Source organism: Solanum verrucosum, unplaced genomic scaffold (assembly GCF_900185275.1).
Source record: "Solanum verrucosum unplaced genomic scaffold, falcon-dt-bn FXZP01000032.1, whole genome shotgun sequence".
Taxonomy (NCBI): Eukaryota; Viridiplantae; Streptophyta; class Magnoliopsida; order Solanales; family Solanaceae; genus Solanum; species Solanum verrucosum.
Window position 1 is genome coordinate 3139562 of NW_026020569.1, and position 238917 is coordinate 3378478.

Below are 238917 nucleotides of genomic sequence, written 5' to 3' on the forward strand. Positions count from 1 at the left end.
ATTATTTTTGGACCAATTTATTCCATTGAGATCTATATAAATTTATTTTAAATATTATGGTTAGTTAACGATACAAATTTATCCCAATATCTTTCACCTTATTTAGCTTACAAAACAATCCCTAATTCCTAATGTTACATCCTCCATTCATGTTTGACTTGATACATCCTTTAATGTTGAAAAATAAAATTAAGATACTTAACAATAAAAGTAAAATAGGTACTCCATAAAATAATAAATTATTTTTTAAACTGAACAGTTAAAATAAATAAATATTTTTAATATAATAATTGATAAATAAATGTGGATGATTCAATGTGAAGAAACAGTCGCTTTGTTCACCAGAATTTTCTTACCTTTTTATTTTTGTTTTAAAATTAAATGACATATAAGTATTATTATAGTATTAAAAGTTAAGATCGTGTATTATTTCATTTTTAAAATAGCTTTTACTCAAATTTAGTTTCTAACAAATATGTCATATAATGTCAAAACTAGGAGCAATATGCAAAAATATGATAAACAACTATTCTTGGGACAGTTTTTTTGTACATATGTATATATTTTCAAGTCTCTTTATTCATCTTATCTTATCATATTATTGATTGATTGATAAACAATAATTGAAGTGATTCTATTTTTCCATTGACACCTATGCTTTCAATTGAGTAACGTACCTGGAATTTATTGTATATTTCAAATTAGAATTTTGAATTTTTAAAATCTCAACCTATTTAATGAAAACATGCTTTTTCACTTGCATGTAATTCAGAGGTTCTGTCACACTCAAAATATCTGCAGTAACTACCCGTCACTCTGAGTAAAAAGAATTCAGCAGTAATTAAAAAATAATTTTTACTTATTCAATTTAAATAATTCAAAAATAATTTACCATTTTATAAAATATTATACATTGCACTTCAAAAAGTTTGTTGCTTTTGAAATAGATCAAAATAATATAAATTGTAAAAAATGTACTTTCAAATTATACATTTTCTATTCTCACAGTTACGGTTAATAAATATCTATATAAAAAAATTATTTTCGATAAATTTAAAGAATTAAAATTACTTAGATAGTATTTAAGGGACTATTTAAATATACTACAAAAGATAAAAGATCATTTTTATCATTTTCTCCCAAGAATTATATTAAACTTTCAATTTATTTGGCTTGATCTGATTATAAGTGTCAAATTAACTTGTATTTAGAGTGAATTGTCAAATTGGAATGAAATCTTCTATTTTTTCTATCTATTTAAAAAATTGCATAAAAATATTAATACTATAAGTAATAATAGTCAATGATTAAAAGTAAGTAATTATTAGTAAAAAAAATTACGATCCTTTTATGGTGTATATAGTAAAAATAAGACAAATGAATTGAAACGGAAAAATATTTGTTTTTTGTTTTGGTAGTTTACCGAAGAAAAGAAGCATCGTATAGGATTACAATATAAGCGTTTACGAAAAGGTGAAGATGAAGGAGAAAACAGAGTAAAATATAGAAAGAGAGAGAGAGAGAGAAATCTGATGTATCAATTTCTTCACTAAGCTTTTCATTTGCCTTTTTGCTTTGTTTGTTGTGAGTTTTGTTTGATTGATTCATTTACTCTGTTTCTCTATCCTTTATTCGAAATAATTAGATTACTCAGTCACTCACATCTATTAGACTCTTTTTATTGTTACGATCGGATCTGAAAAGGGGAGAGGACCCAGAAAGAAAAAGGTGCAAAGCTGTTTCCCTTTTTAAGCGGAAAGGGTCTCAATAATCATGGCACATCATTCGTTTTTCTCCATTTGATTATCAGGTGATTTCAACAACCTATTACTCTCTCTGTTCACTTTTTTTTTTGATTTATTTGTGGATATACAACTTTCTGTTGATCCTTTGGAGGAATTGTATGATCATTTTATTCTGATTAGTTCTGTGACTTTTCTGTTATTCTATGTAAAGTTTTGTAATCAATGCTGCATTATGAGATGATGGAATCAATTCATGTAAAGAATTATTCAAACTTTAGTTGAAAATTGTGAAATTTGAAAAAAGTACTTAATTTTGTTTTCAAAATGGAAATTGGAGTTATATATGACCGTGAATACAAGTTGGACTTGTTTTTGAATTTTGTGACTAATTTGGAGTGAATAACTTTTTTGGTATTTTTCAAATTCCTGGATGAAGTTGAATTCCGGATTTTTTCAGAATTTTATGTTTCCAGAATTCAACTCCGGAAAAAAGTAAAAAAGTATTCATGGTCAAACTGTTAAGTAGCTAATTTTTCTTCACTTTTAATTGCGTAATGGCAGTGTTTACACCAAAGAATACAATGGAGTCTCTTGTTGATGGAATCAGTTCCTTGCCAAATGTTCACAATTCATTCGCTGCGGTCGAGTGCAATACATCTTTGGCCTCCAAGATAAGTCATCCTCCTTTGATGAAACAATCCGAAAACAAAGAGTCATCTATCTCATATCCAATAGCAATGGACCTTGGTTCCAACACAGCTCATACTCAAACCGGATCAGTGACTGGTTCAAAGCATTTTGAAGCAAATGAAGATACTGTAAATCAATTAGCAGAAGGTTGTTCAGGAGAGCAGGTTTTGGCTTTGGAAACTGAATCATCTATCAAGGATTTACATCATGTTTCGAAGAATAGTACTTCAAACGATGATTTGAATGCTGCTGCTGCCAAAGGATTGCCATCTGAGTCAGGAATCACCTATTGTCCTAGTCCTCAAAACAGTTTTTATTCTGCTACACAGTACACAGAAGCCAAACAAAGTTTTTCCAACACAGAAGTCAGTGAATGTGCTAGCAGCACTGTGGACAAGTCTGGTGAAAGTGGTGATGTTAGCAACTCGTGTGATCTTGTTGAGGGCAGAAAAGAAAGCTTCTACAGAGGCAGCACAGGTAGTGACGTTAGTGATGAAAGCAGCTCTAGTAGTTTCAATAGCACAACAGTATATAAACCGCATAAGGCAAATGATACAAGGTGGGATGCAATTCAAGTTATTAGAGCCCGTGAGGGAACATTGGGTTTTAACCACTTTAGACTGTTGAAGAGATTGGGATGTGGTGATATAGGAAGTGTTTTTCTAGCAGAGTTGATTGGCACAAGATGTTTCTTTGCCATGAAAGTGATGGACAAGGCAGCTCTAGAAAGTCGCAAGAAACTTGTGAGAGCTCAAACGGAAAGAGAGATACTGCAGTCTCTGGATCATCCCTTTCTACCAACACTGTATTCACACTTTGAAACAGACAAATTTTCCTGCTTGGTGATGGAATTCTGCCCTGGTGGAGATTTGCATGCACTTAGGCAAAAGCAGCCAGGAAAATTTTTCCCGGAGCATGCTGCCAGGTTAGTGTTTGTCCGCATATCTTATCCACCTCTTTGCTTTGTGTTCAAGATATCCAACTATTGCTGCAATCTTAATGATTAAAGAACTTTTAATATTGCTTCCTGTATAAACCAATCTGTTACCATCATCGTTATGCTTTTAGTGTCTTAAAGGTCTGTTGAAGTGGGAATGGCTTTAATCTATAATGTAAGGAAGATCCTGTGCATATATGTCTTCTGCTAATTGTCTCACCTTTATAGGCCTTGCGTTCAAACCATGATGAGTGAGATACACTGCACTGTGCTTATAGCTGTTGACTTTTTTTTGTCTTGTTGTTTATTAGATCCATATCTGTATGTTTGCCTTGATATCTCTTTACTTGAACATGTTGCTTATTTCCCTAGTCATTTGTAATTTTTCTCGACATTGAGTTCAGACCTTTCTTGCTGTGTGCAGTCCAGTAGCAAATATTGTTTTTCCAGTTGCATGTTCATATTCATCACTGTCATTTGGCTTAAAAAAGAAACTGACTGGTGTAATGTTCTAAAATTTTGTTTGCTGAGACCAATGGAGTTGAATATAACCGAGTAGTTTTTTTCTTATTAACCAAAGATAAGTTCATTCGGATAGACTTGAGACATTACATCTACTGTAATCAATGATAGTATAGGTTGGAGTTACGTAATTATGACTTATGATTGAGTTTTGTTACGATTTTTACTGTAATTTTTTTTTTTTGGAGTAAAGGTTTTATGTGGCTGAAGTCCTTCTTGCTCTAGAGTATTTGCATATGCTTGGAATCATTTACAGAGACCTTAAACCAGAGAATGTTCTGGTTCGAGAAGATGGCCATATAATGCTTTCTGATTTTGACCTCTCTTTGAGGTGTGCCGTGAGCCCAACTCTAGTTAGATCCTCAAATTCAAGCTTAGAGTCCAAGAGCTCATCATACTGTGTCCAGCCTGCTTGTATTGAGCCATCTTGTGTCGTACAGCCTGCATGTATCCAACCTTCATGTTTTACACCACGTTTCCTAAGCAAGACCAAGAAAGAAAAGAAGTCCAAACAAAAAACTGAAACATATAACCAAGTGAACCGCCCTCTTCCAGAACTCCTTGCTGAACCAACGAGTGCTCGATCAATGTCTTTTGTGGGGACACATGAGTACCTAGCTCCAGAAATTATAAAGGGTGAAGGACACGGCAGTGCTGTAGATTGGTGGACATTTGGGATCTTTCTCTATGAACTCTTGTTTGGACAAACTCCTTTCAAAGGAGCAGGCAACAGGGCAACGTTGTTTAACGTTGTCGGTCAGCCCTTGAAATTTCCTGAAACACCTAGTGTTAGTTTTGCAGCAAGGGACTTGATAAGAGGCCTACTTGTGAAGGAGCCACAACATCGCCTTGCATATAGGCGAGGGGCTACTGAAATAAAACAACATCCTTTCTTTCAGAATGTGAACTGGGCACTTATAAGATGTACCAGTCCTCCAGATGTACCAAAGCCGTCCTCCATGACATATAATATGCCCCGAACACCACCAGCAGGAAAGACCCCCGGAGTTGATGTGAAGCCTTCAGGTAATTATTTTGAGATTGATTTCTTCTGAGGAATTCTTTTCCTTGGCAGCAGTGCCCTCACTGCCCTTATACGAAGAGCTCAACGTTTAGGAAAACACTGTTTTTGTGTTCCTTTATGCTAATGTAAAGTGCATACTCTGTTGAAATGCAAGATGCATAGGAATTAGATGTTGAAGGCCATTTTTCCTTGTATAAGTATGTTGTTGATATTAATGAAGAAGGCCTAGATGTGGCTATAAAGCTAGGCATTGCTGGATGTGATGTTTTAAAATTTTCAATTGAAGAATCAAAAGTTGATGTGCCATAATCCAGTCATTTAAAAAGTTGATGGCGATTGGGAAGTATTAGATGGAACTGCAAATGCGTAACAAGTTGGGATCGACTATATGATTTTTGGATTAATTAAAGAAACTGTTTACATAGATTTTGGTCAAACATAACTCAAAGAAAGTTTATTAAAGCAAATGAATTTGGCACCTTTGGTCCCCCAAAGTTTACAGTTGGACCATTTCATAAGCAAATTACTAAAAAGTGATTTTTCAACGTGAAAACAATTTTGATGAATTTTCAAATTGGAAATTCCTTAACGACAAGTCAATATTCTCACATACTTTGTATTTAGAAATGGAGTCGTTCTTCACCAACCCCATTAATTTTCTTCAAATGTCACATAAGAAAGATGAAAATAAATTGATAACTTATCTGGGATCATAGTGTATTTCTTTTATACCATCAAGTAAATTTAATTGATTTTCATATTTATATTTGAAAACATATAGTACAGTACTATTTAATTGATGGGTGATTTGGAGTAAATATAGTATTTAATTTTTTTTCCTGTTATTTTGCTGGAAAATTGGTCGTGGTCAAAATATCATTTCTTCCAAATCAGTGGCGGGTGTGCCTTGTTAGGCTTCCCATGCCTTTAAATCCTCTCTCCTCCTCAATCACATTTTGCTTGCACTTCTCTCCAAAACCCTTCACTCGCTTATCTGCGCGATCCCTAGTTAACGCCATGGCCGGAACACCGGAGAACTTCTCCACCGACGCTACTGCCGACGCCGGCAACGCCAACGAGGATGTCAAGTTTGGGTTTCAGCGTTCGGAGATGTACCAGAGTAAACTTGCAGGTACTGCGACCTCCTATGATCGTCATCTGTTCCTCTGTTACAAGTCTCACGAGACTTGGCCTGCTCGCCTTGAAGCTTCTGACTCCGATCTGCTTCCCAAGTCATTCTCTGCTGCTCTTAAAGCTCGCAAAGATGATATCAAAATCAAGGTTAGGTTTTCTATAACTGATTGTTTTTGTCAATAAATGCTAGGAGAAACTTCATTGTTGTGATTACTGCGTCTTTATGTGCTAATGTCTAGAACGAATTATAGGTAATATGTTGTCACTGGAATACTTTTCTGCTTTTGTAATTATTTCTGTAGTGAATCCAACTGATTTAATATTGAGGTTTAGTTGATTGGTTGATATTGATTGATTTTTTCCCCGGTGATTGTTTGCTGTAGACTCTTTTGACAATATGCGAAGTACGTGATGACATGGAAGTATCAGAAGGAGATATTCTGATTTTTCCTGAAATGATCAAATACAGGTAGTTTATTTGTTTATTCATTTATTCTAAAATTTGGCATTGAGCGGCACAAAGCTGATATTCCATGCATTGGGCACGGCTGACAAAATAACTCAATTTTAAACAAGAAAATGACAAATAAGATTCATGAATTTGACTTGATTCTATTAGCTGGATCCAAGCTTCTGATATTTTAGAAGAAAACGGTTTGTAGATAACACACTGAAGTTGCTTTTTAGTTTACGTGCATTCTCTTTGGTAGCTTCAAAATGTCGATCTAAACGTGTATGCATTGTCGGATTCGTCCGGATCTGTTGAGTCTCATGGTTTGCATTGAAGCCTTGTTTTTATGATGAAGGGATTTGAAGGAGTCAGATGTGGATGCATTTGTTGATGATGTGCTTGTCAATGGCAATCCTTGGAGCTCTGGATTGCAGGAGTCGCTGAGTGGTTCTTATGTGTTTGTCTGTGCCCACAATCTTCGTGATCGAAGATGTGGTGTTTGCGGACCTATTCTAATTGAGGAATTTAGCAAGCTCATTGAGTCCAAGGGATTGAAAGACAAAGTTCGTGTGGCAGCTTGTTCTCATATTGGTGGCCACAAGTATGCTGGTAATGTTATAATCTTCAGCTCAGGAAAGGACGGGGATATTGTTGGCCACTGGTAAGTCATATTTTTCAAAGGAAGACCTGGAATCTCACCACTAACCTATAGATCAATTTTTAAAATCTCTTACCTTGCAAACTATTATATACTGATAAAGGAGATGGAAGGTGGGAGATGGGTCATGTGGGTGGGTGATATTTTCGAGTGCTAAATATTGACTCCATTAGTTACATATTGGTTGAAGCAAGTGCAATAAAGTAAGAGTTGTGATACATTAGAGGAATGGTCATTTTCTCCATTCAGTGCAAAACATTTTCGTTGTGAGAAGATGTTGAACAATTTAAGCCTACCTAGAAAATGATTTTGCAAAGAAAAACACACATTCCAAGCAGCATATCAAAGATCAATAAAGAAACTTTGCCTTAGACTGTCCATTACATACATGTTATATGTGCTCTATGTTGTGGTAATGCAGGTATGGCTATGTTACGCCAAGTGATGTACCTGCTTTGCTTGATGAGCATATTGGAGAGGGAAAAGTCATTGAACGACTTTGGAGGTTTGTATTGGTTGTCCTCTCCTTTGTTTTTCATTTGCATGCTTCAGTGCTGTTTTGCTTCATGGCACAGCTTAATCATGAGGAAGTATCTTGATGTTTTCCATGGTTTTAATTCTAGGTAGATGTATATATTACTCTTCAACTATGAGATTGTGCTCAACATACTCTTTAACTGCAATTGTGCTTATTCCTATGCCATTTTTGTCTTGCCTTTCATTTTGAGGGAGCAACAGTTGCTTCCTTTTCCTATTTAGGATGGGAACAATGTTATACTTATTTAATTTATTATCACTCAGTTACTCCTCTTACTACTAATTAAGTAACAAAAGGCTGTCTCTTATAAAATTAGGATAAAGAAATGGCTGTTAACAGTGCATAAGGGGGGTATCAGAAGATGATGGATCCCTTGTTATCTGGATCTGTGTTTGTTTGTCCCTATTTGGTTGGTGTTGGGTGCCTATGCTTAGCATCGATTTTAAGACAGGTAGAGAGTTGGTTGGTCTGTTGTTTAAAAAAATCTCCTTTACTTTTGCTATCTGATTATCTCATAGCGTGTCAAAGTTTGATTTCTTTCCATACTATTTGGTCTAGTGGCAAGGTGATCCCGCTCCCATTGCAGAAAGAACATACTCTTGGGTTAAGAGTGTTATCAGTTGGAAATTGTGTGGGCGGATTTTTCCATTATTAATAAAATTATTTACCTTATAAAAAATCAAATGGATGCTGTATGTTTTTTTTTTTTTTTATGACAAGGGAAACCCGCAGCCGCTATCATTTGGGTGCACACAAGGTAAAACCACCGCTCCTATGCAATAGCTCGCAAACCACATAGGAGAGGTAACCCGCACTAGGCAAGCCCGGTGCGACGAGCTCGACCCAGAAGACAAACTCCTTGCTTTCGCTGGCAAGGGTTTCGAACTTGAGACCTCCAACATGGAAGTCCCAAGCCCAAACCACTGGGCCACCCAAAAGGTCAAATGGATGCTGTATGTTGAAAGTATTATATTATATATCCCATATAATGGGCCACTAAATTTCAGAAACTTGGAGTTTATTCCTTTCTCCGCATCTCATCATCTTTACTTGATCAGGAGGGAAACTTGTTAATTCTTAATTATTTGTCTCGTAGTAAGAATTCTTTATGTTTAAACAGTCAACTAGTCCTTGATTGTGGCTATATCTGGATCTGTCTCCATAATGGTTGGACTAGTTTCTATGAGGACTGCTTGGGGGAAACCATACCCCTTTATTAGGATTAATTGCCTCAATGGGGTCACTATTTGCTAGATTTGATGGTTTGGTTGGCCTACATCATGCTTCTTTGACCTCTAAAATTTACGGATGGAGGAAACGTCTTCAGCACTGCTGCGAAAATTGATATGTTGCTTTTATTTTTTAAATTGCTGTTATCACAGATGTGATATAACTCTACTCTGATCTACTGTAGGGGCCAAATGGGACAATATGAGAAGGTAACTGATAAAGTGGATGAACAGAAGGTTCCTGAAGTAACCAATGAAGAAAAGAAGCCTCTTGAAAATGGAAGTCAGGAGAGTAGTGTAACTAGTTTCAGCTGTTGCCAAGGTGCTGCGGGAGTTTCTTGTTGTAGAGATGCAAGTGCTGAGCAGAAAGAGAACGAGAAAGGGCAGGGAACAGTTTCAAACTGGTTCGGCAAATGGGAGCAGCGTGAAATACTCGCAGCTGTAGGTGTGGTTGGAGCAGTGGCTGTTGTCGCTGTGGCTTATGGCTTTTACAAGAAGTCACGGTGAAGCATGTTAACTCGGGACAAACTTTGTGCTCAAGAGTTTTCGGGTATCTAGGTTTTGTAGAAAGGTAATAATGTTCGAGATAATCTCGGACACTGAAAATGCATACATATTTGGTATATTGAGAGAATTAAATGCGATTTGTAATTCGACAATGGAGATGAGCTCCTTTGCTCGTTCCCAGTAAGAACTAGAGGGGCTGATAAATATGAAGTGCCAACTGATTGCTACATGTAGAATGATAGTTTTTACTTCTCTTGCTTTGGAGTCAACGGATTTTATGTGATGTGTTATGGGGAGTTTTTGCTTTTTTCTTCTTGTGAAACCGGGTGATATAATTGTCTTTTCAGCCCGCTCCCTTTGACCACCATGGAAAAAAGTCAGAGCTAGCAAGCAGTAGCGATATATTTGGTGTCTTTACTTCATCGATGCAACCTAAGAAATGTTTGACATAGATTTCGTCCTCTTAACAGTTGAGGTTTTGAGTTCAAATCACAGATGTCTTATGTATCAAACTTCAGAACTATATGCAGCAGAATGTTTGAATTAGGACCATAGATATGCTCTTACGTCCCTGTGATATCCACCGTTGTGTAAAACGACGTGAGCCTCATTCCTAAAGTCTAACAACACTTTGGCCAGTTATCTTTTTCAATTCTCTCTCTTTAATTGAACCTCTAAGTTCAGCTGCATCATCCCACTTCCCATCAACAGCATACACATTTGATAACAGGATGTAATATCCAGCATGATCTGGATCTAACTGGAGAAGATTCCTGGCAGCGACTTCTCCAATCTCTGCATTCTGATGAATCCTGCAAGCACCAAGCAAGGCCCCCCATACGTGTACTCCAACCCGTGACTGCATTTGGTTAATGAGGCACATAGCCTTGTCCAATTCTCCGATTCGTGCAAGTAGATCAACAATGATTGCATAATGCTTTGATTCTGGCATCAGTTGGTACCCATTTAACATTATGTTGAAGAATTCAATCCCTTCCTCAACAAAACCTGCATGACTACAAGCTGCTAATATTGAAAGGAAGGTAACTTTGTTAGGACACACCGTGGAATCTGTAACCATACGATGAAATAACTTAATTGATTCCCTAGCTTGCCCATGAATTCCGTAGCCTGCAAACATGGAGCTCCAGATAACAACATCTTTATCTGTTGATCTCTCAAAAACCTTGATAGCCTCATCCAAGCTACCACATTTTGCATAACAGTCAATAACTGAAGCTCCGATGAACGAATTGCTGATGAACCCACCTCTAATTACATAACTATGAAGACAAGAAGTCAATTGAAGAACCCCCAACTCAGAACAAGCTCCAAGAATTTTAACCATCACAGTAGCATCAGGTTGGATATCGCTGGCCATCATGTCACAAAATATTTGCATAGATTTGTTGACCATTCCATTTTTAACACAACCACATAACAGAGCAAACCAAGAAACAGGATCTTTGTTGGGCATCCTGTCAAATACGATAATCGCTTCCTGAGGTGAACAACAGCTCATGTACATATCAATCAAAGCAGTGGAGACCAATTTATCAAGTTCAAGACTTTTATGAAAAGCTAATTCATGTATTTGCCTGCCTTTGTTTAAATTACAACAAGATTCACATGCTTGCAAAGCACTGATTACACTTACGGAGTTGGGTTCAATTCCTTTATAAATCATCTCATCAAATAGACTTATAGCTCTATCAGTAGCATCATTATGAGCACAACAGGAGATAATACAACTCCATGAGATTACATCTTTCTCCTCCATCACCCTAAACCAATTTCCTGCATAAAACATGGACCCAGATTTCGCATATAAGTTCAGCAGAGCGTTTGATAAAGAGAGGGAACCTTCATAACCCATTCGAAACACATGTGCATGAACACTTTTTCCAGCTTTCAAATTCAACAACTGAGTACAAGCAGAGACAACAGTAACAAGAGTTATTGGGTCTGAACTAATGCAATGCGCCATCGCCATTCCAGTAAAAACAGCTAGTGCTTCATCAGGCTTAAAGTTCTTCTCATATCCAGTAACCAGAGTAGTCCATAAAACAATATCCGGTTTTGTATATTCCTCAAAGGCGCGAAAAGCATCATCCATATTTCCACATTTCGAGTACATGTCAATGAGGCCTGATCCAAGAAACATGTTTGAATGAATGATACCATATTTCTTCCCCAACCCATGAATTGTTTTGCCAAAATTTGTTGCTTTTAATGCAGAACACGCCTTTAATGCAAAGAGTAGAGTAAAATGATCAACCTTTTCGAATGAAAACATAGACGTAAACAGAGATGATACTTCCTCATATCGGTTCTTTCCACAAAAGCGTTGCAGAATGCGATTGCAGGTGTATAGATTTGGGTGAGGAATTTCATCAAACAGCTTACGCGCAGTTTGAAGAGGTAACAACTCGAAATATAACTCGGTTATTTTTGCAGCCAAGTGAGTGTCGTAAGTTCTGATAGTTAAAGAATGCAATTGAGTGAGAAAATTGGTTGTTCTACATACTCCGACGACCTTCAACACAATTTCCGGTGATCTCATAAGTCCCAGGAGATAAACCGTTCAATCAAATTACATTTAGCCTGGTAAGTATTTTTTAATTTTCAGTTACTTAAATATAAAATAAGATTTTTCGATACAAATTCAAATTTAATCGAATTTTGCCAGCAAAAGAATACACGGCAGACAGTAGTTGATTAATAACAAGTCATTATTTTTTAGATTAAAGAAAAAAGACTTAACAAGTCATAATTTTTTTTTGGTTAAAGATTAAAAAAAGACTTTACAAGTCTTTTTTTTTAGATTAAAGAAAAAAGACCTAGCAAGTCAACTGCTCTACAAAGTCAAGAAATGAGATTAAGAAATTGAATCAGGATTCCTTCTGAATGAGAAATATCTAAATAAGAATAACTTGTAATAATCATGGTCAATTGCTCTCTAAATTCAAGAAATGAGAATAATTAAAAGAGTAATCACGATTACTTATCAATTATGGGGAATACGTTAAAAAGAATGGCTTCTAATCACACTCTAATTGTTGGTAAAAGTCAAGAAATGAAATTATATTATATCTTCTTAGTTCTTATATATTGTGGAAAAAATTTATCAAGTGAGATCCCAAAAAACTAACCAACTAGAAAATAAAAGGTCTTGACATTAATTTTTTTTTTTTTAAAAATAATTATTTATTTAAATATTGACCTGATGTAATGACCTACTAGTGGTATGATCATCAATTTCAGTGACATGTTCATGAATCCTGATAATAGGGAGCTAAATTGTTAAAAAATTGAAACAAGTTGTCCCAAAAACTTCAAATTAATTAGTACTAAAATATATGAGTCTTGCTAAAATAACTATAAATACCCTCTTCCATTCGTAATCCAAATTGAAGTTGTGTTAGTATGGCTAGTGGACAAGAATTGCTAAAATATTTTTGCTTCTCTTTCACCATTTTCCTCCTAGCAACTTCTGGTATGTGACTAGCTATATATATATATATATCAATCTTTCTCTTATCTCTTTCAAATTTTAACAAGATAAACATATCTAATGTTATGTTTGAATTCTTTAAAAATATCAATTAATACGTGTCAAATCTTTTGAAAGTAGCGTACTCTTTTGAGAATCAAATACGAGTACAACAAATATTAATGAGCAACATATATGTGTTATTTATTATGTACTACTTCTATCTCAATTTATGTGACACACTTTCTTTTTTAATCTGTCTAAAAAAGAATTGTTACATTTCAGGAGTGTTTTAAATTACAAATTTCAAAACAAAAAAAGAAAATCTTAAACTTTCTGTCAAGTCAAATGGATGCATAGAAATCATATTTTTTCAAGTTTATATTATACTATTAAGAGAAAATGGTCAAAAGCCCCCCTAATCTATATCCGGATTTTCAACTACACACTTTAACTTTACGGGAGTCCTATCACCCACCTGAACTGTTTATAACTGTAATAATTATCTCCCTAAATGCTTAGTTGGCAATGTGAGTGTATTTCACTCTCTTTGAGAGAGTGAACATAAAAAACTATTACTAAAACTTTATTTTTAATATATTTTTTCAATAAATATATGTATTTTTAATTAGTTATTTTTCTTATTTATTTTCTTTCTTCTCCATAGCAATATAAAACAAATCTCTCCATCATTCACCACCTCTAAACAGGTGTTGCCACCGCCGTAGTCGTTGCTGCCACCACCATTTTTACCGAATTCTTTATTGTTCATTCCAAACAAATTTTCAAACTCATGTAACACTCTTACAAAATCAATCAATCCAAATAAATTGTAGATATATTTATAAATATTTATATCATCCCAAAAAAATTTGGATCAAATTTGAGAAAAAATGATCTGGGTTTATTTCAAGAGTCTAGGTACTCTTTCACTATTTCCACTTAACCTGGGTTTATTTCAAGAGTCAAGAGTACGCTTCCACTATTTTCATCCCTAACTTGCCGCCGCCATCATCATCGAATTTTCTCCGACAAATTAAATCAATCATCAATTAGAATATCAAAACAAAAGTGTTCAAATTAAAGCATGTTATTCAAGTATTTATCTTGTGAGGAAGATAAAAAAAAATAAAAGAAAACCCACAATGTATCCCCTAATAGTTTCTCCAAATCAAGCTTTCACAAAAAAAAATTAGGGCTGCAAAAAGATTGATGAAGAAGAAGGAGAGAAAACTTTTTAAAAAAAGTTTAATTGGTGAAACACACGTGTCAGCGCGTGTGCCTCACCACAAGGCAGATGGCTGGTTATCACGTTTTAAGGGGGTATTTAATCTAATTTAAAATAGTTTTGGGAGTAATAGAACCCCCGTGAGGTATAAGTGTGTAGTTAAAAATCCAAATATAGATTGGATGGGTATTTGACCATTTTCTCTACTACTAATGATTTGATATTCTTGGGTAAAATTTTGATATGCAGTGATGGGGTTTGAAGAGATGGCACCAAATATGTTGATGAAAAAAAAGTTAGTTTCTCTCACAGATATAGTAACTTGTGGAAAGAGTTGCAATGTTGATAGTGATTGCAATGATGGCTGGGTTTGCAATGCATGCAAGTTAACTCAAATGCAACCTCCCTTTGGAGAATGGGCATTGGCTTGTGTATTTTAACAAAAAAAACTTTTTCTCCTTTTTTGTCACATGAATAATTGTACTTTTTAATATTAAGTACTTGTTTTGGCTTATATGTATTCATTGATGATCTCTCTCAATGTGGTTTTCAGATTTTATTAATCTCTTGTTTTATTGTTCCACTCTTTTAATTTATTTGTTATGAGAACAATATTATTCAATTTAACATCAGGAGCAAATCAACAGAATTAACAACCTAACTATAGTAAGACGCATTCAAACAATGAGGCAAAAAACACTTGTTTTCTGATCTATGAATCAATTAAACAGGACAAAAGTCTCATTTTTATATATATTTTTATATATAAAAATATGGATTATATTTGGTCCAAAAATATATACATATAAATTTGTAAAGTTTTTCACATGGGTGATTAGTAAAGTTAAATTATATACAAACTTATATGGAAAATTAATCATGGATGAATTTTCGAATGAAGAAACACCAAGCAAGCTATATTGGAAAATTTGGGTGTAAAATGGAACTAGTCTGATGAATTGACTAAATTCTAAAGAGATACTGTGTAGGCGTTGGGCCATATATTCACCGGCCCAAAATAAACTTAAAAGAGATACTGTGTAGGCGTTGGGCCATAGATTCACCGGCCCAAAATAAACTTAAAGCCCGTTAGTAACTATCCCTAAACTCAACAGCAACAGCAGTAGAAGCAGAAGAGAGAAACTTCAGAGGAGATGAAAGAAGCAAAGCGGAGTCGTAAACGGAAGAGAGGAAAGGTTCATAAGAAGTCTACTACTCAGGCCGGAGACGATCCTTCTAAGGTCTCCGGCGTGAATCAGTCTATGGTTTCGAATGTGGCGATCTCAAAAACTAAGAAACCTTTGTCTTTTCTCGATAAGGTTCTAATTATATTTCTCCTTATATATGTTCGTATTTGTACAAATAGATTTTGATACTTGTGGAGTTAACGCAGATGAAGGCGAGATTATCAGGAGGACACTTCCGTATGCTTAATGAAAAACTCTACACTTGCTCGTACGTCTACCTTCTTCCCAAGTTGCTGCAATTTTTTTGCTGAATAATATGTTCCGAATTGTGTGTCGTAATTGCTTTGTTTTTTGTTATTTTTTTAAAATCCAGTGGAGATGAGGCGCTCAATTATTTCAAGGAAAATCCGGAACTTTTTAATGTGGTAAGAATCATGTTCTCCAATATTTTTTGTACTTCTATTTGAACGTGATAACTCAAGTTTCTTAGATTTGAGATTGCTTTAGACTGAACTTGATTGCAAGAGATTTAGTGGGAAAAAACAAACTTTTAGGTCCTGAAATTGTGTAACAAGCTGAAAACAAAGTAAAAATTATCAAGGTCTTCAGATAGATAAACTGTCCTATGATGATATTAAGAAACTTCAAATTGAATATCAAGTGAGTGATATGGTATTTTTAAAGGTTTCTCCGGGGAAGAAAATTATGAGATTTGGTTAGAAAGGGAAACTTAGTTCTCGAAATGTTGGGCCTTATGAAGTACTTGATAGAGCTGGCCCAATTGCATACGTATTAACCTTACCACTAAGTTAGATAAGATCCGTAATGTATATAACGTTTCATCAAAAAATGGAAGGAGGTTGCTTTGGATGAGTAGTAAGGGTTTTGCATTTGATCGGTGAGAACAAAAAGAGGATGAGAAGTTAAAACAAAGGATCATTGCACCCCCTCTATCCAATATTACTTTGTTCAATAAGGAATCTTAGCCTCTTACAGTGACTTTATTATTGGTATTTGACTTACATATTATGATAGTAATAGTTTAGAGAAAGTATCATAGTTTGGCATATTTAATAAACTTATGAAAGTTGTATAGAAACGAAGATGTTAATATTTTGAGAGGAGCTGTTCAGAAGACCAAGTTGTACGTAATCCCTCATAGGAACTGTTTGAAAGACTACGTTTGTTATCAACGATGGCTTCTAAGAGCAATTACTTCATTTTTCTCCCTGACCACATGTTCGTAACAACAGACTAATCACTCCTAATAAGATTTTTACTGTCTTCAACAACTACCCCTGTGTGATGACTGGTTTCTAATATCCCCTTCTAGAATTGTATGGATTGCAACTTCTGAGTCTGATTCAACTTCAGGTTGCTTTGCAATTTATGAAATATCCTGGAGTATTTCTTGAGTTCTTGTTAAGTATCCCTCACCCTGTAGTATCTTCGTGTTCTTAATCATACTTAGCTCGTCAGTATCATGCAGGGTATCAGGAGCAAATGTTACATTGGCCAGAAAAACCTGTTAATATAATCACAAAATGGCTAAAGGATCATAGCCCTTCATTAATTGTTGCTGACTTTGGCTGTGGTATGGGTCTCAAATTATCAGGAAGCAACAAATTTCATGTGTTGGTCACTTTTGCAGTGGTGTGACTCATTGATTGTCCAACCTATTTCAGGAGATGCACGGCTGGCAAGAAGTGTAAAGAACAAAGTGTGGTCTTTGGATCTTGTTGCACATGATCCTTCAGTCATTGCTTGTGACATGTCAAATGTATGAGCTTCGCTTGGAGTCTTGCTAATAGAGTTTCTTGCTGTTTGAATTGCCTTTAAGTTTAGTATATTGAATACATAATGATTAGGAACATTGTTCTAAATTAATACTGCTCTTTTGGCAGACCCCTCTAGAGGCCTCGTCAGTTGATGTGGCCATCTTTTGTCTTTCATTGATGGGAACCGATTATCCAAGCTTTCTTCAGGAAGCACTCAGAGTTCTTAAACCCAGGTTGGCATGCAGTACTTGCTTAAGTTGTAAGATACATATCTTCATCAGATAGTTTAGTTTATGAACTGAGTTGGATGGTTGTTTCCAGGGGGTGGCTTTTGATAGCAGAAGTTAAAAGCAGGCTTGATCCAACTACAGGAGGAGCAGACCCAAACAATTTTTTGAAAGCTATTTGTGAGCTTGGGTTTACCATTGAGTCAAAGGTCTATTCCAATTCTTTTCGTTATGAGTTGATGAAATCTACTACAACTTCTAAAGCTTGTCTATGTTTCTGCAGGATTTCTCTAACAAAATGTTTGTGCTGTTCTACTTAAAGAAAAAGGTTTGATTTGATGCATAATTTAGTTTTATGATTCTTCTGAGACTTGGAAATATGTGCTGATTGCCTGTGTGTCTCTCTCTCAACAGGAAAAACAGAATTCAGTAGACAAAGAGATTAATTGGCCTGAGCTCAAGGCTTGCATTTATAAACGGCGCTAAGCTTGGCCATAATATGGTCTAAGATTTTACTATAGTCCCTGTCCATTATGGAGATCGGTTTAAACTTGTTGCTAGATCTCACTCATTATTTCAACCCGTGCTCCCAAAAGAGTGTTGCTCTGCTCAATTTTGCTTCTTTCTGAAGTGAGGAATGGACGATGTTGTGTTTCAAAGAACCAGGCGCTTCAAAAAGATTCTAGGAGTAGTCTATTCTTTGAATCTCATCTTTGAGAAGTAAGATTAGTGTTGGCATTATTGTAGTATATTGGGTTTTGAAATTGTAGTTATTTTAATTGTTTGAAGATTATAGTACTAAATTAATATGATACTTGATTATTATTATTTTTATTGGATCTTACACAAGATAGATACAATGAGAAAGCCCAGCCTTATGTACTTATTTGTTGAGATTCAATCCATTACCATCCCAAATCCATTTGATCAGGCAAGTCTGGGATAAATGTATGCAAAAGTATATAACAACAGGAATCAAGAGTCTACAAATTAATTCTAGCAAAACGTCTAATTCTAGTTGTAGATGTATCCATTTTCAGCAGAGGCAAGACAAGAAGCAAACAAGGAACTGTGGTGGACTCAATCAGCTAATGCCGCAAAATCAGGCAACAGCAACGAGCATTGCCAGAATATGTTAATCTTCAAATGTTTGACACTCTCAGTAAAATTGTAACGTATTGCGAGGTTGTCTCAGAAAATTACGCCAATTAAAATGGTATGATGTTCCAACGAGCATCAAAATTCTGAATTGTTTGAATTCTTCAATCTTAAATGAATAGAACAAGTAGTTTAGGACCAAATACTAAGGAACTGTGCATTAACATTTCTTTTCATTTCAAGTTATTATTATGCTCCAACTTATATCTAGAAAAATATAATACTAACACAAGAGGAGCAAAGAAGCCAATAATTCCAAGAGCAGCAGCTGATACTATGCAGTAGAGTTCTTGGATCCTAGATAACCTGGATTACAATATGAACGAATAACCAAAATTATGATTATACACATGGCATATATCACAGGTCCAAGCAAAAAGGGCAAACCTTGTGATAAACTCGGAGAGGAAAATTTTGGAGATATTTTCATAACTGAAGGACGAAACAAAGCTTGAGATGACACAACAGAAGCATAGAAACAAACCAGGACTTATCAATTCATGAAGGAGGAAAAGCCCTGCAAAGTACAACCAGAATTACATTTAACAGAGTAAAAAGATAAACTGCTTTGCTGGACTGACAGTCATGCTTCTACGTTTTACCTCCAACCTTCCTTCGAAGAAGATGGATCAGAGTAATGAGAGACAAGGCAGCTGTGAGTGATGTTGAAAGTGCCTTCATAAGTACAATTAGCTATGAGATTTTGTTTAAGCATGAGTATTATCTACTACATTTACTGCAAGAAAATAGGTAAAGTAACTAACCAATCCTTGCACTCCAATGTGTAATCTGTGAACAAAGAACCAATCCAAGATAGCATTTAGCGCAATGGCTCCAATACTAACCAGGAAAGGCCTCAGCCCATCTCCAAAGGCATAAAACACTGCAACTACCAATTCTCTGACAATCAAGAATGGTGACCCAAGAGAATCTATACCAAAAAATAAATTTATATATATGTCAAGAAACTATAGATTCAGCCCTCACGAGTACAAATGTGCTCTTATTTATAAGCCCCTCATCCAGAATACTCAAGAAGTGTAAAATTATAATTCAGACATCCTAATTTGACAAGTTATCAATACTTACAGAAAAGGTAAAGAGAAGAAACTAAAGCACTTGCCGAAGAATCAAATGCATATCGCTCAAACAACACACGGATGATAGGATCAGCTAAGCTACTCATGACAGAAATAATCGGCAAGAGAACCACCTGCATCAAAACAGGAAAACGGTCAGACAATCAGAAACCAAGTACACTTGTTAACTCACTTGTTGGTGAAAAATCTAACTATTTAGTTTGTAAATCTACACTACATTATTGAAATGGTCCAAATAGAGTGGAATGGATATAGAAAATTCAAACAGTTGACTCCAACTAGTTTAGAATTGAATAGTACTTGATTGATAGGTTGATCCACGTGGCACCATTACTAGAAATTACTATGAATTTGATCCATCCCTTAACATTCAAGATGAACATGTTTTCTAAGATAAAAGCCCTAACCATGCAAAGCAGGACACCTCTGTTTATCTTCTCTACTAGGGTTGGCCATGACTCTGTCTGCCACAACAATCTGGAGTTAGTAGACAAATACAAATGTAAGAGTAACAACATAGCGTCACTGATCGTCACAAAGTCAAAATATGAGCACCTTTATCAGTCCTGAAAATGTGGGCAAAAGAGGCAGTATAACAATGCTTGAGAGTAAACCCAAAGGTGCCATGACCAAAAGAAAAGCATCTGAAAATTTGACAATATCAATAATGAAATGAGAATTAGGGCATCCACAAAAAAGAACCAACAGGAAAATGGGAAAAGGGAAAGGGTATAACAGTGCTCCAATGCAGTAAAAAGGATGGAAAAACCAGTGCCCTGCATGGAACATTAAAAAACTTGTCTCACTGTCACTCACTAACGTCTGATATTCTTCCACATAGATCGATAAAAGATTCAAAAGGTTGTTCCACTATTTTGGAAGTTATTCTTTCAGACAAAAGAGAAGCTAATAATACTACTTGACAATTAATTACACAATACCATCACCACTTGACAATTAATTACAGTACAATCCTTTCACAAACATACAAGTTATATTGATCATCTGTGTTATCAAATATTTATACTGTTCAAGCATGTCATACTCAGAAAAAACTTGCAATTTTGTTTTTGGTCTCAATAGTTCAGATTAGAAAGTGGTTATTCTTTCATTTTTATTTTATTTATTATGACGATGATATGATGTGTTTTAATGACAAAATGAGGATTCACATAGCCGACCCCAACTTATTTAGGACTTAGGCATAGTTGTTGTTGTATATATCCTCAACAAGGAGGAATTATTGGGCCTTCTTCTCATTACAAAGGTCAAAAAGTTGTGCATGGACATTGCCATAAAAAATCACTTTCACTTACATGAAAGACCTGCAGCTGCACCAGAAAAATGAGATGCGAAACAGAGGTCAGTAAATGATGCTATTTGTGCCAAGCCTGAATTGAAGATTGCTGGTACCAGAATCGAGAAAAGCTAAGAAAAAAGAAAAGGAACAGTGATCAATGCAATGAACTGATTGAAATGAATGTAAAACGAAGTGGAAGGACAAAGAGGTGTACGTCATAAATATCCCCGCTCTTCAATTCGTCAGTCCATGATTCTGAAATAACTTCATGCCATGTTCCTCTTAGCAATAGAACCTAAACTCGAGCATAAAATGTCAAGTATATGAAAAACATGGAAAGGTTGTCTTTTAACCCTAAACAATAAACCTGGGTATCAAAGAGTCGGAGGTGAGCAATGGCGACCTGTATAATCCATTGAATGACTACTCCAAGTGAAGCTCCGCAAGATAAAAGAATACCGCCTATTCAAAAAAATCTAAAACTTAAATCATAATCATTCTCACTTAACATCACGTAAGTAACTGTGAGAGTACTTTACCAGAACAAAAGGCATCCAGCTGTCCGCTATAGGAGTAAATGAGGCACTATGACAAATTAAAACTATTTATATGTCAGAGTCTAGAAGAATCTACTACGAGATATAGAAGAACTAATTTCAATGATATAATACTGGGGCTACGACAAGTTAGAAGTTTACACTGGCAATCAGGAGCAAGCTAGACAAGGTGGGGCTAATTGCCGGAAAGACATTTTCTCCTTTTGCACTGGAGTGAAAAAAATATAAATATTTTCTTAGGTGCTCAAAGAACAACTAATAATAGGAAAAGCAAATAGAAAAACATTAAATATTATCTTACCTCATATAACCAAATCCAAGCCCAACAGGGCCAGCTAAAACTATGCAAGGAGTCATTAATTTCAACTGAAAAATATGTGAAATTTAGTTAAGATAGTAAAGATCTCCAATCTGAAAGGAGAAAGTACCCACTGCAGAAACAAAGACTAATAGTAATACAAGCTCCAATCGGCATGTTGATACAAAGTAAAGGAAGTACGCATACAGAAGGGACTTATTTAATTTTAGGTCACAGAAAACTGCGATAATAGACAAATAATTGACTAAACAATCATGGCCAGATAAGTAATGGTAGGACAAAACTCAAGCTGAATTTTGCATAATAATAAACTCATTACCTGTTGGATAGCTATTCGACTTGTTGTCTGGCTTTCAGCTGAGGTCCACAGACTGAAAATGAATCAATGAAGTGCAATCAGCAAGAGAAAATCACAAGCATATAAATTCTAATAATGTCAGTAAAAGAATTTTCTGGTCTAGGTTAATTTAAAAAATACTGGGGGAACAACCTTCAGTGAGAAGCAAAGGCAAAATAAAGATCCTGCAACTTGGCATGAGCAGGGAAATTAAGAATCAAATGTTGGAAGAAGGCACTAGAGATCTTTGAGTATAGAAAATGAGACTAGAGAGGTCAAGACTTAGTAGAAATCAAAAGCCTGTGAGAGGCAGTTCATCCTTCATTGTGAGTTGTTTCACACTATTTTGAGATAAAAATTCCATTTAAGATCTCAAAATATCAATGAAGCAAAATTGCAAAAATACAGTTTGGGAGACCAGGTCATTAAATCCTATTATTTTGCGAGTTATATAGCACATAAATAAATCGGATTTAGACCGTCTTACCCTGGTGCATATATATGAATAATAGACTCAGAATATACGAGCACTAGGGCAGCCAACAGACCTCCTACCTGCATGAAATTCACTTTGTTGCTAAATGCTAACACATTTTTAGCTATGAAAGATGAGTCAAGAAGGTACTAAGAATAGAGTGAGAATACACACACCAGGATCATGATGGTATTTGCATGCTTAAACAGCTTCTTCTGACGATCCTCTGGAAGCTTACTGAAGATCATCAGTTGTGATAAGTGAGAAGTAAGAAATGTTTTTTTAATATTCTTACCAGTGTCAATCAAAAACAGAAGTAAAGAAATGTTTTTTTCTATAAGTAAGTCAGAAGTAAGAAATGTGTTCTCAAGACAGTCTGTAATTTTTTGAATAATAGCAGCCGGTTGAGATATTGGGCTTTCTAATTTACTGCTATTGCCTTCCCTCCAGAGTTCCCAAACTGAAAAATAGCAAGCATAGACGTGACCTAGCCATCTTGGGATTTCCTGCGAGATCTGTTAAACCGCCGGGACTGAATGGAATCCATTTGGAAGGATCTTATATTGAAAAGACAATCAAAATGGTTCCAAACCTCCATAGCAAGCTCGCTCTTGATAAAGAGGCGATCAATACTTTATTTATCATGCTCCGAACAGCACAAGCATTTGCTTACTAATCTTATACCTTTCGTCTAAATTTTTTCCCTTAACTGATTCTGAAATCCCACATACAAAGTCACAGGGTAAAATGGAAAAGCTTAACTACTGAGAAAGTAGCTCAAAAGTCTTTGAAGTTGGTTCAAAATTTTATAGAACTGTAGGTAGCAATGAAGGATAAAGGTCAACTAAAAGAAAGGATAAAAAAGGGACAATGTGAAAGTCACCATAGAGCTCCCCCTTGTCCAGAACGTGTCACTACTCATACTTAATATCAGGTAGATTTAGTTATCATGAGAGAAGACAAGATACCATTGTCTACAACACTTGCACTTACATCTGAAGATATGCATCTACCCGCAGAATCATTCATTAGCAAGTTAGGTAAGCATTAAACATGCCCGTCGACAAAGAAACTAAAGTTTTATGTATGTAGAGGACTTAAACTTCAATATACAGCTCTTTATCTAACTAACCCTGTTGGTCTCCGAGGTCTAATCCAGAAGAGCTTCAATGTTGAAAGAAGGTAAATGACCAGAGGATTTACTCTTTGTTACATAATTTGTCATGTTATGTGGGTGCTGCAGCACAAGGAATCCTGGGTTATCACATGAAGCGACACATAAAATTCAAGTATCGCAATCTTCCTGCTGTTTTAGATGAATATGGCGACAACAGGAATATGGTGCCTTTGGCTCCTGGTAAACATAATTCTGTAGCAGTTAGAGTGCAGAACACTCTGAATTCAGCTTTAGCAATCAAGAAAGTAGCAGATACAGAGATAGCAACTAGCCTTAAGGTAGTTGTCATTGTGATGTGAATAGGGCCATTAACACCTGCATAAGTAAGGAGACAGTGATCAAAATGTTCGTATCATCTCCTACACATAAAACATTTTGTGAGCTAACAAACTTTTTTATATATGAGTTGCCCTTTTTCCTTAGAAATATATTGTCTGCAGCTGGTAACAACACACTACTTATAGAAAAAGATGGCTGTTACTTGTACCCAAGTTTTGACTAAAGAGAATAAAATATAATTATGCATACACAAACAAAGTGAACCCAACTCTAAAGACAATGCTATTATGTTTTGTATCTCAATACTCTTATGGATAGATAAACCATGTACTTTATTTTATTCTCTACTCACCACCAAGAACTGATGCAGCAAAACCAGGCAGCACCGAAGCATACCTGTAATTACAGCACCACTCCAATCAGACTAAAATGGTGAGGAGAGAAACTTTTTAGGGAACATAGAGCACTCTCTTGTTCTCTTAGAAGAGAATGGGGAAATGAATGAACAGGGGAAGGTGAAAAAATTTCAAGTCAGGTAAACGGCATACCTGAAGGCAGTTACTACAGGACCAATGCCAAAAGCTGAAGCTATAACAATTTCCCTCAATAACCCCTAAATAACCAAAAATTTAAAAAACCGAAAACAACAAAACTTTTGAGAGAAGAATTTAAAGGTTTAACAATAAGTACATTTGAAAAAATACTAGGAAATAATCACCAGAACTTTGCTAGTAATAGTGGCAACACCAATCCATGTTACATTTCTGGACAGCAGCTTACCTACATGAAACAAACTAAGAATAAAGGATTAACATACACTGATACACATGTATAAAGATGGATATAGGTTTGTAAATGACGGACCTGGCGGCAGTACAAAGTCATTGTGAGTTGAATCACAACTAAACGGATTTTCATAGTCGCTTGACGATTCCGATGAATGAGAAGATAAATGTCTGCCGGATATGGTACGGATTCGCCGGCATCTATTGGGAAGGTGATGATTTTTAGCGAAAAGAGAAATAGATACAATTCTACGCGAGTGAATTAGTTGCAAGGAAGATTTGGAGGTCGTCGACGGCGAATGACGTTGATTATAGTCAACTAGGGTAGTTTGGCGGGCGGTTGAATACATTTCCGGCGGCAAAATCGACGGAGCCAATTTCCGCTGGAGCTGCCTTGGCGCCAAAATAGAAGGGCCGAATTTTGCCGGTAAAGGTCTTGGGCCAATGCAATCGATATTGGGCTGATTTGAAGCCCAGAAGCCCATTGTGTAGAAAAATAGAAGTCTAGCATTTTCAAAATAATTTCAAATACACTGAAATTTCATACGATTGAAATTCAAGTATCTATAGTTAAAGTTCAACAATTTTTGCTTGATTAAAGACGCCGATCAATTTTACTGTAACTTCATATAAAAATATTTGAAATTTAGCTATGTGTAACTTTAGATACCATATATTTTAAGTTATTTCGAAATGAATAGTCATGCAGAACTTTCACAAAAATTGATACAAATCAAATAGTGATGTCCAAATACGATAGTTGTGAATTTTTACTTTGCCAGGTCACTAAATTTTTCTTATAATGAACACTAGACGTATATATTAAATATAAGATCATATGTTGTCCTTTTCTTTCACATGATGAAAAATTAACTTAATTCATAATTACATATTTACCACTTATAGATAACTATAGACAAAATATGTGTATTTACACTTGGTCTTGGTGGAAATATGTCAGGTTTACACTCACAAATTAGAATTAATTCTAAGTTAGGCCAGGGGCCCATGACTTCAAAACGTACATCTCCGACAAAAGGCAGTGGAATAATTAGGAAACATCATTAAGCAATTGTTGTATATTATAAAAACTTATAATAATTAAGTTGATTGGTTATAGTATTAATTAAGTATTACTAGATCTTACCAACTTATTTTAATCACTTCTTTACGTGGTATAGCTTAATTTATTAGCACGGATGGAGTATTAACAAATCAAACATAAATATAGGCAGATGAGACAAAAGATGTGTACATATATAATGGACAATGACACCAAGAATATGAAAATAAAATAATTTGATAATAATAAGAATTATTTATAACTTATGACTTACGACTAATAACATGATATACATTTGATAAAAGACTAAAAGTAATTGTTGAGACTTGAGCAATGAAAAAGAGGACGTGATTTTGGACATTTTTTAATCTCATTTAATCCAAATTCTTGAAAGTAAGACTCGTTATTTTAAAAAAGATATATTAGAGTCGGGAGATTTGATTTTATCTTTTAAAATATCATTTTTATATGTAAGAGACTAGGAATAATTTGTAAATGGTAGTAAGTGACAATTTTACTATGTTATACGATTTTAAATATGCACAACAAAATTTAAAATTTTACAAGTGGTCATTATTTAAGGTTAGAATTCCACAAAAAATTAGCATTTTTTTGTTTGTTTGGTGTGGGGGGTAGTGCCAAACAGAAAAAACAAAGAAGTTGCCCAAAAGTCAAAACCAAAACCCAATTAGTTAGACAAACAAAAGAATAATATGTCTTTTACTATAAATGATTTTATGACATTTTCAATCTTTTTGACTCTTTCTTTCATTGCAATTTCCACACCGACATCTTTTTTCTAATGTATCAAAAATGGTGTAAAAACGAAACTTACATTATTTGAGCAAATCACGTTGGTTTTCAAAGTCGTCGAATTTTTTTTTCATTCAACTACTTTTTTAAAGTGCCAAAAAACATTCTATTTGTTAAATACACAAAAAAACATGGTTATTTTCAATGCATTGATATGAAGTTTATATATATGGTATTGCGTTCTCTCCACCTCAAAAACTAGCTTTTAAGTGTGCTTTTGTGTCGTGGATGGTGACACCGAGAGATGGCTACCTAGCTAGGGAATGGGAAAGGACTACCTAGTACTTGTGATAGAGTAAATGTTGTACAAGTTAGAGTCATTGAGAATCGAATAACAAATGCAAAATGTTATGATTTATTATAAGTTGTCCAATGTGGAGTTGTTGAGAATGGAAGATGAAGAGCGTGGTTGTTTGTTATAAGTTATTCAATGTGAAGTCGTCAAAGTTGACAAATGGGGAAACTGATGATGATTTGTTATTATTCTAACAAGGTACGAGATTTGAGTCATATAATACCAATATTGCAATGTGTTAATGTAGCCTTAAAATTTAGTTTTTAGGGCATGTTTCTTTTTAGATTGTATTAAGTTCAAATTCAGAATTTACGAAAGAACAAAATAATATAAGTTCTCCATATCTTTATAACTTGAATTTCTTAGAAGGTTAGTAGATATATGTATGTCAGCCTGAATAATTTACTCTTTTTTTTTTAATCTTTAACAATGGTAAGTTTTTTCTACAAACAAATAATATATCATTTCGTGTTATATATTGTCAAAATGGTTCTCGTTCTGATCCCTATCAAAAGTCAACCTCTTTCTTCTTGTGCTTACTCTAAATAATATCTTAGCATGAGAATTTGAAGGCAATTAAATTATTGGTGATATGACCTGCATATTATTTTATTTTTAAGAAGAAAAGTTACTTAAAATTTTAATGCAAGCAGAAAAATCCAAAACTTTTGACTTCTAAATACAAGTTGATTTCGTCGCCCAAAAGAATAAAAAAATAGGATTAACAAAAAATTGAGACAATGTAACGCCATAAAATTGAAAACAGCCTTTTGTACACATCCATTAAATTATTTGGTTATTATCCTATTAAAATAATTTGAAGCAATGTGAACATATATATTTCTTTTTATGAAATCGATTAAATTAAAAATCAATTATTCAACTATTAAGATAAAAAGAATTAAAAAATATTTTCCTCCATTGACCCCAAATGTTAGTTTCTCCAATATAATAATGATGATGATTTACTTACTTGGAAATATAATGAAGATGTAAAATGAAAGATAGTGTATGTACTACATATGAGGACATTATAGAGGACGTACTAAGGTACCCCATTTTCATCATTTGTTTGGTACTGTCCATTGGGGCTGGCAAAGGATAACTATTACTCCTTCTGTTTAGAAAAAAAGAAGATTTAATTTGACTTAATATGTAATTTAAGAAAATTAGAATGATTTTTTAATTTTATGTTCCTAAATTAAAGTTATTTCAAATGTATAAAATGCATTTTAATTTTATAGTTTTAAATATAACATGTGGAAAACTGAAATCAAAATGTTATAAAAAAAAAAAAAAGGAAAGATTTTTTTTTGAAACAATTTTTTTTTAAAAAAGTAGGTAATATTGTTTTAAACAGAGGAAGTATTTTTTTTGTTTCCCGTTAATATTCGATATTAAAATTGAAACTTAAATAAATTTTGAATTTTTGCATTATAGTGTATATTTGGGAGGGGATGGGGTGTCACTCATAATAATTTTTTCCCTTTTATTTTTATGATTCAACTCTAAAATCTTTAGTTAAATATATCAAGATTTCAACCATCTCAATAACTGTATCTATTACTCATATTTTATCCAAAATTGCATATTATTATTGTATGAAATATGAATTGGCTAATGCTATTTTAATTTTAAAATATTCAAATCAGTTGGGAATCATTTATTGTGGGTGAATAGTTAGGATAGTTAGTCAATTTTTATATCTATGTAAAATATGATATACTGTGTTTTTTTAATATTAATTCATTACTTTATTCTAGTTAAATACTTTATCAAAAATTAGTTATACACAATTTTATGCTCAAATTATTTTTCTCCTAAGTACTCCAAACAAATGATCCCTAAATCTCTTTTTTTTTTCTCATCAATTATATTCCATATCAACAAAAAAAGTTTAAAAAATCAGATGATTGTACTTGCTTCTTCTTCTTCCATCTTCCATGTGCCAATTCCAACAATTTTTTTCTTTATATTAAAATCTCAATATAAATATAATATCCTTTTCAATGGCATCTAGTTATTTTCCCATTTTACCCTTCCTTGTCTCCATTTACTCTTGTTAAATAATTTCTATTGTCTCCTCAAAATAATTCAAAAGGATAATAAAATCCTCCCCCCCACCCCCCTTTTTTTTTCACACACACACACACATCACCTTCCTCTTTTTATTTGCAGATCAAGAAACCAGAGCAACTTATAAATAAAAAGTATTAGCACTAACTAAAGTCTCCTAATTGCTTAACATCCATCTCTATCTTTCATTATCTTTCCCCTTATTCTACTCACTCTTCACCTTATTTATCTCTCTTTTTTCTTCTTCTTCTCATAGCCCCAATTGATCCACCAACCAAACCAGCTGATCTACTTCTTCTGAACTGTTTATTTTTTATTATATTTCAACTGAACCAGTAAGAATTTCTGGGGTTTCTTGTTTGTTGGGTTCATTCTTCTGTTGTTTTAAACACAGGGGTTTGTTGTAGATTCGTTTCTGCTTTGTGGGTCACTGAGTTTTCTGGTTCTTGGTTATAAAGTCTTGAACTTTTTTGCTTTTCTACTGGTTTTGCTTCAAATGCTAGGTGAATTGTTGTTAAGTGTTTCGATTTTGGTAGTTAAATAGATGTGCTACTAGTTCATTCTTGAAGTTATTATAGGGGGAGAGTATTTGGGGTCTGGAAAATGGGATCTGCTAATGGGTTTTACTCTGGAGAAGAAGAGTTCAATTTGGAGACGAAATGGTTAATTGATCCAAAGCTTCTGTTTGTTGGTCCTAAGATTGGAGAGGGTGCTCATGCCAAGGTGTATGAGGGAAAGTAAGTTTACTTTCTCTGTTAGTAAAATTATGTTTTTGACGGATCTGTAAGAGCCGGACTCCACTTGTGGGATCACACTGGGTATGTTGTTGTTGTTTTACTGATTTGTAAGTGCTGTTTGTTTATTTGAACTTCTGAACTAGTACTGCTAGATTCTGTTGGTATGGCATTACTGTTAGATTTAATTCAGCTAGTTCAATGGTTTAATCTTAGGAAAATGTTTGAAGAATTAACAATAAATAGTTGCTAAAGTTTCCGTTAGATTTATAGTATGTGTATAGGGGTGTATAATCAGAGTATAATCAATGTATACTGCTCGAAAAATAAACAGTGAATACGACTGGCTATTTGTGAAAAAATCCCAAAGTGTGTTGCTAAAAGATATTGTTCTTAATTCTGAAGTGAGGGGATTTAAAAGTATGTGCTAGTTTGTTAAATTAATAACGCCTAAATTTCTGTCCTGATGCAGTTTTGTGCGTCTTTAGTTATATTTTTTGGTTGGGTTCTTCTCAGATACCGAAACCAGAATGTAGCGATAAAGATTGTGCATAAAGGGGAAACGCCCGAAGAGATTGCCAAGAGGGAATCTCGTTTTGGAAGGGAGGTTGCTATGTTATCCAGAGTTCAGCACAAGAACTTAGTGAAGGTTGCTTTTAAGTCCCAAACTTGTGTTTGGATATGATCTATTTGATTAGTTGTTAAGACGGCTAAATGAATTGCTCACATTGGTTATTGGTTTTCATTTTATTTTTCATCTACAGTTCATAGGAGCTTGCAAGGAGCCTGTCATGGTCATTGTAACTGAACTTCTTCTCGGTGGGACGCTGAGGAAATACTTGCTGAACATGAGGCCAAGGTGCTTGGATACTGGTGTTGCTATTAGATTTGCCCTTGATATAGCTCGTGCAATGGAGTGCTTGCACTCTCATGGTATCATTCACCGTGACCTAAAACCTGGTAACTAATATGTCTCTCTCACTGTTTTTTTTTATATATTTTCAATTTCAAACTATTTCAACATCCATTTCGATCTGGTCTGAAATCACCACTAATCTTTTAACCTTTATGTGTTCTTGATCTCTAGTAAATGTGTTTCGATGGTCACATGCTTCAATATGGTACTAGAACAGGCAAATGTCTTGGGATGGAATCTCACCACCACCTTTTATCTAAAAGAATTTTAACGTGCTTGCCCCATGAAAAAAGAATCAAGCTCACACGTGAAGGGACGTGTTTAGAATACAATTGAAAAAATAAGTGTGTGTTCTCACTTCTTTCTATAACAACTTCAGCTTTTAGATGTGATAGGCACACATTTCAATAGCCCCTATATGGTAAAAGTATTACTGGTTAAGTAATTTCATATGGCATATGGTTCCAGATCACTAACAAGCACTAAAATTCTTTCTTGTGTCCTCTGCTTCGTGTTGTGCACTTTCTTTTGCTAACTGTTCTGCTTATAAGAACAAAGAAAAGTCATTTTCAAGCCTTCATTGGCTTTGCTACTCACTGTTCCTATTTTTGTCTGTGGGTTAGTTGAACAAATAAGTTAATACTTGATAGTAATCTAAAGATGCTCTCATTGGTGAAATCATATGGAACTAGATTCTTGACAATATTACCAGTACACGGTTGGTAGAAGCAGCTGAATACATAAGAAACTTTAACTGGAATAAATTCCCCTGAAAGTGCTGCAGAAGAAGATGCTTACTCATCATCCTTTTTTAATAAAGTGGTCGAGAAAATTGAAATTTTACTTTCTTTTGTTTTCTTCTTCCAAGGTTAGAAAAATAATTTCTTTGAGCTCCTAAATAAAATGTTAAGATCATTTTAGTTTCTACTACAAAATTGAGATGCATAACCTTCTTCTTTAGATTTTTTAAAAAAAAATTCTTGGATGAAGTTATGAGCTATATACAAAGGTATCAAGAAGATGCAAAATTACAATTAGTGTCAGCAATTATAATTGTTGTCTTCTTTTGCCTAGTAGTGTAACTTATACTTGTCAAGGTTTAGCAATGATTTCAAACTTTACAAATCTTCTCTGTTAATCGAGGGTGTTGACAACATTTATGGATATTGTTATTCCTTTAAAAATTACAATGCCTTTAGTATCATTTTTCTGATTTGGGTTCTGTTTGCATTTTTTTCCAGAGAACTTGCTTTTGACTGCGGACCACAAAACTGTCAAACTTGCGGATTTTGGTTTGGCAAGAGAAGAATCATTGACAGAGATGATGACTGCTGAAACTGGAACCTATCGCTGGATGGCTCCAGAGGTTGATTCTTGAATCCCCGTGCTTATTAATATATTTTCCGTTCTTTTTCTCTTCTCCTATGGCTATACAGAGCTGACTTATCACTCTCCTTTTGGTGGCAGCTCTACAGCACAGTCACTTTAAGACATGGCGAGAAGAAGCATTATAATCACAAAGTAGATGCCTATAGTTTTGCAATTGTTCTGTGGGAACTCGTACATAACAAATTACCATTTGAGGGCATGTCTAATTTGCAGGCTGCTTATGCAGCTGCGTTTAAGGTAAAAATCCTCTCTCCCTATTAGTTTTTGTCATCTAGTTATTTCAATATCATCATTTTAATTTTCCTGAACTAAAAGGATGAGAGAGGTTAAGATGTGATAGCATTTAGTTGGTTTCACATCACACTGCCTCCTTTACAAAGGGCACATCAAAGACTAAATTGGACCACTGGGGGACACTAGTACAACTTTGGGTGAATGCCCTTTAATTTACCTATGTTTGTCCCACAGCTGAAGACTAAAAAAAGTTGTTTTTGTCTCAAATCACCTAACTTTTGACTGAAGAACACGTATACGTGGATAATTACAATGCAGAAACTTGAGACTTTGGTCTAGCGGTAAGAGCGTGTGTAGCACATGATGTGGGGACGAAAGCCTATATTTAAGTGGAAAATGGTAGAGGGACTGTCCATCATCCACCGAGTTCGGAACCGTGCACCACCCAAGAAATAAAATAAAAAAGGATCTTGGGGCCCATGTTTGGTCTTAACTATGTCCAGCAAGATGTTTAGTATAACAATTAATAGCTGTTTGGTTTTGCTAAACCAAGTTTATACCTTGTGTGTTTTGCAGAATGTGAGACCAAGCGCAGATGATCTCCCCGAGGATTTGGCAGTAATTGTAACTTCGTGTTGGAAAGAGGATCCAAACACTCGTCCCAACTTCACTCAGATAATACAGATGCTTCTACATTTTCTCTCTTCAGTTTCCCCTCCGGAACCAGTAATACCAGCTAGGATTTTCACTTCAGAGAATCATGTGTTACCACCAGAGTCTCCAGGTACCAGCTCCTTAATGTCCAAGCGTGATGACTCGGGTGAGACCCCTAAAACACCAATGGAGAATCAGCCAAGAGGGTTCTTCTTCTGTTTTAACCAATGCTACTGATCCCCAAGGGAAAAGTTTGTCATAATCACGTAGAAGATACTCGGAGTTCAGCTATCTTTTAGTAAGCTCACAAAATGTTTAGCCCAGATATGTCACTAGATAACTTAGCTTTTGGTCTTTCTTCCACACAAGTATAGTAAAACCAGCCACGGTAATTCAAAGGTGAAGGAAGTTGTTGCAGGAAGATGCACGATCTAGACTCATTTTAACTCGCGGGAACGTGTTCTGACTTAATTGTGAAGAGTTTCTGGATGCTGGAGTTGGGTTGCTGTGATGTATATTATAGTTGTAAAAATAAGGTCCATCCAAAGACCTGTACTCCAATCTTTTGTTAAACCTCAATTGACTCTTGTCATTTTGGCGCATTATATGAACTGATTAATGTAGCTATTCTGCAGTTAGTTAAGAACTTGCTAACATTATCAAACTATTGGTTAAAAATAGTGTAATCACAAATTTTGAACTCGCTAATATTTTGAAGAACATTAAGGTAGTAGCTAAAAGTACCTTTATAGAGAGATTAGGTTATGGCTTGTTAAACTGATTTTGGTTGATACAATTATGACTCATTTGATCAATTGATGGAAATTCCGATTTATTTGGATATTTTTTACAGAAAAAAATAAAAATAAAGGAGAAGGATAGATTGATGGATGAATTTTTGGAAGGAAAGGGACAGTAGAGGTTGGCAAGAAAGAAACAATTAGTTGTTGGATGTTTTGGGGAGAGGGTGAAAGTTAATGTTTGTTTGGTCCACCATTGAAATTACTAAAATAAGAACAAAATATAGGAGTCAATTATTTGAACAGTCAGTAACGCGCCTGTCGGCCCTATGGCACAAACAAGGAAAAAATCAAATAAAAAATTAAATCGCCGCTGCCGGGGATCGAACCCGGGTCACCCGCGTGACAGGCGGGAATACTTACCACTATACTACAACGACTTTGTTGATATGGTTGCATAAAAAATCTATAGGATAAGTAGTGTTTCAATATGAATAGTGGCAGCAAACAAAAGTCGAGACAACTACTTTTTGACTTTCACTACATGAGCTTACCCCGTTGTTGTTGGTTTAGTATGCTATAAGCATTCTTTGTGAGTGAAAATACGAACTTTTGATAGTGGTGTTTTTGATAAAAGTATAGTGATTGGACGAAAAGGATTATACTAGTAATAAGAAATAATATTTGACAAAATGGATGGCCAATTAATATAAAACAGGGCGTGTGCATCAGTTTTCAACTTTCAATGAACATGTTAAAGATGAAAGCATTTGCCTATGTGTTGCTTTAACTTTTGCATCAAGCAAACTAAAGTCCTCTTGCTTTTTCGAGACCTTTCATAAGTTCTTTATTGTACTATTTGGTTTTGACGAGTTCAAAATCTATGATTATAGTTATACACATATTTGTATACCTAAAAAACCTATAGACATTATCATCCATTGCAGCCTCACTTGTTTCGTTGTCATTGTTGGAGTTCATCAATGATTTTGTTGGCCACTAAAAAATCGATGTTATTTCTTCAAAGGGTGATATATTTAAAAGTTTATATGCATATACCATTCGAAATTGAACATAGTTATATTCGATTGACTATCTATATAATTAATGTCTTCACATAAATATATACATACATCCAATTTCTACTTTGAAAACATTTACATATGATATATTATTACAATCAGATATTATATTCACGCGATCTCGATTATAACCAAATTTCGTATTACGATAATAGCGCTACTTATGAAATTTAACTGTTAAATACAAAGGGTCTCTACCATACGAAACAAAATATGGAAGTTTTAGAGTGAAATGCTTTGAACATTGTCCTCCACATCAGGTGTTGATAAGACCAGCGATGATTACACGTGTCAAACATCAACAGGAACAAAAGTAAATAATCATTGTTCTGCTCTCTGCACTGAATCATCCTGTTGGATTTTCTTGTAACCCCAAACCAGGAAGTTTCTCAATAATTTAATAATAAAATGAGATTTTTATATTATTTATTTTAATTTATTTGTCCAATTATTTATTTATTTATATAAAAATGAATATTTCTTTTACAATTATTTAGTAGAGTAATTCTTTTGTTATGGAGTAGTATATGACATGTATAACATCAAAAAATCTAGAAATATTTTAATACATTATATCTTAATTTTAAATTTTAAAATTCAAACATTTTCTTTTAAGACCCTGTAAGAAATTAAAATATGACAAATAAATTAAAATAAAGGGATTAATTTAGTGCTGTCCACTGCAAGAAACTTTTTCTTTTTTTCTTTTTAAAATATGGTGATATATGAATATTTATTACAACCTTGCAACTGTCTTGTACCAATTAATTTACGCTCTACCAACGTAACATCATACCCTACAACAATAATACGCCCCAGGTAGTTTCCATGAAAGGAGATTCGAAGAGAGTAAAATGTATGTAAATTTTATTTTTATTTTAGAAATAAAGAAATTATTTATTGATATACCTTTAATTTAAAAATAAATAATCTACAACAATAAAAATATAAATTAACAATATATAATAACAAAAATAGGAGAGGATATAATGTAACATCCTATCCTATCTCGATAGTATTATAAGTTAAGGAAATAAGAAAGAGAGAAAGGGAAAAGTACTTTACTACGTGAATATATAATCTTCGGTAAAACAAATTAAGTTTATTATCTGAAAGCAAATATCCACTTGTCAAGAAATTAAATAGTATACCAACATGAGTTGTGATGCACTTGTGGGAGTGTTTCACCCTTAACCAGATGTCTTGAGTTCGAGTCCTGGGTATGGAGAAAATTTTGTTGTGAGCGCCACCCCCGAATGGACCATGTAGTGCGCAATCTGGATTTAGTCGGAGCTCCAATATGAACTTTGAACACCAGATGAAAGAAAAAGACAGCCTCATATAACTAATGTTGGTTATGTGATTCACAAAATAAAGTTTTTTGTTCAAGATCATAAGATTAAAAGTAATTTTTGAAACATTGAATATGTTTTTAATTTAAGATCGTAAGATTTAATTATTCTTTTTATTTTCTTAAATTATGTGTGGCTAAATCACAAATTGAAATGAAAGGAGTATGAAATCTTTTTAAAGTTAAATAATGGAGTAATACAAGTTAAAACTATGGAATCTTTTTAAAGTTAAATAATGGAGTAATATAAGTTAAAACTAGACTTAAGTGATTTGTAGTCCCTTAAAGTTATTTTCATATTTCATTTAGACACATCAACTAAGGCTAGTATCTATTGAACACTTTGACCTTAAAAATTTATATCTATTAGACACAAAATGTCAATTAGTTGAAAAACAAAATTGCGTGTAGCTCAAACGCAAATACATAATAGGTGTACCAATTAAACAACGACACGTGGCAGTCAAATTCAATTTTTTAAAAGTTCTATTTAGATAATCCAAAAAAAAAATTTAAGAATATAAAAATTAACTCTTTTAATTAACGCTCCCCACCCCCACCCTCTCGTCTTCTTCTTTACCCCTTTCCTCCAGCGTCAACACGCAAATAAAACATCGCCCCACTCTTTCATTCCCGTTCATCAGCATCGATAGCACCTCCTACCCATTGACTTCATCTTCTTTCGATTAATAAACATTTATCACAGTTACAAGATATAATAACAAACTTTTGCCAAAAATAAAATTTATTCAATTTTCTTTCATCGAAATAAATAGAGTTTTGCCAAAATATTTAAAACCTAAAAAAAACTGAAGAATAGTTGGAGAGGGTGAGAGAAAGAGAGAGAGAAAGTTGGTGGGATGGGGTGGCATGGGAGGTAACCGGCAAGTATAGAGATGGTGAATGGAAATAGTTGAGGTTGTTCCTAGGAAGAAGACGTCATTTTTTTTAAAATTTTTTATTGTTAGTTAATTGTTTTTGATTATTAATTAATGTCAAGGTCAATAAAGCAAGAAAAATGTACTTTTTTAGGAAAAATAAAAAGGAAAATGTTATTTGGGCATCTTCATGCGCCCATGAAAAGTGAAGAACACATTTTTTGCCACATCACTACTTTGTGCTTAATAGAAACACATTGTAAATATTTTAAGTGTTCAATAGCTAATAGCCCTAGCTAAGGTGTCTAAATAAAATATACGGACAACTTTTAAGGGTCGTAGATGACTTAAGCTTTAAAACTATGTAAATTTTACATAGAATAATTGTATTAATAAAATATGATTTCCCGGTTAATATTATGGAATATAAATATTTCAAAAAAGACAAATCTACTCAAAAAAGGTAAAAGGTGGAAATTAAACATAAAACCATTTCCATTTATAGCTTGGGGAGCAAGGAAGGCGGGTCAGATAAATTTACCGTTTTTAACACCATTACCCATTTTTCTAAAAAGACATTTCACTTCCAAAGCTAAGTCACTAGCAGACCCGAGGTTCGGTCAACACTGGGCCCATCTCAAACCTATGGTTCGGGAACATCGATGAATGCGATGCTCATCCGAACCTAAAGACTCGGATTCCAAACCTCTTAAGATAAAATTTCCCGCTCATTCACACTCCAACAGTCCAGCTTGCTTAGTCCAGTGGAGAAAGGAGGCAAAATTCAGGCACCATAAAACCAGAGTTTTTCTCTTCTTCGAATGTGTTTAATAGATGCGCTGAAACTCAGATTACCGAATTTTCTTCAAAAATCTTGAATTTTTTTCGATCCTTAATGGGAAGGTGAGGATGGATTTTTTTTTATGAAACTTTAAAGTTTGTGTTTTTAGGAAAAAAATTGTTCTGGGTTTGATTCGATATGATCAAACATGGTCTTAAAATTGAATCTTTAAAGAATTCTGGGGAAAAAAAATCTATCTTTTCGGTAGCTTCCGTTGTAAGATTTGTGTTTGCTCCTGGGGATAATGCTGAATACTACTGTAGTTTATTAAGGATTTTGGGTTATCTGGGTTTTAATTTGTTCTTCGATTTGGAATACGAAAGGCCATCGCGAAAGGCGTTTGAGTTATTCTTCATCAGATTGTGTTCACCAACAGATTGTTTAATACTTGAAAATGTTAAAAGCATGTTCTGTGTTTACAATTGCAAATGTGAAATGTGTGCTTTTTACTGGCTGGTTGCTGGAAGTCCCCATTTGTTCTAATTGCCCCAATTTTTTTGATGGTCTCATGCTCTTGATCATCTGCCTAATATTGTCTTCCACTTGCTGGATTGGAGGTTCAAATTTTGCTTGCAATGAGTCATATTGAAATTTGTCTATTTACCTGTTCAATATGTTAGTGTCATAGAAAGATTTGGAAAAGTTGGTCTTAGGTCTAAACTGATAGTGAAACCAGATGAATTATTGAATTTATCAAGAGTATTTACTGAACTTATCGTTAATTGTTAAGCATTCTAGACCTCGCTTGCGGAATTACACTGGGTATGTTGTTGTATTGTTAATTGTCAAGTATATTTCCTTTAGGGTTCAATGGAAGTTTTTGAATCTGTTGGATGATATTGTTGTTCTTTTGTCACTTATGTCACCATAAGAAGATTTATAGGTCTAATCTGTTTTCTTTTTTATTGATCCAGATCTTGGCTTATCAATGGCAGAGGACTTGCGAGTAAAGTCAAAAATGCTAGTGCCCCTGCTGCACATCAAATCAAAGATTGTGGGGCAAAGCGGCAATGCCCAAACTGCAACTACTCTATTGATAACAAGGATGTAAGCTAACAAGTGTTCATGCATAATTTACTTACCTCTTATAGTTTACTTAACAGCTTTGTCAAACTGTTTAGTCTAGTTGAAAATTTCTCTTGAAAAGAAAGTTCTTTTGTTTCCCCTGGTTCAAGATTAGGCCAACAAATAATTGTATCATAAATTAGCTGCTCAAAGCCTGCTTCAATATTTTGCTGCTTTCTGATTCAGGTTTCTCATGAATGGCCTGGTCTACCTGTTGGTGTTAAATTTGATCCATCTGATGCTGAGCTCGTGGAGCATTTAGAAGCAAAGTGCGGGGTGGGAAATTCAGAGCAACACAAATTCATTGATGAGTTCATCCCGACCCTTGATGTTCACGAAGGAATTTGCTATACCCATCCTGAAAATCTTCCTGGTTTGTAGCACACCCAATTCTTCAATATACTAGCTTATGTTTGCTTTTAACTGCATTAATCAAGTCAATAAACTGTGCTGGTGAAATAAATAAAGGAAAGGCTATTGTTGTTTTCAGGGTTGCATTTACCTAGAAATGAAAATGTAGCAAAAGTTAGTTGTTGTAACAAGCATCTTTCTGTTTTTTTGGTTGAAACCGGACAACCATCAATATGTTATGGCAGATTTTTATTTCTCAATCTCTTATTATGCTAGGTGCAAAAAAGGATGGAAGTAGCATTCACTTCTTTTATCGCATTACTAATGCATATGCAACTGGTAAAAGGAAGCGTAGAAAGATTCATGATGAAAATAATTTGATGAAAGAACATGTACGCTGGCACAAGACGGGAAAGACCAAGGTTGTTATGGAGAATGGATTCCAAAAGGGATGTAAGAAGGTCATGGTACTCTATCAAACTATTAAGAAGGGGTCGAAGCAGGAAAAGACTAATTGGGTAATGCATCAGTACCACCTGGGCCCTGATGAAGATGAAAAAGAAAGTGAATATGTGGTTTCAAAAATCTTTTACCAGCAGCAGAAGCAATCTGTCAAGGCCAATGATTCTTGTGACAATGAGGAAGCCAGTGTGGGAGCCAATCAAACTGGGCCTACAACTCCAAAGACGGTTACACCTAATCCCCCTCGAGATGGAGAAACCCCTTCCTATGATGATATTGTGGATGACTCTTTACCCTTCTCACCTGATCAGGTAGAAACAATTGGATGATGCAGCTGCATTTTGCCAGAATTTTTCCTACCTATATGCATTTTGCCAGAATTTTTTCGTACACTGATTTTCGTTTTGTTGATTAGGAAGTGGAAGTTGCCAAAGAACCAGGGCAGCCTTCTGATGCTAAAATTAAGTGTGAAATGGAGTACACCACATGCTTGGCTGGAGAATCACAAGCAGCTGATGCAAATGATGTTGATAATTCTCTGTTGTGTGATGAGCATAATGATTATTCATTTCTTGATAGTTTTGGACCCAATCTTGGCCCGTCTGCTGACTACACTCATAGCACTTGCCATTTACCACAAGAGAATGGTAACACAACCTGTGGAATTTCAGAGTTAGATAACTTGGAACTGGATTCTCCTCCAGACTTCCAACTTGCAGTAAGTTTCCCATCCTTGTAAATGGTAATGTGTTTTTTGTTTTATATGTATAATAACATCTGTAGCTGAATCTGATGTTGTGTTCTACCAGGATTTGCCATTTGGTTCGCAAGAGAATATCTTTAGTTGGTTGGACCGGCTATAGTGATAAAGGCAATGAGATAATGCTTTATGCATTCTGGGAAGGAGAATATACTTCAACAAGATTGTGCTCTTGAACAGCAACAGGAATCTTTCTTCAATTTCAGCATATCCTTATCAAAAAATGCTCATTTTCCCACCAGTACTACAGGCCACAGAAGAAAAGAAAAAACAGAAATATTGGTTGCTATATCTACTATGCTGGATGATATACTAGTTGAAGGAGTTGTTGCAAAAGAACCTACTACAATCTACCAAGGAGATCAATATTTGAGAGTCAGAACTGTTAAACCTTAGCTTATTAAAATTGGCTCAAATTTTGATTCAATGTTCTGAACTCTGTTGTTAAGACTCTCATATCCTTTCTGTTCTGTTCAGCATGTTCTGACCCCCAAATTTTTCGGAAAGTTTCTCGTTTGTACTAGTTTATATTGTACTAAAAGTGTGGACTGGATTCTATTGCTTTCTAATGCATCTTTCATTGTCTGATTTCATGCATCGTGATATGAAAGATATCTTGTTTTGCATATAATTATATCCTTTTCGCTTTGCATTTAATTTTTAAAGGTAAATACTTGTGTCTTTGCTAGTTTTGTATATGTGAAGAAATTCTTGCATTATTGGAGTTTATGCTCCCAAGTTTTCCTGTTTTAACAACAGATGGATGTGCGCTATGAGCTGGGTCTGGGAAAGATTGAACTACAAGGGTCTGTTACAGATTTCTTTTATATGTATTGCTTTGCATTTATATGTTTAAGCATGCATAATACATATTTAAGCCTCTCACCATGCTTGTCAGATGAACAATGTTGGGTTCTTGTAGATATTCAGGCTTCATAAACAATCTAAAACAAAAAGTCTGATTTTTTACTTGTTTATTCAAGTTTGGTAAGGAACTTCACATAGATCAAAAAAATTACTGCCATGAGTCACCTTTGTGGTGAAAGAAACATCTTGATTAAGTAGTGAACAACAATATCAAAGTTTCATCCTAAAAAGGCAAAGACAGAAAATGACTTCTTGATTCAAGGATGAGATTTGATTCCTGCAAAAACTAGAGGGAAAAAAAAGTATATTAACACTAGTACAAAGAGCTTCCACCTTGCAAAGAAAATCACTACTTGCTTCAAAAAAGATTTGTAATCTTAGGTTTTGAACATGGAAACAATTGTTTCACAGATGGAAATGGGGCATTTGTCTGCAACAAGATATACAACCTATGAAACTATCAACTGTTTCATAGGAATCAAATACCAAATTACCAACAAGAAACTCAAACTGTCCTAAGTGCACTGCCCGAAAACATGTTCATTTCTCGAGCATATCTTTTACTCTGAGTGACTGGAATCACTTGCTCAATTAACATGGCTAACTAAACATGCATTGGTTTCAGAATCGGTCATAGGTTGGGCAGGGTACTTATGCCTTTTCCCAATATGAAAATATTAAACGAAATAAAATCTCAAAAAAAAACACAATGAGTTGGGTACTAACTGAGCTCAATACTTTTCCACATGCCTTCTATGCAACACATTTGGGAAACAAGATTTATAAATTGGAACAAATGTCTCGAACAGGAGCAAAAGAATACGAAAACCAATTCTACAATCAAAAAGGCTGAGCATTGTCATTCAAAGAGTTCTATCTCAGGGTTATGTAATACAGACAGGAAACAATCAAGTTTACCCAAGAGTTCACATCACCCCTATATTAATTTTTTACTTGACAAATGAATGTACTGACACCTCAAATGAACCAAAAAAGACAATATACACCCGGCCGCTTCCCTGAATACTTGTTTACCTACACTTTGTTGCATATAAGGTTTAACTGTATATAGCACTGCCACATGACCATCATCAATTACCTGATAAGAGTCCCTCATGGTGCAACATAAAATCGGCACATGAACACCTCCTATGTTACGAAAATGCATCCAACTTTGTGGTAACAACTTAGCCACTTTCTCTTTTGCAGTTCCCAGGCAAGAGATACTTATACTTCTCGGGATTATCCAGCAAATGCGCAGGAAGATGCACGGCTGAGTAAGAATGAGGTAGAGGTCCCATGTTACCAATGATATCCTTGAATGTGTACTCCTCAGGAAGCATGTCATATAAATCAGATCCTTCACAAATGATATCTTGTATTCTTCTAGGGTTCAAATAATGCAAGAACCTCACTCTATCAGTGTGGCTGTAAGCTTTCATTTTGAATATGAAGTCAGAGATGTGGCGGAAACAAAAGCTACAATGCCAACCTGAATCTGCCAAAAGGTAATCAGTCTGACGATAGTGTACGTATCGAGTCTTGCCACTCTGATACCTGTGGACTGAAGCTCTCCAACTTCTGTGCTTAAGCTCAAATTCAAAAGAGTACAAGTAATTCCTAAAATGAAGGTGAAGAATTGGAGGAATGTCATCACACCATCTTAAAAGATTGATGGTGTGCCTGCTAGGAATTTCATCAACATCGGACATTATCAGCAAATCATCATCCTCTATTCCAGCTATTCTCAATAGCTGGTCGAGTGCTACTCTCTGATATGCCTCTTCAACAAACGGATTTTCACCTTTCCTGAATCTTCCTCCAATGGTTCCATAAGTCAATCGAGGCTCAACAAACTTAAACTGGTCCCGGTTAATAGCGAAAGTAAATGGCTTTGGTAATCCAGTAAACGTGGAGTTTGACTCGAGAAGAACAAACTGTGTGATGTAAGGATACAATTCCTTCCATCTGATAGTAAGCATGTCCACTTCATTACTAAACAAAACAGCATCATAGACACGCCTAGGATATTCACGAATTCCCCATCCATGTTGCTTGCAAAGATTCTCCATTGAGACATTCTCATGATAATAATGGGTAAGTTCAATAAAGGGCTTCGGAGGAGATTGCCATATTGGGCGGAGGAAGTAGGTAATCTTCTGTCCATGAAAGTATATACCAACTATACATAATGGCACAAAAACTACCAAAAAAACAATAGCCTTTAAATCCAATCCTCGAAGCATACACCGTAGTCTTGACATGCTTACTATTCCAGGGGTAGACTGCTGCATATAAAAAAGATAACTTCAGAACGATGCAAATAGCAGCAAACCTTTGAAAACAATCAAATATTCCACACATTAGTTTATTGAACCCCTAAGAATTTCCCAAATATCTTCCAAGAGGAGAACAACATATTAATTTTTTGTTTCAAAGCTTTTTATCCACTTGTGAGAACCATAAGAAAACTGAATCTTCCATCAGTTTAGATAATATCCAAATGAATAGCTAAAAATCATGGATTTTCCCCAAAATCCCAACACACCCACAAATTTCCAGAAGCTCATAACAATATAGATATGAAAAAACAACCAAATTGCATATTGTTTTGAAAATAAAATTCCTCATCGGGAGCAGAGCAATCCCACATCATCCCAATTCAAGATTTTAGGGTTTATAAGCAATACCAGAATGAAAAAACACATATTTCATAATTCCCCAGAAACTCAACAACAAAAAACCAATATTTACTAAAATTCCAAACTATTAAGCACATAAAATGGTGAATGACAATTAAAAGGGGAAAAAGGTACCTCGCCACAAACGTCTTCACAAAAATCGTCGCTTTTCTTTGAAGGGTAATAAATATCAGACACCATGAGCACTACCAAGATATTTTATTCAAAACCCTCCTCTAAAAATGGCCAATGAAACTTTGGCTTCTTCCAATTTTTAATTTTTTTCCTCTCTTTTTTCAAGAATTTTTGTTACCTTCTGTAAAATTCAGAAGATAAACAAATTATGAAAAGAGAGATTGTTTGAAGAAAAAAGAAACCCCCTCCCTCTCAAATTTACAGCAATGAGAGGGGAAGTTATTTTCCAAAATTTTTCTCTGTGGATTGAATTTGACTATATAAAACACGCTAAATTATAGCCGTTTGTTGTGTTCTTCTTCTTTTTTTCTTCTAATTCAACACTCTCTCTACAGATAAACTATATATAGAGACAAACACAATGCACCCCACGCCATCCCCACCCCCACACCCTGTATCTTCTCCTTCACCTATGGAAATTCTATAATGCAGGTGGAAAAAAAATTATGTTTTTTTTTTAATAAAGATTCCTAATCTAACTGGAAAAAGAATTAAAAATATTCCTAATTTAAATAATTCTACTCCAGATAGGATTGCTTCTGTCATTTATTTTTTTTAAAAAAAAACTTGAATTAATAGATAAATATTTTACGTGGGGAGATCTCCATGGCATATTCCTGATATTTATACAACAAGTACCATTTTATCCACTTCTTTAAATTTGTTTTTTAGGAAATAAAAAAGGAAATGTGAATCTAATGAAAAAAATAGTTATTTACAAATTTTTTATTCTCCTTTACTTTTTTTTTAATGTAAGATGGGCATGCATGTGGAAAAAGATAAAAGCACAAAAGTTTTGCATTTGTAACATATAGGTATGATTTTTACCACAAAACGTTACGATGAAGTGATATATATTTATTATTTTTAATTAAAAGTTTTAAATTCGAATTATGAAGGTAAAATTCTTCTGATAATTGTCATACAAAATTAAGTTGATAAGTTTTAAAGTAGATATTGAACATCACGAAGGAAATGGTACCCACTTATTTTCTTGTATCATTCTATTTTCTCCTACTTGCAATTCTATCAATGCTCTAAATTACTTTTTTTTTTAAAAAGGAGTAATAATATGTCAACTATAATGGTTGGAGACTTGGACCAAGTCTAGCATAAGTTGAACCTATATTGATTGAGGTGTTATTTTTCTTGTAATAAGTGACATGGAAACAAGTGGACATTGATTACTAGGATAATAAGTGGTTTTTATTAACAAGTCATAATTTCATTTGTTGATTAAGGACTTTTTAATTACTCATTCCTGGGGATTACTTAATTAATCATTATTTTTTTATTGATATGGGGAGGGTCTCTTCTCCTTTCATTTTCTAAGCAATGATACCCTATTAAATCGACATGCATTCTATTTATTTTACTCAAATCACCAAATTTAGCCTTAATGGAAAGTACCAACATTTAGTGATAGAACATTAACATAATTATGAAATCATAATTTGAACTATATAATGCATAATGTAATTTATAGTTTGTAACGATGATATTCCTAATGTATATAATATGTTTATGTTATTAACAAGAATTGTCTTTAAAAAAAAATCATATGCTCCAAAAATGGATAGGCATTGTTACACAAACAAAGAAAACAAGGTACAATATTTCCAGCTCAAGTCAAGCAAAATTATGTTTGTATTCACTCAAATGGCTAAGAACACAATGTTCAATCTGGCATATGCATTGGAATTCACACAATTCATGATCAATAGGTTATTTTCATATTGTCAATTAGTATTTTGTTTCATTTTGTTTCACCTTAATATAAAAAATAAATATTTTATTTTACTTATCTATTTTCACAAATCAAGATAGTTTTATATTATTATTTTTCCATATTACCCTCACTGTAAAATAACCAGATAAAATAGTAATCGTCAAATTTAGAGTTTCAAAGCATCACTGATAAAGTTAAAGTTAATTTAGTAAAAAGGACCTCCAATTAAAATTTTATAAAGAGGTATGTCAGATCAACTAGGACCAAGTAATATGAAACGAAGTGTATCTAAAAATAATCACCTTAATGAAAAAAAAAAAAAAAAAAAATCCTTTTGGTTGGGGTGGTGGGGATGGAGGGTGGGGGGCTAAAATAATTAGCCTTTATGAGAACCAACGTATGTTTTTGTTTCGTACAAGATATTATTGAGGCGAATAGTTCAAAGACATACTATACTACTTTTAAACAATCAACTAGAGAATATTTCCAGCAATAATTATTTTAATTAATCAAATCTATTTGTATGAATTTGCGTGATGTAACTTGTAATAAAAATATCAGAACAAGTAAATTATTTCACGTAATTAACATGAAGGTATAAAAAAATTAAGAGTTTAAGTTTTATGTAGCATAGAATTTTCACAATTAATTACCCTTTTAAGCAATTATAATTAATTAGATTCATGTTATGTTAAAATCTTATGATAATTAGTGGGAATACCTAAGTTTTGTAAAATTATCATAAAAATATATAAACTTCAAATTTTAAATTAGCATATACACGCACCTGTATAACTTAAATTCAAAATAAATTAGGAGTAAAGACCAGGTTATTTAAGTGTGTTACGGGGAAGATGACCCAGTATTTTTATGCCAAATGTCATCAACTTTGACATTTTCCTAGTTTACTTACTTTTATATATATTTAATCGAAAGTGTAAAAAGATAATATGGAGGATGAGTTTAGTCCAACGACCAAGACAAAATTGACCATGCCAAAACACAGCCGTGTGCTAAATGTTTTTCCTAAAAACTTTAATAAAGGAAAGAATAAATCAATCTTCATACGCTTTTAAAAAAATAATTATTAAGAGAGTTTTTATCTTTTTAAATTGAGGTAAAATAATAAATAATTATATCATAAATATGTAAATAAAAAATAATTTGTAATAACTGTTTTAATAAATTACGATAGATATTTTGAAATGGTTGAAGTAGTTCGTGATAATCCACTTTTGTTTTTGTTCGATAAATATGGTATTGCCTGTCTCCTTCATAATATACGTTTTCATATCAAGTCTTTCTTTTTCTTTAAAAAAAGAGACATTTTGTAATTTTCTTTTGTTTTTCCTCATTCAAAAGAATCTACGGATTGTGCGCGTACAAATAAATATAAGTATATTTCTTATTTATCCCTTTTTATATTAATAAATAACAATTATTATTTTAAAGTTTTTATTATTTAGATAAATACTAAGAGAGCAGGATATGAGTGGTGAGATAAGTATGAGATTTGTTGGAAGATGGTGAAGACATAATCAACAGAAAATGTTACTTGTTAAACTTGTTTTTCCTAATTTTACTAAAGAAGTCATTTTAAAAAAAAAACTAATTTTGTAAGAAAAATGTTTTTGGAAAACTTTACCCAATTGAACATGAAAAAATATCCACTGAACACGCCTAAAATGTCAATTTTTAATTTTCCTTTTATCCAAAGAAAAAATAGTGATCACACAAACCCATGTGCTACATTTTAGCTAAAAGTCTATCCGTTTACTTTTGTAATATAGGGGAGGTATCGTATAACACGATAAAAAAAAGTTATAAAATACAAAATTGTGATTTGCACAAAATTAAGGTATTCGAAAATAAAAGGTTGATGGTTCAGATCTAGTGAAGTTATGCCTCAAGTGTTTGAACGCGACCAATGAACAATTCAAATAGTTCGTCCCACCACTGGGTGGCTTTTTTGTGATAGCAATTATGATTTGTCAATATTTTTTCGATCTTTTTTTGACGTTTATACTAGGCTTATATATCGCTTTAGGCACATTTCTCTTCATTAATAACATGCAATTATTATTTCGCTAACCTTGTACACCCTTAAAATTGCTTAGCTAACTGTTTTTTTCGTCTCATATTAGTTGATCATTTTATTAAAAATAGTTGTTCAATAGTATTAGTTGTCTACCTTACTAAATTAAGAAAACAATAATTAAATTTCTTCTATATTACCCTTACAATTAATTTCTTCTTATTTATGATTTCTAAATATACATGTAAAAGGAAAAATGATCAACTAATATAAGACGAAGGGACATTTTTGTCTCATAAAAAACTTTTACTGAATACAAATCAAAAGTACAGAATATTACAAGTTCAATTTTTGAATGATAATTGATTCATTTGTGAAAGGGAGGTTTGCTTCCAGGCAATTTCTTAGAAAGTGGTGGACTAATCAAAAGTCACAACTGGGACCAGAAAAAATCAAATTACAAGAATGACATCTACATATATGTGACTAAGTTAGAATTGCAACTTGGAAAAATTCTCTCATATTATCCTTTCACCTTTATTTTATGTGTCATAAATTTTTTTAAAATAAAAAAAATATTTACATCTTGTAATTTTAAATATGTTATGTGAGATGTTTCAAATAAAGAGTTGATAATCCATTTTTTAAATTTGTTTATTATGTTAAAAATAGTTTTCACTTTTACTTATTCATTTTAGTATATATACCAAGAGAAAACCAATCATTTTCCCTTATTAACTATTAACACTAATTAATAGCTCTTTTTCAAATTATTTTTCAAGACTTTTTAAAATGATAATTGTCATTGCTATTGTGATAAACTATGCACTTCATTTCTGTCCTAAAATGAATGTTATCTTAGTATAAATATTTTATCCCGAATAAGCATTACCTTATGAATTCAAGATACATATTAGCCTGTCTTTCCAAATTTATGCTTAAACTTCATTTTCTAGTGGTGTTCCATTTTCATGAGATATTTATAAAATATGAATAATTTAGTAAACTACATATTGTATTCAGTTTCATTTCTTAATGAATATGATTATTGTTATAGTGAGTTTCGTTATTGAATGAGAAAGTATTTATTAAGGGAAATACAAAATCGATCATATGAAAGTAAAAATGAATATAGGGAGATATAAATATAAAAAGTGACATTCTTTAAAAAATATAATTAAATCTCTCTTTAACACTTACTATCTTCTACAACAATATTCAATATAACAATTCAACATTTAAAAAAAAATAGTTTTCATATTATATTATATTATACATTTCTTACGAAAATATTTCATTATAACAATTAAAAAATATTTAAATAAATAATATGGTTAAAGAGATGATTGACTCTAACAACTTGTAACTTTGGAGGTACGCATGAGGCAGAAAAGGAAATTGCAGCGTTTGGATAGATTCTTTTATGAATACTATTTAATTTGATCACCATATTCTGTGGGATTTTCGTGCGTTGACTCCATAAACTAAGTCAACCTTGACAAAAAAAGACTAGACTTTTGATCATAAGAAATGGGAGATACAATAATGCAATTTTCAAATTAAAATACGCAGCTATACAATTTTCCAATTTTTAAACAAATAGACAACTGTTCCAAGTAGGATTAGATTAAATACTTAAGTAGTTGTGACTGACTTTGTCCAAAAAATCTTGCAGAATAATTTCATTAATATCAAAAGGAGTAATAAATAATTAAGGGAAGGGTTCAAATTCCAATCCATAAATAATTTTTATATTGAAATTATTAAGTATAGCGATATTAACATGCTAATGTACTTCATGAAAGCAAAGGTTTTCGAAATTTATAACAAGTTTAACTTCCATACTTCATTAAGATGAGAATTTGAGAGTCGAAAATTCGAATATAAATTTCTAATCAAAATATTTCAATTCTCATTAGACACTATCTCTTAAAATAGATTATCAAAAGAATATATAGCACTAAGAGCACGCATACTTTTAACCTTTCATAGGCACAAGCAAAATAAAAAATATTTGGGTATACTTTTTTTTTTTTCCAACTAGAAAATTATACTGCTAATATTGGCGAGGAAATGGACAAAACATGGTGATTTTTAATTTTTGTTATGGAAGATGACAATTGGAAAAAAGTTGACTCACAATTATTCACATGGCTAATTTTTGAGTGACTCTAGTTAATCGATTTCCTTCGTTTTCAAGTTGTACACCACTTATAATAATCACACGATTGAGAATATAGGACCTTCGCCGTTGGACAAAAATTATTACTTTACGTTTAACTAATTATACTGAAAAAAGCTATTTCTAATAGAAGTGATAGAATTATTTCAAGCATTTTCGCTTCAATAACGAGGTACTTTTTTTTTTAATCTCTCTTCACTCATGGTCAACACAATCATGATATTGAAGGCTTTTATAGAAGGAAAAAATTTGAATTTTAAATTTATTCTTAAAATTAATTAAATTATTATATTTGTTTGAATCTCGTGTTTGTGAAAGGATTCTGACTTCTCACCGTAGGAACATTAGGTACATGTATAAATCTGTACGAGTGACAAAGTAGATGAAAGTGAGGCTAATTCAACAACCTCTTATTCATTTCTCATATGTATGAGTCAAGAAAGATCTCATTATCACATTAGTTAGGTCAAAATTGAAGAAGGAAAAGAAATTCAATTATTTTATAGCTAATTATAGTACAAGTTTGAATGATGTTATTATTTATATATGTGGAATTAATCCCATATGAAGGCCTGCTATTGAATTAAGGGGTCTCAATATTAGATAGATTTGTTCATCACACAGTTTTGGATTTATATAAATGTCATTTACCTAGTTTGGATCGTCTTTTGTCTATTTGCACAAAACACCATTTTCGGTCACAGCTCACCTAAGTTACCATGTGTCATTTATGAACAAGTATAAGCAATATATAAATTGCTGATAGAGACAAATCTAAAGTTTTGTGTAGATGGGGTTTAGTGAAAATGGGGTCAGAAATATATACGGTAATTTTTTTTTATATCAATGTCATTTGTTGAGATATTTCTTTAATATTGTAGCGTAATAATATTACAAAAAATACTTGTAATATAATTTTAACACGACATAAAAATCAGTTAAAAAGAATCTTTTCATTGTTATAGACTTATAGTGTATGTTTGTTATAGATGCAACAATAACATTACAATAATATACTTAGTGTAATGATACAAATAAAGTTTGAGGAGAGTGTCGTGTACGTACACAATCTTATCCATTATTTTGTGAAGGTAGAGAGGTTTTTTTGATAGATTCTCAACTTGAATAAGCATTTCAAAAATCAAGTATGTAAAACAAATATGTACAATACCAAAGAAGTCAAGATGAAAACAACTAAGAAGAGAACAAGTAGCAGCAACAAGAAATTAATATGGTAACAGAGGCAAAGGAAACAACAAATAATGAGAAGAGAACTAGACAACATTCAATTAACTACTAATTAACCTTCCTCGACTTTCATGTCTTCCTATCTAAAATTATGTCCTCGATAAGTTGTGTATATGTTATGTCATATCTAATCATCTTCCCAAAGTTTTTTTCGGCCGACTACCAATGACCGTATATAAAATACTAGTACTATTTTTTTTCTTTTCGGAAAACATTAAAGATGAACATATAATTTAAAAAACGTACAATGAATTCAAGTAAAACCAAGAAAAAGAAAAGAGAGAGGTGAAAAGGGAATGACATACAATTGGTTCTAACTAAAAGTGTTGCTAATTCTCTTTAATTTTCAAAAGCTGCTTAACTAAGTACAATTAGCAAAAAATAACCTTTTCAAAAAGCTTCTTTTGTTTACCTACACAAAACAAAAGGCATGCATATCTTATATTATATGGTCCTATTTCAACTAATGTATAGAAAGTTATAAAAGGGATGATACTTTATACACAAGCTAAGCAAATCTTTTTTGGCCCAAAACATAAGACAGAGAGAAAAAGACAAGCCAAAAAGTGAGATTTTTTTGTGGTAATCGGCGCACCCATACCCAACCTCATGCCTTTATGTCCCCAAACTTTTTGGCTTCTGTCATCTTTGCTAGTGACATCAAACACTGGGAACAAGAACAATAATCTTAAAATATGAGTTTACTATTTTTATTTATTGGGTCAATGCAAATTTTAGCTCTTAGAAAATTAAATAGAAAAAATAAACAATATAAGAATTAAGTGTCTCACATATTTAGGTATGTTTATTATACTCTTTTTTTTCACTATCACGATTCACATCCCTATCAAATCGTCTTGCTCCATATGTATTTAGATTGTTGGGGACTCAATTAGGAAACAAACACTTCCATTTTGTAACCCAAGTTCACTTAACTGTCCAATGGGCCAAGAAAGCAGAGGAAGTTGTAGCCCAAGAAAGTAAGAAGGATGACAATATATTGGGCCTATTGTTCGCTAGAATAGCCTTCTTTCCCGTCCAACGGGTCCAGGTGATTCGTAGCGGGTATGAAAGGGAAATTTACATGGTTAAACAAACATATTATTAATTATCTAGTCATCATAGTTATAATTTTAGTTAATTACCACTCGTGATCAACATTCAGTGATAATTACGTGGGCTGTGGTTTCGAGTTTGTATAATTCACACGTTTATATAATTCGGAATTTGTATAACTTTTGTACATTGTTATTTTGTATAATATAATTTGTATAACTGTTTAAAGTTCAAATGTTTGTATTTGTATAAATTTGTTATTTTGATCTTATACAAAAATAGCTCAATTATATAAACGTACTCCGAATTATACAAACTCATCCGCAAATTATACAAAAGAGATAACTTAAACAATAGCTACAACCTGTAAATATGCAAATTATAGTTATGACACATAATTAAATTTATTATAGTGTTTATTTGTGATTCCCTTTCAAAAAAAATCTTTAGGCAAAACTTTGTTCTGTATTGAACATAGGTTAATTTCGCCTATCAGGTAGAAGTCATAAATATTTCAATAACTAAAACTATCGAACATATAAATAAGAACTTACAATTTTCTTTTAAAATAGAAAATATCTAATCAAAATATTTTATTAGAAGTTGGATTGTTTAATCAAAACAGAACTTAACAACTCATTTAATAAGGAATAAATTATTCCAAAATTAATAATCTCAAAATTAGTATCTCAAGATTGTAATAATATTACAATTCTAAATAACTAATTTCGAAATAAGTTAACCATTAGTTATCTCTCTTGTGAAATAAGACCTAAAAAAAGTATAAATTTTAGGAATCACATAATTTTAATATGAAATTACAATCTATCCCTATTTAGTTTGTAATTACATTAATCCATGAAAAAGTAAAACAAATCGGATACATAATATGTAGCTCGGATATATTAAAAATTAGCTCGAATACATTATAAAATAAACCAGATACATAATATGTAGCACGGATACATTATAAAATAATTTAGAATTAGAATAGAAATAAGAGATTTTAGAGGTTTTTAAAAATAGAAGTGAATATTAAAAATAAGGGAAATATAAGAGGTGTATTTCGGTAATTTTTTTAAAAAGGTAAAAAGCTGGAATTAACACGTCAAGTGGTGATCAACTGAATCTCCTCAACAAATCAGTATTTCGTCTTCCTCATCCAAATTACAGTAAAAAGTCAATTCCGCCATTAGATCTGTAGATTCCACTGATTCGAATTCTGTTACATTTTCTGCAGTAACAGTAGCTAAAATAAGCAACAATGGCGAAACAGTCGGCAGTGATCGAGCACAAGTCTTACGCTAGAGTTGGACTGCTTGGAAACCCTAGCGACGTTTATTTTGGGAACACTATTTCTTTCAGCCTCGGAAACTTTTGGGCTTCTGTTCGTTTGGAGCCTTCTATAGATCTCGTCATTGTTCCTCATCCTTCTCATGATCTCGTTCAATTCAATTCAATTTCTCACCTGGTATCCTATCTTATACTTCCCCTTTATTATCTGTTTTACTTTTATTGTTTCCGGTTTAGAGGATATATTAGAAATATTTTTGTTAGAATTATTTTTATACTGGCGGTCGACATGCCAATGCGTTTATACTTTGGCATTGAGTTTTGGTTATACTAATTGCTCAATTGATGATTAATTAATCATTGATTAGCCAATTCTGATTGGTGTTTTCGTAATCAGGATCATAAATTTAGCACTTTTTTATTTAGTTCTATGTGGATTCTCGTGCAGGTTGATTGAATTCGACTTAACACCATATGCTTGTGCTTGTTGGCTGTCAGGTGAACAGGTTGCAGAATGAGGGGTACTATGGAGGGGTGCGTTTACTTATGGCAATCGTTAAAATATTTCACAACTATTGCAAAGAGAGCAACATCACCTTACATGATGGGAATTTCACTCTCTCGTATGACACTAACATTCCCCGCCAGGTAGAACCTAACATTGCAAGATTTATCTGCCCTTAGATGGATCAGTTTTTGTGGATTGGAATCACGTTAGCTAATTGTTGTTAAACTCTTTATTCAGTTACTAAACGTTCTTTGACTTGAAACTGCTTTAATATAGAGCGAGCTTCTGTTTATATGGTCCTGTTGTTTGGTTTTGGAAATGTCTTTTCGTAGGTTTACAGTTTATCTAAAATATCTTAGTCGGATAAAATAATTCTTTAATTTCAACCAGGCACAATCAAAACCTACACCTTGGACGTTGAAACTTTACATACTACCTTCTGGATTTTAGCTATGCAAATAAATTTGGAGTGAAATACATGCTTGTTTCAATCATAACTGAAATTACATCACACTACTTCATGATCATGATCTGAATATGGCATTGCTATATGATAAATAAGATAAATAAAAGATTTGATTTATCTCATGTTGAAAAAGTTTGATTAATATATCAAATACTTTCCACATCTCAGACAGGGCTTTCAGGTTCTAGTGCAATCGTAAGTGCTGCACTGAGTTGCCTTCTTGATTTTTATAAAGTCAGACATCTCATCAAAGTTGAGGTAAGGCCGAACCTTGTCCTTGATGCAGAGAAGGAACTTGGAATTGTTGCAGGTCTTCAAGATAGAGTGGCCCAGGTGTATGGAGGCGTTGTATATATGGTGTGTATGTGTGATACTCTTTTTTCTCTTTGACAAGTCAGTATGATACTTGGCAGAACTAAGCTTGTAGTTGTAAAGTTAATATTGCATGTTCATCTTTTAACCTTTATTTTGCAGGACTTTGGCAAGAATCACATGGATGAATTAGGTCATGGCATATATACACCCATGGATGTTGATCTTCTCCCACCTCTTCATCTGATCTATGCAGAAAATCCCAGTGATTCTGGAAAGGTTTGTACTTAATGTGCAGAATATGAGTGAAAAATCTCTGTTGTCTGGCCAAAGATTCTATAGACGAGTGTGTTATTTTCTTAGCCATGCAATGGGTTAGAATATTACATTTTGGTTTTCACTTCGCACTAAGAATTAGACAATGAGTATTGATGTAGGCTTGTAGTCCACGAGGCAGCCCCTTTATTTTCAGCAATTATTTAACAGGGTAACCTCTTATATATTTCCAGTATTTATTGAATATTTCTCCAGACAATGGATGACATAACGATTGCAGCAGGTTCTCAAGGAAATGTGAATATCAGTGTCCGGATTAACTTTGTCACTAAAAATTACTTTGTTGACAGTAGTTACAAAATATGGATGATACTTTTTTTTTCAATGCAGGTACATAGTACAGTTCGACAAAGATGGTTAGATGGTGATAAATTTATAAGATCAACCATTGAAGAGGTTGCAAACATAGCTGTGGAGGGACGGAAAGCTCTTCTTGAGAAGGACTACAATAAGTTAGCAGCCCTCATGAATCACAATTTTGACTTGAGAAGGTAATATACATGCTTAGTTTAATGAGGTGGACATTTGTTAATATCTTTTATGTGCTTAGTGGCGTCCCCAACACTTATTTGGTAGTGTCATGTGTCATGACCCGCCACCTTACCTTTAAATTCTGCACTGGAAGAGGGGAGGAAGAACCTAGAGTTGTGGAGAGGTTGTCTTCTTCTTAGAAGACTCTAGAATAACTTAGAATATATCTTAGAAAGTCTTAGAATTCTCTAGACTAGTCGAAAATTCTAGAACATAGACTAAAGTGTAAATAATTAGGGACTTGTAAAGTAAATATTAGCTACTCTTAGGCCCCTAGGAAGTAGTATAAATAGAAGGGCCTCTCATTTGTAAGGCATCCAAGCTTGAAGCTAGCAAATCACTCAGGTCTTCCAAGCAATACAAAGCCTTCTTATAAAACTCTCTTGTCTTTCCTTTCATTCTCTTAGTGATCTCAAGTGTAACTTACTTGGTCTTACAAGACCTGATTAGTGAGTAAATTGTCGAGTGCCGCACGGAGCATTAGTGAGACTCTAAGTCTGTGACAATGTCATGTCCAATTTGTTTTCATGTTATTACTTGTAACAATTTTATGTGCGGTCACAATGCGCTTTACATCCCTTTGCATCTTATTTCATAGTGTTATGATATACTCAAATATTGCTAAGATTTTTTATCACAAAAAGCGGGTAATATGATATGCAAATCGAATACTTAAATATTGTGGGCCTACTATGTAGGCGTATGTTTGGAGATGATGCCCTTGGAGCTATGAATATAGAGATGGTTGAAATTGCTCGAAAGGTAGGTGCTGCTTCCAAGTTCACAGGAAGTGGTGGGGCTGTGGTTGTGTTCTGTCCGAATGGAACTTCACAAGTGAAGCAACTGGAGGACGCATGCCACACTGCTGGCTTCACTTTCCAACCAATTAAAGTTATGTCTTCGTTTCTAAACGAAACCGATTTTCAAACTTTGGGATCAAAGTGAAAACGATGACCTGCTTTCAAATATGGCGGGAGTCCTCTTTTATTCCTTTCACCTTTCATTGGCATATGCTAAGCTTGTCACGAAGTATGTAGCGACCATTCAAAGAAATGCTACTAAAGATAGCTTTAGTTACAATTGTTTTGCGGCCATTATACTGCATTCCGAGAAGCGCTTACTTTACTGATTTAGCGTCCATCCATTTTGCTGGTGATAAATCCATTTAAACAGTCATTAAATTCACATATTTTAACATAGCCATTGTGTAGTGCCAATTATAATTACTACTAACTCTGTTAGAAAATGTTATAATTTGCACTTCTGGTGTTCTTCTTTCGTTGTCGTTAAATTTAATTAAATTGCCGACAAAAACTTACCTTTTTAGTGGCAAATGAAATGTTTAATTTGATTATTGCCATATAATATTGAAGTTTTAGCGACAACTGTTGTGTAAATTAACACAACATTTGATTTTTCTTTCTTTGTTCAATCTTTTAAATTAACACTGATACTCAGGCAAATATATACAAGACAAAATAGAACAACAAAGGGGTAAACAAGACCAATACTAATGTAATAGAGCCTGGGTGCAACTGCTAGTTTACACAATAGCAAGCATTCCAATCAGGATATTTGACACAAACAAGACATGGATGGCTCCCTATATCTGTGTACAATCAACACAAGGAAATTTATGTGGCCAGCAAATTTACCACCAAAACCATAAAAACAAAAAATCAGAAAGTGAAAACAGATGCGCAAATCATCGAGAAAGCCGAAGAAGTTACTAAAGACGAATAGAAAAATGAAACACCTGAGCAAACAAAAAGGGGAAAATATACCCCAAAATTTATAAAAGCTAAATCACCAAGAAAGCTAACTCCTCTTTATCATATAGTAGTAGAATACACTAAAAAGCTTAACACCTCTCATTCTAATTATTTTTTCAAGATGGAAACGACAAAAGCATATCTGGATAAGCAATGAAAGTGCTATTAAATACTATAACCTCAATCACAAAAATTAGCAAGTGAGAAACTCAAAGCTGAATGGCGAGAACTAAAGTTGGGATAACACAGTAGATTCTGCACTAACCAGTGGGATCTGTAATTTGGCAAAGAAGTACTTTGAAAAGAATAAATGGAGCACTTTCCATGGAACTATCAACCTCATCCTCCTTTACGTACTTCAAGAAAAATTGACAAGACTGTCAAAAATATTCAGGTGATCACGGAAAAGATGTTAAACATTACAAAGATGTTCTACAACTACATCTCACTCCTTTCCAACAACAGAGGATTCCTGAATCTAAGTGGTCATTCCCATCATTTGAAGCTGGAAGATCCAAGAAGAATATATACAAAACAAACTCAAACTAAGAAACTGAATAAAGGCAACAAACCCGAAGACACATCGCCGTAATTTTTCCCTGGTAAAGTTCTCTTGCAGAACTCAATCTGAACACAGGGAAGAAATAATTTCACCAGGTGTGTGTGCCCAGATTGGGAGGTCCAAAACTGACTGTTTCATTTTTTCTTCTTGTGCAGTCCAGACAGCTTCAACAACATCACAAAGTTTTGATATGTTGCCAATTACAGCTTCCTGTGCTTCAACCTGTACCAAGTAATTCATAATAAAAATTGAATCAAGCACTTTAAAGTTTAAATGACGCCTAAAGGCAATGACTTGCTTTGATCACAGAAGTATCACAAGGGTAGAAAAGTAGACAATAAAGGAAGTTAGTAGACGTTGTCATTTTGGTTAGCTGGACAATTTCAAATTTCTGTTATAACGACTAAGTCACAGTTGGTTAAGAGGATAAATGTTTGTCTGTGATTCATTATCATCTAAGGGCTCCGATTAGTTCAAGGAAAGGATATTTGACCAAAATAATAAGTTCAACGAAAGGATAAGAAGTCTCAGCAAGGGGAGGGAAGCATAACGAATTCTGGTAAATTTCATATCTCGCTCTCTTTTCTTCTCTCTCTCTTTCTTTCTATATCTCGCTTCTCTATTCTTCCTGCCCTAAAGTACAATTCCCCAAAGCACAGGCAACTCAATGGTGATAATCGAGGGTGATTGAAGCCATATAGTAGAGTTGTCTATTACTAATTGATTGTAATAATTAGTCACATTTCATTCCAAACTTAGTTTAGTATTGTCGTTGTTGCTGTAATCCCGATTGACTGTGGAATCAAATTGAATTTACTGTTTGAACCTTATCGTGAATTTGAGCTCATTACATTTGGTACCAGACCATTGATATTACCCTGTGTATCGATGACAGAGGCTGAAGCTATACGATTGTAGTAACAGGAGGAAAATCTCAGGGCACTGAAGAGTCAGCTTCAGAACTATATGGGGAGCAACTGACTCGAACTTGGAGGAGCTGAAGATGATGATTGAGGACTCCCAGACCTCATTAGCAAGGATGAGTGGAAGGATCAGTGGGTATCAAGCAAATCCGAAGAAGGCTCTGGCAAAGGAGGGAGCTACTAGCAGGGGTGATGGAATACTGCCAAGGCCAAGGGGAGTCGCAATTGATGACAGTCCCTATGATTCTGTCCCCAGCAAAGGAGGTAACTCACAATTTTCACCTAGATTTTAGTTGTCAGTCTTTGAGGGTGAGGATCGTAGAGCGTGGCTAAGGAGGTATCAAAGGTATTTTAATTCCTATAATATTGAAGATGGTCATAAAAAATTGGAAGCTGTCAACCTGCATTTGGAAGGAAGGGCTGAGGCTCGGTATTTCTCTTACACATTCCCTTGCCGCAACATCAGATGGTTTGAGTTTTGTAGAGAAGTGGTCTGGAGATTTGAGGATGAAAAACTGGACTCTACAGTGGAGAAGACAGGCTAAGTCAAACCACCAGTGGAGAGGCCTTCCTTGAGAAATTTGAGGACAGAGGATTTGTAACCCAAATGTGCCAGAGGATCACTTACTGTCAAGTTCCATTGGTGGACTGAAGGAAGGGGTGAAAAACCTGGCACCTATTTCACTATCTCACACAGCAAAGTTTACCAAATGGCAAGAGAAGATGGTGGCGGCTATTGCAAGGAGGAATCGACAGGTAAACAGCAAGGGGCCTTATAACTATGGATAAGGGGACCATCAGTGCACTGGTGGAATGAAGAGAGTGGAAGGATCTGACAAGCCAGAATACAGGACACACCAGGGGCTTATTGAAGATGTGGAGAAAGGTACCATCCTCGCTATGTTTACAAGGGCAAGCAATTGAATCTCCTCACTAAAGCACCTGCCCTATCTCCCTCTTCTCTATTCTTCTTGCCCTAAATTACAATTTCCCAAATCCCAGGTAACTCAATGGTAATAATCAAGGGTGATTAAAGCAGTTGTCTATGACTTGTTGATTGCCATTTTCATTCCAAACTTAATTTCGTATCGTCATTGTTGCTATAATAACGAATTACAATGGAATCAAATTGAATTTACTGTTTGAGTTAAACTGCAAACCATACCTGAGTAAGGAGCTGATCAACAAGGGGTTGGCAAGTCGGATTCGATGACTTGACTGGCGAGTTGAATGATAGAGTGTCCCTTTCTTGATAAGGGGTTGGCTGATTTTGCTGCATTTCACTCATTGTTGTTGATAAAAGTTCCCATTGGTTGATCTCCTTTTGGTATCTGTCTTTGATTTTCATGAGCGCCTTTTTCTTCCTTTGCAGTCGATTCTTCTCCTCAACTGCCGGATCTTTTAGCTTCGGAGTAGCGGTTGGGTCAAGATGAAACTTCTTCCGACGCTTGTAGACGAAGCCATCCTCGTTAACGAGCTCCAGTTCGTCTTCGTTTGCCCAATTCCCTGCTGCCATCGACTGAAGATGATACCAATTCAAAATAAAATTGCAATATCTGTCGCAGTTGCAGTCCTCTTTGAAAGAGTAAAGCGAAGACCCTAACTATTAGAGTAAAAGAGTATATTTTACTAGGGGTGGTGAGAAAAAGGAACCAACCAAATGGAATTAATTGTATAACCGTATTGAATAATTGTTTTTTATTTTAGGAAAAATATAAATTCTACGTAAATATATTTTATATATTAACAATATGTTAAATTTAATATATAAATATATTTTGTAACATTTTTCAAATACAACTATAACCTAGGCTTAGGCCTTCGTCGATCGGACTTTGACTCTTTGCTCTTTAAGATCAAATAATACGACAACAAGGTTTTACATTCTTTACTTCTTGTTGAACACTTGAAGTGCTTCTTCAAGAACATATTAGCGATTTTTTTAATAAGAGTATATTTCGAGGTGATATTTTAAAAATAAAAAAATTGAAAATTAATCGAACTATACGGATATTGAAGAGAAATCGATATGATTGGGATGGTGTTAAATATCAAATTTTAAGGGAAAATTACGCGGTTTAGCAAACATATACTAGCTAATTAGCTAACATAGCTATAGTTTACATTAATTACAATTCGGAACTTACTTCTAGCTATAATTACATTCTCTCTCGTCTCTTTCCTCTCTTCCTCTATCTCTCTCGCCTCTCTCCTCTGTTCCTCTCTCTTGCGCCTCTCTCTGGAATCTTGCTCGTCACTCTCCTCTTTTTTAGTCATCTCTCCCTCGCCTCTCTCCTCTCCTTGCCCAGTCTCTCTCTCGTTTCTCTTCTGTCAATATCTCTCTCACTTTATACAAATAAAGCGAGTAGGGATGGCAAGGGGACGGGGACGGGGATGGGGACGGGAACGGGACGGGACAGGGGGACGCCTTTGCCGGGATTGGGGGGGATAAAAATTCGTCCCATCCCGTCCCACTATATATACGGGATGGGACGGGGTTTGGCGGGACGGGACGTGGAATTTTTATATGTTTATTTATTTGTATTGAAATTATATGTTATTGAATACCATTTTTAGTTTATTTAGTTTTCAATAACATTTTTAGCTAATAAAAAATGCTTAAGTTTTCAAATTTCAAATTTCAAATTTCAAGTTTCAAGTTTCAAGTTTCAAGTTTCAAACTTGAGAAGTTCAAATTTGTATTTTAAAAGAATTTAACTTGAAATTTCAAATGTCAAATTTCAATTTTTAAATTAAGTATTTTAAAATTAAAATTAAAATGCAAGACAATAGTTATATAAAAAAGACTTGAATAAAGCCTTCAAATTTATTCAATAAAATCTAATTGCAACTTAGAACTTAGAAATTACAATTTACAAATATTAGTGGAGTAACTAATCTATGCAGTCACCTTCTAGGAAGGGTTTTGTTTCAATAAGTTCTCATATGTAAAACTAATATTTGTTACAAATATTAGATGAGTAACTAATTTACGCAGCCACCTTCTAGGAAGAGTTTTGTTTCAATTAGTTCTCGGATGTAATCTAATATTTATATTCTCCTTTAAAATTCAATTCTAATTGTCGCATCATATCGACGGTAACATCCTCCGGTGTTGGCAAACTTGTTAGAAACTCTTGTGACTCTAATTCATCATCACTAGATCCAATTACCGCATTAATCCAAGCTTTTTGTTTGGAACTTAACCTTGACAAATTATAATTCCTCCTCTCGGCGTTGACCCAGTCTCTAAATAAAATTGATGTTTCCAAACTTTCTTCCGCCAATGAATGTCTATGATCGCCAATTTGAAACCTTGCCGCACTAAAAGCAACCTCCGATGCAACTGATGAAGCTTGAATAGCTAAAACATCACGAACCATTTTGCTCAAAATTGGAAATGCAACGCTCCGCCTCCTCCACCATGCTAATAAATCTTCATTGTCATCTTTGTCTTCCACTATTTCTAAAGATTGATTAAGATATTCTTCAAAATCATCACGGTTAGTAGAATTAAGACCAAGAAAACCTCGCATATAACTTGAAATTCGAGCTTTACTCTGAGGATTAGAAATTTGACCAACTTCTCCTTGAGTATTTCCTATAGTTCTATATTTTTCATACAAAATTTTTGCTTCTACTTTTATGCTAGACTTACACATTTCACAAGTTGAAATTTCTTCCGGTAAAATTTCTAAAGTGTCAACAAGTCCCTGCACACCTCGTAATTTATAGTCAGGATGAAGTAAAGTAGCAGTTAAATAAATTTGAGGAATAGGATTTTTTTTTTTAATTTTTCAATTTTTTTGTATTTAGAAAATTGAATTGAAATAGCACAAATATTTATTATTACTGATAAAATAGTAGGATAATAAATTCCAGAAAACATTGTTGTAGCATCATACAAAAATCTTTAAGATTCTAATAGTTCATTAGTTTCTTCCTAATCTTCTTCACAAATTCTATCTAATGGGTCAACATTATGAGCATTAAACACCATTTGTACAGGTCCTTTATATTTGTAAGCAACTGAAAGCATTTCGTAAAACGAATTCCACCTTGTTTTAATATGTCTTGGAATTTTTCTTGGTGGCAAATCACATAGTACACAACGCTCATTAAATTTCCTAATTCTAGCAGCTCTATGAGCATAAAAAATCTAGGCAACAACATATTCAATTTTTCATACAACCACAATTAAATATTGAAATATTGTCTTGTACAACTAAATTTAATACATGTGCAACACATATAACATGAAAAGTTTTAACATCAATTGGACATAATCTAACTTTTAACATACTAACAGCATTTATATTATTAGATGCATTATCTAATGTGATAGACATTACTTTATCTATAAGCATGTATAATCTAGAACACTCAAAATATTTGAAGTTATTTATGCACTAGTTTTTTTTCTACACATTCTTTATAACTTGAAATTCTTTTTTGCAAATTTCAGTTATGATCAATCCAATATGCTGTAATAGTTAAATAATCATGTCCATTAACACTACGACCCATGTCTGAAGTTATAGACACTCTACAATCTAATATGTTAAATATACAACGAAGATATTGACAATGTTTACCTTGATATACAAAAACATCAAATTTAACAGTATTTCTTGAAAAACCTCTATAAGTAGGATTATAAGTTTGTTGAATATATTCAATAAAATCGAGATGTGAAGGAAAACTATAAGACAAACCACAAACATAAACCATTTTAGCTAACTTTTCGCGATCTCTTTCCTTATTATATTTACGTTGTGTTAGTGGACCACCGGGGTTAGAAGGATCTAATGTTCCTTGAACCATGTTAGAAGTTCCTATCGATTTATTAACATTAATATCAAAATCATTAACTGAACTTCCTTTTTTTCTATCGGCTAATGCTTTAGCTTCTTTATATTGAATCGGTACACAAGATAACAAATGTCTATTTAAGCCCCCCGTCCCACCTTGATCTCCACCTTGTTTATGTTTAAAATGTTGCTTACACTTATTACAAATAGAAATAGAGTTTTCCTTATCTAAAGTCATAAATTGTCACACAACAGAAGTTTTAGGGCGTTGATACTTCACCTTTTCCCTTGTAGGAGGTATAAGGGGTTGGCATCCACAATTTTGCTCCGTTGAATTTGTAGTTTAATTTGGAACTTCTGTCACCGGACTAGTAGGTGTATCTTCTAATTCATCTTCTCTCGAACCAATTTCTACTTCTTCACCTGAATTTTCATCAAGATAAGGATTATCACCATAAATTCGTTGTAAACTTTCATGATCGAGTTGAACATTTGAATCAATATCATAAGAAGTGTCATCAACATAAGTAAATCATTTGTATTAAATCTAATTCTAGACATTGATTTAGAAGAAGTACCACCACATTTACTCTTATTTTTTTCCTTACTACTTTTTTTATTAAAATTAAATAATTTATTAATGTCACTTGGTTCTTTCTCTTTTCCTTACCGATATTTTTTTTGCTAGAACTCATATTTAATTATATGTAAAGTGTAATATAAAAATAATAATAACACAAAAATTAATGACGAAAAATAAAATATAAATATTATGAAACGAACATACCAAACATCTGCGTTAATAGCAGGCGTTATAACCGAATAACCGATTCTTGAAGCTTGTAGTTTGTTGTAACTTGTAATTTGGAACTCCAATACTTGATAGCAACTATGAGAATTATATATATTATGATATAATATGAAAATTTAAAATTGAAATATATGTATTATGATATAATATGAGACTTAAATGGAATAAAAAATTGAGACTTAAGATTGAGAGGATATAAAAAATAGCTGAGGGAATAGATGATTTTGTAAGAAATAATAAGGGATAAAGGGGTATTTATAATATTAAAAATGAGTTAAAGTGTATTTATGATAACTTAAGGGTTTAAATTAAAGTATTAAAAGTAGAGGGGTGGTAGAGGGTGTTGGGGAAGTGAAAAAGATGAATAAATCTGTTGGGGGGGCCCACTAGCCGTTGCCCCAATGGAAATAATTCAAAAAAATAAAAATAAAAATTAGAGGATCCCGCGAAACCGGCCGGTTTAGCCGGGCCAGGTCGACCGGGACCAAAGGGTGAATCGGCCCCTAACCGATCCCTTATCCCGAAGTCCCTCCCAACCCGCGAGAAGTGACGGGATCGGGTCCGGCGAGCCGGTTCTCGAACCGGTCGCGGGTCGGGGTGGGCCGACCCGGTCCCCCTGCCAGCCCAAAAAGCGAGAGAGACGGGATATGCAAATACAAATACATATCTCTCCAGTCTATACACTTATAATTATACAAATACAAATTTTCCCCTACCCCAGTTCTCTTTTGCCTTTCTCTCTCTCTCGTGTGCGCTTTATACAAAAACAAATGTATAATGTGTGTTTGTATTTGTATAAAGTGAGAGAGACGAGATATACAAATACATATATTTCTGCCCTATACACTTATAATTATACAAATACAAATTTCCTCTGCCCAGTTTTCTTTTGTCTTTCCCTCTCTTACTTTATACAAATACAAATTATACATCGTATTTGTATAAAGCGAGAGAGAGATTGAATATACAAATACAAATGTTTTAACTTGATTCAATGTATACGAATTCAAATTGTATGCAGATATACAAATGCAATTATTGATATATATACATAGTAGTTAAATATATACAATTATCTAACTTATATATATATATACAATTCACCTCTCTCCACAGTCTGCACTCTCTCGCTCGCCTCTCTCATCCCTCTCCCAATCTCGCTCGCCACTCTCCTCCCTATAACATGTAGCTACGAATCGTAATTAACAAACTATAGCTATGGAGCATAATTAAGCTTTTTTGAGTGACTATATATGAAAATTCCTCAATATTTAATTATATATTATAAAATATCCAAAAAATTGAAATGATATTATTTATTAAAAATAACCAATCGAATCATACTACTGACACTCCTATATTTTACGCAATTTGATCCATCGATTGGATAAAAAGGGGCAAATATTTATAAGTTCAAATGCAAAGAATGATTTGTCTTTTCCAATCCTTTTAAGTTTTTATGTATTTAAGTAAGACTTTTATTTAAATTTTGTTTTTGCATTAATATTTGCTAGTAGCTAAAAGTTCATAATATGCACGAAATACCGGCCATCTAAAAGTTTTTTTATTTTTTTTGTTTCTTTTTTTTGTGCTCACACAATCATTTTTTGGATCGTGATTTAATTTGGGTTTACTTTGTTATTTTTTTTTTTTTACAAATTTATTCATTTTGGATATCTAATTATCTATCTTTAATACTTTTTCTACCTATCCATTATTTAAAAAGTCATTTAATATTTTAATTCTAATTTTCAAATATTAAATTAGTGTAATTCAATTTAGTTTTAAACAACATATTTTGTATGATTTCATAAGTGGAATTTGAAAGAGTAGAATGTATGTAGATCGTATTCCTACCCCCAGAAAGGAAAGAAATTATTTTAAAAGACCTTGACTCAAGTAACTTGTATCTAAGAACATACATTGAAAAAAAGAGATATAATGAATACTAGAAAGAGCATCACATAGCATGCACGAAAAAAGAAATAATAATAATTATAAAATAATGTGATAATAAAAAAATATGAAATAACCATTAGCAATATAAATCACAGGAATATAAAACTACACAAAAACTACTAATACTACGAAATTATGGAGAAATGAGTACCGAGCAGCAAACTATCACCAAGCCTGACTCGCACAAAAGTGAGACAATACCTAACTATATATTAAACTTCTATCCTAATTCACAATTTTCATATCTTTTTGTCTAAGGTCATGTCTTCGATTAATTGAAGATGCGTCACATTCACTTTAATCACACTTCTTTAATATATTTTTTTGACTTACATCTACCCTTTTCGAACCCAACATCATCAATCTTTCTCATGGGAATCAACATACCCAAATCATCTCAATCTTGTTTCACTTATCTCATCCTTCATAAAGTTACTCCAATCTTATTTTAGCTATCTCGTTTCTAATTTTATCTCTTCAAATAGGTCCATACATTCACATCACCATCCTTATTTGATAACATGGAATTTCTCAACTGACCAACACTTTACTCATACAACATTATCCACCGAATCATTCCATAAATTCTTAATCAGCCAACAGTATGTTCATACAACATAATTGATCTAACCATTACACTGCAAAATTTGTTTTTTAAGTTTGAAGATTTCGTTGCATATTATATCTTGAGAAGTGCTTTCTCCGTCTATTTTTAATTGTCATGTTGTGCTTTTTAAAAGACAATTTGACTAATTGTCAAAGTTAATTTAGATTACATTAATTTGATAACAAAAAAAATTAGATATTCAAAAAACTATACCAAAAGTATTAAAATAATAATTTTTTATCTATCAATAGGATGAAAAAATATTAATCAAAATTTATATAATTTGGTTCTAGAAAAGGAAATTATGGCATATGTTTTAGTGGTGTGATTGAAGATTTTACCAAAAAAAGAGTATCACTGCAACTCGCCAACAAACGGCAAAAATGGCTAAGTCAGTAGTAATTCCTCGCATGTCTCTCATCTTCCTCCGCTCCAAATCCATCTCTTCATTCTCTCAGTCAGGCACCATCATCTTTCCCTCAATGCTCAATTCCCTTTTGCTCAAATCCCATTCACTTCACTTTTTCTCTACAACTTCAACCCCATACCCACTTCAATACGAAATGATAATCTCCCGCCCTGCTAACCCACCTTCACCAACCCTAAAATCTCACCAACAACGCTTCCTTCCCAATTCAAAACCTACTGATTCCGAACCCGAACCCGGTTCAGAACTTGGGTTCGACGATTGGGTCGACAGAAAATTGAATTCGAAATCTTCTTCTCCACAAGCCGAACCGGAGCCTGAAGAACCCAATTCGGGTATTATGAAAATGGATAAAGGGAAAAGGAAATATTACAATAAGAGAAGGAAAAGAATGTTTGGTGGGTCGGATTCGGAGGATGAGAATAACAGGGACAAGGATAATGAGCTTGTTGAGTTGAAGCAGGAAGTTGTGGAGCTACCTACATTGCACAAGAAGGAAGAAGAGTTGTACTTTTATGACAATTTTGCTTATCCTTGGGAGAAGGATAAGCATTATAAGATGGTATATCAATTGGAGAAGAAGTTTTTTCCCGATCAGGGTTTTGATAAGGCTTTTCTTGATCCTGGGCAGTCGAATGAGAATGTAAAGAGGAGTAAAAAGAAATTGGAGAAGAAGGAAAATATAATAGAAAAAGATATGGATGGTGGGGATGGTAAAAGTTTGATCTTTTTTGAAGAGGAAGAAAAAAGTGTCAGCTCTGAAACTAAGGAGGAAGCTAAAGTTGATGTATCGGAAAAGAAAGTGGAAGAGTTCTTCAAGTGTTTGAAGAAAGTTCCAAATAAGGAAAATGGTGTTGCCAGTGCCGAGCCATTTCTAGCGACAAGGAGTACAGGGCTTCCTCCTAAATGGGATAGTCCGGGTGGGACGGTTGTATTAGTGAACAAACCAAAAGGTGAGTTTGAGCTCCTTATTGTTATAACACTTGGATTTATCTTGCAAAGTATGTTCATATTTTAGATGTTGATGTGATTCTGAAAGAATTAAAGTAAGAGTGTTAAGTTCTCATGTGAAGTCAATGTTAGGTGTTTTGAGTTTCTAATTGAACAAGAAGCATTACAAGTAGAGATTCAGAATGCAATGCTTGCTTGAGAAGTTTGAGTACATTTGGTTGTTTGATTTTTAAAATGGGGTGTACACTCAAGTTACCAATTTCAAAAAAAAAAAAATGGGGTGTACACTCAGGGAGTCTTAAAGTCAGAAATAAGTAAAACTTATTTGGGAGTGTACATTATGAATGCAGCCAGTGTTGGGTAATTAATGAAAACTGCTCAAGAAGGTCATTTGTTATTGTGTTGTGCATCAGAAAGCTCACTAAAGGACTTCTATGTTTAGGCAAAAATATATTCACATAAAAACAGAATTTAGTATCGAATACCATAAATATTATTTGTGAATTAGAATTACACTTGGTATGTTGTTGTTGTTGTAGTTGTCTTTTATGATCTAACATCGTAAAGCCAAACACAGATTTGGACGCTATTGCATTTGGGAAATTTTGTTATAAAAGCTTGGTTTTCTTCTTTGTTTTGTAACTCATAATCTGAATTGCGTTACAGGTTGGACTTCTTTTACTGTTTGTGGAAAGTTGCGCCGCCTAACAAAAGTGAAAAAGGTACATCTCTCCTAACCACAATCTAGGGGCTATTTGATATGGTCTTGGAGAAGCAGTATGCAAACTCGCTTTAAGTATATCTCAAGATAAACTTTTATGGTAATCTTTTTTTTTTCTGAGAAAGTTTATGGTAATCTTTTGTATTTGAAGGTGCATCAGTATGTCAGTCTTAGGAATTGGAATGCAAGTTAAAAAATAATTTGGATGAGTGTTTTCACTTTAAAGCTTTGAGTCTGTACTTTGATTATATCCATGCTGATTAATAGAACTCTTACATTCAAAAGTAGGAGCTTGAATACAGTTTTGATTTTTGTCGGTAGATTTACTATTTTGATTTTCTTTGAAGATATCCATTCCTAATGCAAGATACTGTGAGATCTTAGAATTTTAACATGAGTATCAATTCCCCTCTTCAAGTTTTCTTTATTCTTTTTAGTGTTGGATGCTCCATTAGATCTAGTCTACTAGCCAGAAGACTTTGTGCAGTAAAGTTAGAGCTGTGGAGTATGGGCTGAAATGTTGGGGAGAGAAAAAAAGAGTATGTAGCAAATTTTGAGAGAATTAGAGTATACACATCACAGCATTTTGTTACCTTCTCCCCCAAATTTTCATTTTAAATTAAAGACCTTCGAACAAACTTCCGTTTCTAAAAAAAATTGGGCCCCTCTATCAGGAGGGGCAGGTGTTTATGTCTTATGTATTTGATTTTAGGGGTTTTTATGCTTATATTCACGTGGTTGGGGACATTTTTCACTTTCTAACTGAATACTAACTGAACTGAGGCATCTCATGCTTATCACCTTCTCCTTCAAATTAATCTTTTGCAGGTTGGCCATGCTGGAACACTTGATCCTATGGCAACTGGCTTATTGATTGTATGTGTTGGTAAATCTACGAAGATCGTTGATAGGTAATAAAGTTTTAGATGATTTAACAGAGGGATTCCTAAAATTTTGTGAGAGTTACCGATTTCTCCTAATTTCCCTCTTTGTCTTGAGAGAACTTATATCCATGTCTATGGAAAGTTATGTGATAAATCTTCCTGAAGTTGAATTGTTCTTGGCAGCTATCAGGGTATGATGAAGGGATACAGTGGAATCTTCCGTTTGGGAGAAGCCACCTCTACCTGGGATGCAGATTCCCCGGTATTTATTTGTTTTTTTGAAGTTATAATTCTGCAGATAAATCTGGACCATGTGGCTTGTTTCACCCCCACGAAAGTCTCATCTAATCATCAGCAACACAAATTAAGATGGCAAGATGAGAAATTTTGTGATAGCCATCATGAATAAAGTCTACACACTCACACTAGTTGATGTTACATAAACAGGATCTAGTTATTTGTTTACCCCAGGTTTCATCTTACTTATGAAGTTTAGATTTTGTAATATTCAGGTAATTCAACGAGAGCCATGGGAGCATATCAAGGATGAGGACATAAAGAAAACGGCAGCATCCTTTTTTGAAGAGATATGGCAAGTCCCTCCGATGTTCTCAGCAATCAAAGTAAGTTAAATTTTGTTGCAGCACTTCTGATCCTCCAATTTTTTATTTTGCTGAATATAAATTGTTCCTCTGCATATTTTGATAATGTAGCAAATTATCATAACACTTTCTTACCCTGGAGAGATGAAATTAGTGATACCAAATTAACACTTCCTCAACACAATTCATTCTTAGTATTTCCAACATGCTTAATTTTGTTGAAGTGATGTTGTTTATCAATCTCATGAAAAGAAAGTGTGTTGAATCAACTTCAGCTATATCTCAAGTCCATGTAATGCAGAGATTATTGCTGCTGATACTAACTGTGATTGGACATATGTTTAAATCGAAGAGTATTCTGATTCAGAAAATATAGGTGCTACTTCTGTAGTCTGTAATCGTTTGAGTGGTATTTTTATCTTTTTTTATATAGGTTCTTAAGCTCTTCCAATTTTTGTCAGCTTCATCAGAACTTCTCTTGGGTGACCAAGGCATGAATGGGATTCAGTATAGTGTTTTACACTTCTACTTATTAGACTCCCATGTACTTATGATAGGTTGGTGGTGAAAAGATGTATGATAAAGCAAGAAGAGGAGAAAGCATCGAACTTGCACCGAGAAGGATTTCAATTTTCGAATTTGATGTGAAGCGGAGTTTAGATGACAGGTTATCTTGTTGAAATCTTCTTGTGCTAATCTTGTACCATATGGATGCTCAACTCTTGAAAACTCATATCTATGTGGGTAGTCAGTATTGTGTGTGTGTGTATGAGTTAAAAGCTCTAGCCAAGGTTCTCTCAAAGTGTCTAACATTCCTTGGGTGCTCAGAAGTGTCTTACCATCCCTCTATACTGCATTGAATACTTTAGTGCTAGATGTACACTGAAGCATGTCTATATTTCAGACGTACTTTCATGTGAAGCATGTTATATTCCATCCAGTTATTCTCGAGGGAAGCTGAGTATTTCTTGAAGCACTTGAATGTCTATATGTCAGACATTCTTTCATGTGAAGCAGAATAAGACATTTAGAACAGAAATGCTTATAATTTACACGCCTTGATGTGAGCAAGTACTTTTGTTGCTGAAGGTTGTCACTCCACTACAGTTGGCTTATCACTTTGTGAAATCATATTGAAGATACTTCTTTTCCCTTTTTTCGAATTGGCAGACAGAATGTGATTTTCCGAGTAAGATGCTCAAAAGGTACCTATGTCCGATCACTTTGTGCAGACTTCGGGAAAGCTCTTGGCAGGTACCATATAAAGATAATATTTAATACTTAAAAAGGTTCTCCTTTTGTGATGGATGATGAGAAATGACAAATCTTTGGGTGATGCATAATTTCTTTTTAATTCTTAATTTTCTTATAAGTGGATTCAAACCCAAGCTAAAATTTTTACTTGCAGTTGTGCTCACTTGACAGCTCTGCGACGAGATTCAATTGGTAAGACACTATTATTTTGAATTTGATTATTTATAGTAAGTCCTGAAAGTCTTGCTTGTCTTGTTTACATCTGAAAATAGTTGCGGAAGGGGTTCCCTTTATCTAGAACATCAAGAGATACGAGAGGTCTGCATTGCTGTGAGCAGATCGTATAACAATGCTATTGTAGTATTAGAGAATGTTGCCTGAATCTTGCACCTAATAACATGGCAGAGAACACCATATCTGCCTTTTATCTGAAGCAGTCTTGAATTCCACAAGCCGAATCAATCCTAATTCCTTCAAGTACTTGTTCAGTAGCTAATTGTGCTCTCTTTACCTCTCACAGGAGAGTATACAGCGGATGATGCTTGGGAATTTCAAGAATTGGAAGAGGCAATCACCAAAGGATATTTGTAAGATTCTTTTTGAGATTGCATGGGCAGAGTTATCCAGTACATGTGCTGGTGAGAAGCTGCAGGTATCAGCGGAAAAGTAGATGCCCACAGGCTGGCCTGGACACCACCATTACAGAAGAAACAGTTCTTGGAAAATCCACATTTTTGGTGGCAATTGGAGATCTATACATATTTATGTTCTGTCTAGCTACCTCAACAAAGAGTTAATAGTATTTTCACCTTCTCCACATTACCTCTTTCCTTGGCCCCCAATTTTGCTTCGTTTCTGGGCGAAAGTGGTGTTAGAACCTTTTAATAGCATATAGATTAGGATGAGTTGTAATATATCTTTATTTTTCAAGAAATGCTGGTATCAATTAGATTTGTTAATGTTACAATCTTTACTATGGCACCTTTCAAAGTATCAAGTGCCGCGGAAAATAATATTTTTATCTGTTATCAGATCAATTCTGTTAACTCAAAGCAACCATAGAACACAAAACAAAAGATGAATTATATTAATATAAGGAGAATACATATATTTCTTTCTACCCACACTTGGAACTCTAAACAAGTAGTATTAGATATTTGCACACAAAAGAAGTCGGAAATTCTACAAGCATTCTAAACTAGTGAGTCACCTAATTAGTTGTGGAATTAGGGGGATCCATTCCCATTGCCTTGTAATAGGCCATCTCTGCAGTAGCCATGCGATCCTGAAACATTGTCCATTCTCTCCGACACCTTTCTCTTACCTGAGACAAAACAAATGCTGGACTTAGACATATAATCAGAGATCAACACACTCCGATTACTCAAAAACACTTGCAGAATCATAGGAAGTATGGGTTTGAGTTCACATACGTTAACAGAGATCTTGTGTGATATAATGAAAAGAACAAGCATCTTAAATTTCATCTACCAGCACAAAAGTTTGAACGTGGTTTGACATATTCATAATGCAAATTCAAAATGTGACCATTAGTTCTTTCAATTCATTTTTTCCTTAATCATCTGTCATTAATGGTCAAATTTCACCATACATGAAAATGAAATATAGCTAACATACCCCTTCCCATGGTGCCTTGCCATTCTCCGATTTACCCTGTAGAAATAAGAAAAGAAGATAATCATTATAGCCAACATTTATGCTAGTCTGATATACTCCAATTACATCTGAAAGTTGGATATACCTGGCTTCCAAGAGATGGAACAGTTTGATGTACAATCCACTGAGCATCTACAACTCCTATCTTTTCATGAGCGGGCTGCTCATCAAAAGTAACTATTAGGAAAAAGGTCATTTCAAATGGAACATATGGGAATTTTTATGCACAGCACAACTACTAACCTCCACACATCTCCTAAGCGCAAAATCAAGGCCCCATCCATGGACCAAGTCATTCTGCAATAAAGAATCAATATTGCTTTTCATTTTACTCTACATTTCTTTCTTTGCTGGCTCTACTTTGAAGTTTGTGGGAGAGGGGCCAAGGGTGGGGCGGGAGCCTTGGGGGAAGCTGTTGCAATGAATGGAAAAACATGAAAGATCTTTAATAATTGATACCTGGATCATATGCCAAACACACCGCCACGCCTCTCGAGAGAAAACCGGTGCCATGATCTCAACAAATCTGATTGCAAACAAAATAATAGTCAACATAGACACCAACCCTCCTTTTTCATTTTTGATAAATAATACTGAGACACAAACATTAAGTGACAAGAGTTATTATTGGTAAATATCAAGCATTACATACGCTGCACAAGGTGGCAAATGTGGATCAGTGCACCAGCCTGGCCTTTCCTCTGTTTCCCTATTAGCAGAAGCAATAAACTGTATATGAGATCAAGCTTGGCATATTAATCAAAGCAGTTGTAGATACAGTTAAAGTACTGCATTCCCTACTTGTGAACTTCAGTGTCATTTCTCCCTTTTGTCATCTGCCATGTCAACCCACTGTTTGGTTCTAAACCAGGCTGTGAAATATCCAAACCATGTTTCATCACCAACTTTATATATCTGCAGTTGCATAAAGCCTCAAGACTCCACATAATTCAATATATTTGTTAATTCACATGCCTCTAATAATAATCACTTACTCCTCCGCGTTAAAATTTTCAAGCCCCAAGTCTTCATCCCAGATGAATATATAGTCATATGGTGCTACAATGTCAGGATGTAGAAAACGTTTTGCATACCACCTTTCAAAAAAATGAATAAACACTGCACTTACATATCCATCAAAATATGTTGAAGAATTGAGGATAGAAAGAATTTGCAAGAAGGGTACCATTTAGTCTGTTTTGGTGTACTGACATGGATAGCCCGCGATGACCACTCAAGGTCATCCCATTCAGTTGTTCGGCCGTCATAGTGAAACAGCATAATGGTAAAGTTCTCTGAAAACTGTTTACAATACAAGAATAAGAATGTAAAGATACAAAAGTAAAATTTTGGACTTGAATATTCCTAAGTTGGCAGCATACCCACCCTTAACCTACATTTTCTTTCTATATGTTCCATTTTGAAATGTAAATCATGAGTGGCAAACAATCCAACTTAGCGATCATGCAACAACCAATAGTGGGCCTTGACAATAACAGAAAAGCTTTAAAACTTTCAAAGAAAAAAGAAACCAAGACTTGGATGGGTAGCAAGAGCCAATACTGGGCAATAGTAAAATGAGACCTCTGTGTGTGGTGCTAGCCACCCTACAATGAGTGCCTGTCTCTGGTAATTCTAATTCTGTAATGAGATTAAATGTGGGATTGGCAATAAGATTGATTCTTAATGATTTGCAGAGATTCATCAATAAATTTACATACATGTTACAGGAACTAAGGAAAACATTATAGATAAGAACAGCCAAGGTATTGCACATAAAACAAAGCAAGACTTATGCTCAAACAAAGAAAAAAATTAGTTACGCTTCTGGTCCTTATACATGAACAAAATAACCCCCCAAAAGGACAGAGCAGTGCTCAAAAGAGCGACTTCAAGGAAAATGAGATAGAGAGACTCGAGCACAACCTTTTTCACTGCTGCATCAATGTTACTCTTCTGCTTGAGGCCAACTGTGAAGGTCACAAGGTACCTTGGCTTGATGATCAAGTCCTGCATACCAATTAATGGAGCTGATTATGCTAGAGGGACATCATACACAATCATTATGTTTTCTCATCCCAAAAATAAAGGCAAGGAAAGGAGAGAGAGACATGGACATCGTTCACTTTTAACACACAATGACATTCTAAAATCACATTTTAGCTGCCCTTGAACTGGTTCTCACCAAATCATTATAGAATGTTTGTTTGAGCACTAGAAACCAGAAGAATGCAACTATGTATCTATCAGTCCACTTCAGCAGTTCCTTCAATATATCTTATTCAGATACTCTTTCCCTATCCATCTAACATGTGTCTGATATGAACACCCTCCTTCCAATTTTGCTTGTATGAAAACCGTCCCTCCAATTCACATAATGCCATGGATGATTTTTTTTGCATTTTAAGCCACAAATAATGCCATCAATTCACATAACATGAGCAAGTAAATGTAGACAAGTAATAAGAAGAATCAATAGAGTACTTCAATAGGCATACATGCAGAAATGACAGACCTCACTTGGCAGGCCCCACAGCCTTCGAGTATAAAGATCAGACTCAGAAGCTACAATACCGGGGGTAGCCTCTCGGCGCCTCTGGGATTTGATGGAACCCAAATCTGCAAGATTTCCCCAAATAGCATAAAGATCAAACATCAATTGGGTATACAAACTTCCAAAAGATGGTATCATGGAAGTGCAATCTTATAGGATTATCTACTATAACAAACAGTGACAAGTAACAAGAAGCTGATGGAGCCTATAGGAGTGACAAGTAAAATACCTTCGGGGTCTTATTCTTGTGTAAACTGCCCACACGATCCCTCAAGGATTTCAAAACATTTAATAGAGCTTGAGTTGAGAGGCCCGACTTTTCCATGTCAGGTGGATCAATCGATGGGATAAGATTAGTAGGTAAGGGCAGCTGCAAAATTGAAATCCACAAGCACATTACCTTATTAGCTCTTATTCAACTGAGACTTAAAAATAAAATGTCCCCATTAAATATGTTTATATCAAGATCAAAATCAGAAGTAGCTCCCCTTGCCTTGGACAATGAAATTGTAGGAAAGGTTACACCTAGGAAAAATCCGAATACAACTCCAATAAAAGTAGTCACAAAAAGCCTCATCTTTTCATTCCGTCTTCTTGAGTTTGAGCTGTGGAAATTCAGCAGTAAATAAATAAATGGATCAACCAATCAATTACGCCTCAATCCCAAACCAGTTGGAATGCTTATATGAATAAATTTGTGTCAAATGAAGAACCTGCGTTTCATAGGCGTCCCCATCTTAGTCACAAGCTCGCAATCCTTTCCAGAATCAGAAAAGGACTAACATCTGCTTAGCCCAAATATGAGTTGGGAGATTCCTAAAACCAGAAAGCAAAAAAAGGATCAGTACTTTGCAATTACTAAACACTTTGAGTAAAGTTCCCATTTTTCCATTCATTATATCTCAAAGATTTATTAATTACTACTTAACTTGGTCTATACAAGTAAGTCAAATATTAGTAAAAGACAAATAATTGCAATCTTGGACAAACAGTAGTCAAATATTAGCCTAAAAAAGAAGCAGAAAATTTTCTTGAAATGTTATAAAAAGTAAAAACATATATATCTGAAGAGAGAGAAGTTGAAATCTTGAATCTAGAATCGAACCTGAAGTTGAAGTTGCTGATCTGAAAGATTAGGAAAGTAAGAATCTATGCTTCACCAAAATCAAAATTTGGAATGTTGTTAAGTTTTCAATGTTTCATCGGAATCTTTAATATAGGAAAATATCCAACCTTGGAATCGTCAAAAGGATATGTATACTTTGTCGAGATGTCGTTGCAAGTAAACTCAAAATCCAAACACATGAAGACCAGTCCTCTTCCCTTTTCACTCTTTTTTTTTTAATGTATTTAATGGGTAATGTTAAATAACTACTATTTGATTTTGAAATAAAAAGTCCTTATGGAGTAACAGATAATAAAAATGGATATTGATATTAACAGGACCGACAGATGGAAACTCACTTCATGAAGTGAACATAAATCTTGAATATGCAGATTCAAATTTTTTTTTTATTCGTATATATGCTAGTAGTGGAAAAAAATTAATTTAATAGATACAGAATTAATTTCATCAAGAAAATACAAAAAGAAATGATCAAAAAAAATTATGTGGTCACTTTAACGTCGATATATAACTTTGGAGAGGTCTTAAAGAAAAAAATGTCATGTAAATTGAAATAGTATCAATCTTAATTTTTAAGAATTTATCTAAATATTTACTCTATTAAGTTACCTGAAATTTATTTATTAGTAACTTCTATAAAAATGAGTTTGTAACTTTAAAAATAAAATATTTATCTGCTACCACAAAAAGGTAAATTTATAGAATCATGAGTTGATATTAGTTAAACTCTAATAAAATAATTAATTACTAACTATATTGTTACAACTCAGAGAACATGGGATTTGGCTTTTCGGTTTGAATTTATGTGGCTACAGATTTGGAAAATTTCGTTTACGCCAAAAGCAAAATTAGCAACGGATCCATATATTAATCATGTATAATTGTCTAATTAACTATATTTGAAATTGTTAAATCCACACCTTGTTTTATGCATCAAACAAGAGTAGAATAATAAGGTTAGCTAAAACAACAAAATTAGAGAATCAAAGAAGGTAATAGTAATTACCTTGTTATTTTATTCACTATTTTTAGACGGTTACAAAGGAAGAAATGATCACTTATGGTCTTCGCTATTTTTAGATGATTACAAAGGAAGAAATGATCACTTACAAATTAAATAAAATAATATGATATTTTCATATTTTTTACATGTAAAAAACATAAAAATCTCCTATAAAAATGACATAAAATTTAAAACAAATTTATAAAGATTTACAAAATTAAATCTCCCGTTACAAAATCATTGTTGCATGATAATGTACTTTCAACAGCTCACTCAATTGTATATAGTATATTGTCCAGCAATAGATTGCACCTGTACAGACAAATTTAGAAGACAATGGTTAAATAATACCTACTATAGTTTATTTAGAGACAAGGGTAACAATAACATATTTAGTGTAATTTTATTTTTTTTGATGACAAGGGAAATCCGTAGCCGCTACCCTTTGGGTGCGCACAAGGTAAAACCCCCGCTCGTATGCAATAGCTCGCAAACCACATAGGAGAGGTAACCTGCACTAGACAAGCCCGGTGCGACGAGCTCGACCCAGAAGGTAAACCCCTTGATTTCGCTGGCAAGTGGTTTCGAACTTGAGACCTCCAACATGAAAGTCCCAAGCCCAAATCACTGGGCCACCCCGAAGGGTATATTTAGTGTAATTCCCACACGTGAAATTTGGGGTGTAGGCATACCTTGTCCCTATCTCGTGGTTATTAAGTGCAAGTGATTTTCAACCCCAATAATACCAAACATTATTGACTATTCATCAAGAGAGATTACCATTAAATATTTTATAACACAAAGGTCAAATTGACATCAACTAAGAAAGCATACAACATTGGAGACAAATTGTCTAAACTCAGACGGCAGAAATGCATGAGGAAGAAACAAATGGAGAGCAACAGATGAAACAAAAAAAATAATGTCCTAAACTTGTTTTTCTAACATCAAATATTGCACCAAGTGATTAGGATGATAAGAATAATGAAATAGTACTTTTAACAAAACAAACAAACAAAAAACCTCTCTTGTAAGTTAGTCGACAGATAATTGTTAACTTACTTGCATTGACAGGGCAAAAAATATTCAGAAAATCAGATTACTTGTAGGTAAATCTATATGATTGGTAACTAACTAGTACTAATGATGGTGTAAAAAAATGTAAGTATATAACTTAAATTAAAAAAGAAGTGTTGACATCCTAATCATATGACATTTTACCTAATGAGATGTAGAATTAGGGGGATCAATTCCCTTTGTCTTGTAGTAATAATCTTTCTCTGCACCAGCCATACGCTCCTTGAACATTGCCCACTCTCTCTTACACCTTTCTCTTACCTATAAGCCAGAATGAAAACTGAACTTACACAATATAATCAATGATCAGCATTTTCTTTGTAACAGAATCAAGAAAAAATGTGTGAGATGGAAATTTCATGGAGAAGGTTTCTCCAAATAATGCATCATCAGGAAGTTCAGATAGAACAACCAATATTGTGTGATACAATGAAAAGGACAAGCATAATTTCGTTCATGAACCCAAATGATTTGAACTCAATCTACAAGTTCATTTTGCAAATTCAAAATGTGATTATATTGTTTTTTGGTTGATATTTCATATTTCTCAAATTTCAATTTAGTGGAGGATCAGATATTGCGGCATACCCCTTCCCATGGTGCTTTGCCCTTCTCTGCTTGTCCCTGTTGAAAGAAGCTAACATTACTTCCAAACTTATAACCTAGTAGGATAAAAAAAAAGGCTGAAACGGGGATAAACCTGGTTCCCGAGTGAAGGGACAGTTTGATGAACAATCCACTGAGAATCTACCACTCCTATCTTTTCGTGGGCTGGCTGCTCATCCAAAAGCATTATTAAGATAAGGCCAGTTGAATAAGAATACAGGAGAATTTTACACCACTGCATAAGGTGGATTACTTACTTCCACACATTTCCTGAGAGCTAAATCGAGACCCCATCCATGGACCAAATCATTCTGCAATAACAAATAACAACTCATATTTGCATTCACGAAATGGTTACTTATCCTCCAACCCTGCCTCCTCTTATGTGCAATATTCATTTTCATTTTTCTCTATATTTCCCACTTTTGCAGGGTTGTTTTTCCAGATTATAGAAGGGGTCTGAAGGGGGAGGGGGTCAGCTGCAATAAATGTCAAAAAAGATGGAACATTGTTTATACCTGGATCATATACCAAACACACCGCCATGCATCTCTAGAGAAAACAGGTGCCATGATCTCCACAAATCTGGATGCAGATGACAAAAAGAAAAACTACTGATGCCAACCATCAAGCGAGAAGGTAGTTCATAGAAAAAGTATCACGCATTAACATACCCTGAACATGGTGGCAAGTGCGGATCAGTGCACCAGCCAGGTCTTTCCTCTGTTTCCCTGCAAGCACAAACAATAGACTGCATATGAGATCAGTGCTATGTGTACATGGGATGCTTTAGTCTGCAGTTATAGATAGTAATGCAAGTGACCCTACTTGTGGACGTCAGTGTCATTTCGTCTTTTTGTCATCCGCCATGGCAACTCACTATTTGATGCTACACCAGGCTGTGAGATATCCAACCCATGTTGCTTTACCAACTTTATATATCTGAAGTTGCAATTGTAATAAAACATTAGAGTTCATAAAATTCAACATATCTGATTCACAAGAATGTGTGAAAAATCATTCGTACTCCTCTGCATCAAAATTCTCAAGCCCCAAGTCTTCATCCCAGATAAATATATAGTCATAGGGTGCTACAATATCCGGATGCAGAAAGCGTTTTGCATACCACCTTTCAACACAATGAAAAAACTTTTACAAATGCACCAAAATGTACTGAAACACTTAAGAACAAAGGAAGTTAAAACAGTTACCATTTAGTTTGCTTTCGTGTACTAACATGGATAGCCCGCTTTGACCACTCAAGGTCATCCCATTCACTTGTTCGACCATCATAGTGAAACAACATGAAGGTAAAATTCTCTGAAAACTGTTAAAGATGCAACTGTAAGCATGCACAGCCACAAGAGATGAAGGTATGTTTAGTCTGTGGACAAAATTATGGGAAACTATAATCCCACTGAGGAACATGCTGGGACTATTGCAGGAAGTGTCTCATTTAGGGGCACATACAGGATATAATCGAAGGAAAGAGACATTACAACTATTGAAAATATCAATAATCACGAGCGAAGTTAAGTGTACACAAATCAAGCAACATAAACTCCATAAGAGAAAAAGATGATATAACATCTTCTTGGTGTGTTGGTGATGAAGAAGCTCAAACTCACGACAACAATGGAGGACAAAGGAAAGACATAGTTTCAAAGTGTGAAGTGAACAAGGTTCAGACACATTTATTTCCTTTTAGACTTGTGCATCACAACCGTCCATCACAAGACAATAAAATTAAATCAAGACCGTTGGTTCAAAGTTTGATTGAGACACCTGGATGAGCTGACTCATCATTTTGGAAGCTTCCACAATATTGATATTTCAAATTATCTGATTTCTCTATTTTTTGTATAAATTAAAATTCTATATTATCTATAGGCTAGACTAATAGGATTTGTACAAGTGTCCTAGGCATAACAGATTTTGATTCCTTTTTTACTGTATTTATACATGTACAGCTTGAGAAGAAATACACAGTGAGAATTTCACAATTCCTATCGTTTTTTTCTTCCAAGATGGTATCAGAGCAATAGATCCCTCACTAATTTTTCGTTGCTCCTCTTTCTCTGATTTCCTTTCACCATGGTGAATACTCAACCATCTGATACCCCTGTTGCTTCTCCTGTTGTTCTCCCAGGAACTCAGCCTCTTCCTCCTCCTCAAACCTCCAGCAACAATGACCATTCTCATCCCTTTTACCTGCATCCTTCAGATTCCCCTGGGATGCTCTTGGTGAATTCTACCTTCAATGGTAATGGCTATGGAGCATGGAGAAGGGCCATGTTCATAGCTCTTTCAGCTAAGAATAAAATCGGCTTGATTGATGGCACCTTCTTAGAACCTCAGATCTATGCCCCTCTTTATACTGCTTGGAGTCGCTGTAATGACATGGTGATTTCTTGGCTGCTCAACTCCTTGTCTAAGGAAATTGCTGAAAGCGTTCTCTATTCCAGAACTGCTAGAAACATCTGGCAAGAATTAGAGGACAGATTTGGTCAAAGCAATGGGGCTATGCTCTATCAACTTCAAAAGGAACTTAGTGATCTCACTCAAGGTAATTCTGATGTTGCAGGGTATTTTACTAAGGTAAAGAGAATTTGGGATGAGTTAGACAGTCTAGATACCTGCAATCACTGCTCTTGTGAATGTTCTTGTGGAGGAAAGGACAAAACCCTGAAGTCACACCAAGTGGGTAGGCTCATTCAGTTCCTCATGGGCTTGAATGACACTTACTCAGGTGTTAGGAGCAACATCCTAATGTCCACTCCTATGCCAAGCATCAATCATGCTTACTCACTCCTGATCCAGGATGAGAAACAAAGGGAGATACGAGTTTCTCAACACTCTGCTGAATCTGCATTCATGACAACAAAAAATCAGTTTGGGGCTCAAAGATTCAACAGATATCCCGAGGCTAAGAAAAACACGCTTCAATGCTCACACTGCAAGAAACCAGGGCACTCTGCTGACAAATGTTATAGAATCATAGGTTTTCCAGCAGATTTTAAATTTACCAAGAGTAAAAAGACTCAGTTTGGTACTGCTCATGGACATGCTGCAGTTGCTTCTGAAGCTGAAGGGAGTAAATCAACTTCACAACAGCACATCACTCAAGAACAATACAACAACATATGTCATCTTCTCCAGCAGTTTAAGTTTGAATCTCCAGAAGAATTGAGTTCTGAAGTCACAGTCACTGCCAATTGTGCTGGTATCCCTGAACACTCTGCTCTAAAATCTGATTCTATTGTTTGGATCCTTGACTCAGGAGCCTCTGAACATATGACTTGTGATTTAAATCTCTTGTTTAATGTTAGGGCTCTTACTAAACCTGTTTTTGTCAACCTTCCTAATTCACAAAGGGTAAAAGTTACACAGGCAGGATGTGTAAACATTTTTCCCAATTTCACTATCTCTAATGTGTTGTTTCTCCCTAGTTTCAAGTACAATCTATTATCAGTTCATCGATTCTGTCAACTAGGTGATTCTATTCTCATTTTTTCTGCTTCTTGTGCTATTTTGCAGGCCCCTTCAATGAAGAGGCCAGTGGTTCTTGGTAGACAAAAGGAAGGACTCTATCTACTTCACTCATTCAAGCCTCGTACTAGTTCTTTAAGCAAAATCAAGGACTCTTGTCCAATGTCTTTCATTTGTAGTAGTGATCAGATTGTTTTTCCTATTTCATGCTCAGCAGTTGGTTCTTCTGATGTAATCCTCTGGCACAATCGTTTGGGGCATTTGCCCTTATCTAATATGAGAAATATTCCCTCTATTACTTGTTCAAATTCATCTTCTTTCCTTGATCATTGTGTTATTTGTGCTAAAGCAAGACAAGTTAAATTACCTTTCCAATCTAGCACAATATCAACCACTGACATCTTTGAACTAATTCACATTGACACTTGGGGGCCATATAAAGACTCTACACATGATGGTTTTAAGTATTTTTTAACCATTGTTGATGATTTCAGTAGAGGGACTTGGACTTATCTCTTAAGTGCTAAGTCTAATGCTTTTCCTGTCCTTAAAACATTCTTAGCAATGATAGAGAGGCAATTTTCCAGAAAAGTCAAAAAAATTAGATCAGATAATGCCCTAGAACTTGGGACTAGTTTGGAAGCCTCTCAGTTCTTTTCTTCACAGGGTATTTTACATCAAACTACTTGTGTCTACACCCCTCAACAAAATGGAGTTGTTGAGAGAAAACACAAGCATTTGTTGGAGACTTGTAGAGCCCTTTTATATCAATCTAATTTGCCTATTTCTTTTTGGGGTGAGTGTCTATTGACTGCAACTTTTCTTATTAATAGATTTCCTTCTAAGACTCTCCAACACAAGAGCCCTTATGAGATTTTGTTTGGTACTCCACCTTCTTATGAGAATCTAAGAGCTTTCGGTTGTCTTGCCTATGCTTGCACTCTACCTATTCACAGATCCAAATTAGATCCTAGGTCTATTCCTTGTGTTTTCATTGGATATCCAGCTGGAAAGAAAGGTTTCAAGCTCCTAAACCTCAAATCAATGCAAGTGTTTGTTTCTAGAAATGTTAAATTTCATGAAGCTATCTTTCCTTTCATTTCCCAAACTGTAAATCCTCTTTTCTTTCCTGTCCATTCTCCTTCTTTCCATGTTTCTGATGATTTTACCCTTCCAGTTCCTACTCCTCCAACTTTTCCCTTTTCTGATACTTTAACTTCTTCTTCTACTGGCCACTCTCCATCTCCTACATCTTTGGTGTCCCCAGATCGATCTCCTTCTCCTGTTGTTCCTACTTCCCTCATTCCTACCAGAGCATCTACTAGAGCACATAAAACCCCTAGTTACTTGAAAGATTATATTTGTAATTCAGTCTTTCTTTCCCCTGCCACTACATCCTGTTTCTCTACTCCTATTCAACCTTCTGTGCTTTCTTTTTCTGCTTTGTCCTCTACAAATCAAGCCTTGCTCAACTCCACTTCCCATATCTCTGAACCTACTTCCTATTCCCAGGCTTCACTTCATCCTGGTTGGCAAATGGCTATGACTAAAGAATTTGAAGCTTTAAATTTAAACAAAACCTGGGATGTTGTTATGTTACCTGCAGGGAAAAAGGCCTTGCCCTGCAAATGGGTCTACAAGGCAAAATACAGGTCTGATGGTGCTTTAGAGAGGTTAAAGGCTCGTTTGGTCGTTAGAGGTGACATACAAAGACAGGGTATTGATTTTACTGAAACTTTTTCACCCGTAGTCAAGATGACTACTATCAGGTGTATCCTAGCAGTGGCAGTCAAGTTAGGTTGGGATCTTTTCCAATTGGACGTAGACAATGCCTTCCTGCATGGTGATTTGCAGGAAGAGGTTTACATGAAATTCCCACCAGGGATGTCAGCCCCTTCCCCCAACTATGTTTGCTTATTAAGGAAATCGTTATATGGGTTACGCCAAGCATCACGACAGTGGTATGCTCGACTCACAGCTGCTTTGAGTTTTAAAGGCTATTCTCATTCTCTCAACGATTATTCCTTATTTTTCAAAAGTTCAGGTGGTCTTATCACTATGCTAGCGGTATATGTTGACGACATATTGATTACAGGCAATGACTTACCTGAACAACAACAACTTAAGAATTTTCTTCATGCTGAATTTCGGATTAAGGACCTTGGTAAAGCTCATTTTTTTCTAGGCATGGAAATTATTCGAGAACCTACTGGATTGATTCTGACTCAGAAGAAATTTACCTTTGAATTGCTTCAAGAGTTTGATTGTTTTGGTCTCCGACCAGCTTCCTCTCCACTTGATCCCACTCAGAAACTTTTCGCCGATAAGGGTGAGCTTCTGTCGGATCCAACTTTGTATCGTCGGCTTTTAGGTAAACTCAACTTCTTGACCCACACCCGGCCGGATCTCTCTTTCACTGTGCAACATCTTTCTCAGTTTATGCAGACCCCTCGTCAACCTCATTTGGACGCTGTTTTCCACTGTCTCCGTTATTTGCTCAAAGAACCCAATTTGGGGCTTCTCATGAATGTTGATCCATGTCTTCAATTAGTTGCTTTCTGTGACTCCGATTGGGGGACTTGCCCTGAATCTCGTCGTTCCGTTAGTGGATATTATATAAGTTTTGGAGGTTCTCCTGTTTCATGGAAATCAAAGAAACAATCTTTAGTATCTCTATCATCTGCTGAAGCAGAATACAGATCTATGCGACGGGTAGTTGCTGAGATTACCTGGTTGGTGCGATTGTTCGCTGATCTTTCCATCACCCCATCTCTTCCTGTCACTTTGCACTCCGATAGCCAGGCTGCGATTCATATCGCGAAGAACCCAGTTTTCCATGAACGGACGAAGCACGTCGAACTCGACTGTCACTTCGTCCGGCAACAATTTCTAGCTGGTCTCATTTCCCTCTCATATCTACCCTCTCACTCTCAGCTCGCCGACGTTTTCACCAAGTCGTTATCTGGTCCTTCTCATAGATCGAATGTTCACAAGTTGGGGGTTACTTCCTCTCCCTCCAACTTGAGGGGGGATGTTGGTGATGAAGAAGCTCAAACTCACGACAACAATGGAGGACAAAGGAAAGGCATAGTTTCAAAGTGTGAAGTGAACAAGGTTCAGACACATTTATTTCCTTTTAGACTTGTGCATCACAACCGTCCATCACAAGACAATAAAATTAAATCAAGACCGTTGGTTCAAAGTTTGATTGAGACACCTGGATGAGCTGACTCATCATTTTGGAAGCTTCCACAATATTGATATTTCAAATTATCTGATTTCTCTATTTTTTGTATAAATTAAAATTCTATATTATCTATAGGCTAGACTAATAGGATTTGTACAAGTGTCCTAGGCATAACAGATTTTGATTCCTTTTTTACTGTATTTATACATGTACAGCTTGAGAAGAAATACACAGTGAGAATTTCACAATTCCTATCGTTTTTTTCTTCCAAGATGGTGAAGATAAAGAAACACTAAACAAGGTTTTGTTGGTTACTTGTATCTACAAACATGCAAACAAATTTTGTATCAATCAAAATAGCTAATGCTTAGTTGAGCATTAAAAACCAAATATTTTGTTGCTTTTATTCATTGTACTGAAGTAAAATTGAATAGAAAATAGTCAAACAATCAACTCAAAAAACAAATACTAGAAAATGGAAAATCTCAACATTTCCTGTTGTCAAAAGATCAAATGTTCCCAAAAACTTTTTGCCTTCCACAACTTGTTATTTTCTGTCCCATTTAAGAATTCTGAGTAAAGTTTTGAATCTCCAACATCACTTTTCTAAAGCATTCGGAAACCTAAAACATGATTGCAGTTGCAGGCAAAAGCTATATGTTAAGATATGTTGCAAACAAAACTTAGGTTAGGGCTTATCTAGTCCCTTATTCACAATTAAACGATCCCCTGGAAGGACAGGGCTCAAAGGAGTGAATAGAGGGAAATAGAGATAGAGAACGGTTGAACCTAACCTTTTTCACTGCCACGTCTATGTTATTTTTCTGCTCGTAGCCAACTGTAAAGCAAACAAGATACCTAGGTTTGATAATCAAGTCCTGCAGATCAATTGATGAAACAGACTCAGATAGAGTGATATAATGTGTAGTCATTATGTTTCTCTATCCCAAAAAAAAAGGAAAGCAAGTGAGAGAGAAGCATCATTGAGGGTGTTAACTCATAATTGTATACTAAAAATCATGTTTCAGCTAGCTATACACTATTCTCGCCAGTCATCAGTCATCACAGTGGATTATAGAAAGTTCAATGTCGAAAACTATATTGACAGCTGAGGCATACTGTTTCTTCAAAGCCCAACAAAATCAGGAGGAGGCAAGCATGTAAATATCCCACTTCAGCAAGTACGTTACTTCCAATCAGACTTTCTTGGTTTCCTATCCATCCAAAAATCTTTAAGCAAACTACTTTAAAGATTGTTAGTAAGGCAATAAAGTTAAAAGGGTGTATCACAAGCAATTATTAGTTTTATATGAACTCCATGCAATTTCTTTGACTTATAAACTATTCGTGACAACCAATATCCCTGAAATCCACTTCAAGATATGTTAGTATGTGAACTGAGCATGTCATTATTTATGGAAAGAAGCCCTTTTGCTAATGTGTAACACATGAATCATTTTCTTGCATTCTAAACCTCCCCCTGAAATCAACTTCAAGGTATGTTAGTACCATGAACTGAGCATATCATTTATGTAAAAGGCCTTTTTATCAATGTGTTAAAACATGGATGTTTCCTTTGCATTCTAAACCCCACTCTATTGACTACTTTAGATAGGCATCAAGGCTGAAAACACACAGACCTCACGGGGTAGGCCCCACAACCTTCGAGCATAAAGATCAGACTCAGATGCAACGATATCCGCTGGTAGCCTCTCAGCACCTCGAGGGTTTGATGGAACCCAAATCTGCAATATTTGTGCAAATAGCATAAGTCTTGAAAGGCGGTATAAATTTCCAAAAGACTTAGTACAATCTTATCTCTATATAATTAAAGTTGACCCTCAATATCTGAATGTAATAATAAAATGGAAACAAAAAAATTGTAGCACCAAAGTCTCAAGAGAAGCTGGTTGGAGCCTATATAAGCGGCAAATCTTATAACCTTTGTGTCGGAATGCTTGTGGCCGTGTGAATGGCCTCTGTATTTCTTAAGGGAAGACAAGACATTTAATAGATCTTGCGCTGAGAGGCCTGAATATTTCTCCTCAATGTAAGTGAGATTAATTAACCCAAAAAGATTAGAAGGTAAGTTCAGCTGCAATATTGAAATACACAAGCAGATCATCTTATCAGCTCTTATACAAAAATGAGGCATTAAATCAGGGGAGCACTTAGCAGTGAGTGTTTTTCGCATATGTGTGTGTGCATTTGCTCTTCAAATACAGTAAGAATTCAGAAGAGACATTGATTCTACATCTTAAAGATCCACCCCGATTAAATAGTTATGTATCTTATTAAATTCAAAAGCCAAAGTAACTCCCTTGCCTTGGTCAATGAAAGTGTAGGAAACGATACGCCTAAGAAAATACCAATCACAACTCCGACAATGGTTGTCACAAGAAGCCTCATCATTTCATTTCCTCTTCTGCTGTTTGAGCTGTCACAGAAGGTCTAAGTTAAAAACTAAATATTCTCTCGATAAAAGGACCCATAAATCACTTTAAAACTAAAAACCTGCGCGTAGGTGAACCCATTCCCCTCGGAGCAGTTTCAGAATCACAAAAAGGAGAAACCGCAAAGAGTTGACTTCAGTGATCCACAACAGAAATGCCAAAACTGTATTGCATTATGGTCAACCCTAAAACATCAAAATGATTCCTGTACAGTTACAAATCAATTTCAGTTCCCTTATCCCAAAATTTGATTACTTACACCACACTAATCAATTCAAATTTCACATTGCTCCAATTATCTGTTGGATAATTGCCTTTGAAATTATGCAGAAATTTCTAAATTTTCCATAAATATACCTCAAGGGGCTAATCCGGAGGATTAAGGAAAGCCAAAGAGTTGCAGAGCTATCAGAAAAAACTCAATCCTATATGATCATCAATCCATTAATGCAATTAATTTAGGTAATTTACATAGCGTTTGAATTGTCAAACAGACTTGAATTGTTCTTGCTAAAAATTAGTGCCAAGTCAACCCTTGTCGGTGCCATGCTCCAGCACGTCTTATGAGCGGGAAATTTAAATTGTATTCCCAAATTAAGTGGGACTAGTAAAATCACCCGCGAGAATATCACGAAATTTATAAAATAATACTTAAAACTTATCCGTCACTAAAACAAAAACATTATATTATCTTACATACAAGATTACGTAGTAACAAACATTGATAATGTAAAGGAAGATGATAATTATAACATCTTATCATTTATCCTTCAATCAATCATCTTTAGTTTGATTTTATAATTTATCATTTTGCTTCCAAGAAGTGTTGCTATTTGATATTTTTGGGGAATCAAATGAACATCAACTGGAGATATTAAATTTTCTAATAAATAAATAATCGTTGGTGAAGGGATGAATAAATTTTAAAAGATTGAAAAAAGTGAACAAATATTTTAATTCTAATGTGTAGATAGTTCAGCCCTACCGTTTGCTTTACATATATCGTTTTAAAATTCTCCATTTAAATGTATCATAAGTAATTATTAAAATGAAAAATTAAAGGGAGAATGTATCATATGGGACAATAATTCAACTTATTATATATACTTGAAAGGAAAAATATTACATAAAACTATTCAGTTTATTTGGGTGTTTTTAAAAAATCAACATACCAGAGTGATGAAGTTCAATTTGAAACTACAATTTCAGTAGAGAAAACTTGCGTGAATACTCAATTAACGTGTGTTATTTAATTTGTACTAACAATTACTTGTAACAATAACTTTGCATAACAAAAACAACAAAGTTTAATACAAACATATCAGGATCTGTAACAATTGAATGAAACAGAAAGGAAAAAATCAAGCTCATTGAATGCACAGTGCCCCCTTAATTAAGAAAATTATTCCCCTCTAGTACCCGATATTTAAATGAATAGATCCTCTCAAGATAAAACTATTATATTCACCAGTGTATTGATACAAAAATAATATTTAATTGTGCAGAAGAAAAAGAAGTTCAAGAATTTTCGTTGTTTTAAAATGAGAGGAAATCCCTCTATTTATAAACAACAAAGGGTAGTGTGAACAAATATTTATTGTGCCTTATCGGAAAGGTCACAACTCTTTGGAAAAGTTACAACCCTTCGGAAAGGGCACAACATTTCATAAAGGTCACAATTTTTCATAAAAGTCGCAACTCTTCATAAAAGTCACAACTCTTCATAAAATTCGCAACTTTTCATAAAAGTCACAACTTTTCATAAAAGTCACAACTTTTCATAAAAGTCACAACTTTTCATAAAAGTCGCAACTTTTCATGAAAGAGGAAGACTAGTTTTGTAAATAAATAAATTAAAAGAGAATTTTGGTCTGTGACGGCGCTACGTAGACGGGCCTAGGGTCCTCTTTTTATAAATTTAAAAAAATGAGGTAATTAATATACTCAATAGATTTAATTGGGGAAAAAATATGTGACATAGGCTCCATATAAAAAAAGAGAAATTAAGATGAAACAGATTTATTATTGCAGGGATAAATATCTTTTTTTTAACTAAAATATATTTTAAAAAGTATAGCTTATTTGTAATAAAAATAAATATCTCTTTTTTATTTAATGAAAACATAAAAGATCATAGTAACACTGTCCTCGAAAATAGATCTTACAATACACTATCTAAGTTAAAACAATTTCCTTAGACTGCATAATTTATACAAAAACTTTTATCCCAATATTCAACGAAAGTTACCATTACCAGTGACATGATAGTACGTCGCATCTTTTAGGGAAGGTTTTCTTGACATTCAGTATTAATTTGAGAGAGGGTTAACACCTCCTCTATCTATAGCCAAACACTCTCTTGAGGGCCTGAGGCAGTTTCAAAGGTTTGTTTTCCTTCCCTATCTCTTTATGACATACTAGATATGGGACCCCGTGCCAGCACGGGGCCCAATATATGTTACTATTTCTATTCTAATTTATGTGGTACATATGAAATTTGAAGTTAATCAATTTTTTAGTATGTTTTTATATATTTTAAGTTGCTAATTATTTTTATTTAGAGTATGTTTTACGTAAATATATTATAAATCACAATAATTAACAAGTTAATATAAAAAAAAACTTATAAAAAATTCATTGACTTTTGAAATTTCATTTGTATCACATAAATCAGGACAAAGCGAGTAATATATATGAAAATTACATAAAACGTACTATAACTCACAATAATTAGCAACTTAAAATATCTATATATCTATATTTCTCCCAATTTATGCGGTATAGATGAAATTTTGAAAGTTAACAAAAACTTTTTATATGTTTTGAAATATTTTAAGCTATTAATTATTATGATTTATAATACTTTTTACATAAAAAATTTATTTATATAATGTTAATTTCTATGTTTTAATTATTGTAATACCGATTGAATTTGAAGAGCCAACTAAATTTTTTAAAAGGATTTTTTTTATAAATTTTAAGTTGTTAATTATTATAATTTATAATATTTTTATTAATTTTAAACCAATATATGTTTTTCTCTGTCTCAATTACATGAGACATATGGAATTCGGAGAGTCAACTAAAATTTTAAAATATGTTAAGTTGTTAATTATTATACCTTATAGTACTATTACGTGATTTTCAAATAAAATATGTAATTTTTTTATTTCAATTTATATGTCATTGATATAATTACATATATTAAGTAATGAAGAATTAATGTGTAAATTATGTGACACCTATGAATTTTGGAGTGTAAATCAAATTAGTTATATGATTTAAAAAAAATAAAGCGGTTAATTATTACAATTTATAATACTTTTTATATATATTTTAAATGATATATATATATACCTTTATGATATTGGTATTAGTATTATAATAAATTAAATTTTATTATTTTAAATTTATGATCTCAATTGTCAGCCTATGCCACATTATAAAATGTTCCAAAGTAGATATTAGATTTACAAAAATGTCGATGCCAGCTAAAGTAATAAAATAACATCTAAGGGCATGAACCTATATATGTATATATAAAGCTGAATATTGACAATTTGATGTGGCATCTCTCTATGACCAGTATTTCTATTCATCTTTTTTTTCATTTTTTTGACATTTTATCTTTGTTTTGTATTTAAAAAAAAAGTATTTATGTCATACCCGATTAATTATGCCTTTTATAACATCCATTACACTAATATAGATTTAAGTAAATGAAAATGGAAGATGAAAAGATAAAAACTATTCATTTTTTATAACTGTTTATAATTATTTAGCCTATAAAAAAAAATAAAAAAATAGTTGAGCATTTGTAACAAATAAGAACAAATTTCTTCACTTTGGCTCTTCTTCTTCTGACGATAATGATTAATATATGGTATCAACTTCTGTCGCTAAGATGTCCATCAAATTTCTAGGTCATGTGACTTTTTTAACAAAAGAGAAAGAGAGAATATCTCATGATTCTTGTGAAGACATTGATGTAAAGAAAGAGATTATGTAACAAAAAATTATTTTCAAAATAAAAGACTTTTTGAAAAAATATTTATTCCTCCTACAAGGAGAGAAAATTCATTGTGGTTGAGAAATTTATAAGAAGGTTGATTAGTGTTTCAAAGGGTAAGAAAAATTATTTGGAGAAAAAATCATTCTATTTACGGAATTCGTATCAAATTAGGAGGAGAACAAGCAAAAATTTATTTTGTGATTTGAAAAGAGAGAAAATTAGATATTATTTCTTTCAACCTCATTATTCTTCTAATTTCTTTCTTCTTTTATTTTGTCTTGATTTTTTGTATCTTTAATTAAAGTTTTTTTTTTCTTATTTATCTTTAATTAAAGTTTATATATATTTTCTTAAAAAAGAATTTATAAAGATGATCATATTTAGTTCCTTTCCTCATCAATGCTATTAATCTCATAATTAGTGTTATTTATATTATTTTCTTAATTACTTTTTTTTCTTTCATTTAATTATTTATTTGAAGAAATTAGTTATTATAACTTTATAAGAATTACACATGTATTTTTACATAATTGATTTGTTATTTTTAAAATTTTTGGATCATTCTTCATCTTAAAGTTTCTATCTATATGTAATAATAAAGCTAAAATAGAAAATGTGGGGTGACACCTTCTTAGCAATAGATACTTATTTATTCTTATCAATGTTTCTGACATTTTTGTTATTTTTTCCTTAAAATAATTGTTGCCTTGATTTTTAGTTTTAGTTTTATTTTTTTAGCATTTTCTAATTTTAAAAGACTGAAAATTTTATATTGAAAATTTACAAAATATAAAAAATGATTTATTTAACTCCTATCATCATCAATATTATTATTAATTTGTTTTACTTCTTTTCTTAATCTTCATTTCATCTTTAATGTAATTTATATCATTTTCTTAGATATATATATATATATATATTTGTGACATTTCTTAGAAGTTAGGATTACTATTTATTTAATTTTAAAATTTTTTGAATTCTTTTGTCATACTAAATACAACATGTTTTATTATAATTACATTTAATATATTAATCAATATGTTGTACGAATGAAAAGAAAATTATCATTTCACAAAAACAAAGGTTAAAATATAATTTATTATGATTAAGGAAAGATAAAATTATTATTCCAATATCCATAACCATATATAATACATTAAAAATTAATTGAAAAGTTGTAAATGGAAAAGGAATCACCATTTAAGGAATCATTATTTTTAAATTTTTGGATCATTTCTTCTTCTAAAAGTTTCTATCTATACGTAACAATAACGTTAAAATAGAAAATGTAGTGACACCATTCTTACTAATAGATAGTTATTTATTTTTATCAATTTTTTTTGACAATTTTGGTTATATTTTTCTTTAAAATAATTATTGCCTTGATTTTTTTTTAACATTTATTTTTAATTTTAAAAGATTGGAAATTTTATGTTAAAAATTTTAATAATAGAAAAAATGATTTATTTAACTTTTATCATCATCAATACTACTAATTTTTTTGACGTTTTTTCTTAATCTTCATCTCATCATTAATGTAATTTATATAATTTTCTTAAATCACTTATTTTTTCTTTTTTAACTCTTTTATATATATAAAGTTGGATATTTAAATGATGATGTGACATTTCTTAGAAGCTAAGATTACTATTTATCTAATTTCTCCAATTTTTGAGTTCTTTTGTCATACTAAATACAATATGTTTTATTATAATTACATTCAATATAGTAAACAATATGTTCTATGAATTAAAACAAAATTATCATTTCAGAAAAAAAAATGTTAAATTATAATTTTATTATGATTAAGGAAAGATAAAGATATTATTTCAATATCCCATAACCACATTCAATACAATAGAAATTAATTGGATATAACTGTAAATGGAAAATGAATCACGATTTAAGGAAAATAAATGTTTGCAATACCATAATAATTAAGGAGAGAGTAAGATATTATTTTAATATCCTAATTCGGAACTTTTCATCTACTACTCAATTAAAAATAAAATGCATTTAATAACATTAAAAAGTTATTAGTTTAATATTTTTTCTCATTGTACTAATTCAATTCAATTCAATTCAATCAAACTTAATTTTAAAGATAAAATAACAACTTTATTTTAATTGTTATCAATATATTTCAAAAAATTATCGTGAAAAGGCTTTTCTTGCACCTTATTTTAATTTTCATATACTATTATTATTTTTTCTATCATTTTTTAATGATTTTTTATTTCGATTTAAAATTTAATGTTTATTCTTAAAACTCTGATGGTACAAATTAAGGTGGAGTAGAATATAATAAATGATGATTCTTCTACTAAATAAGAAGATATAACGAAATTGAAAGGGTGAAGGTTTTTTTTTTTAAATGGATAGGAAATTCTATTAAGGTATCATTACATCATTATTCAATATATTTTTAATATAAATTTCATTTGTTGATGCATTTGTTTAGTACTCCCTCTGTCTCTAATTACTTGTTCACTTTTCCTTTTATAGTTGTCTCTAATTACTTGTCCATTTTGACAAATCAAGAAAGAATATTTTTTTACCTATTATACCCTCAATTAAATGACTAATTACTTTGAAAATTGCAGAACTTTTCATCTACTTCATAATTAATAGGGGTAAAATGATAAACTCACTATGTCATTAATTGATTTCTTAATAAATGTGTCAATTTAAAAGTGGACAAGTAATTAGGGACAGAGGGAGTATTACAGTGTTATTTGACATTATGAGATATTTCTTAGACATTTAAGGAGAATGGTAGACCGAAATATATATTATATATTAAAGGATCAACTTCATACAATGGAAGAATTTGTTATTAGCAAATATATTTTAACTTATTTGCTAAAAAATATATTCTTCCTCATTTAATAGATGTAAAATTTGTGAAGCTTTATTTATTTTCACAATCTTCATATTATTAAAACAAATAATAATATTACGATTAAACAACAGAGTAAATATAAAATTAATCAAAAATATTTAATTTAAATGATCGCGCGAAGTGCGGCCAAGTTCTCTAATTTAAAACAAAAAAGTAAAATTTAAATGGGTCTACTATAGAATTCCTAGAAATCCAACTTGAAAAATTATGTTAAAAATGGAAAATAAAAAGTGAAATAAATTTAATTGAGAGTTATCCTTCGTCTGTCCCATTTTATGTGAGACTTTTTATTTCTTGAGAATCAAATAGTTTAAGTTTGACCATAAATTTGCGTATGATATCTTCAATTTTTTAATTTTTTTTGGAGAAATTAGATAAATAGTAATCTTAGCTTCTAAGAAATGTCACATCATCATTTACATATCCAACTTTTATATATATAAAAGAGTTAAAAAAGAAAAAATAAGTGATTTAAGAAAATTATATAAATAACATTAATGATGAGATGAAGATTAAGAAAAAACGTCAAATAAATTAGTAGTATTGATGATGATAAAAGTTAAATAAATCATTTTTTCTATTATTTAAATTTTTAACATAAAATTTCCAATTTTTAAAAATTAAAAATAAATGTTAAAAATAAAAATAAAAATGGAGGCAATAATTATTTTATTAAAGAAAAATATGTGTAGAAAAAGTAGAAGTAGATGAAGTTACTTTAGTTCATCTTTTTGGTGGGCCTTAATGTACAATTTCTATAGCTTTTAGTCCAACTCTTTAGTGCAATGTTGGTCCTCCAAACTCCCATTTCTAAATAAGAGTAATATACTGATTATCAATTACTTTCTGATTTTTCTTTTCCATCTGTATTTGATAATAATATGTTCAATTAAATTTTAAATCGAGCGAAAAAGTTTCTTATTAACGGTAGATCGCTTTCTTAAAAAAAGCAACTTCCTATTGCTCATTAATCTTTGTGAAAGTTTTAAATGTTGCCTTTCTTATTATTCTATTTTTTAAAAAGAAAAATCATGAAATTATTCCTCGAAAACCGTCAGTATAAGAGTACAAAATATATATATAAGCCTTAAGTTATTTATTTTATTTTTTTTCTTAACCCTCCTTACCCTAGGAGCTTTCACCCCTTTTGCTCCCTTGGTGACTCGAACTCGCAACCTTCAGATTGAAAGTGAGGGGTGCTTATTGCTTACCATGGTGTTATGATAATTTTTAACTCCCGACTAAAATTATCTAAGCAAATCACTTCGATTAAAATTTTTAACAGAAGCTTACCATTCATGTTTTTGATAATTCTTTATTAGATGCAACTAGTAATTGTAACCGGAAATGTGTGAATAATATTAAATATTATTTCTAATCGTTTTAGATTAAGATATCTTATTCGAGTAATAACTAAGATCATATTATCTCATCTGTGGATAATATTTTTTCTAATTATTTTAAATTGTGATATTTTGTTCGGAGATATTTTAAATTATATTATGTTACAAAAGTCCAACTATCGTATTGTTCCTCATTAAAATGTACTCCCATTCCCAATCAATTTTATATGAAGAAAGAGAACGAATCATGTGATTATCAAATATTTGTATAATTTCATATTTTTAATTATTATATTGCTAACTATTAATAGATGAGGGGTTTATTTGGATTTATGAGTGATAAAATTAAATCCTACTATCCAACCTGTCCAATTTGCTTAAGTTTGGATGAGTTATTGTCCCACTTATTCATTTGTTCAATTCATTTGAGTACATTAAAAATTAAATTGATATGTAATTTAGATTGACTTATGAGAGATCTTGTTAAAATATTTTAAAAAAAAAACTTATTTATTTAATTTGATATGTTATATATAGTCATAATAAAAAAAACAAAAATTTATTAGGTATTAAATAATTTAAAATATAAATAAAATAATGAATACTTAGTAAAATTGGTTTGATCTTGATCCATTTATGATCCATTACTTGATTAGTTTTACCCCAATTAGATTTGAATTGGATTGAATCTTAATCCGTTTATTGTCTTATGAATTATCAAAGCAAACGATCCATAAGTATTTGTAAGAGGAAGAATATTCCATCACATGTTTTGTGCTATTTTTACGTTTAGCAGTAATAGTGAAGGGAAAGCAAAATATCAAAGGGGCAAAGAGGACTTTTGACGCAACTCTCAGGCGAAGTTTATCTCCCAATTAGTCTCCGACAACCTAAGACGACGTGACGATGATTTAGCTGGAGCTCTCCTTCTTCCGGGTTAGGTATCGAAACTTGTGGAATTTCCGATCTCATCGGAAAAGAAAGTAAAATGGCGTCACCGGACATTGCTGAAATGTTGGAAAAATCGAAGGAGCTTGATCGTTTAAGGAAAGAGCAAGAGGAAGTACTCCTTGAAATCAATAAGATGCACAAAAAGCTTCAAAACAGTTAGTATTTCAACTCTAAATTATTAATTTTTACTCGTTTGATCACAATTTATATTTGTGGCTGGCTAAATTAGAGTTAGTGAAGAAAGTGGTTAGAAGTTGAATGCACTAAAAATAAATATTTATGCAATCAGGTCAGGCTAATTCTATGAGAAACAGTAATTAATGACCTGCTAAAATCCTTTGTATTTACCCTACTTTGTGAATTTTGATGTGTATTGGTAGGTTTTTAGGTCACGGGTTCAAATTGTGGAAGCAACTACTAATGCTTGCATTTGGGTAGCCTGTGTACAACACATTATGGTAGAGCGAGAGGTTTTAGGTTCTAATGCCACTGGTTTATGGGGTTATCCAACTGATTTTTGCTTCTATATGATTAGTTACTAAGTAATGTAGTCATTTGTGAATCCCCTTTAAACAGTTTTTTTGTATTAGGAATCTACATAATTCATTTGAATTTTACATCTTCTCTCTGATAAGTTGAAGTTCCTCCCTTGTTCGAAGTTGGTGTGAATTTGACAGATTCTAACGCTTTTCATGATTGAATCCAAAGAATTGGAAAGTTCTTATAAATTCGGATTTGTGTGATCTCCCAAAATTCAAAAAACAGGTAATAAAATATTAAAATTAAGCACTACTTTTATTGGCGAAGATCATTGACCTGTTTGAAGTAGAAAACTTGCATGTGACATGTATCTACCTAGACTTATAGTGTAAGTATTATGGCACTTAACAGTTGGGCACTTTCCCATTCCTTCTGCAGCTCCAGAAGCCGTTGAGAAACCAGGTGACAATTCCCTGTCAAAACTTAAGATGTTATACACTCAAGCCAAAGAGCTTTCCGAGAGTGAGATGAGGTACTTATCTTTGCACTGTTTCCTTGCTTGGAGGATGGTTAAGGGTGGGTGTGGTGATTTTTGACTCACAGCTTTCTATGTTTTCCAAATGGAGCTACGTCGTGTTAGTTTTATGCAACTCTTTATTTGACAATTTAGACTTGGAAACTCTAAAATGTTTGTTCTTACAAGTCATGTGTCATAGTGATACTTGTTGTATTTTCATTTTCAATGAAATTAATTTATTTCTCCTTCCTTGCCCTTTGGTTGTAGTATCTCCAACCACTTGTTGGGCCAGCTGGATGCAATGATTCCTGCTGGAGGTGCTGGCCAACAACGAAGAAGGATAGGTGTGTGTACAATTGATTAACTTAACAATCATTAATTTTCTAGTTTTATGCTCTTTAAAGTTTAAATTTATACCTGGCTTACAATATAGTATTTGGCTTGCAATATATTATTTGAAATCTGGAGGTTGGTTATTGATTCTTACCTCACCCGTGTATACTTTTAAGTTGTATATGTGTCTGTTTCCTCTAAAGAACTTGAATAGTAGTTATACGTTAACTTGAGTACCCTTAACTTGAGGTCTCAATTCTCATAGAATCGAGCTTAGAAAGGACTACAGAGGCAGAATAGTTTGGGATATTGGAGAAAATACAAAAAAATTATCTTGGCTGCTAATTTGATGACAGAGCCTTTTGCCTTCTTTTCCTTTTAAGGCAAAAATTGGTTCCAAAACTCAGGGAAAGGGTAAAGGAAAATGTCGAAAAGTAAAATTATCTTTGAGGCTAATGCATCAAATATCTATTTTATGAAATTAAACAAAAAGAGACTTATGCTATTTGCTTAAACTATTACTAATAGACTCAACTATATTTTTGATCTTCAATTTTAATTGCTTCACCTTGGTTAATGCATTTGGACTTGCATGGATGACAGAAGGCAACGAGCAGAAAAAGAAGAGGATGAAAGGTGATCCTGACATTCCTAGGCTCTCTCCTTCCATGCGAAATCAGCAGGAGTTCTTTGCTAGCTTGAAGGGGGAACAAGTATGGATTGATTTCATGAAAGTAAATTATTCCTTTTCAATTGTCATAATATCATTCAACAAAAGTAAATAACTTTTTACGATTAGGTGGCTGCTAGAGTTGCGCAAGAAGATGGTGAAAAGGATGAGTGGGTTATTGTCAAAGTTACTCATTATGACAAAGAATCAAAGGAGTAAGTTCTGTGACATAGCTTCAAGTTAAAAATTTGATCTAGACTGAATTCATTTACATATATTTTTGTATTAACATTGCATTTCCCTGTGCAGATTTGAAGTTTTAGATGAGGAGCCGGGCGATGATGAGGAAGGTGGTGGCCAGAGGTAGCCTACAATTGATCTTTGGACATTTGTTGATTGTTTTTGCCTATTTATATTTTGCTTGTGTACTTCCCTTTTGATTGTTTGTGCATTTTATCTAGGGGGTGTGGGGATGGGAGAGAGAGTGATGAAGCGACTTCAGGAACTTCCTTGGATCTAAGTGACAACAATTTTACTTAAGCATCTTTTGTCCAAGTGTTATTTGCTTTCCATAACTAAGAAGCTGCGCAAGAATTACAGAGACTAGGGAATATAAGGTAAAAGAATGAGGGACACGTAACAAATCAATTTTCCCGCTTCTTCTAGGACCTCACTAAAACTCTATTGTAGTTTCCCATGAGACTAACAAATCATATACATCAATTGGAGAAAACTAGAAAATCAAAAAGGTAATATCTTGTCTGATGATGTGACCTCCTTACACAAAAAAACTTGCCTCACTGTTTGAGCTTCTAGCTTTGAACAACTAATTGAGGAACTTTGGTGACTTATATTTCCCTCTTTTAGTACTTTGAATTGCGTCCTTTTTTGCGACTTGTTGGTGATTGTTGTTGGCTGGTATCCTCAAGTAAGTAGTCCATAAGTTACTCTCAGCTGTCTTGCAAGTTGCTGTACAATAATCTGTTCTCAGCACCTTCTTGTGGATATTTGTGATTAAGATTCTGCGACATCTCATTTCCTCTAAGCTTAATATTGCTACTGAAGAATTTGATGACTGATAACCGATTACATGTGATTTTTCACTCTTTGTACTTTGAGAGGCTGCTTGTTCATTGATATCTACGTTGCGTTTTTTCAGCTACGGATTTGCTTACTAAATGATTATTCGCCTTCTTACTTGACTTACTGGTTCTATTCTTTTGCCAATTACAGAAAGTACAAGCTACCCTGGTCACATATTATACCTTTTCCCAAGATGAGTGATCTTGCAACCGCTCCAGAATTCCCTCCTGGAAAACAAGTTTTGGCAGTTTACCCAGGAACCACAGCCCTGTACAAAGCCACAGTAGTCCAGGCCCGCAAGGTATCAGTATCTAGTTTCCTTTTGTCGTAGTTTGTCCTGATTTTCTTTAATGAGCTATTTAAAATATCATAAGTATTGAGGAACTGATTGGTTTTTGACTTACATTTGCATGTGATGGTCCAAATGGTATATCGAATTCCAGAGGAAGAGCGACGAGTAAGTGATTTTTCCTTTTCATTCCCTTACCGGGCCTCTTAGATCAGCGATGAGCTTAAGATTCTATAGTACTCAGTAATTGAGCAATGACTTCTGATTGAAGGGAAAACTGGGATCAATTATTATAATCTGTTGCTCATCTAGCTCAATATTTCTTTTTTCTTTTTCTTGAAATTGACTGTTAATTTCCAAATTTTTGACCAACGAATCATTGATTATTTTTCACGGATTTAATGCATTTTGTTTCCCCTTTTGCAGTTACACATTGGAGTTTGATGACGATGAGGAGGATGGGTCTTTACCTCAACGCATGGTGCCCTGTAACCAGGTTGTTGCTCTTCCAGATGGACATCGCCAGTGAAATATAGTTACTCTTTACACGTCCAGAGCTACTAAATTTGGACAATCTGCTGTATGTATCTAGTAGTCTTATAAGGGTGAGCTGTGAACCTATTCACATTTAGTTTGTAGCATTGCTATTTATCCAGAAAAAGAAAATATTATCTTTGTCGTACAATGTATTTATAAAAAAAAATCTTTGCTGTACGATTTGTCTAGTGTTCTTGGTGTACAGTAGTTGGACATGAAAATAAATTCTAGTATTTTGAGTTGTAAATTTGTACTGTGTTTATTAAGGTCTCTGAGTTTATCTGGAATCTCTCTCCCTTCGACTTTATACTACAAACTTGCGAGTTTCTTTTTTATATCAAGTGTGGATAATTTGAAAAGTAAAGGAAAAGATGAAGATTTTACTTGACATAGATATGAAAATCGCTAGTTAAGATGCACATTTATAATACAAGATTCCTAATAGTGAAGATGTTTATGACAAGCATGTGTAATGGGAATGGGAGGATCAGAGAAACTGCCGTTTAGTATATGATCGGCAATCCATTGATTAGCAGCTTGTGAGTAATGTATTCCATCCCAGCTTATGTAATCTGAAGGGTTGACACAAGCTCCTCCAAAAACTTCTGCACCTCTCACTATTCCTTTCTGCCCACACCATACATGCGTGTTCCCCTCCTGTAACCCACAACATATTTTCTGGGGTTCCATGAAATCTGTTCAAAATTTTAAAGTTCGTAGAGTTAGATGATTTCTTTCATCTGTCAATGCCTTGGCACGAAACAACAAGTGTATGGTAAAATTATTGGTATGTGTTTGTGTACTAACGTATACCTTGGCTCTTGGCATTGCTGATCAATTCATACTTGGCAGCATAGACATCTACATATGTTATAGCAGCATGCCCAAGCTCTGCTCTCAATGTTCTTATCCTGGCTTTCAGCTGTCTATTGAACTCTAAGGCCATTTTATTATGGCTCTTTAAGCATCCATAGTTATCAAGAACACCTGGTTTTGGATTTCTGAGGTATAATGTGGCTATTGGTAAGCAACCGATTGGACCCGTGTTGTGTATCCAAAATGCCCTCGCTCCTTGTTGATATAGACGCTGTCAAACAAAATTACAATTACACTTATTAAACTCATGATAAAATTGTTGAAAGCTGTGTATACTACCGTTACTGCTGCAGAAAACTGGTTTATTATGTCTGGTATGGCAGTCCGAAGTTGTATATTACTCATCTGGTGGAAGCCAACAGCTAAATCAGTTTGGCCTATGTCAATTGTGTAGAGAGATTTTGAAAATTCCCGAGGTCTTGGGAGTTTGTACTTCTCTGAGACATAGTGTCAAATCAGCTTAAAACGATAGAAATTGGAACATCAAAATGATATAGGGCTGTGCTAGTTATGTTTACCCTGTCTATAGAGCTCTTCAGTTCTGGATTGGAAACGATGAAAATGCACAATTTGAACGTCCAGGGAAAAGGGGCTTATACCACTTTGGAATATAGTCTCGTTCTGTCTCCTAATGGTGGATCCTCCTGTTGCAAAATTAGCTCCGTGCCTGAAATTCGAGCCAATGGAATCTAGATAGGCACTCAAGTAAGGTAATCTCATGAGCTCAGCTGCAGAAAAGAGTTAACATCCACAATCAATTGATTTCATAATGAATAATGATATTGATTTGGATGGATGTTATGTTACCGATGAAGTCAATGAGAAGTCTACCATCTGAAAACCGTCCGCGGAAGAAGCTCTCACCATAAGGTGCTTGTATTGGTTCAAATGCAGCAGAGATACCTCCGGTGTCCGAATTTGAGTCCCCGAAATTGTAAACTGCCGGAAAATCGCTGGGTGCTATTGCAATACTAGTGATCTTCTTCAAGGGGGCCAGCAGTAGTACTAGTGATAACATTACTGTTACACATTCCATTATTGCTCAATGGACACTGAAATTGAAAATGTTATATTTTTTAAGTAAGCAGTGGCATTTATCTCGTTACTTGTCATTTGCCTTTTCTGTTGTAACTTATTCAAATTAGAAAATGCCGTGATGAAATGCTTTTCCAAGTAAAAACAACCGGACCATTAGGCTAAAGCCATAACTGTTTGGATTGAATTGACTTCGCTTAGTTTTTTGTGGTTGTAACTTATAAGCCAAAATAGCTTTTAGCCACTTTTGTAATGTTGCGGTATGATATTTTTATAGTATTTGGATAAGGTTAAAAAAATATTTATATCACTTCTTTTTAAGCGGGTAAATAAATGCTTATAGCACTTCTTTTTAAGCGAAAATAACAATAATTAGTCAAAATCATAAGTTATGAAATCAAATTATAACTTATGCTTGTAAGTTCTCAATCCATTATTGTGTTTCCTTTTTTGAGGGGCTCTTCAATAGATCAAAAACCAAGATCATGTCCTAATGTGAAATGTCTACACGCTAGTTCTGAATGACTATTTAGTAGCACATGATTAAGCTCTAGCATTGAACTAGAGGTTGATTAGGGCAGGTTGGTGCTAGATTTGAGGCTTACTATTGATCTATGCGTGGACCATTAGGAGGGTGTTTTGTTGTAAAGTCATTTGTTTCACGGAAGAGATCCCGCGAGTTATCCAGTTTAGAGTGCCTGTAGTTATATCGAGGCAATATCAATCTAAGTTATGTTGAAAATTTTGATTGCCGAGTCTTCTCTAATTTTAATTCAATCACAAATTATAGTCTGGTTTGTTCATTTGCCAAGCATAGATTTCTAAGTTGGTCCGATTTGATCAAATTATCGCGATTCAATTCTAAATAAAATTATATACCAACCAAATATCATATCATATTGCTATAAGCGGGAACAAAAAATGTTAAAAGTTAAATTACAGTTTTACCCCTATTAATATAAATTAAAATGTTATAAAACATTTAACTATTTAATTAAAATATTAAATTTTCATTTTAATTAACATGTTAATGACTTCTGCACTTTCTTAGATTAATCTCTAATTAAAATATCTAATTTTATAATATTTATTATCTCTAGACTCTATATATAATAATAAATTAATAATAATTTTAAAAAATCCAAAAATCTCTATATAAATTAGTCAACTTTTCTTCTCATAACTTTTTCCGTCCGTAAATAATATAAGTTACGTGGATAAAGTATTATCCTTTAAGATAAATGGAGAAATTTAATAATTTAAAAGGGTGCAAATCTGCAAAATGGAGAGATACACACTATTTGCTTTAGATATTCATATTCATAAATCATAACTCATATCTAATTACCTATTCAATTTTTATACTTTTGATATCCATAACTCTCATCTTTTCATATTCATAACCTCTAAATATTTAATCTAGAACTTTAAAATATCTTTTGGTATAACTCATATGTTTCCATAACATTTTAGATCATTCTCACATATCTAGTTATCTATAAAAATATATTGGTAATATTACATCTTCAACCAACTGACAGTGCCCTTGAATCACTATAACAAGAAGTAGAAAACTCACTTATTGAAAATTTTATAATATAAAAAAAAAGCACTAAGAGAAATGAAAAGGGAAGCAAATCTTAGAGAAGAATCCTTCTCCCTGGAAAGATGGAAGCTTAACCATGGCGGCCTGAAACGCCTTTTTTTTAAAAATCTTTGTGTGACACTGAGACTCCTTATTTTAGTTAATTATAGATATAATTTGGCATAGGTATAAACTTATATAAAGTTGAATGAGTACCCAAAAATTAAGTTGCAAAACCCTTTTCTTCTTCCCTGAACCCTTAACTATATAGAGCGTTATTTTGAAGAAGAAAAAGATGTGCATGTGCAGTGCAGAGAGGAGAAGATAAAGAGAATCTCCAATAGATTCGATAGTAATAAAGATGGGCATCTCTGCCTGAGGCGTGGATGATGGCTGTAGAACCCGAATTGAATAACAACCTTTTAAATTACATCCTCACTGCCTCTGGTACCCGAGGCCTAAGCTATAATGAATTCACCCTAATTTATCATCACCACAAAGAACGTCACCATATTCCGCCCACATATTTACGCATCGATCTTTGAAGGTATATATAATTCTTCAATTATTACTAGCTGAATTTGTAGTTTTTGGAATTCCAACTCTTTAGTTAATCGGAGATCATTCTCCTTGTAGATAAACTTCCAAAATCACATTTGTAGATAAACTTACAAAATTTGATCCAATCTATAGCTAGCTTGCTTGCATTTTGAATAATTGCTGGGATAAATAGTTTTGCTATGCTGACAATATTGCACAAAGCTTACACTTATACTCCCTCCGCTCCGCTCCTTTTCAATTTATGTGAATTAGCTTATATCTAGTCGCCCCATCAAAGAGGAGAGGACAAAGAAAATCTTTGACAAGTTCGACGCTAACAAAGATGGCCATCTCAACATGATGGAGCTGGTGGAATGGATCATGGCTGTGGAACCTAAATTGAATTACGAGATTCGGAAGTATCTGACCATGCTTTCAGACTACCTCTACAGTAGTTACTCACTCCTCTACCCTATAGCTACTAGTTGGTTATAAAGACCTATGCTATACTGGCTTCAGCGAAATTTATCAGCACACCTCAACACCCTCCAATTCCAGCAAGAAAAGACTAATGCAATTCAGCAGGTATATATAATTCCTTGAGTCTCAAGCCTTTAATCACAACAAATTAATATTCACTTACTTTATATATATTTGTGGTAGTGTTCAAAGAGGGTCGGTTTATCACCCACAAAGACAATAGAGAAGAAGAAAACGACACATCAAGTTCAGGCAAGTATTTCAGACAACTCCAATCTTAAATAATCTTTCACCTTCACTTGAATTGTATTTGTTGCATGTTTGTTAAAAAATGTCATCTTCCTATAGGGAGGAACGATCAACATTGCTGGGGAGGTGAATAATTACAGAAACACAGTGCAACAATTGGTACAAATACCTCAACTGCCTTTAATACTATTTGACAACATTTTGATAATGTTGATCTAGACATAAATGACAAGGCCAAACTCTTATTGTAAATGATCTTTAATCTTCACTCTACGAGGCCAAATTGACTATAGATGAGATTTTATATGGAAGGTAGACTTAACTGTTATAGTAAATAAAATTCATTAACCATATGTGAAGTTGACTGTAACGATGGTGTACAACACAGTGAATTCACTTAGCTGCATCCAAGAAAAAGTTAGTGGAGAGGATAAAGCTGAATTTAATTACTGGTTATACATAATCTTTTGGTACTAACGTTGGATTCTGAATTCGTAGTTTACTTAAATTTAACTTTACTCTATTTTTATTAAGCTGAGACTTTTAAGTTATTTATAATATTCTTAGCGTCTTTCTTCACAACTATCAGAACGCTGTAGAAGGTGTTAAGTCAAAAGGAGAGTATAAAGGGCCTGATCCTCAACTGGCCGATAAACTCTTGAAAAGGAAATCTTGGATACTAATCCAGGGGTGGGATGGGATGGGATGGGATGATGTTGCAGGACTAAATGAGGCAAAGAAGCTTTTACAGGAAGCAGTGGTACTCCCACTGTGGATGCCTAAATATTTCCAGGTACTGCTGATAGTTGATTCTGAATATAAGCATACTACAAAGTACAAAATGATGAGTGTGTGTTTGGTAAAACGGAAGTTATATTTTAGGAAAATATCTTTCATTAGTTTCTGGTGTTCGGGGGTGGGGAGTGATGTTGCTCGAAATAACATTTATACTTTATTATTTAATCTTTTACTAATTACAATTTTTCATCAAAATACTTCTGAATTCGCTAGTATTATTATTTTTCCTATTACTATTTTTCGTATATATTTTAGAGAAAATCAAATGAAACACTGAAAACATTTTCTAAGAATCTGTTTTCCTGAAAAAATGTTTTCGCCAGAGCTAGAGGAAAATGACTTCCGCCATACCAACCACAACTGTTCATCAGAGGTGGATATGCTCCTCAGCACTTAATTAAGAAAATAAGTTGGTAATAGTTTTTTTCTATTGAACCTGAATAGGCTCATATATTTGTCGTCACATAACGAGGGTACAATTTGATCGAATAGGAAGTTGCAATTTCTTGCTGATTTATAAGTTTTTGAGTTGCAGCTATGCACATATTGTAACTACTAACTACATGGCACATTAATAAAAGAGTAACGAATACTTATTATGAAACTTCTATAAAGTTCACATATTCGATGTTACTTGCAGGGAATCAGGAGACCTTGGAAAGGAGTTCTTATGTTTGGTCCTCCTGGCACAGGAAAAACTCTCTTGGCCAAAGCAGTTGCTACAGAGTGTGGGACAACATTTCTGAGTGTTACTTGTTCTTCGTTGTGTGCAAAATGGTACGGTGAGAGTGAACGATTGGTACGGTGCTTGTTTGACCTTGCCCGTGCTCAGGCTCCAAGTACAGTTTTCATTGATGAAATTGATTCTCTCTGCAATGCCAGAGGGTAAGTAATCTGTTTTTTTTCTAAAGTGATTACATCTACACTTGACAACTGAGGATATTTCTCATTGTCTTCCTGTTGTGTAAGGTTTGTTTTCATCACTATAGGTGCTAAAGCTTCTAGGCCTAGATATATGTTACGGGTCTACACGTCCTAGTAACTAAACTTCAATCATCTATTAGAACTTGATTGGAGATGAACCGTATATTAATTTCATGACGTTCTTGCCTTTTACAGAGTAAATAAGTGATGTGTCTCTACTAGTTCAAAGCTTTACATAGGAGCTTCAGAGAACAGAGAAGGTTAAAAATTAATTTGAAACCTTAGAAGAATACCTAGTAGGAAGAAAATTAGAGACTGTATGTTTTATCAAAACTGAATCATATATACTTTAGTTTCATTTGAGTCTGCACTGATGAGCTGATAATGACATCCATACATACTGGCATGTATATGTTTTTGGACTTCCAATTAACGCGTCTGAGCAGTGCGATTGGAGGTCGCAGTGACTTTAAACTGATATTTGTTACATATTAGTTATTATCTTATCAGGTCACATATTAATGTTTTATCAACTCTGAACCTTCTTCTTAGGACTTCTGGAGAGCATGACGTGTCCCGAAGAGTGAAGTCTGAACTTCTAGTTCAGATCGATGGGTTAAACAACTCCACTGCAGGCAAATCTGTGACAGTTTTGCAGGCAGCGACAAATTTCCCCTGGGATCTTGATGAGGCACTAAGGTTAAGTTTCCTAGTCAATATTAGCTTTCTTTTGTTTCCCTCTGATTTGTGTTGTGTTTCATCTCTGGATCTTGGCTAATTGGTGATTCACTGTACTACTGTAGGAGGCGGCAAGGCTAGAAAAGAGGATTTACATCCCGCTTCCTGATTTTAAGAGCCGAAAGGAGCTTATAAGGATAAACTTAAAGTGGAGACGATCTAACAAATATCTGCAGAGATGCTTCTTTAAATGGCATGAGATGTAGGGAAAAATCCAGATGAGATTAAGAACATGTCCGAGGCTGAGATTTTGGAAATTCCAGTTACGTTGGATGACTTTGTAGAAGCTTTAAAGAAGATACAACCCACAGTTTCTGCAGGGGACATCAGAAATGGTTTTCAGAATTTGGATCAACATAGAAAATCAGCACAACGCTTAAAAATTGCTAATGTAGGTTAACTAGTTTTTTTGTTTTTTGGTCTGATACTATGTTTGACAATGGTCAGATGCCAGTATATATGCACCATATCATCTGTTCTATTCTATCTTTATATGGTTTTTTTCCGCTGAAGTGTTTTACGTTATTCCAGCAACTCAGTATGTAATTTTGGTGGGCTAATTTCGTCCCCCTAATGTGGCATGATATGGTTTCACGTGATTTTTAGCATGTTTGACCAAGTTTGTTTTTTTCTTAAAAGTGTTATATTTTTTTTCTCTTTCTAAAAAGTGCATATTTTTAAAATGCAAGGTGTTTGACCAATATTTTGGGAGAGCAGAAAAAGTTGTTTTTCAGAAGCTAAAAAAGTTTTTTTTCCTACAAGAACCTTTTTGAAAAATACACTTAAACCACTTTTAAAAAGTTTGATCAAACACTAATTATTATGTAAAAGACAAACTGTTTTTCACCAAAAATACTTTTCAAAATAAGCTAATTTTAAATGTTTGATGAAACAAGCTAGAATCGTCAATAAAACTTTCAAGAGAAGTGTTCATGGCAAAGCTTTTTCACGGATTCAACATCCGCTAGCTTCTATCTTGATCATTTAGTATATGATTGTATTTGACTAGATATGAAATTAATAAACAATGATTTTGTTTTTATACACAAGCTAAATATACATAACATGTTAAAAATAAGCTTAGAGCGTTGTGGAGTTAAACATGTCATATTATTATCATATAAACATATGGTCAAAATTGGGTTGAGCAAACATAGCTGATTGTCACGTCAATAATAGAGTCAAACAACTAAGTTGGTATAGAAGAATTGATGTGCCGCTAAAAATCTTTTCTATACAAGTTTTCGGATGAAGTGCTTGGATAGAACTTCGACAATCGAGTAGTGTAAGCACCGCGAGATGCGAAATAATTCATTTGACTTTTCATAACAAGAATAAAAGAAAGTTAATCTAATTTTGAAATTATGGCAAGTCTCACTATCTCTTTAATGTCACTGCTTATTTACTCATTTGCAGTTACTACTACAAAAAAGACTATCCTATCTTTAAAGGAGCATCATATGTTCACTTTGTTTTGTTGAAATATGTTGAGAAAAAAGAAAAGTGTATCTTATAAAATGGAATGACGGATATATAAAAGCTTTTGTTGCCGAAAGAAAAGAAAGAAACTGTCATCTCCTTATTTTTCTATGCAAAAACAAAAAAATATGGAAGTGTTATAAATAATGAAATGTGGATGTCACGTACCAAATTCACACTTTATGACTTTAGAGATTCTTCATGACTTTGAAGGATTAGAGATATACTCTTATTTTCTATATATACTCATTTTATATGTAGACATAAATGCATTGACATATTGGAAGGAAAACATTACTACTCTTTCTCTCCATTTCTTTGTTACTTCCTCAGTCTCAATTTATGTGACTTACTTTCCTTTTTAGTCAATTCCAAAAAGAATGACACATTTCTATATTAAGTAACAATTTAACTATAAAATGTCTATTTTACCCTTAATGAAATGATTTACAGTCACACAAATTTCTATAATTTATTTTGGAACACAAATTTTAAAAGTTTTCATTTCTTTTTTAAATTTCGTACTGAGTCAAACTACCTCACATAAAATGAGACGGATGGAGTATTTAATTTCTAATACTTTATTTTATAACAGAAAGAACTAAAACAAATTTTGGAAAAGCAAAGGGACTATATTTCCTATTTCTTATTCTAGTGGGGGTTCAAAAAGAATTTGGGTATAGTTAAACCGTCTGCTTTGCCCTAACGGAAACTCAACTCTGCGAGCTTCCGCTAAGAAAGCTATGGGGAAGAAAGCAAGTGGAGTAGGAGAAGAAGGAGATGGATCCACTGGAAAAGAAGGTTACAAGCTTCTGGGCAATCCGACTTTCAAAAAATTGGAGAATGGCCGCTTCAAATGCGTTCAAACAGGGCATGAGCTGCCGGAACACGCTAGGGACTCTTATGCCCACAGCAAGCACTGCCGCTTGGGTCTAATTGATGCTGCTCTTTCTAAGAATAAACCTCCTCTCAATATGTTTAACCAAGATCCTCTCAATCGGTAATTGTCCTTAATTCTTCTACTAGGGTTTTATATGCAAACGCTAATTCACTGCTAGAGTCAATGTATTCTTTTCAAGTAGTAATGTAGTAGGGAATATATCCAGGGAAAAAAATAGTTAATTTGGAACTATTGAGTAAGATTGCACTAGAAACAGCCATACTTTGTTGTTCTCTTTCAACCTTTGGCATTAGAACAGTATACGTATTGCACTCGGGGGAAGAGTTTATAAATATAAAGTAACACAGTAGGAGTTTAGTGCACCGGGCTACCCCTTTTATTTCCTTTTGCCTGAAAAATCCACAGGCTCATCATTCTAATTATTATAATGGGATATACACCTTGAACATTGGAAATTCAATTTAAAGCATATATACAGCTTAAGACCTTAGTAAGACATGTTCGTTTGAATTGTGAAAATTTGTAGCAATCTGTTGGAATACTTTTGATGTACAACACAGAAATTGATCATTTGTTGCATGCTAGGAGCAAAATTTGTTGGAAATTATGGAGGAAAATTTGATATATGCGTACTTTCCTATTGTTCTTCTGCTAATTTAATCTCTAGTGTAATTTGGTATGCAACTCGTGCAGGTCAAAGTTGATATGTAAATTAACAGGAGATACAGTTAATAAGTCGGAGGAGCACATATGGAAACACATGAGTGGAAAACGGTTTCTCAGAATGTTAGGTTTGTTATGAGCCCTCAGTTACTTGTTTATTGGAAGGTTTGTGTATGTATATTATGTTCTTGTGCATTCTACTGAGTACCACTTATGATACATGCACTACTTTGAACAGAGAAAAAGGAAACTGAAACTGAAATGGAAAATGGAGGGCTAGAAAAGCAAGTAGAAAATGAAGTGGCTAAGAAGACGGATAGCAAAGCTAATCGTCGGGACAAAAAGAAAAACAAAAAGAAAGAAATAGAAGATGCTAGCAAGGTTATATCCGAAATAAGGGATTCTTCTGGAAAGAACAGTGGCTCAGAAGATGATGATGAGTTTTGGATGCCTCCAGTTGGTGCTCGCTGGGACAATGATGATGGAGGTGATCGATGGGGATCTGGTTCGGAATCAGAAGAAGAAGAAGAAGATGCTATTGGGCAAGGTATGCGTTATTAGTAATCGTAAACTTTAAGGGTGGAAATTGCCAAAAATCCCACGTATATCTTTGTATGTTAGATAACAACAACAACAACATACCCAGTGGCGAATTTAGAGGCAAAAAATAGGGCAGCGGAACCCGTGGTCTCTTCGTAAAATTAGATATTTTATGTATATATTTTCTAACATTTGTATAATATTATATTCTGGCACCCGTACTATAAAAAGTCTAGTTGGTCCACATGGTTAAATGTTGAGCTTTTGACCTTGAGGACTGCGGATCAATTCCCACTTAATACATTTTTCTTGGTGCATCCATATTCGAAAAATCCTAGAATCGCCTTTGTTACATGCCTAGTATAATCCCACAAGTGGGGTTTGGAGAGGGTGGTGCATACGCAGTCTTGTCCCTACCTTAGGCTGTATGTAAGATAGATACATAAATGCCTACACTGCATGCAAATTTGGCGATGGTAGGGCAGAAGCTTACCACTGTTCTTGCACAATCAAACCTGTGAATTGAATGTGCTATCTGTCTCTGCTTTTTCTGTGCTAAATATATTTGTTTCATACTTCATGGCTAGTGAATTGCAATGCATGCTCCTTGAATATTATAAACATAAATCTGATGGAGCTCAACATTAGCTCTTTTATCTACTTTCAAAGGTGTTTGATAAATATTTGCCTTCCAATGTGAGAAAAGTCATTCCTTTTTCTCCTTCTCATAAATATATTTCATGAAGAAGTCATCCTGTTTTCTTCTCTAAAGCCAATTGTTAGAACAAAATATAAAAGGCCATACTGCATATGATATAGAGCTCTGTGAATTCAATAAGCATATATATGGTATTGAGGTTTCAGTTAACAGCTAGGCGGCTTGGGTGTGTGTTTGTCAGTATCAGTGCCTATTGAATTTGATTTGGTGAATGCATGAAAAATCTTACTACATTTTCTGTGATCAGATGGAGGAACTGAAGAGGATAACCATGACGCCGGAGAGCTTTCTAAGCGGTATGGTTACTCTGTCAAAGTTTTGATGCCTCCTGCCACACGTTTTGTATTGACCACCATGCCCTTCCCCTCTATATTTAAAAATTATATGCAGAAACTGGGTAAACATTTAAATTTAACATGTGAAGATCAATTTTTTGTTTTGTGGCAGGGCAAAACGCATGTCCCTTGAGATTGGACCCAGTAGCTTTGCCTCAAGGAAGAAAAAGAAGAAGACCAGTGCTACATGATATTTGTCCTCCGAAAAAGCATTACAAATTTTGTTATCATCGTGCTTGCTTGCTTCATTTTAGCTTCTTTATTTTGCTTATTATTGTGTTACTGAAGGAAGAGATTTCTTGTATTTAGAGCGTCTTTTCTTATATTTAAAACACATTTGTAGATTAATTTTCGGACTATCATTTTGAGACATTGAAAGAACCATTAGTATTAAAAGTAGCAACATTGTAGAATACTTGAAAAATATTATGTGTAGTATGACTTTTGGAGAGTCTCATGCTATAACCGTGATATTGTCGTCCTCAAAAGGAAAGAAACTTTAATAGGAAGAGGACAGAAAAACAGTTCACATGACATTAGCATGGCTTCTTTATTCACATGTTATGTCATCTCTTACGAAAATCATAAACACCGGTATTTAGTAGATTTGAATAAGTTTTGTCAAAAATAAAATAATGTAGCCTGGTCTAATTTAAAAAATGAAACATAGCAAATTATGTTTTTTTCAACAACATTTACTTTAGTATGTCAGTTTGATTTAGCAAGTGTTACGTATTTGACAAATTGATATATAGAGTCAGTCTATTTGATTGATTCAAACCAAACAATGAATCCGATTTAGTGCTTAGCACCTTCTCTGAAAGATAACATAGTATTAGTATCATGTGCACGGCAAGATAATATGCTTTTTATAATTACAAGTTTACGAGAGACGTAGCTACCAAGTTACAATTGAAAATGGAATATTTTGCAAAACTTTGAAGTCATTATTATTAATAATATAATATGAGTACTAATTTTTTTTCCTGAAAAAGTCGTAACAAAACCATGATGTTGTCCTAGAAAGGGTGGCACCATTTAGAAATTTTATTAATATGAATAGGCAGAAAGCTCTTGCCTATTCATAAAAAATAGAAGAAGGAAGATTCAAAATTTGAATTATTAATAGTTGGACTTTTAAAGTTCTTATAACTAAATTCATTATACTATAAATTATGAGTTTTTAATTTACTTTTACATATATATACTTATATTTCGTATCAAAATTACTGAATTAAGATGAAGCGTAACAACATTTGGTGCTTTTATTCCTTGGATGGTGCCGGGTTTTAAGACTAAAGAGGAAATGATTGGGGAGAATCAAAAACAACTGTTTAACTTGTCTGCTCTTTCACACAACTTTGAGATCGAAAGTCATATACAATAATACAATTAAGCATCTTTCCCTTTTTTATTTCTCTTTAATTTGACTTGCAAGGGGGAAAGTATGGAAAGGCAATCAAAACAAAAGGGGTAGGAAAAAGATGAGCAATTTCCTGTTATTGCCAGATTTACTTTTAAAAATTATAAGAATTTAATTTATAAATATCACTAATATAAAAAAATTATTTTTTAAAACCTAGTATAGCAGGATACTTGTTGCCTAACAATTAATTATAGTTATAATTTTTTGGACTTAAAAGGAAATAGCGTGAGCGAGGGTCTCTTCTATGCTAAATATAAATAACAAAAATCTAAAAAAATTAAAAATGTCACGTCAGTTAAGTGCTGTTGTATTTATTTTTCTCATTATGGATAAGGTGCAATGACTTATTAGAACATTATGTTACCTAGGATATAACAACATACCTCAAATACTTTCACACTTTAACCATTGCAGATTTACTTCAAGTACTGTTTTTGCATTTTAATATTAGTTTTGAATTTTGACCAATTATTTTCTTCAAATATGTTTTTTATTCTCAAATTTCTGCTCTATTTCACATATCCTTGAGATCCAAAAGTCGTTGCAATCAAACATCCTTCTTTGATTTGACTTGCAAAGGAAACAACAATGAAAGAAAATATAAGCGTAAAATAAATCAAACTGTTTAAGTTATATACATCATTAATGTATTTTTTATTTTTTTTAGGAATATATCATGAAAATATGCAAGTGTAAATGATCTATCAGAAAATATATATTTTTTAAAAATCTCTCTAAGTTACATGATGATTACCAAAGGAAAAAGCACATGAATGGCACGTTTTAATCTTAAAACTTTATGAATATGGTTGGAGCAATTCACGGCATATTTTAAAGATAAAGACAAAAAGAAAGGCAGGGGAGGATGAACTACCTTTTGTTGTTGCAACAATATATACTTAATTAAGTTGCATAATTCAATCTACTTTTTCATTTTCTATACTAAATTTTCCCACTATTTACAAAGTCTAAGCAACTTCAAATTAATTAAAAAAGGAATAAAAACATTTAAAGAACTCATTCAAGAGCTAAAAAGAAAGAGTCCCTTTATGAATAAGGCACTGGGACTAATTAGCACTTACCTTTTAAAATCCGAGCCAATTAAATTAGTAATCAATGAAGTGGACGAAAATATTCAGAAATCAAGAATTTAAAATATTTCAAGAGTCATATGTTATTCCCTCTGTTCCTAATTACTTGTTCACTTTTGAATTGACACACCTATTAAGAAATCAATTAATGACGTAGTGAATTTACCATTTTACCCCTATTAATTATGAAATGGATGAAAAGTTCTACATTTTTCAAAGTAATTAGTCATTTAATTGAGGGTATAATAGGTAAAAAAAATTTGTCCTTTCTTGATTTGTCAAAATGGACAAGTAATTGGGAACAACTATAAAAAAAAAAGTGGACAAGTAATTAGGGACAGAGGGATTACTTAATAAAATAATTGATATTTGTAAATTGACACAAACATCACTATTTTTAGTTAAGGTGTTATGAACATTATTTTGTAATTAATAAAAGGAGACTAATTAACATTTCATGGAAAATAGGAGTTTTTGACTTTTAAATACGGCACACCTTCAATATTTTCAGATTTTAAGATTACTTTGACCATCTAATTATTGTCTTGATATATCTTTGCATTAAAGATAAGTCTGACCAACAAATTACTTACCTCTTGCATTTATTTAGTCCCAATAATTTAATATATTCCCTATCTAATGATTTTTCAACCATTTCTTCCCACAAGTAGTCCGGCTTTCATGATGAGACGGGACAACAACAACGATCAATGTATATCTCTCTAATTTTATAAGTGAAATTTTGAAAAGATAAAATGTATACTAATTTTATTTATATTTTATACGATAATATATAATATTAAGAACATATTTATCATTTATAGTAATAATAATTTTTTTTCTACTTATCACTTTTAATACATTTATAACACAGTTTTAACATATATTACAAAATTTATAAAACACATATAATACAAGTTTTATTAATGGATAATACATTTATCACACATTTTAATATAATGCATCAATCTCTTAACAAACAAACATGATACATTTTAAAACAATTATAATATATATATTACATAAATAAATCACTTTTAATACATATTGCAGATTATCATAATATTGCTATGTATTGCTATAAATGGTAATAAATAAAAAATATCGCTAAAATCTGTAATTATTTACTAAAAAGATACTCTTCCAGATAATTTTTCATATATTATTTCTGGTAGACCTTCAATTTAAATAAAAAATCTATAACAAAATATTACTAAATAAAATTAATAGACAAGAAATTATATGAGTAATTCTAGGATTATTAGTATGAAAAATAGGATGAGATGGCACAAGAAAAACAAAAGAAAGCATGGCAACTAAAATAAGAGGAGCTAGAGCCAATGGACCCTATCTTGCTATCTAATTGATAATGATGGTATTTAAAGAAAGTTAAGTAACTTACTTTTTAATCATTTTTCCACTAATAAAAGAATACCCAACTTTTCACCCGTGACCTAACGACGAAACTTCCATGTGCCTTCAAAAAGTTACTCACATACTGTTTTGATTATCGAAAAAAAGTGTATTCCCTTTCTGATACTGCATTTTTTTTCAAACAGATTCGATTCGATCCAGCATTAGAATCCAATAATCACAAGCTTTTAAACCCCACAACTCCAATTGCTGCACATCCTCTGTTTTTTCAATGTTTTTAAGGTATGTGGTTTGTCCCTCTCAATCTCTCTCTCTATTTACCCTTTTGACTCTTCAATTTTTGCCGTTTTTCGATTGAATAATGTGAAACCCGTTGCTTAAATTGACTATCATTTTCTGGGGTTTTTTTTTTAACTTTCCATGGAAGTTAGTGGTTGATTTTACGTCTTGGGTTTGTATTATTTTAGTGTTTACGTGTCTTCTCTCTTGTTTCTTACTGTTATCCTGCTGTCGTAATAGCGTAGCTTGTAAAAGGATAATGTAGAAGTGCCAAAGTCGGTTTTGAATGATTACAAGTCTCAATTTGCTAGCCGCCTTTCTCTTCTTAACCTGCCGCGTGAAGAAGTAATATTCAAGAATCAAGATTCAGAACCTATCTAGAAACTTCAGTTGTTTGTACACAGTATAAAAACCCTCTTTTCCACTTTCTGTAATTCTTGATAGCAGATTCAGATTGTTGGTGTACCAATTGGGTTTTCTTTTTTGATTGATTTTGACAGGCCCTTTTTGATTGATTGTGTTAGAAAAAGTTCTCTTTTTTTGGCTTAAGGGAGTTGGGAATTTTGTAGATAAGTTGACTTTGATGGGTGGCAAGAGTTCAAGAGAGGATAGTTGGAGGCAAGCTTCGTCGACTCGATCTTCTTCTTGGAATCAATACGATTATCCTCAAACTGCTTATCCTCAAGATAGTTACAGTTACTCACAGCAGGCGGCTGTTCCTTCTTATGCACCACCACCACCATCCCAACAGAATTATCCTCCTCCACAGCCCCAACACAATTATGCTTCTCATGAACATGAATCTCTGCCTCATACTCATGCTCCACGACCAAGGCTTGACCGGAGATACTCGAGGATTGCAGACAATTATAATTCCCTGGATGAGGTATGGATTAGAGATAAGTTACTTAGATGAAGCAGTTTGGATGTTTTCAGCAATTCTCTATTATTTTTCTGCCAACCCTTTTAGACTTTACTATTAACATTGTGATGCACTCCATCATAATTCATAATTTGGTACTTCTAGCACGGGTTGTTTTCATTTCTTCAGTTATCATATTATGTTTTCCCTAGCTACTACTTTTATTACCATATTCCTATTTTGAAACTGCTTTGAAATGTGCTACTTGGGTTGAGGGTTTTAAGAAAATAGCCTATTGTAGAGTAGGGTTAACGTACACTCTACCCTATCTAGACCCACTTGTGGGATTACGCTGGATATTATGTTGAATGCAGTTGCATTCACCCATTAAGGTGCGTCTGACAACTGAATCAAGAAAAGCTATCTAGGAGTTGGGATACATGGAGTTTTTATTATCATAAATTTCTACGTGTGTGCAAGCACTAAAACTTCATAGACACTATTTTCAAGGGGATCCTGGAAATAAGATTGCATATGGAAATAGAAGGGGAAAGGGGGTGAATGATGATGGACCAGATAACCAGAGGCATATCTAAGGGGGGGTCACCGTGTTCACGTGAACCCATGGTCCCCTCCCAAGATTATATATAGTAGTGTTATATTTTTAAAAAATATTGAAATATAGATGTGTGAACCCACACTCGGAGTATCACATAACGCGATTATGACTGGGTGCACCTCTCTCTGAGAGGTTAGAAATTTGAATTTTATATTTATCTTATTTTATTTTTCTTTCTAAAATTAGATAACACTTCTCTAAGTGGTTATTAATAGCACTTTTGGCATTTTAATTAATTTAATATATATATATATATATATATATATATATATATATATGTATTAATTTTAGACCTAGAATTTTAAAATTTTAACTATTTTCATACCTAAATGTCGAACCGATCAAACTATATCATAGATCAACTTTTTTATAATAGTGCACCCATCATCTCAAAATCCTGGATACGCCTCTGCAGATAACTGCAGGAAGATGCTTCCTCTGAAAAGCTTTGCTCTTTTTATCTGTCCTACTTCCATAGAGGTGTAATTTTGATTATTGTAGATCTTAATATTAGATGCTTATGCCCCCAAGGCCTAGCTCGAGTGGCAAAAGGTGGAGGATTTGTGACTTAGGTCGCAGGTTCAAGCCCCACACCATGCAAAGTGAAGCCCGGTATTTAAGTGGAGAAGGGTAGAGGGGCGGGCCCATTATCCACCGAGTTTAGAAGGCTGTGATTGGTCCAAAGGGCGGTGGATCACAGGCGGATTTCTCGGTTATCAAAAAAATATCAGATGCTTATTTAACAGTTCAAGAAAAGTGAATGCTGTAAGAATCATAGAATTTTTAAATTTTAGTGACCCCTTTTTAAGGACATTGGCTCATGCTTTTTCACCTTTTATATATGATAAATTTTTTTTATGAAAACTATGTATGACAAAAATGCAAATTTATTTTTAATCAGGTGACTGAAGCCCTTGCACGAGCTGGCTTGGAGTCTTCGAATCTAATTGTGGGTATTGATTTCACCAAGAGCAATGAATGGACAGGTTAAGCTTTGTTCTTCTGTTTCCTGCCTCTCTGATTAGTTGCATGCTATATTTTTCAATAGTCTAAAGTGGGCATATGCTCTTTAGGTAAGAGGTCTTTTGGTAATCGGAGCCTACATCACATTGGGCAGAATTTGAACCCATATGAGCAAGCCATTTCCATAATTGGAAAAACCTTAGCGGCATTTGATGAGGATAACTTGATTCCTTGTTTTGGATTCGGAGATGGTAACTCTATGCGCCTTCTCTTTTTAATCCATAGAACTTTTCTTTCAGATATGCTCAGTACGAGATTAATATTTTGTTCCATGTGGATAATTTTTTGACAGCATCAACTCATGATCAAGATGTATTCAATTTCTTTCCCGATGAAAGATTTTGTAATGGTTTTGAGGAAGTTCTGTCACGTTACAGAGAAATTGTCCCCCAGCTGAAGCTTGCAGGTTTAAATTCTACTACAGCCAATTCTACTGTGTTAGACTGAGTAATTGATTGAGTTTACTTAGATACCTTCTCATTTTGTTGCAGGACCAACATCATTCGCCCCGGTCATTGAAATGGCCATGACAATAGTTGAACAGAGTGGAGGCCAGTACCATGTTCTATTAATCATTGCAGATGGGCAGGTAAGATGTTTTATCAATCTACATCTCTGTCCAAATTCAAGACAAGAACAATAACGAATAGCACACTGGCACAGATTAACTTAACTTTAGTTGCATAGTGCATGAGTTAGTTGGATTTCCTTGTTGCTGGTCATATTTGAGTGTATTAGAACTGTATATTATAACTATCATTTCTATATCTGTTCAGGTAACTAGAAGTGTTGATACTGGCCGTGGACAATTAAGTCCGCAGGAGCAGAAAACGGTGGATGCAATCGTACAAGCAAGGTACTTACCTCTAGTTTCCTTGTGCTGACTGGCATTCGTATTTATAAAATCTTTTAGATCTGTTACATGCTGCTTTTTCATACTTGTGCTCAAATTCCAGAGTGCATTGTCTTATTTCGTGCAGCAAGTTTCCCTTGTCAATTATACTGGTTGGGGTTGGCGATGGGCCCTGGGATATGATGAAGGAATTTGATGATAATATTCCTGCTAGGGACTTCGATAATTTCCAGGTTGGTGGTGGTGGTCTAATTGTGGTGTCTCTTATTGCTTGTCTAGGAACATTTTCCTTTTATGTGGTTTAATTGATAATTTCTTTTTCTAGTTCGTCAATTTCACGGAGATAATGGCCAAAAATGTGCCTCAATCTCGAAAGGAGACGGAGTTTGCGCTTTCAGCATTGATGGAAATTCCTGCACAATACAAAGCGACGATGGAACTTAACTTACTGGGGTCAGATTTCACTCTGCCTATTTATTCATGTATTTCTTTGTTTTCATTCTGCTATACGTCTCTCCTGACCTCCCCTGTCATATAGGTGATGACATCTTCTAATTTCTTAATTGCAGTGGACAAAGTGGAAAATCTCCCAATAGGGTAGCTCTTCCTCCTCCTATGTATGGGGCAAGTTCTGTCGGTGGCTCAAAGACCTCACGTGCACCGAGTTTTCAGCAGCCTGCAAGCTCGTATTACGGTTATGGAAGCCCTGCCGATGCAGCACCACATTTTCAGCCGACTTCAAGTTCTTATTATGACAGTGCTCGCCCAGTTGACACTGCTCCATCTGCTCCAAGTTCTCCCTACACTGCTCCCAGTTCTACATATGACAATCAGGTAAACCATAAAAGTCACATTTGCTATATACTGCTGCAATTCAGTTTCTTTTGATCTTCTGTTGCTGGTTTTACAAATAAACCGTGCGAGTTGTCTGGAATGAATGTTTTCCGTCATTGTGCAGGTTTGCCCCATTTGTCTTACTAACCCAAAAGACATGGCCTTTGGCTGTGGGCATCAGGTACCTTTTTTTCCCCTCCCATTGAGCAGGCCAGATGTTTTGAGGAAATTAGACCTTGTTGCGACTTAACAATATCGTGTTCCTGATGCAGACATGTTGTGAGTGTGGGAGAGCGCTTGAGAATTGCCCAATATGTCGAAGTTCAATTCAAACCAGAATAAAGCTCTATTGAGCTTACTTGTTTTTCCCTGATTCCTTTTGCTGCTCCAACCTGCAATGCTTTTTGATCAGTTTGGATGTGAAACATGGTGATGAAGCTGATTTTTTTATTTGTTGGATATGGCTTTGGCCTTGTGCCCATGCGATTTCCTTCTGTACATGGTTTGGTTCTTGTTGTGTTTTGCTTTTGCCAAATTACTTTACTTCCAACAATAGAAGCTCAAGATCCCTAGAATCAGATTATTTGTAAATCAACTGTTTATTGTGCAGTGTCCTTTAAAGAGTCTTGTGCTGCTACTAGACCTAATACATAGAGTGTCAATATGTACCGACTATTTTCCCACCAGAGCATGTGCAAACGAAGAAAAATATGATTCAGGAACAAGAATATAATAAGAAAGAGCGAGAAGGTGATTTCTTCTTTCCATCTGTTTAAGTTTTGGTGGACACGATTATTTGGTATATGTTGCTTATGAGCGGTAAGCATATATTCTGTGGAATTATCCGCTTATAAGGGAGTGGTGGTCTAGTGGTTGATGAAGTGAAGAGAATATTTAGATTTTATTAAGTGGATATAGCTTTGGTCGGACACTATTATATAAAAAGATAAGAAGGAGCAATGAAATTGGCAATAAGTCTAGTATAAAACAAATAATGGGATGTTGTTCAAGTAGAATTTCTTTTGTTGTCGAAATAGGTTGAATATTACAAGGCTTTTTTAAAATTATCAGTTGTCTAATTACTCTTTGAATTTTACTATAGAAGTATTTAATAGCTTTAGCCTTCCGTACCGCCTCAATTATTTACATCCCCACATGCCTAAACAAAGTGTAGGCACTCTCCTTGCTACAACAACGTCTAGAGGCTACAAGCTAGTATAAAATAATCAAGAAATTAAATACAGTAAAATGATTAATCTTACAACAATAGCACCGGGTATCCTTAATGCGAGGTGAGTTTTATAATAATCGACTCTTTTGCTTTTATTACAAGTGTCCCCCTATATGTTTGGGCATCACAATTCACTACAACATATTTGATGGTATAATTTTATAAGTAAAATTTTGAAAGGTAAAATGTACATAGATTTTATCTTTGGGTGTGCACTGCACAATAAATATTTAAATTTGCACTAAATGGTAGTGAGTAACAAGAAAAATGGAGCATGGTCCATAGAACAAAAATACTTCTACTACATCCACAAGTACTACAAACTACTACTGTATATCCTCTGTTTTTTCTGGTTTAGATTTTAAGAAAGAAAATTTCCCTTTCAACAATTCTTCCATTACTTAATATCTTCCCCACAACTTCTTTTCAAAATTGAAATTAGATTGGATTTTCTTGATTCTTTTCATAGGTTTGTGATTTGCATCACATTTTATGATTGATATTAAAAGGATTACTACTCACCGTTTCTGAAGGATGATGCAATCAAATCCGACCATAATGTGACTTTAAAGACGAATAATCATACATTTATAGTTATAAAAGAATCTTAGCCCCACAAGTGCTAATTAACCCATTAAAAAGACACTACTATTAAGCGCTCAAATTTTGATTCCACCTCTTTAGTGACGTGAATAGTTGTCTTCAAGTGCCACTTACTTATCCACAAGCCTCGTTTTAGGTGGTGTTTCAATTGCATTTAATGCACGCAACAAACTGCATACCTACAACCCCACAATGTAGTTGTGCGTTAATGACAAACACACACCATATATTTTCTCAATGACAAAGACAATCCCCACAAGCTGTATCACTACATTTTTGGTACGATATACATTGACAGCATAAATAATTTCTTTTTACTAGTTTACATTTTTCTTCATATAATCGCATCATACTCGGAACACACTCACAATCTATATCGGAAGAAGCTCAACTGTCAGGTTTAAATTTGAGATTTCTAGTTAAATATGTTATTAAAGAGAATGAGTTGACACTTTCTTCTAACCTTCTTACTACTCTGTTTGTTTCACTTTCAGCTCTGTTTCGGAAATGGCATACACCGCTGTCAATCGAATTCCCTACCAGAAACTCAAACAAGATAGCAGCTACTTCGAAGATGAAGATATTGATTTAATACACCTGAGAGAAAAGGTAATTGGGCAGCTTAGGAGAAAGCCGTCTTCGTTCAGAAAAGTGCATCTGAGGAAGCGATTGAGGATTAAGGTACCCAGCTTGAAGAAATTCTTAAGGAGAAAATCTAGATTAATCGTGGCTGCACTGGATAAAATTTTGAAGAGGTTGAAGGAAAGCCAGTCACATTTTGGGGATCTTTTTGCTGGGAATTACATGTTTATGCAGGTCTCTCCGACTCCATTGAAAATTTGTGCCCAAGATCCCAAATCTCTCTATCTGAAAACTGTCACCGGAGCTGATTACCTGCCTAATGGATTCTCATCAGTAGGTTCCGCTAGGTATTACGATTAGTAGTTATCATTCGTTTTAGCATCCATTAATTTCCTTGCATGCGTTTTGTTCTTCAAGTATCGGCAGATTATTTGGATTTTATGGTAAAAGCTTAGCATTTGGCTGATCTCTACTACTACAAACAAACCCGGTGTAAGTTCATACGTGGAGTGTGTGGGATGCCGATTTAACTCGATGTTATTTTCGATCTCTACTACACAAAAATATAATTTATCATAAATTGGGTGAATTCCACGTGCCAAAATACTTAGATTCAAATTAATTAGGATAAATCGAAAACAGATACTACTAAACGATTATGACATGCCATGGTTAATTTCCCAGATGATGAATGTTAATGGTGATTACAAGTTTTTGGATTTGATGATTAAAATAAGCGACGGACCACAGATAGGTAGGTGTTGGGAATTGGCAAAAGTAATTACTGTATGCTTGCCTGGCAGTGGCAGCTGCACTCTGCAGCCAAGGATTTAACATTTGCCTAACTGCTGTGACATCAATAAAACTCTGATGACTTAAATATCGGACTCCAAGAATAACTCATAAGAGACGTAGTCAATTTTTTTTTGGTAAAGAAGAAACGTAGTCAGATAGCGATCTTTCATACCTCAATATGTACTAATTTCATTATTCTTTGATCCTTTTCATTTGTGTGGTCGAACTTCGCAAATAGGCATATTGATCAACTTCAATATGAAGTGATTTTCTGAATGTGCTTCCCCTGTTAACCACAAAAAATGAGTGGAAAACATATATAGCAAAATAAATCTCTGTCTACATACATGCATCATGCATTTAATACTCTCTCGCGAAAAAAAAGAAGAAGTCATTTTCAAAAGATAAATGGATAGATATTTCTATGTTTAACTTCTTTTTATGAGCGTATTTAGTGATTTTTAAGATGTAAATTTAAATTAGTTGAGTCAATAAATTTTTATGATATCGGAGGGTCAAAATTAAACAATAAAAAGGGATTGTTGGTGACGAGTTGTCAAGACTACCAGGCGGTATTAACTCTATTTCTACCATCCTTTTGAAATAACCATATTAATAATACTAATATCAACGGAGCAACAACAATATAAGCCCTATCACCGCCAATTTTCAGGGCTTGGAAGAAAAACCTGCCTCCTCTCAGATATGATGAGTAATAAATAGCAAAGATCATTGGATTCTGTATTTAATCTACTGGTGTTTGGTAACAGTAATCTTAACTCTACGAATGATAAATTTGTAGAAGAGAACTTGACAACAATTTAAAAGCAATGTGAAATGGAGATAGGATCCTACAAGAGGCTCTTATCAAAACAAACGGAGCTCAACTCAATCCATGTACTATATTAACATTGAATGTAACTCAAACATCACATGTACTGGAATTAACAGCTCCATAAGAACCTATTTTACTCTGAATAATATGAGTAAATTGAGTCAACTGAATTTGAGCTGTACAAGTCTAGTAACTTAGTTGAGTGAGGACCAAAGCAAGTTTATGAGTATCATTACAATTAGGACCCCTATTGTACACTAGCTGCAACATCCACCTCTTTGAGCAACCGCTCCATCCCTTGGACCAGCTGGACCTTGCGTACGCCCATAACCAACCTTGATTCCAGATGACTGCAACAGTAGCAAGTGAGGTATGTTAGAAAATGTATCAATGATAACGTTCATCCCAAGGGGTAAAAAAAGGATAACTGTGTACAGCAGATCGGAAACAACTCCTTGGTTGGGACACCCAAAATATCAGGCCCACTAAAACTTACCCTTCCATTTATAGTTAGTTTACAACCAACTAAACAACGATTTCACCCATCTAAGTTGCCCATATCCAGAGCTTGCAAACAAAAGATCTTATCCTATTTTAGTTACTCACACAGATTCTAAAACGAGATGCTCATGAAAGCAGTACACAATTAGCAATGATGAAAATGCCTCTTCATACATTTACACGGAAAACTATTTGTTTACCTCGTTGGAGACATCAAAAACACCTTCTTGGATCTTTTGAAGTATCTTGGCAGCAGTCTGTATAAAGGCCTGTGAATCCATTGCATTAGTTTAAGAAATAGCTTCAATGGAATTTGATAAAAGCGACATAGTATATAAGAGATGCCATGGGCACCGGCTAATATGTATACCTCCTCAACACTTTGAGCAGTTCTAGCAGACGCCTCAAGAAACAAAAGCCCATTTTCTTTTGCAAATTGTTCTCCCTCCTCTTTACTGACAGCTCTTCGATGAGACAGATCACTCTTATTTCCTACCAGCATTATAGTCATATTTGGATTTGCATGCTGCCTAGCATCTTCAAGCCAGCTGGCTAGGTGATTAAATGTCTCTCTCCTAGACAACAGAACAATTACTAGCTTTAACAAAATGCTGATGAAAAATCATACGGGAAATGAATATCAGAATTAAATACTAGAACCATTGGAGACAATCATTCCGCAAGATGTGTAAATGTGATCATATAGGCACTGATACAACTGAGCTAGTGCTCTGCTAGAATCATCACACTGACTTAACTAATCTGATGGAAAATATTCCTGTCAAGTTACCAGTTTCCAATTTATTCAACTTGTCAGTATAATTTTACTCCAAGAATCCAATATTCAGTATGTGAAATCCCGAACATACTTCTCTTATTACAATCTGCTAAAATATGTACATGATACACCAATGATGCACACTTCATTAGTTCATACAATTAATATGCTAACTACTCATAATTTCCATGTCCAGCCAAAAATTCTAAAGTTATTTGTGTCACTTTCGGTAAACTACAGCCAATTGGAATGATTTGGCTTAACAAGTAAAGTTCATCAAATAATGTTGCAACAACAAAAGTATCGCCCATTTAGTCCACAAGATGGTGTGTTTGGTAGGGAGGGGATGTTTTCCATACAAAATACGTGAGGTTTGATACTTATATTCTTGTATTTGGTATATATGCAAAAATTTATTATCCAAAAGCATTTTGTATATTATCTAGGAAAATACTATAAGAGGTGGGGGTAGAGGGGTAGGGGATGAGGGACTATGGGGATGGGGCGTGTTGGAGGGTGGGGAGGATGCAATAAGTGTGGTATGCCACTTCCATCATGGAAGTCATTTTCCTCATTTTTGAAGAATTTGTTTCCTAGAGAAAATTTTCCAAAACTTTGACCAACCAAACATGGAAAATTGAAAAAAACATTTTTGGTGTGTTTGCAATGGAGGGTTGGTCAATATTTTTAGATAACATGTCTCTAGGAAAACAAGTTTCCTAAATGGAAAATATTTTCCTCAACACCAAACACATCCTAAGTTAAAGTTTTAAATATCTTATTTCTGCATATTAATGACTTGAAGGGAAGTGGAATGTCTACAGGAATCCTCAATTAGTGTTTCATACGATCAGAGACCTGCTTGACATCTCAAGAATTTTTGCCTCTACAGTAAAGTAGGGCTTCTGTGCAAGAGGACTTGGCAATTGAAAAGGCAACAGCCCCCCCAAAAAAATATATAAAAAGGGAAAAAGTAAAATCTTCTCTTACAACAAGTTTCTCCGCTGATAGTGACCAGATTATTCAAAGAAGCAAATGCAAGTTTACGTGTGAGCTATCATAGGTTGTATGTGTACAAATGCAAACAGCAATAGGATTATACCTGGTGATGTCATAAACCAGAAGTGCGCCAGCTGCTCCTCTGTAATATGACCTGGTGATGGATCTGAAAGATTCCTGCCCAGCCTAGAGAAAGAAAGGTGCATGGAGGGATGGAGAGTTATAGATCACTGTAATTGAATTAGATCAAAGTCCAAACATAATGCTGATAGAATAAGAAACTAATTTGAATAAAAAAGATACTGAGTGATCCACAATTATTAAGTACACGTATATCCCCTCATTGCATAGCATTTGTCCCTTCTTCCACAATCCAAGAGTTGGAAAATGCAACATTTGACCAAGAGTTAATGTAATACGAGTGATATGACAGCAATTAAAAGGGAAACACCTCATAATACATACATGTAGTTTCTTAGAGTTAATGTAATATGACAGCAGTTTAAAGCGAAACACCTTGTAATACATACATGTAGTTTCTTCAAACCAAATTCAAAGAGAAGACTAGCTTATATCCAATTTAAGTCCAAATGTTGATCAACTTGACGTGTCATCTCACAAATAGGGTGGGGTGTACGCAGACCGAACCCTTGTCACAATTCACAACCTTTGTGGGGTAGAGAGGTTGTTCCCCGTAGACCCTTGGGTCATCAACTTGACCATCAAGAAGTGAAAAAGGATAGAAGTTAAAGCATCAAATAGGTTGTCTTTTAACATAGAGATAACCGTCAGTTTAACATCAGTCTATGTTAAGTTGATTGTTTGAACAACGAACAACCAAGGGTTAGACAGGAAATGTGTAGCATCATACTTAAATTTGATTCAGCACACATATTTGACATGGTAGAAAACTCCCCCACCTCCCCCCTACTCCAAAAAAATAAATTCCAACCCAGGAGATACCAATGACTCTTCCCACTTTGTACCCTTGGTGACTCAAACCCCAACCCTATATTCGCAGATGGAGAGTCCTCTCCTTGGTCTGACTGTGCTACTTATTTAAGACCATGAGTAAGTTGCATGGCTTCTAACTTGATATCATCTATACAGAATGCATGAAACACTATGGACACGTCCTTATCAAAAAATGCTATGGACAGGTGAATTAAAAACTAGGTCACAAACAAACAACCATCTCGAAACATGTCTTCCTACTCGTAATGAAAAGCGACCAAACAACCTGAGAACTTTACCTAGCACTTTCCCCTAAAACTATGCAGGACTAGGTCATAGGTACTCAAGTCTGGATTAATTCAAGGAAATGTAATTAACTCTACATAAGATGATCTATAACAACTATTCACCGATGAACACAAATAAAACATAGGAAATTAAAAACTTAACTCCAATCTTTCTTAAAAATAATACTCAATTGCAAATTTGCCATTCAGCCTTAAAATGTTTGTACCAGCATCATGTCCAAGCTAAGTGATGAAGAAGTGTTACTAGAAACATTGTGTGCAGAGACCGGCACTCGTGCAATCCTGCATCACCTAGAACCTACCTTTCCATTTCTTCAGATATGTATGATAGTACAAAACTTTTATCCTTAAAATTTTGGCATTAAAGTGTAAATGATGGTGCAGTTTTCACTAAGTTTGACCAGGAGCAAAGACAGAGAGAGTTGATGTCAAAGTTTTACTCAGAATAGAGACCAAGAGGCATGGTCAGCAAGTTTGCTGATCCTTCTCCTATTGTTAGAGGACTCGAAAAGACTGTACCTAGTTCACTTTACACACCTATCGAATTTTCCTAAAAGGATTGATGCTTAATATATAATTAGTTTTCCCTTTGTCTATTTACTTTGAGGCAAGGATAGGAAAACTGATAGCAATACAATCTGTGGTGATTGCAGAGGAGAACAGGATTGAATGAGAAGCCGAAGAACAGTAATCAGAGCAGCACCAAGTTAAATAGAGACTTCTGATCAGTGTAAGCGTTTCTCAAGTGTTACTGTACTTAATGACGTATGATTTCTAATTTTAGATACGTGTACAGCGACCAAGCATTCAATGCGAGACGAAGAAAGCGATCAAACTGCGAAAACAGTTAAAATTTAAAGCTAATTGGTGAGAGAACAAGCGGAAAAATATATTACAGTGTCCCAAATTTGAAGTTTAATAGGTTTGCCGTCAATGGTGACCATACGAGCCCCAAACTCGACTCCAATGGTGAGATCATGCACCGGCTGAAACCTCTTGTCTGTGAATTGCAGCAGCAGACACGATTTTCCCACTCCTGTTCAAATAAAGTAATCCGTACGGTCAATTAGGGTTTCAAAATAGGAAAAAAAGCAGAGTAAACTAAACAAAAAGAAAATGAAGAGATGAAAGAGAGTTTAACCTGTATCTCCGATGATTATGTACTTGAAGAGATAGTCGTAAGACATTTTCCGATGAAGAGAAGCGCCGGAGCAGAGTTATGCAGTCGGAGAAGTTAAGACAGTTGGAAAAGAGTCAAAGAAGAGCAACAGTATGAAGAAAGCAGAAATATAGAGAAAGGGGGAAACGGATAACACTAAAATAAAGTAAAGTAATGTAATGTAAGGGGTGACGTCCAAACTTTGTATACAGATTTCCGGAGGAGACGTATCTAAGCAAAGCATCTTTCCGGAACATCCCCGTTTCCTTTTTCCTCACATAAAATTGACACTGATATTTACAATAAATAAATAAATATATTTATTAATAAATTTTTAACACTTCATTATAATTGATTTAATCTTGTAACATTTTTGTAAGATAAAATGTTTGAATATTTAAATATAGTCCATTGACATTCATTCCTTTATTACGTTTAGTAAAATCTTTTATTTTTATATTTATATTTAATTTTGAAGTTGAGTAGGTTTGCGTGGAAATATTTTGTGGAAAAAGTTTAAATTATTCGACTATTTGCTATGATTTATAACTTTATAATTATCATTTATTCTATTGAAGTTAGAACTTCTTCTAATCAGGGATAAATACAAAACGATTTAATCATTATAAGGGTGAATGACTAAAGTATAACGTGTAATGAAAATTAAAATATTTCGTACGTCAAAAACTTATTTATATTATTGCCATTTTTAACATCTAAATAATTTTGCAAGTAACTTACGAAGTCATTTCTATCATGGACATATTTTGCAATACTATATAATTTAACTTATAATAGTGGAGATCGGAGATAGCAATTGTAAATTACGTTTTTTATCAAAGATCATAGAGCTAGGGCCATGTCTTTTTTGTTTTGTTCCTTCCTCGGCAGTTCAAACATTCTTTTAGCAATTTTAGTAGATCAGGTAATTGACTATTTGAACTTTCACCTTTGTTAGAGTTCGATTTCTCATATGGTAATTCTTTCCCTCATTTCCTCTTTTCCTATCCACAATTTTATTTTATTTTATTTTAAAAAAACTCTTTTTAACTCTTCCGGGATTAATATTCAAATTTAATTTGCTAGTAGTGCACTTTGGAATTATTTTTTATTTTTTTTGGTAAAAGTGCACTTTGGAAATTGATGTTGTATGGCCTACGGACTTTGTAAAAAAGAACAAATACACCTATCAAGATATTTATGTCTCATCTTTCAGCTATTACTTTATACTAGTACTAGTATAAGGTAAGAAAAAGGGGGAGGGGGGCAATAGAGTACGTTTATGATTTACTGATCTCGTCTATTTTTAATTGTTATAGTTTTTTTTAGTGTCAAATGATAATAACTTTGACTAACATTTTACGATATAGAAAAAATTAGAATTTATAGTACTTTTCATATAGTTTTTAAATATCTAAATTTTTTGTTTAAAATATTAAATTACTGTAATCTAATTTAACTTTAAAAATTAGTCAAATTGACTTTCGATTTCTTTTTAGAGTAAAATGATAATAACTTTGACTAACATTTTACGATATAGAAAAATTGGAATTTATAGTACTTTTCATATAATTTTTAAATATCTAAATTTTTTGTTTAAAATATTGAATTACTGTAATCTAATTTAACTTTGAAAATTAATTAAATTGACTTTTGAAAAACACAACATGACAATTAAAAGTGGACAAAGGGAGTAATATGGTAACCAAACGTTATGCTAGAAAAGGATTCCATAGAGTTGTCAAACAATTGAAGAAATGAATATCATAAATGTTTAGTTAAATTTAAACAATCATACTAATTCAACAACTTTTTCCTTAAACAAACCCTATACTTAATTAACATTTTTTGTTTCTGTCTCCAAAGCTATTAGCAATCCTTTTGGGAAGTCCATATATGGGTACAACATTGGATATTCTTCTTCTTTCATTGTCCACCTACAAAATAAATGATGATTATTTTATCAGATGATCAAATATGGTTTAATTTTTTTTTAAAAAAAATATCAAGATTCAAACTAGTAGGTTTAGAGACCAAATTAATGATAATAAAGCCTAATCATATCTAGCCCGTTAAAGTAAGGGCAAATCTAGAAATTATCCAAGCGATAAAGGTAAAAATGATGATGAATAGTATAACGAGAAAATACATTAAAATAATAGTAAAAGGCTATTTTATTTTATTTTTACTGATTGCCATATTAAATACCTGTAATTGAGGAGAAGATAGTGTAGGAAGAAAGATGCTTCTAATTTACCAAGCTCGGACCCAGGACACAACCGGGATCCACCTCCGAATGGGACCACCTTATGGCTTGTAGCTGGATCCTGAAATTTTATTAGGCTTAGTGTCCTGACATGCCACTTTAAGTATTAAGTGTCGCACGGAGCGTTATGACAGTCTAAGTCCATGACATTAGGCTCAAAGTTGGTTTAGGAAAATTTTCATGGGAACAAAATGAGGAAAACTTACTGTCCATCTCCAAGGGTTAAACTCCGATGGATTTTCATGCAGCGATGGTTCAAGATGTACTGCAGATAAAATAGGAAGCACTTTCCAGCCCGCTGGAATATGATATCCTGGAATCCAAGCACAATGATAAAAAGAAATATTGCATTATGCATATTTAATCTACACTAAAATATAATATAAGCTCTTTAATGATTTCTTGTTCACAAACCTTTGAATTTTACATCCTTGATAGCTTCCCTATGAACAAACTTAACCAAGTTTCCACAACGTAGAGTCTCATTTATAACCTGAATTATAATGATATTAAAAAGAAAAAAAAAGTAACCATAGATAATAGTTCATACTAATATATAAGAGGAAGTTTTAAAAAAAGTACTCACTTAATTAGTTCATCAAATGAAAACGTACATTAGAAATGCAAGGGTTACATGTTCAAATATATGGCCCAATTGATTAGGTTGAATTGAAAAGAATAGAAGATTGAAGAATTACCATAGTGGTGAATTCCATTTGCTTATAATCTTCCCAATTTAGGGGTTCCCCCTCCTTTTTCTTTTTCCTTATTGCGAGGTGTTCATCCTGATCATATGATAAATCATTAATCTAGAGGTATACGTCTAATTTTATAATCTAGAAGAGAATTATAAAATTGGACATATATTTGTTTTTACCTTCAAAGTTTGAAGAGCTTGTGGTGATTGGGCAAGAAAATAGACGAGTAGGGACAAAAGTCCTGAGGTTGTTTCATAACCTGCTAACAAAAGGTCAAGTAAAATGCTTACTTTCTCCACATCACTAATTAAGTCTTCTTTCACTAAAATCTCATCAAAAGGGTCTCCTTTTTGTTGCCCATTTTGTACTTGCACGTCTTTTCTATTTTTCCATTCATTTAGTATTTGTTTCAGCGTGGATGAAATCCTCGTACGAGCCTGCTAGCAAAAAGAATCGTTAAACCGGAAAGCACTTCTTATCAAAAAAGAATTCGAAATCTCTAATTAATAATAGAGGATGCCTATGTGCCAAATAGTGTAAGAAAAAAGTACCTTGACCGCCTTGGCATAGGGTGTCCACGGAAGGTTAATTGGAATGGAGACAAACCCTTTCATAAATGTGAGGAAATCTTCTAATAACTGCAAACCAAGTGGCTCTCCCGGTTGCATGTCCAACAAATTCATTAACATCAAATTAAAGCTAAACTGCAAATACAAATTCAAATTACACATTAATTAGAACGTTATCGTTAAGGGTGTGTTTGGTAAGACGAAAGTTATATTTTGATTATACGGACCTGTTTAGCTTGTTTTGAGAAGAGAATAAGTTGATTTCCTCTCCACGATTCCATTAACGAGATACATAATTTATCAATGTCACCAAGGAAATTCGATGTGGAACTGAATTTGTTGATGAGGCCAACTTCAATGCGTCGCAACTTTTTGTGACGTTCAACATCACTGACAATCATCAAAGAGTGCTTACCAAGAATGTCTCTAATTGGCTTTGGGTAGCTGCTTTGGAACAGTTTGCCTTCTTTTTGAAGGACAAATTTGTTGAGCTCTAAGTCACACGAAATTATAGTAGGAGACCCAAATATATAGGATTTGAACACTTTTCCATATCTGAAATACAACCAAGAAAACATAGTGTTAGAGGTAAAATAAATCTATTTAGTAAACTCATCGAACCAACCCAAGTTTAAACGGCCTGGCTTATGACTCGTTTGTCATGAACTGAATATCCAACTACTTGATTCTAAAATGACCCGTTAAATTATTGGGTCAAAAACATGTCAAGTAGTATAATCTAACGAATCAAAATGTTATTCAAATCTATACATATAAAATCAAATTGGAGATCAGAAATTATAATAATATAAGCAACATACACTAGCTAGCTATCACATTTATTTATTATTTAAAAAAAAAAAAAGAATTTAGAAAAATGAGGGGAGATTAGGTCATGTTAATTTGTTATTTCGTTATTTGATCTATCTTGACTCAAGCATACATCACATGAGCTGATCATGATTACGGATTGATTTGATCCTTTTTAGTTAAATGGTTCATCCCAATTAAATTTGATCCAATTTCCACATCAGAACAGATCAAATTGACAACATAAGAGAATTTAAACTAAAATTTTTGGGGAAAAGTAAATATACCTAGAGCGACGTTCTTGCAAGTAGTTACCAATGGAGAATGATTTGTGAGGGAAAAAAAAACCAAATGCCTCTCCAACAAAGGGAAACCCCATGTTCCCACCAGGTAAGCTTTTAGTATCATGTTTATAAACTAAGAAAAATAAATGGTGAAACATGAAGACCAAAATTACAGTACCAAATAAGAAAGATAATATCACAGGAAGGAGCAAAATCATGATGATGATTTGATAAACAAGAAATATTTAGTACTAACAATTTTGTTTAGAGTATGGAGTTATAATGCCCTGTCAATCATTTATATATAACCCATCAAAATTAAGTTGGAGAAATTATAATATTATATATCCATAATCGTAATCTATCTTGACTTTTTTTAATTTAAAAAATACATTGACTTGCCTCTATCTATGGAAACAATTATCGTTGTACCAAAACAAGTTATGAATACAATTATATATTCACATTATAATATACATCATTAAATAATAGACCTTTTATGATCATTTAATTTAATATAATTATTTCTTTTCCTTTGTAATCCTATACTCTAGATAATTATGGCATTAATTAATGACATTTTATTTTATAGTTGTAGGGTATTCAAGATTCATATTTATACACATAATCTCCTATTCACATTTTAAAAAATCTTTGAACTTTGATTAAATTTTCAGTTACATACATTTAACCTTTGCAAGAATTTTAATACCCTCCTAAAAAAAATTAAATGCTATCATTACACCATTTAGTGATAAGTGATGACTCTCTTGAAAAACTATGATTTTTAATTAAATAATAAAATAAAAATTCAAAATTGATTACTTAGTACAAAATGTCATTTTAATTGAATATTTCACAATTAGTTATACTTAATTGATTATCATCATACAAAATGTCATTATTATAGCTAGGGGTGTACATAGGTCGGTTTGGTTTGGTTTTTCATTAAAAAAAACTTAAACCAATTATGTCGGTTTATTAAATCTAAAAACCAAATCAAATCACGCAAAGTCGGTTTTTTCGATTTCAGTCGGTTCTTTTGGGTTTTTTCGGTTTTTACAACTATACGATGTTTGAAAATGTGATCAAATATATTTTCACTTACCTGTGTGATAAGCTAAACTTAAGAAATGTTAAATGAATAGAATTTTTCGTAAAAACGGTAAAATTCACATGAGTACAATTATTTTTTTTGAAATATCAACGTTCATTATGTTAAATTAATAAGATTAGAGGATACATTCAAACTGAATACAAAACGAAATATTTACAAAGTAAATTGTTAACTTCGAATTTGAAAAACTATAACAATATAATTGTAACTTCGGATCTTAATACAAAATAAAATATTTACAAATTTTACAAGCCCAAATTTGAAATAAAATATATAAACATTGAAAACTATAAACTAACTAAAAATATATTAACAAAGTAGATTATAAATAACATTTTTTTTATCTATAAATAAAATAAAATTATATATATAATATTTACAAAATTTTACAAGCCCAAATTTGAAATAAAATATATAAGCATTGAAAACTATAAACTAACTAAAAATATATTAACAAAGTAGATTATAAATAATATTTTTTATCTCTCTCTATATATATATATATTATGTCGGTTTGATTTGGGTTCGGTTTGACTTTTTTTCTTTTAATACCAAACTAAACCAAGAGTGGTCGGGTTTTTTTTTCAACAGCCAAACCAACCAAACCAAACCACAAATCAGTTTTTTTTTTTTGTTTGATTTGGTTTGTCGATTTGGTTTGACTTTACGATTTGACTTGTACACCCCTAATTATAGCCTTGAGTGATAACATGACACACATAGTATGCTAGTGACTTTCTGAAAAAGTGCGAAAGGCGAAAAAAAACAAAAGTTCAATTTAGCATTGCAACATTTGTTTTATTAAATATAAATATTATAAGATTAATAGATTAGCTATCAATCTTAATTCTTATACAACAACTTTATATTTAAAGAAATTCATCACTTCTTAAAGATCAGTTGTTTCTGCCTCCAAAGCTATTATCAGTCCTTTTGGGAAGTCCATATATGGGCACAACATTGGATATTCATCTTCTTTCACTGTCCACCTACACAATATATGATTAATGTTTTTATCATATGATTTAATATATAAAAAATTATATCAGAATTTACAAAAAGATAAAGGCAAACGAAAATGATAGTATAACGAGGTATATATTTAAACGTACATTTGGGTCTTTTATTTATTAATTAAATACCTGTAATTGAGGACAAGATGATGTAGGAAAAAAGCTGCTTCTAATTTGGCAAGCTCGGATCCAGGACACATCCTCAATCCACCACCAAATGGGGTCACCTTTTTACTTGTGGCTGGATCCTGAATTTGAGAAAAATAAATTGTCTAACTAAATATTATTATAGTAAATACATATTTTTTCGTACAAAAAATCATCCTTAATTTATATATCGTCCGTTGAAATTAATATGTTTCACCAGATAAAGGTAAACTTACGGTCCATCTCCAAGGGTTAAACTCCGATGGATTTTCATGCAGCAATGGATCAAGATGCATCGAAGAAAATATAGGGAGTATTTTCCATCCTGCTGAAATATGATATCCTGGAACTCGAGCACAATAATATAGCTCAAAAAAAAAATTACACTATACAAAAAAAAAAAATAACATAACGAAATACTTATGAGAGTTTTATATATGACTGAAATCACCAATATGAAGGAAGTTCATTGACATGAAGATTATCAAAAGTTAGTGATGAAAATAAGAATTTGTCAGGGTTTAAAAAAGAGAGTTATTTGATGAGTTGCAGTTAACAAACCTTTGAAGTCTACATCCTTAATAGCTTCCCTGAGTACAAACTTCACCAAATTTCCACAACGTAGAGTTTCATTTATGACCTGAATTATAATGAGAGTTTTAATTTTTTTTATAATACAAATGAAAGCATACAGAGAATTACCATAATGGTTGAATTGAAAAAGTAGAAGAATTAATTACCATCATGGTGAATTCCATTTGCTTATAATCTTCCCAATTTAGGGGTTCCCCCCTTTTTTCTTTCTCCTTAATGCGCGGTGTTCATCCTGATCATATGATAATTAATTAGAGAAGTAATTGGTATTGATATAATTTTACAAATATTAAATTAGTTTGACGATTGAAGAGTTATTTTTACCTTCAAATTTTGAAGAGCTTGTGATGATTTAGCAAGAAAATAAACTAGTAGAGACAAAAGTCCAGAGGTTGTTTCAAAACCTGCAAAAAGAAGGTCTAGTACAATGCTCACTTTTTCCACATCATTCAATTTTCCTTTCAATAACATTATCTCATTAAAACAGTCCTTTTCTTTTAGTATTTGTTTCAATGTGGATGCGATCCTGCTACGAGCCTGCACTCACCACAAAGAATCATACATTCAAACTCGAGACTTTTAATTAAAATAATTATGTAAGAAAAAAATTATCAGTGCCTTGATGGCCTTGCCATGGTGTGTCCATGGAAGGTTAATTGGAATGGAGACAAAGCCTTTCATAAATGTGAGGAAATCTTTTAGTAACTCCAAACCAAGTGGTTCTCCAGGTTCCATCTCCAACACACTCATCAACATCATACTAAAGCTAAACTGCAAATTCAAATAAAGTTATGTATACAATTAATTATATACGTATGTATATGTATATAGATGACGAATTATTAAGTGGACGGACCTGTTTGGCTTGTTTAAAAAGAGAATGAATTGATTTCCTCTCCATGACTCCATTAGTGAGAGACACAACTTATCAAGATGACTAAAAAAATGTGGTGTACACTTAAATTTATTGATGAGAGACATTTCAATGCTTCGAAATCTTTTGTGACGGTCAAAATCAGTGAGAAGCAACAAAGAGTGTTTCCCAAGAATATTTTTGACAGGTTTTGGATAGCTGCTCTGGAACAATTTTCCTTCATTTTGGAGGACAAATGTGTTGAGCTCCAAGTCACATGAAACAATGGTTGGAGCCCCAAATATATTGGATTTGAATATTTTCCCATATCTGAAATAGAATCAACATAATATATACCCTTAAGCGCGATGGAAAAATAAACTTATTTTTAGTTTTGATTCTTTTAATTTGCCTAAGTTTAAATAGGTTGGTTCAAAACATTGTCAAATAGTGTAATATAATGGATGAAAATGTATTTATATACAAAAGATCGGATATTAAATTTGATCAAACAAGCCAATTTTCACGCATCATAATAATTTTATTCGATAGGCTATATATAGTCATAATAAAGAAAAGTAATAATTTTAGTAGTTACTAAAAAAATTATAAAAATAAATAAATAAATAAAGCAATTAAATCAGAGTAATAAGTGGGCGACTTGAGTTTTAAACCCATTTCTTAGCTAGCCCATTTCAAACCAAGTAACTTTTGAGTGGATCAGCATGCAAATTTAGTCTAACCTGCCCATTCAGTATATTCCCAATTAAATTTGATCAAACAAGCCAATTTGCCACACATGATAATAAGATTTTGCACATACCTAGAGCAACGTTGTTGCAAGAAATTGCCAATGGAGAATGATTTATGAGGGGTGCAGAAGCCATATGTCTCTCCAATCAAGGGTAAACCCATGCTCCCATTAGGTAACCCTTTATGGTCATGCTTATCAACTAAGAAAAATTGCTGAAAGATTAAGTTTAACACAAAAATTACAGTACCAAACAAGAAAGCCAATATCACTGGAAGGGGCAAAATCATGATGAAACAAATTCTTTAGTACTAATAATTTAGTTTGGAGTATGGGATTATCCTGCCTTGTGCAATCAGTTACTTATATAGGCCAATAGCCCATGCCCAGAGAAAAGTTGCTAATTATAACATGTCTTATCTACATCAGATAAAAAATTATCTGTAAACTTTTTGTATTGACTTTCTTCTTCCTGTTGACTATGATTCCCTTATAACTAAAAGTAGTATAATTTGAAGTTCTTACTTAAAAAGTTACATAACTTTATTTTATTTTCAAGGTCATTCAACTATTGTTATTTTACTTAGGGATCGTTTGATGTGATGGATAAGAAGACTTAATTCCGGGATAACTTTTGAGTAGCCTTTAATATGTTGTTTGGTTGCAAAGGCTCGGATAACTTATCTCAGGATTAACAATTAGTCCTAGAATAAGTTATCTCGCACCGGAGGTGGAATAGTAATCCCAGGATAACTTATCCTGGGATTAGAGCCATTAAAATGGGCTTAACCCATGGGGACAGCCCAACCCAACCCGTTATTGGGGTAGGGTTGGGATATGATTTTTCAAACCCATTTAAAACTAGGGCTTATAAGCCCAACCAATATAATCCCTTGGCTCTTGAGGCTTCATCGGGGTCGGGCCGAGGTCAGCCCATGGGCCGATACTATTTATTTAAGGGCAACTTACAACAATCTCACTAGTATATAAGCTAATTACTTAAATGCACATTATGTTATAAGATTATAAATCTTTCAAGATTTTAGTACTTCTAGATACATGTATCTTAGGATACATGGATAAAAATTAGGTTAATTTGCTCGAGATACACTCTACCCAAGTGTATTCGCATGTATTTAGGATACATAGACAAATACCGCGCCCTCCTCTCCCTCTCATCTTGCTCGCCACTCTCTTATCTCGCTCGCGTATCTAGGATGCATCACATATCTCTTATATCTAGTATCCTAGATACATGCTAATTACACTACATTTTTTGCTAGTGTTATTGAAACAACACCATTGTTTGTCATATTTGATTTGAAAATGTTCTCATTTTCTTGATGTTACAAAATTTTAAGTTTGAAAAAAAAGAAGGGCTAGCCCGCCCTAGCCCTTGGCCCTTCTAGGGTTGGGTTGGGTTGAACATTTTCAGGCCCTTTCAAATAAAGGGTTGTCTCGCCCTAGCCCTTCAAATTCCTTGGCCCTAAAAGCTTGGGCCAGGTGGGGCTGAGCCGACCCTTTTTGACAACTCTACCTGGGATAAAGTATGTAAAATATCAAAAATACCCCTCTTAAACTCTCTTTTATACCTCACTTTTACATTCATATATTAACATATACTAATTTTTAACAACATTCACGAGCTTAATTATTCGTTGTTTTTATGATAATATATTTCTCTATTGAAAAATTACATTTTATAAATACAATTTTTATTTATGAAAATATTATAAATTGAATTTTTTTTCCTAATTCTTATGTTTGTTTATATTTTGATTTCTCTTAAAATGTTCACTCCACTAAATTACATATTTTAATTAATTAGTTTATTACTCACTTAAAAGTTATATTTTATATATCAATTAAAATGTAGAAACTTTAATAATAATTTTTTTTACTTTAATAAACTTAATATGAAAGATTTATTTTTAAGCTAAATAAGATTGAAGTTTTGTTTTTAAACTAAATAAGATGAAAGTTTTATTTTTAAGTTAAATAAGATGGAAATTTTATTTTTAAGCTAAATAAGATGTAAGTTTTATTTTTAAGCTAAATAAGATGTATGTTTTATTTTTAAGTTAAATAGGATGAAGTTTTATTTTAAAAACACATGGCACAATCATGAAAATACACACATAAAAATATTTAAGTTAAATAAGATGGAAATTTTATTTTTAAGAATGAATAACTAAAGCTTGCAAAGAAAATGTAAAAAAAAAAAAAAAAAAAAACTAATAAGGTGAAGGGTGTTTTTGTAAACAATCAACTTATATGCAATGAATATAAGTTTGAATATGACAAACCAATCAAGCAATATAAACTAATCTCAACATAACTAATTTCGGCATAACTTATCCCGGCATAACTAATTTCAACATAACTTGTATTCAAACCAAATGACATGTTAAAAAGTCACCCAACCAATTTGATTGATTTTTCATTAAATTTTTTTAAAATATAATTTTTGTTTTAAACTTAATTTTATAAAAAATAATAATAAGATACTCATTTAAATTATTTTATTGACTTGATCCACTTCACCAATCAATTGTTTTATTTTATAACTAAAAAATCACATAATCTAAAGTAGCAATGATCATTTAGTTATATATGCCTATAGTCCATGCCTAGATAAGTTGGTAATTAAAACTATCTTATCTACATCAGATCAAAGATTATCTGTACAAATCTTGTATGAACTTTCTTCTTCTGTTGAGTAGCAATGATCATTTAGTTATATATGCCTATAGTCCATGCCTAGATAAGTTGGCAATTAAAACTATTTTATCTATATCAGATCAAAGATTATCTGTACAATTTTTGTAGGGACTTTCTTTTTCTGTTTATAGTCCATGCCTAGATAAGTTGGTAATTAAAACTATCTTATCTATATCGATCAAAGATTATATGTACAACTCTTGTATGGACTTTCTTCTTCTGTTGAGTAGCAATGATCATTTAGTTATATATGCCTATAGTCCATGCCTAGATAAGTTGGTAATTAAAACTATCTTATGTACATCAGATAAAAAATTATCTGTACAATTCTTGTATGAATTCTTCTTCTGTTTATAGTCCATGCCTAGATAAGTTGGTAATTAAAACTATCTTATGTATATCAGATCAAAGATTATTTGTATAATTTTTGTATGGACTTTCTTCTTCTGTTGAGTAGCAATGATCATTTAGTTATATATGCATGCCTATAGTTAGGGGTGTACAAAACCGAACCAAACCGCAAATCGAGTCAAATCGAAAAACAAACCGGACTAGTGGTTCAGTTTGACTTGGTTTGGTATTGGAAAAAAAAAACCCGACTATATTTGGGTTGGTTTGATTTTAACTAAAAAAAACCAACCCGACATTATATATGTAATTTTAAAAGTTTATTTTATACATAAAAATATTTACTTTGATATAATTTTAAAATATTTCTTATACTATTTCATAGTTTTTATCTTTTAATATATTATTTCAAGTTTTAAAAAGTTAGAATTCGGATGGTCTAATAAAGATTATAGTTCATAGATGTTGATAATTATAATAAAACTTAAATCAAAATCAAATTAATACTAATGCAAAAAGAAAATCAATTCAACTCTAAGAATGACAATAATATTGAATATTTATTTTTTAGTTTTACATTGGTTTAGACAATTAAAATACATAATCTAATTTTAATTTTTCTTAAGTATTCAGTAATGTAACTAATACTTATTAAACTTATTTTAGCATGATTTAGTACTTTTAAATTATGATCATTTTCATTATGACTTTGCAATATTTATTTTATATGATGATTTCATTATTATTTTTTATTGAATATTTTAGTGTCATCAATATTCATCTCATATTTTGTGTTTTTTTCTTAAGAAACACCTTCGATAATTGTATTTTGGATGGACTAAAGAAATATTTGGAGCACAAGTTAATTATATGTTTGTATGCAAACTTTACCGAAAAAATCCAAAAATCTGGAAAAAAAATCCGAGGTTTATTAGTTTGGTTTGATTTATAAATTTAAAAATTCGACACAATGGTTTGGTTTGGTATTTGAAAAACCCGAAAAAATCTGAATTTTATTAGTTTGGTTCGGTTTATAAATTTAAAATTTTTACACAAATGATTTGGTTTGATATTTGAAAAACTCAAACCTACCCGGTCTTGTACACCCCTACCTATAGTCCATGCCTAGATAAGTTGGTAATTAAAACTATCTTATTTACATCAGATCAAAGATTATCTGTACATTTCTTGTATGGACTTTCTTCTTCTGTTGACTCAAACTTTGAATGATTTCGTTACTTAATTTTGTTTTATAACTGAAAAGTTGCAGATTAGTAGCTCACTTAAAAGGTTACATAACTTAATTTGATTTTCAAGTCATTCAACTATTGATATTTCACTTAAAAGGTCACCCAATCAATTTAAATAATTTTTTTCATTAAATATTTAAAAAATATCATTTTTATTTTAAACTTAATTTTATAAAAAATAATAAGATACCGTTTAAATTATTTTGTTGACTCGATCTACTTCACCAATCAAATATACAACATACTAAGAAAATGTGTGATATTATTATTTTATTATATAAATTCCAAAAAGGAAGAGAATTTTTTCAATATAAAAGAAACAAACTCTAGTGTAGAAAATAAAAAAGAAGAATTTCGTCAATATAAAAGGAAAATACTAGAACTCACATTATTCTAATTTACATGGCCTATTTTGAAAGCTAAACTTTTATTTGACTGTGATTTCAGCCCTGCAGTCTTGACGGACGTGGGCTACCAGTCCAATTACCTATGGGCCCAAAAAGTTAATTTGAACAATTTCAAACACCAAATAAAAATGATAAATTGATCTGTGTGTTCATCAAAGTCAATTAGACATGTTTCTCACCATAGCTCCAAATTCCCATCCCAAAACATGGGAATCCTCAAACTTACACTTGTTTCCTCTTCCATCCAAAATAAAAACAAATCCCTCAATAATAATTCCAAAAGCCTATAATAGTGAAGATAACAATTCTACAAAATCAACAGCAGGAAAAATCAAACGCATGGTACTTACTCAACAAGGAAGAACCAAACTTAACATTTTACCAGACAGGGAATTTTATGCCTTTCCAAGATTCGTCACACACGTCGATGATCGTTTCATTTCCAATTTAACAAATCTTTACAGGTAAGGGTGTCAAAATACACTAGACATATAGGATTTACAGTCCAATTTAACGTGCCCTGACTCCCTTGTTTTTATAGGAAATGTTTGAGGCCTGAATTTGAGATTCTTGACCTTATGAGCTCATGGGTGAGTCATTTACCTCAAGAAGTGAAGTACAAAAAGGTGGTAGGTCATGGACTTAATGCACAAGAGCTAGCAAAAAATCCCAAATTGGATTATTTTTTTGTGAAGGATTTGAATGAAGATGAGAAACTTGAGTTTGAAAATTGCAGTTTTGATGCTGTTTTATGTACTGTTAGTGTGCAGTATCTTCAACAGCCTGAGAAGGTCAGTAATTACCCTAAATTAATGACCACTTAATTATATTGTGATTAATCTTTTCTTTAACGTGCCCTGCACATAAATGATCCCTTAATTAGATGATAAAGATTGATGATTTGGAAATGAAGGATAGAATCAAGTGTCACCACAACCACATAGACATTGTTGCAAAATGTGTGGTTGGTTATAAGCCACACAAAATCCAAAGATATAGTGATAAGGTTAACTAGATAGATTAGTACTAAATTTTGCATTAAGAACACAATGTTTAGTTTCTATGTTGATCATTGTGTTAATAATCCCTATAATACAATGTTATTAAATTTCAGGTTTTCACGGAAGTATTTCGAATTCTAAGACCTGGAGGAGTGTTTATTGTAAGTTTCAGTAACAGATTGTTCTATGATAAAGCAATTAGTGCCTGGAGGGATAGTACAGGGTACGGAAGAGTGCAACTTGTGGTACAATATTTTCAATGTATTAAGGGATTTACAGAGCCAGAAGTGATTCGTAAATTACCAAGTAATGATGATCAAGAAAATAAATCACCTCTGAGTAAAATAATGCAGTTGATTGGGTTGTTATCAGCTTCATCTGATCCTTTTTACGCAGTTATAGCTTATAGAAACTTTAAACCAGTGCATGAATAAATTTGTATTCATACATTGTAATTAAATTCAATTTGTAGTAAACCTGGGTATATTATTGTGTGACATTTTTATTTTTATTTGTTGTATAAGCCCAATTTGTAATTAGTGACCACAAATCATATGCTGAAATTCTGTTAACTTCACTTTATGGCCTGGCTTACTTACAAGCCATAACAAATCGTCTTATTTAGGCTTATACAGGAAGAAGATATTTACAGTAACTCGTTTGATATTTACATTTAACTTTTTGTATCACTTAATTAAGTATGTTAACTATTTGGTACTCTACCTTAATTTATCATCTAATTGAATCAAATTATGTTGTTTGGTGTTATTAAAATGAGAGGTGGATAAACTTAATTCATAGTGAATATGACTCAAGTATCCTCTTTTGTTTACCCTTTTAAAGGTCGTTTAGTTGGTGGGATGAGATAGACAAGGATATTCTATGAGATTATTTTATTTCACATTTTATATGAGATAACTTATCGCACGATTATATAAAATAATCCTAGGACTAGGTAACACATATTACCAAATTCACCTTATAATAGTCTTATGACGAAAATTCTTATTCTTATCCCACCAACTAAATTGTTAGTATATAATTTTTAATATGGAGAAGAGGAACGGTATTCATTGGATAATTAACTTCTTTTTCAATGCAAAGAACACAGCCCGTATAGCTCAGTGGTAGAGCGTCAGTCTTGTAAACTGAAGGTCTGTAGTTCGATCCTGCATGGGGGCAAATATTTATTTTTTGAAACTTTTACGTCTTCCTTTTTGGCAAAACCCTAGCGGATGCAATTCTCTGTTATTTTTTCTTTCTCTTTTTGGTGGTTCTTGAATTGTTACTCCATATGGCTTCAATTCTTCGGAAAGCTGTGAAGAACCAATTTCAATCTGCCACAACAAGAATCATCACTAACCTTAATAAATCCGAACCGGCAATCCTCAGTTCTACCCCTCCTCAGCCACCAATCTTGGCTCATCCTTCTTGTAGCAGACGAAATCAAATACCCTTTTGTCTCCAACGCGAAACAGAGGATTCAAATCAGAATGTTTCCCCTTGCTCACTGGTTTACCCAAGTTTCTCTTTCGGGTTTTTCCTAAACCCCATTTCTCAAATTGGGGTAATTAAATCTGAGAATGATGGAGGCGTCGTCGTAGAAGAAGATTCACTGAAGATATGGGCGGATAGTGTGAAGAAAAAGAGGAAGAAGAAGATGAATAAGCACAAGTTGAAGAAGCTAAGGAAGCGCTTGAGGAGGAAGACAAAGGCATAGGTGAAATTTGATGTCCCTTTCCGGCATAATGTTAATTGTTTCTACTGAAATATAGTCCTTTTCCCAAGTCCATCACCATTTTGGGTTGAAAATATTGCTCAATTTCGATTGCTAAATCATGTTTTAGGAATAATGAACCTTTTTTCCTCCCGAGTAGAGATGTATGTTTGGGATTTATGGCCAGGCTTTGTGAAACTGTTGGAGTCTAACATCTTAGAAGCTTTTAGGGCAATTCTGAAGAACTCTTGAGAAGTCTCTTCCACATCTATAGCTAGTTGTTGCTGTTATTTACAATTATCTGAACTCTGAAGAACGGATCGATAACTTGTTGTTGTTATTATCTACAATGATCTGAACTCTGAAGAACTGATAGTAATAGGTCAAAAAGAAGTTACACTTGATTTTCTTAATAATTTATTTTGCAGGGCTTATAATTTGCTTTGACATCTTCTCTGTTGCCTTCACATCTCACCTCTTTCTTTGGTGATTTGAAGAGCTTCATATCATTAAATTACTTTTGGTTGATTTCAGCCCTTTAACTACTGTTGTTTTATATGCTTCACTGTTCCATTCTTCTTCATTGTGCTAATGTGTCGAGAGTTTGCCTTGGTAAATTACAGTATGGATTTTGCTTTTTATGGCTGTAAAGAATGTGTGTGCTCTACTCCATCTCCCAACTTCCAATAATATTTCCAAATTGAATCTCTAAGAGCATATGTGTGTAGTTGATATAGCCAGTAAAGAATAATTTGCATACCCAAGAGTGTGATCTAAGTTCGATCATGCTTCAAATCCCAGTAAATACAAAGATAACTTGTCAGATTCTTCCTATCCTAAAGCCTTGGTGGACAAAGTTACTGCTATGTGCGGAAGATATAGGTACACCGCATAATAGTTGACGTGTTTGCGAACTAGCCCAGACTCTATTTTTATATAAAACAAATTAATATGGGAAAAGGTACAACTGCTGGATTACTGTTTTATTTATTGTTTTCTGAAAAAATAAATATTTGTGTAATATGCCTCACATTTTGGAGGAAAAAAAATGGAATAGATTTTGTTTTAATGGCAAGTTCTCTTATGATTGGGCACCATTTGTGGTCTAACTCGAGGTTTTGATCCTTAAAAACAATTCCCGAAGGTGACATCATTCTAACTAAATAAACAATAATAATGCGTAAATGTGTTATAGTTTTCTTTTCATTTGCGAGTATGTGGGTATATATCTGTCTCTACATGTAAAACCATATTTCCTATGCCATTTATGTGAGAGTTTTTTTTTGTTTTTTTTTGATTGAGAGATTTAGGTAGGCCACTTGGGTTTTGCTATGTTAACATGGATTGAAATCTTAACTGGGGACCGACTTTGCTTGGGTGGTGAGCAAAAGGTATAGCAAACACAAGAGAAAAAAAAAGAGAGAAAGAAGAAGAGTGCCTGAGATGTCAGGCCTTCCATGTTCCAATTAATTCAAATATTGAAACAATGGGATAAAAACTAGGCGAACTACTGTGAGGCGCAGAATTAGATTAAGGCACTTGAAATCTTGATACTACCTGATTTGATCTTGATGCTTTATTTGTGCCCTCTGTTTGCTTGATAAGATCCTTGTGCCTTTACCTATGATTCCCTTATATCCTGGGAAATCTTCCTTTAAGAGAAGAGCTACTTTCCCGTCCATTGCTATAATTTTTGTCATACAAGTTTCCTGAGATTCTCTCATGGTTTAGGGTCCAACTTTGTAGGGAGCTTATTCACCTTAATCTGGACCTAGGTTGCTTGAGCTAGTCCTGTGGCAAGCATTATGAGCTAAGTAGGTCGGCTGATTGAGTTGTCACCCATATTGTGAACTTGTGAGAGGGCATCTCTTTTCTTAAGTTGATTAGTTTCTTTTCACCCATTGTTCCTGGTTTCCTTGATTCGTATTTCAACTTATAATCGGCATTTCATTGAGCCCGTTCTGAACAAAGGGTGTTGTTATTGAATGTATTGAGGCTTGAGATGCTTAGAATGGCCATGTCTCAGAGGTATCTGGTCTACTTGGTTCAGCATGCTGAGTGCTCTCCGACTTTAATTATTGTGACGTTCAGTCTAGGCCGGAGAAGATATCAAAAAAAAAAGAAGATCTCTCCGAAACCTCAACCTCCTTAAGGATCTTGTAATGCTTGTTCTTGGTCATAGGCCTTGGCCTACTTGGTCACGTAGGATACAACTATATTGGAGATTCCACATTTACCCATATAATATTTCCAGGTGCTAGTAATATGTTTTGCCATGTGCAGCAGAAGTATTTTTTTCTCAATTTTCAACTAACACAATTGCTTGATGTCCAAGACGTATAGTTTCTTCTTTTATGATGGTTGTATCTCGGCTATCTTCCAGTGTACTTCCAAGTGTTGTCTCAGAAGAATAGCCTGCCTTTTATGCAATCCCTCTCACTTGTGTTTTCTTTCCTTAGGGGTTATTTGGTAGGTGGCTAGGAAGTAAGTTATACTATGTTTGGTGGGTGGCAGTATTCTACTATGTATAAAATTAATAGGTGTTTGGTTGGAACTTAGAAACTAACATGTATAAGTTATGAGGGAATCTAAGCATAGTTTTAACATGGATAGATTCTTGATATTCCATCATGAAGCTTTTCATCTGTTGTTGATTTTTTTTATGCTTGCATGGTCATCCCCAAATTGAAGATCTGTAATTTAACTTGATCATTGCAAATCCGAGGTTGGTTTTGGTTGCAAATCTTTTAGCTTTGCGGTTGGAGTGTTAGAGATCCAAATTGTTTCTTATGTGGATTCAGTTATGGTATCAAGAGTGGATGATTTAGCTCATTAATGGAAGCTGTTATAAATCTGGGCAAGTGATGATGATATTCCCATATTTCGCCACTGTTTAGCTCCTCCTCACTTATTTGCAAAAATGAGTTTGGAACTTGTCATGTGTTTCTTACATATTTGATTACATAGTAAGAAGCTGGAATGATGTTCGATATTGTGGTATTTGCTATGATATTGTACCCATGCGTTTCTTACATCTACTACATATAGGGGATTCATAATTAACTTCACTCTCCAAACACCTATATATATGAATTAGAAAATCAAAAGAATTAAAAATAAAACTTTTGAGGTCCGAGAATAACTTTCCTTAAAGAGATATTATTGGTATATTATATGGTATGTTGCCTAGACTTTTTTAAAATGTTGACAGGTGTGTGTCAAAATTTTCAAAATAGTCAGAAATGACAATATTTTTGAACAGTCTGAACAACATAAATTATTTAAGGAAATGCAATAAAGCCACTGTATGGGTATGGCTCCCTACAAAAACAACATAAGTTTCAAATTTCATGGGTAAAATTCTAAGATAATTTAAGACATGTTAATCAACTAGATTTTTTGCTAGTGTTATTGAAAGAACACCTTTGTTTGTCATATTTGATTTGAAAATCCTATCATTTTCTTGATGTTATAGAATTTTAAGTTTGAAATGAAAAAAAAAGGGCTAGTCGGCCTCAGCTCGCAACCCTTCTAGGATTGGGTTGAGATGAGTATTTTCGAGCCTTCCAAATGAAGGATAGGGCCGCCTAGCACATCAAATTCTTTGACCCGTGAGTCTTGGGTCGGGTTGAGTTGGGTTGACTCTTTTTGACAACTCTAGTTATTTAATTGTCACACTTATATAATAAGAGAATACGATCAATTAAATTTGAATTAGTTTTTCTGATATTTTTTAATTCAAGTAACTAAATATTGTAATATTTTATGTTCTGGACTTTATAATTAAAAATTTAAAACGATAACTTTGTCGAGGGAGAAATTAATTGCAGTTATTATACAGAAATAACTTTGTCTTTCCATTGTGATAAAGTTAAGTGAGACATTTTTTTTAATGAGTTGTTAGTTAAATTTACATAATATGACAATCAAAATATATACTAAAAAAAAATACTAAATTATTAAGAATTTGACTATAATCTATATTATAGTCAAACTGCATTATTGACTATAATCTAAATGCTTTATCTGATTAATTATTTTTTATGTTTTGTTAGTTAAATTTTCATAATATGACTAATAAATTATATATTATATTTATTAATAGTTTGACTATAATCTATTGATTATAATTTAAATGTTTTTATTTCATTAATTAATGTTTTTGAGTTGTTAGTTACATTTACATAATATGAAAATCAAAATATATAGTCTAAGAAAATTACGTAGTAAATTAATATATATTAATAGTTTGACTATAATAAATATTACAGCCAAATTATATTATTGACTATAAGTTGATATTATTAATCTAAATGTTTTATGTGATTAATTATAGTCTAATGTGTCTTAAATTATAGTTGAAATTTTGATTATAAATAGCACTGTTTTTCTTTCATCAAGTACCTAAGACACAAAAGAAAATAATATTCCATTGAGGAAAAAATAATATTAGAAATGATGAACTTCACAAAAGTAATATTGACAATTTTTTTAATTGTGAATGTTTTAACAAATGTTGAAGCTGTTGGTGAGGAAAAAATGTCTTGCTCAGCAAAATGCTTTATTCATTGTGCAAGTAAAGGTAGGGCTAACGGGGATTGCTATAGTGACTGTATGAAAAAATGTCAGGGAGGTCACGTTTCTGCTCAAGAATTTAAGGTATAATTTTATTTTTACTAACTTTTTTTTTGTTAGGTTGGTATCACTTTATTTATGACATTTATTTTGATTAATTTTATGCAGATTCAAAGCTAATGAAGAGATGCGTGTTGTTTTTTGCAAAAGCACAAGTCATAAAAGAACATTAGGATGAATATTTATATTATATATCTTATTGCTCTACATGTAGTGATTGATATTTTCATATAATGAAATGGAAGAAATATTTTTGAAATTTCATCTTTTTACTGATCAGTCCTCGTTTCATAAAATTGCAAAAAAGATAAGTAATTATGTCCATTTGTCAAGCAATAAAATAGCCTCATAAATAATATTGGTTATGTGACACACAAAATAAAAAATTTCCATAAATAATGTGACTCAATAAACATTATTGAATAAGTTGTCAATTGGATTTACACAATATGACCATTAAAATATGTAATATGAATTATGGATGGGCACCCCACCCCCTCCACCCCACCCCACCCCAACCCCCAAATGGAAGGTTAACCATAAAGATAAAAAGTATTAAAAAAATAACTTAAAATCATAATTTTTGAGGGCAAATTAATAACAAATAAATATCTTTAATTTTCCCTTGGAAAATAGTAAGAAACATTATTGTATAAGTTGTAATTTGATTTACGGAATATGACAATTATGAGTATGTTTGACATTGTTGTTAGAGGACCAAAATCACTTATTTTGAGTAAAAAGTATATATTTTGAAAAAATAAGGTGTTCAACTAACCAGTAAAACTTTTTTTAAAATGAAGTAGAAAGAGTTTTCCTACGATCAGAAAGAAACTAAAAATTTATGTTTCTTAAAAAAAAAAAAAACAGAAGTAGAAAATTATTTATTCAAACCCAAAATATCCTTGTCATATTTAAATATTTACAAATATGTCACTTATATTTATTTTTATTTTTTTATGATGAGTTTTTCGTATAAGTTATTTTTAAGTTTATTTTGCTTGATATTTTTTATTATATTTAAATCATCATGTTAATGATATATCAATATTTAATTTATTTATTTTCATCTATGTATAATATTGATTGAAAAATTGAATATGTACATTTTAATTTAATAAGAAATATTAATTTATTTTTTTATAATAGATATTTAAAATAATATTAATATTAAAAGTGCATTGATACTTGTCATTTTACGTAATTTGAATCTCAAAAATATTGATTAAAAAATTTAGTCAAACACAATTTATTTATCAAAGAACTCTTCAAATGAATTAACCAAACACAAATATTTGTTCCAAAAGTACTTTTCTTAAAAGTTTTTTTTGAAAGTGCTTCTAAAAATAAAAAATAAAACATGTTTTAGCAACAACCACAAAATAAATAAATTGTGGAAGGTTAACCCCAAAATAAATAAATAAAAAATTATGGGAGGTATTTACAAGTTTGACTATAATTTAATTTTCTTAACCATATTATAATACTTATTAATTCAAATGAAAACTTTGGCAATAAATAGCGTTATTTTTGCATTTTCATTATTTTTATATGTTTGTTGGTTATTATTAATTGTATATCAAGGATGACACTAGGATTTTCCACTAAAGAATCACTAAAAGTAATTGAGATCTAACATTTTATTAAATATATGAAAAATGTAGTTAAAACAAACAAACAGAAATAGATAAAGTATCGGAAAAGCACATAAATTGCTCACAACTTTGAATTGATGACTCGCCATGGAGAACGGAGGAGCAGATAAAGTGCACCCATGAATTTTTGTGGTGTTTGGTCAATATCTTTACAGTTTACCGTTCGTTTTTTTTTTTTCTTTGCAGATGGAAATTGGCCTAACACCTGTAACTCCTTGTGTCCTATATAACTCATTCCCTTCAACTTCTTCATTGTCCTCATCCTTATTAATTTGCACAGTTTTTTCTCTTTAAAAAACTACTGCAAATCTTGAAGGATCATTATTCTTTCAAACTTTTTCCATAAAAAAAAAATAACTAAAAAGGAAAAAAATACCCAAAAAAAAGTAAAAATGGCTCGTCAAGTTATTGTTTTGGCTCTGGTATTTGTTGCCATTGCTGGATTTGCTTCGGCAGATAATTCCCCTGCTGCAGCCCCGTCTTCAACCCCATCAGCAACATCGCCATCAACATCCCCCGCAACATCACCATCCACATCAGCAACATCACCCGCGTCATCACCATCCACATCTACTCCAGCAGCAGCTTCACCAAACAGCAGTAGTGCCAATGCACCCGCTGCCGCAGCCACCACCCCATCATCCTCTGACTCTTCTCCTAAGGCAAGTACCCCATCATCATCATCATCTCCATCATCATCATCGTCATCCCCATCATCATCATCAGCATCATCTCCTAAATCTTCAAATTCCGGTTCTGTACCTTCCTCCTCTTCTCCAACTTCAAGTGCGGAAACTCCTGAAGAGGAACCCGCATCACCACCATCTCCCGACAGCGAAACTGCTACCACACCCACTACCTCTACCGCTCCCGCCGCTGCTACACCTGCTGAGGCACCCGCCGCCGACGCCAGTGGCGCAACTACATTGAAGGCTGTCTCCTCTGTTTTTGCTGCTGCAGTCGCTGCCGCATTCTTCTTCTAATTGATTCATTAATCAATACTATTTTTAAAAAATTCTTAATTCTGTGAAATTAATTTTCACAGAAGGAAATTTATTACTTAAAAAAAGAGAGAACAGCTAACGAATTTGTTGATTTAGTAACATGTACTTGTAACTTCCTTGTTCATCCATCATGTATATTTTGTTGTTTTAATTTGCTTTAATAAAATGATCAAATGAAAAGATCTGTTTGTTTGAATAAATATTTCATTTGCGTTTTTTTTTTCATTCAGTACCACGTCTCATTAAATAGACCGTCTTAACCTCTAGGCCACTAAAGTTATCGCTTGTGGCCTCCATTTTTTTAAAAATAAATTACTTATATATGTTATTTTTAAAAAACCAAACTATATGTACTATGAGGCCGTTTGGTTACTGGTTAGAGTAATGCAGAGTTTAGTTATATATATATTAGTTATGTATGGTTTAGTTATGCAGGTTTAGTTATATTGGGTTTAGTCATGTGGGTATTATTTAGTTATGTAAAAATTATAATACATGAATTATTAACTATTGAATATCAAATTTATTGTAAATTAATATATATTATTTACAGATAAATAAGTAAACAAACAGTATAAATTCTCCCTCTTTTGAATAAAAAGTAAACAAAAGAAAAGCTCTCCCTCTATGCTTAACTGAGACTTTTGTTTTTTCTTTTTGCTATTTTTTTTTTTTATGTTTATAGCTTATAAAATAAAATACCATTAATATATTCTAAGTACATTATAATATCCTATTTTATATAATATTCATATTCTATCAATATATTGTATATATTTGTTTATATATTTTTAATATATCAAATATATGAATTAGGTATAAATTCACGTCCTAAACAAAATAATAATACATGTTGATTAAATATGTGGAATTTATTATTAATATATAACACTTATATATGATTAACATTTTCGCCGTCAAAATATTTACAATCCAATTTATAATATTAATAAAGTATTTACATTTGGAATCAAAAAGGTTCGGGTTTAAAAATAAAGAAAAAAAAAGTTAGGAAAACGGTATAGATAGATAAAGTTCTCAATATTAATTATTTAAAAATAAATTAATAGGAATAAATGTGTAATTTACTATTTTAATACATGTATAACTAATACTCGCATAATTTATTCCACCTTCTTTTCCGCATAATTTATACATAGATTCTTTCATAAGTTATGTAAGTATTAATTATATAGAATTACAAAAACACAATCAAACACAGTATAAATTTATTACATAAATAATTTTTATACAACATTTAGAATCCTACCAACTAAACATGGTATAAGTTATGTTGACTTTTCAGCCTGATAAAAAACTTCTACTAAACATAGTACAACTAATGTAATTTTTTATACATGAATAAGATGTACTCTTATACAGTAACCAAACGGGACATATGAGTGTTAAGATTTCTGCTAAGTAAATTGCATATGAGATGAAAATAAATCTGAATTTCGTAAGAAACAATTTGATGAAAATATGGATAGCGAAATCACAAAATCCCTTGAAGAATCTTTTAGTGTTTATTGCTTTATATATGTAGGATAGATAAAACTATTTTTTCACTTCAAAATAGATTCGAACCAATTGAAGCATATGGAAATATTTTTGATTTCTTATTTAGTGGTGAAATATTGAGATCACTAGATGACGAGAATTTGAAAAATATTGTCTTAACTTTGAACTTTCTTTAACATGTAATAGTTATTTTGATATTGATGGTTTAGATTTATTTTTTGAATTAATAGTGTTAAGGAAAATAATACAAGTAGAAGATAATGATCTAACGAAAATACTCAATCAAATAAAAAGACTTGATTTTTTTTCCAAATACATTGCTTATAGAATAATGTTAACAGTTCATGTAACCGTTACCTCAGCCGAAAGAAGTTTTTTCGAAATTAAAATTGATTAAATATTCTTTAAGATCAACAATGTCTCAAGAGAGATTGAATGAATTAGTTATATTACCATTTGAAAAAAGAATTATTAAAACAATTGATTATAAAACAGTATCTAATGACTTCGCATCTAAAATAGCTAGAAAAATAGATTTTAATTAAAAGTATATATGATGAAAAAAATATAATATTATGGCCCCTCTCTTCAGTTTCGCTTTAGGCCCAATGTTGTTGAGTCGGTCCAGCGTCTCAATAGTAAACTCGATTAAATTTCAATTCACACTAGAAAATTTCATATTAAGATAATCGTTCAGTTAGTTAACTAATTTGATGCCTACAATTCCAGCAGAGGAATAGTTATAGTAATTGCTAAGTGACTCAAATTGTCAAAAAAGTGGACTTATCAATTATGTCGTAAATTCCTTAGTTTGTAGCGTAGGGTCATTTCCATGATTAACGGAAAAAGCTCCTAAGAAGAGTGGGAAAAAAGATAAGTGTATTGACCAATCAATTTCTTCCACCTTGAATAGACAACTGAAGCAGTCGTAAAAATCCCATGCATGTTCACATTAAATATCGGATCTTACCCAAATAACGAGAAAATAACAAAAATAGTCCCTTATATCTGTGATATATGCAAAATAATTTCTAAGATATGATCTCAACTGTTTTGATCCTTTGAAGATCTCCGTCAAAAAATAAAAAAATTCAGTGGGAATTCACATTTCGGAGGTATATTATTTTTAGCAGTTTCAACTATTCTAGAGTTTGCTATAACTTTTCTTATGTGCACAATATGTGCTATGTTTAGTATATTTTTGTAGTGTCTAGTACAATTTTTTTTATGTTTCAATTTTTTAGATTGATGAAACTTTCCTGGTGCGATATATAGGCAGATGCGACGTATATTTAAATTGAATCCAATAGTTTGGCCAAAAATATAAATTTTTATATGTAAATAAAATATAATCAATGTGTTGAACAGAATTAAGACTACTCCTATAAAAGTTAAACTCATCAAATATGAATTCAGGATCAGCATTTGTATAGATCATGCATTTGTGGAAGACTATATATAAAAGGTCGTTAAGCATCCTAAAAATCATGATATTATCAGTGAACATTTAGTTGCTGTTTAATTTTAACCATTTCCTCGTCGGTTTGAAATTTGAAAATAATAAAACTCAAACTTTGGAACATGACTACAGTAATAATAATATTGATAAAATGCAAACTAAGTTATAAAGTTTATCTTGATTTGCTAGTCTGGACAAGTAAATAAGTAAAAATAAAGGAAGATAGTAACAGATTAGGGAAAATCCAAGATAGTACGTCACTATATCAAGGAACAAACAAACGTCCAAAGGACAATAATTAGTAGTAATAGTCTGTCCTCGAAAAATAACGATTGAAATATAAGTTTTGCGAAATGGTCTCCGTATATTTTCCGTACCATTTTCAGCTTAATTAAAACACTACTTCTTTCACTATCGTCATCTAGTAATCGTAAGTTCTTCCTTGTAAAATAAATTTAAATTTACTAGCAGCGGGAGCCTTTTTTGCAGTTAATAGGACCGGCATTTGTGGTGATTGATCCAACTAAAGAAGAAGGCCTAGCGCTTAAGCTTGAAGCTCTGGCATAAGTAGATGATGATGCACCTGCCCCTGTTTGCCTGAAATACGCTCCATTTAACATCAAATCACCTTCTGATCTCCAGTTCCAGCTTCTCCACTGACTTTCTGGTGCATCCTCATGCTTTGTCACCTGTTAAATTTCAACTATTTAGCGTAATCTTAAAACATTTCAAATTCTATATACCGACAAGGTGGTAAATTAAATCATCTAAACGATAACGACGTACAAGCCTATAACAAGAGTAAATTTAGCACATTGGGAAATAGTATAGGTCAGCGCCGAGCCAAAAATTTGTACAAGTGGATTCAAAAGTAGCAATTTTCAAACCCTTTTACTAGAATTTTCTGTTTTATATCACGAGAATTCAATACTACTTTTAGTATAAGTAACAATTTTTCAACTAACCTTTTTTTGTTTAAAAATCATGGTCAAAGAAAAATTATTTCTCTGTAATTAGTAGTAATAGTATATGAGATAAAAGTAATTTAATGTTCAGTGTTGAATTGAAATACCTCTTTGCGGTATTTTTCATTGGGAGCAAGAAACCTGTTGCCTTGGCTATTAATAGTAGGTGCAGCACTACCACCAATGGCATACATTTCCCAGTGAGTATAGTCATTATTCACCACATGGAAATAACCATGTCTACACCTTGGCATTCTTTGCACCAAACCTTCACCAAAATGATTAAAAGCAACTGTGACTTGCATGCCTTGGTCCTGTGTAAAAGAATCACTATGTCCCAACAACATCACCTTATCATGATGAGTAAAATAGTTGTTAGAAATCGTGATTGCTGTAGATCCATGAATTGCATCAATTAAACCATCGTGGCAATTAGACAAGGAACAATGGTCCACCCAAATATTCTTCCCTCCGAAAATTGAAATACCGTCACCGTCAGAAACATCCCACCATCCGGAATGGTTTGGTGAGTCCCTAATGTTGCCGTTACCACTCTGTTTACAATCGTGTATATTAATCCCGTGTATTATAATGTTACTGGTGTGGTGGATTGTAATGCACGGACCACCTGAAACAATAGTAATCGCAAAATATAACTAACATATATGAATTTTAGAAAAGAATGAAAATTTTAATTCTAGATCACCTGAAATGTGAACACTCGCGCCACGACCATCTATGGTTTTATAAGAGTTCATGACGAGCTCTTGTTTGAGCTGAATGACCATATCCCTTTTGAAAATGATCCATAAAGGCTCGTCTTGTATAACAGCATGTCTTAGAGTTCCGGGTTTGGGGTTCACGGGGTCATCGTTCCCTGAATCAGTAACCACGTAAATTCGGCCATTTTTTCCTCCAATGGCATTCTTTCCAAAGCCAATGGCGCAATCAGCTAATCGCTGGCGATTTTTCTCCCAATTGGGGTCGCATCGCCAGCAATCGTCGATTGGATTCCCTGATCCGCACGATAAATAGCCCAAATTCCTCCTCGTCAATGACGCATTGATGCTCCTGTTCAAAATAACAAAAAATAGTTAATACCAATAAATTGAATAAAACTACGAGTTGTCACTAGTGGTTTTTGTGTTACCTATGAACATCTTGTACAACAAGTTCTGGGTCTTGGATAGAACTAATTACGAGTAGTGGGGCTAGAAGAAGGAGGGAAAATGTGAAGAGAAAAGTAGACATATTTTTAATGGGGGTAAAGCAGAGCCAGCCCTGTAGATAGAAAAGAATATATTGTGTTGAGGTGAGGTGAGTAAATAATGAAGAAATGGGGGAGGGGTTTATAAAGGAAGAAAATACCCGGGATGAATGGCGTGATTAAACTAGAGGTGGGCCTCAATTGATTCATAATTTCTGATGATGTTCTTTTGGATTCCCACTTGGTAGTTTTGATCGTTAGGTTAGTTTCTAGTTTCTACATTAATAAAATAATGTACCCCATCCCTACTAAATTTATTGTTATATTTAGTTTTTCTAGAGTTAATTTTGATAATCTTCAAAGTTAAAATGAAATTAGATCAACTTAATATTTTTTAATTAAAATCTAAATATTCAAATATTCAAAATGTATTAAATGTTATAACTTTTCTCATGTCAATTATAAGTTTTAAAAATACTGATCGATCAATAGTTATGTAGTTTTATTCTCAAGAAATGAAACCTAACAACTAATTTGGAATGAAAATATATATATATTTTTAAAAACAATACTCCAATCATAGGTATACCATTTAAATTTCCCACCAAAATTTAAACAGATGTAAAGAATATTTTATATTTATTCAGCTAATGGTAATACATTATGTAATATAGTGATGGACTATTCTATGTTTGGCTTCCCACTCCGTTGAAAAAGAGATGCATAAAACTAATTAAAAGATTAGCAGTAGAAAGTAGAAATTACACTGCATGTGATTACGGCGACCATAATAATAATTGGTAAGCGAGAAACTTGTTTAAGCGGCGTGCTTTGTTGTAACTCATGCCATTAATCAACAATAATTAAATCTATTCAGTGTCACATTATAAAATTTTCTACGTACTGGATGTGATTTAACCGATTTCAAAAGGTTATAACACCATTTAAATTATTACTTCCCCATCACAAAATATTAGTTATATTTCACTTTTTGAGATTTAAATTAATTAATTTCAAAAGTTACATTGAAGTAGTTTAGCTCAATATTTTAAATATTAATTAAAATTCATACAGTTTCATTCTTGGGGATAACAATATGAAAAATATTTCAAAACGAAGGAATATAATATCTACGATCTACACAAGTATAGACAAGTACTTCTCGGTGGTCTTAAATGACGTGGGAAAAATAAATATTGTTTACATCATGAGGGAATTAAAAAATTCTTCATTCCTATTTATATGATATTATTTATTATTTTTTATTTCATGTGCATTAAGAAGTTAAGTAAATTTATATTCTACCCTTATTAATTTTTCTAACTCAACTTTTTAATAAATGAATATGAATTAATTTGACCAATCAAAATAAATTATTCACTTAGTTTTCTATGTTGTTCAAATGCATATTTTCAAAACTAATAACTTATAAGGGTAAAATAGGAAGAATATTGTAATTTATACATTAATTTTATGAAATGCAATATATTATGGACCAACTAATGAAATATAAAAAGAAATGGAGGGAATAAGAAGTCTTGCGAAACCGATTGATTTGTTACTAGAAATTAAATGCCAATAAAGTCAGTTGTCATGCTCTTATCATTGATGAAGTGATTTCTGATTTTGGTTAATAAGAATGAGCTAGGCAACACAATATTCTATACTTTGTGACAGTGTCCAAATATTTGTCAACATATTAATTCTATGAATTCTTTACATATATTTTCCTCACAAAACGAGAAGTCAAAAGAGAACAGTAACTCTCTTTTTTTCAAGTATATTGTTGAACCCTTGGGGACCGAAATAAGTGGTATTTTTCCCATCAATTAAGGAATGGTGCTATAGAACCAAATTCACGACAAAAAGTAAATTTTCTGTTTTGTGTGTGATTATTGACTGCTTTATTTTGCTCTGTTTTAAACACTTTATTTAGTTTTTTCTCTATAGTTATAATTGATTCGGTTTAAAAAATCCATTTTAATGAACTATGGTTATTCAGAAAACATTTTGGTTTTTTTGAGCAACAAATAATCCCACATAAAAACAAAACTAAGGGGTCGTTTGGTTTGAAAACAAGTTATGATGAGATTAGTTATGATGGGATAAGTTATGCTGAGGTTATTTTTTATTGAGTGTTTGGTTTGTTGTATTCAAAATAATATGTATTGCATAAATTTTAAGAACAAGTTATTTGTTTACAAAATTACCCTTCACTTTATTTAGTTTTTTATAGTTTCTTTGCAAGCTTTAATTATTCATTTTTTTTAATATAAAACTTGCATCTTATTTAGTTTAAATATTTTTGTGTGTGCATTCCCACTATGGTACCGTATGTATGTATTGATTTTCTTTTTCTTATTTAGCTTAAAAATAGAATTTTCATCTTAAGTTTGTTAAAGTAAAAGAGGATTTGTAAGAAATCAAAAAATATAAATAAACATAAGAATTAGTCAAATATACTCATAAATAAAAACTATATTTATATAGTGTAATTTTTAATAGAAACATATGAAAAATTATCATAAAAATAAGGAGTAGTGAATATTATTATACATGATATTAAAAATAATATTGGAGGGGGAGTGGGGGATCGGGAGGACATGTGCTAATATTTTTGTTTAGTGAAAAAACAAATTTATAATAAGATATGTACTATGATTTTGCATTACATAATATATATTTTTTTAGTAATGAGTTTTTTTTTTTTTTTGTAAAAGAATTATCTAAGATTAAGGAGGTTGAAGACTTTCAAAAATAGTTATACATAAATGTGAAAAGTGAGGTATAAATAGAATATAAAGGGATATATTTGTCATTTATGTATCTTATCCCTGGAGAAGTTATCCCGGTATTACTATACCACCCAAGTGGAGGAATAATTATCCCAGTACTAATTATTAATCCTGGAATAAGTTATTTCAGGCTTTACAACCAAACAAGAGATTAAAAGCTACTTAAAATTTATCCTAGGATTAACTCTCTTCATCCTTCACACCAAATGACCCCTAAGTTCATTATAGTCAACATTCAACATTAACGACCACATGATAAGTTTTCGTGACTGCTTTTTTTTTTATAGAAATATTGGACGGTTATGCTTTCCTAATTCCTTTTCAGCCAAATTATATCAAAGGTAAAAAATAAGGTTTTTATCTTTATGTTAATAAAGATACAGACAGTATGTACCGTTTGAAGTTAAAGTAAGAGCATAAGTCAAAATTATCGGTTAGTTGACATGCACCAATTCTACAAGTTCAGGCCCCACATATCCTTTTACTATTCTCTATTTTAATAAGTCGAGTTGATTTAGACTACTTGGAGGATTCAAGTTAATCCACATCTTTAATTAGGAAATAGGAATGGACCTATTTCAAATCCAATCTACCTAAACTTGAACAAATTGAAAATTATACTTTTTTTCATGTACTTCCTCCATTTTAAATTAATTAAATAGTTGAGGTGTTTCACATCATTTAAGGAAAGAAGGTTAAAGACATAAATTAGGCATAATTTTCCATTTTTATCCTTATTAATTATTGTCAAATTTATGATTAAAATAACTAATTATTAATTAATCACTAATTCCATTACTAACTAATGAAGGGTAAAATTGGAAGAACACTCTAAAAATAGCCTTGAAAACTGAACAATTAAGCTAAATCAAAAAATAAAAAATTTCTCAACAATTCAATTAATTTGAAATTGAGAGTACTAAATTTGACATTACTAATGGATGTCCGGACAATGTCATGAATCTTGAAAGTAGAAGGTCTTAGATTAAATAAGTTCCCTTAGAATCTTTTTCAAATTTTTAGGGAAAAAACTAAATAAATGGGTCGTAAAACTCAAATAATTACATGTGTCATACTCCAATACATAATAATTCAAGAAATACTGGTTCTTTCAAAACAAAAATTTTATAGCCCATACCCCAATTCATTAAAGCTAATAATTTTCGCTTAACGGATACTAAATTAATATCATATATTGTATTGATATCATTAAAGTTGATAATTTCGTTTAGCTGATATTAAATCAGAATATATATACTGTACTTGTATCATTAAAGCTTTTTGTTCAGAAATTACTCATTAGTCAATGATCTTATAAGAATATATGTATATTGTTGTGGTATTATTAAGGTTTCTTGTTCAGGAATTACTTATTAGTCAATGATACTATATATATATACATATATCAATTAAGTGAAATTATCAGTCTAAATGATATCAATATAGTATTAGATGGGGTATATAGTATAATTATTTAGTCGGGTATATGTTTGTAATTATTTTGCTTTTATGGAATATTTGCGTAATTTCTCCTTTTTTTAATTGAATGTAGATTAACGAAGAAAATGATCCAATATAACCCGTTACAATTTAAATATAATAACCATATATTTTATTTTAATAAGTTCAACGTAATACTATTTTTTAAAAATTGGCCATAAAACAAAAAATGTAGAACCATCAACGGGTGTTAAATTCAGGAAATCAAAACATAGATATAGATGCATAAGACTTTCTTAAGCCTACTTGGAAAAACAACTATAATTCAAACTTCAAAGTGTAGAGTCTTCATTTTCTCCCACAGGCCACGGGGAAGATACTGACTTTAAAGAGTGAATGAATTACTATGTAGAGAATGCAAAACAGATTTATAATTAGATACCGTTACTATATATGCATATGTACTGTCCTAACTAACTCTTTTCTAGACGTTAATAAACGTAATTAGGAATTGCAAAGTTTTATTATCATATCTTCATCATTCATTGAATCTAATTTTATTAAGTGTTAATTTAACTAATCTTGAAGCTATAATTAGAGTAGATCAACTTAAGTCATCAAATTTGTAGAGGTAAAAACACAAGTTATTTCTCACCAAAAAATATTTTTTTAATAACACTTTTTAAAAGAAACTGATTTTACATCAATCGTCTGTAGACAAGCTAAATAAAATTGTAGTCGGTAAACTAGGTCATTTTTTTAAAAAAACGGAGAAAGTAAGAAAGAAAAATGTTACTCCACATTTTAAAATTTGAGACATGGGTTTTCTAAAGTTATGGGCTGGTAAAAAGAGCCGATGTCTGGGCGTGGGCATTGAGACGATGCTCTATAGCCCTATGATTCCTATATGGGCCTTTAAAGTTTTGGGCTGGAAACTGGAACCAACTAATTGGCTGATTTACACTAATAACCCTTTCTACTTTGTTGTGCAAGTATAGTCCTTGGAAAAATTACCTTTGCGGACAAAGTCAGACTATTGTCTAATATTTGCTCTCAAGCTTATCGACAAAATATTAGACCATAGTGTAATGTTTGAAACCATGATTAAATATTCATTTTTAAATTCTCTATTCGTTTTAACCGTGGTCAAAAAAGAAATAAAAAAGTAGCTAATTTTTTCATTGATCACTGATTTGCAATGGCTTCTTAAAGACCAAATTTAAGAGTTGCCAACTAATAGAGCAATTAGGTGTGATCTTAAATTCAATCACGAGAATACTCAATTATTTACCTCTCCAAAAAATAAATATCTGAAGGCACCAGCAGCAATGCAATCCAGATAACAACACAATCTTCATTCATGTCCAATCAACGAGCTCCACGTGTCAAAAAGTGCGACACTGACCTTTCTGCTGTTGATCAATCACCAAAAGCATCATCAAAATAATATTGACAAGTCTTCCCTACAAACATTACACTTTTGTTGAGTAGTGTTGTAAAAAAAACCAATACAGTGAAGTGATCTGATTATTATTGTTGTTATTATGCATATGTCCGATGCCGGATGCCGGTCCGTCACACCAAAGAATCGTAAATCCAAAACCCGAAACAAGCTGAAGCGCAGGAAACCAAAGTTCCTGAGCCTAAGTCTCGAGCTATCGGAGAAACCGTCAGATCATATGATTGTTTCACCATCGAACGGTAGCACACATGATCAGCTCAATCTCTTCCCACTGCACCCAGAAAATTTGGTAGATGATAAAGACAGTACTAGTACTGCCCAAGATGAGAACGTAGCTCTCTTCTTTGCTGGCGCTGAAAACAGCGCCACTACACTCAACGAAGTTCTCGTTTCTTCAAAGGATGAAATTGACAGCAACATAAGTACTTACATGACAGTTTCGTCATCGGAGGCGAGCCTCACATTTGCCGACACTTACAGGTACAGGTGCCATTTTTTCTACTCGAAATTAAATTAAATAGATCGAGTAAGGATGGATTTACAGGTCATAATTAAACTCGACCAATATGACTTCTTTTTAAATTCACATATTTTTTAAATTTTAGATTTGTTAATTTTGTGTTGCATTTTGAATATTGTTGGATTGACCCAATACTTGAGCGGGTTACTGAGTTAATTTTGTGTTATAGAGGACAAGAAGGTGAGCTTGTACGGACGGCTCTAAGGAGCAAAGAGAGGGAACACAGGGAAGAAGAGAAATGGGTTGTTTACTCGGATGTTGTTGATTTCGATCAACATAGTGAGAGTACGAGGAAGGATGAAGAAGTAAGTAGTTGTCCGTGGAACAAACATCAACAACAATTGTCACTAAAGCTTGATTATGACGAAATATTGAATGCTTGGTCCGATAAAGGTCCACTTTACCTTCAGTCCGAGTCCCCCCAGATCGTTCCGGACATCCATGACGATTTTCTCGCCTACGACATGCCTTTTTCATTAAATGTTAGTTTTTCTTACCTTACTTTTAAATTTATGCTATCAGGTCATTTAAACGATAATTACAAGTAACATTAATCTTACACTTTTTAAAAGTAGTTATTAAAAAGAGAAGATGAGGAATTAAGATATCGGAAAGGGATGGTATCTTTAGGTTATCACAAATTGAGGAAAGGATAACCTTTTATACCCAAACATAATGTAATGTCGAAACTATTCAACATGAAATATTGATATTTCACTATCTAATACACACACACAAAAGAAAAATTGCCGGTAATTTATTTAATAAGCATTGATTAATAATTAATTTAAGATATTAATTGATATCTAATTACCTGCTATGATATAGAGGGTGTGATTTAGGGTAAATAACTTAAACCCGTTGATATATAATTGTGTATTATAGAAAATGCTTTAATTTATAACATACACATTCATAGTAATCCCACTTTGGCGAGAGTAGAAAAATTGAATGTATACAAATCTTATCTTTGTTTAGATAAAGAAATTGTTTACCGTAGATCTGTGACTCGGGAAATGCTTTAATTTGACTTAGAAAAATGTTCCATTGAAACTTTAATTTTGCAAAAGAGATAGCAGTAATATAATTGGCTGAAATGAGCTTACTTCCATCCTCGAGGCAATTTCAACTTTATGTATGAGTTTCTCTTTCTTCTGGCCAATGAGAATCCCTGTTTTGTTCTTACTATAGCTTTTGCAGATTGTTTTTAATTTTCTTTTTTTTGGATGTTTGCATCAAATAGAGTAAAGTTCTTTCGTTTTTCTTTTTACTGGGGTAAGTATTAGTGCCTCCTACCAATTAATAAATACATCGAGTATCACATGAGAATTATTTACAAAAGGAGTAGTTAATGTCATGGTTAAATCTTAGGTGAAAGTGGTGGGTCGATAGATGTTAATGTTAAGTGCTGAGCATTTGAATTGTCCTGACCGTCGTGGGGCTAGCTTTTACTTAATTTGCTCAAACTTTTTCCTGTCTTTATTCGTCTGCAAGCTGTAGGCTACACCTCCATCAACCATTCAGTAAGGAATTGTAGCTCTCCGTGAAAACTTATTAAAACACATGTGAATTTTTGTCTCACAACTCCATAATTGCCTCTTTCAGTACTAGATAGTCATTTTTTTTTAGTCCTTTCCATTATGGCAGTTCAACAAAATTAGTGGCTTAAAATTAAAATATAATTTAGAAAGACTTTAAACTTGTTTCATGTAATAATGATACACAAAATAAACTTGCATGATTTTGTGCTAGCAGTAAGAACACAACCTGTGATGTGTGAAGTAGACAAACAATATAGTTCAAACTTTATGGTGGTACTGGAGTGACAATCCTATTACGCATAGAGTTTCAAATATTGTGTCATTTGTGGATTTCTCGATTCAAATTAAAAGATGTTGTTTCATGATTGTATTAAACATGACAAAATGAAATAGCTAATTCAAAGGACAACATTGTGATTTGTATAGGGGCAACTTATGAGTAGCAGTTCAGTTGTGTATAGAGTACCAGAAGTAATTGGAAATGAAGAAAGAGAAGTAGAGGATGAGGATATGAAGGCGGGACGAAGAGAGGCGAGTGTAATGAGGTACAAAGAGAAGAGACAGAACAGACTCTTCTCTAAAACTATCCGATATCAAGTTCGCAAGCTCAACGCTGAAAAACGCCCTCGCGTTAAGGTACTTACATTAATATTGTTAATGTTCGTGACATAAATAAAGTTTTAGCCCATTCATGTCTTGTCGTTAGCAAATTGTCTTATAATTTTGCAGGGGAGATTTGTTAAGAGGGATTGAAGTGTGTTTTTTACCTCAATTGAAGAAGTAAAATGTGTTGGAAATGGAAAGCAGTATGTGTATTGTAGTTTTGATATATATACTGTTATAAGGAGAAGCATACGCAAAGGAGCTCTTGTCAATCAATGAAATAATATTCTACTCCTAAATTGGAAGTATGAGGGCACATAAATGGGAAAATGCAGAGATATGTAAGAGTTCAATTTGTTCAGATAAAATATTGTTAGCTTTCTCAAGAGGGAAAATAGCAAAAAGTTCTTTGACTGTTTTGTCATTAACACTGAAATTAATGGATGCAGGGCCTCCTTTTATTGCACTTTATTATGATTTATATTATTTGTATTTTGTAGTTGTAAGTGAAAGTGACCATTTCAAAACTATATTGTACCAAAATTGTAGTATTTTTTTTTTTCCTTTAAAAACTAATCAATGGGACAAGACGTTAAGAACCATTTGCAAGCATCTGTATTTATATATACGTAAGCTTTCACCTATACTCCCTTCATTTTCTCTGTTTTATATTTTAATCTATTTTTTTCTCGATAGAGTAGGCTTCACCTCCTTAAACTTCTAAAACTTTGTAATTTTCAAATACACGATTTTTTCGCTGAGGGTTATCGAAAATGGTCTTTTACTAAAGATATAGGGATAAGATTGCACTTAATTATCCTGACTTATATACTAAAGCATCAACCGGTGACGCTCCTTAACATTCATCTATTTCATGGATCTATATTTTATTTTTCATTGATATTTCTAACATTAATAATTTCGATCATAAAAATAAATTATGTAGCTAAAGTTTCAATTAATTCTAATTTATAGCAAACACATTGTTATTTTCGCCTCTCTCCCATGATTCTTGCTCGCCACTCTCAATTCTCTCCGTCGCCTCTCTTACTTTTATACTAACAAAACTGTATAAATTGTGTTTGTGTTAGTATAAAGCGAGAGAGATTATATATACAAATACAAATACATATTTCTCCGTCCTATTCACTTATAATTGTACTAATACAAATCTTCCCCTGCCCAGTTCTCTTTTGTCTTTCTTTCTCTCTCTCGCGTTATACAAAATTACAAATATTTTAGCTCGATTCAATTGTATACAAATTCAAATTTTATGCAGATATACAAACACAATCATTGATACATATACATAATAGTTACATATATACAATTATCTAACCGATATACATGTACAATTCATCTCTCTCCTCTCTCTTAATCTAGCTCGCCACTCTAGCCTAACACAAAGAACATATACATGTACAAATGCAATTTTCATATACACAAACATCTGATTTATACCAATCGCTGCAACTTATACAAATTAGATACTACATAGCAAACTATGTTTCCTATAAAACACAAATAACAAAATTATAGTTATAGAGCGTCAATATGATTTTTATATTTGTTATTCCTAAAATTTTACTCAAAGAAGAAACATAAGCATGTAAAGTTTGCGTCATATTTTCTGATGAATCAAGAACTCAGAGAATAATATTTGAATTCAAATGAGCCTTTTGCTATATACTTCAAACTTATAGATTTTTGAATGAAAGAAATAAATATACTACTCCACCAATTAGCAGAAAAATAAAACATGTCATTTTGCAAAGGACTCTTTTTCTTTCTTTATTTTTTTACTTCTTTAATCAAAAGAAGCAGTTCTTGAGAAGTTGTACACGTGGCAGTTTAATGGATCAATAAGATGAAAGTGGTAGTACCTCCTAATACTCAATACGAGTACTAGTAGAAGATGGAAGCTTTTAGAATGATCCAAACAGTATTTTTTATTATTTATAAATGAACATGCTAGATGTTTTTCTTTTTTCCACGTCAAGAAGTTTCAAGACCAATTTGAACCGTCTTTTTTCACCCACTATATATACTTGTGCAAAGTTTCACTTATTCCACAGACAGAGAAAGAAGTACAATTAATTAGTTAATTTAAGTGTGAAAAAGAAGATGTCAAATATGTGCAGCTTATTGAGGAGCAGTGATCCAATTGTTGGGATGATGAATATGTGTCCTGTTTTGAGTACTCCAATTGACTGGAAAGAAACACCTCAAGCTCATTGCTTCTTCGTCGACCTTCCAGGTATTAATTTAAACGCCTCAAGCTCATTGCTTCTTCGTCGACCTTCCAGGTATTAATTTAAACGAGTTAAAATAGATTTACTGAATAAATATCAACTTAATTTTTAATGGATTTGGCTAAAATTGGTTGAGCTAATAAATGAATGAGTCAGTAGTTAATCCAAATTTGGACGGATTGATTGAGCTATATATGTTTTTGGACTACTTCTATGGCATATACTTCTAATTTGTGTAACCATATAATTTTTGACTTGAGCACAACAGTAAAATTTGAACATGTATGTATATATAACCAACCTCAGCCTCAACTTGCAGCATTGGTGAATTTTGAAATTAAATTATTTTGTGATTTTTGTATTATAATAGAGTATAAATTGTTTGAAAGAGGACATATTTAATTATATTGTTGGTAACATACAGGGCTTAGCAAAGAGGATGTGAAAGTGGAAGTGGACAATGGAAGAGTAGTGAAAATTAGTGGAAAGTGGAAAGCAGAAGAAGAAGAATTAGTTGATGAAAATGATGAGACGAAGAAATTAGATGTGAAGTGGCATAGAGTGGAACGTAACAGAGGGGATTTCTGCAGAAAGTTTAGTCTTCCACAAAATATAGAGGCACATCAACTCAAGGCATCCATGGAAAATGGTGTCCTTATTGTTACTGTCCCTAAACAACAAGTCAAAAAACCTTTCTCCAAATTAATTGAAATTGAAGATAAATAAACATAGATAAACTTTTAAGTAATTATTAAGGATTGCAATTTTTTTGCATAAAATAAATTGTCTGTGTGTCTACTTTGTAAGGTTGTATGTTGTGAGTGCCGTTCCATGTTTTTATAGTATGTTTTCTGTAATTTTCCTTGTAGTGAACTCATGTGATTAATAAATGAATATTGTCATGTGAATTTGTTGTATTTATCCTTGCTATAAATTTGTCAAAAAAAGATAGAATCAGACTAATGGTAAAAATAATGAACTATCTTAATCACTGGATCTGTTTCAAAAATAAAATTTGTCTCCGCTGTAGGAATCTCTATGGTTTTTTTCTTTTGTTTCCTACCCCACATTGGTGATGCTCGGATCAAGTTTCATAATTTGATACTTCATGTTGGTAAAATTTCAAATATTGAATTTGATACAGTAAAATTACACTATTGGTAAAATCCATGAGGTTGAGACTATTCATAACGGGTTAATGTTTTTCTTAAAAAATTAATCATAACCGGTTATTAGCGTTACCCAGTAGCTTGTCTTTCTATTTAACTTTAATCCTGGTATCGTTATGGGCTAAGAAAATAAATCTGTTTCACGTTACATGACGGTGGTTAGAATTTATCATAGAGAAAAATATTTTGCATCTCTTAAGAATATCCGGGTTTATTTGTTTAACTGTATTACGATTCGGATTCTATTAATGCGTTTCGTAAGATGACAATTTATAACATCACAAATATTAGAAAGAGAGTAAGTGAAACAAGGTAGCAACGTAAGGCAATTTTGTCAGGAATAGCTAGTTTTATTTTAAAACTGTAGAAAAAATACCAACAAGGACTAAAGGTGAACATATCAAATAATGGCATTAAGCTGTTATTGGGCCACTCGATGGTGACAACCCTTTCATCTTCTAAGCCCAAACAACAAACAACATAAACTGTCAAATACTTTTGGTCTCGCCTGCCTCATGGCAACCTATTAAATATGCGGATAAGATCAAACTAAAATAAGGGCAAAACTATCTAACTAAATGTATATTATTATTATTATCATATATATACTATATTTATCTCTGGTTTAAACTAATTACACTTACTATTACTTTTAATATTTATATCATATATTTTTAAAAAATTTAATCACATAAACAAACCCCTTAAATATAATATTGGATAATTATATTTTCATGTATCTTGGTTTTGTATCTCAGTTAAAGTTCATAATGTTATGAAGCTCAATTTTTAAAAGTTTTACAAATAAGGTTTTATATTTTTTTATTTTAATGTTTCTCAAGCACATTAATAGTTGATCATTCCTAAAATCGGATGATTCTTGTAAAAGGTAATATACATTAACAATACTATACTAAATCAGACTTTTATTTGTTTATTTTCACTAACGAATTTCTCATTGCCGAGATTGACTCTTCATCCGACAACATTCAAGTCGAGAATAGATCTAAGTATAGAAATGACTTCATCAAGTTGGAAGGATTATGTCAAACTTTAATTAGCAGAACAAATACAACATTAGATACACATCAAGCGCAACAATGTTAGATAACATCAGGTGTACATGTATCTAGTTAAGAGTTCATGTATCTGAGTTAAGATTATATGTATCTATGAGAAAAACATTCAGATGCTAAAAAAAGGAAAAAGTTTGATTTTTTTTACTTTTTTTAATTAATTATTAGACATATACTCTATAGTCATGATTTGTTTATAAATTCATGTGTTTTAGTAACATTTCATATTTAGATACACACAGTTATATGAATATACTTACTATGTATCCGAGATACATGCTTTTGAATATGATGTATGAAATTGATACTTTATACATCAAATTAATACTAGATACATGAAATTAAAATTATATTGTATAAATAGATACATGAAATTAATATTAGATCATATAAATAGATATATGAAATTAATATTAGATCATATAAATAGATATATGAGATTAATATTATATCATATAAATAGATACGTGAAATTAATACTAAACACATATAACAAATACACGAATCAATATCAGATACTTCTATGATACATATGAATGTACTTGTATGATACTCATATATTTAAGTGTTTAGTTTGTTGGATACATCATATATCGATAATAGATAAATCAAATTAATGAATTTATTATTTTAAGAATAATAAAACGAAATTAATCAAATTACCTGACCAAGATATACATGTTTTTGTCTTTACTAATAATATTAATAAATTTATTATTTCAAATAATAATAAAATAAAATAAATCAAACATAGATACACTCCTTGATTTCTGTATCATATTAAGGGATTTGATTAATTTAAATTTCCAGAATTAATTATTCAAGTATGATGAAAATCCTCATTTACTCTTCTTATTAGGAAAATCAGTTACAACCAACTAATTTAAACAAATAAAATTTGTATCTCGATTTTAAAATTCGACAAATACAAAACTCATGTATCCTAAGCATGAAATATGGTAGAGGAAGTAATATTTGAAACTATCAAAAATCTTATTAATTAAGACCTAAATTAATAAAATTTATGTAATTTTTTCCTTAAATAACTACATTAATGAATAGGCGGATCAATAATTCGTTCATGCACTAAGATATGTCAAGACTCAAGATGGATCACTAATTAGCACTTCATCATGCCAATGGCAAGGACAATTAGTTTTCATGAAAATAGAAATTGTACGACAGGCTTGAAGAAGAAAAAAATCATTTAATTGATTAGACGATAGAAAACTTACAAGGTTTCTATATATCTAAGTGAGAGGAAATTGCAGAATTAAGTAATTAAATTAGTTAGAAATTGACTGACGTCCAAACAACGTCAAACACCAAACTCTTATCTAAAATAGAAAACAATTAAGACCCATTACCAATAATATAACATAATGTTGCTTTCCAGATTGTCAATTCACTAGTACGTATAATATAATCAACTTGCAAAATTGCTAGTGAATTTGGGGTCCCTACTTGCTTCTTAAAAACAAAGCATCACGCGTGAACTTATAAAACAAACACCATTATATTATATTATACTATATTCACTAGTAAAATAGGGACCGATTGATATAGAAAATGTAAATTCTACTCCATTCACCTTCTTCTTTATCAATCCTCCTTAAGTATGTGATATTTATATTCTGTTTGTAGGGACTTTTTTCTCTCTTCTTTTTGGCACAACTTTTCATTATTAATTATTAAATTATGCACGCCTGTACTCCATTGTTTTGTGCCTTATTTTCGACCTAGCCGTGTAGGAGGCCCCAAACGAAAATCTACCTGGTTCTTTGGCAGGAGGGATATATAAGAGATACTAATTAAAATGTGGATTAATTTTAGGATGATTTTCTTTTATATTTAGTTGGATAGAATTGTAAAATAACTTATTCTGAAATTGTAATGCTATTTTAATCTCACATTTAGAGTGAATTAATAACTGTCCTGAAATAATTAATTTTGAAATAGCTTGTTTCCAACCAAACGAGCCCTAAGAGATTTGGTGTTCAAGTTCGGAAAACAAATAAATAAAAAAATAAATGGTTAGAATCCCTCATTACATAGTCAATAATTATTTTTCATTTAATTTTAAAGTGTATAGTGGTCAACCAAAATAATAGTAACATTTACAAACTAAACTCGATAGCGGTGAAAATAATAAAATATCACAGTAGAAAATAACATTGAGAAAATTAAAATTAGTATAGTAACATTTACAAACTCGATAACCTAATCGAGATGCACATTAATTTTCATATATGCTACCACGGGATTGGGATCGCATATAAAATTAAAATTTGCTATTACAGACCATAAACACAACAACTTGATCTAATTTGGGCAAGTTGGTGAGCATATACTTATCACCATTCTTGATCCATCATCACTCATTTTCTTGATGAGGAGGGGTTAGTTTTTTTTAAAGCAAAAAAAAATTACACACTAATATTTTTAGACACAAATGGTGTGATAAGTGGATCCTATGACTTGGACATGTCCACTTGTTGCTTGTTTCCTCTCTTTGATAGCTGGATCTTCAAAGAGTAACACTTTGTCTTTGTCTTTCACCCCCACCATGTGCAAGTGTTCACAATCTTCTCTTTCTTTCCCTTTGTATAATAGTCTTTGCTCCTTTGGTTCTAAACCAGTTACCATTGCCAGTATCATCTTTAATTCTCCTGTCATCAATAAATCACACGTTAGAATAATGCAACAATCTAATTAAGTTTAAACGAATGGACAACAAGTTATATCTGTGTTTGACTTGACAAATTACATGTTGAACCTGAGTACTATTTGAGTAATAAAAATCGGTCAAAATTCGATCAAAACACAAAACCAAAGTTAGAAATTGGGAATTATTGTTGAAAGAAGTTAATAAATCAAAACATTAGCTTTCACAATTCCCCCCCCCCCCCCCCCCAAAAAGTAAAAAGAAAAGGGTTATTATGACGTGATAGTTAAAATAATTTTTGACCTATGTACTAGTAAAAGTGAGCCAAACTTACCAAAAGATGAAGTTGGTTGTATAGAAATGTGATGGCATTGAGTAACAGTAGAGACTCTAAGAGTGATAATAGAATCTCCATCATTCTCTGCACATTCTCTCTTTTGTACCAACATACCTCCTGGACGTAATTCCCATTTTATTTCACCACCTAATTTGGCGTCACTCGCAGTAACTGCGGTGGCATTACTACTTGCAACCACCTTTGAGTTGCTTCTGAAGAACTTTTTGCATCTCAACTTCATCATTGGCTTTACTTGTAAAAATACAATAAGTTGTTAAGAAAGGCTTAGTGGGATAAAGAAAGTGGAGGAATTGGATAGTTAATATATAGGGATGAATTCATGAGGGGAGACAAATAGTAGCAAACTGAGAAAGACATAAAAGTAGCCAACATGCTTAACAATAAATTTATTTATTACTATCATAGCTAACGATAAACATATGTGGGCCCAAAAAACATACACTTGCACCCATGTTTACCCATCAAATAATTAACACTTGTAGTTTAAAGTTAAAATATGAAGGTAGATTTTATTTATATTTCTCAGTAGTTGTTTGTGATAGACTCTCAATTCTCTAAAGACGTGCGATTAAAAATAAAATAACAAGATGAACAAAACAAAATAATACAGTATATAATAGTAAAAAAAAGAATAAGATACATGAATACTTAATAATACTACTTTCCATCTATCCCTAGATATAAGTGTTATTTCAGAGTTGGATCATAATTTTATATTCATAAAGAAAATAATAAATACAAGATATAATTTATTAATTAATTACTTTTATTTATTAGATACTTTTTGAGAATCGAGCACTATTAAGAGGAATAACCCCCAAATTCAGTTACAAAAACATATTGAAGATGCGCAAAAAAAGAAACAAATTCCAATAAGAGATTAGATTAAACGAAGAACTAAACGCAGATGAAGGAGATACATACATAAAAGAAACAACTAAGTAGGATTTAAAAACGTATGTATCTATTATTACTTGTTCCTTTTTGATTGTTATATATATACTATAAATATTTGTTTCAAAATAGTAGTACAAAAAAGAATGAAGGCAGCATTAATCAAATTATTTTAAATAGTTTGTTGCTAATCTCTTATTAATTATTATGTACATATATTTGAAAATTTATTATTAATTTAATCATGTATTAAAAATCGTACACAATTAAATTTACAGTTATTTTTTATTTCTTAATTTCTCTAACTCACTTCAATTTGAATTAACCATTTTTAATATTGATCCCGTAAGATTGTCTTCAATTCTTTGAGATGTTTTATTTAACATTTCAAGTTCAAACTAATTAGATTATCAAATAATTAAATTTTAAAAATATTATCTTAACTTTTCTTATAAAGGTAACAATCACTATAATATTGATTTTTGTATTTAAAAGAATTATGAAATATTATATAAGTAAAAAAATGATACTCTAATTGACATATTCAATGAAGTAAAATCTTAATTTTATTTTAAAACACTTTTAGAATAATCTTGATAGTTTATATAATAATTGATTTTATTGAAAAAAGTTTTCAAAACTATATTTAATAAAAGAGATTTAAACATTTGTATTGTTTTGTAACGTACAATCACTTATATATGCTTATTATTTTATTAGAAAATATTACAGGAAATGTTATACGGTCAATTGAAAAAGATATATTCTACCGTTCATATATTCACAAATTATACAGTTTATGATGATTCACATGCAGAAATGTTATACTGTCGATTGAAAAAGATATATTCTACCGTTCATATATTCACAAATTCTACGGTTCATGATGATCCACGTCCAGAAATGTTATACCGTCGATTGAAAAAGATATATTCTACCGTTCATATATTCACAAATTCTCTGATTCATGATGATCCCCATCCAAAAGCTAATGACCATTCAAATCCTCAGTTGCAGTTGCAGTTCCAATTCCAATGGCCATTGCAACAACCTATAGTCCAGTTCCAGTTGTAGTTGGAACAACTTGTAGGTCAAAAAAATATTTAGCATATTCAAGCTATTCATACATAGATAAAAAAAAAAAAGTAAACTAGATAGTCATATTTTACTCTAGTCCACGAATCCACCATGTTTTCAACATGTTAATCAACTCAAGGGCATTCTCATGCAAATTGAGGGTGTTCTCAACGCTAGAAACTCGCATAGAACACTTTTTTACCCAAAGAACAACATATTGTTTAAACATCGAAATGAGTTGTTAGCTATTAAATTCATGAACTCCTAATATCATTTGTCATTGAAATGAGTTGTTAGATATTATTGTCTAAAGCAATTTAAGTCTAGTATTATTTATACCCATCCTTATTTACTGTTCAAAGGCAAAATTATTCTGAATGGACCGAAAAGGCATATGAGACATACCTTAGCTAGTTCATAACATTCAACGGCATTAACATTTGTCATTGACACTACTTTGCTCATTTGCACAAGTATATATGATATTACAACTTTCTCTTTCTCTTTTCTCTCTGTAAAAATGGGGTTTTAATTTCTAAACTAAAATTTACAAAAAGAATAAGATTTGTGAATACTAAATAATGTTATTCTCCCTCTAACTATCGTTTTATCTCATTAAGAATAATAATAAATACAAGATATAATTTATTTAATTACTCTTATTTATTAGATTTTTTTGAGAATTGAGTACTGTTAAGTAGAATAACTTCTTTAATATAAGAGCATAGTTGAAAAGAATTGAAGTACATAATTTTTACTTAAATTTCTAAAGCGACACTTATTTTAGGAGGAATACTAAGTAAGGAGAAATAAGACTAGTCCGATCTCACGACTTTCCCGCATAAATTTTTGATAATATATGGTTACCTATACTACTCTTCTATTCTAATCTTTGCCTTCAAATTGTTCTATATATCTAGAGTCACGTGACATGTCCTAAGCAAGTTTAAGATACATCATGCTCTCTCCGGTTCATCTTCGCTCTACCTCCATCTCTTTTAAAAAATCTGTTATTACCAACACCTCACACCTTCTACAAATACCTTTATATACTTCTTTTTTCTCATGTTCAAACCATTTTGATTTTATTTTATTTTTTATCTTGTTTGTCATGGAAGTCATTCACATTTTGTTTTTGTATAACTTTGTCTCTAATCCTATAACTCTTGTTAAATAACATATATATATTTGATTAATATTAATATTAAACGTGAATAAATTCTTTAGTTTGGGGCGCCTGCCAAATATATGCTGATTTTGGGGCACATGGGTGGGTGGCAGCTTCTGCTACATTAGAGGCACTACATTATATTAATCTAGTCGGTGCCTCATTTTCTTCAAATAAATTAACTATACTTCTAAGACTAGTTTAATCATCAATGCTTTTAACTAACTTCTCCATAAACATACGTTTTTGTTTGAGGAATTAGCTTATTTCATTTTCACCTTCCTACAAATAATTATATTGTTTTAAGATAAACACAATTAATGCCACGTACTGGAGTTACATTAAATGTCGTCCCACCTTATCCATTTATATACATCTCAATATATAGTCAAAATTGAGGGGGAAAAAACTCTATTCAATGCTGTTAACTTGGTGTCCCCTTAATATTCTCATTTTTTTTCGTGTACAATTTGGACACTTTTGATATGCTAATATTAAATTAATTAAAGTTTCCGTATTACGTTATTAAAACTTGAAGGAATATAATCTTAATTAAATCCACTTATAGTTGAATACAGGTTGGAAGTTGGAGTTGGTTCTAGCTTTAGATTGGTAAAGATTGAAGACAGAAAAGATTATTTAATTAATTACAATTATATTGTCAAATGAAATATACTTAATTGACTATGAAACAGATTAATTTACTCCTTTAATTACTTTGTCATCTGAATTAATCATTTCCCCAATTAGTTGTTCTAAGTTTAATATTAGAGGGATAGGGTTATGATTGAGTGCCTTTTTTAAATTAATAATAATAATAATAATAAATTGAAATGCCTTTAATTTGGTCTATACTCTCTATATGTTCAATTTGGGGAAAATTCGGTGGTTATCAAAGGTATCTTCCCATGTGCATGAAGAAAGCTACAAACGACAAAACGCATACAAATTAATTAAGCTTTTTCCTCTAATTAATTAGTTCCTTCCTCAACCACCACCACACATTTTTTTTTCTCTCATTGAAAAGTTCCTTTTATATACATGGAAGAATCATTTTCAAAGGACTAAAAACCAAGTTTTACAGTTAGTTGATGGGGACAGTTCTCCCACAGATGGGAGTGGTTTTGCAGTCAAAAAAACTTTGACAGTTCTTGGGAACTAATTCAATATGCGTAAATTAATTGAACGTAAAAATATTTTCATCGGTAGACTCATTTATTTTCCATAGAATTTTTCGTTACTTATATCAATATAGAGCAAGTTGAGCGTATAAATAATCCACAACTTTTATTACGTTCGACTTGCAAAATGAATTAAGCAAAAGTACGGTAAGGCCAAACCTCCCCTTGTTTTTACTTGTTCACAATCATGATTTTATTACATTATAATTAAAAGACCACTAGATGTTTTGTCTAGTTAAATAATAATTTATCAAAAAACAAAAAAAAAAAAAATTAAGATAAGATATATGCATCTCATACGTATTTTGAACTCGTAATTATAAATCTTGAACCTTTGGATAGCTTTAATCTCGTGCATACTTTTGTGCGTAAAATATTTTCTAGACTAACAAGCTAATTAATCAGCTCTCTTTCCAACCAATATTTAAAAAAATTCTAATGTTAATTGGAATTACCCATAATTCAAATTAGGTAAGAGATAAGAGTGTCTCCATAGTGCATGACAATTGCTTAAAAAGCAACATTTTGAAGATAATTTTATTAAAAGATGAAAAAAGAGAAATTAAAAAACAAAACCCAGTAAATCAGCTAGGAGTGGACAGCTTCCACATGTTCGTTTGGAATATGCATGAAATAACAAGAAAGCATTTGAATCGATTTTTGGGAAAATTCATAGGACCCATAATCTCATGTCTGGAAAAAGAAGGATTCTTGTCGGCCCATTATTTCATTTTTCCTATTTATTTTCTTTCGTTTGGATTTTACAACACAAAGTATGTTGAATCAATAATGCGTCCTTCAATTTTCTTATACACGTCAAGGAAGAAATGATTTATGAATCTATTCATAATACAATACTGTTTTCCATCAACAAAAATTGTGCTACTCCTTCGTCTTCAACCCTAGAGGCGATCTCATATTCAAATTTTGAATAGAAACAATTTAGAAATTTTTCGATATAAATAAAAAATTTAGTCAGACTTCAATAGATGAGCCTAAAAAATAAACCAAAAAGAAAATGATGGTTCTTGATAGCCTTCTCCAACAAGCAGCATCAATAAAATCTTATTTGTCTTGTATTTGCATGTTACATGAATGGCAATTTTTTGTTCCTTTGTGCCAACAATTATTGCAAAATGGAACTCGATGATCTAATTAATTAGACACAACTTTTAAGTGATATGATATATAACTACACAATTAATCAACCAAATATAATTTAGAGATTCTCCATGTTCGTTTTGTCTATTTGAGCCTGATTTTAGTCTATGATATATAATAATGATTAAATAACAAATTTGGTAAGAGAAGTTAAAAAACGAATATTTTTAGATAGCTCAATTATTTGAAAAAATATAGTGGTTAATGAGATGAGATTTTGACTATTTACCATAACTCCGCATGGACTAGAAAAAAAAAAGATTCAGATTTTAGGTCAGTCCTCTGTGCTAACAAACATTGTCAAATTTAGTAAGTGTCAAGTGTTGATGTGTCTTATTCAATCTAACCAACTTAACAGCCGTTAGGATACGTGAAATGTGATAGATGAATTGAAGACGTATCTAAAATTTAAATTATTGATCTGATAGAATTCATTAATTCACTAGTCTATACTCTACACCCAAAATTTTACTCCTTCCATTTTAAAATAGTAAAAAAATAAGTGAATTGTTGAGTCTTTTTTTATAGTTCAAAATAAGTGAATTGTTCAAACTTCAAAAGAGGCGTTGAATTTTATTTTTTTTCATTTAAGAATTGCTTGATAATATTTGAAAGGGCAAAAGTGAAAAGTGATACTCCTATTTATTTTATCTCCTAAACTTTTTTTTCTTAATGAATATGCATTACCTCAACAATTTCACTTATTTTGATATTGAGAGAGCATAATGTAAGTTATTCTACTTTTTCAAATTCAAGACCTCAAAACTTCTAGCATAAGTCAAAGATTTTTAGATGAGATTTAGATATGATTCCTTTTTCCACGCCTTCAAAAAAAATTCTATATTTGCAGATTCCTTCGTTGGCCAAATCCAAAGTAAACTATTTTCTTGATCATTTAAACAATTTTTTGGAACTAGAACTCCCTCCGTTTTTTAATATATCATTCTTACTATAAATAATTGGTTTATATTTTTTGTCATTTCATAAAATCATTACAAAAATTATAATATTTTTCCTATTATACCCTTGATAGTAAACTAGTTTTGAAAATAGATATATGACAAACCTAGGAAAACTAATAAATAATTAATGATCATTGTAATTACTTCATATATTGATTAATTACTCTCACCATTGCACTACTCTATAAAATATGATGTTATCATGTTTTTCTTTGTTGAAGTAGAACTAAAGTTCATGTCGATAGTCATATCTGCAACTATATTAAGATTAGGAATTTCTCGTCTAATTTTATTATAAATAACACTAGATTCAACAGAAATATTTAGATCAATTTGAAGTAATGAAATTTGAATTTTTGTGACATTGTCATATTTGCTTTAAGAGTTTATAAAAAAAATATTTTTTACACAAAATATGTAGGAAAGCTAAGGTGGGAAAAGTTGAATTTCTTTAAATTTTGGATCAATTCATCCTGAAAAAATTTGGCTCCAAAATCAAACTCAAAAATTTAAATAGTAATCAAAATGCATTTCAAAAATTGTAAAGTTACTTGGTTGAATTTAGCATATTTATCATTTATTGAATAGTTGACTTCGAAAAAAACATTAAATAAGAGAAGAATTGTAAACTTACTTAGATGCAATTAAAATCTAAAAAGATAACATATAAAAATGAACAATTACACACTCATTTCTTGATCTCTACCTAGTTGGCCTATGATTATTGTTTTTTTGGTACTTCGAACTTAAAACATGTGGAGATCCAAGAATACTATAGAACTTAAAACGTGTGGAGATCCAAGAATAAAATCCCTTCAAGATTTTGGCTACGCCTTTTAATTAGTCACTCATGCTACCTGCAAATTAGGCTGAATCTTGATCTATGTTAGTTTGGTGAGAACGTAAGAGAAAATTAATCAAGACCGTACAACTATAGAAGAGATTAAAGTATAAATAAAACTACTTTTGTTTGAAACTCCATCATAATATGCGCAAGTGTCACATCATCAAGGGATCAAAATTTTGGAACTACAACACATCATTATAGAGTTTTAATTGTAAAAGTTTCGATCGGTAAAACACTATGATAGAGTATTTTTGTGTTTAAGTTTGGAGTACATTTTTTTTTTTGATCCAAGTTTTATTTAATTTTCACATTAACAGGTGCTGTTTTTCTGTTACAATAACGAGTTTAAATATTTGACAAGTGGCTCAAAAACTGGGCATCTTCCATTCTTACTGTTGGGTTTTATTTGCCCTGAATTTCTTACCATAAATAGGTTTTCCTTTTAGGAAAAAGTTTTGGATTGGCTAGTCCTTTTCTTGTAGGAAAAGGTTTAGGACTCTATAAATAGAGGTTTGTTCTTTCTAACTTAATCAGCATTCACAATGTAGTCTTAAGGGCTTTGAGAGTTTTGGTTAGGGGGAGAATTTGTGGGTCACAAGCTTGATACGTTATCACTTGTGTGAACCTCCCATGTATTCCGAGAGAATTGGTTGAGGTTATTTCTTTCTATATTTTGTACTCTCATGTTTATATAGTGGACTGCTCATCTCCTTTGTGGACGTAGGTCGATTGACCGAACCACGTTAAATCTATCTCTTTTTGTATATTTCTCGTTTGTCTTCTTACTCATGGTCTTTCGAGATTTGCTTTGCTAGCTTCCGTGTTACACCTGCTTATTTCGATCCTAACACTTACCACTTCAAAATCTATATTTTTTAAAACATAAATAGAGGATAAATATATAATACATGTATATGTTATGCATGTTGGATAGACTGCAAATATTTTTGACCTAATTGCTAACGGTGTAAATTTGTATATTGAGGCTTCTATAAAGGGTTATTATATGCACTTTTACCTCTATTTTGTGCTTTTATCTTTTAAATTGTGTCCTCGTAACAAACAATTTTTCATGAAGCATAATTTTTTATTTTTACATTATAATATCTCACAAGTATATTCGGATACGACCCTTATTTTTTAAAGAACTTATGCTTCACAAGGCATAGACGCAATTGTCAAAGGACAATATCAGAAGGTACAATTGTATGCGTAATAAATGGTTTGTAGCCCAAAAGAATGAAGTAAACTTGTGGGTATGGATCATTTGAGCCCAAATTAGTCGTAAGAAGTCCAACCAACTAATTTGTTGTAGCCCAGTGGGTCAATTGAAGCTCCTTACGACATTTGTGTTCCTGTCAGCAGAATTTTCTCAGCCTCAGATTACTTGTACACCTCACTAACTTATCAAATTGAAATCATCAGCAATAATTTGAATGGTCGAAAACCAAATTTCCAAAATCAGTAAGAGCCAACTTCAATTTTGCTATAATTTCTTCTTCTTCTTCAAGGTATGCTCTTCTGATTCTTGAAGATTATAATTGCTCTCTTGTGGGGTTACTCAATCATCAATGTAATGTTTAGTTAAAATCTGAATTTTGGGTTGTTTATTTCCATCTGTTCTGTTGCTAAGTTTCTCTGAACAAAATGCCTTATCTAAATGTCTGGTCTTCAAGAACAAACTGCCTTATCTCTGAACAGGAGTTGGCTTCATCTTCTACTTCAGTTTTTACATGGCGGAGAACTGAAAGTTGGGTTCTTGCATACTCTCTGCCACATAATTCTACCTCTGATCATGTATCTACAAGGAATAAACCTAAGTTTAGAAATCAAGATTTTTGTTTGAGAACAGAATTCGTTCCTTTTCGCCCCCAAAAGAAGGATTCTTTTGCTTTGACACAAGCCTCTGAAGAGAAAGATATTCATTGTGATGTAGTAAAACAAAATTCACAATCTTTCACTAGTGGGGAAGGTGGGGTTGAGGGTTTCACTTGTCTTCAATTGGAGGAAAAGGGGGACTTGACTAATAATGTTGAATATGGTGATGTTGGAAGTGAGGAGTATGAGGCAGGGAGAGTAAAAGGCGAGAAGGTGGACGTTCGAGCTCTGGCACAGAGCTTGCACTTTGTCAAAACTGCAGATGAGGTAGATGAAGTTCTTAAGGATAAGGTTGAATTGCCCCTTCAAGTTTACTCATCTATGATTAGAGGTTTTGGTAAAGATAAGAAGCTGAACTCTGCTATGGCACTTGTTGAGTGGTTAAGCAGGAGGAGCAAGGACAATATTGGCTCTATTAGCTTAAATGTGTTCATTTATAACAGTCTTTTAGGCGCCATAAAAGAGGCGGGGAAGTATAATTTTGTTGATAAAGTCATGGAGGATATGGTTTCAGAAGGAGTGCAGCCTAATGTTGTGACGTACAATACTTTAATGAGAATTTATATAGAACAAGGTCGGGAACTTGAAGCTCTCAATCTTTTCAGGGAGATGCCAAAGAAGGGACTCTCTCCTAGTCCTGCATCCTATTCCACTGCCTTGTTTGCTTATCGGAGACTTGAAGATGGATTTGGTGCTATAACTTTCTTTGTCGAGACACGAGAGAAATATCAAAATGGTGAAATAGGAAACATTGAGGAAGAAAACTGGGAGGATGAATTTGCCAAGCTTGAGAATTTCATAGTTCGAATTTGCTACCAGGTGATGCGGCAGTGGCTGGTAAAGGGTGAAAATGCAAACACCAATGTTCTGAAACTACTAACGGATATGGATAGGGCTAGGCTCCAACTAAGTCGTGCAGAATATGAACGTCTAGTGTGGGCTTGTACTCGTGAAGAACATCATGTTGTAGCAAAAGAACTGTATAATAGGATAAGAGAGAGGGATACAGAGATTAGCCTATCCGTTTGCAACCATATTATTTGGTTGATGGGTAAGGCGAAAAAATGGTGGGCAGCTCTTGAAATTTATGAGGATTTGTTGGATAAGGGGCCTAAACCAAACAACATGTCATATGAACTGATAGTTTCTCATTTTAACATACTGCTGAGTGCAGCCAGAAAAAGAGGTATTTGGCGATGGGGTGTTAGGTTGCTGAATAAAATGGAAGAGAAGGGGCTTAAACCAAGCAGTAGGGAATGGAATGCCGTCCTTGTTGCCTGTTCCAAGGCTTCAGAAACATCTGCTGCAGTACAGATATTTAGGAGAATGGTAGAGAAAGGTGAAAAACCGACAGTTATCTCCTATGGAGCGTTGCTCAGTGCTCTAGAGAAAGGCAAGCTCTATGATGAAGCCCTTCAGGTTTGGAAACATATGATCAAAGTGGGCATCGAGCCAAATTTGTATGCCTATACTATTATGGCATCAATTTACACTGCTCAAGGGAAATTTAACATAGTTGATTCTATCATCAAGGAGATGGTTACTACTGGAGTTGAGCCTACAGTTGTTACATTCAACGCTATTATCAGTGGATGTGCTCGGAACGGTATGGAAAGTGTTGCATACGAGTGGTTTCAGCGTATGAAAACTCAAAACATAACCCCCAATGAGGTTAGCTATGAAATGCTAATTGAGGCTCTTGCGAATGATGGCAAGCCGAGGCTAGCATATGAGTTGTATGTGAGAGCTCTATCTGAAGGCCTGAGTCTTTCTACAAAGGCTTATGATGCAGTCATCTCGTCTACACAGGCATATGGTGCAAGTATTGATCTAAGCATTCTTGGCCCCCGCCCACCAGAAAAAAAGAAAAGAGTGCAAATCAGGAAAAGCTTGTCTGAATTCTGTAATATAGCCGATGTTCCTAGAAGAAGCAGGCCCTTTGACAGGGAAGAAATTTTTACTGCTCAGACAAAAGGAACATGATAAGCACAACTTTATATTGTTTGTGTGTGTAAGTCTGCTCTTGAAAATCCAACTCAAAGGTATACTACTCATTGTTTATATGTTGTGCTGCTTTCAACTAAGAGTATATGCTTCCTCTTGTGTAAAGCAACATTAGTTAATTGACTTAAAATGCAAAATCAGGCTGGTGCCATTTACCTTTTCACCTCTATTCTGGATTCAAGCATTCATCTTTTCTCTGGCACTTCCATTATATGAACCACTCCATTATATTATTATACAATGCCTCCCTTTATTTTGCGAATGAATTCAGTCTAATGTCTCCCTAAAGAGAGAGCTAGTTCAAAACTCAGCCGAGACAGAAAACACTAGCTGATTCATCCTAATCTTGGTGGATACAGTTTATTGGCACCTATTGCCCTGTGGAATTAGTCTAGGCACGCGAAAACTGGTTCGAACACCACAGTCATTAAAAAAAAGAGAAATGGATGCCTGGAAAGTTTCGTTCTTGATCCGCTCTGCTAATATTGTTCCCTTTGTACTGAAAAAGTTGAAACCCTTTAGAGTTGTTTCCATAGAATTTCAGGCTGACAGGTAATATGAGGAAGCATATTATATTCTTCTAGTACAAGTACCAAAAAGCTTGCTAGAATCAATTCCTTGCGTAGCTTCACTTGACAAATGTTTGATCTAGGTAGGTATTTATTGAACTAAATTTATTTTAGTCAGACTACTTGTTTTTGTCCGAAATAAATGTTTTTTTGACATTTTTCTAAATCAATTACTCTCTTTGTTCACTTTTAATTGTTATGTTGTGTTTTTCAAAAGTCAATTTGACTAGTTTTCACATTTAAATTAGATTACATTAATTCGATATTTTAAACAAAAATTTAGATATTCAAAAATTATACGAAAAGTACATAAATTCCAAATTTTCGCATATCAATATAATTAAAAAATATATCCTAAAATGTTATTATCGTTTAACTCTAAAAATGGAAACTATGACAATTAAAAGTGGACAAAGGTAGTACTCATTTTTAAAAGGGAAAATGATTTGATATACGTTAACAAAAGTGACTCACATATACTTTTACCGTTACATAAATGACATAAATAAAAAAATTCATGTAAGTTTATTCAATTCTTTTGCAAAGTTAAGGGATATATTTGATTTTTTTCACGCATGAGTTTTTATTTTTATTTTTTCAGTTCAACGAATAATTTAAATTTATTATTTTGATAATTAAATTTATTTTTTCACTCATCTTCTAATTTAATTTTATGAATGATGCCTGATTTTCTTTTGCAACTATGAAAAATAAACTACAATATAATCGGGAAAAAAAGTCAGAGAACTTTTTTCTTTGTTTATCGACTTCTTTTTCTTTTCTCATATTTTCACACGTGAAATCTAAACTTTCTGTTTGGAAGGACTCATTGATAATTGAATTTGGTGTAATTATACTGTCTTGTCTTGTTTGGAAGGACATGTAATTACTTGGTTAGCAGATAATTGATGTAATTGGAAGGGGGTGATTATACTCTATAATTCACAGGCAGAGGTTGTGAATTGCTGGTAATTACCACTTGATTACTTTTTATTTCTTTTTTTTATTTCTATTTTATTTTTTTTGTTTTAATTTTTTTTACTTCTATTATTTTAAGTTCTTTTTTTATTTTTATTATTCTAAAAATTTGTAAAAGTTTTTTTTAATTATTATTATTATATTTCATTTTCTTTTTATTCTCAACCTTACTTTACGTGATTCTATGTAATTTTTTCGTATTATCTATTTCTTTATGCCATGTTTATTTTCTCATTAGCATAATTTTATTATATTCTAATTTTTAAATTAAAATAGAATTTATTGTTAAGTAAGGTTATAGACTTACGTTTTCTTTATTAAGAAAAACTAAAACTAAATCATATTTATTGCTATGTTGAAATTTGTTATAAGAGTATTATGTTAAAATTTTTGTTTTGAATTTATAACTTATGTTATATTTTCAGTTTCATTTGTTTTAGTAATATTGAATCTACATTGCACGTCATTTTTTAATTAGAGTTGATAAATTATATTTTTGTCAAACATTTAATAATTTATAACATTTTATTTATATATTACTCTTTTTATCAAACATGCATTTCACAATATTCGTAGAACCTTCATACTTTTAGTTGTTACGATCAATTCAATTGAAATATATTAATTTGAAAAAATATAAATCAATTATTTTTTCATAATATTAGTTATAGAAAATATGTTTATTAATTAATATATTTTCAAAAAAGAATATATATCTTAAATATTTAATTTAATGTCATTTATAAAGTTTCTTATTTGTCTAGTATAAATTTTAAATAATTAATTTTTATTTTTAAAATTTATTATAATTTTATGATTGCAATTGTGCATCAAAACAGAACATGTGTAATTACATCGTGACATCCAAACATGATATATGTAATTATACTGTGATAACCAAATATATCAATGTAATTACTCCCTCCGTCCCTTTTTAGTTGTCCACTTTAGAAATGACACACAGATTAAGGCAACAATGATTAGCACAGTGAAGTTACAATTTTACCATTATGACAACTTTTCACTTCAAAATTACAACCACTTATTTGAATTCAAGTGAAATAAATTGGAGGGAAACAACATACACTTTTACAATTTTCAAGAAGTGTAAAAAAGGGTATAATAGGAAAATATTTGTTGTCCTTTCTTGATTTGTCAAAATGGACAACTAAATAGGGACAACTAAAAAAGGAAATATGGACAAGTAAATAGGGACGGAGGAAGTACTAGACTAGTACACCAATTTCAATTATGAGGTGACTTTTCCAAACATACCCTAAAATGGCGAGTGATGAATAGAAACTATGGGAGTACTAAGTTTTTTCCGGGTATTATATTACGACTTTCGATATCTAGCCTATTATTATTATTATTATATTAATTAGTTATATTTACTGAAGCAAGTGAAGTGGGTTAAAAGTCCAATCAGAACAATTATTTTATTATTATTATTATTATTATTATTGTTATTTATCTTTTTGGTGTTCCCGAGGACCAATTAGGACAACGACCAGCCAATTCTAGATAATATTTATTATTTATTCCGTCCACTTTTAATTGTTATAATTTCAATTTTTAGAATCAAACCATAAAAATTTTGATTAACATTTTACAATGTATTTTTCATCATATTGATATACACAAATCTGCAATTTATAGTACTTTTTGTATAGTTTTTGAATATCTATTTTTTTTATTTAAAATGTATTATTAATATAATCTAATTTACCTTTGAAAATAGTAAAATTGACTTTCAAAAACGTAACATGACGATTAAAAGGAGACGAAGAGAGTAATATTTCTTTCTCCATACATATGGTAATTTTTTTTTCCGGAACTCTGATATTATTTCATTTTATAAAATGTTTTCACAAACATAAAAATACAGATCCATTTAATAATTAAATATTCAACTTTGAAACTATAATGTAGCTTACTTCCAACAATCAATATAATTATTTTCATCGTGACAACATCATATTCTATTTATAATAAGCCACAATGTAACTATCATTGTAACTATCTTGTTAGCATTCAACCAAAAACTAACAAGAGTTTCAGTTACATATTTATTATTTAATTAAATAATAAATATGTTACTGTATGAACTATTTATTACTTATTCCTTTTGAATTTGTTAATCTGATTTTGATCTGACACATAGTTTACGAAAGTAAATTAGATTTTAAGAAAAAACATTAAGTGATACTTGAAGTTGTCCCAGATTTTCAAAAAAACACATTAACTTTGCGTGCGTCCTATTACCCCACAAAACATTCAAAATCTCAATAAATACACATTTTTTAAACAATATTTCCACTTTGGACAAAAATATCCTTCGAATGTGCAATTTCTTGAAAATAAAAAGTCGGACCCATTATTGATGTATTGAAGGATGCTTTGGTAATTTTGTATGATGAATTCGTTTTGTTTGTTTCTTTTAAATTTCTTTTACTATACTAAATAATTGTATAAAATATTATGAATCACGATAATTAATTACTTAATTATTTAAAAGATATAAAAATATATAAAAGATCTGATTGACTCTTCAAATTTTACCGATGACACATAAATTGGGACAAATGAAATAATATATATTATTTGAAAATTTCTTAGAAAGTACTATAAATTACAGTAATTAACAACTAGAAATATTTCAAAGACAAAAAAAATTGATTGAATCTCAATTTTTTTTTAGTACTACATAAATTGAGAAAGAAGAAATGGCCTCTATTATTTGAAAATAACGTAAAAGTATTACAAATCATACAATAAGAATTAACAATTTAAAATTTTAAAAGACTTTAATGCTTTATACTTATTCTATTTCCACTTTGGACAAAAATATCCTTCCAATATGCATATTTTTTTAAACAAAAAGTGGGACCCATTATTGATGTATTCAAGGATGCTTTGGTAATTTTCCAATGATGAATTCGTTTTGTTTGTTGTTTAATTTTTTTAAAATAATTGTATAAAATATTATAAATCACAATAATTATTTACTTAAATATTCAAAAGATATAAAAATATGTAAAAGATCTGATTAACTCTTCAAATTTTATATGAAATAATATATATTATTTGAAAATTACTTAGAAAGTACAATAATTTACCGTAATTAACAATACAATATTTTAAAGACAAAAAAAATTGATTGAATCTCTAAATTTTATTAGTACCATATAAATTGAGAAAGAAGAAAAAATAACCTTTATTATTTCAAAATTGCGTAAAAGATATTACAAATCATACAACAATAATTAGCAATTTAGAATGTTAAAAGACATAAAAATTTTTTTACCATAGTTAACAATAATTAAAAATTTAAACTATTTTAAATTAATATTAAAGTTTGATTAACTCTTTAATTTTGTCTTTGTCACATAAATTGAAATAAAAAATAATACATATTGAGTCTGTGCTAGCACGGGCTCCGATGTCTAAGTATTATTAAGTGTAGATCTGAATGATCCCCTTCTGGCAACCAACATCCACGTTATTAAGTCAAAGTATGTTTTTGAGTGAATTGAACTCTTATGTGTTTCGCCAAACAAAAACTTTTGTCGTATTTAGAAATCAAAAGTTTTCGTATGGTTTTTGAACACTAAAATATAATCGAAAATATTTTATAGTTGATATAGTTTTTTGAAGGCTAATTTTTTTTAGTACATATAAATCAAGCCTCAAGGGTTTCTGTACAATTTTTGACATATCTAAAATATTTTATAGCATGTTTGGCCAAGTATTTTGAATTGTCTGAATCTCAAAGCCCAAAAATCCAGGCTGTTTCTTTCAGCAACGCTGGAAATTTTATACATTTATATTTTTTTATATGAAAAAAAAAAAAGAATAATGAAGGAATATAATTTAATGGTGTTCCTTTTCTATACGGCATCAACTCTTTTTTTTTTTGAAAAATCTTTTTATTTTCTTTTCTGCAAACTCAAAACGCATTGGTAACTGTTTTTTTTCAATAATGTGACAATTAGCCAACTTTTGTTCATAAATCCTCAAAACCCACATCCAAATCTTCATCCATATTACGGAAGACTCAATTTCCCCCCAAAAAGTGTTGTTTTGAGAAGCAAAATCCGAGATTTTTGGTTCCATTTTCCAAGATGAATTGATTTGTGAAAAGGGGTTGTACCTTCTTAGTGATTGTGTAAAGATCGAGTGGTTCTTGATTTAGCGAAGAATAAGAATGGAACCTCCAAGGGGTTTTTTTACTTCTGTGTGGAACTTCATTCGTTTCTTACCTTACTTCATTTGCCTGCTTATTTTGGGTGTCTTGAAAGGTTCTTCTTCTTCTTCAATTACACTCCTATTTACATGCTACTGTTGTCTCTTCTTTCCTTTTCTCAATTAGCATACGTTTTTCATTTCTGTTACTTTGTCATGTCTTCTTCATTCCTGTTGCTTTAAAATGATTTTACTTGAGCTGAGAAACAACCTCTCTATCTCCCAAGGGTAGGGGGGTAAGGTCTGTTTACGATCTATACTCCCCAGATCCCACTTGTGAGATTCCACTAGGTACGTTGTTGTTGTTGTTTTACTGTTCCAAAGCTAATCTCCTTGATTCTGAATAGAAATGACTGGTTTGTGCTACTTACTCTTTGCAGGTGTCATTGTGTTCCCTATCGTCCTTATTATACTCACTGTCGGAAACTGTTCCCTTATTTTGGGTCTTTGGCCAGTGCACCTGTTCTATACATTTTACTGTATATGGAGGTGCCTTCTTAAGCTATTGTTTATCATGGTTAACCTTATGTGTCTAAAGATACTCTTTAATGACTTGCACCTTGTTTGATGAATTGCAGCACAAAGCAACTAGGTCCAGCTTTAAAAATTTTGACAAGCATATGTGCCCTTGTTATTTTATATTTATGGCCGTTCATTGCAATTGCAACTAGCATTATTGGCGGGGCTGCTTATGGCTTCCTTTCACCAGTGTTTGCCACTTTCCAAGCTGTGGATGGAAGGACGACTAATGCCTTCTATCACAGTATATATGTATGTATTAATGATTCCTGTTTCCTACACTGTTGATATCTCATCTCTCATTTTGCCTTTGCCTTTGACTTTGAGTTTGTGAATTGGTTCACTGTGATGGTAGGATGGGACCTGGGACACGGTGAAAGGAAGCTTTACCATTGTTAGGGATTTGAAGGATGTCTTATACCATTCCTATTTCTCAATCATGGATGATTTCCGACATCAAGGACCTTCTGATGGAAAATACTACGAGATCAGGTTTTGTTGAATCGTCTATCTCAAAGTTCTTTTTCCCGTCTTTGTCCAATTTGAGTTGGATAATTTTCTCTATATTTCCATACCTTATATCTTTCATTATCAGAGAGTTTCAGATAACTAGTTAGTATGTCAATTCAGTTAATGAATTGTATCTTGTACTGGAAATATACAACAAAGCAGCTTGCCGTTGTTTGCAAATTGCATGCACTACTTTTATTTCACTGTCAGTTGAAACCTACACCTCAAAGCTTTCTTGATAACTCCTACCATATGTGAATGACAGGGTAGAGGATCTTGTATGGTGGTGTAATTTCAGCTACAGAAGCTTGCACGACATTTCTTATCATATGTGATTAACAGATGAGAGAATATCTCGTATGGTGGTTAACCTAAAAGAAAAACATAAATGCAGAATCTGAATGTCCCCTATTTTCCTAGAACATTTCATCTATTTTAACTTCTGTTTCAGAAGAATTTTCAAAACTCCAGCTTTCCCTTTAGATTTGATCTATTTTTGTATTAGTTCATTCCAAAAATATATCTCTGTTACTTAATTGGCAAACTATACAAAAAGAAATATATAAGAAGTATATACTTACTGTTTATAGTATCTTTACATCTTCCACATATTTTGCTAATAACACTGTCAACGATTTTTCTGAAAATCAGTGAAGCGTCAAGTTAGGTCATACAAAACCTTAAAACACTTATTTAGTTTCTCTTAATTCTGACAAAAATAAAACCATCAACCCCTGGGTTTTCTAGCCATCTTAGGACAACCAGGATGAGGTCAAGATGTTATTCTACTTGTCAACAAGTCAAATCTCCTTATTCTTATGTCAACAGAAATAATGGTAATACTATATGTTACCCTACATGTCAGTAAGTCTTAATCTCCTTCTTGTGACAAACAGAAACACAGATGCATTTGTTTTTGGAAATGTTCAGTACTTTGCTACAATTCTTTTAGTCTAAAGTTGCATGTTGTAGGTCTTTGCACTTATGACATTTTAAAATGCCTGCTGTTTTCCTTAACAAAAATGTTCTTCGATTCTCATGGATTCAACTTATGCTGTTTATCTGCAAGCATATGTTGGGGGTTTTGCTGGGTATAAATTCTTCATGAGAGATTTTCGTTTTTCTCAGAAGCTACAATGCAATCTATTGCAGGGTGCTTTATATTCCTTTGGCGCTAATAGCTGTGGTACTAGGACTCGTGGTTGACATGCCAATGATCATGCTAATTGCTGCTTGCAAATTCCCTTACATGATTTTCAAGGGGTGGCGTCGTTTATTTCAAGATTGTATAGGCCGAGAAGGGCCTTTTCTTGAGACAATCTGTGTGCCATTTGCTGGCCTTGCTATCTTACTCTGGCCAATGGCTGTTATTGCTGCATTCTTTGGATCAATATTAGCAAGTGTCCCTCTAGGCGCTTATGCAGGAGTAGTTGTATATCAGGTTTTGTTCCTTTTCTTCTCCAACTCCTTACTTCAATGATCTCAAAATTGCCTCTTGTGTTTTATACATTTCTGGAACTGCTAAAGTTTTACCAATGCCTTCTACTTCAGGAGTGTTCTCTTTGGTCAGGGCTTTGCTATATCGTTGCTTCCTTGTCCTTATATGATGAATATAGCAATGATGTGCTGGACATGCCAGAAGGGTCCTGCTTTCCTAGGTTCTGATAACTACAACCTTTAGACCTCCAGGACTGTGATAATTGACAAAACTATATTTAATTTCAAATAATTTTGATAGTTTCCATATATCTGTGGTATTCATACAGGCCTCAGTACAGAAAGAAGACTGCATCAAGGACCAACTCTCGTGCAGATTCTTTATCAAGGCCTGATTCTTTCAAAAATCCACCAACTAGTGCAAATGCCATCAATGTCCCCATACTCGACTTGATACCCCTCGAGGTATACTTGAAGTTATTTGCTTTTTTGATGCTTCACCATTACCTGGCTGTGAATTTTGGTGCTAATTTGCGCTCAACATATATTACTACTGTAGCTTCTTGATGGCTTATTCAAGGGCTGTCAATGTCATGGCGAAATCTTGGTATCTCAAGGAGTAATTACACAAAAAGACATTGAAGATGCCAAATCTAGTAAAGACAGTGGTCAAGTCATTAGCATTGGTTTGCCTTCCTATTGCATCCTTCACACCCTTATACGTTCTGCAAAAGCCAACAGTGCTGGTATTTTGTTAAGTAAGTCAAATATGCAACTTTGACCATTTAGTTAAAATTGGGATTATAGAAAGAGACTGATCATGCAAACCTTCATTTAATGCAGATGATGACGGCACTGAATTAACTAGCACGAACAGGCCCAGAGATACCTTCTCTGAGTGGTTTTTCAATCCACTCTTGATCATCAAAGACCAGATCAAAGCCGCAAATCTTTCTGACAGCGACGAGGAGTACCTTGGCAAATTGGTTTTGTTGAGTGGTGATCCTGAGAGGTTGAGGGATTTAAATATTGGATCACCACCTGAATCTGAACTGAGGCGAGCTGAGGTTGAGGCGTTAGCTCGAAGGTGATAAACCTTGTTTTCCCGTGTTTTTACCACTCTATGGCATTCTGATTTTTGTATTAACTCCTCCTGATTTTTTCATTAAGGCTACGAGGCATCACCAAATCTATATCAAGATTTCCAACATTCAAGCGCCGTTTTGAGAGTAGCATCAAGATTATCTTAGAAGAACTTGCCAAGAAGAATGGTGATAGTAGAAAATCAGAAGATGCTGGAACTCAGAGAACTCTCAGGTCAAAAAGCATGTTTGTTCGTATGTTTAGCGAGAACTCTTTCAAGAATAGAAATGGCAAGAGTGATCAAGAGGCTCAACTGGTAGATACTGATAGAGATGTTGAAATTCAATGATAAGATTTGCATGAATTTTATGAACTAGCATGCTTTGCTTAATCTGTCTGTGCATTTTCAGTCAACAGGTTTAGATTGAAGACTATTTTGAAAGCTTTAATTAGTTCTTCCTGCTAGAAATGAATTTTATATTTCTTGGACAAAGTTTATGGATCTGTGCATCAGTTGATAAAATATTTCGTTGCAACTTGGATAAAACTTTCTTTTAAACTTCTGTTTAGATGGAGAACAAGGCTGAGAATGTATCACTGTAATAATTTTGCCAATGTTTTCAAAACGGTACTCATAGAAAACCTCACCCAATATTCAAATGACAGGAGTAATATTTTGATCTAGTTATGGTAAAATTCAAATTAGCAAATCCAGAGCATGTAAGGATACTGAAAATTCATTCTGCAACATCAAACTCAAAAGAATAAATACAGATAGTATCTTCTGATTCACTTGCCCTGGAAATGGTTCTTTTGGCTAGACAGTGTAGAATTGAGAGTTCGAATATCTTTTAGACTGCTCTTGATTCAATCAGCATACAACTAAAAATGCAAAAATAACACTAGGCCTTGTTTAATGAGTAAGAACGAAATCAAGCTTCTTGTTGCATTACCCAATTGGAAATAGAGACAGAAAGTAGTTGTCTACTAATCAGACTTGGAAAGAGGTAAAGGAGATGCTTTCTATTCATTCTTCCTGGAATCCTTCAGCTGCCCTCTCCTTCGAACTCCAATGCAGAACTTCAGACGCCAAGCATCAACCATCGATTCTGGTGATGAATATAGCAAACCCCACAGAAGAGAATGGGGCCAGTAAGGTGTGCACCTTGGCTCATGACCAATCCATCGCAGGGCTGCCCGAGCATAACCATCAGTCGAGGGAACAAAAAATGAAGATCTTTTGATTGACGCCATTTTTGTTGCCACATACAACGGCACCTATATTTGGAAAACCACGAATGATGTCGCATCAGTGGAAAATTAAAAAGAAAATGTAACGGAGGATGTCCTCCAACTTATTCAATGCATTTTGTTCATGAAGTTGAACTAGATGCCAACAGACAAATTCATTCACTACAAAAAATCACACTTCAAATGTTTAATAATAAAAGGGAAAGTTGAAAAAGTAATTTTTTTTTTAATTTATACATATCAACATAACAACTATTCAGAAATTCAATGTCTCCCCAACCTACACTTGTACCATATTAGCCTCACATGTTTGTCCATAACAAACAACTAGCCATAGTGAACTACTGAACTCTACAACCAAACATCTAATAGTGTGCCAATTTTAAGATTTTATACAAGACTATTTGTATGCTCCTAAAATGTGTTCCGTGTTGTAGAATAAATATATCAACAAGCAAAAGACAGAAGAATCCAGGGTAATAGGACATAAGACAGAAGGGACTTGTACGCCAGCATAAAAAGAATATGATTACAACTTCCAAAATTGACAAGAAAAATGGGATTAAAAGCCAGTAAATCCAAATGATCATCATATGAGGCATCTAGAGAACTTATTAAAAACCAGTAAAGCCAAGGGCATAACATATACCTGGCATTGTACATCAATTCCACTCTTCTTGTACTCTACATAGAGGCATCTGGAGAACTGGTCAATGTATCTGAAAAATAGATCCAAAAAGTTCAATGCAATACTAAAGAATAGCTACTATTTCATGCTTAAACATACAAATCGTCCTAGAAGTCTAAAACATCGTTCAACTTACGCTTTAGTAGCGGCATAAACAGCATACAGGGGATCAGAGGGGATAACAATAGCCGCACCAGAACCAATATTAACAATTGCTCCTCTTTTCCTCTGAATCATACCAGGCAAAACAGCTTGAGTAACCTTTGTAGTCCCTTCCACATTAACTTTAATCAAATCTGCCAACAGCTTATCATCCACTTCATGGAAAAATCTAGCATAAGGATACGAAACCCCAACATTATTAATCAAAACCCCAATATCTAATCCTTCAATTGTCTCCTTAATATTCTTAACCCCTTCATCCAAATCACCAGAGAAATCAACGACCACTGTTTTGATCTGGGTCTGTCCATATTTAGCTTTAATCGATTCAGAAACATCCTTAAGTTTATCAGGGTTACGACCCACAAGAACTAAATTAAGCCCTTTTCGAGCTAATTCAAAAGCAAAGCCCTTCCCAATACCATCTGTAGGTCCAGTAACAAGTGCCCAAGACCCATATTTCTTAAGATTCTTAGCAGGTCTGAGGAAATTGACATAGACCCATTTGAGAAAGATGACTGAAAAGCACAAGACTTTCAAGAAACCTAAAGAAAGAAGCAAAAGAAGCCATACAGGCTGGGATTTGAGCTGGTGGTAGATGCAAGACTCCATGTTTGAATGGCAGAAACAGTAGTTTGGCAAGAAAACAAGATTAAGTATATATAAAAAGAAGCGTATAGATCTAAAGATTGAATCTTGGAGTGTTACACAAGATGGGTTTCGAGTCTATTAATTCACATGTATGGCCATTCGGCACAGCTGGGAGAATGGACTGTTATTGGTTGGGTATTTAATAGGCTCGCTAAATAGCAATTTTTGTTTTTCAAATCAATGCTGAGATTTACATTAGTTGGTTGAAGTTAGATGAACAAAATTTAGTGTGCTATCGACTTAGGTGATCCATCGTGGAAAACCACATCTAACTTTCCAAATTAATTAGGTTCATGTCTAATGAAGAACTAGTTTAGATAGTCGTGTATCTAATCATTGGTGCTAGGAGTGTACAAAATCGAACCAAATCGCAAATCGAGTTAACTCGAAAAAAATCCGACTAGTGGTTTGGTTTTGAAAAAAAAAACCGACTATATTTGGGTTGGTTTGGTTTTAACTAAAAAAAATCAACCCGAATTTATATATATAATTTAAAATTTTTATTTTATACATAAAAATATTTACTTTGATATAATTTTTAAATATTTCTTATACTTTTCCATAGTTTTTATCTTTTAATATATTATTTCAAGTTTGAAACGTAAAATTATGAATGGGTTAATAAATATTATAGTCCACAGATGTTGGTAATTATAATAAAGCTTAAATCAAAATCAAATTAATACTAATGCAAAAAGAAAATCAATTCAACACTAAGAATGACAATAATATTGAATATTTGTTCTTTAGTTTTACATTGGTTTAGACAATTAAAATGCATAATCTAATTTTAATTTTCTTTAATATTTAGTCATGTAACTAATACTTATTAAACTTAATTTTAGCATGATTTAGTACTTTTAAATTATGATCATTTTCATTATGACTTGTTAATTTGTAATATTTGTTTTGCGCGATTTCATTATTACTATTTTTGTTGGATATTTTAGTGTCATTAATCATATCATATTGTGTTATATTTTAAAGAAATATCTTAGATAGTTGTATTTTGATAGGACTAAAGAAATATTTGAAGTACAAGTAAATTATATGTTTGTATGAATACTTTATCGGAAAAACCCGAAAAAACCCGAGTTTTATTGGTTTGGTTTGATTTATAAATTTAAAAATCCGACACAAATGGTTTGGTTTGATATTTGAAAAACCTGAACCAACCCGGCCACGTACACCCCTAATTGGTGCACATATAATCAATTAGTTCTTTCATTTCAATTTATGTGATAGAGACATATAATTATTAAGTTTTTCTTTGATAGAAATTTCTTTTTATAATATTTTAAATTGTTAATTAATAAAATTTATATATTTTTAAAATGTTCAAATTTTATTGTAAATAACTTAGAACTTTTATGTTCAGTTCACGAAATTTTGACACACGGTATATAATTAAGAGCAACTTTCAATAGCAAACACAAAATTCAAATTTTGTATGCTATAACAAAGTTTGCATAATTGCGCTCCATAGCAAACATAAATAGGTATATTTCGATATACATATACAAAAGAAAGCAGTTGTATAATCTGCTTTGGTATATATATAAAAAAGATCAATTGTATAAAGTGAGAGAGGCGAGTGAGCGAGCGAGGTCTGGGAGAGTGGCGAGCGAGATCTGAGAGAGGGGAACAAAAATATATGTATATATACAATTTTCACACATTTTATACATTTGCATTTTTGTATAAAGTGAGAGAAGCGAGTGAGAGAGCGAGATCTGGGAGAGTGGTGAGCGAGATCTGGGAAAGGGGAGAGAGGGAAACGAAAATATATGTATATATACAATTTTCTCTCGCTTTATATAAACACAAACGCATTTTTATACAATTTGCGTTTTTTGTATAAAGTGAGAGAGGCGAGTGAGAGAACGAGATCTGGGAGAGTGGCGAGCGAGATTTGGGAGAGGGGAACGAAAATATATGTATATATACAATTTTCTCTCGTTTTATACAAACACAAATGCACTTTATACATTTGCGTTTTTATAAAAAATGAGAGAGGCGAGGGAGAGAATGAGAGTGGCGAGCGAGATTCACCAGGAGAGAGGTGAAATAACAACAGTTTGCTATGAGGTACAATTAAATCAAACTATATTTATAACATTTAATTTGAATTAATAGTTTGCTATTATATACAATTTTCCCTATAATTAATGGGCTGCTTGATAGGTACGGGAGGGTGGAGGTTGTTATAATTAGTTTATAACTTCTGGAACTTACAAATAGACCCCAATAGTTTTTAATTACAAGTTTGGTTATCTACTTATCCACCCCAAATATAATTTCTAATTTTCAGTCCAGTCTTCTCTTTGGAGTTATCAATGAAAATGTTTCTTAATTCTGAATCAAATAATGAATTCAATTGACTAATTATATAAATATGTTTTACTATAAGCCATTTTTATATTTATTTGGTGCTAATTTTTTTCTTACTGCACCTTTTGTTCAATTTTCGTGTTCCGTTATTTACCCTTACACTTATTCTATTCTTTTTACTGTATTACTCATTAATTTTTACACTATACAAATAGTTTACAATTTTCATATTGGGTCACAGTTGTGGATGAATTAAAAAAAATAGACTTCTATTGGAAAGTTGAAAATACAGGTAGCAAATGGTTAAATTAGGCCAAATTAATAAATATCCTGTGATTCTATCGTCAAAAAAATTTAATTGAATCAAAATAGCTTAATTGTAATAATCCAACAGGTTCATCATGACCAGATAATTCTTTCTTTAATTCTTTTATTTTAATTTTTTGAAAAAAAGAAGAAGTGAAAACTAATATATTATTCTTAAATTATTAGCTTAAGTTCTTCTAAATTTACATAATTTTCAATCTCAAAATTTAAGTTTTATTATTTTAAGTATAACATACCTAAATCCCATAGTGTAAACATCTAAATTACATCATATCCCTACTTTTTTCTATTTTACAAAATCCCTTAAAATAAAAGTCATTCGGATACATTATGTGTGATACATTGCAAAAGCTCAGTTGCACCTATTAAGGAAAATAGTTGGTTGTTGCGCTTTATTAGGAGAATTAACCTAAAATTGATTCTAAATCCCACGATTCAACCATAAGTGATTGTTATCAATCCATCCCAATCTGTAACAGATTCACATCTTTCAGAATTCAAATTTCCATCATCTCCATCAAGCCGCCATTGCAGCCTAAATTGTGAAGAATTCAAATTACTCGACAAAGTTGGCTGATACAATATGAATATATATCGATTTTTTTAGAGATTCCAAAATTAAGGTAAGTGAGATGAGTTATGAAGGTTACAAAAATGATGAATTGTTGTTGGACAATCGATTTCATTTATGAATCGCAAAGTCGCCATTTCAGTTGAGTTGGAGATCGATGAGATTAGGTAAAACTTGAAAATCGGATACATCATAGAAGTGTTGTGAATGGGTAAGCGAGATGAATTATGAATGGTTTATTTTTTGTATATTAGTAAAGTGTTGTGATTTTGATACATAAGTGTCAATATTAATTAGTTATTTTAGTAGTTAATATGATCTATATTTTGTGTATCAGTATAATGTTTTGATTTTTATACATAAAACAATATTATGAATGTAACAAACAAATGACCAACTATGAAATTTATAATTTGATACATACATTCGAACTATTAGTAAAAATACAAAATAAACATAAAACATAAAAACTAATTTAAATAACAATGTATCAATTTAATATAAATTTGAATTTACGTCTCATACATAAAAAATTAGTGCATGATACATTATTATTTATGTATCTTATTTTGTTTGAGAAATACAATATTTTTAAATTAAAAAAAATAATACATTATACATGTAATTGTTCCAAAATAGCTTATATTTTTTTTTGTGTGATACATAACACAAAGTTTATGTATCACATACATTTATATTAAACATGATAAACACTAATCGAAGATTCAATAACATTAGAGTTATGTATCAATACCTTAAATATGAACATGTTACATTGCATAAAACAAAGGCTATTGTTGCAGTGATGTATCAAATCAATGATAACACTAACAAAGACTAATTTAAGAATCAAAATGAACGAGATACATTAAAAATCTGTATTTTTGATAGTGACAGACGTGTAATGGCAGATCCAATTTTTTTTTGGACGTTTTTCAACAATAGATACATTAAAAGAACATAAATATTTTTCAAGAAAATTTTTCAACGACGATATGATTAACTAAAACTGCAAAGGTTCAATAAGATTTCAATGGGGGTAGGGGGCGGAGATGATTTGTTTTTTTTAAGATGAAAAAAAATAATGAAAAAAAATCAAAAATTGAAGTGATGGAAAGAAATCTACCTCTTGAATAATTTGAAATCATTAATTGGAAAGACAAAAGATTTGAAATTCAAAAATAGATTAATTGATGTAACTATGGAGAGATTTGTGGCGTGAAAAAAAAAGAAGGAAAATCATGGATATGAGATTTCAAATTAATGTATCCGAAAAAGGGGATGATGGGTGAAAAAGAAGGGATTTTTTATATTTTTTAAAATAGTAAGGAAAATAAGAAAATATAATAATAAATGATGTGTAGTTAAGTAATCAGTTGAGTTACATTATTTGATTAATTTGTTTGATACGTACAATATTTGTTAGGTTAAGTCTACAAATAAACCATAATTCAACCCATTTAAAATTGAGCAAGATAATATTACCAATATATATGTTGATTTTAATTTGCTATACCTCGGTATCTTAGAACCTTTCTGTATACACTTGAGAGGCAACAGAACATAGATATATAGTGGACAAATTACTATTTGGGATAGAACGAGAGATAATTTCAGATGTTCACTCAATTTAATTGATTTTTTCACCCAATCTCTATTTAATTGAATTTTTCATTAAAACATGAATTTATTTTTAAAAAACCATAATTGTAAAAAAATTAAGGCAACCATGTTCTCCATTTTCCCTGCCACACGGCCCACGTTAATTGTTATTTGCACGTATTCTTCTATTAATAACTGATGATTCAAATAACTGTTCCCCTCCCTAGACGCACTAAACACTAAATTAAACTGTTACTTGTAAGTTCAGTTTCTCATTATCTGTAGCAGCTTCCCAGTTACTTTACTTTGGTCTCTTAATCAATCTATATCATGGCTTTGACGTGTTTTGGTAACGTGTTGATCTCAATTTTAGTTATGATGAGTATTGCGTCTTCTCTTCAATTAGTGAGTGCCTCATCATCCATGGAATTCCAAGTTGGTGATACTACTGGTTGGACAGTTCCTCCCCAAAATGACACCAATTTTTACAACAACTGGGCTTCCGCTATGAGGTTCAAAATTGGCGACACTATCCGTAAGCATACATATATATTATGGTTTATTGTGTCAAGTCGTGTTTAATTTGGTGATGGATTTAGGTTTCAAGTACAAGAAGGATTCAGTGATGGAGGTGACGGATAAAGATTACAAGAAATGCAACTCAACACAGCCCCATTTGTTTTCCAACAGTGGGAACACCATGTTCACATTGGAGCATTCTGGCTATTATTATTTCATAAGTGGAGCAGCGGGACACTGTGAGCGAGGACAACGAATGATCCTAAGGGTTATGGTCCAGGATGTCATACCTACTTCTCATGCACCATTCTCATTCCCAATCTTTCAACAACTTTTCTTCTTTCTTTTCCTTTCACTTGTTTAATTTTAACTTCTTAGTACCACATTGTTTTTCTTCTTTTGTTTGAATTTTCTCTTAGATTATACTCCATTCATCTGTATGAAATTTCCTTTAGAATGTGATGAACTAAGTTTGGCAATATAATGCACTATTATTGTTGAATGTGACAAATATCTTCTACTTATAAACAATGCGCGCACTATTGTTGAATGTAACAAATTATATCTTCAACTTATAAACACGTAGAACTAAGTATCAATAATGAAATGGAGTTCACGACAGGGGAATGGATAACTTATCGGGTCTCATGAGGTTAAAGGTGCGTACATTTTAGGTTAAAATTTCATCTGAACTATGGAGTGCAGTATTGGAGCCAGGATGAATCACCTTCATATTCTGACGACTCACTTATTTTGGTAACACGAACTACATCTTTAGCAAAATTAGCAGGTCCGCTCTGATCTTTAGTGCCTCCTCGTCTTCGTCTCTGGTAAGTGATTTCATAGTGACACGAAAACTGTGCAGTATTCAGCTGATCATGATCATTGCCAACCTGCACGGTTACCTTGTCAAGAAAAATTGTATCAGAAATTAATAAACCATGTTTTGCAGCATACACTTCCCATCCCCCTCCAAGATGGTATTGATCACCCATCTCAGTATGCAATAATTTCATCTCCACCAAATTGTTCCCCACAGGATCAAATAAAGGCAGGGCAATTTCTCCGCCTGCTGCAGGAAGAGGAAGATCGCGACCCAAATTCTCTTCCACGTCTTTCTTTGGTAGCTCTATGAACATTACACCATTCGTACGGCCACCATATCTGTACACAATTTGCGAGCATAATTTCATCTCAACAACTGGTTCTATCTCTATTAATCCTGTACCACCACGACTAAACGAATATCGTTCACTCAACTTTTTTATATATAGGGCTTTTACATCAGCTCTAGACAAACGTCTGAGGAGTAGAGGATTATTCATGTCAATAGCTTTTTGGTCACAAGTGTATCCGATTCGAAGGCCCAATTGCTGAGAAACCTCAAGAAGTACCAAATCCTTATTAGCTTTCAATTGATTCTCCTTTACGAAATCCTTCCATTGTCCAGTGAAGTAATAACATTCATTTTCTCCTACCAAATTGACTTTCCTTGTTTTTTCTCCAGCATCAACACGACGTTGTAATTTCAAACTCTGTATATAATGCGCCAATCTCCTGGGTATCTCTAAGTGATCGCCAGTAATGTCGTCTTCGCTTAATTGCTTTTCGAAGAAGTGTTTTCCGTTTTCATCTCTGTAAATCCATGCGGTTCCCGTGTCAACAGGGCTACCTCTGTCATTAATATAAGATACAGAAATATTATCAGTTGGAATTATACCTACAAACATACATTTAATACTCATCATTTCAATTAGGTTGAATACATCGATAACCCCTTAAATTTGTGAGTAAATTTTTGTTTAGACATTTGAACTACATACATATAATAAAATTGGTCTATTAGAGCACTTGAAAAACCTGATCATGTGTTCAGGTGCTCAATTGAAATATTATATAGTGCAAGTGTTTCATTACTGACAAGTTTAAGATGTAGTCGATGGACCTTTCAATTAATTCTAGTTTAAAGATTAGGGAATTATAATAGACATACTTGGAGTGTTTGGTTTGCAGAGAATCGTTCTCTGAATTGTCATTGTTTTGTTCTTCCACCTTCATTGAATCACTCTGTTGATCAACATGATAGTAACTATCTGAGATTTCATTCTTCTCCAGTAGTTGATCACGGAGCCCTGAATCGTCTGACATTTTCACTTTCGTGATATTTTAGTATGTGATCTTCTAAAGGGAAAATAATTAACGTAGAAGAAAACAGAGTAGCTAATAATGGGCGTATGGTGTTGTTGTTTCACCATAATTTATAGAGGTAGCAATGGAGTGTTCGTGCACCCACGCTTATTCAAACAACATTATCTTATAGTATTTCCAAAATTTGCTTTCTGTCTTGTATTTGACCAGTATGTGACAATAACCCTTGTGAAAGATATATAGTTAGTAGCGCCCCTTTATTAGTTTTTTCCAAGTCAATTAACCGGATATGGTAAATGAAACGTATCTACGTTGAAGTTCGACTAATTTGAATTTGTGCATTGCAAACCCATTTCTAGTTAGTAGAGTCTAACTAATCAGAGAACTAGAACTCGAAAAAATTGAATAAAGGTGGAGGAATTCCAACTATTCCATCGGAGCCCAAATCTCATTTTTCTGAGTTATATTACCAAAATATAGGTTGACCAAAGGACTTTAGCTTTTTGTTGTTGTTTTTTTAAAGATTGTCTTACGTGATTGGAAACCGTCTTTTCTCAAAAAGGAAGAAAAAATAATTGAAGGGACATTCACAAGATTTGAAAAAGAAAAAGCACAACAAAAATATTCAAAAAATTAAGTTTTTGGTTTGTAGAACATTTCTTGAGACCACTTGATCATAAAATAAAATTCTCCAGATGCCGTCGCATTCATAATAAGAAAGTAATTATACTCTTTTAATGATTAATGAATGGCCGACGTTGGACATGTCAACTCAATAAATAAGTTTGATCGTAAACCGTCCAATATTTGTTTGGATAAAGATGAACATATCGATTTAAGCTAAATGATGAATTATAATCTTAATCACTTTCACTGATACAAGCTTATTTTTGTATTTTTTTCAACAAAGAAAAAATGAATTGTTGGAGAGCAACAAAATATATTTCGCTAATAATTCTGAAAAATACTTTTGACATTATTTGACCAATAATTTGTGTTAGGCTAGTGTTGTTTTAAAATATTTCTCCTTTAGCTTGTGAAAATCCGCTTATGCTATTCAAAAACACTTTATTTTTTCTTTTAAAGCTTAATCAAACACCTTAATTCTCTAAAATAAACATGTCTACAAAACACTTTTTGCTTCCTATAAACCTGACCAAACAAGCTATAACTTAAATTATAACTAAAATAATTAACTACAATATATATATCCCGCTAAAGCCGTCCAAATCAAAACAAGTTGAACAAGTTATATTTATGGCTATAATCGACACCCCTAAATGATACGTACTAATTTTAAATTTTCCATGCCGTCCAGATAAGTAGTGCATTTTTATTTATTTTTTCATGATATTTCAATTTGGATTTCTCTCTTTTTGGCCACAAAAAGATATTATTTTTTTTTTAAAAAAAAAGATTGGAATTTTCAAACAAGACAGAGAGAATGATGTTTGTGGGGGCATTTGACTTTTAGGATTTGTTGGACTAAATTATTATTCAATTAAAAAATGGGGGTGTCATGGGTGCAACAACTAATTTGCAACTTGATTTTCCACTCCTTTAATTGTCCTCTCTCTCAAGACTCGTTCTGATCATCCCTTCTCTCTCTCTTGGCTTTCTTCTTCCTTTCATCAATTAAATTACGCAAAAATTATCATATTCATGAATTCTGTAAGTTTCTCTCTCTACCAATCTTTTCCAGTTTTTAATCATGAATTCCTTATGAACGTTCTTGAATTTATGCTATTGGAATATAATGAGAATCAAGAAATTTGTAAAAATCCAAAACCCCGGCCCCTCACATTTCTCTTTTAATGAATTAGACGTTAGGAAAAAATGATTGTTTTGTTCATATATGGCATGGCTTATGGCTACGACCAACCTTTTCATTATTTTTAATTGGTTTGTTGCATTTGATTCACCAACAAGTTTTTATGTATTTTTTGCTTGATTTTTATAGCAAAATGGAGCATGTTTAGGTGGTAATCCCTTTCATATTTCGGTTTAACAAATGTGTTTTATTGATTGTTCATTGAAAACATAAAGATTGGAAGAAAAACACATGTTAGAGTTGTTTGACTTTATCACAATTAGTTTTAAGGGAAAAAAGACAAAACCTGTTATGCCATTTCTATAACTTTAACATGTTATTGAAAACTCAGTTTTTGACATTGCCAATTTCCAGCAAGAGAAAGGTCGGCCATTGCCGAAATTCGGGGAGTGGGATGTAAATAATCCAGCCTCGGCAGATGGATTCACTGTCATATTTGCTAAGGCTAGAGATGACAAGAAGGCTAATAGCAGTGCAGCACCAACACAAACGCCTAGGAATGACTATGCATATGGACAACCTAACCCTTATCAGCAAGAAACCAGGGTATATATATATATATCCCCTCAACTACTAAATCTTACTAATAATTCTTCCTTTTGTGCTACAAGCATTTTGGAGTTAAGGTCTAGTCGTTGTTGTTTTTACAACTTATTGTCTCGTATGCCTCTATTTTCTTACTATTACTGTCATAAATGTTGTGTTTATGCTTTCCTTGTGCCGAGGGTCTATGGGAAACAATCTCTCTACCTGCCAAGGAAGTCACCATTTGTGGGACTATACTGCGTAATTTGTTGTTGTTATTTACTAAGTACTTACTTATTTGTCCTTTTTAGTTTGGTTCTAGACTTGTCTGTCAATGTAGAAAAAAATGTGATCAGATTCAGATCGAGAACAATTATTCTAGATTATAGTTGTCTTGTGGTGACATGATATGTGTTTGAATTACATCTCTTGGAAACTAGAACCAGATCTAACTGAAACTAAACAAAAAACAGATCTACCACAAAAGAAAAATTAAGAAATAGTTCAGTTGGAGAGTTCATGTTGAATGTTTGTTAGGAGACTTTGTAATCTTGTTAGTAGGAAATGTAAAGAATTTTTTATGTTAGATGATCTAATTATTGAACGTTCAGACGATACGTGTTCATAGATAGTTTTAGAATTGATTCTGACATGTAGTATATGTATATGCAGAAAAGAAGGTTTTGCTGTTTCTGAAAGCAGGATGTTTCGGTGGCTGTGAATTATGAGAGTTTTAAGGCCATCGGGTATTGCAGTTCAAGTCTGCCAAGTGGGAGAATGAGTGCTGCAGCTTCTGTTTGTATTTTACTCTATTGGTTATTGTTGCATATATAAGGTTTTCTTCAAGTCTCTCTCAATATATACTATGTATTCAGGGGAATCGTCGACCAACTTTCACAAACACGCTAATGTATTCTACTTGAAAAGCATAGTCGATCACTCTCTCCATTTATATCACTTCTATCTACAACATCATCGATCACTAGACTGAATCATATAAGTGTCTTTTATGCGCGCCAGCTGTCCTCTGAGCAAATTTTCAATGTGTGCTTTTACTTGTTCGATTGAATATTTGAACGTTCTGTGGCTACATGGATTATGTATCTTGTACATTATATTGATGAAACTTGCCTCTTGAGTCCATCAAAGTTGGCTGCTAGTAGAGAAAGAAGTCATCCTTCTTGCTTGAACTTGCTGTTAGTAGAGAAAGAACTAAGAAGTCATTTTTAGGATACTACATTATGCACTTATTATAATAAAGAGTTGCTTGCTACTGTATATCAACTTAATCTTGTGCTGTTAGTTCACAAAACTTAAATCTCAAACGAAAATATGTAACAATGACACTTTTAACAAGGACCATAACCAAGGAGAGGTTAGGGGTGGGCGTTCGGATTGAATATGAAAACTTTGGTTTGTATTTATTATTTTTTAACAAAAGAACTACGATCAAAATTTGTTCCAAATAAGTTGGATTGAATAGGTTTTCTTAAGTTCGGTTTCGAATTAATGATTTGGTTATTTAGATAAAATATTCATGTCAAATTGTCTTAATAATTTTTCAATCCTAAAATGACCATTCTAATAAAACATTCATGTCAAAATTGCCTTAATAATTTTTCAATTCCATCACAATCATCCAAATAAAATGTCCATTCAAGCAATGATCATTATCAAGGAAATTCCTAATCTAAATAAAGTACAAACATGTCCAGACAAATCATACTATTAATAATTCAAGTCAATCATTACTCAATCTTGTAAGTTATATGAAATTTAATCATCAATTAATATAGTATTTCCTTAAGGACCCAATGTCGCAACTCCTTGAATGAAAATAAAAAACAGTCACAGTGAATACATCTCAGCTTGCACTACTTATTAAGCCTAATATGAGTCGTCAATTTTATTTTAGTCCAATAAGTTATATTGATTATTAAGCAGTTTAGCATGTAATTGAACTTAGTATTTAATATATGAGTTTATGTTTAATCGATAGAAACAATTAAAAAACACAGCAAGTGTCCAAAAATTCTAAAAGTTGAATGCAACATTTTAAATCGTAATTTGAAAATTCAAACCAAAAATTGAATTTCGATTTTTGACGAAACTATGGTCATAAGAGTTGTAATGAAAACTTTCTACTAAATTAAGAATCATGCCTTTATGTATCAATAGGAGTTGTCAAATAGGGTTATATGACCGTTAAAGATGGTCAATTTGAAATGTGAGTCGTGACAAATAACATAATTAAACACTACATAAAAATATAGCATTGTTTATGAAATGTAAATTACGATCTATTAATGAATTTAAATCGGTCAAATATCTCCCAAATAAATAGGACATGTATTATTATCTGTTGCTATATTTAATTTGTATTGTTATTTTGCTATCCTTTTTTATAGTAAGTTTTCTAGGTCACAAAATAAATAACATCTTCGTTATTTATGTATTTGAGTAAAAACGATATCGTGGCCCATGCTGAAAAGCGAAAAGTAAATGATCCAGGACGCGAGCTAACCACGTTACTTAGAAATAATCTAACGATTATAAATCGGACACGTCATCAATATTCCACACAGATCCCAACTCATTCACGGAAAAGCTTATTAATCGACGAAACAAAAAATACAACCTCAAATATTTTCCACATTCCCCAAACTACCCCTTCCACATCCACCCATTCTCAAACACAAAACCACCCAATGTCGGTTTTTTTAGATGCCTATTTCCGTCATTCAATTCAATATTTTTCTTTAATATAAAATCCCCCTGTTTTGGCTTTCTCTATAGCAACCTATCCAATCACTCCGTTTTTGGTTTTCCACAAGGTATTCATTCATCAATGGCGACTGGTTTAATCCGACGAGCGATTTCTAGGGTTCAGTCATCAGCACCGGCGGCGAGGCTACTCGTTGCCAGAGCTCACGCTTCTGACTCCCAAGCACAGCAGGTAGAATCTAAGCCCAATCTCAAGTCATTTCAAATTTACCGATGGACTCCAGACAACCCAGGGAAACCCGAGCTCAAAGAATACAAAATCGATCTGAAGGAATGCGGACCTATGGTTTTAGATGCGCTAATCAAAATCAAGAATGAAATTGACCCTACACTTACCTTCAGGAGATCCTGTAGAGAAGGGATCTGTGGGTCCTGTGCTATGAATATCGACGGATGTAATGGACTCGCTTGTTTGACCAAGATCTCGTCGGATTCTGAATCGACGATTACGCCGTTGCCACATATGTTTGTGATTAAGGATCTGGTGGTGGATATGACTAATTTCTATAATCAGTATAAGTCTATTGAGCCTTGGCTTAAGAGGAAGACACCTGCACCAACGCCTGGGAAGGAGATACCACAGAGCAAGAGCGATAGGGCTAAGTTGGATGGAATGTACGAGTGTATTCTATGTGCTTGCTGTAGCACATCATGCCCTAGCTACTGGTGGAATCCAGAGTCTTATCTTGGTCCCGCTGCACTCCTCCATGCCAACCGGTAATATTTGTTTGTTATTTTCATGTCAAGCTCTTCCTGTTTTGCATTTACTCTTTATTGATGTGCTGTAGTTTGTTGGTTGTTATATTCTGGTTGCATTTGGATCATATATGATGTTAAATACACCTATAATTGGTGGATAGCGTTACCCCGAACCTATGCAGCTGTGTTGGTGGGGGAGGTATTAACCTAGCAGGTAGCCGTGGAATTAGTTTAGGTGCCTGCAAAACCTATAGACAGTAAACATTTTAACTTTTCTGGAAGTGCAGCAAATATATGGTACTTATAAATATAACAGGCTGGGCCATAATTCTTATTCGAAGTGATTGTATTAGATTAAGAAAGTCGTGTGCCTTTTAGATACGAAATGGATCTCATTTCCGTGAGCTGAAACACTATCTAACTTCTTGTAGAAGTTTGATGAATCATATGCTGAAACATCTTATTTTATGGTAAAACCGTGCAATTTCCATAGTAGTTCTGGTAATCTTATTCTGAGTTATCTTATTATTGGACAACTTTGAAACATTATTTTCTCATCTTACTAATCCCTAATTGGTTCATTAATTTGTGCTTGTTTCTAAGCTATGGCATCTTTAATTTGACTCAAAACTTAAGATATACGTCCAACATCTGATTTTAGACAATACATCTTTCAGCTTTTTGAATGTCGTGTGGTTAATATTTTTGCTCTGCTGTCCTTCATAAAAAATCTAACTAATGTGCCGAGTAAAGTTAGGTTTTACTCTCCTTTGCATATACATTATGCACAGCTCTCTCGTTCCTTCTGCTGCCTGCACCACCAATTGACTACTAACTGGCCTTCTTGGACCACTCCGTCCTATTGTGCTGATCCTTTCTCTCTAGAACAATCAGTTTTTTAACTCCCATACCAGTTGTAGGGGTAGCCTACGTTATGTCCTGTGGGTGCTCAAACACATTGTCTCAACTGATAGTCTGTGTTTTTATAGGAAATTAATTATATTTTGTTAATAGAGGCACAGTGAACACCCAAAGCACATGAGGGGTTGTGTGCACTGATTTAGAGGGCAGAGGAAAGGTCGCCTCATATATTGTGTCTGGGATCAATCTAAATATTAACCGGAGTTTGTTTTTGTGCATCTTCCTTTTAAGTTTTTGTACTTTTTAACTCTATTTTTTTCTCTGAAAGAGTTTCCCTTTTCTTTTTTTTTTTCCTTGTCTTTCGCTTATCTATGCTTCTTTTTTCCTTGTTACTGAATTCATACTTCTTTGTTCCTTCTATTTTTTACTTATAAACTTTTACCCTTTCGTTTTCTGTGTTTTTGCTTATCCATATTTCTTTTTTCCTTATTACTGAATATGAATGGGAGAATCCTACAAATGAAGTACTCTATGCAGTCGGTTTTGTTTGTTCTTTTCAAATATTGAATCATATCCTATGGTCGTTTTTTAAAATTTAAAACCAAATCAAATGAAGTCAAAGAATATGTTAATTTTTGTTATACATCAATTCAGTTTGGTTTTCGTTTTGGTTCAATTTTTTTATTTTCTTGAACACTTCTATTTGTAATGATAATATTCATTATGTTTTTTGACTCTTCCCACTAAATCACCTTAAAATTTCAAGTGTGTCGCAACCTACATTTAAAGGCATTGAGTATCATGATACTAAAATCCTAGGGCCGCCACTGATCAGCTTGTAAGGTTCAAAGACAATAGTAGTGTTAGGAGTCCTTTGCTATTCTTTCTCAGTGTGGGAATTTCAGGTGAGGATGGAAAAAGTTCAAATTTCGCTCTGGGCGGCTTGTCCTTCAAAGAAAAAAATTTGACAGGAAAAGTAGATGAAAGGGGACCTTTTTCTATTCAGTTCTACAAACCTGGGAATATATTATGTCAAAGGGAGTATTAGAGGAATGTTTTGTTAGCTCTATAGCTTAGGAAGAGGCTACAAACCCTTTTTTGGTGAGCTTAACTGATCTATCCTTGTAAAGCTTGCATCTTCTTGATGCCTTGAAATGAATCTACTTACTTCAAAAAAAAAAAGTATTAGAGGAATGCTATTACCTGATGCCAAACGCTAGGGATGTTTTCGGTTAACATCTTGTCCAAACTGCTTTTGGACTTATATGACTAACTTGCTTAGAGATGTAGGGCATTATTTACCTAAGTCAATTGCATGATGAGGGAGTAAGAGTTTTGGATTTCTGAAATTTCAGTACTTGCCTTGATTTTCTAGAGTTTTGGATTTTTATAAGTTGATCTACCCCATTAACCCTACTATCCATTATTCTCATATTTGCCATATTTAACGGAGGTTTATCTCTTTTTTTTAAATGTAGATGGATCATGGATAGCCGTGATGAATTTACTCAGGAGCGCCTGGACGCAGTTAATGATGAATTCAAGCTTTATCGCTGCCATACTATTCTGAACTGTTCTCGTGCTTGCCCAAAGGGCTTAAATCCTGGGAAGCATATTCAGAACATCAAGAAGCTGGAGATGGCACCTTGAGCCTGCAGTGTAGTGTTCCAGTCTTTTCTGCTAAGATTGATTTTGAAGGACTAGTAGGAGGTTGTGTCTCAAAATAATGTATGCACAGATTGTAATTTACTCTCTGAGATCTTTTTTATACTTGAATTTGGGATGAAAGGTGCATCTCCCTGAAATATAATACAGTATCAATTTCAAGTACATTGCTCCATAATGCATTTAAGGCAGTTTGTGTTTCCTCATAAGTTTTGTTTAGCTAATGTGTGTTATTTCAAGGAGTGATTATTTGTGCTTCCCTTTGTATTTGCTTCTCAGTAACATACAGATCTGTGTGGTGTTGATACCCGAGTTTCTTTGAGTCAATTAGTTTTAGTTACTTGCTACAATTATTTGTGTTCGGAACTTGGTATTTCCCTTAGCCTAGTTATGGGGATGAAAAAAGATAGTACTACATTTTTCAGAATTGCATTGGACACAGAAAAAGAAAGAAAACCTGGCACTCCCCAAAATTTATATTTCCTCATATGAGAAGTATGACCCTTTGATTATACATTAGATTGAAGTTTGAAAACAGTAGATCTACTAATATTAGCACAAGCATTGGATGATCTCCATTAACTCAATTGTTTTTATCTTCACGAGGTTTGCTCAAACTCCTAAAGTAGAATAGTATGAAGAGATAAGTATTATTTTATACTGCGATATATAACAACCCCCACCACTTACTTAGCTGTAATGAAAACCAATAATCAGAAGAAAAGGAATGAAGTTGTTAGTAGTAGTTAGTTTTCTGGTTTCTATGGTTATTATGAGTACAATAGTTGGAACAAGCACTCGTCTTCCCTTTCTCATTGACACTAAAACTGTGGAACCGTCTCAATACTTCACAATAACAGGTCACTACTTGAAACAATTCATATTTTTTTATCTTCTTTTTTTTCTTCAGAATTAACCATTAGGTGACTGATGAACTAATGATCTTGCCATTTCATTCCTCTATATCTATATAATAAAAATAGGGTGTAACAACGACTGTGATATAGCCTGTTGCTATTGTGATATCACAAAGCAGCCACCCCTCTGCGTTCAGTGTTGCCGTGAAGAGCGTTGAGCCCCCTCAAGAAGTACAGCCCAAAATGAGAAGAAATCTATTGATCAACGAGTGGAACCAACTTTCTTTTAATTATGTTTTTAAATAGGTTAGACTTAGATTGCATATAAGAGATGTACAAGATTTGCTTTGCTCTCTTCATTTACAACATACATTAATAACTATCAAATGTCACAAAATTAGAACATTTGGTATTCCGTATTCTTTTGTTGGAGAGCATGAAGCACCCAAAGTCGGGCATCAAGAAGATCCCTTACACTATATAAGAAAAAAATAAGAAGCTATCTATATCCAGGACATGCATGACAATATAATAGGCATTTGGCACTTGCAAATTAAAAATAAAAAGAGGCATTTAGCAAGGGCAGTCCTCCTAAAAGCATAAAGAGAGACATAAGACTTTCGGTGCAACATCCTGCTTCTCAAGATTGAAGGGTAGTCCAAGTTCAAAGAAGTGTATTCGATTTCAGAAAAATATATTCATTATTCCTCATCAGCAGGTTAATCCCAGCAATCATCTCTCGTCCTTGTGAAAGCAATACGCTTAATACAACTACCCAACATATTGACTTCACCTCGTTGGTGACTTCAACTTAAGTAAAACTCACTAAAAGATTAACCAAAATTTATACCCTCCTTGTAAGTCCAAGGAACACCACTGCAGAAGCAATCTGAACTCTTAAATCTGCAATATCAACATCATGACCACCTTCAACAAGACCCCAATTGTCAACCTGTAAGAAGCCAGAGAAAGTGAACACTTAAAACTTAGCGCAGACATTGATTATGTAGAGAGATGCTATTAAATGAGAGACAACAGCCCTGGCTGTTCACGTATTAGATAGGATACATGAAGTACTAGAAAAGATAAACGAAGGAAATTGACTGTGCACAAACCTGCAAATCTTCCTCAAGCCTAATCAACTCAATAGCCTCCTCAATCCCCAATCTACCACGGAAAATTCCAAGTGCAATGACTAATGAATGTGCAGCTGAAGCAATTGCATCAATTGTTGCCAATTCACAATCATCTGTTTTCTTGAGAACGCTTCCGATGGCGCTAACAAGACCATCATCTTGCTTGCCACCAAAAAAACTGGTGTGTACAGTGGGTTTGATGCCGAATTCTGACTCTACCCACTTAAGAAGGGGATCAATTTTCTCTACTTGACGCTCTGTGAAATTTCTCAGAGTCAAATTAATATTCGAAAAGTACTAATAATATGAAACCTGAATGAAATGCCAAAACAAACAAAAGAGTACTGCAGGCTTGCTGGTAAGCATATACCAAACCAGTGAATAGCTTTTGCAGTCAGAATCTGGAGTCTAAGTGGTTGTTTGGATTGACTTATTTTTAGTGGCTTTTGGCTTTTAAGCTATTTTTTGGTTTTGTAAGTGTTTGGATAACATAAAAAGTGTTTTTAAAGTACTTTTTTTAAGCTAAAAAGTAAAAAAAAAAAAAAAAAAAGCCAAAAGTTTGGGTGTTCCCAACTTATGACTTCAGGCTTTTAACTTATAAGTCACTTAAAAAAAAAAGTCAATCCAAACACCCCCTAACTCTTCTGGCTCTCATGATATTAACAGTACAAAAAGTAATTCTAGGCCGCTTCACAGTTAGCCAAATAGATGGAAATTCTGAGCACAAAGCTTATTCCATTTACAGGAGGACCTAACAATGTTACAAAAGCTTAGCATCACTTGAATATGTAATATGCTCTATTGGATACTAAAGTAGCATGTTTTAAGATCACCCCAGGAAGAATCCAAAAGGAGACTTCACTGGATTTTAAAAATATAATGAGGAGACTAGAATAGAACACTATCATCATGGGTGCTGATATGCATGCTCAAAGAATCTGTTCCCTAGATCCATCAACACTGAAGTACAACATACCTTTTAAGTAACGTTGACAAAGAAGTGGCCCTCAAATGATGTTTCATTTTATCTTTTGTTTTGGGAACAGAGTCACAACATTAATTCCTTCGACCAATAAGAAAACTGTGGTGAAACCCCCCATATTCAACCAAGACCCCTCATCTCTCTCCCCCTTCTCCACTACAAGCCCTTCTAGTGAACCTTCTCATAACTCTGAACTGCGGATCCTATTAGGTCTTCATTCTTCCTACATCATATCAGATCCTATAAAAGTCACAAGGCCACTGGAACCCTATTCAAACCACCTGCCAAACCATGTCCGATCACTCTTCTCCTCACACTGAACTGTAGTCCTTCTCAGTAAAACTCTCACACTGTTCATAGCAGCATTTTCCCCATCATAATTTATTCTTCGGTTCATGAATTAAACCTTGAAGAGAGTTCAAATTTCTTCCAGGGTTTAGTAGTGTGCTTGGTGGGCAGAATATACTGGTAAATGAATCTTTGGTATAGCGGGTAGTTCAGATGTAAAAGGAGCAATGGAATTCTGGAGATAAAAATCAGCGCTGTATTATCGTTACTGTCATGTCCTCCAATAGCTCTATTATGGGGTAGCAGAATTGTGCTATCACAAAATGCTCTCAAAAGCTAGTGAGATAATTGCATTATTTAAGATCGAATCATTCATCGGAAAAAAAAAAGAGCAGAAACTATTAACCATGTAATCTCAAGATGCATGAGGTCTGAGATGTTGATGAAGATAGGCAGACAGAGAACCTTGTCCAGATACCAGAGTAAAGAGCACAATCAAAAATTCTTACAGAGATTAGCAGAGGCTGATATAAATTTCAGACCCCAATTACTAACCATTTGCTGGAAAAGCAAAACATTCCCTCCTACCAAACTCGAAAGAAACTAGCTAACAACGGTATGGTCTATCCTTGGCAATGACTGACACTAGCGGTGGGTGAGATCTAGACATAGAAATAGGACAGCTGAATTGTTCATCATTTATATATTTTCCGTTCTTAAATAAAAAAAAATGAGTACAGCTGGGAAGCAAAAAACTTATGAAAATTCTATCAGACCACTACTTTTTGCCACTTAGTAAAAACAAAAGCCTGTTCACCATAAATTGCCCAACAAATGAAGGATCAAAACTAAGTTTGCTCCTAAAGACATATGTTTGAAACCGTTTCATGAGAGAAGCAAAATGTTGAGAGCATATAAATAGAATTACACTTTGCAAAATAACATACCAAGAACTCCGCTTGTCAGATCATTATCCCCTGGAGCACGACAGAATACTAAATCTTGAGGGAATTTCTTCATCAAATATTCAATTATCTTATGACGCGTCAGTGGAACTCTTTCTAGTGCAGTACATGAAAGTTTCATTAATGGCATAGTAAAGGGCCTGATCCCATCTACTTCCTACACCAAAATACGTTTCAGGACAAGGGTAGCAAAACACACAATTTAAACATCAAGCATTATGGAAATATCAAGTTCCCTGGATATAGAAAACACACGAATGACAACAATAAACCCAAAAAGAGAAAAAGAAAAGTTCACTAAAATGGGTATCTGAGAAATGAGGAATAGAGCACCTGGTATTCCCATTCAGCAGCAATAGCCTTAGCAAGAGCGAGAGTGGGGCATTTGAGAGGGCGCTTAGAAGGGGTTTTAAGTGTACGGTAATCAAGCATAACACTCCAACCATTTCCATCTTCAGCCTCTCTAGTTGTCACTTTCTGATAAAACCTCTTTCCCACAATTGATCCAGTCATGAAAGACATAGGCATCGTCACAGATTCCGCTTCTTTTGACGAAGAAGCCTTTTTTGGACCCTTTATGAAGATATTATCATCGATTGCTGATTTTCTCTGAGAATTCGAGTCTCCATCGCCCGAATTCTCAGAGAAAGTGAATGAGGAAGATGGGGCATCAGATTCCGGTTGTACAGATTCTGCTAAGTTACTGAAACTACGAGTTTGGAAAGAGGTTAGGGTTCTAAGAAGGGAAAAGTTCGATGCTTTAAGACTTCTTCTCACGATTTCAGCCGCCATCGCTTGGAGAGAAGACGATGCTACCGTAGAGTTGCTCGATGCAGCTGAAGACGTTGAATTTGCTACTGCTCAGCACGAGGAGCATTCTGTTTTGGGCTTGTGCCCGATAAATTCTCCAGGAAACAGGCCTCAATAAAACAGTTAGGCCCAAATTAATTGTTCAGGATCCATAGATGTAGTCAAGGCCCACTTGGATTAGCTGAATTTAAGTAATTTACCTTAGTCAAAACCATTAATTATTGTAATAATAATAAATTAATAAAAAAATAGATCTTTATCAAAGTACCAAGAAAGTTTATCATAAAAGTTATGTTTTATCATATTTTATTGTGATTATAATTTATTTTCTATCATTTTAAAATTTGATGCAAACAAGATAAATAAAAGCTAAAGCTATGCTAGAAAATAAATGAATTCGTATCAATATTGTCAAAAAATTGAGTTATGTCAAAAAAAATTTGAGTTCCATAATTGATTTGTTTTGGTTGAAGACCTTTTCATTTCTTTTTTAATTAATTAATGTGATTCTTTATTGTTGAATTACTTTGATATAAATATAAGTTGGATTCAATATCTTACTGAAGATAGAAAACGTTAATGTCTTAAGCCTTCAATTGCCTATAACTTATAAGAAATAGCATTAAAAAAATGCATTAGTGACAACTTTCTGTACAACATAATTTCTAATTTGAAATCGCAATCAAATATTCTTTAGAATATATGCATAAATTTATATTAAAGTGAAAAATCATTTTGAAAAAATTACTATAGTTATACTCTTGTAAGTAGCCTGCTTGACATCAAACTTGGTGTCAAGATTGACAAAATTATCTTGTATTTGAACATTCTTTTCAAAAAATTATCAAACTAATTGGACGAGGATTCGTTGAAAACTAAGAATAAAATTCATACTCTTTTTTTCATTTTTGAATAATTTAGACAAGACTAATTCGCTATAATTTAAAAAACAATCCAATCAATCACTTATAGTTGTATCAACAATGCATATTGGCGTGCAAAATTAACATCAATATGAAAATAGCTAGGTGAAAAAGAATAGAATGAGAGGGCACAAAATAAAGCAACACAAGAATTCTTGACAAAATAAATAAAGTTCTATTACTAAGTAATGGTAGTAGCCCAAACTAAACAAGGGTGGGTAGGTGAAATTATTATTTATTAAAAGAAATATACGATCAATCTATTTGAGCAAATCCTCTCTTTTTCGCTTTCTAAGGAATGTCAAGTCTGTTTGTTTATGAATCGAATATACATCAATCTCTCTCGGATTGATTAAACTTTCCATATAAACAAAACCATTTAAGATAAAGGAAAGTGGATCAATATCAAAAGACCATATTCGATGGTCACATGTTCTATAAATAACCTTCATTCCTCGTAATTCATCTGGGCATTCGTATCGAAGTAGCACTTTACCATCGGAAAAGGTATATATGGGTATAATTGAAAAGGCCCCATTACATGGTAATGTGAGTAACTTTATCCAAGATTCCTGAACACCATACTCTTTCATTATCCATAAATTGAAAGTGATGTTGTTACGGTTAAAAAGACAAATCATACTTCCCAACACAGATATGCCCTCTTCAATAGTCACGCTTTCAGGGTATAAAGACATATTTTTGTGTAAGGGTATTCTCTTATATGTCTCATCTGAAATATTTAACGACATCATGGATTCTTCAAAACCAAGCTAGTGAAACGCTCCATTTACAAAGGACAAACATTCCTTACCATACAAAAGAGAAACATCGCCGACAGGCCTAACTGAGGGCGAATAAATTTTTCTCCAGGAACCACTTTTTAGTGCTACAATTTCATCTAGTGTAGAGCCATCCTTGTCAATCCTAAGGACTTTATAATCATCACTAGTCGAGTCATATCCCAATCCATAAGTTGATTCCTGTTCAGGCGATTCTAAAGGGGGAAGTACTATTGATTCTGACGTGGTCGGGTTCCATAGCAATAACATTGAAGGTTCGTCGTCCTGAGAAGGTTCGATCCAAATCCCGATGAGAAACAAGGCAGCGCAACAACAATACATTTTATAACGACTAAATGGTGGTTGTTGACACCCAATTTTGACCCTCCATAATTTAATTATTTTTCAAGCTTCTTCAATTTCAAATAATTTGAAATAATTGTTTTCGAAAATAAAAAATACTTCAAAATCATTTTTTTTTTAATTTTTTTTTTTCAAGACATTTTTGCAATTTTTCATATAGATTATATATTTTTATATTTATAATTTATATATTTTTCAGTTTTTATGAATATTTGGGAAAATCGATAGAAGTTTTAATTGAGTATAATTTATTTCTCTAATATATATATATATTGATTAATTCATGAGTTGATTGGTATAGTCGATCTTTTATTTCAAAGCAATTATTTTATCTTGTTAAATTAAGAAGCTCGATTAACTAATTTTAATTTACATCGAACCGCATTCTTCGAATTCAATTTCTTGATGAAATACATTTATTTGGGTCCAAATTTTAGGCCCAATTTCTCAATAAACCTTCCCACACCCTTAATTATTCAACTATTTTTCTAATCTCCCTATTCCTCACGTACCCAGCCCACTAAACTCATTTCCAAAAGAAACCCAACAACATTTCTTTCAATACAACATACACAGCCAGTAGACAGAGTTCACGGTAACATTCCAACGTTCACATTTTTCAGAAGTGACAAAACGATTCAAGCCCAACAGCCATACAACGTCTTCACGCCTACAAGCGGCATTTATGCGTACAAGCAGTACGCTGCTTTTTTCTTGTCGTCTTCTCTGATTACCTCGACAAACAGTACGCGTAGTACTGTTCAAGCGCCGATTCCAGCTGCAATTTCGTCCTCACCAGCGTGAGATCGAGCCACGTAACTCCTCAAGGACGAAGGATTCAATCCTAGCCCTCCACCTCGCCCTCCTCCCGTTCGAATTTTGTTGAAATTGGGCATCAAATGGGCTTATTCTGGTACTGGTGTATGGGATTTCAGAAATTCGAATTCCAAATTTCTCTTGTTCTTATCCGATTTTACCCTCACTTTTCCCCCCAAATCTGCCCTAGCTCCCCCTCTATATAAACTCTTTTCATTTTCAGTATTGGGAGGAGGAAAAAGTTGGAAAAGTTGGCAAGGATTCACAGATAGAAAAAGAACGGTAGCGAGAGATATAGAGTGAATACATTCGAATACACCTAGGATAGAGCTCTGTTCTTCTTTGTGTTCGTGGTTTGTTGAGACTCGCCGGATTTCTCGAAATTTCGTTGTAGTCGTGGGAAGTTGCTTCTCCGCTTGTTGTTCTCTGTTCGCTGCCCAGAAAGAGGTAAATCCTCTTGACTTTGTTTAAATCCCAGCTGTTCTATGTTCTCTATTTACGTGTTCTTAGCTTCTCTTTAGTTTTCATGTATTAGACTTTGGTTTGACATTTTAGTAGCTAATAATGTTTTCCTTGTTCTTACTGTTAATATTTTGTTGGCTCCTTTGGTGTTCTGTTTGTGTTGCTCATTTGAGATTAGTTCTAAAGGTTATTGTTTACCTTGGTTTTAGTTCCTTGCATTTGTTCTCGTAAATAATAAGCATCTGGATCCATGTTTACACATTTTATTTATAGAAATGTCAAATATATTAGTTCAAGTTCTCTGTTAAGAGTTGTTTTGAAAGTTATATTTTTTCTAGTTTTTCCTTTGGTCTGATGGTTTTGTCTATTGCTCAGGTTCTTCATAGTTGATATTTGTTCAAGTTTTAATTTGTTAGTAACCTATTTTGGTATAATTTCAAGTCCATAACAACAATTGTTGTTTTAAAATGAATTCTAAGTCTATGAATCTTCTTAGTTTCACTTCGAAAATGTTCCTTTGTTTCGTTTAGATCTAATCTTATTCTTGGTGGTTATGTCCTAACTTATTTTCTTTCCTTAATGCTCGTTGTCTCTCTTGTTCGTTTGAGTTTCAATTCCTCTTCCTATCTGCTTTGATTTTAATGTTGAACATGTTCTTCGGGGTTAGCAATCTATGACTCGAAATGATCTAGTGTTGTTTTGGTAATATTTTGGTCTATCTAGTCTTGTATCTTGCAGCAATTCGCATCTTATGATTGAAATCGCAAAATGTTGTTTTCATTAGATTTGAACCTACCTTGGTTACTTCTTCTTATTCTTTCTTTCTTTGTATGTTAAATCGAAGAGATTCAATGATCAATATTGTCTTATTTTGATTATTTTATCACTTCTAAGATGAAGTCAAGCCTTGTAGTAATTTTCCAGAAAAAGAAAAACGGCTACTGTTCATATTTTGAGAGCTAAAGTAGTTTATATCCGACTCATAGTTATTCCCCTGTGTGTTGGATAAATCAGCTTGAATATGAGTTTGTTCGTTTATTTTCTCTCTTCCTCGTGCATTAGTTTACACCTACCAATGTGTTTCTAAACCTTGATCAAGAGAAAGATTAGCTTTCTATGTGTTCACATCCATGTGTGTGTGATAGTGTCACTGTTTTATTTTGTTTTATGTCATTCTATATTAGATTTTGTCCATTGCTAAAAAATGTTGCATGATTTCCTTTCCCCCCCAAATGTTAAATTTCAGTTTCCGTACTCTCTTTTTTTTATTTTTTTTATTTCTTACGTTGGTTTAATCACTACGAGCTCTTGAAGCATTTTCCTTAAATATTTTTGTATGTCGATTAGAATATTAATCCCTTTCCTTTCTTTCCTTGCATATGTGACATCCATTTTGAGTCCAATGGACTCCCCCTTCTTGCATACTCCTCTCTTTTGAGTCAACCTCATCCGAGACGTGAAAGGGAAGCTAATATTAGTGGGACAAAACCCAAACTAATAGCAGCAGCAGTAACAGGGTTGACAGCGGCTTAAAGAGCTGAAATTCAAGTTTTTTTTTTGGACTGTAAAGTCCACTAAAAACAGCAGCAGCAACAACATCTAAAAGGCAGAAAAACGAGGAACAAAATTGGGTTAAAACCTCGACAAACCGGCAGGATGACAGCAGCCCCAAAAGGCTGAAAATTGGACTCTTTTCGGACTTAAAATGTCCAATCTGGGCAGCAGCAAATGGGAAGCAGCAAGTGGACTTAAAGTTGTCCAAATCCTATTTGCACTTTTGTTTCCCTTATATCATGATTTTGTGATACTTGTTTTTTACTTCTAACATTTATTTTATCTAACTTAGATGAATCCTTGGAAGTTTTTTTTTTAAGTAACTCTTCTATTTCGTTAGTTGTTTATTTTAAGTATTTAAATTTTCAAAACTCCTTCAAGTTAGGCAACTTAAGCTCTTAGACTAACTTGAGAATTATCCATATTCTTTCATAGTTAGTAATTAGCTTTGAATCCATGTTCATGAGTTTGAATTAACTATTTGGTTCAAATTTTGACTAGGATAGAGTTGTTAAGTTTTCTCAAACTAAATTAGTTCTCTTTTAAAATAACTTAAAACTTTGTATGAATGACTTAAGGATTTTCTATATCCTTTCATAGTTGTTAAACAATGTCCCTTCATTCATGTTGGTGAGTTTGAATTAATTGTATGACTCAAAACTTGACTGTGGATAAAAATTTCAAGTTAGGATTATTTTATTTTATTTTTTGAGATTTTTACAAGCATCAAAAGATTTTTTTTTATCTAAGTTTCAAACAAGATTTTTATAAGTAATTCTTTTATTTTATAAAATTAGCCAAACTTCTAAATCCGTCGGTCAATCGTGTGTTAGCGAATTCTCTAAGATGCCTAAACCCTTCCTTAGAGAAGTATTTGAACCCTTACCCGACTCTGGTTTTATTTAAAATATTTCCTTTCAAAAGAAAAAAAAAAATTTCTTTTAAAATGGTTTTCTTAATTTTTCCTAAAGAATTAAGTGGCGACTTCCAAATTATAAATTTTTCCAAAACATGTACAAAATTGCCAAAGTTGCGAAATTGGTTTCGAAACCTTAGTTTTCGAAATCGAGTCGTAACAGTGGTTTTGGAACTGTATGTATATCATTAACAAGTAGTCGATTTGGGGATAAAGAAGTGCAATACAAATTTGAATCCATTTTATCCCTAATACGAATAAGCAATTTTCGGGAATCAGGTTGATTTTTGGCATGATTGTGATGCTTCTTCTTAAAGTAAGGCTCAGTTAATAATGTCTTGCAAGATTTCGATACACATTTGAAACGAAAAAGAGACTTAACAGGAAGTTTAGTGAGAATGTCAATAAGTATTTCCTCCTCTAGAATGTGAGTTCCCATTACCATACTGGTGAAGATGAAGAGAATAAGAGGCTTTCAAGTATGATTTAATATTGCTTCTATGTGGTTAAGGGTTAAGTGTAGATATAAACCTATTAATATTGATGTTATGTGGCTTAGGGTTAAGTGTAGATATAAACCTAAAAGGATTGAAGTACTAATTACAGTAATTTTCTTCCATATTTTAAGGATTAGAATTCTTAATTTTTCCTATATTTTTAGTGTTAAAATTTGTATGATATTTTGTCATTAGATTTTTCTTCCATATTTTAAGGATTAGAATTTGTTTATGAGAAGAATTCGTGTAATACCCAATATCAAATACTTTGAATTGAATTATTTTTGGCAAAGTAAACAATAATAAGAGTCCTAACACTGCTGCACCGTCGTTTTTGGTCATATAACCGTAGACCGTAGTAATCCCAAAAATTTTAGTCAACATATGTTAGCCTTTGACAATTTCAATGTTTTAAAATTAAAAATCATTAATAATAAAAAAAATCTTAAAATATATGGCGAGAGAAAAAATAATAATAAGAAATTCTACTTCTATCATAAGTAATTCTATGTTTTCTCCTTTAAATAAATAAATAAATAAATAAAATTAACCAAAAAGGCAACATGCTGCCAAAGTTTCTTCTTTCTCTTACTTTTGAACTTTTTCCCATTATTCAACTTTTTGACTTCTTGTTTTTTACCATTATTTCAAATTTTGCTATTTTCCTTATCTTTAAATAATTTAAATAGGGGGAAAACACTCACAAAAACTCCCGCTGCAATCCGCTGGCGGATTATTCTTGCATATGTTTAGAGTTGATAAATGAAACAAAATATTAATATAACATTATTTAAATTTAAATTTACTGATCTTCATAAAAAGAAATTGATAATTTCTTATGCACTTGTTCAATTGACATGATAATTTCCTTATTCACATTCTTGTATTAATTACGAATAATTACTTTCTGAAAAATTAGATATATACAATCTATTCAAATTAATATTGCGATGAATTCATCTGATGTGTTTATATCATGTAAACAAAAATTGTTCACACATTTGTGAAAGAAGCTTAGTTGATTGAATTACTACTTTTAGATATGAAATTGAAGCTTTGTGTTATTTTCAGATTTCTTTCGAAGTTGTATCAGAAAAATGATTTGTCGCTTCTCAGTTCAGCTGGTGAACCCTTTGGATCCTAATTGTGGGCCTAATCTGAAACGGGCCTAGTCGAATGTAACTGGGCTTGTATTGTGGGGACAGCTAGGGTGGGGGTGTGTGGCTCCTTTTTACATAGGGATAATTGATAGTTGCAATTTTATTGAAATAATTAGATTTAATGTGCTCAAATAAATACAATAATATTCGTTGTGATTAATATTGTATCATCCTAATATACTAATATAATAATAATAAAAAAAGAGAGACTATATATGCATATACAAAGCTTATTTACTACTCCCTCCGTCCCTATTTACTTGTCCATATTTTCTTTTTTAGTTGTCCATTTTGACAAATCAAGAAAAGACAACAAATTTTTTCCTATTATACCCTTATTTACACTTCTTGAAAATTGTAAAAGTGTATGTTGTTTCCCTCCAATTTATTTCACTTGAATTCAAATAAGTGGTTGTAATTTTGAAGTGAAAAGTTGTCATAAGGGTAAAATTGTAACTTCACTGTGCTAATCATTGTTGCCTTAATCTGTGTGTCATTTCTAAAGTGGACAACTAAAAAGGGACGGAGGGAGTAGTATATTTCATCCTCATAACACATTTGAGGTATACACATGCATAAAGTCATATGCGACTTTAATGAAAAATGGGGTAAATACAAAAACTAGGAAAAGCAACTCACATTAGCTAGTTACATAAAATAACAATAATTATGCTTAATCCCTTGGAATCGGCAATAGGATAAAGTTACAGCTCATGATTAGCTAGTTATGTCAAAACAAATATTAAATGACACATGAACCAGAAGGACTGGACCATGGTTCATCAATTTTAACCATGAAATCCTCATTCAAATGGGACAATTTCACTATTGATCTTACAAGTGCTTTGTTTCTGGGAACCAAAAATCCTCATTTCACCAACGCCTTTTATTTCAACTTCAACTGAATTAGATTCATCGTCCAGCTCAATCGACTGAATCACCCCATCTGTATTGAGCATATTCACCAGCCCAATTGGAGTAAATTGGACTAATTTGGTTCCCAAAATTGTAACAAGAGAAACCGTTAAAAGCTCGAAATTAAAAGGCTCGAGAGTGATTTGGACCCTGTCTGTAGGCTTTACCAAACCCTTCTCCACTACAGCCCTTCCAGTGAACCTTCTCATAACTCTGAACTGCGGATCCTATTAGGTATTCATTCTTCCTACATCATATCAAATCCTTCAAAAGTCAGAAGGCCACAGGAACCCTATTCAAACCATGTCCGATCACTCTTCTCCTCACACTGCACTGTAGTCCCTCTCAGTAAAACTCACACTGTTCCTAGCACCATTTTCCCCATCATAATTTATTCTTCAGTTCACTGAATTAAACCTTGAAGAGAGTTCAATTTTCTACCAGGGTTTAGTAGTGTGCTTGGTGGGCAGAATATACTGCTAAATGAAACTTTGGTATAGTGGGTAGTTCACATTTAAAAGGAGCAATGAAATTCCGGAGATAAAAATCAGTGCTGTATTATTGTTACTGTCATTTCCTCCAATAGCTCTAATATGGGGTAGCAGAATTGTGCTATCACAAAATACTCCCAAAAGCTAGTGAGATAATTGCATTATTTAAGATCAAATCATTCATGGGAAAAAAAAGAGAGCCAAAACTTTTAACCATGTAATCACAAAGATACATGAGGTCGGAGATGTTGATGAAGATAGGCAGAGAGAGAGAGCCTTGTCCAGATGCCAGAGTAAAAAGCACAATAAAAAATTCTTACAGAGATTAGCAGAGGCTGATAAAAATTTCAGACTCCTATTACTTCTTGGCATTACTAACCATTTGCTGGAAAAGCAAAACATTCCCTCCTTCCAAACTCGAAACAAACTAGCTAACAAGGGTATGGTATATCTTTGGCAAAGACTGACACTAGCTGTGGGTGAGATCTAGACTTACAAATAGGGCAGCTGAATTGTTCATCATGTATATGTTCCGTTCTTAAATAAAAAAAAATGAGGACAGCTGGGAAGCAAAAAACTTACGAAAATTATATCAGACCACTACTTTTTGCCACTTAGTAAAAACAAAAGTCTATTCACCATAAATTGCCCAACAAATGAAGGATCAAAACTAAGTTTGCTCCTAAAGACATATGTTTGAAACCGTTTCATGAGAAAAGCAAAATGTTGAGAGCACATAAAAAGAATTACACTTTGCAAAATAATATACCAAGAACTCCGCTTGTCAGATCATTATACCCTGGAGCACGACAGAATACTAAATCTTGAGGAAATTTCTTCATCAAATATTCAATTAGCTTATGACGCGTCAGTGGAACTCTTTCTAGTGCAGTACATGAAAGTTTCATTAATGGCATAGTAAAGGGCCTGATCCCATCTACTTCCTACACCAAAATACGTTTCAGGACAAGGGTAGCATAACACACAATTTAAACATCAAGCAATATGGAAAATATCAAGTTCCCTGCATATAGAAAACACATGAATGACAAAACAATAAACCCAAAAAGATAAAAAGGAAAGTTCACTAAAATGGGTATCTGAGAAATGAGGAATAGAGCACCTGATATTCCCATTCAGCAGCAATAGCCTTAGCAAGAGCGAGAGTGGGGCATTTGAGAGGGGGCTTAGAAGGGGTTTTAAGTGTACGTTAATCCAGCATAACACTCCAACCATTTCCATCTTCAGCCTCTCTAGTCATCACTTTCTGATAAAACCTCTTTCCCACAATTGATCCAGTCATGAAAGACATAGGCATCGTCAAAGATTCCGCTTCTTTTGACGAAGAAGCCTTTTTTTGGACCATTTATGAAGATATTATCATCGATTGCTGATTTTCTCTGAGAATTCGAGTCTCCATCGCCCGAATTCTCAGAGAAAGTGAATGAGGAAGATGGGGCATCAGATTCCGGTTGTACAGATTCTGCTAAGTTACTGAAACTACGAGTTTGGAAAGAGGTTAGGGTTCTAAGAAGGGAAAAGTTCGATGCTTTAAGACTTCTTCTCACGATTTCAGCCGCCATAGCTTGGAGAGAAGGCGATGCTACTATAGAGTTGCTCGATGCAGCTGAAGACTTTGAATTTGCAACTGCTCAGGACGAGGGGCATTGTGCTTTGGGCTTGGGCCCGATAAATTCTCCAGGTAACAGGCCTCAATAAAACATTTAGGCCCAAATTAATCGTTCAGGATCCATAGATGTAGAGCCCGTTTGGATTGGTTTAAAAGTCGGTCAAACCTACTTTTAAGCCAGTTTTTGACTTCTGAAAGTGTTTGACAAATATAAAAAATAACTTAAAATAAGTCAAAAATGACTTAAAATAAGTTACGAAGTGTTAGGCAAGATAAAAAATGACTTATAATAAGTCAGAAACCAAAAGTAGGTCTCCCCCCTACTTTTTATTTTTTGACTTAAAAGTCATTTCAGTTTGACTTTTTATTTTTGACCTAAAATTACTTTTTTAAGCCAATGCAAACGGGCTCGTAGTCAAGGCGCACTTGGATTAGCTGAATTTAAGTAATTTACCTTAGTCAAAACCATTAATTATTGTAATAATAAAAAATTAATATAAAAAATTAGATCTTTATCAAATTACCAAGAAAAATGATTATAGCCTCTATTATATTATATTCCAATTTATGTAACACAATTCAAATTTTGATAACAAATTAAGTTTGATCATGAATTACATGAAATCTTCAAATTTTTTAAAATAAAATTATATATTAAAAAATTACATAATAAGTATTATAAATCAAAATAATTTACAATGAAAAATATTTAATAATATATGAAAACTTACCGTCAAAGAGGAGGGAGCATTTTTATTGTGGACACGTGGCTTACATATGAACAAAATAATAATGGAGATCCTTTCCGCCTTTACGGTATAATTTGTTTAACTTCAAATCACGCATCATATTTTCTAGCTTACCAATAGAAAAGCACTTTGGTATATAGATATCTGCAACTGCTATATTCGCTATAAGAAAAATAATTTTTAGCAGTAATATATATATTTTACGATATTAGTTAACTATCATTAGATTTAATGTCGTTATATGTTTTAGCGGCATTTTATAAAGAGTGATAACATGTGCTTGTCATTAGTAATTGCCTCTATATATATATTATGCGATAACTAAGCTATTATTATTATTATTAATTGCTACTAAAAAATTATTTTTGATATAGTGATTACGTCATGGTGCATCTGATAATATATCATAGTAGCACATTTGAAAATCACTATGTTGCGCTCAGACAATCAATTGAATTTGAGCCCATTAAGTCCTTTGGTGCCAAATGCCAATCAACTAGTTATTAGCTAACATAGTTATACTTTGAATTAATTACGGCTCACAGCTTAAAATTACCTATAATTATGTCATTTATATATATACAAAATACACACAAAAAATACAATTAGCCTATCTCCATTCCCTGCCCTGTCTCACTCGTTTCTCTCCTTCCTCTCCCAATCTCGCTCGCCAGATATACAAATAAATATATATACCAGTAACATATATACAGTTATCTGACAGATATACATATACGCAATTAGCCTATCTCCATTCTCTGCCCTGTCTCACTCGTTTCTCTCCCTCCTCTCCCAATCTCGCTCGCCAGATATACATAAATATTTATACCAGTTATATATATACAGTTATCTGACAGAAATACATATACACAATCTCTCTCTCTTCTCTCCTCCCTCTCCTAATCTCCCTCGCCAGATATACAAATACATGTATATTATATAAGTTACATATACAATTATTTGACATATATACATATACAATTCGACAAATATACATATACACTTCGTTTCTCTCCACTCTCTGCTCTCTTTAGCTTGCCCTCTCTCTCCCAATCTCACTCGCCTCTCTCCTCCCTCTAACATGTAGCTACTAATTGTAATTAACAAACTATAATTATGGAGCACAATTAAGTTATTTTGAGTGGCTATTTGCAAAAATACCCCATTTCAAAACCATTAATAATTCTACTAATAATAAAATTCATTTTTAAAAAATAGATTTGTATCCAAGTACCAAGAAAAGTGATTATAGCCTCTAATACTTCATATATCCCAATTTATGTGGCACAATTCAATTTTTGATGTTGAAACAAATTAAGTTTGATCGTGAATTTGGGCATGAAATCTTCAAAAAATTTAAATAAAAATTATATATTTTAAAAATACTACTATAAGTCACAATAATTACAATTCAAAATATCTAAAAATTATATGAAAATTACCATCAAAGATAGATTAGTTTAAATCTTAAAATCAGGATAGGTAACACATAAAGTGAGATGGAGGGAGCATTTCTATTGTGGGCACGTGGCTTACATATGAACTAATAATAATGGAGGGATCCTTTCCGCCTTTCGGGTATAATTTGTTTAATTTCTAATTATATGCATCATATTTTCTAGCTTACCAATTGAACGCAAAGCACTTTGGTTTATATATGATGGGTGAAAGGGACGTGAATATGGACTAAATATGGGCCACATTCATTACTTAATAATGTAAATAAATTAATATTTTTTGCAATTTATAGTATTTTTTGTATAATTTTTTGAATATTTTTTTTTAAAAAAAATATAATATTAATGTAATCCAATCTAAGTTTGAAATTTTAGTCAAGTTGACTTTTGAAAAACAGAATATGAGAACAAAAAATGGATTGAGACTATTATTGACTTTCAAGTTATATTGGGAGTAGCATCAAAATAAATGATGACATGCCCCATACTCTTTGTCTGTCTATATTTTCTAATACTCCACTAGACACAACAATATTTAAGATTCTATTCTCCTCTTTTTTTTGAAAGAATCTATACTCTGAGTCTCATAGTTCTCTTTTTTTAATATGGCTTCTTGGAATTCAGTTCCACTGGAAGTGTTGTATAATGTTTTGGGATGGATTGCGTTTGTCTCATGGTCTATTAGCTTTTATCCTCAGGTCATTTTGAATTTTCGTAGGAAAAGGTTATTTTCTGCTTTTATAATTTAACTTCTTTTATGAGTAATATTTTGGTTAAATTTCAGTTTCTGATCAATTCTTTTTTTAACTTTTTAGTGTGGTGGGATTGAATTTCGATTTTGTGGTGTTGAATTTGACGAAGCACTCGTCTTATCTCATCTACAATGCTTCCATGTTCTTCAGTTCTGCTGTTCAAAGGCAATATCATCATCGATACGGCGAAAATGAGGTTAATAGTGTGAATCGCGCTATGTTTATGCTGTTGTTACACGTATGCTTTTTGTTTTGTGCTAATTAACCCTCACTGTTTAACTTCAGATGATACCTGTAGCTGCCAATGATGTGGCTTTCTCTACTCATGCTGTTCTTTTAACAGCCTTTACCTTGTTTCAGATTTCTATCTATGATGTAAGTGTACATATCTTGTTTACTCTTTTCGGTTCAAATGATTAATTTGGTTAGAGAACTTTTCAGCGTGGAAATCAGAAGGTATCGAAAACTGCTATAGCAATTGTATCTGTTGCTTGGTTAAGTGTTGCAGTTTGTGTGTTTGTGGGTATCCCTAAGCATTCCTGGCTATGGCTAATCTCCTGTTTCAAGTAAGCCAACCTTCTTTTAAAATCCACAATTACTTGTATTAAACTCACATTTTTTGTCTTGTTCAATCCATTGTCGCTAGCTTTTTTATTCTCATTATAATAGATACTCTAGTAGTTATTTGTGGGGAGGGTTAATTTCATGTATATATTATTATCACTCAACTGAAATCTATCTCACACTTCTTTCTCTTAATTGCAGCGGATTGCAGGTTGCTATGACAGTAACCAAGTACATTCCCCAGGTTGAAATTCTTGCTTTGTTTGAGAAAAAAAAGTCACATTTTCTTACCAATTGCTTCTAATTTAGTGCTCTTTTGTTACAGTTATTTTTATGATATATAGTCAGTCGTCTGCTTATTTGACAATTTCTTAGTTTACTTCCAATGCTTAAGAATTTTGGCTATGAAAAATCTATATATAGGCTGTTATGAACTTCCGGAGAAAGAGCACTATTGGTTTTAGTATTGGTAACATTTTGCTGGATTTGTTTGGAGGTTTAACAAATTACGGGCAGATGGCAGTGCAATCTATAGATCAGCGTGAGTTTCTGATTTTCAATAATATAATCTTCCTATATGCAGTATCTAGTTTTTGTCCTAGTTATGAATGATTGTGTATATATATATGCGCCTAATAAAGAGTATTTGATCTACTTTTGCTACAGATTCCTGGGTGAATTTTTATGGAAACATCGGCAAGACATTGTTGTCATTGGTATGAAACGTTCAACTGTGGTTTTACCTATATACACTCCGTCTTTGTTTTTGATCTAATGAATGCTGCAGGTGTCGATATTCTTTGACATTCTCTTCATTGTGCAACATTATGTGCTATATCCTTCAAGAAAAGAAGTTGTTTCTCCTAAATTTAATGTGGTAAGAGAGAATATATCCATCACTCAAATCTTCCTATCATAATATCTTATTTATGATTCATAAAAATGCATCTTTTCTTCTTCCTAAAATTAAATGTTTCTAGAGCAAATAGTTGTTGTTTATAATTTATCCATCACTCAAATCTTCCTATCATAATATCTTATTTATGATTCATAAAAAAGCATCTTTTCTTCTTCTTAAAATTAAATGTTTCTAGAGCAAATAGTTATTGTTTATAATTTGGTTATATATGTGCATAACACATATGATACTTCTTCGTGTATTACTCAGGAGGAAACAAGGGACATTGAGGGACGGTGATTGCTGCCCTATTCAGTTGCTTGTAAAACAGAGGTTATTAATTAAGTGGAATTTGATTTACAACTTTCTCAAGTCATCTTGGTGTACGTTAAAGGCACAATCTGTACAACTCCAGTACTCTTCTTTGAGTCGAAACATAGTTAAAGAAGATGTAGCCGTTTGGTCATCAATATCATTTGACATTTGGAGTATTTCAAAATCAATAAGTAGTTTCTTTATTGATTTGGTCTATCATTTCTATGTTCAAGCTTGTTTTAGGAATCATAAGTACTATTCATGAATCCATTTCAATTATATTAACTTCAAAACCAATACTAGTACTGAGTCACAATCTAAAGCCATATTTGATTGATCCCTCGAATATTCTATAAAAATAGTTTTGTCCCAATCATGTAGTGCCTGAGTAGCATTAGATAATAGGGAACCTTGAAAATATTAAAGTTTTTAAAGTTCTAGTTAATTTTTTCAAAATAAAGTTTATATATCTATCAATAAATTTTCTGACAACAACATACAAGATAGTGTATGATAACAATTTACTAACATTTTATTAACATCAAAGAGTGCTATAGGTCACTTACTTAATAAATATTTTCTCCATCTATTTTTAATTGTGACTAACTTTTGAAGTCAAATTAGAATACATTAATTTAATATTTTAAAACAAAAAATTTAGATATTCAAAAACTATACAAAACATACTATACAAATTGCAATTTATATAGCATATCAATATTATGAAATATATACATCATAAAATAATAGTCAAAATTTTTATCATTTTAACTATTAAAAAAAATCATGACAATTGAATATACGGATGATGTATATGCTTGTTTGATTTAATTTCTTCCTTTATAATTTTATTTAATTAGTTTTCTTTACTTCTTTTCCTAAACAATGTCTTTATAATTTCTTCACCTTAACAACATTACAGAAAAGGAAGAAATTAAATCAAAAAATCATGACAATTAAATAATGATTTATTTTCGTAACAAAAATGACCAAGTAAAGAAAACTAATTAAATAAAATTATTTAAATAAAATGAATTTTCGTAACAAAAAATGGTTCGTCTTGAAGGGATTTGACTAAGAAACCAAAGTTAAAGAGTTAGAGAGTCGAGCAAATGAAATAAGCAAATAAACACAAACAAATAACTAAAGTAATAATGGGCATGGACTTAAGTCTAGTTGCTGAAAATGACTTGAGCTTCAGCCAAAATTCATACCTCAAGAACTGCTGCTGCACGTTGGGCCCTTTGGCCTATTTTTGCCTTTGAAAACCTGTGTATACGTTCAGTGTATACCCCAGTATACTAAGAGTATACAGGATGCATATCAGTCCGTTTTCATGTATTCTGCTGTCACTTCTATCTTCAACGTATGTGATTCAGCTTCCCAGATCTGTACAGCAGCTTTCCATTCTTCAAAAACAATTAAGGTCGACTCGATAAGATGGATTTAGGCTTTCGTAGACCATCCGAAATGCAAGAAGAATAGATTTGGGTCCAACTTGGACTCCGCACAATTTCGCATGTAAAGAAAGTAAGAGGAAAGAATTAACAAGACTAATCCAAGATTGTCATTAAGCAATTTTACCAATAAAGAAGCAGTAAGCAGACATGGATTCATCAAACTAAGTAAGACATACGAAAGTATTTATTAATTGAACAACTACTAGCACAAACAACCAAAATACACACTCAAGGATTTCATTGGAAATAGTACTATGAACTAATGGATAGAGATCAACTTTAAATAGGATAAGCATTTGAATATTTGCAGATGAATTATATGTACGACAGATAAGCTAATGAATCATGATCTAAAATTTCTTATTTACAATAACCAACCATCAGCGAAAATCCAAGGAAAGTAATATGAATCAACAAATATTTAGTGGCTTATATCATGCTAAAGTAGTAAAACTCAGTTACGTTCAAGCTACTATATAAGAAAAATATAACCACTACTCATGATAAACACTGATAGCTAGACAGATTATTAATAATTCAACACATTCGGCTTTTAAATAGTGACACAAGATAATAATCTATGTTTGAAGTAGCAAGCTTGAAAAAAAACTAATAAACTAAGAAATGAAAGCTTGAATACTACAAGGGATTAAGGGAGAGGGTTCACATACTAACGATTTGATTAATAAACAAACAACATCGGATTCAAACTGTGATTAAAACCATCAGACTTAACAAGACATATCGATTTACACTACAACAAATCACCACAGAGACTTAACAAGAGATAAGAGATTTAAGGGAGAAAAAGGACTTCGACAGATTCACTACTATCGATTAATATGTAAGCAGAGTGAGAACAAGAATAGAAAATCAATCAACAATTTCAAACTTTACACCGATGAAAGCAGCGCGGGAAACGAGAGAAATAACAATAGCTTAATATACTTGAAAGGTACCATCCATAAAGGCTACATCTTTAGAGAACATGAAAGAGGAATTACCTTTTCCAGGGCAGCGAACTTGAACTCGAGCTACTGGAGACGATCCCACCATCACAATGAGACTCCGACAAGCTTTTTAGCAGTCAGTGAAAAACAAAAAAGAAAGTGTATTTCTTCTTTTTAATTTTTGAATTTTTCTCTCTCAATTTCTACCCTTTGTAGTGAAAACTAAGGAGGCTCTTTATAGAGGGGGTGAAAGGGCAGATTTTAAGGGTGGAAACGGATAGATTTGGGATGAATTCGAATTTGAGCTGCAGGGGATGGGAAATCCCTGAAAAGAGGAAAAAGGGGACGGCGAAGTGATTGCTACAGGTGTACGAATGTACCGTTGCGCCGTTTGGAGCTGCTGCCGATGTGACGGGTCAGAGTCGCAGCTTTTTCCGGATTTGCCGGACTGATACGTCTGGGTTTCGTCCTGGTCGCGTGATAAAGACGAGTATAGGGGTCGTCGGGTATGGCTATTGTTTGTTGGGTCGACCGTTGGGTATTTGCTGTTGCTGTTGTATGGATTAGTTTAGGAGAATTGGGTTGGGTTTCTTGTTTTGGGATGGACTGGGTCTGCTTGCTGGAAACGGGCTAGAGGAATAATTGAAAATGGGCCAAGTGAATTGCAATTGGTTCATTGAATTGTAAACATAACCCAATTGAATTT

General features: G+C 32.7%; 35 protein-coding genes, 2 non-coding genes and 2 pseudogenes across 40 annotated transcripts; 23 read left to right on the forward strand and 16 right to left on the reverse strand.

Annotated features, from left to right (window-relative positions):
• Nucleotides 1–1446: 1446 nt before the first annotated feature.
• Nucleotides 1447–5176, forward strand: LOC125810639 (serine/threonine-protein kinase D6PK). Its single transcript, XM_049490105.1, has 3 exons — nt 1447–1810; nt 2307–3360; nt 4088–5176. The coding sequence occupies exons 2-3, from the start codon at nt 2327–2329 to the stop codon at nt 4947–4949; spliced, it is 1896 nt and encodes a 631-aa protein (XP_049346062.1). The 5' UTR covers nt 1447–1810; nt 2307–2326; the 3' UTR covers nt 4950–5176.
• Nucleotides 5177–5780: 604 nt separating this feature from the next.
• LOC125810701 (uncharacterized) lies at nt 5781–9628 on the forward strand. Its single transcript, XM_049490173.1, has 5 exons — nt 5781–6199; nt 6436–6521; nt 6859–7164; nt 7583–7666; nt 9114–9628. Exons 1-5 carry the CDS (start codon nt 5840–5842, stop codon nt 9433–9435), a joined length of 1158 nt encoding a protein of 385 aa, XP_049346130.1. The 5' UTR covers nt 5781–5839; the 3' UTR covers nt 9436–9628.
• Nucleotides 9629–9965: 337 nt separating this feature from the next.
• LOC125810700 (putative pentatricopeptide repeat-containing protein At3g01580) lies at nt 9966–12022 on the reverse strand. Its single transcript, XM_049490172.1, has one exon. It carries the CDS (start codon nt 11996–11998, stop codon nt 10049–10051), a length of 1950 nt encoding a protein of 649 aa, XP_049346129.1. The 5' UTR covers nt 11999–12022; the 3' UTR covers nt 9966–10048.
• A 3219-nt stretch (nt 12023–15241) lies between these two features.
• Nucleotides 15242–18216, forward strand: LOC125811043 (ribosomal RNA-processing protein 8). Its single transcript, XM_049490532.1, has 9 exons — nt 15242–15475; nt 15550–15611; nt 15717–15768; nt 16823–16937; nt 17029–17123; nt 17248–17354; nt 17443–17557; nt 17632–17676; nt 17763–18216. The coding sequence occupies exons 1-9, from the start codon at nt 15311–15313 to the stop codon at nt 17832–17834; spliced, it is 828 nt and encodes a 275-aa protein (XP_049346489.1). The 5' UTR covers nt 15242–15310; the 3' UTR covers nt 17835–18216.
• A 421-nt stretch (nt 18217–18637) lies between these two features.
• Nucleotides 18638–25246, reverse strand: LOC125811030 (uncharacterized). Its single transcript, XM_049490518.1, has 21 exons — nt 24915–25246; nt 24769–24830; nt 24599–24663; nt 24403–24446; nt 24040–24086; nt 22771–22827; nt 22607–22674; nt 22102–22153; nt 21765–21829; nt 21605–21671; nt 21446–21491; nt 21310–21368; nt 21121–21201; nt 20923–21034; nt 20162–20250; nt 20014–20070; nt 19596–19719; nt 19271–19437; nt 19109–19181; nt 18894–19023; nt 18638–18812 (listed from the first exon to the last, which is right to left on the reverse strand). Exons 1-21 carry the CDS (start codon nt 25183–25185, stop codon nt 18680–18682), a joined length of 1869 nt encoding a protein of 622 aa, XP_049346475.1. The 5' UTR covers nt 25186–25246; the 3' UTR covers nt 18638–18679.
• Nucleotides 25247–29157: 3911 nt separating this feature from the next.
• Nucleotides 29158–33673, forward strand: LOC125811040 (serine/threonine-protein kinase STY13-like). Its single transcript, XM_049490528.1, has 6 exons — nt 29158–29819; nt 30333–30465; nt 30581–30776; nt 31974–32098; nt 32200–32358; nt 32932–33673. The coding sequence occupies exons 1-6, from the start codon at nt 29686–29688 to the stop codon at nt 33244–33246; spliced, it is 1062 nt and encodes a 353-aa protein (XP_049346485.1). The 5' UTR covers nt 29158–29685; the 3' UTR covers nt 33247–33673.
• Nucleotides 33674–34117: 444 nt separating this feature from the next.
• On the reverse strand, nt 34118–34189 carry TRNAD-GUC (transfer RNA aspartic acid (anticodon GUC)). Its single transcript has one exon. It is a non-coding gene; the product is annotated as a tRNA-Asp (tRNA).
• Nucleotides 34190–37860: 3671 nt separating this feature from the next.
• On the forward strand, nt 37861–40745 carry LOC125811036 (SUPPRESSOR OF GAMMA RESPONSE 1-like). The gene is made up of 6 exons (XM_049490524.1): nt 37861–37963; nt 38816–38948; nt 39153–39339; nt 39594–40090; nt 40195–40497; nt 40589–40745. The coding sequence occupies exons 1-6, from the start codon at nt 37956–37958 to the stop codon at nt 40640–40642; spliced, it is 1182 nt and encodes a 393-aa protein (XP_049346481.1). The 5' UTR covers nt 37861–37955; the 3' UTR covers nt 40643–40745.
• Nucleotides 40746–42238: 1493 nt separating this feature from the next.
• LOC125811037 (uncharacterized) lies at nt 42239–44694 on the reverse strand. 2 transcript variants are annotated; one of them, XM_049490526.1, is made up of 2 exons: nt 44223–44694; nt 42239–43691 (listed from the first exon to the last, which is right to left on the reverse strand). In XM_049490526.1, the coding sequence occupies exons 1-2, from the start codon at nt 44286–44288 to the stop codon at nt 42594–42596; spliced, it is 1164 nt and encodes a 387-aa protein (XP_049346483.1). In that variant the 5' UTR covers nt 44289–44694; the 3' UTR covers nt 42239–42593. The 2 variants fall into 2 exon arrangements, with proteins under 2 accessions (XP_049346483.1, XP_049346482.1); XM_049490525.1 differs by having other exon boundaries at nt 42239–43694; nt 44223–44592.
• An 8956-nt stretch (nt 44695–53650) lies between these two features.
• LOC125811038 (glucuronokinase 1) lies at nt 53651–57072 on the forward strand. The gene is made up of 6 exons (XM_049490527.1): nt 53651–54003; nt 54324–54473; nt 54968–55156; nt 55274–55390; nt 55778–55938; nt 56677–57072. The coding sequence occupies exons 1-6, from the start codon at nt 53797–53799 to the stop codon at nt 56921–56923; spliced, it is 1071 nt and encodes a 356-aa protein (XP_049346484.1). The 5' UTR covers nt 53651–53796; the 3' UTR covers nt 56924–57072.
• Nucleotides 57073–58219: 1147 nt separating this feature from the next.
• LOC125811047 (uncharacterized) lies at nt 58220–60828 on the reverse strand. Its single transcript, XM_049490537.1, has 2 exons — nt 60401–60828; nt 58220–58534 (listed from the first exon to the last, which is right to left on the reverse strand). The coding sequence occupies exons 1-2, from the start codon at nt 60749–60751 to the stop codon at nt 58373–58375; spliced, it is 513 nt and encodes a 170-aa protein (XP_049346494.1). The 5' UTR covers nt 60752–60828; the 3' UTR covers nt 58220–58372.
• Nucleotides 60829–67804: 6976 nt separating this feature from the next.
• Nucleotides 67805–73217, forward strand: LOC125811032 (uncharacterized). The gene is made up of 9 exons (XM_049490520.1): nt 67805–68803; nt 69468–69523; nt 70351–70433; nt 70590–70668; nt 70919–71029; nt 71566–71675; nt 72179–72262; nt 72417–72454; nt 72783–73217. The coding sequence occupies exons 1-9, from the start codon at nt 67807–67809 to the stop codon at nt 72851–72853; spliced, it is 1629 nt and encodes a 542-aa protein (XP_049346477.1). The 5' UTR covers nt 67805–67806; the 3' UTR covers nt 72854–73217.
• A 104-nt stretch (nt 73218–73321) lies between these two features.
• Nucleotides 73322–77830, reverse strand: LOC125811035 (uncharacterized; annotated as a pseudogene). The gene is made up of 15 exons (XR_007441898.1): nt 77599–77830; nt 77207–77309; nt 76987–77098; nt 76723–76863; nt 76455–76558; nt 75866–75949; nt 75126–75241; nt 74935–75036; nt 74741–74854; nt 74592–74648; nt 74399–74465; nt 74183–74236; nt 74025–74099; nt 73901–73936; nt 73322–73586 (listed from the first exon to the last, which is right to left on the reverse strand). The product of XR_007441898.1 is annotated as an uncharacterized LOC125811035 (transcript).
• A 1015-nt stretch (nt 77831–78845) lies between these two features.
• On the reverse strand, nt 78846–89520 carry LOC125811053 (uncharacterized). Its single transcript, XM_049490543.1, has 15 exons — nt 89496–89520; nt 89307–89418; nt 88924–89076; nt 88622–88726; nt 87776–87859; nt 81517–81632; nt 81333–81434; nt 81134–81247; nt 80980–81036; nt 80824–80890; nt 80563–80616; nt 80400–80474; nt 80288–80323; nt 79844–79960; nt 78846–78934 (listed from the first exon to the last, which is right to left on the reverse strand). Exons 1-14 carry the CDS (start codon nt 89513–89515, stop codon nt 79844–79846), a joined length of 1212 nt encoding a protein of 403 aa, XP_049346500.1. The 5' UTR covers nt 89516–89520; the 3' UTR covers nt 78846–78934.
• Nucleotides 84441–197427, forward strand: LOC125811031 (uncharacterized membrane protein At3g27390-like). The gene is made up of 11 exons (XM_049490519.1): nt 84441–84453; nt 193200–193411; nt 193736–193844; nt 193934–194126; nt 194230–194366; nt 195537–195825; nt 195936–196042; nt 196151–196286; nt 196381–196579; nt 196665–196908; nt 196992–197427. Exons 2-11 carry the CDS (start codon nt 193318–193320, stop codon nt 197251–197253), a joined length of 1770 nt encoding a protein of 589 aa, XP_049346476.1. The 5' UTR covers nt 84441–84453; nt 193200–193317; the 3' UTR covers nt 197254–197427.
• On the forward strand, nt 98467–102813 carry LOC125811044 (SAGA-associated factor 29 homolog A). 2 transcript variants are annotated; one of them, XM_049490533.1, is made up of 9 exons: nt 98467–98797; nt 99561–99654; nt 99907–99983; nt 100576–100685; nt 100772–100857; nt 100952–101005; nt 101876–102026; nt 102169–102182; nt 102441–102813. In XM_049490533.1, the coding sequence occupies exons 1-9, from the start codon at nt 98680–98682 to the stop codon at nt 102541–102543; spliced, it is 807 nt and encodes a 268-aa protein (XP_049346490.1). In that variant the 5' UTR covers nt 98467–98679; the 3' UTR covers nt 102544–102813. The 2 variants fall into 2 exon arrangements, with proteins under 2 accessions (XP_049346490.1, XP_049346491.1); XM_049490534.1 differs by having other exon boundaries at nt 100579–100685.
• LOC125811013 (GDSL esterase/lipase At5g14450) lies at nt 102990–104463 on the reverse strand. Its single transcript, XM_049490502.1, has 5 exons — nt 104235–104463; nt 103946–104155; nt 103707–103864; nt 103365–103638; nt 102990–103246 (listed from the first exon to the last, which is right to left on the reverse strand). The coding sequence occupies exons 1-5, from the start codon at nt 104461–104463 to the stop codon at nt 102990–102992; spliced, it is 1128 nt and encodes a 375-aa protein (XP_049346459.1).
• Nucleotides 107689–110136, forward strand: LOC125811014 (katanin p60 ATPase-containing subunit A1-like; annotated as a pseudogene).
• LOC125811045 (uncharacterized) lies at nt 111917–114793 on the forward strand. The gene is made up of 5 exons (XM_049490535.1): nt 111917–112255; nt 112850–112947; nt 113058–113366; nt 114325–114373; nt 114525–114793. The coding sequence occupies exons 1-5, from the start codon at nt 111999–112001 to the stop codon at nt 114601–114603; spliced, it is 792 nt and encodes a 263-aa protein (XP_049346492.1). The 5' UTR covers nt 111917–111998; the 3' UTR covers nt 114604–114793.
• On the forward strand, nt 119113–123555 carry LOC125811033 (E3 ubiquitin-protein ligase RGLG2-like). Its single transcript, XM_049490522.1, has 11 exons — nt 119113–119468; nt 120965–121049; nt 121137–121277; nt 121379–121492; nt 121578–121675; nt 121863–121942; nt 122067–122172; nt 122265–122392; nt 122509–122773; nt 122898–122954; nt 123046–123555. The coding sequence occupies exons 1-11, from the start codon at nt 119166–119168 to the stop codon at nt 123124–123126; spliced, it is 1458 nt and encodes a 485-aa protein (XP_049346479.1). The 5' UTR covers nt 119113–119165; the 3' UTR covers nt 123127–123555.
• On the forward strand, nt 125102–125564 carry LOC125811051 (uncharacterized). The gene has a single exon (XM_049490540.1). It carries the CDS (start codon nt 125115–125117, stop codon nt 125547–125549), a length of 435 nt encoding a protein of 144 aa, XP_049346497.1. The 5' UTR covers nt 125102–125114; the 3' UTR covers nt 125550–125564.
• Nucleotides 126874–131753, reverse strand: LOC125811046 (ras-related protein RABB1b). Its single transcript, XM_049490536.1, has 6 exons — nt 131501–131753; nt 131256–131395; nt 129201–129283; nt 127691–127895; nt 127521–127589; nt 126874–127169 (listed from the first exon to the last, which is right to left on the reverse strand). The coding sequence occupies exons 1-6, from the start codon at nt 131544–131546 to the stop codon at nt 127077–127079; spliced, it is 636 nt and encodes a 211-aa protein (XP_049346493.1). The 5' UTR covers nt 131547–131753; the 3' UTR covers nt 126874–127076.
• On the reverse strand, nt 133353–140756 carry LOC125811015 (cytochrome P450 724B1-like). The gene is made up of 13 exons (XM_049490503.1): nt 140693–140756; nt 139341–139420; nt 138984–139062; nt 138659–138765; nt 138405–138523; nt 135279–135606; nt 135034–135186; nt 134662–134919; nt 134483–134569; nt 134199–134277; nt 133991–134097; nt 133727–133845; nt 133353–133455 (listed from the first exon to the last, which is right to left on the reverse strand). The coding sequence occupies exons 1-13, from the start codon at nt 140754–140756 to the stop codon at nt 133353–133355; spliced, it is 1683 nt and encodes a 560-aa protein (XP_049346460.1).
• On the forward strand, nt 145515–146899 carry LOC125811042 (uncharacterized). The gene is made up of 3 exons (XM_049490530.1): nt 145515–145810; nt 145888–146137; nt 146461–146899. The coding sequence occupies exons 1-3, from the start codon at nt 145515–145517 to the stop codon at nt 146779–146781; spliced, it is 867 nt and encodes a 288-aa protein (XP_049346487.1). The 3' UTR covers nt 146782–146899.
• TRNAT-UGU (transfer RNA threonine (anticodon UGU)) lies at nt 147458–147529 on the forward strand. The gene has a single exon. It is a non-coding gene; the product is annotated as a tRNA-Thr (tRNA).
• LOC125811052 (uncharacterized) lies at nt 147584–148381 on the forward strand. Its single transcript, XM_049490541.1, has one exon. It carries the CDS (start codon nt 147642–147644, stop codon nt 148065–148067), a length of 426 nt encoding a protein of 141 aa, XP_049346498.1. The 5' UTR covers nt 147584–147641; the 3' UTR covers nt 148068–148381.
• Nucleotides 158660–160623, reverse strand: LOC125811034 (probable pectate lyase P18). Its single transcript, XM_049490523.1, has 4 exons — nt 160454–160623; nt 160010–160374; nt 159411–159931; nt 158660–159027 (listed from the first exon to the last, which is right to left on the reverse strand). Exons 1-4 carry the CDS (start codon nt 160552–160554, stop codon nt 158803–158805), a joined length of 1212 nt encoding a protein of 403 aa, XP_049346480.1. The 5' UTR covers nt 160555–160623; the 3' UTR covers nt 158660–158802.
• LOC125811041 (zinc finger protein CONSTANS-LIKE 16) lies at nt 166231–169183 on the forward strand. Its single transcript, XM_049490529.1, has 4 exons — nt 166231–166687; nt 166897–167209; nt 168695–168904; nt 168998–169183. The coding sequence occupies exons 1-4, from the start codon at nt 166290–166292 to the stop codon at nt 169019–169021; spliced, it is 945 nt and encodes a 314-aa protein (XP_049346486.1). The 5' UTR covers nt 166231–166289; the 3' UTR covers nt 169022–169183.
• Nucleotides 170883–172021, forward strand: LOC125811050 (18.1 kDa class I heat shock protein-like). Its single transcript, XM_049490539.1, has 2 exons — nt 170883–171128; nt 171548–172021. Exons 1-2 carry the CDS (start codon nt 170996–170998, stop codon nt 171847–171849), a joined length of 435 nt encoding a protein of 144 aa, XP_049346496.1. The 5' UTR covers nt 170883–170995; the 3' UTR covers nt 171850–172021.
• On the reverse strand, nt 175701–176665 carry LOC125811048 (BAG family molecular chaperone regulator 2-like). The gene is made up of 2 exons (XM_049490538.1): nt 176368–176665; nt 175701–176037 (listed from the first exon to the last, which is right to left on the reverse strand). The coding sequence occupies exons 1-2, from the start codon at nt 176612–176614 to the stop codon at nt 175811–175813; spliced, it is 474 nt and encodes a 157-aa protein (XP_049346495.1). The 5' UTR covers nt 176615–176665; the 3' UTR covers nt 175701–175810.
• Nucleotides 185298–187573, forward strand: LOC125811028 (protein LOW PHOTOSYNTHETIC EFFICIENCY 1, chloroplastic-like). The gene has a single exon (XM_049490517.1). The coding sequence runs from the start codon at nt 185329–185331 to the stop codon at nt 187540–187542; it is 2214 nt and encodes a 737-aa protein (XP_049346474.1). The 5' UTR covers nt 185298–185328; the 3' UTR covers nt 187543–187573.
• Nucleotides 197428–197736: 309 nt separating the features above from the next.
• On the reverse strand, nt 197737–199797 carry LOC125810919 (very-long-chain 3-oxoacyl-CoA reductase 1). Its single transcript, XM_049490422.1, has 3 exons — nt 198980–199797; nt 198805–198874; nt 197737–198182 (listed from the first exon to the last, which is right to left on the reverse strand). The coding sequence occupies exons 1-3, from the start codon at nt 199615–199617 to the stop codon at nt 197928–197930; spliced, it is 963 nt and encodes a 320-aa protein (XP_049346379.1). The 5' UTR covers nt 199618–199797; the 3' UTR covers nt 197737–197927.
• A 5020-nt stretch (nt 199798–204817) lies between these two features.
• On the forward strand, nt 204818–205404 carry LOC125811098 (stellacyanin-like). The gene is made up of 2 exons (XM_049490591.1): nt 204818–205022; nt 205087–205404. Exons 1-2 carry the CDS (start codon nt 204818–204820, stop codon nt 205368–205370), a joined length of 489 nt encoding a protein of 162 aa, XP_049346548.1. The 3' UTR covers nt 205371–205404.
• A 294-nt stretch (nt 205405–205698) lies between these two features.
• LOC125811016 (uncharacterized) lies at nt 205699–207154 on the reverse strand. Its single transcript, XM_049490504.1, has 2 exons — nt 207000–207154; nt 205699–206680 (listed from the first exon to the last, which is right to left on the reverse strand). The coding sequence occupies exons 1-2, from the start codon at nt 207152–207154 to the stop codon at nt 205699–205701; spliced, it is 1137 nt and encodes a 378-aa protein (XP_049346461.1).
• A 1519-nt stretch (nt 207155–208673) lies between these two features.
• Nucleotides 208674–210462, forward strand: LOC125811055 (protein NOI4-like). Its single transcript, XM_049490545.1, has 3 exons — nt 208674–208825; nt 209340–209531; nt 210183–210462. The coding sequence occupies exons 1-3, from the start codon at nt 208817–208819 to the stop codon at nt 210204–210206; spliced, it is 225 nt and encodes a 74-aa protein (XP_049346502.1). The 5' UTR covers nt 208674–208816; the 3' UTR covers nt 210207–210462.
• A 1839-nt stretch (nt 210463–212301) lies between these two features.
• On the forward strand, nt 212302–215720 carry LOC125810705 (succinate dehydrogenase [ubiquinone] iron-sulfur subunit 2, mitochondrial). Its single transcript, XM_049490178.1, has 2 exons — nt 212302–213011; nt 215333–215720. The coding sequence occupies exons 1-2, from the start codon at nt 212359–212361 to the stop codon at nt 215502–215504; spliced, it is 825 nt and encodes a 274-aa protein (XP_049346135.1). The 5' UTR covers nt 212302–212358; the 3' UTR covers nt 215505–215720.
• Nucleotides 215721–217053: 1333 nt separating this feature from the next.
• Nucleotides 217054–220592, reverse strand: LOC125811119 (uncharacterized). Its single transcript, XM_049490614.1, has 4 exons — nt 220081–220592; nt 219730–219904; nt 217492–217769; nt 217054–217328 (listed from the first exon to the last, which is right to left on the reverse strand). The coding sequence occupies exons 1-4, from the start codon at nt 220537–220539 to the stop codon at nt 217221–217223; spliced, it is 1020 nt and encodes a 339-aa protein (XP_049346571.1). The 5' UTR covers nt 220540–220592; the 3' UTR covers nt 217054–217220.
• A 9859-nt stretch (nt 220593–230451) lies between these two features.
• LOC125811017 (uncharacterized) lies at nt 230452–231019 on the reverse strand. The gene is made up of 3 exons (XM_049490505.1): nt 230714–231019; nt 230560–230622; nt 230452–230460 (listed from the first exon to the last, which is right to left on the reverse strand). Exons 1-3 carry the CDS (start codon nt 231017–231019, stop codon nt 230452–230454), a joined length of 378 nt encoding a protein of 125 aa, XP_049346462.1.
• A 2854-nt stretch (nt 231020–233873) lies between these two features.
• LOC125810929 (cystinosin homolog) lies at nt 233874–235827 on the forward strand. The gene is made up of 9 exons (XM_049490432.1): nt 233874–233996; nt 234088–234220; nt 234310–234399; nt 234466–234590; nt 234790–234832; nt 235012–235129; nt 235255–235304; nt 235376–235465; nt 235757–235827. Exons 1-9 carry the CDS (start codon nt 233878–233880, stop codon nt 235784–235786), a joined length of 798 nt encoding a protein of 265 aa, XP_049346389.1. The 5' UTR covers nt 233874–233877; the 3' UTR covers nt 235787–235827.
• The last annotated feature ends 3090 nt before the right edge of the window (nt 235828–238917 follow it).

Coding starts and splice junctions, on each gene's coding strand:
- LOC125810639 (XM_049490105.1), top strand. CDS start 2,327: ATGGAGTCTCTTGTTGATGGAATCAGTTCCTTGCCAAATGTTCACAAT. Junction 3,361..4,087: donor TTCCCGGAGCATGCTGCCAG/GTTAGTGTTTGT, acceptor TTTGGAGTAAAG/GTTTTATGTGGCTGAAGTCC.
- LOC125810701 (XM_049490173.1), top strand. CDS start 5,840: ATGCCTTTAAATCCTCTCTCCTCCTCAATCACATTTTGCTTGCACTTC. Junction 7,165..7,582: donor GGGGATATTGTTGGCCACTG/GTAAGTCATATT, acceptor GTGGTAATGCAG/GTATGGCTATGTTACGCCAA. Junction 7,667..9,113: donor GTCATTGAACGACTTTGGAG/GTTTGTATTGGT, acceptor GATCTACTGTAG/GGGCCAAATGGGACAATATG.
- LOC125810700 (XM_049490172.1), bottom strand. CDS start 11,998: ATGAGATCACCGGAAATTGTGTTGAAGGTCGTCGGAGTATGTAGAACA.
- LOC125811043 (XM_049490532.1), top strand. CDS start 15,311: ATGAAAGAAGCAAAGCGGAGTCGTAAACGGAAGAGAGGAAAGGTTCAT. Junction 15,769..16,822: donor ATCCGGAACTTTTTAATGTG/GTAAGAATCATG, acceptor TTAGCTCGTCAG/TATCATGCAGGGTATCAGGA. Junction 17,124..17,247: donor TTGCTTGTGACATGTCAAAT/GTATGAGCTTCG, acceptor CTCTTTTGGCAG/ACCCCTCTAGAGGCCTCGTC.
- LOC125811030 (XM_049490518.1), bottom strand. CDS start 25,185: ATGTATTCAACCGCCCGCCAAACTACCCTAGTTGACTATAATCAACGT. Junction 24,087..24,402: donor TGCTGCATCAGTTCTTGGTG/GTGAGTAGAGAA, acceptor TTACTTATGCAG/GTGTTAATGGCCCTATTCAC. Junction 19,024..19,108: donor TCTTCGAAGGAAGGTTGGAG/GTAAAACGTAGA, acceptor TGTACTTTGCAG/GGCTTTTCCTCCTTCATGAA.
- LOC125811040 (XM_049490528.1), top strand. CDS start 29,686: ATGGGATCTGCTAATGGGTTTTACTCTGGAGAAGAAGAGTTCAATTTG. Junction 32,099..32,199: donor ATCGCTGGATGGCTCCAGAG/GTTGATTCTTGA, acceptor TTTTGGTGGCAG/CTCTACAGCACAGTCACTTT. Junction 32,359..32,931: donor CTTATGCAGCTGCGTTTAAG/GTAAAAATCCTC, acceptor TGTGTTTTGCAG/AATGTGAGACCAAGCGCAGA.
- LOC125811036 (XM_049490524.1), top strand. Junction 39,340..39,593: donor CCATCCTGAAAATCTTCCTG/GTTTGTAGCACA, acceptor TTATTATGCTAG/GTGCAAAAAAGGATGGAAGT. Junction 40,091..40,194: donor TACCCTTCTCACCTGATCAG/GTAGAAACAATT, acceptor TTTGTTGATTAG/GAAGTGGAAGTTGCCAAAGA.
- LOC125811037 (XM_049490525.1), bottom strand. CDS start 44,288: ATGGTGTCTGATATTTATTACCCTTCAAAGAAAAGCGACGATTTTTGT. Junction 43,695..44,222: donor GTGAAGACGTTTGTGGCGAG/GTACCTTTTTCC, acceptor TTTTATATGCAG/CAGTCTACCCCTGGAATAGT.
- LOC125811038 (XM_049490527.1), top strand. CDS start 53,797: ATGGCGAAACAGTCGGCAGTGATCGAGCACAAGTCTTACGCTAGAGTT. Junction 54,004..54,323: donor TCAATTCAATTTCTCACCTG/GTATCCTATCTT, acceptor GTTGGCTGTCAG/GTGAACAGGTTGCAGAATGA. Junction 55,939..56,676: donor CACAATTTTGACTTGAGAAG/GTAATATACATG, acceptor CCTACTATGTAG/GCGTATGTTTGGAGATGATG.
- LOC125811047 (XM_049490537.1), bottom strand. CDS start 60,751: ATGGCAGCAGGGAATTGGGCAAACGAAGACGAACTGGAGCTCGTTAAC. Junction 58,535..60,400: donor TTGATCAGCTCCTTACTCAG/GTATGGTTTGCA, acceptor TACTTGGTACAG/GTTGAAGCACAGGAAGCTGT.
- LOC125811032 (XM_049490520.1), top strand. CDS start 67,807: ATGGCTAAGTCAGTAGTAATTCCTCGCATGTCTCTCATCTTCCTCCGC. Junction 70,434..70,589: donor TCTACGAAGATCGTTGATAG/GTAATAAAGTTT, acceptor TGTTCTTGGCAG/CTATCAGGGTATGATGAAGG. Junction 72,263..72,416: donor TTCGGGAAAGCTCTTGGCAG/GTACCATATAAA, acceptor TTTTACTTGCAG/TTGTGCTCACTTGACAGCTC.
- LOC125811053 (XM_049490543.1), bottom strand. CDS start 89,515: ATGGGTTCACCTACGCGCAG. Junction 89,419..89,495: donor ATGGGTTCACCTACGCGCAG/GTTTTTAGTTTT, acceptor CTTCTGTGACAG/CTCAAACAGCAGAAGAGGAA. Junction 81,248..81,332: donor GAGAATTTTGATGCAGAGGA/GTACGAATGATT, acceptor TTGCAACTTCAG/ATATATAAAGTTGGTAAAGC.
- LOC125811044 (XM_049490533.1), top strand. CDS start 98,680: ATGGCGTCACCGGACATTGCTGAAATGTTGGAAAAATCGAAGGAGCTT. Junction 99,655..99,906: donor CTTTCCGAGAGTGAGATGAG/GTACTTATCTTT, acceptor CTTTGGTTGTAG/TATCTCCAACCACTTGTTGG. Junction 100,858..100,951: donor TATGACAAAGAATCAAAGGA/GTAAGTTCTGTG, acceptor TTCCCTGTGCAG/ATTTGAAGTTTTAGATGAGG.
- LOC125811013 (XM_049490502.1), bottom strand. CDS start 104,463: ATGGAATGTGTAACAGTAATGTTATCACTAGTACTACTGCTGGCCCCC. Junction 103,865..103,945: donor TGAAGAGCTCTATAGACAGG/GTAAACATAACT, acceptor ACTATGTCTCAG/AGAAGTACAAACTCCCAAGA. Junction 103,639..103,706: donor AGTTTTCTGCAGCAGTAACG/GTAGTATACACA, acceptor TTTGTTTGACAG/CGTCTATATCAACAAGGAGC.
- LOC125811045 (XM_049490535.1), top strand. CDS start 111,999: ATGGGGAAGAAAGCAAGTGGAGTAGGAGAAGAAGGAGATGGATCCACT. Junction 113,367..114,324: donor AGAAGATGCTATTGGGCAAG/GTATGCGTTATT, acceptor TTCTGTGATCAG/ATGGAGGAACTGAAGAGGAT. Junction 114,374..114,524: donor GCCGGAGAGCTTTCTAAGCG/GTATGGTTACTC, acceptor GTTTTGTGGCAG/GGCAAAACGCATGTCCCTTG.
- LOC125811033 (XM_049490522.1), top strand. CDS start 119,166: ATGGGTGGCAAGAGTTCAAGAGAGGATAGTTGGAGGCAAGCTTCGTCG. Junction 122,774..122,897: donor GTTCTACATATGACAATCAG/GTAAACCATAAA, acceptor GTCATTGTGCAG/GTTTGCCCCATTTGTCTTAC. Junction 122,955..123,045: donor CCTTTGGCTGTGGGCATCAG/GTACCTTTTTTT, acceptor TTCCTGATGCAG/ACATGTTGTGAGTGTGGGAG.
- LOC125811051 (XM_049490540.1), top strand. CDS start 125,115: ATGGCATACACCGCTGTCAATCGAATTCCCTACCAGAAACTCAAACAA.
- LOC125811046 (XM_049490536.1), bottom strand. CDS start 131,546: ATGTCTTACGACTATCTCTTCAAGTACATAATCATCGGAGATACAG. Junction 131,396..131,500: donor CATAATCATCGGAGATACAG/GTTAAACTCTCT, acceptor TTATTTGAACAG/GAGTGGGAAAATCGTGTCTG. Junction 127,896..129,200: donor CTGGTTTATGACATCACCAG/GTATAATCCTAT, acceptor TCTGTTGTCTAG/GAGAGAGACATTTAATCACC.
- LOC125811015 (XM_049490503.1), bottom strand. CDS start 140,756: ATGGCTTCTGCACCCCTCATAAATCATTCTCCATTGGCAATTTCTTGC. Junction 139,063..139,340: donor AAGCTCTTCAAAATTTGAAG/GTAAAAATAACT, acceptor ATTATAATTCAG/GTCATAAATGAAACTCTACG. Junction 138,524..138,658: donor TTAACCCTTGGAGATGGACC/GTAAGTTTACCT, acceptor TCTCAAATTCAG/GATCCAGCCACAAGTAAAAA.
- LOC125811042 (XM_049490530.1), top strand. CDS start 145,515: ATGTTTCTCACCATAGCTCCAAATTCCCATCCCAAAACATGGGAATCC. Junction 145,811..145,887: donor AATTTAACAAATCTTTACAG/GTAAGGGTGTCA, acceptor TTGTTTTTATAG/GAAATGTTTGAGGCCTGAAT. Junction 146,138..146,460: donor ATCTTCAACAGCCTGAGAAG/GTCAGTAATTAC, acceptor ATTAAATTTCAG/GTTTTCACGGAAGTATTTCG.
- LOC125811052 (XM_049490541.1), top strand. CDS start 147,642: ATGGCTTCAATTCTTCGGAAAGCTGTGAAGAACCAATTTCAATCTGCC.
- LOC125811034 (XM_049490523.1), bottom strand. CDS start 160,554: ATGTCTACTTTTCTCTTCACATTTTCCCTCCTTCTTCTAGCCCCACTA. Junction 160,375..160,453: donor GTTGTACAAGATGTTCATAG/GTAACACAAAAA, acceptor TATTTTGAACAG/GAGCATCAATGCGTCATTGA. Junction 159,932..160,009: donor CGCGAGTGTTCACATTTCAG/GTGATCTAGAAT, acceptor CTATTGTTTCAG/GTGGTCCGTGCATTACAATC.
- LOC125811041 (XM_049490529.1), top strand. CDS start 166,290: ATGCATATGTCCGATGCCGGATGCCGGTCCGTCACACCAAAGAATCGT. Junction 166,688..166,896: donor ACATTTGCCGACACTTACAG/GTACAGGTGCCA, acceptor TTTGTGTTATAG/AGGACAAGAAGGTGAGCTTG. Junction 167,210..168,694: donor ACATGCCTTTTTCATTAAAT/GTTAGTTTTTCT, acceptor TGATTTGTATAG/GGGCAACTTATGAGTAGCAG.
- LOC125811050 (XM_049490539.1), top strand. CDS start 170,996: ATGTCAAATATGTGCAGCTTATTGAGGAGCAGTGATCCAATTGTTGGG. Junction 171,129..171,547: donor CTTCTTCGTCGACCTTCCAG/GTATTAATTTAA, acceptor GGTAACATACAG/GGCTTAGCAAAGAGGATGTG.
- LOC125811048 (XM_049490538.1), bottom strand. CDS start 176,614: ATGATGAAGTTGAGATGCAAAAAGTTCTTCAGAAGCAACTCAAAGGTG. Junction 176,038..176,367: donor ACAACCAACTTCATCTTTTG/GTAAGTTTGGCT, acceptor TATTGATGACAG/GAGAATTAAAGATGATACTG.
- LOC125811028 (XM_049490517.1), top strand. CDS start 185,329: ATGCCTTATCTAAATGTCTGGTCTTCAAGAACAAACTGCCTTATCTCT.
- LOC125811031 (XM_049490519.1), top strand. CDS start 193,318: ATGGAACCTCCAAGGGGTTTTTTTACTTCTGTGTGGAACTTCATTCGT. Junction 193,845..193,933: donor ACATTTTACTGTATATGGAG/GTGCCTTCTTAA, acceptor GATGAATTGCAG/CACAAAGCAACTAGGTCCAG. Junction 196,580..196,664: donor CAGTGCTGGTATTTTGTTAA/GTAAGTCAAATA, acceptor CATTTAATGCAG/ATGATGACGGCACTGAATTA.
- LOC125810919 (XM_049490422.1), bottom strand. CDS start 199,617: ATGGAGTCTTGCATCTACCACCAGCTCAAATCCCAGCCTGTATGGCTT. Junction 198,875..198,979: donor GTTTATGCCGCTACTAAAGC/GTAAGTTGAACG, acceptor TCTATTTTTCAG/ATACATTGACCAGTTCTCCA. Junction 198,183..198,804: donor GAATTGATGTACAATGCCAG/GTATATGTTATG, acceptor TTCCAAATATAG/GTGCCGTTGTATGTGGCAAC.
- LOC125811098 (XM_049490591.1), top strand. CDS start 204,818: ATGGCTTTGACGTGTTTTGGTAACGTGTTGATCTCAATTTTAGTTATG. Junction 205,023..205,086: donor CAAAATTGGCGACACTATCC/GTAAGCATACAT, acceptor TGATGGATTTAG/GTTTCAAGTACAAGAAGGAT.
- LOC125811016 (XM_049490504.1), bottom strand. CDS start 207,154: ATGTCAGACGATTCAGGGCTCCGTGATCAACTACTGGAGAAGAATGAA. Junction 206,681..206,999: donor CTGCAAACCAAACACTCCAA/GTATGTCTATTA, acceptor TATTAATGACAG/AGGTAGCCCTGTTGACACGG.
- LOC125811055 (XM_049490545.1), top strand. Junction 209,532..210,182: donor CTTATCAGCAAGAAACCAGG/GTATATATATAT, acceptor ATGTATATGCAG/AAAAGAAGGTTTTGCTGTTT.
- LOC125810705 (XM_049490178.1), top strand. CDS start 212,359: ATGGCGACTGGTTTAATCCGACGAGCGATTTCTAGGGTTCAGTCATCA. Junction 213,012..215,332: donor GCACTCCTCCATGCCAACCG/GTAATATTTGTT, acceptor TTTTAAATGTAG/ATGGATCATGGATAGCCGTG.
- LOC125811119 (XM_049490614.1), bottom strand. CDS start 220,539: ATGGCGGCTGAAATCGTGAGAAGAAGTCTTAAAGCATCGAACTTTTCC. Junction 219,905..220,080: donor CTGCTGAATGGGAATACCAG/GTGCTCTATTCC, acceptor ATTTTGGTGTAG/GAAGTAGATGGGATCAGGCC. Junction 217,329..217,491: donor GGCTTGAGGAAGATTTGCAG/GTTTGTGCACAG, acceptor GGCTTCTTACAG/GTTGACAATTGGGGTCTTGT.
- LOC125811017 (XM_049490505.1), bottom strand. CDS start 231,019: ATGGCGGCTGAAATCGTGAGAAGAAGTCTTAAAGCATCGAACTTTTCC. Junction 230,623..230,713: donor GGATCAATTGTGGGAAAGAG/GTTTTATCAGAA, acceptor ACCCCTTCTAAG/CCCCCTCTCAAATGCCCCAC.
- LOC125810929 (XM_049490432.1), top strand. CDS start 233,878: ATGGCTTCTTGGAATTCAGTTCCACTGGAAGTGTTGTATAATGTTTTG. Junction 234,591..234,789: donor TGGCTAATCTCCTGTTTCAA/GTAAGCCAACCT, acceptor TCTTAATTGCAG/CGGATTGCAGGTTGCTATGA. Junction 235,305..235,375: donor GCAAGACATTGTTGTCATTG/GTATGAAACGTT, acceptor TGAATGCTGCAG/GTGTCGATATTCTTTGACAT.